The following is a 288,358-nucleotide window of genomic DNA, read 5'->3' as shown; positions in this document are numbered from 1 at the left end:
CTTTAAAAATATTTTTTTCTTAATAGTTATATTTTTTATTTTAATAACTTTATTTTATTTTATCTTACTTTATTTGAGTTTATTTTATCTTCTTTCTTTCTTTCTTTCCTTCCATCACTCCTCCCTCCCTCCCTCCCTACTTTATTTCTTTTATCCTTTCTTTCTTTCTTTCTTTCTTTCTTTCTTTCTTTCTTTCTATCTTTCTTTCTACATTTTCTCCCTTTTATTCTGAGCTGTGTGGATGAAAGGCTCTTGGTGCTGCAGCCAGGAGTCAGTGCTGTACCTCTGAGGTGGGAGAGCCAACTTCAGGACACTGATCCAAAAGAGACCTCCCAGCTCCATATAACATCAAACGGCGAAAATCTCCCAAAGATTTCCATCTCAACACCAGCACCCAGCTTCACTCAACGACCAGCAAGCTACAGTGCTGGACACCCTATGCCAAACAACTAGCAAGACAGGAACACAACCCAGTCCATTAGCAGAGAGGCAGCCTAAAATCATAATAAGGCTACAGACATCCCTAAACACACCACAAGATGTGGACCTGCCCACCAGAGACAAGATCCAGCCTCATCCACCAGAACACAGGCACTAGTCCCCTCCACCAGGAAGCCTACACAACCCAATGAACCAACCTTAGCCACTGGGGACAGACACCAAAAACAACGGAAACTACAAACCTGCAGCTTGCAAAAAGGAGACCCCAAACACAGTAAGATAAGCAAAAAGAGAAGATAGAAAAACACACCGCTGATGAAGGAGCAAGATAAAAACCCAACAGACCTAACAAATGAAGAGGCAATAGGCAGTCTACCTGGAAAAGAATTCAGAATAATGATAGTAAAGATGATACAAAATCTTGGAAATAGAATAAACAAAATGCAAGAAACATTTAACAAGGACCTAGAAGAACTAAAGTTGAGACAAGCAATGACGAACCACACAATAAATCAAATTAAAAGTACTCTAGATGGGATCAATAGCAGAATAACTGAGGCAGAAGAATGGATAAGTGACCTGGAAGATAAAATATTGGAAATAACTACTGCAGAGCAAAATAAAGAAAAAAAAAACAGAGGACAGTCTCAGAGACATCTGGGACAACATTAAATGCACCAACATTCGAATTATAGGGGTTCCAGAAGAAAAAGAAAGGGACGTGGGAAGGGGGAAGGGTGAGCTGTGACAGGACGAGAGAGTCATGGACATATACACACTAACAAACGTAAGGTAGATAGCTAGTGGGAAGCAGCCGCATGGCACAGGGATATCAGCTCGGTGCTTTGTGACCACCTGGAGGGGTGGAATATGGAGGGTGGTAGGGAGGGAGATGCAAGAGGGAAGAGATATGGGAACATATGTATATGTATAACTGATTCAATTTGTTATGGGGTAGAAACTAACACACCATTGTAAAGTAATTATACCCCAATAAAGATGTTAAAAAAAATGGACGGAGAAAATATTTGAAGAGATAATCGTTGAAAACTTCCCTAATATGGGAAAGGAAATAGTTAATCAAATCCAGGAAGCACAGAGAGTCCCATACAGGGTAAATAAAAGGAGAAATATGCCAAGACACAAAATAATCAAACTGTCAAAAATTAAATGCAAAGAAAACATTAAAAGCAGCAAGGGAAAACAACAAATAACACACAAGGCAATCCACATAATGTTAACAGCTGACATTTCAGCAGAAACTCTGCAAGCCAGAAGGGACTGGCAGGACATATCTAAAGGGATGAAGCAGAAAAACCTGCAACCAAGATTACTCTACACAGCAAGGATCTCATTCAGATTTGATGGAGAAATTAAAACCTTTACAGACAAGCAAAAGCTGAGAGAGTTCAGCACCAACAAACCAGCTTTACAACAAATGCTAAAGGAACTTCTCTAGGCAGGAAACACAAGAGAAGGAAAAGACCTACAATAATGAACCCAAAACAATTAAAAAAATGGGAATAGGAACATACATATCGATAATAACCTTAAATGTAAATGGAATAAATGCTCCCACCAAAAGACACAGATTAGCTGAATGGATACAAAAACAAGACCCATATATATGCTGTCTACAAGAGACCCACTTCAGACCTAGAAACACATACAGACTGAAAGTGAGGGGATGGAAAAAGATATTCCATGCAAGTGGAAACCAAAAGAAAGCTGGAGTAGCAATTCTCATATCTGACCAAATGGATTTTGAAATAAAGACTATTAGAAGACACAAAGGAGGACACTACATAATGATCAAGGGATCAATCTAAGAAGAAGATATAACGATTGTAAATTTTTATGCACCCAACATAGGAGCACCTCAATACATAAGACAAATACTAAGAGCCATAAAAGGGGTAATAGACAGTAGCACATTCATAGTAGGGAACATTAACACCCCACTTTCACCAATGGACTGATCATCCAAAATGAAAATAAATAAGGAAACACAAGTTTTAAATGATACATTAAACAAGATGGACTTAACTGATATTTATAGGACATTCCATCCAAAAACAGCAGAATACATATTTTTCTCAAGTGCTCATGTAACATTCTCCAGGATAGGCCATATCCTGGGTCACAAATCGAGCCTTGGTAAATTTAGGAAAATTGAAATTGTATCAAGTACCTTTTGTGACCACAATGCTATGAGATTAGATATCAAATACAGGAAAAGAAATGCAAAATTTAAAGCACATTCTCGCTAAACAATACACTACTTAATAAGGAAGTTATCACTGAAGAAATCAAAGAGGAAATTAAAAAATACCTAGAAAAAACTGACAAAGGAGACAAGACGACTGAAAACCTTTGGGATGCAACAAAAGCAGTTCTAAGAGGGAAGTTTATAGCAATACAAACCTACCTTAAGAAACAGGAAACATTTTGAGAAAATAACCTAACCTTGCACCTAAAGCAATTAGAGGGAGAAGAACAAAAAATCCCCACAGTTAGTAGAAGGAAAGAAATCATAAAAATCAGATCATAAATAAATGAAAAAGAAATGAAGGAAACGATAGCAAAGATCAATAAAACTAAAAGCTGCTTCTTTGAGAAGATAAACAAAATTGATAAACCATTAGCCAGACTCATCAAGAAAAAAAGGGAGAAGACTCAACTCAATAGAATTAGAGATGAAAAACAGGTAACAACTGACACTGCAGAATAACAAAAGATCATGAGAGATTACTACAAGCAACTCTATGCCAATAAAATGGACAACCTGAAAGAAATGGACAACTTCTTAGAAATGCACAACCTGCCAAGCCTGAATCAGGAAGAAATAGAAAATATGAACAGACCAATCACAAGCACTGAAATTGAAACTGTGATTAAAAATCTTTCAACAAACAAAAGCCCAGGTCCAGATGGCTTCACAGGCGAATTCTACCAAACATTTAGAGAAGAACTAACACCTATCCTTCTCAAACTCTTCCAAAATATAGCAGAGGGAGGAACACTTCCAAACTCATTCTACAAGTCCACCATCACATTGATACCGAAACCAGACAAGGATGTCACAAAGAAAGAAAACTACAGGCCCATATCACTGATGAACATAGATGAAAAAATCCTGAACAAAATACTAGCAAACAGAATCCAAGAGCACATTAAGAGGATCATACACCATGATCAAGTGGGATTTATTCCAAGAATGCAAGGATTCTTCAATATACACAAATCAATCAACTTGATACACCATATTAACAAATTGAAGGAGCAAAACCATATCATCATCTCAATAGATGCAGAGAAATCTTTCGAGAAAATTCAACACCCATTTATGATAAAAACCCTGCAGAAAGTAGGCATAGAGAGAACTTTCCTCAACAAAATAAAGCCATATATAACAAATCCACAGCCATCATCAACCTCAATGGTGAAAAACTGAAAGCATTTCCACTAAGATCAGGAACAAGACAAGGTTACCCCCTCTCCCACTTTTATTCAACATAGTTTTGGAAGTTATAGCCACAGCAATCAGAGAAGAAAATGAAATAAAAGGAATCCAAATCAGAAAAGAAGAAGTAAAGCTGTCACTGTTTGCAGAAAACTACTAGAGCTAATCAATGAATTTGGTAAAGTAGCAGGATACAAAATTAATGCACAGAAATCTCTGGCATTCCTATACACTAATGATGAACAATCTGAAAGTGAAATCAAGAAAACACTCCCATTTACCATTGCAACAAAAAGAATAAAATATCTAGCTATAAACCTACCTAAGTAGACAAAAGGACTCTAGGCAGCAAATTATAAGACACTGATGAAAGAAATTAAAGATGATACAAATAGATGGAGAGATATACCATGTTCTAAGATTGGAAGAATCAACATTGTGAAAATGACTCTACTACCCAAAGCAATCTATAGATTCAATGCAATCCCTATCAAACTACCACTGGAATTTTTCACAGAACTAGAACAAAAAAATTCACAAGTTTTATGGAAGCACAAAATACCCCAAATAGCCAAAGCAATATTGAGATCAAAAAATGGAGCTGTAAGAATCAGGCTCCCTGGCTTCAGACTATACTACAAAGGTAGGGTAATCAAGACAGTATGGTACTGGCACAAAAACAGAAAGATAGATCAATGGAAAAGGATAGAAAGCCCAGAGATAAACCCACGCACATATGGTCACCTTATCTTTGATAAAGGAGGCAGGAATACACAGTGGAGAAAGGACAGCCCCTTCAATAAGTGGTACTGGGAAAACTGGACATATATATGTAAAAGTATGAGATTCGATCACTCCCTAACCCCATACACAAAAATAAGCTCAAAATGGATTAAAGACCTAAATGTAAGGTCAGAAACTATCAAACTCTTAGAGGAAAGCATAGGCAGAACACTCTATGACATAATTCATAGCACTCTCCTTTTTGACCCACCTCATAGAGAATTTGAAATAAAAACAAAAATTAGCAAATGGGACCTAATGAAACTTCAAAGCTTTTGCACAGCAAAGGAAACCATAAACAAGACCAAAAGACAACCCTCAGAATGGGAGAATATATTTGCAAATGAAACAACTGATAAAGGATTAATCTCCAAAATTTATAAGCAGCTCATGCAGCTCAATAACGACAACAAAAACAAAAAACACACCCAGTCCAAAATTGGGCAGAAGACCTAAATAGACATTTCTCCAAAGAAGATATACAGACTGCCAAGAAACACATGAAAGAATGTTCAACATCATTAATCATTAGAGAAATGCAAATCAAAAGTACAATGTGATATCATCTAACACCATTCAGAATGGCCATCATCAAAAAATCTAGAAACAATAAATTCTGGAGAGGGTGTGGAGGAAAGGGACCACTCTTGCACTGCTGGTCGTAATGTGAATTGGTACAGCCACTATGGAGAACAGTATCGAGGTTCCTTAAAAACTAGAAATAGAACTGCCATATGACCCAACCATCCCACTACTGGGCATATACTCTGGGAAAACCATAAATCAAAAATAGTCATGTACCAAAATGTACATTGCCGCTCTATTTACAATAGCCCGGAGCTGGAAACAACCTAAGTGTCCATCATCGGATGAATGGATAAAGAAGATGTGGCACATATATACAATGGAATATTATTCAGCCATAAAAAGAAACGAAATGGAGCTATTTGTAATGAGGTGGATGGACCTAGAGTCTGTCATACAGAGTGAAGTAAGTCAAAAAGAGAAAGACAAATACCATATGCTAACACATATGTATGGAATTTAAGAAAAAAATGTAATGAAGAACCTAGGAGTAAGACATGAATAAAGACACAGACCTACTAGAGAATGGACTTAAGGATATGGGCATGGGGAACGGTAAGCTGTGACAAATCGCGAGAGTGGCATGGACATATATACACTACCAAACGTAAAATAGATAGCTATGGGAAGCAGCCGCATAGCACAGGGAGATCAGTTCGGTGCTTTGTGACCACCTAGAGGGGTGGGATAGGGACGGTGGGAGGGAGGGAGATGCAAGAGGGAAGAGATATGGGAATATATGTATATGTATAACTGATTCATTTTATTATAAAGCAGAAACTAACACACCATTGTAAAGCAATTATACTCCAATAAAGATGTAAAAAAAATAAAGAAATTGAATGTGTGATTAAAATAATCCAATAAGCAATAGTCTAGGACCAGATGGCTTCACAGGCAAATTCTGTCAAACATTTAGAGAGGAGTTAACACCTACCCTTCTGAATCTCTTCCAAAAGCTGCAGAGGGTGGAACACTCCCAAACTCATTCTACGAGTCCACCATCACCCTGATAGCAAAACCAGACAAATATATCACAAAAAAGAATATTATAGGCCAATATTTCTAATGAATGTAGATCCAAAAATCCTCAATGAAATACTTCTAAACCAAATCCAACAATACATTAAAAGGATCATGCACCCTGATCAAGTGGGATTTATCCCATAGATGCAAGTATTCTTTAATATATGCAAATAAATCAATGTGATACACCACATTAACAAATTGATGAATAAAAACCATATGAACACTCATTTAAGTGTTAGTGTGTCCCAGGCCCTGCTTTTAGGTTTTGCATATATTAATTTACTTTACCTTCACAACTTAATGAGGTAGGTACTATTATTACTTTCATTTTACAGATGAGAAAACTGAGGTATAAGTAGTACACCCAAGGTTATAAATGGAAAAGCTGTGATTCAAATTGGGACAGTTTAGATAAAAAAATAACTTCATGCTCTTCTTCCTTTGGTTGTGCTTCTCTTAGCATTCTGGCTCCTGTTTCTGATCATAACAGGATCTTTTGCTGAGCGTCCTCAAACTTGAGCATTTGGCAATGTGAACATAGGTTTGGTAGTAACTCTATCATATCCATTTTAAAAGTATTTTTGAACTTTTCAACAAAGTAACTTTTTATATTCACACACACACACGTTTGTCAACAGACATGCACTTACATATAGCTGAAAACAAAATAACATTCTGCAGCAGCTAGTTTAGGAATGTTCAACAAATATACTTTCAAGTTTTAATGGCATCTGAACTTCCTTAACTTTTTAGTTACCTTGCCTGGGCTAATGTATGGGCATTACCCCAGTGTTATTTGCTTAGTCATAGAAAAGATTGTTTCACTGCAAAAGCATCAGAATGTATAATATCTGGAATAAACCATGGAAGCTAGTGTGTCAAAATTCCTTTCTTTTTTCTTTTTAACATCTTTATTGGAGTATAATTGCTTTACAATGTTGTGTTTGTTTCTGCTGTATAACAAAGTGAGCCAGCTGTATATATACATATATCCCCATACACTCTCCCTCTTGCATCTCTCTCCCACCATCCCTATCCCACCCTCTAGGTGGTCACAAAGCACCAAGCTGCTCTCCCTGTGCTATGAGGCTGCTTCCCACTAGCTATCTATTTTACATGTGGCAGTGTATATATGTCAATGCTACTCTCTCACTTCATCCAAGCTTACAAGTTATTTTGCAGCTATGGTGATACTAAGAGATGGTATGGACTCCTTGAATGCCAGTTTCCTCATTTTTCTTCCCAGCAGAATAATTTGTCTTCTATTTCTGTTCATGTGATGTTTTACTTACACTTGTATAAAATATTTATCAAGCTTAGTCAAAATTATTTTTGCTTTCTCTGACTACATTTTGGATTTTTTTAGGTCTTTATGTTTTTTTTAAAAAATATCTTTTAACTCCAATGATCTCTAAGTATCTGGCTGATAATATGCACTAACTTAAATTCAGTCATTTATTTGTTGAAGTGTAATATATTTTTCTGCACACTTTCCTCTGAGAAAATGATAACATCAGCTGCCAAGGATTTATTATAATAGCACCTCATATTTATATAGCATAATATGTATGGTACTGTTTGTTCACCTATGTTTTCACTTGGTTCTTCCAATAAATCTAATAATTAAAAAAAGAAAAAACATACAATCCCACAAATTATTGTGGAATTTGGAAGGCCACCTTGGAAGATAAAAATCCAAATTCAGTATTTTTTAGTACAATTACAGGCCTAGACCACGTCCAGTGACAAATCTGCCGGCCAGTGCAAGACACGTATAGTACTATGAATCAAGGCAATGAATATCTTAAGTGCATTAAACATTTGAATATATTTCAAAGGATCTATGAATAGTTTCAAACTTTGTTTTGGCATAAGGGATATAATTGTTAGAGTGCCAATTAATACCCATGTTTTATGTCACTTGATATACTTTTATTCATTCAACAAGAATAGCCATACAAGTGCATGATGATGAATATATGTATGTGTTCAGGTAATGCAAAAGAGTTTGATGTGACTGAAGTCTTAATTACTGTTTGTGGTAATGATGGGCTGTGAAGAGTCAGGAAATGAGGCTGAAAAGGAATTCTAAAGACTTGTTTAATATTCTTTATAATATACTAAGTAATTTAGATTTGATTCTATAAACAAGAAGACCAATTAAAGTTTTCAGGTAAGGGAGTCATATCTTTCAGATTCTAGAAATCTAAATCTGATAGGATTGCACAATAAAAAAATGAAAGTTGTAGTGAAGAGATAAACATTGATTTGAGGGCTACTTTTGAAGTAGAATTGATGGAACTTGTTGAATAACATGCATAGAGGTGAGAAGAGAGAGGATTTGAGGATGAATAAAGCTCATAGATTGGGCCACTAGAAGAAAAAAATAACATTAGTAGATATATAGAAAGAGGATTAGAAACATCATGTAAGGCTGCAATAGATTCCCATAACATTCAGATGGAAGGCTACTCATGCTAGTACTGACCTAACATCACCATTTTTGTTATATGGTGGAAGGAGCAATTAGGTGCCATTATCATAGCCAATTAAGGATAGTTGAATAACCAAGTCACAATTCTAGTTAATTTTACTATTTGAAATAAGGCACAAGATTGTACAATAGAAAAAAATAAAAATGCAAAACCAAACATTGGGATTATCATTCCTATAACTCATTAAATTCTTGCAATTAGTATTAAGTCTGTTTCCTCACTTCTCTGCATATTGAAAAGTCTATGATAAGAAAACCTTAATTAGTGGAACAAATTACCTTTACTTGGTTAATCATGCATTGCTTATCAACCCTGTGCACTAGTTGATAAAACAAGAGAGACTTACTCTTGCTTCAAAACAAAAAATTCTGACAGCAATTCAAGTATAATTAATGAATTATTATACTCATTTGAACCATATGAATCTGTCAATTTTTGACTGCTTTTGACCTACAAAAATAGCGTTCATATAATTCAACCTAATTGTTATCAGTGACCTACTTAAATTCCTACTGTGGTAGATATAATATGTACTTGGATTTCTAGTGATACTATGTATCTTTAAAAATAGGTCGTCTTGATTAAACAACTGACAGACATCTGTTTTACTGCTGATCAGATTGCAAGTTCTGATATTTATCAGACTTTTCCAATGGCCTACTTTATTTTCATTTTGAAAATATTATGCAAACCATCAGCAATCATTCAAAATGTACAGAACGAAAATGACTAAGCAGCTAGCAAAACCACCAATTTCAGTAGTATATTGTTACGTAGCACTTCTAGAGGATTTGTCAGTATAAAAACTCAAAAGGGTCATGATTTCTACTTTTACTAAGTGTTCACTGATATTTGGTCCTTAATAAAGATGAGAAGGCAACACAGATTTTCAATATTTTTGGACTCAATTTTATGCTTCATTTGTGTTTTATGTTTGTTTTACCACAACAAAGTTTATTCTGATGTTATAGAAAAATGCATTAAAACTTTTATTTTTCTTTTTATACTAGAAAGTAAATGTTAGAAAATAGATTCTCAAAGAAAAAGGTATTCAGAGACACAATTTGGGTCAGAAGAATAACAATAGTATTTAAGAAAAGCAGATAATGCTTTCTTAATGACCGCTATATTTGCTTTACTTTAAGAAACTTAAGACAATTACCATATGATATCCCTTATTTGTGGAATCTAAAAGAATGGTACAAATGAACTCTTTTGCAGAACAGAAATGGAACCACAGATGTGGAGAACAAACTTGTGGTTACCAGGGGAGAAAGAGGGGGAGGGATAGACTGGGAGATTGGGATTGACATATACATACTACTATATATAAGATAGATAACTAATAAGAACCTACTGTATGGTACAGGGAACTCTACTCAATACTCTGTAATGACCTATATGGGAAAATAATCTAAAAAGAATGGATGTCTGTATATGTATAGCTGGTTCAATTTGCTGTACAGCAGAAACTGACACAATGTTGTAAATCAACTATTACTCCAATAAAAGTTAATTTAAAAAAGAAACTTTTAGTTTTAAAGTTTATTGTTGCTTAATTACAGCATTAATGGAAGAAAAAAACACCATATTAAATGCATCCATATATGCATGCATTCTTATTCCAGAAACATTGATATGTGAAAAAGCATGGATCTTAGAATCAAAGAAATATGGTGTTCTTTATGGCCCAGTTAGAAATTTTTCCCAGAAGTTCACAGGAATGAGAAACACTGATGTACAACAAGCAACCAGTAGGAGAAGACAAAATGGAGAAGCTATAATGAAAAAGATAGGATATCCTTTCTTTGCTATAATTTATAACACTGGCATTGGAGAAGTGCAAAACAGTTTTCTTTTTTTTTTTTTGCTAGCTATTTTCACTCCACCCACATACACATCTTTTCATATGTGATATTGCTATGCTTCACATGCACCTCGAGAAAAAGAAGTTTAGCTTATCATGATGTGTGTAGCATAGGGAATAATTTCAAAATGAGTTATTTTATATGTATGAAGAAATAATTCTATTTTCTAGCTCCCGTAAGGATAAAGGCTGCTTATATATGCAATATATGCTTATATATGCAATACCTCACAGGGCCTGAGTCTGGATTTAGATTTATGTTATAAAGGGTCCAAGTGGATGGTTATTTTCCTATCACAGCATAATGCTTATATATATTCACCCACACATATGCATTTAATAGACTTTATTTTATATAGCAGTTTTAGATTTACAGAAGTTTTGAGCAGAAAGTACAAAGAGTTCCCATATCCCTTGCTCTCTGAACAGACTTTTCCCTATTATTAATATATTGCATTAATGTGGTACATTTGTTAAAATTGTTGAAACAATGTTTTTAATAGACTTTACTTTTTAGAGGAGTTTTAGGTTCATGGCAAAATTGAGCATAAAGAGTGTTCCCCTATACCCCCTACCCCCACACATAAAGTTTTCCTCACTATCAACATCTAATTCCAGAGTAGTACTTTGAACAATGTGGGGCTTAGGGACATCAACACCCTGCACAGTCAAAAATCTGAGTGTAGCTTTAGACTCCTCTGAAACTTAACTACTAGTAGCCTACTGTTGGCCAGAAACCTTACTAATAACATAAATAGCCAATTAACATATATTTTGTATGTTTATGTGTATTATATACAGTATTCTTACAATAAAGTAAGCTAGAGAAAAGTAAAGGTTATTAAGAAAATCATAAGGAAGAGAAAATATATTTATAGTGCTGTACTGTATTTATTGATACCATAAGTTTACATCATCTGTTTACAAGATGAATTGTCTGTCTTGTCAGTACCCACATCAATATTGTCTCATATGATACAAAACTCTTTAATGTGATATGTATTATTAACACTAGATATCAAAATGAAAAGATAATGTGAAAAGTAAATTCATATTTATTTACAGATATAATGAGTTATGCATTGATAACAAAGAAGCAGCAATATGATTGCTCCATAGTAGCCTAGTGTAATATATATGATTGCTTCACAATAGCCTAGCCTGTACACTAATGATGAATCACTATAAAATTTTTATGACATACAGTATTATACTCATATTCATAATATAATGGAAATATGATTATATAGTTTTAAAACTCAACTTACCTGGGATGATAGGTTGATATGTAGTTTCTCCAATTATATAAGAGTACAGTTGCTTTACAACGTTGTATTCTTTTCTTGCTGTACAGCAAAGTGAATCAGTCATACGTATATATGTATCCACTCTTTTTTAGATTTCCTTCCCATTTAGGTCACCACAGAGCATTGAGTAGAGTTCCCTGTGCTATACAGTAGTTTTGAAAGCAGTGTTGTAAAACAGTAAGAAAACTAACATGGTGTTAATTTTACATTAAATAGAACTCACCTTATGCCTATGTAAGGATAGACTATCCACTTCAATACAAGTCTTCTACATGATGTTCCACACTATGAATACTTAGGCCATGATGATGATGATGATGAAACAAAAATGTCTCATCCAGTTCTTGTCGTACAATTATTAGATTTTCACTTGAAGACTCACACATACACAACAGATAAGTTATTAACAGTACAGCACAATGATTAGTTACTATTCATTAGGTGGGTGTGGATCATCATAAAGGTCTTTATCCTCTTCATCTCCACATTGAGTAGGCTAAGGAGGAGGGAGAGGAGGGGTTTGCCTTGCTGTCTCAGAAGTGGCAAAGGTGGAACAGTTGGAGGAGAAGGAAGGGAGGCAGAAGAGACAGGCATACTTGGTGAAACTTTACAGAAACACATTGTAATTTCTCTCTGACTTTTGCTTTTTTATTTCTCTAAAACTGTTTCTATATGGTACTGATCCTTCTTCCACTATTTGTTGCTAAAGCAGTTTCAGTGACCATATCATAGAAGGATCCATGTCCTAAAAGAATTCAAAAGCAGTCTTGAATATTTGGAACCCTTCTGCCAGATTGTCTACATCAGTATTTTTTCTGGCACTACTTTTTCTAAGTCTTCTTCCTCATTGTCTGGCACTGGTTCAGAAGCACTCATCCTAATCAACTAGTCTTCTTTTAATTCTTCTGGTGTGCTGTCAACTGGTTCTTTTTAAATTAATTTTTATTTAAGTATAGTTGACTTAAAATGTTTTGTTAGTTTCTGCTGTACAGCAAAGTGGATCAATTATACGTATACATATATCCACTCTTTTTTAGATTCTATTCCTTATAGGTCATTACAGAGTATTGAGTTTCTTGTGCTGTACAGTAGGTCCTTATTAGTTATCTATTTTATATATAGTAGTGTGTACATGTCAATACCAATCTCCCAATTTATCCCTCCCCCCATTTCCCCCTTGTTAAAGATAAGTTTGTTTTCTATATCTGTGACTATATTTCTGTTTTGTAAATAAGTTCATTTGTACCATTTTTTTGATTCCACATATAAGCAATATCATATGATATTTGCCTTTCTCTGTTTGACTTACTTCACTCAGTATGACAATCTCCAGCAATTCAACGTTTTCCTTGTAACATTATGACTGTTCTATTGTTCTTATGGGCAATTCCAGCATCATTAGTGGCACTTCATATGGCTTGCATCATGTTATTCAAGGCTTACAGTATTACACAAAACACAATGAGTATTGCAATAAACACAATGAAAAGTACGTGAGAACCATAAGAGATCACTTTTTACTGTAAATGACAATTTACTGGAGAGTTGAACTACTCATGGGAGATGATTAATATGACATGATTTTAGCAGATATTTGAAACACTTGAGCCACTGCAATGGAAACAGGAGGTGACTAAAAAATTATTAAAGTAGTACAGTATATACTAGAGTTAATTTTATGCAATTATAGTTTAAGACTACATATTTACATTTGTTTACATTTCTCTCCACTGGGTGGTGACATGTACAATCTGCATTTATATGCCTAAATTTTTTTAACATCTTTATTGGAGTATAATTGCTTTACAATGGTGTATTAGTTTCTGCTTTATAACAAAGTGAATCAGTTACATATATACATATGTTCCCATATCTCTTCCTGCTTGCATCACCCTCCCTCCAACCCTCCCTATGCCACCCCTCTAGGTGGTCACAAAACACCGAGCTGATCTCCCTGTGCTATGCAGCTGCTTCCCACTAGCTATATATTTTACGTTTGGTAGTGTATATAGGTCCATATGATTTTCGCACTTTGTCACAGCTTACCCTTCCCCTTCCCCATATCCTCAAGTGCATTCTCTAGTAGGTCTGTGACTTTATTACCGTCATAACCCTAGGTCCTCCTTTTTTCCCCCTTAGATTCCATATATAAATGTTAGCATATGGTATTTGTTTTTCTCTTTCTGACTTACTTCACTCTGTATAACAGACTCTAGGTCCATCCACCTCATTACAAATAGCTCAATTTCATTTCTTTTTATGGCTGAGTAATATTCCATTGTATATAATGTCACAACTTCTTTATCCATTCATCTGTTGATGGACACGTAGGTTGCTTCCATGTCCTGGCTATTGTAAATAGAGCTGAAATGAACATTTTGGTACCTGACACTTTTTGAATTATGATTTTCTCAGGGTATATGCCCAGTAGTGGGATTGCTGGTTCATATGGTAGTTCTATTTGTAGTTTTCTAAGGAACCTCCATACTGTTCTCCATAGTGGCTGTATCAATTTACATTCCCACCAACAGTGCAAGAGTGTTCCCTTTTCTCAACACTCTCTCCAGCATTTATTGTTTCTAGATTTTTTGATGACGGCCATTCTGACCAGTGTGAGAAGATATCTCATTGTAGTTTTGATTTGCATTTCTCTAATGATTAATGATGTTGAGCATTCTTTCATGTGTTTGTTGGCAATCTGTATATCTTCTTTGGATAAATATCTATTTAGCTCTTCTGCCCACCTTTAGATTGGGTTGTATGTTTTCTTGATATTGAGCTGCATGACCTGTTTCTAAATTTTGGAGATTAATCCTTTGTCAGTTGCTTCATTTGCAAATATTTTCTCCCATTCTGAGGGTTGTCTTTTGGTCTTGTTTATGGTTTCCTTTGCAGTGCAAAAGGTTTTAACTTTGATTAGGTCCCATTTGTTTTTTCTTTTTGTTTCCATTTCTCTAGGAGGTGGGTCAAAATGGATCTTGCTGTGATTTATGTCATAGAGTGTTCTGCCTATGTTTTCCTCTAAGAGTTTGATTGTGTCTGGCCTTACATTTAGGTCTTTAATCCATTTTGATATTATTTTTCTGTATGGTGTTAGGGAGTGTTCTAATTTCATATTTTATATGTTCCTGACCAGTTTTCCCAGCACCACTTATTGAAGAGGCTGTCTTTTCTCCACTGTTTATTCTTGCCTCCTTTATCAAAGATAAGGTGACCATATGTGTGTGGGTTTATCTCTGGGCTTTCTATCCTATTCCATTGATCTATATTTCTGTGTTTGTGCCAGTACTATACTGTCTTGATTACTGTAGCTCTGTAGTATAGTATGAAGTCAGGGACCCTGATTATTCCACCTCCATTTTTCGTTCTCAAGATTGCTTTGTGTATTCGGGGTATTTTGTGTTTCCATACAAATAGTGAATTTTTTTTTCTACCTCTGGGAAAACAGCCAGAGGTAGTTTGATAGGTATTGCATTGAATCAGTAGATTGCTTTGGGTAGTAGAGTCATTTTCACAATGTTGATTCTTCCAATCCAAGAACATGGTATATCTCTCCATCTAATTGTAGTATTTTTAATTTATTTCATCAGTGTCTTATAATTTCTGCATACAGGTCTTTTGTCTCCTTAGGTAGTTTTATTTCTAGATATTTTATTCTTTTTGTTGCAATCATAAATGGGAGTCTTTTCTTAATTTCAAATTCATATTCTTCATCATTAGTGTATAGGAATGCCGGATATTTCTGTGCATTAATTTTATATCCTGCATCTTTACCAAATTCATTGAATAGCTCTAGTAGTTTTCTGGTGGCATTTTTTTAGGATTCTCTATGTATAGTATCATGTAATCTGCAAGCAATGACAGCTTTACTTCTTCTTTTCTGATTTGGATTACTTTTATTTCTTTTTCTTCTCTGATTGCTGTGGCTAAAGCTTCCAAAACTATGTTGAATAAAAGTGGTGAGCCTGGGCAACATTGTCTTGTTCCTGATCTTAGTGGAAATGGTTTCAGTTTTTCACCATTGATGAAAATATTGGCTGTGGGTTTGTCATATATGGCCTTTATTATGTTGAGGAAAGTTCCCTCTATGCCTACTTTCTACAGGGTTTTTATCATAAATCGGTGTTGAATTTTGTCGAAAGACTTCTCTGCATCAATTGAGATGATCATATGGATTTTCTCTTCCAATTTGTTACTATAGTGTATCACATTGATTGATTTGTGCATATTGAGGAATCCTTGCATTCCTGAGATAAACCCCACTTGATCATAATGTATGATCCTTTTAATGTGCTGTTGGATTCTGTTTGATAGCATTTTGTTGAGGATTTTTGCATCTATATTCATCAGCGATATTGGCCTGTAGTTTTCTTTCTTTGTGACATCTTTGTCTGGTTTTGGTATCAGGGTGATGGTGGCCTCGTAGAATGAGTTTGGGAGTGTTCCTCCTTCTGTTATTTTGGAAGAGTTTGAGACGGATAGGTGTTAGCTCTTCTCTAAATGTTTGATAGAATTCCCCTGTGAAGACATGTGGTCCTGTTCTTTTGTTTGTTGGAAGATTTTCAATCACAGTTTCAATTTCAGTGCTTGTGGTTGGTCTGTTCATATTTTCTATTTCTCCTGGTTCATTCTCGGAAGGTTGTGCTTTTCTAAGAATTTGTCCATTTCTTCTAGGTTGTCCATTTTATTGGCATAGAGTTGCTTGTAGTAGTCTCTCATGATCCTTTGTATTTCTGCAGTGTCAGTTGTTACTTCTCCTTTTTCATTTCTAATTCTATTGTTTTGAGTCTTCTCCCTTTTTTTCTGGATAAGTCTGGCTAAGGGTTTATGAATTTTGCTTATCTTCTCAAAGAACTTGCTTTTAGTTTTATTGATCTTGGTTATTGTTTCATTCACTTCTTTTTCATTTATTTCTGATCTGATCTTTATGATTTCTTTCCTTCTGCTAACTTTGGCAGTTTTTTTTGTTTTTCTTTCTCTAATTGTTTAGGTGTAAGTTTAAGATTTTTATTTGGGATGTTTCTTGTTACTTAAAGTAGGATTGTATTGCTCTAATCTTCCCTCATAGAACTGCTTTTGCTGCATCCCATAGGTTTTGGGTAGTTGTGTTTTCGTTGTCATTTGTTTGTAGGTGTTTTTTTCATTTCTTCAGTGATCACTGGGTTATTAAATAGTCTATTGTTTAGCCTCCATGAGTTTGTATTTTTTACAGAGTTTTTCCTGTAATTGATATCTAGTCTCATAGCATTGTGGTCAGAAAATATACTTGATACGATTTCAATTTTCCTAAATTTACCAAAGCTTGATATGTGACCCAAGATATTATCTAGCCTGGAGAATGTTCCATGAGAACTTGAGAAGAATGTATATTCTGTTATTTTTGGATGGAATGTCCTATAAATATCAATTAAGTCCATCTTGTTTAATGTATCCGTTAAAGCTCTGTTTCCTTATTTATTTTAATTTTGGGTGATCTGTCCATTGGTGAAAGTGAGTTGTTAAGTGCCCTACCATGATTGTGTTACTGTTGATATCTCCTTTTATGGCTGTTAGCATTTCCCTTATGTATTGAGGTGCTCCTATGTTGGGTGCATATATATTTACAATTATTATATCTTCTTCTTAGATCAATCCGTTGATCATTATGTAGTGTACTTCTTTGTTTCTTCTAATAGTCTTTATTTTAAAGTGAATTTTGCTGATTTGAAAATTGCTACTTCAACGTTCTTTTTATTTCCATTTGCATGGAATATCCTTTTCCATCCCCTCACTTTCAGTCTGTATGTGTCCCTAGGTCTTAAGTGGGTCTCTTGTAGACAGCATATATCCACTTCTTGTTTTTGTATCCATTCAGCCAGTCTAAGTCTTTTGGTTGGAGCATCTAAGGCATTTACATTTAAGGTAATTATTGATATGCATGTGCTTATTACCATTTTCTTAATTGTTTTTGGTTTGTTATTGTAGGCCTTTTCCTTTTCTTGTGTTTCCTGCCTAGAGATGTTCCTTTAGCACTTGTTGTAAAGCTGGCTTGGTGGTGCTGAACTCTCTCAGCTTTTGCTTGTCTGTAAGGGCTTTAATTTCTCCATCAAATCTGAATGAGATCCTTGCTGGGTAGAGTAATCTTGGTTGCAGGTTTTTCTGTTTCATCACTTTAAATATGTCCTGCCACTTCCTTCTGGGTTACTGAGTTTCTGCTGAGAGATCAGCTGTTAACCTTATGGGGATTGCCTTGTGTGTTATTTGTTGTTTTTCCCTTCCTGCTTTTAATATGTTTTCTTTGTATTTATTTTTTGATAGTTTGATTAATATATGTCTTGGTGTGTTTCTCCTTGGATTTATCCTGTAAGGGACTCTCTGTGCTTCCTTGACTTGATTAACTATTTCCTTTCCCATATTAGGGAAATTTTCAACTATAATCTCTTCAAATATTTTCTCATTCCCTTTCTTTTTCTCTTCTTCTTCTGGGAACCCTGTATTTCGCATGTTGGTGTGCTTAATGTTGCCTAGAGGTCTCTGAGACTGTCCTCAGTTGTTTTCATTCCTTTTTCTTTATTCTGCTCTGTAGTAGCTATTTCCACTCTTTTACCTTCCAGGTCACTTATCCGTTCTTCTCCGTCTGTTATTCTGCTATTGATCCCTTCTAGAGAATCTGTAATTCCATTTTTTGTGTTGTTCATCATTGTTTGTTTGCTCTTTCATTCTACTGGGTCCTTGTTAAATGTTTCTTGTATTTTCTGTATTCTATTTCCAAGATTTTGGATCATCTGTACTATCATTTTTCTGAATACTTTTTCAGGTAGACTGCCTATTTCTTCTTCATTTGTTAGGTCTGGTGGGTTTTTACCTTTCTCCTTCATCTGCTGTGTGTTCCTGTGTCTTCTCATTTTGCATAACTTACTGTGTTTGGGGTCTTTTTTTTGCAGGCTGCAGGTTTGCAGTTCCCCCCTTTTTTTTTTTTTTTTTGGTGTCTGTCCCTAGTGGCTAAGATTGGTTCAGTGGGTTATGTAGTCTTCCTGTTGTAGGTGTCTAGTGCCTGTTTTCTGGTGGATGAGGATGGATCTTGTCTTTTTGTTGGGAAAGTCCACATCTGGTGGTTTGTTTTGGGGTGTCTGTGGCCTTATTATGATTTTAGGCAGCCTTACTGCTAATGGATGGGTTTGTGTTCCTCTCTTGCTAGTTGTTTGACATAGGGTTTCCAGTACAGTAGCTTGCTGGTCGTTGAATGAAGCTGGGTCTTGGCATTGAGATGGAGATCTCTGGGAGATTTTTGCCATTTGATATTACGTGGAGCTGGGAGGTCTCTTGTAGACCAGTGTCCTGAAGTTGGCTCTCCTACCTCAGAGGCACAGCACTGACTCCTGGCTGGAGCATCAAGAGCCTTTCATCCACTCGGCTCAGAATAAAAGTGAGAAAAAATAGAAAGAAAGAAAGAAAGAAAGAAAGAAAGAAAGAAAGAAAGAAAGAAAGAAAGAAAGAAAGAAAGAAAGAAGATAACATAAAATAAAATAAAGTTATTAAAATAAAAATTAATTATTATGAAAAAAATTTTAAAAAGTAAAAAAGAAACAAACAAAAAAAAAACCCCAGACAGATATAACCTTGGGACAAATGGTAAAAGCAAAGCTATACAGACAAAATCACACACAGAAGCATACACATACACACTCACAAAAAGTGAAAAAGGGGAAAAATATATATCTTTGCTCCCAAAGTTCACCTCCTCAGTTTGGGATGTTTCGTTGTCTATTCAGGTATTCCACTGATGCAGGGTACATAAAGTTGTTTGTGGCGATTTAATCCACTGCTCCTGAATCTGCTGGGAGAAATTTCTGTTTCTCTTCTTTGTTTTCACAGCTCCCGGTGTTCAGCTTTGGATTTGCACCCGCCTCTGTGCATAGGTCGCTTGAAGCCATCGGTTTTTCTCTCAGACAGGAAGGGATTAAAGGAGCAGTTGACACGGGGGCTCTGGCTCACTCAGGCCGGGGAGAGGGAGGGGCATGGATGTGTGTTGAGCCTGTGGCGGCAGAGGCCAGCACTATGTTGCAACAGCCTCAGGTGCACCATGTGTTCTCCCAGGCAAGTTGTCCCTGGATTACGGGACCCTGGCACTGAAGGGCTGCACAGGCTTCAGGGATGGGCATTGTGGATAGTGACCTGTGCTTGCACACAGGCTTCTTGGTGGTGGCAGCAGCAGCCTTAGCATCCCATACCCATTTCTGGGGTCCACACTGATAGCCACAGCTCACGCCCATCTCTGGAGCTCCTATAAGCAGTGATCTTAATCCCCTCTCCTCGTGCACCAGGAGACAAAGAGGGAAGAAAAAGTCTCTTGCCTCTTCAGCAGGTCCAGACATTTTCCTGGACCCCTTCCCAGTTAGCTGTGGAGCACTAGCCCACTTTAGTCTGTGTTCACACAGCCAGCTCAAGTCCTCTCCCTGGGATCTAACCTCTGAAGCCCGAGCCTAAGCTCCTAGCCCCCACCTGCCCTGGCGGGTGAGCAGGCCAACCTCTTGGGCTGGTGAGTGCCGGTTGGCACAGTTCCGCTGTGCAGGAGTCTCTCCCATTTGCCCTCCACACTGCTGTTTCTGCGCTCTCCTCCATGGCTCCAAAGCTCCCCCCCTCCGCCACTCACAGTCTCTGCTTGCAAAGGGGCTTCCTAGTGTGTGGAAACCTTTCCTCCTTCACAGCTCCCTCTCACTGGTGCAGGTCCTGTCCCTATTCTTTTGTCTCTGTTTTTTCTTTTTTCTTTTGCCCTACCTAGGTACATGGGGGAGTTTCTTGCCTTTTTGAGGTCTGAGGTCTTCTGCCAGTGTTCAGTGGATGTCCTGTAGGAGTTCTTCCACATGTAGATGTATTTCTTATGTATTTGTGGGGAGGAAGGTGATCTCTGTGTCTTACTCTTCTGACATCTTGAAGCTCCTCCTATGTGCCTAAGATTTTGTCTATGTTTTCTTTTTATATTTTATAGTGTTTTTTAATACAATGTTTACATTTTATTTACAGTTATTACAAATTTTGGCTATATTCCCCATGTTGTACAATACATCCTTGTAGCCTAACTTACACCCAATAGTTTGTAACTCCCACTCCCCCACCCTTATGTTGCCCCTCTCACCCTCCCTACAGGTAACTGCTAGTTTGTTGTCTATATCTGTGTCTTATTTTTTTGTTATTTCACTGAGCATAATGCCTTCCAAGTCTATCCATGTTGCAGCAAATGGCAAAATTTTGTTCTTTTTAAATGCCAGGTAGTATTCCATTGTATATACATGCCACATCTTCTTTATCCATTTGTCTGTTGATATACACTTAGGTTGCTTCCATATCTTGGCAGTTGTAAATAATACTGCTATATACATTGGGGTGCATGTATCTTTTCAAATTAGTGTTTCATTTTATTCTAATATAAACCCATGAGACCTAGCCACAGCAATCAGAGAAGAAAGGAAATAGATGGAATCCATGTTGGAAAGATATAAGTAAAACTGCCACTGTTTGCAGATGACATGATACTATACATAGAAAATCCTAAAGTCACCACCAGAAAACTACTAGAGCTCATCAATGAATTCAGTAATGTTGCCAGATACAAAATAAATATACAGAAATCTGTTGCATTTGTATAAACTAACAACCAGGTATCAAAAAGAGAAATTAAAAAAAAAGAATCCATTTACCATTGCATCAAAAAGAATAATATACCTAGGAATAAACCTACCTAAGGAGGCAAAAGACCTGTAGTCAGAAAACTGTAAGTCACTTATGAAAGAGATTGAAAGAGACACAAACAGAAAGGTATACTGTGTTTTTGGATTGGAAGAATTAATATCGTTAAAATGACCATACTACCCAAGGCAATCTAAAGATTCAATGCAACCCCTATCAAAATACCAATGGCAGTTTTCATAGAAGTAGAACAAATAACTTTAAAATTTATATGGAGATACAAAAAACCCTGAATAGCCAAAACAGTCTTGAGAAAGAATGGAGCTAAAGGATCATGCTCCCTGACTTTAGACTCTATTAGAAAGCTATATTAATCAAAACAGTATGGTGCTGGCACAAAAATTAACACATAGATCAATGGAATAAATAAATAAGCCCATGCACTTATGGTCAATTAATCTATGACAAAGGAGGCAAGAATATACAATGGAGAGAAGACAATCTCTTCAATAAGTGGTGTTGAGGAAACTGGACAGTTATATATAATAGAATGAAATTAGAATATTCTCTAATACCATATGAAAAAATAAAATCAAAAGACCTAAATGTAAGAACAGAGACTATAAAACTCCTAGAGGAAAACATAGGCAGAACACTCTGACATAAATCAGAGCACATCTATATCTTTTGATCAGGGCATTTAGTCCATCTACATTTAAAGTAATTATTGATACATATGTACATATTGCTGTTTAATTACTTGTTTTCTAGTTGTTTTTGCATTTATTCTCTCTTCATTTCTTCTTTTTTGTTTCTCCTATTGTGGATTGATGACTTCATTTTTTAGTAGCTTGGGTTCTTTTATTTTTGTTTTCTCTGAATCTATTGATTTGTGATTACTGTGGTGTTTATATATGTTGACCCATAATTATATCTATTTTATTTAAACTGATAGTCATTTTGGTTCAGATACATTCTAAAAGTTCTACAATTTTTACTTCCCTCCCCCAATTTTTTTCATTTTTGATGTTATATTTTACATCTTCATCCTTATCCCTTTACTGTTTATTGTAGTTATAATTGCGTTTACAAACTTTTGTCTTTTAATCTAAATACATGCTGGCTTATTTAAGTGATCTTCAATCCTTACTATCCATTTGCCTTTTCTGTTGGGATTTTCCCTTTCCTATATATATATATTTTCTTTTCCATTTTGAGAAGACTCTTAAACATTTCATTTAGGGAAGGTTTAGTATTGCTGAATTCTTTGCTTTTGCTTGTCTGAGAAATTCTTTATCTCTCCTTCTATTATAAATTATAATCTTGCAGGGTAGGTTATCCCAGGTTACACAGGTTTTTTCCTCACAGCACTTTGAATATATCATGCCACTCTCTTCTGGCCTGCAAAATTTCTATAGAGAAATCAGCCAATAGCCTATGGTAATTCTCCTTTATATAACTCTTTGTTTTTCTCTTGCTGCCTTTAGAATTATCTACTTATATTTAAATTTTGTTATTTTAATTATGATGTGTTTCAGTGTGGGTCTGTTTGAGTTCATTTTCTTTGGGACCCTCTGTGCTTCCCGTACCTTGCTATCTGTTTCCATCTTCAGATTTGGGAAGTTTTCATCCATAATTTCTTAAAATACATTTTCCATCCCCTTCTCTCTCTCTCTTCTCCTTCTACAACCCTTATAATGAGATTATTGGCATGCTTGACATTATCCCAGAGATCTCATGTAGTAGTCGTATTTTTTTCTTACTCTCTTCTGTTCTGATTGTGTGATTTTCATCCATTATTGTATGTTCCAGATCACTTATGTATTCTTCTGTGTCATTTTGTCTTCTCTTCATTGCTTCTAAAGTGTTTTACCTCAGATATTGAATTATCTATTCTTTATTGTGTCTTTTTTATATTTTCTAGTTCCTTGTTAAAATGATATGTATTAGATCAATTCTATTGCTTAATTCTGTTAGCATTTTTGTTACCCATTTTTTGAATTCTTTATCTGGTAACTGTTTATTTCTGTTATTTCTGTTCCTTATTTTTTTCAGGGGTTTTCACATGCTCTTTCAATTGAGTAGTTCTGCATTTTCATTTTATTTACCTTTCTCTGTCTCTATGAATTTAGTTGAAACAGTTACCTTTATTCGTTTTGAAATGGTGTTCTTATGTGGGAGTGTCCCTATGCAGACTGTGTGTGCCCAATGCCATTTTTGGGATGGCTGGATTTGACGTGGACACCACTCACCTCTTTCCTCAGCATGTGCTGGCAGCTTTCATCTTGGTAGGGGGTGTGACTATTAATGGAGGAGCTAGAGTCTGTTATGTGTTTAAGGCTGGACTTCCTCTCTGCTCAGTGGCTGTCACTGCCCTTTCATGGGTGGGGTCTGCTCCCAAGTTGCTGGAGTGGAAGCCCTGAGGGTCAGGCTCAAGCTGGCTCTGTTCCCTTTAAATGTGTGTTTTCCCATTTCTCTACACTCGGAACTTTGTCCCAATGGAGGGAAGTGCTAAAGCAAGTGGGGCTCATGTACTTACAAAGGTCCAATGCTCTGTCTGTGTAGACGTCTTTGGCTTTGCAGCCCATGTTCACATATTTTTCCTTGTTGTGGCTGCCCCAGATCTAGTGCTAGACTGTGGTATAGAGTGAGTGGGGGGCAGGGAATTCATTTGGATTGGGCTGAGTATTGCAGCAAAGTGGTCATGGAAATTCTGGCAGCCACACTAACATCAGCAGTCTGGGCTACTTCTAGAGCACTGCTTGTACAAGGACCAATAATGGCCACTCCATTTGGGATATGCCCTGGGTCCCTGGGTTGCCTCTGCATCCCTAGATCAAGTCTTTTCCCAGGTCCTACATGTCCTACATCCAGTGCAAAGCTGTGGGGTGGAGTGAGTGGGACCATGGCATTCATTTGGCTAGGACTGGGGAACAAGCTGAGACAGTAATCACTAGCACAGACTTCTCTCTGCCCTGCCTAGGGGCAAGCCATCACCCATACACTCCTCAGGAGTGGAGTCTAGGCTTCTCCAGCCTTTCTATCTGCCCAAGAAGTTCACCAAACAGCCAAGTAGTCTTGTCTCCTATGTGTAGGATCCCAGGACTGAAATGCCCAGTCTGTAGGTCAGCCCACTCTCTCCCCAGGGCTAGTATCCCCTGCATTATTTCCCTTTTCCTTTGGGTCCTCTCCCAGGGTCACAGATCCCATCTGATGCTTTTCTTTCCATCCTACGGGACTACGAATTGAGTGTATCTCTCTTACAGCCTTGTTTATACAGGATCCTTCTGCCAGCTCTAGTTAGTTTTCCATGAAAATTTTTCCACAAGTAGATGTATTTTTGATCTGTTCTTGGAGTAGTTGAGCTCCAAGACATCTTACTCTGCCATCTCGATCTCCCTCTTCAATATTTTCTAATTTCTGTTTTGATTTCTTCTATGCATCACTGGTTGTTCAAGAATGTGCTAATTTCAACATATTGTGAATTTTCCAGTTTTCCTACCAATATTGATTACTAGTTTCATTCCATAGTGATCAGAAAATATATGTGGCATGATTTCAGTATTCTTAAATTGACTGAGGTTCATTTTGTAACATAATAAGTAATCTATTATAGAGAATGTTCTATGTGCATTTTAGAAGAATGTGTATTCAGATGCTACTGGGTGGTGTATTCTCTATATATCCGTTAGTTCTAGTTGGTTTATAGTGTTATTCAAGTCTTCTGTTTCCTGTTGGTTTTCCATCTGGTTTTTCTATCAGTTATGGAAAGTAGAGTATTAATTTCTTTTACTATAATTTGGTAATTGTCTACTTTTCACTTTGCTTCTATCAATGATTCCTTCACATATTTGGGTGCTATGATGTTGTGTGCAAATTATGTTTTCATAATTTTTATGTCCTACAAGTGAATTTACCCTTTTATTATTGTATAATATTGTTTTTTTTATCTTTTGTGAGAGTTTTTGTCCTAAAGTTTACTTTATCTGATAAAACTATGGTCACTCCTGCTTTCTTTTGGTTATCATTATCATATAATATCTTTTTCCATCCTTTCACTTTCAGCCTATGTGTGTCTTTAAATCTAAGGTATATCTCTTGTAAACCACATATAGTTAAATCTTGTCTATAGCATATAGTTCTATCCATTCAAACCACTTTATATCTTTAGAATGGGGAATTTAATCCATTTACATTTAAAGTAATCAGATAGAAAACTATTATTGTCAGTGTGTTATTTTTTATGTATATCTTGTACTTATTTCATCTCTCCTTCCTCTCTCTCTTCCTTTGTGTTTCATTGAATTTTTTGCATTGACATGGTTTGGTTCCTTTCTTATTTACTTTTCTTTTTAAAATTGTTTCCAGTATTATTAAGAAATAATTGACATACACCACTGTACAAGTTTAAGGCATTCATAATGATGATACGATTTAATCAATTGTGAAATGATTACCACAAAAGGTTGAGCTAACATCTATCTTCTCATACATATACAATAAAATAAAAGAAAAGGAGAAAAAAACTCTCCTTGTGATGAGAGCTCCTAGGCTTTACTTTCTTAACAGTCCTATATATTATACAGAAGTGTCAGTTATAGTCATCCTGTTGCACATTACATCCCTACTACTTGTATATCTTAAAACAAGAAGTTTGCATCTTTTTAACACCTTCCTCAAATTCTCCTTCTCTCCACTATCCACCTCTGGTAACCACAAGTTTGATCTCTTTTTATATGAGTTTGTATGTTTGTTTTTAGATTCCACATAAAAGTGAGATCATACAGTATTTGTCTTTCTCTGTCAGACATTTACTTTAGCATAATGCCTGCAAGGTTCATCTATGTTGTCACAAATGACAGGATTTCCTCATTTTTATGGCTAAATAATATTCCATATATATATAATATCTGTCAGACCTTACTTATCCATTCATCCATCAGTAGACACTTACTTTGTTTCCATGTCTTGGCTATTGTAAATAATGCTGCTATGAACGTGGGGGTGCAGATATCTTGTTAAGTTACTTTTTCACTTCCTTTGGATACATTCCCAGAAATGGAATTGCTGGATTACATGGAAGGTCATTTTTAATTGTTTGAGAATCTTTTATACCGTGTTTCATAGTGGCTATGCCAATTCAAAAACACACAAACAGTGCTTAAGGATTTCCTTTAGTCTATATCCATGACAACATGTGTTATCTCTTATCTTTATTTTACTTAATTTTCATTGGAGTATAGTTGTTTTACAATGTTGTGTTAGTTTCTGCTGTACAGCAAAGTGAATCAGCTATATGTATACATATATCACCTATTTTTTGGATTTCCTTCCCATTTAGGCTACCACAGAGCATTAAGTAGAGTTCCATGTGCTATACAGTAGGTTCTCATTGGCTAACTATTTTATACATAGTAGTGTAAATATGTCAATTCTAATCTCCCAATTCACCCCAGCCACCTTTCTCCTCTTGGTACTCATACATCCTTTCTCTACATCTGTCTCTCTATTTCTGCTTTGCAAATATGTTCATATATATCATTTTTCTATATTCCACATATAAGCAAACTTAGATGATATCTGTTTTTCTCTTTCTGACTTACTTAAGTCTGTATGACAGTCTCTAGGTCCATCCACGTCTCTGCAAATGGCACAATTTTGTTCCTTCTTATGGCTGAGTAATATTCCATTGTATATATTTACCACATCTCCTTAATTCATTCATCTGTTGATGGACATTTAGGTTGCTTCCATGTCCTGTCTCTTGTAAATAGTGTTGCAATGAATACTGGGGTGCATGTATCTTTTGAATTATGGTTTCCTCCATCTATATGCCAAAGAGATTGCTGGGTCATATAGTAGCTCTATATTTACTTTTTTAAGGAACTTCCCTACTGTTCTCTATAGAGGCTGTAACAATTTACATTCCTACCAACAGTGTAAGAGGGTTCCCTTTTCTCCACACCCTCACCAGCATTTATTTTTTGTAGATTTTTTGATGAAGGACATTCTGACCAGTGTGAGGTGATACCTCACTGTAGTTTTGATTTGCATTTCTCTACTAATTAGTGATGTTGAGCAGTTTTTCATGTGTCTGTTGACCATCTGTATGTCTTCTTTGAATAAATGTCTCTTTAGATCTTCTGCCCATTTTTTCATTTTTTTTTTAAATTGAGCTGCATCAGCTGCTTGTATATTTTGGAGATTAATCCTTTGTCACTTGCTTCATTTGCAAATATTTTCTCCCATTCTGAGGGTTGTCTTTTGGTTTTGTTTATGGTTTCCTTTGCTGTCCAAAAGCTTTTAGGTTTAATTAGGTCCTATTTGTTAATTTTTGTTTTTATTTTCATTATGGTAGGAGGTGGGTCAAAAAAGATGTTTCTGTGCTTTATGTCAAAGAGTGTTCTGTCTATGTTTTCCTCTATGAGTTTTACTGTGTCTGGCTTTACTTTTATGTCTTTAATCCATTTTGAGTTAATTTTTGTGTATGGTGTTAGGGAGTGTTCTAATTTCACTCTTTTACATGTAGCTGTCCAATTTTCCTAACACAACTTGTTGAAGAGACTGTCTTTTCTCCATTATATATTGCCTCTTTTGTCATAGATTGGGTGACCATAGGTGCCTGTGTTTATCACTGGGCTTTCTATCCTGTCCCACTGACCTATATTTCTGATTTTGTGCCAGTACCATTCTGTATTGATTACTATAACTTTGTAGTATTGTCTGATGTCAGGGTGCTTGATTCCTCCAACTCCATTTTTTCCCTCAAGATTGCTTTTACTTTTTGTGTTTCCATATAAATTGTAAAATATTTTGTTCTAGTTCTGTGAAAAATACCATTGGTAATTTGATAGGGATTGCATTGAATCTCTAGAATGCTTTGGGTAGTATAGTCATTTTCACAATATTCATTCTTCCAATGCAAGAACATGGTATATCTCTGCATCTGTTTGTGTCGTCTTTGATTTCCTTCATCAGTATCTTGTAGTTTTCTGAGTACAGGTCTTCTGCCTCCTTAAGTAGGTTTATTCCTAGGTATTTTATTCTTTTTGTTGCAATGGTAAATTGAATGGTTTCCTTAAATTCTATTTCTGTTCTTTCATTGTTAGTGTATAGAAATGCAAGAGATTTCTGTGTATTAAATTTGTATCCTGCATCTTTGCTAAATTAATTGATTAGCTCTAGTATTTTTCTGGTGGCATCTTTAGGATTTTCTATGTATTGTATCATGCCATCTGGGAACAGTGATAGTTTTACTGTTTCTTTTCCAAAGTAGATTCCTCTTATTTCCTTTTCTTCTCTGATTCCTGGGCCTAGGACTTCCAAAACTACGTTGCATAAAAGTGGTAAGAATGGACATTTTTGTCTTGCTCCTGATCTTAGAGGAAATGTTTTCAGTTTTTCACAATTGAGAATGATGTGTTCTGTCGGTTTGTTGTATATAGCCTTAATTACATTGAGGTAGGTTCTCTCTACGCCCATTTTTTGGAGAGTTTTTATCATAAATGGGTGTGGAATTTTGTCCAAAGTTTTCTCTACATCTATTAAGATGACCATTTGGTTTTTATCCTTTAATTTGTTAAAATCATGCATCACTTTGATTGATTTGCATATATTGAAGAATCCTTGCATAGCTAGGATAAATCCCACTTGATTATGTTGTATAGTCCTTTTAATGTGTTGTCGGATTCACTTTGCTGATATTTTGTTGAGGATATTGGCATCTATGTTCATCAGTAACATTGGCCTGTAGTTTTATATTTTTCTGATATCTTTGTCTGGTTTTGGTGTCAGGGTGATGGTGGCCTCAGAGAATGAGTTTGCAAGTGTTCCTCCCTCTGCACTTTTTTGAAAGAGTTTAAGAAGGATAGGTGTTAGTTCTTCTCTAAGTGTTTGATATTTTTCTGATACCTTTGTCTGGTTTTGGTGTCAGGGTGATGGTGGCCTCAGAGAATGAGTTTGGTAGTGTTCCTCCCTCTGCACTTTTTTGAAAGAGTTTAAGAAGGATAGGTATTAGTTCTTCTCTAAGTGTTTGATAGAGTTTACCTGTGAAGACATCTGGTCCTGGACTTCTTTTTGTTGGAAGATTTTTAATCCCAGTTTCAACTTCATTGCTTGTGATTGATCTGTTTATATTTTCTCTTTCTTCCTGGTTCAGTTTGGAAGATTGTACTCTTCTCAGAACTTGTCCATTTCTTCCAAGCTGTCCACTTTATTGGCAATAGTTGATTGTACTACTCTCTTATGATCCTTTGTACTTCTGCAGTGTTAGTTGTATCTTCTCCTTTTTCATTACCAATTTTATTGATTTAATTCCTCTCCCTTTTTTTCTTGATGAGTCAGGCTAAGGCTCATCGATTTTGTTTATCTTCTCAAAGAGCCAGCTTTTAGTTTCATTGATCTTTGCTATTGTTTTCTTTGTCTCTATTTCATTTATTTCAGCTTTGATCTTTATGATTACTTTCCTTCTACTAATTTTGGGTTTTGTTTGTTCTTCTTTCTCTGGTTGCATTAGGTGTAAGGTTAGGTTGTTTATTTCAGATTTTTCTTTTTCCTTGAAATGGGGATGGATTTCTATAAACTTCCTGTTTAGAACTGCTTTTGCTGCATATCATAGGTTTTGAGTCGTCATTATTATTGTTTTTAGGTATTTTTTTATTTCTTCTTTGACTTCTTCAGTGATAAATTGGTTATTTAGTAACATAGTGTTTAGCCTCCTTGTGCTTTTTTTAACAGTATTTCTTTTTCCTGTAATTGATTGCTAATATCATTGACTTGTGGTCAGAAAGATGCTTGATATGATATCAATTTTCTTAAATTTACCAAGGCTTGATTTCTGACCCAAGATGTGATCTATCCTGGAGAATGTTCTGTGAGCACTTGAGAAGAAAATGTATCCTGCCGCTTTCAGATAGGATGTCCTATAAATATCATTTAAACCTTTCTGGTCTAATGTGTTATGTAAGTCTTGTGTTTCCTTATTAATTTTCTGTCACGATGAACTAACAATTGTTGTAAGTGGAGTGTTAAAGGCCTCGACTATTAATGTGTTACTGTTGATTCCTCTTTTATGGCTGTTAGTGTTTGTCTTATGTATTGAGGTGCTTCTATGTTGGGTGCATAAATACTTACAATTGTTATTTCATCTTCTTGGATTTTTCATTGACAATTATGTAGTGTCCTTCTTTGTCTCTTTTAACAGTCTTTATTTTAAAGTCTATTTTATCTGATATGATTTTTGCTACTCCAGCTTTCTTGTGATTTCCATTTGCATGGTATATCTTTGTCCATCCTCTCAATTTCAGACTGTATGTGTCCCTAGGTCTGAGGTGGGTCTCTTTTAGGTATCACATATATGGGTCTTATTGTTATATCCATTCAGCCAGTCTATGTCTTTTGGTTCGAGCATTTAATCCATTTATATTTAAGGTGATTATCAGTATGTATGCCCCTATTGTCATTTTCTTAATTGTTTTGGATTTGTTTTGTAAAAGTCTTTTACTTCTCTGTGTTTCCCGCCTAGAGAATTTCCTTTATCCTTTGTTGTAAAGCTGTTTTGGTGGTGCCATATTCTCTTAGGTTTTGTTTGTCTGTAAAACTTTTGAATTCTCCATCGAATCTGAATGACATCCTTTCTGGGGAGAGTAATCTTGGTTGTAGGTTTTTCCTTTTCATCCCTTTAAATAAATCATGGCATTTCCTTGTGACCTGCAGAATTTCTGCTGAAAAATCAGTTGATAACCTTATGAGGGTTCCCTTGTATGTTATTTGTTGCATTTCCCTTGCTGCTTTTAATATTTTTCTTTGTATTTAATTTTTTAAATTTGCTTAGTAAGTGTCTTGGCATGTTTCTCCTTGGGTTTATCCTGTATGGGACTCTCTGTACTTCCTGGAATTGGGTGACTATTTCCTTTCCCATGTTAGGGAATTTTTCAACTATAATCTCTTCAAATATTTTTTCAGACACTTTCTCCTTCACTTCTTCTGGGACCCCTATAATTTGAATGTTGGTGCACTTAATGTAGTCCCAGATGTCTCTGAGTCTGTCCTCATTTCTTTTCATTCTTTTTAAAATTCTTAAAATTTTATTTATGTTTTAGCTGCAGCAGTTCTTTTTTGCGGTATGTGGCATCTTTGTTGAGGCATGCAGGATCTTTGGTTGCAGTGAGTGGGCTCTTTGTTGCAGCATGTTGTCTCTTCATTGCAGTGTGTGGTCTCTTGTGGAGCCCCAGTTTCTCTCTAGTTGTGGCATGCAGGTTTTCTCTTCTCTAGTGGCACGCAGGCTCCAGAGCATGTGGACTCTGTAGTTTGTGGCATGTGGGCTCTCTAGTTTTGGTGTCCAGGCTTAGTTGTCCTGAGACATGTGGCATCTTATTTCTCTGACCAGTGATTGAACCCTGGTCTCCTGCATTGGAAGGTGGATTCCTTACCACTGGGCCACAAGGGAGGTCCCTCTTTTCATTTTTTTTCTTTATTCTGCTTCCACCATTCTATCTTCCAGCGTTCTTACTCATTCTTCTGCCTCAGTTATTCTGCTATTGATTCTTTCTAGTGTATTTTTCATTTCAGTTATCGTGTTGTTCATCACTCTTTGCTCTTTAGTCCTTCTAGGTCCTTGTTAAACATTTCTTGTATCTTCTCATTCTGTGCCTCCACTGTACTTCGGAGATCCTGGATCATCTTTACTATGATTAGTCTCAATTCTTTTTCAGGTAGATTACCTAGTTCCTCTTCATTTATTTGGTCTTCTCAGTTTTTACCTTGCTCCTTCATCTGTGAAAAATTTCTCTGTCATCTCATTTTGTCTAACTTACTATGTTTGTGATCTCCTGTCCATAGGCTGCAATGTCATAGCTTCTCTTGCTTCTGGTGCTTACACCCTGTTGGGTGAGTTTTGTCCATGTTCTTTTTAGGCTTCATGGTGGGAGGGACTGGTGCTGCACTCTGGTATGTGGAGCTGAGTCTTATCCCTTTGATGGACAGGGCTACGTCAGGTGGTGTGTTTTGGCGTGTTTGTGAGCCTAGTACTACTTTAGGCAGACTCTGCTGATGGGTGGGGCTGTGCACCTGTCTTGCTTGTTGTTTCGTGTGAGGTGTCTTGCACTGGAGCCTGCAGGCAGGGGGGTGGAGCCAGGTCTTGGTGTCGAGATGGAGACGTCTGCGTAATCTCACACCAATTAACATTCCCTGGGCCTGGGAATTCTCTGTGGGTCCAGCCGCATTGACTTGTCACTCTTATCCCAGAGTCTCAGGCCCAACCACTGGCTGGGGAACCAAGACCCTGCAAACTACATGGCATTCCAGAAAAAAAAATGAAGAAGAAGAAACCAAGAGACAAACAAAACTCAAGACAAAAGATAAAAGCAAAGCCAAGCAAACAAACAAATAAGCAAACAAAAGACTCCATTGGAATCTTGATATAGGCTACATTTAATCTGTAGATGGTTTTCAGTTGTTTCAACATTTTAACAATATTAACTCTTCCAATCCATGTTCAAAGGTTACTTTCTATTTATTTGTGTCTTCTTCCATTTCTTTTTACTATGTCTTGTAGTTTTCAGAGTAAAAATCTTTCACTATTTAATTGAACTTATTTCTAAGTATTTCATTGTTTTTGATGGTATTGTAAATGGGATTAATTTCTTTATTACTTTTTCAAAAAATTTTGTTAGTGTATAGAAATGCTACTAATTTTTCATGTTAATTTTGTATCCTTCAACACTGCTGAATACATTGATTATATCTAAAATATTCTCTAGGATTTTATATACATAAGCTCATGTCATCTGCAAATACAATTTTACTTCTTCCTTTCCAATTCTGATAACTTTTATTTCTTTTTCTTGCCTTATATAGTAGGACTACCAGTACTATATTGAATAGGAGTGGTGACAGTGGGCACTCCTGTCTGATTTTAAAGAAAAACTTTCAACCTTTCACTGTTGTGCATGATGTTAGGTGTGGGCTTCTCATTTATGACCTTGATTATGTTGAAATATGTTCCTTCTATGGGCTAAATTGTTATGAGTTTTTATTATGAATGGATGTTGAATTTTGTGAAATGTTTTTCTGCATCTATTGAGATGATTATATGATTCTTTTCTTTTATTCTATTAATGTGATATATCACATTGATTTGTGTATGTTGAACCATACTGCATTCCAGGGATAAATCTCACTTGATCATGGTGAATGATCCTTTTAATGTGTTGCTGAATTAGGCTTGCTAGTATTTTGTTGAGAATATTTCCATCTATATTTATCAGATATTGTCCTGTAGTTTTTGTTTGTAGTAGTGTCCTTTTGTGGTTTTTGTACCAAGATAGTCTTGGCTTTGTAGAATGAGCTTGGGAGTGTTCTTTCCATTTTTATTTTTTGAAATATTTTGAGAAGGATTCGTGTTAATTCTTCTTTAAACGTTTTGTAAAATTCACCAGTGAAGCAATTCAGCCCTGGACTTTTCTAGCCTGAAAGATTTTTGATTACTGATTCAATCTCTTTACTGGTAATTGGTGTATTCAGATTTTCCATTTCTTCCTTATTCTGTCTAGATAAGTTGTATATTTCTAATAATTTTTCCATTTCTTCCAGGTGGTGCAGTTTGTTGTCTCCTATGATCCTTTTATTTTCAGTGAAATCTGTGGTAATGTCTTCTTTTTCATTTATAATTTAATTGATTGCTATCCTTTCTCCTCTTCCTTGGTTAATTTAGCTAAGGGCTTGTCAATTTTGTTTATCTTTTCAAAGAACCAAGTCATAGTTTGGTTAATCTTTTTTTATTGTTTTCTGTTCTTTATTTCATTAATTTCTGCTTTTGTCTTTATTATGTCACTTCCTCTGTTAACTTTGGGCTCAGTTTGTTCTTCTTTTTCTAGTTTCTTAAGGTATAGAGTTAGATGGTTTGTTTGAGATTTTAGTTGCTTGTTAATGTAGGTGTGTATTGCTGTGAACTTCCCTGTTAGGACTGCTTTTGCTGCATCCCACAAGTTCTTGTATTTTGTGATTTCATTTTCGTTTGTCTCAATAAACTTTTTTATTTTCCCTTTAATTTCTTCTTGATTCATTTGTTGTTCAAGAGAGTATTGTTTAATTTTCATGTTTTCATGAATTTTCTAATTTCCCCTTATTATTGATTTCTAATTTCATGTCATTGTAATCACAGAAGATGCATGGTATGATTTCAATCTTCTTTGCTTTGCTAAGACTTGTTTTGTGGCATAACATATGGTCCATCCTAGAAAATATTCCATGTGCACTTGGGAAGAATATGTATTCTGCTATTGATGGATAAAACGTTCTATGTATGACTGTTAGGTTCACTTTGTTGCTCAAATCTGTTGTTTTCTAATTGATTCTCTGTCTGGACATTCTATCCATTTTGGGGAGTGGGGTTTCAAAGTTCCCAACTAGTATTGTATTACTGCTTCTCCCTTTTGCTCTTTTAGTTTTTGCTTTATATATTTAGGTTCTCCAATGTTGGGTGCATAAATACTTACAATTGTTATGTCTTCTTGATATATCGACCCTTTTTTCATTATATTATGACATTCTCTGTCTCTTTTTACCACTTTTAAAGTCTATTGTGTGACATACATACAGCTACCCCTGATTTTTCTTTTGATTACTACTTGCTTGAAATGTCTTTTTCTATCTTTTCACTGTCAATGTATGTGTGTCTTTAAAGCTAAAGTGAGAGTCCTATAGGCATTGTATTGTTTCCTTTTAATCCATTCAGCCATTCTATGTTGTTAAATTGAAGGTGAAAATTCATTTAAGATTAAAGTACTTACTGATATATAAGGACTCACTCTTCCCATTTTGTTAATTTTTTCTAGTTGTTTTGTAGAACCATTGCTCCTCATTTTTGTCCTGAGATCTTTTATGTGTGTTTTGACATCTTTTGTATTAGTATGCTTTGACTTCTTTATCATATTCTTTTGTGTAATTACTACAGGATTTTTCTTTGAGTTACTATAAGGCTTATGTAAAATATCTTAAACTTACAAAACCCCATTTTAAACTGATTACTACTTAACTTCAATGGAGTTTGTAAACGTCACATTTTATTTCCTCTTTACAATTTAGGTTATTGCTGTTAAAATTTATGCTTTTTTATTATGTAATTACAGATTATTATGGTTATGGTTATTTTCCTTTTTTTTTTTTGGCGGTACGCGGGCCTCTCACTGTTGTGGCCTCTCTCGTTGTGGAGCACAGCTCCAGACGCGCAGGCTCAGCGGCCATGGCTCACGGGCCCAGCCGCTCCGCGGCATGTGGGATCTTCCCGGACTGGGGCACGAACCCACGTCCCCTGCATCGGCAGGTGGACTCTCAACCACTGCGCCACCAGGGAAGCCCCTATTTTCCTATTTTTTAACTTCTAAATTAGAGTTGTAAGTGAATTATACACCATTATTACCATATTGCAGAATCTAACTATGACTATATAGTTACCATTACCAATGAGATTTACAGTAACTTTTATGTTTTTATGATGTTAATTAGTTTTATTCTACTTCCAAAGAACTCGATTTAGGATTTCTAGCAAGGCAGGTTTAATTCCAACACTGGAATTAAAATTGCTCTATTTACTACTATTAGAGTACTGTAATATTCTGTATTATCCTATACTTTACCTTTACTGGCAAGTTTTATGTTTTCATATACTTTTGTGTTGTTCTCTTTTTTTTTTTTTTCAGTACACAGGTCTCTCACGGTTGTGGCCTTTCCTGTTGTGGAGCACAGGCTCCGGACGAGCAGGCTGAGCGGCCATGGTTCACGGGCCCATCTGCTCTGTTGTATGTGGGATCTTCCCGGACCGGGGCATGAATCCATGTCCCCTGCATCGGCAGGCAGACTCTCAACAACTGTGCCACCAGGGAAGCCCTCTAGCATACTATTTTTCCCATATGCAGGACTAACTACTATTTCTTGTAAGGAAGTTCTGGTGCTGATGAACTCCAGCAGGTTTTGTTTATCTGTGAAATTCTTTATTTCTCCTTTATTTTTGAAGGATAATTTTGCCAGACATAATATTCTTGGCTGGCAGTTTTTTTCATTCAGCACTTTAAATACTTTATCCTTCTCCCTTCTGGAATGTAAGGTTTCTGCTGACAAATATGCTGATAATGTTACAGGAGCTCCCTTGTATATAACAAGTCACTTTTCTTTTGGCAGCCCTCCAAAAAGCTGTAACAGTGACATAATCCACTCTTCTGCCTCAAATCGAAAACATTCAAAAATGTATAACAATTATATAACATCCATATAACCACTATATTTAAACAGATTTTGCAAGTTCTGCTTAATTTTCTCTTCAAGAAAGTGATGGAGACACATTCAAAGCCTCACACACACATGCACCATTCCCACTTCCTTTCCTTATAGTAAAACCATGATCTTGATGTTGCTATGTGTCATTTTCAAGTATATTTTTATGTATGTTATATATACTATAAATAGCAGATGGTACTTTTCTGTACTTAAAAATTGTATAAATTATTTGTATTATGTGTATCATTTTGCACATTATATATATATATATATATATATATATATATATATATATCTCCAAGGAATTTATTAGATATCTGATTCAATACTTACTATTTGTATAATTTTGGATAATTTTCTTAAGTTTATGTGACCATTCTCCCATATGTGAATAGACAATAATACTGTCTACCTCATAAGGTTTTAAGGGTTAAATGAGTTAATATATGTAAAGTCTTTAGAAAAGTATCTGGAATTAGTAGTCAATCAATAAATCTCAGTGATTACAGTACTATCATTCAACCTTTTTTATTTTTCCTTCAAAATTATGTTATCTAATTACATTGATACTTATAATCTACTCATTTTATTGGTTGTATGATATTCTACTATAAGAATAAACTATTGTTTACCCATTCTATTGAGAGCAGTTTCTACTTTTACACTAATACAAACAGCACAGCATGTACACCTTTATACATGTCTTCTTTGTACATTTGCAAGTGTTATAGCCCTCAGGTGTTACTGTTGGATAAAATTTATGGGTATCTTCATTAATACAACACATTGTCAAATTCTCTGATTTATAATTCCATTAGCAACAAATAATATTTCCTATTTCTCCACAATTTCAACAACACTTGATATTACCAGGCTTTAAATTTGTCTGTCTGGTGGGTGTGAAATAGTATATATTTTAAAAATTCTCCATTTCAAAGATTATTATGCGTTCATTAATCATTTGGATTTCCATATTTTAATTACTTCTTTCTTGACTTTGTACATTTTTTTCTACTGGATTGTTTTGTCTTTTCTCATGAATTTGTAAGTCACTTTGATATATTTTCCAGATTAATTGTTTTTGTTGATAAATAGTTCACAAACAGCTTCTCCTACTCCATAGTTTGGCTTTCCCTTTGTTCATGGTGATTTTGTTTTCAGAGTTTTTTATTTTTAATGTTGTTGCATTCATGAATCCTTTTTGTTATGGTTTACATTTTCTATGATTTGTTTATTAAATCTTTCCCTATTTTAATGACACAGGGATGGTCTATGATATATAGATAGATATATAGATAGATACATAGATAGATAATTGATAGATAAATAGATAGATATATGATACTGCCTTTATATTGGGGGTTTAGTCCATGTGGAAATGTGTTTATATTTATAATATGAGGTGTTATTTTCTATTTTTGTGTATGGATGTTTCCATGCCCCAGCATCATTTGTTAAATAGTTTTCTGTATCATTTTAAGGGTAACTGTACCATTGGAAGTAGAAATATTCAATGTCTGATAAAAAAGGCTCTCTCTTCCCTAGAAATATTTGAATGCTAATTGCCATGCTGGATCTCTGTGACTAACCTTTCTTCATGCTTTGCACTGTCTTTCTTTAGATAATGTTAATATATTCAAAATGGTTACTATTCTGTCTTCTTTCAATAATGATTTTCAAACTTTGGTATGTATCAGAATCACCTGGAGAGCTCATTAAATCACCTGGAGGGCACCATCCCCAGAAATTCAAATTCAGTGTGAATATTAATAATCTATTGCATAAAAAATTACCTCAAAATGTACCAGCTTAAGACAACAAGAATTTATTGTCCTCAATGATTTTTTGTAGATCAGGAATTCAAGAGTAGGTTGGTTGGGTGTTTATGTACCTCATGAGGTTGCAGTCCAGCTGTTGACAGCGGATACAGTCATCTAAATAGTTACTGGACTGGAGAGTATGTTGGCAAATGGTTTACTCACATGATTTTTGGCAGAAAGTCTCAGTATTTTACAAAATGGGGCTTTCCATTGGTTTAAATGTCTTCATAACATCACCTGGCATTCCTCCAAGCAAGCAATCCAAAGGAAAGCAAGAGGGAAATTGCACAGCTTTTGATGACATAGGCTCTAAAGTCAAGCACCATCACTTATATTTTTTGTTTATTTTTTAGAAGCAAGTCACCAAATTATCCCATATTTAAAACTGGGAGAAGCAGAGCGTATCAAAGAATTTGTAGAACTATTTCAAATCACTAAGATGGCTCAGGGATGGAGGCTTGAAGTTTGCATTTTTAACAAGATGATGTTAATGCTATAGGTGCAGATCACCTTTGAATAGTGAGAGTTAACATTATTTTGCACATGATTTAGTTAGCAACACTTTAGTTAGCTCTCATAAGGCAATATTTAATCTCATATTCCCTAGTTCATCCAGTCATGTCAAAATCTTTAATGTTTCTTAAATCTATAGCCTCTTCTTTATTTTCATTACCTCATTGGTAATGAAATTAAATTAATTAAAAATTAAATGACTCATTTGTCTCTAGTTACTTCTTCCTTCAATTTCATCTTCACATCGCCAAAGTCAAGGTTTCTAAAATACTGTTCTCTTCACCTCTAATCCATGTTAAAGGAGATAACAGGCCCAAAGTGGAGTCACTATGCTAAGACCCACATTAGGAAACCAAAATTTAATACCTAACCTATTTGCAGGTTCAGCCTCTCTTAGGAATGTAATCTTAACCAGTCAGTCTGGAATTTCTGAGCCAGCACTAGTGAGGTAATCCACGTGTTGAACCCCTGCCTTACTCCAAAGGAAGATGACCTTGCATGAAATAGTTCTTTATCACTTCCTCGTCCTACCTTTGAAAACTTTTCCTTTTCTGTAGCTCTTTGGAACTCCTATTTGTAGGTGAGATGCTGCCTGATTCATGAATTGTTGAATAAAATCTTTTAGATCTTCAAATTTATTCAGTTAAATTTTGTATTTTAATATCCATTATTAAGCTATAATCAGTTCAAGGGCAAAAATTATCTTTTGACTCAGCAAAACTATTCCTCTATCTATTGTATTATGCAGCCTTCTCTAAGCCTCAGTTCCTTCATCTCCAAAATGGGGATATCAGTGCTGACTTCAAAAGGTTATGTTAAACATTAACTGATATTTTTTTAAAAGTTTAGCACAATGCTTGGTATATTAATATTATCTCTTCTCTTCATTTTCAATTCAAACATAGTGTCTGTTAAATGAATTGAGAAAAACAGTGAAAAAAAGGAGAAATATATTACTTCAAATTACAATGCAAAGTAACGTGTGAGGTAAAATCACAAAATTAAGCTAACAAAACAAATAGTTCTCTATGCAAAATAAGAACCTTAAAATCCCAGAACAAATATGTGCTTATTAATGTAATCAAATGCACTTTCTAGGAGTCATGTGTTAATGGAGATGAAAGTTAATCAGGCAGCAATCAATATCAATAAATATCATATCATTAAGTTGTTTTAATAAAAACATTTAGAGATTCTTAATTTTTTTGAAGTATAGTTGATTGACAATATTATATTCTTTTAAGGTGTATATATAATGATTCAATATTTTTATCGATTTTACTCTATTTAAAGTAGTTACAAAATAATGGTTATATGTGTTCTGTACAATATATCCTAGTTGCTTATTTATTTTATACATAGTAGTTTCTATATAACAAAACAGAAACAGACACAAAGTTATATAGACCAAACCAGTGGTCACCACTGGGGAAAGGAAAGGAGGGAGGGAAAAGATAGAGGTATAGGATTAACAATCTGTAAATATTTTAAAAAGATAAATTGCTTATATTCTTTTGTAATCAGAAAAGGAGGTGAAAAATTCAAATTCCATCTAAATGGATGATTGAAATTTAGATTAAAACAGAAAAATGCCATAAAATATAAGGAGTTAATCTTTTTTATCAAAAAATATATACTTGCAAGGGGAGTAAAACAAATGACACAAAAAAACAAGTTAATCTTCTTTATACAGGGGTAGGGGACAAACAGACAAACAATTATGCATAAAAGAAGCTACAGGGATATATTGTACAATACAGGCAATATAGCGAATATTTTATAATAACAATAAATGGCATATAACCTTTAAAAATCAATATATTTTATACCTATAACATATATAACATTGTACATCAATTATACTTTAATAAAATAAAGGTTTTAAAATACACAATTGTGAGAGGAATAAAACAGAACAATTTCAGACAGTGCAAAATGTGTTTTGGAGGTCTCTAAGATAATGAACTCCTTTTAAATAATTCTTTTTCTTTCTTTGATGTGAATAGTTATGCAAAAATTGACGAATTGCAAATTCAAAAAGGCAGAATACTCACAATTTCAGAAAAATAAAGAAACACGAAATGGGTGGAGGCCAAGCTAAACAGAATATGGTAATAACCTATTACTTGATTTTAAAAACAAATAAAGAAAACAATTAGTAAGAAAAGTGTGGTAATCTCCCATTATGCCTAAGAGTTTGGCTCCTTAGCAAAACTATATTTGTAGTTCTAGCCCATATCCCTAAAGGGTAGTATTAATATAAAAAGCCAAAAGAAAAAAAGAAAAAAAGAAAGGGGAAACAAGAAAGACCCAGATTTATTCAGTTGTTTGCCAAGAAAGCTGTAGAATTTTGAATAAGCCTTTTAAAAAAAGAGAATGACATTCTGTGTCCAAGCTCCAGTAATGGGAGAAAAAGGAAAAATGGCTTCAGTAGAAAATGGAGGGATCTCACATGTTCCTTCAAAAAAAAACAGGGACCAATCCGAAGCACTAAAATTGAAACTGTGATTAAAAATTTTCCAACAAACAAAAACCCAGGACCAGATGGCTTCACAGGAGAATTCTATCAAATATTTAGAGAAGAGCTAACGCTTATCCTTCTCAAACTGTTCCAAAATATAGCAGAGGGAGGAACACTCCTAAACTCATTCGATGAGGCCAACATCACCCTGATAAAAAACAAAAAAAAAAGTCACAAGAAAAGAAAACTACAGGCCAATATCAGTGATGAACATAGATGTAAAAATCCTCAACAAAATACAAGCAAACAGAATCCAGTAGCACATTAAAAAGATAACACACCGTGATCAAGTGGGGTTTATCTCTGGAAGGCAAGGTTCATCAATATATGCAAATCAATCAATATGATATACCATATTAAAAAACTGAAGGAGAAAAAACATATGATCATCTCTACAGATGCAGAAAAAGACCTTGACAAGATTCAACACATATTTATGACAAAAACCTTCCAGAAAGTAGGCATTGAGGGAACTTACCTCAACATAATAAAGACCATTTATGACAAAACCACAGCCAAGATTGTTCTCAACTGTGTAAAACTGAAACCATTTCCACTAAGATCATGAACAAGACAAGGTTGCCCACTCTCACCACTATTATGCAACATAGTTTTGGAAGCTTTAGCCACAGCAATCAAAGAAGAAAAAGAAATAAAAGGAATCCAAACTGGAAAAGAAGTAAAACTGTCACTACATGATACTATACATAGAGAATCCTAAATATGCTACCATAAAACTACTAGAGCTAATCAATGAATTTTGTAAAGTAGCAGGATACAGAATTAATGCACAGAAATCTCTTACATTCCTATACACTAACAATGAAAGGGCAGAAAGAGAAATTATGGAAACCATCCCATTTACCATTACAACCAAAAGAATAAAATACATAGGAATAAACCTACTTATGGAGGCAAAAGACCTGTATGCAGAAAACTGTAAGACACTCTTGAAAGAAATCAAAGATAACACAAACATATGGAGAGATATACAGTGTTCTTGGATTGGAAGAATCATTATTGTGAAAATTACTATGCAAAGCAATTACAGTTTCAATGCAATCCCTATCAAACTACCAATGGCATTCTTCACAGAATTAGAACAAAAATCTTTAGAATTTGTATAGAAACACAAAAGACCCTGAATAGCCAAAGCAATCTTGAAAAAGAAAAATGGAGCTGGAGGAAGCAGGCTCCATGACTTCAGATTATACTACAAAGCTACAGTAATCAAGATAGTATGGTACTGGCCAAAAACAGAAATATAGATCAATGGAACAGAATAGAAAGCCCAGAGATAAACCCACGCACCTATGGTCACCTTAACTTTCATAAAGGAGGCAAGAATATACAATGGAGAAAAGACAGCTTCTTCAATAAATGGTGCTGGGAAAACTAGTAAAAGAATGAAACTAGAACACTCCCTAACACCATACACAAAAATAAACTCAAAATGGAATAAAGACTTAATGTAAGGCCAGACACTCTAAAACTCTTGGATGATAACATAGGAAGAACACTCTGTGACATGAAGAACAGCAAGATCCTTGTTGACCCACCTCCTAGAGAAATGGAAATAAAAACAAAAATAAGCAGGTGGGACCTATGAAACTTAAAAGCTTTTGCACAGCAAAGGAAACCATAAACAAGATGAAAAGAAAACCCTCCGAATGGGAGAAAATATTTGCAAATGAAGCAACAGGCAAAGGATTAATCTCCAAAATATACAATTAGCTCATGCAACTCAGTATCAAAAACCCAAAAATCCCAACCCAAAAGTGGGCAGAAGACTTAAAGAGACATTTCTCCAAAGAAGATATACAGATTGCCAACAAACAGATGAAAGGATGCTCAACATCACTAATCATTAGAGAAATGCAAATCAAAACTACCATGAGGTATCACCTCACACAAGCCAGAGTGACCATCATCAAAAAATCTACAAGCAATAAATGCTGAGGAGGGTGTGGAGTTAAGGGAACCCTCTTGCACTGTTGCTGGGAAAGTAACTTGATACAGCTACTATGGAGAACCTTATGGAGGTTCCTTAAAAAGATTAAAAATAGAACTACCATATGACCCAGCAATACCACTACTGGACATATGCACTAGAAAACCATAGTTCAAAAAGAGTCATGTACCACAATGTTCATTGCAGCACTATTTACATTAACCAGGACATTGAAGCAACCTAAGTGTCCATCGACAGATGCATAGATAAAGATGTGCCACATATTTTCACTGGAACATTACTCAGCCATAAAAAGAAATGAAACTCAGTTATTTGTAGTGAGGTGGATGGACCTAGAGATTGTCATACAGAGTGAAGTAGGTCAGAAAGTGAAAAACAAATACCATATGCTAACACATATATATGGAATCTAAAAAAAAAAAGTTTCTGAAGAACCTAGGGGCAGGACAGGAATAAAGACGCAGACACACAGAATGGACTTGAGGACAAAGGGAGGTGGAAGGGTAATCTGGGATGAAGTGAGAGAGTGGCATGGACATATATACACTACCAAATATAAAATAGATAGATAGTGGGAAGAAGCCGCATAGCATAGGGAGATCAGCTCAATGTTTTTTGTCCACCTAGAGGGTTGGGATAAGGAGGGTGGGAGGGAGAGGCAAAAGGGAGGAGATATGAGGATATATGTATATGTGTAGCTGATTCTCTTTATTATACGGAAGAAATCAACACACCATTGTAAAACAATTATATTCCATTAAAGATGTTAAAATAAAATAAATAAAACACAAAAATCCAAAAAAAAAGCAAAACGGGGTAAGAAATTTTGCTAAAGGATAATTTTCAAAAAGGTTAAAAAATGACTCTTCTACAAATATAAAATGAATATATATCAAATATTTTATTTAACCCTTTGGTTAGAGGGCAAGTATGAGGTTAAAAACATTTCAGTCTCTATTTCAAATGCTGGAAAATTCACAGGTAATATTAGGATAAGATTTTTGAGTTGATAAAAATTTGTGAATATCCAACAGGCTATAAAATGTAATCTTTTCCACCAGATATAAATTATTTGTATCTTTATGGAACAAAAATCTATGTTAGCATGTAACTTTACTAAGTCTGAAAATTTATCAATAGTAAATAGCAAGTCAAACTAAGTATGTTCCCCTAGAAAATCTTAGTCTGCCTTTGCCTCTATATGACATTGAAAGGCTATGTTGCCCAAAATTTTGTCTTTTTTTCCAAGTTTTGAAAGACTTTTCTGATGATATGGAAAAAAATGATCACTCTTATGGAGTAATATCAACTTCTCCTGGTAGTCTTAATTTTAAAATGTATTATTCTTTAATTTTTAAAATAAATATTTAATGTGACCTGGGAAGATGAACATATCATTTAGATTCATTATTTCAGTTCTATTACTGTGCTTAATCTAGAAAAAAATGATATTAATTCAGGAAGGAAGTGACTGTACGTAGTACTAAACAATAAAATGCAATTGGTAATATTGTTGTTAAATGGCAAGGACATCACTCAGTAGTCTTAGCTGGGTTGTACATACGTTTCTCAGATTTGAATGTAAATGTGCCCTCAGAATAAAAATACTGAAGATTAAAAGACCATTAATTATGATACAAATGATTCAAAAATTTAAAACAATAATATCTCATTAAGAAAATCAACATGTATTAAACATATAATATATACCAGGAGTTGTTAGGTACTTTATTCACTAATATAATCATTATAGTTCCCCAAATTAGAAATTATTACCTCGAAAGTAATAATAGTAATGAGTGAGTGTTCATTGGAAACATCACATACTACGATTATTCTTTTATTTTTCAGCTGTGTGTCGAGTTTAATATCCAGCTCATTTTTAGTTACTCAGCATCCATACATACCCATGTACATATACATGAACATTTATGAAGTAGCATAACATTATGCTTCTGCCTATCAATATATGGCTATATTTAAGGCTAATGAAAATGCTTTCATTCTCTCCCCAAAAAGAGTAGACAAAAAGTCCCGACAGTCATTTTTTTATAATTTATGGGACTTTTAACTACATTTCTATTTCAGTCACAGATATCCAGAACACGCAATAACTTGAGACTATGGTTGCCTTTTAAATTCTTTAGTGGTGTTTTTTTTAATTTTTTAACATCTTTATTAGAGTATAATTGCTTTACAATGTTGTGTTAGTTTCTACTGTATAATAAAGTGAATCAGCTATATGTATACATATATCATCATATCCACTCCCTCTTGCATTTCCCTCCCACACTCCATACCCCACCCTTCTAGGTAGTCACAAAGAACTAAGCTGATCTCCCTGTGCTATGCAGCTGCCTCACACTAGCTATCTATTTCACATTTGGTAGTATATATATATGTCAATGTTAACCTCTCACTTCATCCCAGCTTACACTTCCCCCTCCCCATGTCCTCAAGTCCATTCTCTACATCAGCGTCTTTATTCCTGTCTTACCCCTAGGTTCTTCAGACCCTTTTCTTTTTCTTTAGATACCATATGTATGTGTTAGCATACAGTATTTGATTTTCTATTTCTGACTTACTTCACTCTGTATGATATGATTCACTATATTCAATAACAGTGTTGAGAGTGGGCAACCTTGTCCTGTCCCTGATCTCAGAGGAAATGGTTTCAATTTTTTCACCATTGAGAACAATGTTGGTTGTGGGTTTGTCATATATACCCTTAATTATTTTAAGGTAAGTTCCCTCTTTGCTCACTTTCTGGAGAGTTTTTATCTTAAGTGGGAGTTGAAATTTTTGAAAGCTATTTCTGAATCTATTGAGATGATCATATGTTTTCTATCTTTCAGTTTGTTAATATGGTGCATCACATTGATTTATTTGCATATATTGAAGAATATTTGCATTCCTGGGATAAACCCCACTTGATCATGGTGTATGATCCTTTTAATGTGTTGTTGGATTGTGGTTGCTAGTATTTTGTTGAGGATTTTTGCATCTATGTTCATCAGTGATATTGGTCTGAGGTTTCTTTTTTTATGACATGTTTGTCTGGTTTTGGTATCAGGGTGATGGTGGCCTCGTAGAATGAGTTTGGGAGTGTTCCTCCCTCTGCTATATTTTGGAGGAGTTTGAGAAGAATAGGTGGTAGCTCTTCTCTAAGTATTTGATATATTTCACCTGTGGAGCCATCTGGTCCTGGGTTTTTTTTTTTGCTGGAAGACTTTTAATCACAGTTTCAATTTCAGTGTTTGTGATTGGTCTGTTTATATTTTCTATTTCTTCCTGGCTCAGTCTTAGGAAGGTGGTGTTTTTCTAAGAATTTATCCATTTCTTCCAGGTTGTGCATTTTATTGGCATATAGTTGCTTGTCGTAATCCCTCATGATTCTTTGTATTTCTGCAGGGTCAGTTATTATTTCACCTTTTTCATTTCTATTTCTGTTGATTTGAATCTTGGCCCTTATTTTCTTGATGAGTGTGGCTAATGGTTTATCAATTTTGTTTATCTTCTCAAAGAACCAGCTTTTAGTTTTACTGATCTTTTCTACTTTTTCCTTCACTTCTTTTTCATTTATTTCTCATCGGATTTTATGATTTCTTTCCTTCTGCTAACTTTGGGCTTTTTTTGTTCTTCTTTCTCTAATTGCCTTAGATGTAAGCTTAGGTTGTTTATTTGAGATGTTACTGCTTCTTGAGGTAGGATTGTATTGCTATAAACTTCCCTCGTAGAACTGTTTTTGCTGCATCCAATAGGTTTTGGGTATTGTGTTTTCATTGTCACTTGTTTCTAGGTATTTTTGGATTTCCTGTTTGATTTACTCAGTGATCTCTTGGTCATTTAGTAGTGTATTGTTTAGCCTCCATGTGTTTGTATTTTTTACAGATTTTTTTCCTGTAATTGGTATCTAGTCTCAGAGCATCGTGTTCAGAAAAGATACTTGATACGATTTCAATTTTCTTAAATTTACCAAGGCTTGATTTGTGACCCAAGATATGATCTATCCTGGAGAATATTCTATGAGCACTTGAGAAAAAGTGTACTTTGTTGTTTTTGTATGGCATGTTCTGTAAATATCAGTTAAGTTCATCTTTTATAATGTGTCATTTAAAGCTTGCATTTCCTTATGTATTTTCATTTTGGAAGATTGGTCCATTGGTGGAAGTGGGTTGTTAAAGTCCCTTGCTATTATTGTGTTACAGTCAACTTCCCCTTTTATGGCTGTTAGCATTTCCCTTATGTATTGAAGGCTCCTATTTTGGGTGCATAAATATTTACAATGGCTATATCTTCTTCTTGTATCGATCCCTTGATCATTATGTAGTGTCCTTCTTTGTCTCTTGTAATAGTCTTTATTTTAAAGTCTATTTTGTCTGATATGAGAATTGCTACTCCAGCTTTCTTTTGATTTCCATTTGCATGGAATATCTTTTTCCATCCGCTCACTTTCAGTCTGTATGTGACCCTAAGTCTGGAGTGGGTCTCTTGTAGACAGCATATAGACACGTCTTGGTTTTTATCCATTCAGCCAGTCTATGTCTTTCAGTTTGAGCATTTAATCCATTTCATTAAGGTGATTAGCAATATGTATATTCCTATTACCATTTTATTTATAGTTTTGTGTTTGTTATTGTAGGTCTTTTCCTTCTCTTATGTTTCCTGCCAAGAGAAGTTCCTTTAGCATTTCTTGTAAAGGTGGTTGGGTGGTGCTGAATTCTCTTAGCTTTTGCTTGACTGTAAAGTTTTTAATTTATCTGTCGAATCTGAATGAGATCCTTGCTTGGTAGAGTAATCTTGGTTGTAGGTTTTTCCCTTTCATCACTTTAAATATGTCCTGCCACTCCCTTCTGGCTTGCAGAGTTTCTGCTGAAAGATCAGCTGTTAACCTTATGGGGATTCCCTTGTATATTATTTGTTGCTTTTCCATTCCTGGTTTTAATATTTTTTCTTTGTATTTGTTTTGATAGTTTGATTAATATGTGTCTTGGTGTGTTTCTCCTTGGATTTATCAAGTATGGGTCTCTTTGTGCTTACTGGACTTGATTTACTATTTCCTTTCCCACAATAGGGAAGTTGTCAACTATAATCTCTTCAAATATTTTCTCAAGCTATTTCTTTTTCTCTTCTTTTTCTGGGACCACTATAATTCGAATTTAGGTTCATTTAATGTTGTCCCAGATGTCTCTGAGACTCTCCTCAATTCCTTTTATTCTTTTTCTTTATTCTTCTCTGCGGTAGTTATTTCCACTATTTTATCTTCCAGGTCACTTTTCCGTTCTTCTGCCTCAGTTATTCTGCTATTGATTCCTTCTAGAGAATTTTAAATTTCATTTATTGTGCTGTTCATCATTGTTTGTTTGCTCTTTAGTTCTTCTAGGTCCTTGTTAAACGTTTCTTGTATTTTCTCCATTCTATTTCCAAGATTTTGGATCATCTTTACTATCTTTTCTCTGAATTCTTTTTCAGGTAAACTGCCTGTTTCCTCTTCATTTGTTTGGTCCATTGGCTTTTTACCTTGCTCCTTCTCCTGCTTTGTATTTCTCTGTCTTCTCATTTTGCTTAACTTACTGTGTTTGGGGTCTCCTTTTTGCAGGCTACTGGTTCATAGTTCCTTTTTATTTTGGTGTCTGCACCCAGTGGTTAAGTTTGGTTCAGTGGGTTGTGTAGGCTTCCTGGTAGAGGGGAGTGGTGCCTGTATTCTGGTGGATGAGGCTAGATCTTGTCTTTCTGGTGGGCAGGACCACATCCGGTGGTGTGTTTTGGGGTTTCTGTGAACTTATTATGATTTTAGGCAGCCTCTCTGCTAATGGGTGGGCTTATGCTAATGTGTTCCTGTCTTGTTAGTTGTTTGGCGTGGGGCATCCAGCACTGGAGCTTGCTGGCCATTGGGTGGAACTGGGTCTTCAAGTTGAGATGGAGATCTTTGGGAGAGCTCTCAGAGATTGATATTACGTGAGGCAAGGAGGTCTCTGGTGGTCCAGTGTCCTGAACTCAGCTCTCCAACCTCAGAGGCTCAGGCCTGACACCAGACCAGACCACTGAGATCCTGTCAGCCACCCAGCTCAGAAGAAAATGGAGAAAAAAAGAAAGAGGAAAAAAATTTTGTAATAAAATAAAATGAAACTTAAAAATTATTAAAATAAAAAAAATAAAAAGTAATAAAAGAAGAAGAGGGCAACCAAACCAATAAACAAATCCACCAATGGTAAAAAGCACTAAAAACTAAACTAAAAGATACACATAAAAATCAGAATCAATATGGGAATATATGTATATATATAACTGATTCATTTTGTTGTGAAGCTGAAACTAACATACCATTGTAAAGCAATTATACTCCAATAAAGATGTTTAAAAAAAATATGTAAATTTAAAAAAAAAAATCAGAATCAAGTCAGTCACAGACAGCAAACCCCAAGTCTACAGTTGCTTCTAAAATCCACTGCTTCAACTTTCGGTTGATTCATTGTCTATTCAGGTATTCTGCACATGCAGCGTACCTCAAGATGATTGTGGGGGTTTAATCTGCTGTTCTTCAGGCTGTACCGAGTAATTTCCCTTTCTCTTCTTTGTTCACACAGATCCTCAGGTTGAGCTTTGGTGTTGGCCCCACCTCTGTGTGTTGGTTGCCCTTAGGCTTCTGTTCCCACCCAGACAGGATGGGGTTAAAGCACCAGTTGATTAGGGGGCTGTAGCTCAGTTACGCTGGGAGAGTGAGGGGTACAGTTGCCATAATTGGAATGCGGGGTGAGCCTGCATGCCCGTCTCTGGTGTCCAAGCTGATAGTCACGGCTCACTCCAGTCTCTGGAGCTCATTTAGGCCATGCTCTGCCTTCTGTTGGCAGACAGGGAAGGAATCCCCTCTCTTCATGCCCCCTGAAACAATGGTCTCTTGCCTCTTAGGCAGGTCCAGAGTTTTTCCCAAACTCCCTCCAGGCTTGCTGTGGCTCACTAGCCCCCGTTAGGCTGTCTTCATGCAGCAAACCCCAGTCCTCTCCCTGGGATCTGAACTCCAAAGCCCGAGTCTCAGCTCCCAGCCCCCACCCGCCCCAACAGGTGAGCAGACAAGCCTCTCATGCTGGTGAGTGCTCATCGGCACCTATCCTCTGTACCTGAATCTTTCTGCTTTGCCCTCTGCAACCCTGTTGCTGTGCTCTCCTCTGTGGCTCCGAAACTTACCCACACCCCACCCCATCTCTGTCAGTGAAGAGGCTTCCTAGTGCATGGAAACTTTTCCTCCTTCACAGCTCCCTCCCAGAGGTGAATGTCCCATCCCTCTTCTTTTGTCTCTGCTTTTTTCTTTTTTTTAGTTTGCCCTAGCCAGGTACATGGGGATTTCCTTGCCCTTTGGGAAGTCTGAAGTCTTCTGCTAGCGTTCAGTAAGTGTTCTGTAGGAGTTGTTCCACATGTAGATACATTTTTGATGTATTTGTGGGGAGGAAGGTGATCTCCACATTTTACTCCTCTGCCATCTTCAAGGTCCCCTAGGACTATTCTTAAATCACTCCAAGCCTAACCAATCTGACTTAGCATTCAAGAAAGTACTGTGAGGTAGATATTATTACTATTTCAATTTTAAAGTATCAGAAATGTGATTACTACTGTAATTAAATACCAGATGAGGAAACTGTTAAAATTAAAAAGTTCAGTGAATGAGCTTTATGTACTTTATTTAAACTTTATTTCAAAAATCAAATAAGCTTTAGTATTATTCAGGTCCTACACTTTATTCCTTAGACCAGTGGTTCTCAACAATGTTGACATATGGATCTACATAGCCAGACAGATGACTAGATCCCACCCCAGACTAAGTGAATCAAAATCTCTTGGGTTGCAGCTGTCCAACTGTGTTTTTTAAAAGCTCTGTGAACATTAATCAGGTTTTGGATTTTGTTATATAATATACTATGGAAGAAGAGATAGTCAAGGAAATTAAGATGGATTTGGTTCAATTATGTATAGCCATGTTGAGAATACTTTAACACATATCTGTGATTATTAATACTGGATGCATATTATAATCCCCCGTGGAATTTTACAATATAGCAAACAACTGGGTCTAACCCTAGCCCAGTTAAATAAAATCTCTGTGGGTAGTGTTCTTGCATGATCAGTTTCTTAAAAGTTACTTCAGACAATTCTGAAATGCAGCTAGGATTAGGAATTATTGACTTCCACTTTCTCTGGAACTCTCCTGCTCAAAACCCTTAATTATTCTCGACCACCTTCTGAATTATAAACTCTTCAGTTTAACATTTATGCCTTCCACATGAGACAATGTACTTTTATACATTTCACCCCATCCCTCCCTCCAACCATAAGCACTCTGCCTTCAAGCCAGATTGAATTTCTGACTGTACCCCAAACACACCTTGCAAATCTCTGCCTCAGTAACTTTATGGTTTTACCCCTCTAATTGCTAAAACCATATCCATCCTGCAAAGTCCTTCTCATAAACCTTACCTATTCTGAACCAGATAGGATCTGTCCTCCTCTGAACCACCATGGACCTTGGTTTATACACTGTTATTCACTTACTTTATCTTATTTGTATTATAATCACATATGCCCTTGACCTTGTTTTCCCTTTGCTACAGGACAAAATATTCTCACTGAGTTATTAGAATCTGTGTGCATTTGTGTAGTTTGAAAATATATGCTTAATATTATAATTTTATATGTAAAAAAGACAAAATATAAGATACCTGTTCAAACAGATTATAAACTCTTTAGAATGTTTTTTATTGGTGAAGATAAACATGTTTTTAAGAAAAATTAAAAGGGTATGGTTAGTGTGCTTAATCTCATTGTTATTCTGGGTCTCTCAATCACCCTAGATCAATTCTAGCTTGTGGCTGGCTTCTTCAGCAGGATGCTCCCCGGTATGACCCTTTTTATATGGAGCTGAAAGGAAAACAGTAAGAGAAGAATAGCCACACTGAAGTAGCAAAGGTTGAGAAGAGCATGATTTAATTTTAAAGGTCAGAATAACTGAAACAAACCTTTGACTCTCCCAAGTAAAGTCCTGTTCAGATTGTTGAAGAAAGAAAGCCAACTTCTTTCCAGAGGTCATTATGACACAGAAGCAGATTTTAGTGTTTAATAAATCTCCATGGCAACATTGATACATAAACCTATTAAATTTGGGGGTCCAACCTTGATTCCTCAGGAGTATATACTTCTGGTTTTTCATTTATAAAGGGAATAATGTGTCAAGGCTCAATAAATTCAGTTCATCAAAGCACATGAACATCAATTTGTGTTTAATTGCATTTCATAGTGGATCTCACAAAGCTATTCCAAGGTGAATAGCTCACTCTGCTGTAATAATTAAGTTCTGATTTTCCTTCTTATAGGGTCAGGAAAACTGTGCAAGTAATGGACAATGAGCAAACAATTAAATTACAATTAACAATATACCATCATATTTTTAATTGTTCAAGAAAAGTATATTTGCTTCTGTTTGAAAGCTTTCTTATTCCTTAAGAAACAGCTAGTATCAAGTCTGTGTAAATGTAGACTATATATTGTGTGATATGTGAATATTATGGAGTATACATTTGACTTCATGTTGTTAATTACATACTTTCTAAAATTGTCATTAGAAATATAAATGACAACATCCAAACACTGATTACAATTTTAGTTATGGCAACTAAAATATTAATCTATGCCTGAAGGCAATAATAGAGACAGAGATGTAAAGAACAAACGTATGGACACCAAAAGGGGAAAGTGGGGATGGGGATGGTGGTGGCAGGATGAATTGGGAGTGTGGGATTGATATATATACACTAATATGTATAACATAGATAAATAATAAGAACCTGCTGTATAAAAAAAAGTTTAAAAAAAAAAGAAAAATATTTTTTCCTGATAACAGTAATATTTTCCTTATAGGAAGTACCTTTATACATTATTCCTTATCTCAGTTTAATGAATCCTATTTTATATATGTAATTTATGTTATTTTATATCACAGATGCAGCAAATAATGCCATCAAAACCACCATAGACTCATTAGAAATTAAATAAAACCTGCAAAAGACTTTGATATATAAGGTCAATAGCTAATATTGGACTATAACAACTAGCTACTGGCATCAAAGTTTGAAATAGCATTTATGTTGAAACCCTATCAAAATTATAGACTGAAGGAAATACAGTATATTAAAGCCAAACAGAATTCATTATTTATCTGTTGCAAGGACAAGGAAAGAACTTGGGATGACTAAAAGAAGGAGTCCTGTGCAGTTTCATTAACCAAAAGGATAGTGTTTCATCACTTTAGGTCAAATTAGTAATTTTCTAAAATTACTAAAATCTTTTGCAGAATCTAATTTTCCATAAGTTTGAGTAGAGACTAACCTTGAGGAAATAAAACATTAAATAAGCTATTTGATTTGCAACACATTTATATTTTATAATTATAGCTATCATTGAGTTCCTTTCAGTATGTCATGAACATCAATGAACATGATGTTCATCAATTACTTTCAGTATGTCTCATGAAAACGTATAGTAGGAAACTGGTCCTGAATGCCTTGCAGTTTAAAGTAGTTATGTAACTAAATGATTGCCCTCAGATGGCATAAAAGTAAATGATATTCATATATTATAAAAATCAGTTAATTCCCTAGTGGACCAGTGGTTAAGACTTGGCGCTTTCACTGCTGCATCCCAGGTTCAATCCATGTTCGGGAAACTAAGATACTGTTAGCCCCGTGGCACAGCCAGGTAGGTAGGTAGATAGATAGATAGATAAATGAAAAATAAAAATCAGTGCACTTATTACCTAAAGCCTGTTTACTTTGATACTTTCCAGTCAAAGTATTATTTCTCTCTGGAAATAATTTGCAAAACTGAAGAAAGTTTACATAGTGTTATGAGCTATGCTTTCTCCATCATTACAGAGAATTTTCCCCTTATTTCAAATTGAATAACTCATTCTGTCATTTGTTTGTTTCAGCAGTTGTCTTCTTTTATTCAAAAAACTTCTAAGAGCAAGACAAAAATATGTTAGTCTGAGAAATATTTACCATAAAATCTGAAAAGATAATAATAATTCCAAAAGTTCAGAAAGAAAGAGCTGGATAAAATTCCACAAAAAGAATAAAAAAGAGTGTCACAAAGATAGCAGTGTAGGAGACCCCAGCCTTTGCTCTCCTTCACCAAAGATCAATAATGAGATAGTTATTCATGAACAAAAACAGCTCTGGGAAAGCTTTGGAGTCTACTTAAGGAACTTCAGCAATACAGTAGAACAATAAAAAACTTGAGAATAACCACACAAAAAGGGAAGGAAGAGCAGCTTCATTTTGCCTCCCCCAAACCAGTATTGCTCAGCACCAATGGGGAACTCCCAAGCTAGAAATTGTTACCTCACTAGAAAAGGGGTAGCAGGGTGAATGACCACTTCCCTAGTTTTTTGGGGCGTCACAAAGGACCTACTTTGATTTCACTCCACCCAGAGGCTGGCATACCTAAGACTTAAGAGATGGCTATGAACATAGGAGAGAAGCAGGGACCATCAGTGTCAGACGCTTATTGGGAGTGACCACAGTTCCCAGTCTTTTGCTATGCAAACAAACCCAGCAGCTTTCAACACTGAAGAAGCCAGTGGCCAACAAAACTGCTGTGTATACTCTGAGGATTTCATCTGTTTTTGCCCCACAATTATTTGTACTTGCTGGCACCAGCCACCTGAGTCCCTCCTCCATCCTTCCCCTCTTACTCCCAACAAAACCTAGGACTCACCCTGGCAACCAGCCCAGTCCTCTGCAGCTGAGCAAGTGCAATACACCATCTTAAATCCCCACCACCATATGTGTTCTCAGGGCTAGCTCTTCCAGCTGTGCACTTGCACACCACCAGCTTGATGCCTATCATTGATCTCCATTGCTATGTACACACCCATGGCATTATCTTTCAGTCTAGGAAGTATATGCGGATAGCCACAGCTCCCATAGCTGGTTGTGGGTCCAGATTAGGGCCTATCTTGTATCATTAGCCTGCACTATTAGATACACCTGCAACTAGTCCCCTCCAAACTCTCCATCCACATACACCCAACTTGATAACCATTACCAGTTTTACTGCCATATACACACCCATAGGGAGACCTTATAGCCACAGGAGTGCAACACAGACCTACAGGCCCCATGTAGCTGTTTGTGATCCTGACTCCAACCCTGTCTCAGCTTACTGGTCTGCACCTCTGGGATCACTTGCAGCTAACCCCTCGAGTTATTTACCTGTATACTCATGGCAACTCCCAACACTGGCCTCCACTGCTGTGTGCCCATGACAAAAACCAGCATCCATGGTAATGCATGCCAACATCCAAGGCCCCTACAGCTGACAGTGAATCCACAGTCAGCCACAACCCATTTTGCTCACTCTGGCCTCCACTACTTAGTACTCTATTATTTGTCCCCTGCCACTGCACAGGCACTTATGGCTGGCCCTCACAACCAAGTGTGTGCACACCATTTGCTCCAGCCACCACTCCTGACTGCCATGGTCCATAGCCTCTAGACATGGAGGTGCCACTGAAGATCTCAACAGTCCTTGCATCCACTGCAGAACCCCCAAAGAGTTTTCCAAGAGCCAGATAGCTCTTGAAGCTGTCGACTCCAGCAAACTGAACTGAAAAGTCACTATGGACCCAGAGCCAACACACACACACATACACAGTGCCCTGCACCACTGGATCTGGAGTCACAGCATGTTCCAGTGTGTTTCCTCCTAAAGGGTGAAGGACTTCTTTTATAAAGTCAGTCCCTAAAGTCTGGAAGAGGTGATTGTTCTTCAAATATTCAGACACCTACACAAACTTCAGAGAACACAAAAAATCAGATAAACATGACTCCACCAAAGAAGCACAGTAACTTTCAATAACTGACTCCAAAGAAATAGAGGTACAGGAATTGCCTGACACAGAGTTAGAAATAACTGTGTAAATGACGTGCAGAGAACTACCAGAGAGCACAGATAAACACTTTGATGATATGAGGAAAATAATACAAGAACAAAATAAGACGTTAAGCAAAGAGATAGAAAATGAAAAAGAACCAAACAAATTTTGGAGCTGAAAAATGTAGATTGAACTGAAGAATTCAATAGAGAGCTCCAAGAGCAGACTAGATCAAACAAAAGAAAGAACCAGTGAGATCAAAGACAAATCATTTGAAATTATCCAGTCAGAGGAGCAAAAAGAAAAAAAAATAATGAAAAGGAATGAAAAATGTTTACAGTAATTATGAGACACAATTAAAAGAAACAATCTGTGCATAATTGGAGTCCCAGAGGAGAAGAGAGGGAGAAAAGGGTAGAAATCATGTTTAATGAAATAATGGCTGAAACGTCCCAAACTTGAAGATTTGGTAAACCAAGTTTATAAATCTACTAGGTCACCCCAAAGTTTCAATCCTAAATGATCTTCTCCAAGACACTTTATAATAAAGCTGCTTAAAAACAGCAAGAGAAAAAAATATTCTCTCATATGAGGGAACTCCCATAAGGTTATCAGCAGATTTCTCAGCAAAACCTTAAGGGCTAGGAAGGAATGGGATGGTATACTAAAAGTGCAGAAAAAACAAAGTCCTAATCAAGAACACTTTACCCAGCAAAGGTATCTTCAGAAATGAAAGCAAGATAAAGACTTTCCCTAACCAAAAGAAGCTGAAAGAGTTCATCAACACTAGACATGCCTTATAAGAAATGCTGAAAGGAGATTTTCAAGCTGAAACAAAGGAACAGTAACTAGTAACATGAAAACATATGAAATTATACAGTACACTAGTAAAGGTAAGTATATATAGTCAGATACAGAATACTCTAATATTGTAATATTATGGTGTGTTAACCACTTAATTGTAGTATAAAAGTTACAGGACGAAAGTACTAAAATAGCTATGGCTAAAATAATTGTTAATGGATAAACAATATAAAAAGATGTAAATTGTGACATCAAAAACATAAAATGTGGGGGGTGGGAGTAAAAGGGTAGAGTTTCTGTACACAATAAAATTTAAGTTCTTATCAGCTTAAAGTACACTCATATCTATATGATATTTCAAGGAAGTTAAAGAGTTACCACACTCACAAAATTAGTAGATAAACAAAACATAAAGAAAGAGAATCAATTTATATCACTATGAAAAATCAAGAATTCATAGAAGATATCAATAGAGGAAGAAAGAAACAATGAAACTAAAAATCAGCCAGAAAACAATAAACAAGATAGCAAAATTAAGTTGTTTCATGTAAATAGTTACTACATATGTAAATGAATTATATTCTTTAATCAAAAGGCAGAGTGACTGAATGGATAAGAAACAATGCTCAACTATATACTGCCTTTAAGAGACTAACTTCAGCTTCACAGACCCAAATAGGCTTATAATGAAGGGATAGAAATAGATATTCTATGAAAATTAAAGTCCAAAGAGCAGGGATAGCTATATTGTATCAGAAAACAAGTAGACTGTAGGTGAACAACAGTAATAAGACACAAATAAGTCATTATATAATAATAAAAGAGTCAACAATCAAGAGAATATATCAATTGTAAATATATATGCACCCATAATTGGAGCACCTTAAGCAAAAACTAACAGACCTGCAGGGAGCAATAGACAACAATACAATAACAGCATGGCACTTTGATACCCTGTTTTCAACAATAGATATATCATAAAGATGGAAAATCAATACGGAAATCTTGGACTTGAACAATACTTTAGACCAAAATATACTTTAGAACTGTATGTTAGACTAACAGACAATACAGAACATTCCAGCCAACAGCTGCAGAGTATATATTTGTCTCAAGTGCAAGTGAAACATTCTACAGGATAGATCAAATATTAGGACACAAAGCAAGTCTCAGCAAATTTTAAAAGATAAAAATCATAACAAATATATTTTCTCTTTAAATTTCTTTGAAATATAGTTGATTTACAATATTGTGTTAGCTTCAGGTGTACAATAAAGTGATGTTATATATATATATATATATAATATGTGTATATATATATTCTTTTTAGATTCTTTTTCATTATAGGTTATTATAAAATATAGAGTGTAGTCCCCTGTGCTATACAGTAGGTCCTTATTGGTTATCTATTTTATATATAGTAGTGTGTATAATCCTAATCTCCTAATTTAACCCTCCACTCCTTTTCCCTTTGGTAAGCATAAGTTTGTTGTCTATGTCTGTGAGTCTATTTCTGCTTTGTAAATAGGTTCATTTGTATCATTTTTTTAGATTCCACATATAAGCAATATCATATGATATTTTTCTTTGACTTACTTCACTTAGTATGATCATCTCTGGGCCCATCCATGTTGCTGCAAATGGCATTATTTCATTCTTTTTATGGCTGAGTAATACTCCATTGTGTATATACATCACATCTTTTTATCCATTTATCTGTCAGTGGACATTTAGGTTGCTTCCATGTTTTGGCTGCTGTAAAATGTTCTGCTATAAATATTGGGGCACATGTATCCTTTTCAAATTATAGTTTTCTGCAGATATATGCCTCCAGAAGTGGTATCACTGTATCATGCAGTAACTCTATGTTTAAATTTTTAAGGAACTCCCATACTGTTCTCTATAGTGACTGTAACAACTTACATTCTCATCAACAGCGTAGGAGGGTTCCATTTTCTCCAACCCTCTCAAGTATTTATTATTTGTAGACTTTTGATGATGGCCATACTGATTGGTGTGAAGTGATACCTCATTGTAATTTTGATTTGTATTTCTCTAATAATTAGCGATGTTAAACATCTTTTCATGTGCCTGTTGGCCATCTGTATATTTTCTTTGAAGAAATGTCTATTTAGATCTTCAGCCTTTTTTTAGGTTTTTTTTGAGATTGAACTGTATAAACTTTATTTTTTAATTTTGGAAATTAATACCTTGTTTATAGCCTTGTTTGTAAATATTTTCTCTCATTCTGTAGGTTGTCTTCATTTTGTTTATGGTTTACTTTGTTGTGCAAGAGATTTTAAATTTAATTAGGTCCCATTTGTGTTTTATTTTTTTTAAATTCCATTAGTCTAGGAGACAAGTCCAAAACATTTTTGCTGAGATTTATGTCAAAGAGTGCTCTGCATATGTTTTTCTCTAGGAGTTTTAGAGTATACAGTTCTACATTTTAAAATTTGTATGGAAACACAAAAGACCTCAAATAGCCAAAGTAATTTTGAGAAAGAAAAACAAACCTGGAGGGATCAGGCTCCCTGACCTCAGATTATACTACAAAGCTTCAGTCATCAAAACAGTATGATACTGGCTTAAAAACAGACACATAGATCAATGGAATAGGACATAAAGCCCAGAAATAAATCCATATACTTACAGTAAATTAATCTACAATGAAAGAAACAAAAATATACAAAGGAGAAAAGAGAATCCCTTCAACAAGTGATGCTCTTAAAACTGTAAAGCTAAATGTAAAAGAATGAAATTAATGCATCACCTAATACAATATACAAAAGTAAACTCAAAGTGGATTAAAGACCTAAATGTAAGACCAGATGCTAAATATTTTTTTCTGACCATGGTGATATAAAGCTGGAAATCAGTAACAGGAGGAAAACCAGAAAATGTGTAAATATGTGGAAATGAAGCAACATACTTCTGAACAACCAATGGGTCAAAGATGAAATCAAAAGGGAATTTTAAAAATTCCTAAAAGAAACAAAAATGGAAGCAAAATATAACAAAACTTATGGGATACAGCAAAAACAGTGTAAGAGAAAAATTAATAATAATAAATGCCTGCATTAAGAAAAAAGAAAAATCTTAATAAGCTAACTTTACACCTCCATGAACTAAAAAACAAGAACAAACTAAGGCCAAAGTTAACAGGATGAGGAAGTAACAAAGATCAGAGCTTAAGTAAATGAAAGAAACAGTAGAAAAGATCAATGAAACTAAAAGTTGTTTTTGACAACATAAACAAAATTGACAAACATTTAGCTAAACTTACAAAGAAAAAAGAGAAAAGACTCAAATAAAATACTAAATCTTATAACTGATACTGCCAAAATATAAAGAATTGTAGGACGCTACTATAAACAATTACATGCCAAAAAATTTGACAACCTAGAAGAAATTAATAAATTCCTAGCAACTTACAACTTACCAAGTCTGAATCATGAAGAAATAGAAAATATAAACAAAGCAATAACAAGAAAGGTTGAAATCAGTAACCAAACACCTCCCAACAAAGAAAAGCTCTTGATCAGATGGCTTCACTGGAGAATTCTGCCAAACTTTTAAAGAAGAATTAACTCTAACGCTTCTCAACCTTTTCCAAAACTTTGAAGAGGTTGGAACACTACCAAATTATTTTGAGGCCAGCATTACCCTGACACTGAAACCAGATAATGACACTACAATGAATGAAAGCTACAGGCCAATATCACTGATGAAAATAGATGCACAAAACTCAACAAAATGCAATCAGAGTAAATTAAAAAAAAGCACATAAAAAGGATGATGCATCATGATCAAGTGGGATTTATCCCTGGAATGTAAGGAGTTTCAACATATGCACATCAATAAATATGATAGAATACATTAATAGAATGAAAGACAAAATATACACTCATCTCAGTAGATGCAGAAAAAGCATTTGTCAAAATTCAATATCCATTTATGATAAAAACTCTCAAAAAATGGGTATAGAAGAAACATACTTCAACATAATAAAGACCATATATGACAAAACCACAGATAACATCATACTCAATGGTAAAACTTTGAAAACTTTTCCTTTAAGATCATGAACAGGACAAGTGTGCCCATCTCTCACCACTCCTTTCCAACATAGTAATGGAAGTCCTAGGTAGAGCAATTTAGCACAAAAATTAAACAAAATTTATGTGTATCAGAAAGATATAAAATTATCTCTTTTTGTTGATGACATGATCTTGTATATAGAAAGTCTTAAAACAAACCCAAAAAACCTCTTAGACCTAATGAAGTAAAGTTTCAGGATACAAAATCAACATACAAAAATTACTTGCATTTCTATACACTAACAATGAACTATCTGAAAAAATTAAGCAATCCAATTTACAAGAGCATCAGGAACAATAAAATAATTAGGAATCAATTTACCCAAGTAAGTGAAAGATCTATATACCAAACACTATAGGACATTGATGAAAGAAGTTGAAGACACAAATAAATGGGAAAATATCTTATGTTCACGGAGCAAAAGATTTGATATTGTTAAAATATGTATACTACCCAAAGGCATTTATCAATTCAATGCAACTCCTATCAAAATTCCAATGGCATTTTTCACAAAGATAGAAAAAAATCAATCCTTAAATTCATATGGGACCACAAAAGTCTCTGAATATTCAAAGTGATCTTGAGAATGAACAAACCTGGAGGCATCACACTTCCTGATTTCAAATTACATTACAAAGCTATAGTATCAAACACTATCATACTGATATAAAAAAGATATATAGACCAATGAAACAGAATTGAGAGCCCAGAAATAAATCCATGCATCTATTTTCAAGTAATACTTGACAAGTGAGTCAAAAATATTAAATGGGGAAGGGATAGTCTCTTCAATAATTAGTTTTTGGAAATTTTTAAATTCACATGCAGAAGAATGAAAATGGACCCTTATCTTACACCACTCACAAAAATTAACTCAAAGTGGATTAAGGACCTAAATCTAAGACCTGAAACTGTAAAATTCTAGAATAAAATAAGGTGGAAACTTTGACATGGGTCTTGGTAATTTTTTTGGACATGATGCCAAAAGCACAAGCAATGAAAGCAAAAATAGGTAAGTGAGAATACATCAAACTAAAAGGCTTCTGCACAGCAAGAGACACAATCAACCAAATGAAAAGGCAGCCTATGGAATGGGAGAAAATATTTGCACACCATCTATTTGATAAGGAGTTAATATTCAAAATATTTAAGGAATACGACTAAACCTCAAGAAAACAATCCAATTAAAAATAGCCAGAGGACTTGAATTGACATTTTTCCAAAGACATTCAAGTGACCAATGAGTACATGAAAAGGTGCTCAACTTTACTTACCATCAAGGAAATGGAAGTCAAAACCACAATGAGATATCACTTCACACCTGTTAGAATGGCTGCTATCCAAAAAAGAAGAGATAACATATGCTGGCTGGCTCTGATGTGGAAAAGGAAACCTGGCACACTGTTAGTGGAAATGTAAACAGGTACAGACACAATGGAAAACAATATGAAGGCTCAGAAAGTTAAAAATAGAACTTCCATATGATCCAGCAATCCACACACACTGAAAGACAAATATTATAATTTCACTTATACATACACTCTAAAATTATCAAACTCATAGAAACTGAAAGTAGAATAGTTGTTGCTAGGGGCTGAGGGATGGAAGAAATGGGGAGATGTTGGTCAAAGCGTATAAATTTTCAGTTATAGGATGAATAAATTATGGGAGTCTAATATAAATTGTGGTGAGTACAGTTCACAATACTGTATTATATCCTTGAAAGTTGCTGTGAGAGTAGAATTTTAATGTTTCAACATAATACCACCACCAACAAAATGGCAATTATATGAAATGAAGGATGTTTAACTAGCCTTACACTGGTAAACAGTTTGCAATATATATATATATATATATATATGTGTGTGTGTGTGTGTGTGTGTGTGTGTGTGTGTGCGTATCAAATCATCACATTGTAAACTTTCAATGTACACAATGTTATATGTCAATTATATCTCAATAAAGGAGAAAGAAGACAAAGTATTCATGCACATGACTCAATTTCATTAATTCATTCATTCATTTATCTAATAAACATGTATTGAGCCCACTATATGCCTGGTACTATTCCAGGTGCTGAAAATGCAGCAGTGAACTATGTAAAAGCTAGTGATAAATGTCATGAAGAAAAATAAAGGCAACATTGGTGGTGGGGACCCAGTGGTGGAAAGAAGGGGCATCATTTTAAAATAAGGTGGACAGAAAGAACTTGTTAAAATGGTGATAACTGGGTAAGGACCTGAGAAAAATGTAAGGGAGCCAGCAAGGTAGATACCTTGGAGAATGTCAGGCATATTAAGGAACATGAATGATATGCATCATTTTCACTGTCCAGACTTTGTGAAGAATTAAGCTGTTTTTACAGATTATAATAGAAATACACATTTATTGTAGAACAAGAATATTTCCAAGTAAACAATGTTTTAAAGTTCAAATTGAATTTCATTTATGGTCAACTCAAGTCATAAATTAATACCACACAGACAAGCCACTTATCTTAGTGTGAATTAAAGTCAAATGAGGGAGAAGGTTAAAAAAAGAAGGACTTTGGAGCCAGAGAGACTCACTCTGTTACTTACAATCTGTGGGTTTGTTTATATTATTTAACTTTACAGGACCTTAATATTCTTACCTGCAAATGGAGATAATAAAACCCACTCTTCAGGTAGGGTCCTTGTGTACAATATATGTAAAATGCTTAGTATAGGCACTCTTTAGAATCCATCTGGCAGAGTGAAAGAAAATGGAAAATACAACTCAGTACCTTAAGGCTGTGGTTCTCAAATCTAACAAATTATAAGAAATACCCTGGGCATATGATAACAACAACAGCAACAACAGATATTTAAGCTTTCCCCACTGGGGATTTTTATTTATCATTTCTCAGCTGAAGCTCCAGGAGCTCTAGTTTTAAAAGGTTCCCCTAATGATTCTTATGATCAATAGGGTTTTGGAAACACTGCAATAATTATATACAGAGGCAAACATGAGAACCAATTAATTAATTGGTTATTGAAGGATTTTGCCAGTTTATTGGCCATGGGGCACCAACTTTAGAGATAGACTCTTGGGTTTTAACTCTAGCATTCCCATCTGTGTTATCTTGGACAATTTACTTAAATTCTCTATGCTTTGGTTTCTCATTTGTAAAATTGAATAAGATAGTACTTCACATTGCTATCAGGGAAATTAAATGTTTAATATATATATTTATAAATATATATACTTAATATATACTTATAATAATATACTTAATATAATATTATAATAACTAATATAGTGAGTATATAATCTAAAATGTATATTTATAAATATTATATATACTCTATATATGTTTATATATTATACATATATCACTATATGCATTATGTATATACTTATATATAAATATATGTATAAAACATGCATGTATATATATTATATATGTATCACTATCTAATTTATTATTATTACTGCTACCACTACTGCTACTACTGTTATGTCTCACCTTATGGAACAAAGGTGATTCTGTGAAGTTGGTTGAAAGAAGAATTTATGTAAATCAGATCATATTATTCACTAACTTTCATTAGGAAATTTAGTGTTCCCTGTGAAAAACACTGAGGGAGTACCATAATATATAATAGATCATCACAAATAATACTGTAGAAAACCCTGGAACCACATGTTTAGAAATGAGAGTATGTTAGACCTGAAAGTACATTTTTGGTTATTTTACTCTGTGTAACACACCATCACAAAATATTGTGACTATAAAACAACAATTTCTCTTTGACAGTTCTGTAAGTTGACTGAGCTCATCTGGCACTTTTCCTTTGGACTTCCATATAGTGACAATCAGATTGCAGCTGAGGCTAGAGTCAAGTGACCACTCTATGTGTTTTGTTTGGTCTTCCTCATAGCATCACTGTTTCAATGTAGTCGACTTCATCATTCAACCGACCTCCCCAGATCATGTGATCCCAGGGACTCAGGCAGAAACCACAAGGCTATTTATGACCTAACCTCTGAAGACTCAAAAAGTCAATTCCATTACACTAAGGTCAGCCCAGATTCAATAATTTTGAAAAACTTGTATCTGCCACCATGAGCCTGACAACTTCTCAATACATAATAATTTTTCTGATGAGACCACTGTTGATAATTAACAACAAATGTTGTGTTTTTGATATTTTGTACTTTATATGTCAACATTTGGAAGGTCTGCATAAGTCAATGAGTCACTATTTTTCAAATGACCAAATGCTTTGTGTTACAAAATTATGCAGGTGTAAACAATACTCTCAAAGTACAAAACAGACAAATGTGTTTTAATGTAACAAGGTACAAAAAAGTTAATACAGTTTCAGACTCTGCTTCAGAACTAATCTTTAAGAAACTGCCATTTGTCAAGTTCTGGTAAAATTACTATCAAAGAAAAGTATCAACAATTATTTGAAAAGTCTGTAAAATATTACTATATTTTCTAAATACATAAGTTTGTAAGGCCGAATTTTTGTTATATATTCCAGGATAGCATATTGGAATAGATAGAAGTCAAAAGAGGCTGTGAGAACTCAGCTGTCCTCTATTAAGCCAGATGTTGTAGAGATTTGCAAAAACATAAAACAGTGCCACTGTTCTTAATAAGAATTTTGTTTTGGAAAATACAGTCTTTATAAGTATATGTTATTTATGTTAACACTTATGGAGTTTTAAAATATTTCATTTTAATATTATTATTTTAAGATTTTTATTTTCAGATTTGAACTTCCTATTTCTCAGCTCTAATTTTAAATATGGTATATAGAAATAATTGTAACCTGTAAATAGACAGAAGGTCTTTGAGGTCTTCAATAATTTATTATTACTTTTTAATTGTGGTAAAGTACAGATTACATAAAATTTACCATCTAACTATTTTTAAGTGTACAGTTCAGGGGCCTTAAGTACATTCACATCATTGTAAAACCATCATCATCTATCTCCATAACACATTTCATCTTGCAAAACTGAAACTCTCTACCAATTAAACAATAATTCCCCATTCCACCTCCTTCCAGACTCTGGCAACCAACATTCTACTTTCTGTCTCTATAAATTTGACTAATCTAGGTATTTTTTATTAGCAAAGTCATACTGTATTTGCTAGAAATTTGTTCATTTCTAGGAAATTTTCCATTTCTTCCTGTTTGTTCATTTGACTTTCATAAGTTATTCACAGTAATCTTTTATGATTCTTTGTATTTCTGTGTTTCAGTTGTAAATTCTCCTTTTTCATTCTGATTTTATTGATGTGGACACTTGTTTTCTTGTTGAGTCTGGCTAGAGGTTTATAGATTTTGTTTATCTTTTTAAAGAACTGGCTCAGTTTCATTGATCTTTTCCTTTTTTTTTTTTAGTCTCTATGTATTCCATTTCATTGATTTCTGCTCTGATCTTTATGATTTCTTTCCTTCAACTAACTTGGGCTTTGTTTGTTCTTCTTTTTCTAGTTCCTTTAGGTGTAAAGTTTTTTTTTTTTTGAGATTTTCATGTTTCCTGAGGTAAGCTTGTACCACTGCAAACTTCTCTCTTAGAACGTCTTTTGCTGCATCCTACAGATTTTGGATTTTGTGTTTTCATTTTCATTTGTCTCCAGGTATTTTTTTATTTCCTCTTTATTTCTTCAGTGATCCATTTGCTGTTTAGTAGCATATTATTTAGCCTCCAGGTGTTTGTGTTTTCTGCATTTTTTTTCTTGTAGGTGATTTCAAGTCTCATAGCATTGTGGTTTGAAAAGATGCTTGCTAGATTTTAATTTTCTTAAATTTATCAAGGCTTGCTTCATGACCTAGCATGTAACCTATCCTGGAGAATGTTCCATGCACACTGGAAAAGTATGTGTATTCTTCTGCTTTTGAATGGAATGTTATATATATATATATATATATATATATATATATATATATATATATATATATATAAAGCCTATTTTCTCTAATGTGTTATTTAAGGCCAATGTTTCCTTGTTGATTTTCTATCTGTATGATCTGTCCAATGATGTAAGTGGGGTGTTAAATTCCCCTACTGTTATTGTGTTACTGTCAGTTTTTCCCTTTATGTCTCTTAATATTTGCTTTATGTGTTTAGGTACTTAGGTTCTCCTTTGTTGTGTGCATATATATTCACAATTGTTATATCTTTTTGGATTGATCCCTTGATCATTATGTAATATCCGTCTTTGTCTCTTGTTTGAGTCTTTGTTTCATGGTTTATTTTGTCTGCCATAGGTATTGTTATCCTGACTTTCTTTGGATTTCCATTTGCATGGAATACTGTTTTCCATCCCCTCACTTTCAGTCTGTGTGTGCATTTAGATCTGAAGTGAGTTGCTTGTAGGTAGCATGTATATAGCTTTTGTTTTTGTGTTCATTCAGCCATTCTCTGTCTTTTAATTGTAACATTAATCCATTTACATTTAATTATTGATATGTATGTCCTTTTTGCCATTTTGTTAAATGTTTTGGGTTACTTTGGTAGCTATTTTCAATTCATTTCTTCTTTTTTTCTCCTCTCTTGTGATTAGATGTTGATCTTTAGTGTTATATTTGGATTCCTTTCTCTTTTTTGTGTGTCTCTCATAGAATTTTGGTTTGTGGATACCATGAAGTTTATATATAGTTATATATATGCGTGTTTTAAGTTTCTTATCTCTTTTTTTAAATATTTATTTACTTATTTATTTTAGGCTGTGTTGGGTCTTTGTTGCAGTGCTCAGTCTTCTCATTGCGGTGGCTTCTTTTGCTGTGGAACACTGGCTCTAGGTGCATGGCTTCAGTAGTTATGGCACATGGGCTCAATAGTTGTGGCTCACGGGCTCTAGAGTGCAGGCTTAGTAGTTGTGGCACACAGGCTTAGTTGCTCTGTGGAATCTTCCTGGACTTGGGATCGAACCTGTGTCCCCTGCATTGACAGGCAGATTCTCAACCACTGCACCGCCAGGGAAGCACCCTTATCTCTTAACTTCAAATGCATTTTAACAGCCCTGCATTTGTGCTCTGTCCTCCTCACAATTACTATTTTGACATCATATTTTACATCTAATTGCTTTGTGTATCCTTTAACTACTTATTGTGAATGTTGATGATTTTACTACTTTTGTCTTTTAACTTTCCTACTAGCTTTGTATGCTTTTGGGTTTCTACCTTTACTATATACTTGCCTTTTTTGATGATTTTTTCCTTACATAATTTTCATGTCTGTAGTTGTGGCCTTTTCTTTTTCACTTAGAGAAGTTCATTTAACATTTCCTATAAAGTTGGTTTGGTGGTGCTGAACTCTATTAGCTTTTGCCTTTCTGTAAAACTTTTGATCTCTCCATCAAATCTGAATGAGAGTCTTGCTGGGTAGAGTATTTTGGGTTGTAGGTCTTTCCTTTTCATCACTTTAAATGTATTGTGGCCCTATCTTCTGGCCTGAAGAGTTTCTGCTGAAAAGTCAGTGCATAGCCTTATGGGAATTCCCTTGGATGTTATTTGTTGCTTTTCCCTTCCTGCTTTTGATATTCTCCATCTTTAATTTTTGCCATTTTAATTAAAATGTGTCTTGGTCTGTTCCTCTTTGGGTTAATCCTGTTTGGGACTGTCTGTGCTTCCTGGACTTAGATATCAGTTTCCTTTCCCAAGTTAGGGAGGTTTTCAGGTATTATGCATTCAAATATGTTCTGAGCCCCTTTCTCTCTCTTTTCTTTTTCTGGGACCCATATAATGTGAATGTTAGTATCATTAATGTTATCACAGAAGTCTCTTAAACTGTCCTTATTTATTTTCATTCTTCTTTCTTTTTTTCTGTTTAGTGTCAGTGATTTCTATTACTCTGTCATCCTTCTCTCTCATCCATTCCTTTGTGTCATTTAGCCTATGGTTGACTCCTTCTACTGTATTTTTCATTTCAGTTACTATATTCTTCATCTCTGTTTCATTGTTCTTGATATTTTCCAACTCTTTGTTAAAAATATCTAACTTCTCTCTCTGTGCATCCATTCTTCTCCCAAGTTCTTTTATTATCTTTACAATCATTACCTTAATCTCTTTCTTTGGCAGATTGCCTATCTCCACTTCACTTAGTTCTGGGGTTTTATCTTGTTCCTTCATTTGGAACATGTTCGCCTATTGCTTCATTTTGCCTATTTTATTTCTATGAATCTGATAGGTAGGTTACATTTCCTGATATTGGAGAAGTGGCCTTTTGTAGGAAACATCCTTTGTCTCCCAGCAGTACACTCCCCTCTTGTCACCAGAGCTATATGTTTTAAGGGTACCCCCTCTGTGGGCTACCTGTGTACTTCTGTTGTGGTGAGCAGACTACTGTAGGCAGTCTGGTAGGCTTGGTTGGATCCCAGTCTTGTTGGTTGCCAGGCCCTTCCTTGTGCAGAGACTGCCAGTCACTGGTTGGCTTGACTGGGTCTGGAGGTGGCTGGCTGAAGAACCCTGGGGTCCCCAGGGCTGGTGCTGGCTCACTGTTGGGTGGAATCAGGGTCCAGAAGATCCCAGGGTTGGTTCCCACCCACTGGTGGAGGAAACCAGGTCCTGGGGCTAGTGCTGGCCCACTGACAGACAGAGCCATGTCCTGGGGTCTGACTACAGGGCCCAGGGGTCCCAAAGCTGTTATCAGAATTCTAATGAATGAGGCCAGTTCTTGACACAGGTGGCTGCAGGCTCCATGGTGTCCCAAAGCTTGTGTTGACCTGCTGGTGACAAGGCCATGGCTTATCTTGTCCCAGAGCTGGTGCTGGCCTGCTGATGGGTGGGATAGGTCTTTGGGCTACAGCACTGAGGTTTTCCTGTGGCTGATGTCTGCCTGCTGGTGGGTGACATTGGTCCCAAAGCTAGAGCAGGCTCACTGGTGAGTGTGGCCAGAGCTCAGCTAGTCCCAGCCCAGGTGCTGGCTTGTTGGTAGTTGGACTGTGCCCACAGTCTGCAGAGCTGTCATTGTCCTGAGGCTCTTCTTCTAATTCTTTTGGATATATACCCAGAGTGGAATTACTGGATTACATGACAAATTTATTTTTAATATTTAAAGAAATGTCATACTGTTTTTCATATTGTCTACACCATTTTTACATTCCCAGTAAAAAGTGTACAGGGTTTCAATTTCGCCACATCCTTGCCAACACTTGTTATTATTATTTTTTTTTAAGTAGCAATTTTAATGAGTGTGAAGTTGTATTTCACTGTGGTTTTGATTTGTATTTCCCTGATGATTAGTGATTTTGAGCATCTTTTGATGGCTTATAGGTGATTTATACATCTTCTTTAGAAAAATGAATTTCCCCCCACAGGGTTGTTTGTTTTTTGTTGTTGATTTGTAGTAGTTCTTTGTATATCCCAGATATCAACCCCTTATCAGATATATTGTTTTTAAATATTTTCTCCCATTCTGTGGGTTGCCTTTTCACTCTGTTCACTGTGTCTTTTGATACATAGATTTAAAAAGTTGATGTAGTACAGTTTATCATTTTTTTGTTTTGTTGCCTATGCTTTTGGTGTCATATCCAAGAAATTATTGTTAAATCCAATGTCATGAATTTTTTCCTCTGTTTTCTTCTAAGAGTTTTCCACTTTGTAGTCTTATATTTATGTTTTTGATCCATTTTGATTTAATTTTTGTATATGGTGTAAGGCAATAGTCCAAATTAATCATTTCATTTAAATATCTAGTTTTCCCAGAACAATTTGTAAAAAGACAGAAATTTCACCTACTGAATGGCCTTGACACCCTTGTCCAAAATCATTTGATGATATATGTAAGGGTTAATGGGATCTCTATTCTATTCCATTGTCTCTCTTTAAGCCAGTATCCCACTCCTTTGATTACTGAAATTTAAGAGTGAAGGTATCCAGAATATACTACTGTTTACTGTGTCAAATATAAAAGAAATATTTTAAAATGAAGACATTTGAGATTCAACAGGTGCAGAAAGATTTTCTGGAGCTTCCCTTATTTTACTAGAGACAGAAAGTTCTGAATGAGAGGCTGCCATAAAGCCTCTCTGGAGAGTTTTATCCCTATCTCTAATTATTGATCAAGATACTTCTTTTGTGTACTCCTATATGAATATAATAAATTTTATCTTTTCTTCTGTTAATCTATCTTTTGACAGTTCAATACACAGATCCCAACTGATTGAGCATAAGAAGGTACAAGAAAAGTTTTTCCTTCGCAGGAGTAAGCTTGGAAATCGTAAAGTGTGAGATCTCCAACTTTTTGTTTTTTTCAGTATTGTTTTATCCCTTAGGGTCCTTGAGATTTTATATGAATTTTAGGATGAATTTTTCTATTTCTGAAAAAATGTCTTTTGAACTTTGATAGGGATTGCATTGAATCTGTAGACTGCTTTATGTAGTATTTACATTGTAACAGTATTAAGTCTTCCAATTCATGAGCAGGACATGTCTTTCCACTTAATGATATTTCCATTTAATAATTTTGTTTTAATTTTTTAAGTAACATTTTATAGTTTTCAGTGTACAAGGTTTTCACCTCTGGTTAAGTTTACTCCTAAATATTTTATTATTTTTGATGCTATTGTTAATGGAATTTTTTCTTAATTTTTTTGGATTAGTCATTGTTAATGCATAGATATTTGCGTATTGATTTTGTATCCTTCAACTTTTCTGAATATATTAGTTCTACTAGTTTTGTGGAATCTTTAGAGTTTTATACATATAAGATTTCTATTGTTTGTGAACATTTTATGTCTTCTTTCCAAATTTAGATGTATTTTATTTATTTTTCTTGCATAATTGCTCTGGCTAGGACTTACAGTACTATGGTGAATAGAAGGAGTACTCAATAATTCGAAAATATATATATATATATTTTTTACAGTACACGGGCCTCTCACTGTTGTGGCCTCTCCTGTTGCAGAGCACAGGCTCCAGACGCGCAGGCTCAGCAGCCATGGCTCACGGGCCTAGCCACTGCAGGGCATGTGGGATCTTCCTGGACCGGGGCATGAACCCATGTCCCCTGCATCAGCAGGCAGACTCTCAAACACTGTGCCACCAGGGAAGCCCTCAAAAAGGTTTTTTAAGACCAAAACTCTTGAGAGTTGAAGAGGAGGAGAATATAATCTTAAAAGAAAAAAAAATTGTCTGTCTGACCCCTCAACCTTAATGATCTTCTCTTTTAACAAAGTAAATCTTATTTTCTTAACTTCATGGTTTCAGTTCTTTTCTGCAAAATTTAACCTAAGAGAGTGTGGTTGTGAATAATTAGCAAATGTTAAATGAAAATTTACCTTTCTTGGGGCTTCCCTGGTGGCGCTGTTGTTGAGAGTCCGCCTGCCGATGCAGGGGACACGGGTTTGTGCCCCAGTTTGGGAAGATCCCACATGCTGCGGAGTGGCTAGGCCCATGAGCCATGGCCGCTGAGCCTGCGCGTTTGGAGCCTGTGCTCCACAATGGAAGATGCCACAACAGTGAGAGGCCTGCATACCGAAAAAAAAAAAATATTTACCTTTCTTTCATCATGTGTACTAACATTGATTATTTAAAAGTGTATATATTGTACCATAATATTAAATACAAGATCTTAAACCATACTCCTGAGATACTTTGCACCTCTATGAGAAAATCTATGCCTATCCCTTTAAATTTATTTTTTGGCTTTCTCTTTCTGGAAGTAAAATTTCCCTCTTCAAACTCTATGCTTTTAGCTGTTTCTCCTAAATGGATTTATCATGTATAATGTCTCTTAATGACTTGTATTTGAAAGCCTCAACTATTTGTTGCTAATGTACTTATTTTGTAAGTTCTCTATGGTGAAGGTCATAATGTGCCTTATAAAGTAAAATGAAAAGGAAACATTGTCATAATAGCATATTTCAATAAGTATAGCTCCCTTTTTGACGTGTTTCTTTCAAGTGGGGAACTTTTGTAGAAACTATTTTATAAGGAGTCATGGCAACTGATGGACACTACCAATACTCACAAATTCACTTGAAAAATATCCATATTAGCAGTTTTATGCCACAGTGTTATAGGAAGGCTATATTTATGCCAGAGTGTAATAGGATGGCCAGTTTGCAGTTAAGCACAAAATCTACCAGTATCCTGACCTTAAACAGAGTGCACCAAAAGGAAAATCCACGCTAGAGAGAGTACCAGCAATATTGAGTGAAGACAAGACTGTTGTCTTCTTTTTGTTCACCAACTTAACTGTGTATGTGTTAATTTGTTTTCAGTTTATTTTTATATTTGTGGACTATTAATTTCAAAACAGATGAATCATTTCCTAAGGCATGTTCCCACTCCCTTAGAAAAAAGAAAATATTTACATGCTATGGATATAAATACTAAATAATGATGTTTATATTTTAGGTATTTTTGAGCTGAATTATTTTCTTAGTCATATGGAGTCACTATAACATGTTACCGTAGACTGGGTGGCTAAAACAACGAACATTTATTTCTCACAATTCTTGTGTCTGGGAAGTCCGAGAGCAAAGTGCTAGCTGATTTGGTGTCTGATGAGAACCCTCTTCTTGGTTGGCAGACATCCTTCTTCTTGCTGTATACTCACATAGAGAATGGGTTCTGGTCTGTTCCTCTGCTTACAAGGTGACTAATCTTATCATGTGGGTTCCACCCTCATGACCTCATCTAAACCTAATTACCTCCTAAAGGCCCCACCTCCAAATATTGTTACATTGAGGTTTAGGGCTTCAACATGAATACTGAGGGGACAAAAACATTCAGTCCATAGCAATTATCAATATTATCAATATGTTAACAGATATAAAATAAGCAGATCCATTTATATTGTATTATTATAATCATATATATATAGAAAAGACTGATTAAATTTGAGCATATGATATGTTGAAAATATTGCCTTACACTTAAAATTGGACAGAAGTTATTCTTGGGTGTCCAAGGCATTGCCTAGCAAATCCTCTGGGGATTATTTAACTTAAGCAGAGTTTTAAGTTTTTGATTGATTTTTGTATTCACTACATTATTTCCTATTTTGTAGGGGTAGAAGTTATCTTGTAGACAACTAATAGTAATACATATAATTTTTTATCTAAGCTATGCAAATGGATTTTGCTCAGTAAAAATACATTCAATTGTCACTTGGAAGGAAAATACATTTTATTGTCCTATATGATATAAACCAATTTGCATGTATTAGCAAATTTATTTCAGTATTCCTACAGATTATGTGCCTTTAAGTGTTTCTTTGAACCAGTTTTAATATATTACTGGTTATCTAATTAACTAAAGTATTAAATAACAATTTTTGACAAATGTTCATTTTACACTTGCATATGAGTTGTCTTCAAATTTCTGAAAACTGTACTTTAGCAGATATATAAAACATATACTGAATGGAATGGTCTCACTCAGGCACTATTCTGTATGAGGTGGTGCTTTCCTGGTCTGTTCATTCTTTCCATCAGAATCATAAGTGTAATTGCCAGTTGAGTCCTTTCAGTCGTGATATCTATTTAAAAATGACTAACGTGATTCTTTTACTTGTTGTTTATATAAAATCCAAAAAGAATTATAAAAGAATGTCTAAGTACATGGTACAGGAACAAAACAATTTTGTATAAAATATATTTAATAATTAACTTATTTATCCAACTATATTCATGACAAATTTTAAATAAATATAACTTCGAGTCTTTTAAATATGGTTAAAGGACTTTTTTTTTTTTTTTTTTGCGGTACGTGGGCCTCTCACTGTTGTGGCCTCTCCCTTTGAGGAGCACAGGCTCTGGACGCGCAGGCTCAGCGGCCATGGCTCATGGGCCTAGCCGCTCTGACGCATGTGGGATCTTCCCGGGCCGGAGTATGAACCTGTGTCCCCTGCATCGGCAGGCGGACTCTTAGCCACTGTGCCACCAGGGAAGCCCAGGGACATGGTTTTATACTGGTTTTCTGTGGATTCTCCTTTTGAGATCCTGGCTTTGTGGTGTTCACTTATCATCTTCTGTGCCCCAATTCATTCCAAGTTCCATAATGTTAAAATGAGCATGACCTTGCATCTGGGGTTTTATATTAATCACAGAGTATTTTCAGGATATCTGTCTACAATTGCTTCAAGTCAAGAATTTGTCAAAGAATTGTAACTGTATTTTGATATATCTGGGCTATATTGGGGGAGAAGAAAAACAAAACAAATGATAAGTTATTGGCTGTTAAAGGATTTCTGTATAGAAGGTGCTTAGGTAGGTATGAAGCACTCTGACAGGAAGGGAGCTAAGAAATTTTTTATTGAAACTACACTTGCAGGGCAAGAAGACTGTTTCTATTGATATTATTTATTTTGAATAAGTATGGAAGGACTATTGTGTTTATGGGGAGAACTCCCCAAGCCAGTCTTTAGTACTGCTACTGAATAAAATGTACTGTGATCCAAATGATGCACACCGGTTAGTTATCAAGATAAAAATACTATACTGAAAAGAGCACCTGATTTGACATTCTGGCTCAGCCATCTATTAGTAACATTTTCTAAATTAAATCAATTAACCTAATTCTTAGTTTTCTGAATCTGTAAAAACTGACTTAATAGTCTGTGCCTACCTCATAGCATTATTGTAAGATCATATATATGTGACAACAAATTTGTAACTAAAATTTTTCTGTATAAATTTAAATAGAGTAAATAGATAGGTCAGGTTGAGAAGTTACTTTAAAATAGCTACAGAAACTGATTTCTTTCTCCCTTTATAATTAATAAATTCACTACAACCAAAATAAAATTTTAATTATATTTAGGTTTACTATTTTCTAGATCCTGCGTGAATTTTGTCCAGGAATTTTGCTCTAAGATTCCTTCCCCACACTATGCCTGCATCTCTTTTTCCTCAAAGTCTTTGTTGTTAGAAATGAAAAGGAAAATCTCTCAATGGGTTTAAGACATCTTCAAAGATATTATTTTTGTCATTCTCTATGTTTAGTAAAGGTGATTTCAATACAAGCTTTTAGACCAGGCCAGAGCTTTTCACCACTTATCTCCAACTCTCTCTTTTTTCATTCTTTATTGTGATAAAAGTAGTTGCTGTGATGGGGAGGGGATAGTGGAAAGGGTAAGATGGCAGGTAAACTCACCTTGAGATAGTGAAGTCCCTCTTGCTGAATATTTTCACAGTAATAATACACAGTCATTGCTGGAGTATTAGGAAATTGTAAATCTAAGTACAGAATTTGTAAAGACAGAACCTCTGCAAATAGTGTTACCACATTTAGTGAATAATAATGTGGGGTGCTCAGTTAAATTTGAATTGCAGATAAACAGTGAATAATATTTTTAGTCTAAGCATATCTAAAATATTTCATGAGATGTACTCATGACTAAAAGATTATACACTATTTATCTGAAGTACAAATTTAATCAGCAGTCTGTATTTCATCTGGTATTTCTACCAGCAATCTATGAAGTAAAGAATTTTCCAGAAGAGGGCACTGTTCAAAACCCAGTATTAACCTTCATTGGATTTAGTACATGCCCATCAAATTTTACTGACAAGTGAGAGTATGATTAGGCCAGGAAACGTTCTGAAGGGGCTATTCCTATTACGCTGGTGACAGTTGAAAGAAGATTCTGCCATTTGGTAAGAGGACAGGGAGTGTGAAAACATTATAATCTACCGGTTTAACTAGTATATAATACTTACTATCTTGACAATAACTGATGATACTAGGTGAACGAACTGATATTTAATAAAGAAGTGAGGCTATTATTTACCACTTGTTTAGTGTAAACCTTCATAGACCAAGAAAAGGAAGTGGCACAAGCGAGAATAAGTTGCTGAAAAGATTGATGGGCTTAAAGTTTTTAGTGAGGGGTAAAGCAATGCAGACCAAGCCTTTATGTGCTCTTTGTAGCCTAGGCTGGAATCTTAGGACCAAATTAAAAAAAATTTATGTAGGGTGTAGACACCAGGCAAAGATAGACAGAAATATCTGAGGAGAATTTTTTGGAGACTAAACATTGAAGATGAACTGGGTTATACATAAAATTTAAACTCAACATTCCCTAAAAAATTGCTGTTCTTGGTAATGGTATTAAGCAAGAAATGTAAGTACTGTTTAGCTATATTCCTCAGAGAAAAAAGATCTCCTAAATATGTGACCTGATTTTTACATTTTTCTCCTATAATTACCTTTTGTGTTTCTATGGTTTCTTAGAAAATTTTCCTCTGAAAAACATTGATTTTAGGAATTTCACAAAATCTCTTCTAAGGTTAGATTTTAAAATGCTGAAACAGTTCCAGCAAGAAGAGTTGAGAATTCTGGGAAGAATATCACTTTGCCTTACCCTGAATCTATTTCTATACACAATGATATTGCTATACTAAATATTCCTAGGCCAAGATATAGTGATCTTACAAATATTTTTAAACGTGGCTGTAAGTGGCCTCAGTAGATGAGTGAATGCATTTTAGATTTTCTTATATTGTTCTCCTAAATGTAGAAAATTAAATCTATGTAAAACTCTACTTATATAAGACAAAGCATATTGGTGAGTTAAATTATAAAGTTCATAATTATTTAGTTTGTATAATGGTTTCCTTAAAATCAATTAAAAGTACTTATAGTTAAGACAAATTCTCAAATGCAGATGTAAGCCTGTGCTGCTTGATTGTGTCAGTCTTTTGGCAAAGCTTTTTCCTAAGTGTTGTGGTTTGTTTGGTTCTCTCTTTAATGATATATAAAATATATTTAGACCTAAGCTGTTTTAGTGGCTCTCATTTTTTTCCTGAGGCCTTATATGTTATACCATAAGACCTTATACGTTATACTATAAAAAATATGTGTCAACAATTGCTGATATTTGTTGTGCTTGATAAAGAGAAGTGCTAGAGAGTAGAATTTAAAACAAAGGCAGCTGACTTTGCAGACACCACAGTGTGGAGAAAGTTTTAATCACTGTTTTTGACTACACAATGTGTGAAGCTTACCAACAAACGTAACATATTTCTCCTGCTATTTTAATAAATTATGTTAAGAAAGTTTTTCTACTTAGAAGACATATATCTTTTAGTTTCTTTAACAGATATATTTAGAAACTTTAGGAGATTTATGATATTGAGAGAGATATCTTTGGTTCTTATGTTTCTTAAGGCAGATTTTCAGTATTCTTCGGTTGGCATTGGAGTATCATTAGAATGAACTTCAAAATGAACCCATTTAATCCCAAGCCTGGCCGGTTAAGAAGAAGGTGAAGAAAAAGTGCTTCCTTTGTGGTTGAAAAAGAGGTAATATAATCTCTGGACCTAACATACCTTTCCTCTCCCATTGGCTATGGTACTAGAAATTACAATCATTATAATGTTGTCTTTCATTTGTATTAAAAGCATAATATTCAACCAGACCCATTGTGGGAGTGAATGGGCAACACCATATCAGGATCTCAGAAAATAGGTGAAAAAGGGAGTTACATATTTATTTAAAGAGCATATATAAAATTGTGGAGCATTAAAAAATTGTTTGGGGATGAATGATTATATAATGGCAGAAAATAAACGTAGAACATAACCTCATTTCTATTTATGTTATAATTGTATTTATCCTATAATTGCAGGTAAATTAAAGAGATTTTTTAAATCATATAAAATATTACAAGAAAATATAGAATAACATTTTTTGTATTCTTTAGGTAGAAGAGGCCTTCTTAAGTAAGACAATAATACCAAAAGCTATAAATGAAAATAATTGATTTTACAAATATTTCTGTATGGCAAAAGGCAAGATCAGTCAAATTGAAAGGCAAATGACAGTCTGAGAGATTGATTGCAGCACAAAACAAGGGTTTTCATTTCAACAAGGAATTCATTGCAGCACAAAAACAAATATTTTTCTCAATAAATAAATAAAAAACACCTACAAAATACCATGAATAAAACAACCAGTCCAATGTAAAATGAGGTGGGGGGAATATAAATAAACAATTCATAGTAGAGGGAATTAAGAAAATAAACATATTAAAAATGCTAAACAGCTCTAGTAATGAGACAAGAAAATTAAAACAATACAATATATTCTTCATCCATCAGATATGTAAAAATGATAAATAATTGATGAATGACTAAAATGTTAAATGACTTGAGCAAAATTGCATGGGTTTAAATAATACCTCCATCTCTGGCTAGCTTTGTGATCTTAGACCAGTTAACAAACATCTCTGATTCAGTTTCTTCATCTATAGAAATGGAGATGATGATGCTTCTTTCATTGAAGAAGTACTTTGGTATTGAATATGCCCTTACATTAGTTTCTGGCACATTATAAGTCTTAATAGTAGCTAATAAATGTTAGCTATTATTATTATTGTATTATTATTGTTGATAACTATGTTACCAGGACATATATTACTCAACATTTTTGGAAAGTAATCCAGCAGTGTTTTATGTAAATTCACATACACTTTGAATCCCATATTGGAGAATTTATCTGAAGAAATAAAAATTATCTCTATGAAGGAAACTTGATCAAAATATTTATTTCCATGTTGTTTGTTTCAATAATAAAACTTTAAGTAACTTTGAGATCTATCAATAGGGAAATAAGACAGTAATGTATTGTGGCAATGGAATATGAAGAACCTACTAAAAATAAGGTAAATCTATATGTAACTACTTGAAAGAATGTCCGTGATGTTTTGTTAAGTGAATAAAACCAGTAAATAATAACATGTATAGTAGTATCGTCCTACATTTTTACAAAACAGAAACAAGCATCTACATGTACGCATATGTTTGTGTAAGGAAAGAAGAGGTATAAAAGGAGAGTCATCAAGTTTTTGACAATAGTTATTTTGGGGGCTGTGATGACAGGATGAAAAGGAAACTGTTGATTTTACTTTAGACACTTCTGACCTTTTAGGATTTTGAATGTCAGCTCCATGAAGACAAAGCCTTATATATCTTATTCACTACTATATATCCAGTGCCCATAAATAAATATTTTTAAACAAATAAAAAATCAAAGTTTAAATAGTCATAAGGGTATACAAGACTTTTGTAATACAAATTGTTTCTTAGTGTTTTATAGGCCATTAAGTACCTTTAAAATATGTCATTGTTATAGTCATAGCTCTGGCAATAACTTTGACCAATTTATGAATTCTGAACCTGTTTCTATATCTCTCAAATGTCCTGTCTCACCTTCTTCAGATGTATAAAATCCTAGCTGATAAGCATAGTAGTATATACTAATCATCTGATGAATGAGTAACAACTACAGCAAGTATGATCCTAATTTTAAGTTTATTCTCTTTTTTTAAACAACTTTATTGGAGTATAATTGTTTTACAATGGTGTGTTAATTTTTGCTGTATAACAAATTGAATCAGCTATACATGTACATACATCCCCATATCTCCTCCCTCTTGCATCTCCCTCCCACCCTCCCTATCCCACCCCTCTAGGTGGGCACTAAGCACCGAGCTGATCTCCCTGTGCCATGTGGCTGCTTCCCACTAGCTATCTATTTTACATTTGGTAGTGTATATATGTCCATGCCACTCTCTCACTTTGTCCCAGCTTACCCTTCCTCCTCCCTGTGTCCTGAAGTCCATTCTCTATGTCTGCGTCTTTATTCCTGTCCTGCCCCTAGGTTCTTCAGAACCATCTTTTTCCTTTTTTTTTTCTTTTTTAGATTCCATATATATGTGTTAGCATATGGTATTTGTTTTTCTCTTTCTGACTTACTTCACTCTGTATGACAGGGTCTAGGTCCATCCACCTCACTACAAATAACTCAGTTCCGTTTATTTTTATGGCTGAGTAATATTCCATTGTATATATGTGCCACATCTTCTTTATCCATTCATCTGTTGATGGACACTTAGCTTGCTTCCATGTCCTGGCTCTTGTAAATAGAGCTGCAATGAACATTGTGGTACATGGCTCTTTCTGAATTATGGTCTTCTCAGAGTATATGCCCAGTAGTGGGATTGCTGGGTCATATGGTAGTTCTATTTTTAGTTTTTTGAGGCATCTCCATGCTGTTCTCCATAGTGGCTGTATCAAATTACTTAGTTTTAAGTTTATTCTTAACTGAAACCAATAAAGGACAATCAGTTTAATGACTTTTAAATTGTTTTACATTTTAGGCATCACCTATATATTCTAATTCATTCTATGGTAATATCTCCTAGTATTACCGATTCAAGGGTTTAGGACATTATATTTGGGGCCTTGGAGTTACCAAATATTTTCATATGTATTCTCCCATTTGGGTCTTATACAACTTCTGTCATCTACCTCACTATAGAAAAGGAAAAATAATGAAATTCTGAAAATTAATTTGCTCAAAAGCTCACAGATAACTGCTCTTCCTGAAAGTATTCTCAAAAGTGTGAGTTACAAGGTTATCAATGAAACATCTTGTCAGCATTCCCTGCTTAGAAAGTCTAGAAGTGGTTTGAGGTTTGTAAATATGTATGCCTTAATAACACTTTTTTACTTTCTCTTTTCTTAAAGCAAATTAATATACCTGCATTCCAATATAGCAATTTATTTATTTATTTATTTAACATCTTTATTGGAGTATAATTGCTTTACAATGGTGTGTTACTTTTGCTTTATAAAAAAGTGAATCAGTTATACATATACATATGTTTAAATAGTTGAAGGGCATGGGCATGACATAGGGTGTTGCATATTTCTTAATTCTCATTTATAGATAACATATATGAAAATTAAAACTTTAATTCATAGAGGACGTAGAAGTATCAAATTGCACCACTTGCAAATTTACACTGAGCAATCACATTTAATGGAATCCACAGTATATTTTCATGAAGGAAATGTTTTTTTTATTAAGATCCAAAACTCTGTGGAACATGTGTAATCTGTGTCATAAATATACACTTGGGCTGTGCACATTCACCTAGTCAGAATGGCACATCTGGTATCTCCATTTTCACACATTCTTGAAGAAAATTAAAAAATACACTAGGCCCATACATTGTCAATGCTTTATTTTGAGTGGATCACTTTTTGTACTTGTTACCATGGTTTGCTTTTCCTGTTTCAGACAAATGGAAGTATGAAAGAAGCTTATATTTTCTTTACTTTCTGACAGTTAATAATACCTGATTAGGGTAGGTAGCAATTAGACACCAACTCGAAGTCTTTTAAAAATCCCATTCACGCACGAAGCTGCATTCTTTTTCAGGACAATAACACTCCACAACACGGGGAATATTTTCATATTTTTCAATACTTAAAAATTGGCATTTGAAATGGAAACTAGTATTTAGGGACACTTGAAAACAGAGACACACACACAGAGATAAACACACATATGTACACACATGCACACACACAGCAATGTAGAGAAAAAGAGGAATTGGGAGAAGTATGTTTTACTATAAGGTTAGGGTTTAGAGTTTTTAAAATTAAAAAAAAAATAATATTGTAATTGAATTTAGAATCAAGAAAATGGAAGAAGAGTGAGATGAATTACTAAAACAATTAACAGTAATATTGGCATGGTAGATTGATAGTTGAGGTATATAGTTCATGTTAGATAATGTTTATAGACTGTAAAATTTATTTTAGATATTTTTAAATGCTTTCCCTTCACACAAATTACTCAGCAGTTGCATGGAGAGCTTAAAGGTGTAGATATTTCTTACTGATCTTTAAGCACCAAATTATATGAGACTTATGGAAATTTTATTTTTTGCTTTCCTCGTTTCAATGTCTTTCATTTCGGCATTCATTGCATGTATTTTTGAGTTGAGTTTATCGGAAGCTTACATTTTAGCATGATGAATGAAGCAAGGTAAAAAATATTCAGAAAAGTCTGAAAGGCTTTAAAACTACTGAAAAAACAAGTGTGAAAATGACCATGGAGACTCTTAGAAAGTTTAAAGTGTTTGCTATTTTTTCAGAGCAGAATTATAGGAAGAATATACCTTTTTAAAGGGTGGGGTATGTGTGTATGTGCATGTGTGTGTGTGTGTGTGTGTGTGTGTGTGTGTGTAAAAGATACTGGGGTAAACATACAGATGATTGTCAGTTGTCTTTCTCTCTTTGTTAGGATTCAGGAAAAAATACACCTGCATTCCTAGAAGGAGGAGTAAAGGAGAACGCAGATAACTTTAGGTATGTGAAGGCCTGAAGGCCTCTGTTCCCAACTAGAGGTTTATATCCAGACCTTATTTTCTATTTGCCAACTTGGATCACTCTCCACCTCATTCCATTATCACCTTCATATCTATGTTTCTAGCCCCATTATGGCAACCTGACATTGAGTAGTGTTGTTGCTTTAATAGTTAACTTTGGAGTTGATCTCAGGCGATTTCACAAAAGCAATTAAGGTAGCCACGTTTTCATCTGTAAGGACATAAGCCTCTTCCATTATATTCTAGGGGTTAGACTATTTAATGTAACCTCTTTTTTACTCTAAAAGCTTTTTAAAAAATTGTAGTTTGCATATATGTGTTTCTACTTCCATGAGGAGCATATTAATATGGTGTAATGATACCAAGGATCATGCATCTTTGAACACAGGATCTAGTCATGATTTTGTCTTCTGAGATGTTATGTGACTTTGAGCAAGAGCTATCTACTTCAGGACCTATCAGAGAAAATCATAACAGCCAAAAGGAGGCAGTAGAACATAACTGTAAATAACATTGACTCCAAAGTCAGACAGCCTTGCTTGAAGTCCTGGCTCTGCCATTAACACATAGTGCTACTTTGGAAAACTCACTTCTTTGCCCTTCTGTTTCCTCATCTGTATAATGAATATGACATTAGTACTTCATAGAGAACCAGGTCTAATGTGTCCAAAGCCCTTGTTCTTTACATTACGTCATGCTGAGATAACTGATGTGAAAGCTTATTGGGATGGACAAAGTAATATGAGTTAAACACATCTACAGAATGAGAAAAAAATGTAGTGATCAAAAGAATGAATAAATTAAAATAAAGCAACATTAAAAAAGGCTCATCTTGCAGCCTCATGGAGGTAAGCCAGCTATTTCAAAAGAGATTTTGCTTCAAAATTTTCTTAAAACAACAAACAAAAGTGAATAGTTGTCAAAACATAGCAGGCAGGAAATGTCACAGATGTTAACCTTCCCCTGGAAACACATGACTTCCATGTTGGCAGTGTAAATCTGGGAACTTTTGTAGGAAGGACATGAGCATATTTTAGCTATCATGAAGCTCCATAAGTAACCAGGTTTAAATCATGTGAGACTTCATAGATTATAGTCAGAGTTGGAGAACAAGTAAATTTAAGAGAGAGTAAAAAATACTGACTCACTATGTGGTACAATTGAAACTAATATAATATTGTAAATCAACCATGATTCAATTAAAAAAAATAGAGATTTAGCTTCCTACTTTATTTTTATAATTTCATTTTATATTTTTATTGGAATATTGTTGATTTAAAACATTGTATTTGTTTCAGGTATACAATATAGTGATTATTTTTACAGATATTCCATTAAAAGTTGTTACAAGATAATGGTTATAATTCCTTGTGCTATCCAATATATCCAGTTGCTTATCTATTTTATACATAGTAGCTTGTATCTCTTAAACCCATAGCCCTGTCTTGCCCCTCCCTTCTTCCTTCTCCCCACTAGTAAACACATTTGTTTTCTATATCTGTGAGTTTGTTTCTGTTTTGCTATATGCATTTGTTTGTTTTATTTTTTAGATTTTATATCGAAGTGATAATCATATAGTATTTGTCATTCTCTGGCTTATTTCATTAAGCATAATTTTCCCTAGGTCTATCCACATTGCTGCAAATGGCAGAATTTCATTCTTTGTTATGGCTAAGTAATATTCCATTGTGTATATATATATATATATATATATATATGTATGTATGTATATCACATTTTTTTAGCCATTCTTCTTTTGAATGACACTTGAGGTACTTCTGTATCTTGGCTATTGTAACTGCACTGCTATGAACATTTGGGTGCATATAGTGTTTTGATTTTCTTCAAGTATATACACAGGACTGGAACTGCTGGATCATATGGTAGTTCTATTTTTAAATTTTTGAGGGACCTCCATACTGTTTTCTATAGTGGCTGCACCAATTAACGTTTCCAGCAACAGTGTAAAAGGGTTCCCTTTTCTTCACATCATCGCCAAAATTACTTGTAGAATTTTTGATGACAGCTATTCTAACAGGTGTGTGGTGATATCTTATTATGATTTTGATTTGCATTTCTCTCATAATTAGTGCTGTTGAGCATCTTTTGATTTGCCTGTTAGCCATGTATATGTCATCTTTGGAAAAATGTCTATTCAGGTCTTCTGCCCATTTTTTGATTGGGTTGTTTGTTTTTTTGATATTGAGTTGTATGAACTCTTTATATATTTTATATATTAACATCTTGTCTGTCACATCATTTGCAAATATTTTCTCCCATTCTGTAGGTTCTTGTTTCACTTTGTTGATGGTTTCCTTTGCTGTGCAAAAGCTTTTAAGTCTGATTATATCCCATCTGTTTATTTTTGCTTTTATTTGTTTTGACTTGGGTGACATATCCAAAATAATTGCTATGACCTTTTTTTTCCCTTATATTCCATATATATGTGTTAGCATACGGTATTTGTTTTTCTCTTTCTGACTTACTTCACTCTGTATGACAGACTCCAGGTCCTGAAGAACCTAGGGGTAAGACGGGAATAAAGACACAGACCTACTAGAGCATGGACTTGAGGATATGGGGAGGGGGAAGGGTAAGCTGGGACAAAGTGAGAGAGTGGCATGGACATATATACAATACCAAACGCAAAATAGATAGCTAGTTGGAAGCAGCCACATACCACAGGGAAATCAGCTAGGTGGTTTGTGACCACCCAGAGGGGTGGGATAGGGAGGATGGGAGGGAGGGAAATGCAAGAGGGAAGAGATATGGGAACATATGTATAACTGTTTCACTTTGTTATAAAGCTGAAACTAACACACCATTGTATAGCAATTATACTCCAATAAAGATGTTAAAAAATTGCTATGATTTATGTCAAAGAGTATTCTGCCTATGTTCTCATCTATGGGCTTTTTGGTTTCAGTTCTTTAATTTAGGTTTTTAATCCATTTTGAGTTTGTTTTTGTATATTATGTGAGGAAGTGTTCTAGTCTCATTGTTTCACATATATCCATCCAGTTTTTCCAGCACTAGTTATTGAAGAGACTGTCTTTTCTCCAATGTAAATTCTTGCTTCCTTTGTCCCAGATTAATTAACCATAGGGGCATGGGCTTATTTCTGAGCTCTCTATTTTGTTCCATTGATCTATGTGTCTATTTTTGTGCCAGTATCATGCTGTTTAGGTGACTGTATCTTTGTAGTATAGCCTGAAGTCTGGGAGGGTGATACTCCAGCTTTGTTCTGTATCTCAGGATTGCTTTGAAAATTTAGGTCTATTTTGGTTCCATATGAATTTTAGTATTATTTGTTCTAGTTATGTGAAAAATGTCATGTGTATTTTGATAAGGATTGCATTAAATCTGTAGTTTGCTTTGGGTAGTATGGCCATTTTAACAATATTAATTCTTCCAATCCAAGAGCACAGGATATCTTTCCCTTCCTCTGTATCATCTTCAATTTCCTTAATCAGTGTTTTATAGTTTTCAGAGTATAGGGCTTTCACCTCCTTGGTTAAGTTTATTCCTAGGTACTTTATTCTTTTTGATGAGATTTTAAATGGGATTTGTTTTTTTTAAATATATCTTTCTGATATTTCATTATTGGTGTATATAAATGGAAAATATTTCTGTATATTAATCTTATATCTCGCAACATTGCTGAATTCATTTATTAGTTATAATAGGTTTTTGGTTTAGACTTTATGGTTTTCTATATAAAGTATCACATCATCTGCAAATAGTAACAGTTCTAAATCTTCTCTTCCAATTTGGATGACTGTCATTTCATTTCCTTCTCTGATTGCTGTGGCTAGACTGCCAATAATATGATATGTAGAAGTGGAGTGGACATGCTTGTCTTGTTTCTGAATTTAGAAGGAAGTCTTTGAGCTTTTCACCATTAAGTATGAAGTTAGCTGCAAGTTTATCAAAAATGGCCTTTATTATGTTGAGATATGTTCCCTTTGTACAAACATTGATGAGAGTTTTTGCCATGAATGTATATTGAATTTTGTCAAATGATTTTTATTTGCATCTATTGACTTTCATCTTTCCTTTTGTTTATGTGGTGTATCATGCTGATTGTTTTGTGAATATTGAACTATCATTGTGTCACTTGATCATGGTGTATGATCTTTTTTATATATTGTTGAATTCAGTTTGCTAATATGTTATTGAATATGTTTCATCTATATCCATCAAGAATATTGGTCTGTAATTTTCTTTTTTTATTGTAATGTCTTTGTCTGGTTTTGGTATCAGGTTATTGGTGGTTTCATAGAATGAATTTGGGAGTGTTCTGTCCTCTTCATTTTTTTTTTTTTGAATAGTTTGAGAAGATAGGTGTTAGCTCTTCTTTATATGTTTGGTTGAATTCATCTGTGAAGCTGTCTGTCCTGGACTTTTGTTTGCTGGGAGGTGGTTTTTTTTTATTACAACTTCAATTTCACTGCTAATGATTGATCTATTCAAATTGTCTTTTTTCTTGATTCAATCTTGGTAAAATGTATATTTCTAGAAATTTGTCCATTTCTTCTAGGTTGTCCAATTTGTTGGCATATAACGGTTTGTAGTACTGTCTTACAAGTTTTTGAATCTCTGTGGTATCAGTTGTTATTTCTTCTCTTTCATTTCTCATTTTGTTTATCTGTATCCTCTCTTCTTGGTGAGCTTGGTTAAAGGTTTATTAATTTGTTTATCTTTTCAAAAAAAGCTCAATTTCATTGACTTTTTTCTGTTGTTTTGTATATCTATTTTATTAATTTCCTCTTTGAACTTTATTATTTCCTTCATTCTGCTGATATTGGGCTTTGTTCTACTTTTTCTAGTGTATTTAGGTGCTAGGTTAGGTTGTTTATGTGAGATTTTTCTTGTTTTTTGAGGAAGACCTCTTTTTTGTTTGTTTATTTTAAAGCTATTTTAATATTTTTTAAATTGAAATATAGTTTATTTACAATGTTGTGTTAATTTCTGCTGTGAAATTAATAAAACAAAGTGATTCAGTTATACATATATATATTCTTTTTTAAAATAATCTTTTCTATTATGGTTTATCAAAGGATATTGCCTATAGTTTTGTGTGTAAAGCTATTTTTAGATTATTGGATTCTTTTGGACAAGGTAAAAATATCAGTCCAAAGAATTTTATACATATTAAATTTTATGCATGCAGAGAGCTAAAAAAATATATGTAATAATACAGGGGCAGTATGAAATCATACTATATGTTAATTTTTAACATCTTTATTGGAGTATAATTGCTTTACAATGGTGTGTTAGTTTCTGCTTTATAACAAAGTGAATCAGTTATACATATACATATGTTCCCATATCTCTTCCCTCTTGCATCTCCCTCCCTCCAACCCTCCCTATCCCACCCCTCTAGGTGGTCACAAACCACCTAGCTGATCTTGTGCTATGCAGCTACTTCCCAATAGGTATCTATTTTACATTTGGTATTGTATATATGTCCATGCCACTCTCTCACTTTGTCACAGCTTACCCTTCCCCCTCCCATCCTCAAGTCCATTCTCTAGTAGGTCTGTGTTGTTATTCCCATCTTACACCTAGGTTCTTCATGACCCTTTTTTTTTCTTAGATTTCATATATATGTGTTAGCAAACAGTATTTATTTTTCTCTCTCTGAATTACTTCACTCTGTATGACAGACTCTAGGTCCATCCACCTCACTACAAATATCTCAATTTTGTTTCTTTTTATGGCCGACTAATATTCCACTGTATATATGTGCCACATCTTCTTTATCCATTCATCTGATGATGAACACTTAGGTTGCTTCCATGTCCTGGCTATTGTAAATAGAGCTGCAATGAACATTTTGGTACATGATCCTTTGAATTATGGTTTTCTCAGGGTATATGCCCAGTAGTGGGATCGCTGGGTCATATGGTAGTTCTATTAGTAGTTTTTTAAGGAACCTCCATACTGTTCTCCACAGTGGCTGTATCAATTTACATTCCCACAAACAGTGCAAGAATGTTCCCTTTCCTGCATACCCTCTCCAGTATTTATTGTTTCTAGGTTTTTTGATGATGGCCATTCTGACTGGTGTGAGATGATATCTCATTGCAGTTTTGATTTGCATTTCTCTAATGATTAATGATGTTGAGCATTCTTTCATGTGTTTGTTGGCAATCTGTTTATCTTCTTTGAAGAAATGTTTATTCAGGTCTTCTGCACATTTTTGGATTGGGTCGTTTGTTTTTTTTGTTATTGAGCTGCATGAGCTGCATGTAAATTTTGGAGATTAATCCTTTGTCAGTTGCTTCATTTGCAAATATATTCTCCCATTCTGAGGGTTGTCTTTTGTTCTTCTTTATGGTTCCCTTTGCTGTGCAAAAACTTTGAGGTGTCATTAGGTACCATTTGTTTATTTTTGATTTTATTTCCATTTCTCTAGGAGGTGGGTCAAAAAGGATCTTGCTGTGACTTATGTCATAGAGTGTTCTGCCTATATTTTCCTCTAAGAGTTTGATAGCGTCTGACCTTACATTTAGGTCTTTAATCCATTTTGAGTTTATTTTTGTGTATGGTGTTAGGAAGTGTTCTAATTTCATACTTTTACATGTAGCTGTCCAGTTCTCCCAGCAACATTTATTGAAGAGGCTGTCTTTTCTCCACCATATATTCTTGCCTCCCTTATCAAAGGTAAGGTGACCATATTTGAGTAGGTTTATATCTGGGCTTTCTATCTTGTTCCATTGATCTGCTTCTGGTTTTGTGCCAGTACCGTATTGCCTTGATTACTGAAGCTTTGTAGTATAGTCTGAAGTCTGGGAGCCTGATTCCGCCAGCTCCATTTTTCGTTCTCAAGATTGCTTTGGCTATTCGGGGTCTTTTGTGTTTCCATACAAACTGTGAAAATTTTGTTCTAGTTCTGTGAAAAATGCCAGTGGTAGTTTTATAGGGATTGCATTTAATCTGCAGATTGCTTTGGGAAGTAGAGTCATTTTCACAATGTTGATTCTTCCAATCCAAGAACATGGTATATCTCTCCATCTATTTGTATCATCTTTAATTTCTTTCATCAGTGTCTTATAATTTTCTGCATACAGTTCTTTTGTCTTCTTAGGTAGTTTTATTCCTAGATATTTTATTCTTTTTCTTGCAATGGTAAATGGGAGTGTTTTCTTAATTTCATTTTCATAATTTTCGTCATTAGTGTATAGGAATGCCAGAGAATTCTGTGCATTAATTTTGTATCCTGCTACTGTACCAAATTCATTGATTAGCTCTAGTAGTTTTCTGGTTGCACCTTTAGGATTCTCTTTGTAGAGTATCATGTCATCTGCAAACAGTGACATCTTTATTTATTCTTTTCTAATTTGGATTCCTTTTATTTCTCTTTCTTCTCTGATTTCTGTGGATAAACCCTGCAAAACTATGTTGAATAATAGGGTGAGAGTAGGCAACATTGTCTTGTTCCTGATCTTAGTGGAAATGGTTTCAGTTTTTCACCATTGAGGATGATGTTGTCTGTGGGTTTTTCATATATGGCCTTCATTATGTTGAGGAAAGTTCCCTCTAATCCTATATACTGCAGGGTCTTTATCATAAATGAGTTTTGAATATTGTTGAAAGTTTTCTCTGCATCTATTGAGAAGAACATATGATTTTTCTCCTTCAATTTGTTAATATGGTGTATCACGTTGATTGATTTGCGTATATTGAAGAATCTTTGCATTCCTGGAATAAAGCCCACTTGATCATGGTGTATGATCCTTTTATGTGCTGTTGGATTCTGTTTGCTAGCATTTTGCTGAGGATTGTTGCATCTATGTTCATCATTGATATTGGCCTGTAGTTTTCTTTCATTGTTACATCTTTTTCTGGTTTTGGTATCAGGGTGATGGTGGCCTCATAGAATGAGTTTGGGAGTGTTCCTCCCTCTGCTATATTTTGGAAGAATTTGAGAAGGATAGGTGTTAGCTCTTCTCTAAATGTTTGATAGGATTCGCCTGTGAAGCCATCTGGTCCCAGGCTTTTGTTTGTTTTGAAGATTTTTATTTTTTTTTCGGTACGTGGACCTCTCACTCTTGTGGCCTCTCCCATTGCAGAGCACAAGCTCTGGACGCACAGGCTCAGTGGCCATGGCTCACGGGCTTAGCCGCTTCAAGGCATGTGGGATCTTGCCAAACGGGGGTACGAACCCGTATCCCCTGCATTGGCAGGTAGACTCTCAACCACTGCGCCACCAGGAAAGCCCAGTATGGAAGAATTTTAATCAGTTTTAACTTCAGTGCTTGTGATTGGTCTGTTTATAGTTTCTATTTCTTCCTGGTTCACTCTCAGCAGATTGTGCTTTTCTAAGAATTTGTCCATATCTTCCAGATTGTCCATTGTATTCGCGTAGTGTTGCTGTAGTAATCTCTCATGATCCTTTGTATTTCTGCAGTATCAGTTGTTACTTCTTTTTCATTTCTATTTCTATTGATTTGAGTCTTCTCCCTTTTTTCTTGATGAGTATGGCTAATGGTTTATCAATTTTGTTTATCTTCTCAAAGAACAAGCTTTTAGTTTTATCGATCTTTGCTATCATTTCCTTCATTTCTTTTTCATTCATTTCTGATCTAATCTTTATGATTTCCTTCCTTCTGCTAAGTTTAGAGGTTTTGTTCTTCTTTCTTTAGTTGCTTTAGGTGCAAGTTTACGTTGTTAATTTGAGATGTTTCCTGTTTCTTAAGGTAAGATTGTATTGCTATAATCTTCCCTCTTAGAAAGGCTTTTGCTGCATCCCATAGGTTTTTGGGTCGTTGTGTCTCTATTGTCATTTGTTTCTAGGCATTTATTGATTTCCTCTTTGATTTCTTCAGTGATCATTTCATTATTAAGTAGTGTATTGTTTAGCCTCCATGTGTTTGAATTTTTTACACATCTTTTCCTGTAATTGATATCTAGTCTCATAGCGTTGTGTTCGGAAAAGATACTTGATACAATGTCAATATTCTTAAATTTACCAAGGCTTGATTTGTGACCCAATATATGATCTATCCTGGAGAATGTTGCATAAGCACGTGAGAAAAATGTGTATTCTGTTCTTTTTGGATGGAATGTCCTATAAATATCAATTAAGCCCATCTTGTTTAATGTATTATGTAAAGCTTGGGTTTCCGTATATTTTTTCATTTTGGATGATCAGTCCATTGGTGAATGTGGGGTGTAAAAGTCCCCTACTATGATTGTGTTACTGTCGATTTCCCTTTTTATGGCTGTTAGTATTTGCTTTATGTATTGAGGTGCTCCTATGTTGGGTGCATAAATATTTACCATTGTTATATCTTCTGCTTGGATCGATCCATTGATCATTATGTAGTGTCCTTCTTTGTCTCTTGTAATAGTCTTTATTTTAAAGACTATTATATCTGATATGAGAATTGCTATTCCAACTTTCTTTTGATTTCCATTTGCATGGAATATCTTTTACCATCCCTCCACTTTCAGTCTGTATGTGTCCCTCGGTCTGATGTGGGTCTCTTGTAGACAGCATATATATGGGTCTTGTTTTTGTATCCATTCAGCTAGTCTGTGTGTTTTGGTGGGAGCATTTAATCCATTTACATTTAAGGTAATTATCGATATGTATGTTCCTATTCCCATTTTCTTAATTGTTTTGGGTTCGTCATTGTAGGTTTGTTCCTTCTTTTGTGTTTATGCCTAGAGAAGTCCCTTTACCTTTTGTTGTAAAGCTAGTTTGGTGATGCTGAACTCTCTCAGCTTTTGCTTTTCTGTAAAGGTTTTAATTTCTCCATCAAATCTGAATGAGATCCTTGCTGGTAGAGTAATATTGGTTATAGATTTTTCTCCTTCATCACTTTAAATATGTCCTGCCACTCCCTTCTGGTTTGCAGAGTTTCTGCTGAAAGATCAGCTGTTAACTTTATGGGGATTCCCTTGTGTGTTATTTGTAGTTTTTCCCTTGCTGTTTTTAATATGTTTTCTTTGTATTTAATTTTTGACAGTTTGATTAATATGTGTCTTGGCCTGTTTCTCCTTGGATTTATCCTGTATTGGATTCTCTGTGCTTCCTGGACTTGATTAACTATTTCCTTTCCTTAATTAGGGAAGTTTTCAACTATAATCTCTTCAAATATTTTCTCAGTTCCTTTCTTTTTCTCTTCTTCTTCTGGAATCCCTATAAATTGAATGTTGGTGTGTTTAATGTTGTGCCAGATGTCTCTGAGATTGTCCTCAGTTCTTTTCATTCTTTTTTCTTTTTTCTGCTCTGCAATTTTTATTTCCACTATTTTATCTTCCAGGTCACTTATCCATTCTTCTGCCTCAGTTATTCTGCTATTGATCCCTTCTAGAGTATTTTTAATTTCATTTATTGTGTTGTTCATTGTTTCTTTTTTCTTCTTTAGTTCTTCTAAGTCTTTGTTAAACGTTTCTTGCATTTTGTCTATTCTATTTCCAAGATTTTGGATCATCTTTACTATCATTATTCTGAATACTCTTTCAGATAGATTGTCTATTTCCTCTTCATTTGTTAGGTCTGGTGCATTATTACCTTGCTCCTTCATCTGCTGTGTTTTTCTCTCTTTTCATTTTGTTTTTCTTACTGTGTTTGGGGTCTCCTGTTTGCAGGCTGTAGGTTCGTAGTTCCCGTTGTTTTTGGTGTCTGTCCCCAGTGGCTAAGGTTGGTTCAAAGTGTTGTGTAGGCTTCCTGGTGGAGATGACTAGTGCCCATTTTCTGTTGGATGAAGCTGGATCTTTTCTTTCTGGTAGGCAGGTCCACATCTTGTGGTGTGTTTTGGGATGTCTGTGGCCTTATTGTGATTTTAGGCAGCCTCTCTGCTAATGGGTGGGGTTGTGTTCCTGTCTTGCTAGTTGTTTGACATAGGGTGTCCAGCACTGTAGCTTGCTGGTCATTGAGTGAAGCTGGGTGTTGGTATTGAGATGGAGATCTCTGGTATTGAGATGGAGATCTCATAGGGTGTCCAGCACTGTAGCTTGCTGGTCATTGAGTGAAGCTGGGTGTTGGTATTGAGATGGAGATCTCTGGGAGATTTTTCCATTTGATATTACATGGAGCTGGGAGGTCTCTTTTGGACCAGTGTCCTGAAGTTGGCTCTCCCACCTCAGAGGCACAGCAGTGACTCCTGGATGGAGGAACAAGAGCCTGTCATCACACGGCTCAGAATAAAAGGGAGAAAAATTAGAAAGAGGATAAAATAAAACAAAGATAAAATATAATAGAGTTATTAAAATAAAAAATAAATAATAATTAGTAAGAAAAAAAATTAAGTAAAAGAAACAAAAACAGACGGACTGAACCCTAGGACAAGTTTTGAAAGCAAAGCTTTACTGACAGAATCTCACACAGAAGCATACAGATACACACTCGCAAAAAGGGGAAAAGGGGAAAAAATAGTCTGTCTTGCTCCCAACGCCTGCCTCCTCAATTTGAGATGATTCGTTGTCTATTCAGGTATTCCAGAGATGCAGGGTACCTCAAGTTGATTGTGGAGCTTTAATCCGCTGCTCCTGAGGCTGTTGGGAGAAATTTCCCTTTCTCTTCTTTGTTCCCCCAGCTCCCGGGGTTCAACTTTGGATTTGGACCTGCCTCTGCATGTAGGTCACCTGAGGGAGTCTTTTCTTCGCTCAGACAGGACAGGGTTAAAGTAGCAGCTGATTCGGGGTCTCTGGCTCACTCAGGCCAGGGGGAAGTACGGGTATGGATGTGGGGCAAGCCTGTGGCAGCAGAGCCTGGTGTGACGTTGCACCAGCCTGAGGCACCCGGTGCATTCTCCTGGGGAAGTTGTCCCTGGATCCTGGGATCCTGGCAGTGGCGGGCTGCACAGGCTGCCAGGAGGGGTGGTGGAGATAGTGACCTGTGCTTGCACACAGACTTCTTGGTGGCGGTAGCAGCAACCTTAGCGTCTCATGCCCGTCTCTGGGCCGGGGCTCATGTCTGTCTCTGGATCTCCTTTAAGCAGCGTTCTTAATCCCGTCTCCTCGTGCACCATGAAAAAATGAGGGAAGAAAAAGTCTCCTGTCTCTTCAGCAGCTCCAGACTTTTCCCGGACTCCCTCCCAACTAGCCGTGCCCACTAACCCCTTTAGGCTGTGTTTGCCAACCCCAGTGCTCTCCCTGTGATCCGACCGAAGCCCAAGCCTCAGTTCCCAGCCCCCAGCTGCCCCCCGTGTGAGCAGACAAGCCTCTCGGGCTGGTGCGTGCTGGTTGGCACCGATCCTCTGTGCGGGAATCTCTCCCCTTTGCCCTCCACACTCCTGTTGCTGCGGCTCTAAAAATTCCCCCCCACACCACCTGCAGACTCCACCCACGAAGGGATTTCTACTGTGTGGAAACCTTTCCTCCTTCACAGCTCCCTCCCACGGGTACAGGTCTCGTCCTTATTCTTTTGTCTCTGTTTTTTCTTTTTTCTGTTGCCCTACGCAGGTATGTGGGGAGTTTCTTGCGTTTTGGGAGGTCTGAGGTCTTCTGCCATATTTCAGTGGGTGTTATGTAGGAATTTTTCAACATGTAGATGTATTTCTGATGTATCTGTGGGGAGGAAGGTGATCTCCGCGTCTTACTGTTCTGCCATTTTCTCCCTACTCTCCGCATGTGTCTTTCTGAATTATGGTTTTCTCTGGGTATATACCCAGTAGTGGGATGGCTGGATCATACAGTAATTCTATTTTTAGTTTTTTTTAAGGAAACTCCATACTGTTCTCCATAGTTGCTGTATCAATTTACATTCCCACCAACAGTGCAACAGTGTTCTCTTTTCTCCACAGCCTTTCCAGAATTTGTTGCTTGTAGATTTTCTGATGATGCCTATTCTAACTGGTGTGAGGTGATACCTCATTGTAGTTTTGATTTGCATTCTCTAATAATTAGTGATGTTGAGCAGATTTTCATGTGCTTCTTGGCTATCCATATGTCTTCTTTGGAGAAATTTCTATTTAGGTCTTCTGCCCATTTTTGGATTGGATTGTTTGTTTCTTTAAAATTGAGCTGCATGAGCTCTTTATATATTTTGGAGATTAATCCTTTGTCCCTTGATTCGTTTGCAAATATTTTCCCCAATTCTGAGGGTTGTCTTTTCATCTTGTTTATAGTTTCCTTTGCTGTGCAAAAGCTTTGAAGTTTCATTGGGTCCCATTTGTTTATTTTTGTTTTTATTTCCATTACTCTAGGAGGTGGATCAAAAAAGATCTTGCTGTGATTTATGTCAGAGTTTTCTTCCTATGTTTTCCTCTATGAGTATTATAGTTTTCCATCTTACATTTAGGTCTTGAATCCATTTTGAGTTACTTTTTGTATATGGTGTTAGGGAGTGCTCTAATTTCATTCTTTTATATGTACCTGTCCAGTTTTCCCAGCACCACTTATTGAAAAGACTCTTTTCTCCATAGTATATCTTTGCCTCCTTTGTCATAGATTAGTTGACCATAGGTGTGTGGGTTTATCTATAGGCTTTCTATCTTGTTCCATTGATCTATGTTTCTGTTTTTGTGCCAGTACCATATTGTCTTGATTACTGTATCTTTGTAGTATAGTCTGAAGTCAGGGAGTCTGATTCCTTTAGCTCCGTTTTTTTCCCTTAAGATTGCTTTGGTTATTCGGGGTCTTTTTTTGTCTCCATACAAATTTTAAGATGATTTGTTTTAGTTCTGTAAAAAATGTCATTGGTAATTTCATAGGAATTGCATTGAATGTGTAGATTGCTTTGGGTAGTACAGTCATTTTCACAATATTGATTCTTCCAATCCAAGAACATGGTATATCTCTCCATCTGTTGGTATCATCTTTAATTTCTTTCAGCAGTGTCTTATAGTTTTCTGCATACAGGTGTTTTGTCTCCCTAGGTAGGTTTATTCCTAGGTATTTTATTCTTTGTGTTGCAATGGTAAATGGAAGTGTTTCTATAATTTCTCCTTCATATTTTTCACCATTAGTGTACAGGAATGCAAGAGATTTCTGTGCATTAATCTTGTATTCTGTAACTTTACCAAATTAATTGATTAGCTCTAGTAGTTTTCTGGTGGCATTTTTAGGATTCTCTATGTATTGTATCATGACAGTTGCAACCGGTGACAGTTTTGCTACCTCTTCTCCAACTTGTATTCCTTTAATTTCTTTTTCATCTCTGATTGCCATGGCTAGGACTTCCAAAACTATGTTGAATAATAGTGGTGAGAGTGGACATCCTTGTCTCCTTCTTCATCTTAGAGGAAATTCTTTCAGTTTTTTACCATAGAATGATGTTTGCAGTGGGTTTGTCTTATATGGCCTTTATTATGTTGAGGTAGGTTCCCTCTATGCCCACTTTCTGGATAGTTTTTATCATAAATGAGTGTTGACTTCTGTCAATGGCTTTTTCTGCATCTATTGAGATGATAATATCATTTTTATTCTTCAATTTGTTAATATGGTGTATCACATTGATTGATTTGTCTATATTGAAGAATCCTTGCATCCCTTGGATAAATCCCACTTGATCATGGTGTATTATCCTTTTAATGTGTTGTTGGATTGTGGTTGCTAGTATTTTGTTGAGGATTTTTGCATCTATATTCATCAGTGATATTGGTCTGTAATTCTCTTTTCTTGTAGTATCTTTGCCTGGTTTTGGTATCAGCGTGATGGTGGCCTCATAGAATGAGTTTGGGCGTGTTCCTTCCTCTGCAATTTTTTTGAAGAGTTTGAGAAGGATGGGTGTTAACTCTTCTCCAAATGTTTGATAGAATTCACCTGTGAAGCCATGTGGTCCTGGACTTTTGTTTGTTGGAAAATTTTTAATCACAGTTTCAATTTCATTACTTGTGATTGGTCTGCTCATATTGGCTATTTCTTCCTGGTTCAGTCTTGGAAGGTTATGCCTCTATAAGAATTTGTCCATTTCTCCCAGGATTTCCATTTTATTGGCATAGATTTGCTGATATTAGTCTCTTAGGATGCTTTATACTTCTGTGTTATCTGTTGTAACTTCTTTTTCATTTCTAATTTTATTGATTTGAGTCCTCTCCCTCTTTTTCTTGATGAGTCTGCCTAATGGTTTATCAATTTTGTTTATCTTCTCAAAGAACCAGCTTTTCATTTTATTGATCTTTGCTATTGTTTTCTTTGTTTTTATTTCATTTCTTTCTGCTCTCATCTTTATGGTTTCTTTCCTTCTGCTCACTTTGGGCTTTGTTCTTCTTTCTCTAGTTCCTTTAGATGTAAGGTTAGATTGTTTGCTTGAGATTTTTCTTGTTTCTTGAGGTAGGCTTGTAAAGCTATAAACTTCCCTCTTAGAACTGCTTTTGCTGTATCCCATAAGTTTTGGATCATCGTGTTTTCATTGTCATTTGTCTGTAGGTATTTTTTGATTTCCTCTTTGATTTCTTCAGTGATCTCTTAGTTATTTAGTAATGTATTGTTTAGCCTCCATGTGTTTGTGTTTTTTACATTTTTTCCCTGTAATTCATTTATAATCTCATAGCATTGTGGTCAGAAAAGATGCTTGATATGATTTCAGCTTTCTTCAATTTACTGAGGCTTGATTTGTGACCCAAGATGTGATCTATCCTGGAGAATGTTCTCTGGGCACTTGAGAAGAAAGTGTAATCTGCTGTTTTTGGATGGAATGTCTCATAAATATCAATTAAATCTATCTGGTCTATTGTGTCATTTAAAGCTTCTGTTTCCTTATTTATTTTCATTTTGGATGATCTGTCCATTGGTGAAATTGAAGTGTCAAATTCTCCCACTATTATTGTGTTACTCTCGATTTCCTCTTTTAGAGCTGTTAGCAGTTGCCTTATGTATTGAGGTGCTCCTATGTTGGGTGCATATATATTTATAATTGTTATATCTTCTTCTTGGATTGATCCCTTGATCATTATGTAGTGTCCTTCCTTGTCTCTTGTGTAACATTAGTTATTTTAAAGTCTATTTTATGTGTCTATTATGATGTGAGTCTATTATGAGTCTATTTGTTATTTTAAAGTCTATTTTAAATTCTATTATGATGTGAGTATAGCTACTCCAGCTTTCTTTTGATTTCCTTTTGCATGGTATATCTTTTTCCATCCCCTCACTTTCAGTCTGTATGTGTCCCTAGGTCAGAAATTGGTCTCTTGTAGATGGCATATATATGGTTCTTATTTTTGTATCCATTCAGCAAGCCTATTTCTTTGGGTTGGAGCATTTAATCCATTCACGTCTAAGGTAATTATCGATATGTATGTTTGTATGATCATTTTCTTAATTGTTTTGGGTTTGTTTTTGTAGGTTCTTTTCTTCTTTTGTGTTTCCCACTTACAGAAGTTCCTTTAGCATTTGGTGTACAGCTGGTTTGGTGGTGCTGAATTCTCTTAGCTTTTGCTTGTCTCAAAAGCTTTTGATTTCTTCATTGAATCTGAATGAGATCCTTGCCACGTAGAGTAATCTTGGTTGTAGGTTATTCCCTTTCATCACTTTAACTATATCATGCCACTCCCTTCTGGCTTGTAGAGTTTCTGCTGAGAAATCAGCTGTTCACCTTATGGAAGTTCCCTTGCATGTTATTTGTCATTTTTCCCTTGCTCCTTTGAATAATTTTTCTTTGTCTTTAATTTTTGCCAGTTTGATTACTATGTGCCTTGGCGTGTTTCTCCTTGGATTTATCCTGTATGGGACTCACCGCTCTTCCTGGACTTGGGTGGCTATTTCCTTTCCCATGATAGGGAGGTTTTTGACTATAATCTCTTCAAATATTTTCTCTGGTTCTTTCTCCCTCTCTTCTCCTTCTGGGACTCCTATAATGCGAATGTTGTTGCATTTAATGTTGTCCCAGAGGTTTTTTAGGATGTCTTCATTTCTTTTCCATCCTTTTTCTTTATTCTGTTCCATAGCAGTGAATTCCACCATTCTGTCTTCCACATCACTTACCCATTCTTCTGCCTCAGTTATTAAGCAATTGATTCCTTCTAGTGTAGTTTTCATTTCAGTTATTGTATTTTTCATCTCTGTTTGTTTGTTCTTTAATTCTTCTAGGTCTTTGTTAAACATTTCTTGCATCTCTGGGTCTTTGACTCCATTCTTTTTCCGAGGTCCTGAATCATCTTCACTATCATTATTCTGAATTCTTTTTCTGGGAGTTTGCCTATCTCCACTTCATTTAGTTGTTTTTCTGGGGTTTTATCTTGTTCCTTCATCTGGTATATAGCCCTCTCCCTTTTCATCTTGTCTATCTTTCTGTGAATGTGGTTTCTGTTCCACAGGCTGCAGGATTGTAGTTCTTCTTGCTTCTGCTGTCTGCCCTCTGGTGGATGAGGCTATCTAAGAGGCTTGATAGGAGCAACTGGTGGTGGGTAGAGCTGACTGTTGCTCTGGTGGGCAGAGCTCTGTAAAACTCTAATCCACTTGACTGTTGATGGGTGGATCTGTGTTCCCTCCCTGTTGGTTGTTTGGTCTGAGGCAACCCAACACTGGAGCCTACCTGGGCTCTTTGGTGGGGCTAATGACAGACTCTGGGAGGACTCATGCCAAGGAGTACTTCCCAGAACTTCTGCTGCCAGTGTCCTTGTCCCCACGGTGAAACAGATCTGCTCCCCGCCTCTGCAGGATCCCCTCCAACACTAGCAGACAGGTCTGGTTCCTTCCCCCCGGGGTCACTGCTCCTTCCCCCGGGGTCCCAATGTGCACACTACTTTGTGTGTGCCCTCCAAGAGTGGAGTCTCTGTTTCTTCCAATCCTGTCAAAGTCCTGCAATCAATTCCTACTAGGCTTCTAAGTCTGATTATCTAGGAATTCCACCTCCCATTGCCAGAGCCGCAGATTGGGAAACCTGACATGGGGCTCAGAACCTTCACTCTAGTGGGTGGACTTCTGTGGTATAAGTGTTCATGCCAGTCTGTGAGTCACCCACCCACCAGTTACGTGATTTGATTTTACTGTGATTGCACCCCTCCTACCATCTCATTGTGTCTTCTCCTTTGTCTTTGGATGTGGTGTATCTTTCTTGGTGAGTTCTAGTGTCTTCTTGTCAATGATTGTCCAGCAGCTACTTGTGATTCTCGTGTTCTCACAAGGGGGAGTGAGAGCACGTCCTTCTACTACACCACCTTGGTTCCTCCTCCACCCTTCTCATTTCTTAAGGCCCAGTTCAAATGCTCTATTTTCCAAGATTATTCTTTTTCCTTTTTTATTAATATCTATTTTCTTTGAAAGACTTTATAAAATTTTGTACATATCATATTCTGTCTTATATTCTAGTTTGGTGTACACCTCTTTATTTAACCTACAACTAGGTTACAGGATCTTCAAGAGAGATAGGCAGGAACCAGATTCTAAATGTATTTGGGGAAATGAATTGAATTTTACTTATTGTTACATATCTAAGCTTATAATTTTGTACTATAGTGATTTGTATATGGGACTTGTCTTCCCAATAAGACTATAATATTTTTTAAAAGTAAATTTATTAAAATGAGCTTGAAAAGTACATCATGAATCTCATGCTAAGAACAGACTGTATGACAAAGGCACTGGAAAATCATCACAGGTTTGGGAGGAAAACAATGATATGATTTAATCTGTGTTTTAGGAAGGTAGATCTAATATCAGGTTGAAGGATTCAAGGAAGAGTGGAAACAGGAAATTAGTTAAAAGGCTGATACAGTAGTCCATGTTAGGGATGCAGTATAGATAAGGAAAAGAGATCAGGATGCCATAGTTTTTCTGATTTGGGGAAGAATGGTAACATTATTATGCTAAAGAAAATAAAATTATTTAAGTTACTTTCAATTTGTTTGTATGTGTTCATGTTATGAAAACATATGACATATTCTTTATATTAGTTGATTAGAGAATTATTTAATAAGGATCATCAGGTATATAAAAGATACAACCATGTCATATTTCCAATGAGCAATGAAGAGAATAAATGAAACTAAACTCTAACATGAGGGCTTAAATTAAGTTAAAAATTACTGTCTATAAAATTAATAAATTCTAGATTATGTTATCCTTTGACTTCTTTTAAAAAATCCTGGAGTATTCTTTAAAGATAAATTTCTTATAAATTATTGTAGATTAGATATAAGCAGCCTTCCCTGTTAGAATATCTATCTGTTTAGAAATCTTAGTGATGCCTGGGAGATCCTCCTCACGTGTGTACATGCACATACATACACCTCCTCCCACATGACCCTCATGTTATCATTAACGTTATTTCATTATTCATCTTCTATCCAAATGCAACAACCATTGGGAGTAATGACAGCCTGAGGACAGGTTAATACAGGCAGTGAAGGAAAAATAATGTAGGTTTTGAATATAGTTCATAGGAAGAGAGGGAAGACAGATTGAGTGGATCTGTGAAACCTAGGGCAGTGTGAGAGGAGGGTTCTATATATGAAGTTATTACCAAAAGGCAAAGGAAGGGAAAGCACCAAATATATAATTTACTAATGTAAACATTCTCATTCAAACTACTGGTTATAGCTAGCTCTACCTGAAAGAAGTCTATGACTACCAAAGACCATATCCATATTTGCTTCTGGTAGAGAACAATACCCATAGCTTTTTTCTTCTTTTCCTTGGGTGTCCAGACAAATATTGTGTCACAAAATATGGAAGAGAGAAAAACATTTCAAGGGCATATACAAGACTTACCCTTCCTTATTTGTGGTTTAATATATATTATTTGTTGTAGATTCATACCTCATAAATTCTGTAATATGAAAATGAGACTTCATTGTCTTACTGACAGTGAATTTTATAACCAAGATTCTTGGGCTGACATGCATAACTAGAATTATGCTGGCTTAGTTTTTCAGTTTGGACTTCAGTGAATCTGGAACTGACTTCCACAGAGAAAGTGCACACTGTTTTATAATCTACAATTGAGCTTCAATAGTGATAATAAAAACTGTTGGCAAATGGGTGGGAGTAAAAAGAGCAAATTTCAAATATGAAAATTGTATGTAATACAGAACCTCTATCTAGGATAATTAAAATTATAATGGTCTTTGTCATCTTATAAAACACTTGAATGGAATTAATTTCAATGTGCTTAGACTATGTAAGCAGATCTGTGGCTCCTATATATTAGGAACTATGTGATCAAAGAATAGTCTGGAAAGGTTTTAGAATAATTTAAATTAGTAAAATATTTTAAACATACACCCACAAAACATGTATATTTGTTTTTTTTACACAGTCATAAAATATACATACATAATTGGACATTTAAGAAAAATAAGATAAAGATGAAATAAGAAATATTTTGAATGTATTGACAGTTTTGATGATTCCACACTTTTGTTAGTATATATGTCAAGGTACAATATGCACTTGAGGCAAGACTTGTTTATGATTGAGCATAAATTCATACTTCAAATAATCTTAACAATTTAGAATTTTCTGGCAGACATCCTGTTATATCTGATTAGATATGTATTAGTATTTTCCCTTAACCTTCTAATATGGCTGACCAACAGTATTTTCAACTCTATTTTCTTGTTGGTTGCTTGCATTTGCATTATTGCTATCATTTTCAATATGCCATTTTTGCAAGACACAGACATACACACAGAACCAATTCTCATTATTTACAGTAGCTATGTTCTACAAAGTCATCATGAACACTATATTAGTAAATACTAAAACATAGCTCCTTGGTGAAATTTAGGGCTAGGTTCCAGTGAAACGCTGGTTACGTTTTCACCAACTTTTCAATAAATAATCTTATTTTATTTGTGTTTCTATTTAAAGACACCTTATTTAATACCTATTGTTGGTTTGTAAACATTGAATTCATAGTCAACAGCACTACAACTCATGCTTGAAGTAAACTTATCCAACATACACATATTTTTCTCTAATGTACATCATAGCCTTCTTGTTGTTAGTAAAACCAGACAATTCAGAACTATGCTCAAAGACCATTATAGACAGTGAGATATGAATAAATAGCACAAAAATGCAAACAAACAAACAAACAAACAAAAAGAAGTGGTTCCAAACAGATTACAGAAGGGGCACCCATTTGCAGTATGAGAACCAAAACAAAAAGTCAAAGCATTGCTTTCTTTTCTTTTCTTTTCTTTTTTTTTTTTTTTTTTGCAGTACATGGGCCTCTCACTGTTGTGGCCTCTCCTGTTGCAGAGCACAGGCTCTGGACATGCAGGCTCAGCCGCCATGGCTCATGGGCCTAGCTGCTCCGCAGCATGTGGGATCTTCCTGGACCGGGGCATGAACCCGTGTACCCTGCATCGGCAGGCAGACTCTCAACCACTGCGCCACCAGGGAAACCCAAAGCATTGCTTTCTTTGACCTCAGTTGGCATTATGCTTGCACATCAAATGACTCAAAATTTTGCTGCTCTGTTCATGTTTGCAAATGACCACAAATTCACTGAGAATATTGGTTTTGGGGTTACAAATACATTTTAGCCTGTAAGTTAATATGGAATTTGTGAAAAGTGAAGATCAACTGTATATATGTTAAAAGATATATATATACAGTTGATCCTCATTATATACATACAGATATGTCTTTTTGCACATAAACCCTACCTATAATGCTATATATACTGTAATTTATATACATACATTATGTATATATACACATATACACACACACACAAGCTTTATGTATACTATATATAAAATGCTATATATAATATATTTTATATTATTTTATGCATTATTGACTATATTTTCACCACAAAAAATGTTGATATTCTATAATAATGTTACAGAAATATCAGAAATTAAAAGCTACATTAATGTTACAGAAATGCCAGAAATTAAAAGCCACAATGTTATCAAAAAGACAACAAATAAGTGTTGGTGAGGATATGAAGAAAAGGGACGTGCACTATTAGTGGGAATATAAATGGCTTCAGCCACTGTGGAAAACAGTATGGGGGTTCCTAAAAAATTAAAATTAGAACTACCATATAATCCAGTAGTTCCACTCCTGGGTATTTATCCAAAGAAAATGAAAACATTAATTAGAAAAGATATGCACCCCTATGTTCAGTGCAGCATTATTTACAAAAGCCAAGATATAGAAGCAATTTAAGTGCTCATCCATAGATAGATGGATAAAGAAAATTTGGTATACATATACCATGGCCATAATAAAGAATGAAATCCTGCCATTTGTGACAATGTGGATGGATGGAAGGTATTATACTAAGTGAAATAAGTCCGACAGATAAAGACAAGCATGGTATTATTTCACTTATATGTAGAACCTAAAAAACAAAACAAATGAGCAACATAACAGAAACAGAGTCATAGATGCAGAGAACAAACAGGTAGTTGCTGAAAGGGTGGGGAATGGGTTGCAGGAAGGGAGAAATGGATGAGAGATACTAAGAGGTAAAAACTTCCATGACAAAATAAATGAGTTAAAAGTATGAAATGTAGTGTGGAGAATATAGTCAATAATAATGTAATATTTTTGTATGGTGACATATGGTAACTAGGTTTATCATGATGGTCATTTTGTAATGTATAGAAATATCAAATCACTATGTCATGAACCAGGAACTAACATAGTGTGGTTGGTCAATTTTACTTCAGAAACAAACAAGACAAATACACTCATAGAAAAAGAGTTCAGATTTGTTGTTACCAAAGGTGAAGGGTGGGAGAGGGGGAATTTGTTGAAGGTATTCAAGGGGTACAAACTTCCATTCATAAGATAAATAAGTACTAGGGATGTAATGTACAACATGATAGATTTAATTTAAAATGCTGTATGTTATATATGAATGTCATTAACAGTAAATCTTAAGAGTTTTCATCACAAAAAAAAATTATCTTTTTTTCTATTTGGTATTGATATGAGATGATGGATGTTCACAAAACATGTTGTGGTAATCATTTTATTATGTATGTAAGTCAAATCATTATGCTGTACACCTTAAACTTATATAGTTATGTAAGTATATTATAACTTTTCTTAAACATCTTTATTGTAATATAATTGCTTTACACTGGTGTGTTAGTTTCTGCTTTATAACAAAGTGAACCAGCTATACATATACATATATCGGCATATCTTCTCCCTCTTGTGTCTCCCTCCCACCATCCCTATCCCACCCTTCTAGGTGGTCACAAAGCACCAAGCTGATCTCCCTGTGCTATGCAGCTGCTTCCCACTAGCTATCTATTTTACATTTGGTAGTGTATATATGTCCATGCCACTCTCTCACTTTGTCCCAGCTTACCCTTCCTCCTCCCCATGTCCTGAAGTCCATTCTCTATGTCTGCGTCTTTATTCTTGTCCTGCCCCTAGGTTCTTCAGAACCATTTTTTTCCCTTTAAATTCCATATATATGTGTTAGCATACGGTATTTGTTTTTCTCTTTCTGAATTACTTCACTCGGTATGACAGACTCTAGGTCCATCTACCTCATTACAAATAACTAAATTTTGTTGTTTTTATGGCTGAGTAATATTCCATTGTATATATGTGCCACATCTTCTTTACCCATTCATCTGTCAATGGACACTTAGATTGCTTCCATGTCCTGGCTATTGTAAATAGAGCTGCAATGAACATTGTGGTACATGACTTTTTGAATTATGGTTTTCTCAGGTTATATGCCCAGTAGTGAGATTGCTGGGTCGTATGATAGTTCTATTTTTAGTTTTTTAAGGAATCTCCATGCTGTTCTCCATAGTGGCTGTATCAATTTACATTACCACCAACAGTGCAAGAGGGTTCCCTTTTCTCCACACCCTCTCCAGCATTTATTGTTTGTAGAATTTTTCATGATGGTCATTCTGACTGGTGTGACATGATATCTCATTGTAGTTTTGATTTGCATTTCTCTAATGATTAATGATGTTGAGCATCCTTTCATGTGTTTGTCAGCAATCTGTATATCTTCCTTGGAGAAATGTCTATTTAGGTCTTCTGCCCATTTTTGGATAGGGCTCTTTGCTTTTTGGTATTGAGCTGTATGAGCTGGTTGCAAATTTTGGAGATTAATCCTTTGTCCGTTGATTCATTTACAAATATTTTCTTCCATTCTGAGGGTTGTCTTTTCATCTTGTTTATGGTTTCCTTTGCTGTGAAAAATATTTTAAGTTTCATTAGGCCCTATTTGTTTATTTTTGGTTTTATTTCCATTTCTCTAGGAGGTGGGTCAAAAGCGATCTTGCTCTGATTTATGTCATAGAGTGTTCTGCTTATGTTTTCCTCTAAGAGTTTTACAGTGTCTGGCCTTACGCTTAGGTCTTTAATCCATTTTGAGTTTATTTTTGTGTAAGGTGTTAGGGAGTGTTCTAATTTCATTATTTTGCATGTAGCTGTCCAGTTTTCCCAACACCACTTATTGAAGAGGCTGTCTTTTCTCCATTGTATATTCTTGCCTCCTTTATCAAAAATAAGATGACTATATGTGCGTGAGTTTATCTCTGGGCTTTCTATTCTGTTCCATTGATATATATTTCTGTTTTTGTGCCAGTACCATACTGTCTTGATTATTGTAACTTTGTAGTGTAGCCTGAAGTCCAGGAGCCTGATTTCTCAGCTCCGTTTTTCTTTCTCAATATTGCTCTGGCTATTCAGGCTCTTTTGTGTTTCCATACAAATTGTAAAACTTATTGTTCAAATTCTGTGAAGAATGCCATCGGTAGTTTGATAGGGATTGCACTGAATTTGTAATTGCTTTGGGTAGTATAGTAATTTTCACAATGTTGATTCTTCCATCCAGGAACACCTATTTGTGTCATCTTCAATTTCTTTTAAGAGTGTCTTATAGTTTTCTGCATACAGGTCTTTTCCCTCCATAGGTAGGTTTATTCCTATGCATTTTATTCTTCTATTTGCAATGGTAAATGGGATTGTTACCATAATTTCTCTTTCTGTCTTTTCATTGTTAGTGTATAGGAATCAAAGAGATTTCTGTGCATTAATTTTATATCCTGCTACTTTACAAAATTCATTGATTAGCTCTAGTAGTTTTCTGGCAGCATCTTTAGGATTCTCTATGTATAGTATCATGTGATTTGCAAACAGTGACAGTTTTACTTCTTCTTTTCCATTTTGGATTCCTTTTATTTATTTTTCTTCTCTGATTGCTTTGGTTAAAACTTCCAAAACTATATTGAGTAATAGTGGTGAGAGTGGGCAACCTTGTATTGTGTCTTATCTTAAATGGAAATGTTTCAATTTTTCCCCATTGCCAATGATGTTGCCTGTGGGTTTGTCATAATGGCCTATATTATGTTGAGGTAGGTTCTCTCTATGACTACTTTCTGGAGGGTTTTTATTATTAATGGGTGTTGAATATTGTCAAAATCTTTTTCTGCATATATTGAGATGATAATATAGATTTTCCCCTTCAATTTGTTAATGTGGTTTATCACATTGATTGATTTTTGTCTACTGAAGTATTCTTGCATTCCTGGGATAAATCCCACTTGATCATAGTGTATGATCTTTTTAATATGCTGTTGGATTCTGTTTGTTAGTAATTTGTTGAGGATTTTTGCCTCTGTGTTCAGCAGTGATATTGGCCTGAAGCTGTCTTTCTTTGTGTCATCTTTGTCTGGTTTTGGTATCAGGGTGATGGTGGCCTCATAGAATGAGTTTGGGAGTCTTCCTCCCTCTGCTATATTTTGGAAGAGTTTGAGAAGGATAAGTGCTAGCTCTTCCCTAATTTTTGATAGAATTCGCCTGTGAAGCCACCTGGCTCTGGGCTTTTGTTTGTTGAGAGATTTTTAATCACAGTCTCAATTTCAGTGCTTGTGATTGGTCTGGTTATATTTTCTATTTCTTCCTGGTTCAGTCTCGGAAGGTGGTGTTTTTCTAAACATTTGTCCATTTCTACCAGGTTGCCCATTTTATTGGCATATAGTTGCTTGTAGTAATCTCTCATGATCTGTTGTATTTCTGCAGTGTCAGTTGTTACTTCTCCTTTTTCAATTCTAATTCTATTGATTGGAGTCTTCTCCCATTTTTTTAATGAGTCTGGGTAATGGTTTGTCAATTTTGTTTATCTTCTCAAAGAAACAGCTTTTAGTTTTAGTGATTTTTGCTATTGTTTCCTTCATTTGTTTCTCATCTAATCTTTATGATTTCTTTCCTTCTGCTAACTCTGGGGTTTTTTGTTCTTCTTTCTCCAATTGCTTTAGGTGTATGGTTACATTGTTTATTTGAGATGTTTCTTGTGTCTTGAGGTAGGATTGTAATGCTATAAACTTCCTTCTTAGAACTGCTTTTGTTGCATCCCATAGGTTTTGGTCAGCATGTTTTCATTTTCCTTTGTTTCTAAGTATTTTTTAATTTCCAGTTTGATTTGTTCAGTAATCTCTTCATTATTTAATAGTGTATTGTTTAGCCCCCAAGTGTTTGTATTTTGTACAGATTTTTTCCTGTAACTGATATCTAGTGTCATAGAGTTGTGGTTGGAAAACATACTTGATAAGGTTTCAATTTTCTTAAATTTACCAAGGCTTGTTTTGTGACCCAATATATGATCTATCCTGGAGAATGTTCCATAAGTACTTGAGAAAAAAAGTGTATTCTGTTGTTTTTGGATGGAATGTCCTATAAATATCAATTAAGTCCATTTTGTTTAATGTATCATTTAAAGCTTGTGTTTCCTTATCTATTTTCATTTTGGATGATCTGATCATTGGTGAAAGTGGAGTGTTAAAGTCTCCTCCTATGATTCTGTTACTTTCAGTTTCCCCTTTTTTGTTGTTACAATTTGCCTTATGTATTGAGGTGTTCCTATGTTGGGTGCATAAATATTTACAATTGTTATATCTTCTCCTTGGATTGATCCTTTGATCATTATGTAGTGTCTTTCTTTGTCTCTTGTAATTGTCTTTACTTTAAAGTCTATTTTTCTGATATAAGAATTGCTATTCCAGGTTTCTTTTGATTTCCATTTGCATGGAATATCTTGTTTCATCCCTTCATTTTCAGTCTGTATGTGTCCTGATATCTAAAGTGTGTCTCTTGAAGACCACATACATACGGGTCTTGTTTTTGTACCCATTCAGCCAGTCTCTGTCTTTTGGTTGGAGCATTTAATCTATTTACAATTAAGGTAATTATTGATATATATGTTCCTATTACCATTTTCTTAACTGTTTTCGGTTTGTTATTGTAGGTCTTTTCCTTCTCTTGTGTCTCCCACCTAGAAAATTTCCTTTTGCATTTACTGTAAAACTGGTTGGGTGGTCCTGAGTTCTCTAAGCTTTTGCTTCTCTCTAAAGGCTTTAATTTCTCCATTGAATATGAATGAGATCCTTGCTGGGTAGAGTAATCTTGGTTTTAGGATTTTCCCTTTCATTACTGTAAATATGTCTGGCCACTCCCTTCTGGCCTGCAGAGTTTCTGCTGAATGTTCACCTGTTAGCCTTATGGGGATTCCCTTGTATGTTATTTTTTTTCCCTTGATGCTTTTAACATTTTTTCTTTGTATTCAATTTTTGTTAGTTTGATTAATATGTGTCTTGATGTTTTTCTCCTTGGATTTATCCTGTATGGGACTCTCTGTGCTTCTTGGACCTGATTGACTATTTCCTTTCTCATATTAGGGAAGTTTTCAACTATAATCTCTGCAAATATTTTCTCAGTCCCTTTCTTTTTCTCTTTTTCTTTTGGGACCCCTATAATTCAAATGTTGGTTTGTTTAATGTTGTCCCAGAGGTCTCTCAGATGGTCCTCAGTTCTTTTCATTCTTTTTTCTTTGTTCTGCTCCACAGTAGTTATTTCCACTATTTTATCTTCCAGGTCACTTATCTGTTCTTCTGCCTGAGTTTTTCTGCTCTTGATTCCTTCTAGAGAATTTTTAATTTCATTTATTGTGTTGTTCATCACTGTTTGTTTGCTCTTTAGTCCTTCTAGGTCCTTGCTAAATATTTTTTGTATTTTCTCCATTCTATTTCCAAGATTTTGGATCATCTTTACTATCATTACTCTGAATTGTTTTTCAGGTAGACTGCCTATTTCCTCTTCATTTGTTTGGTTTGTTGGGTTTTTACCTTGCTTCTTCATCTGCTGTGTGTTTCTCTGACTACTCATTTAGCTTAACTTACTATGTTTGGGGTCTCCGTTTTGCAGGTTGCACGTTCCTGGTTCCCGTTGTTTTTGGTGTCTGACCCCATTGACTAAGTTTGATTTAGTGGGTTGTGTAGGCTTCCTGGTGGAGGGGACTGGTGCCCGTGTTCTGGTGGATGAGGCTGAACCTTGTCTTTCTGATGGGCAGGACCATGTCTGCTGGTGTGATTTGGGGTGACTGTGACCTTATTATTATTTTAGACAGCCTCTCTGCTACTGGGTGGGGTTGTGTTCCTGTCTTGCTAGTTTTTTGGCATAGGGTGTCAAGCACTGTAGAGAGCTGGTCGTTGAGTGGAGCTGGGTCTTAGTGTTGAGATAGAGATCTCTGGAAGAGCTTTTGCCATTTGATATTACATGGAGCCAGGAGGTCTCTGGTAGACCAATGTTCTGAACTCAGCTCTCCTACCTCAGAGGCATAGGTCTGGCACCCGGCCAGAGCACCAAGACCTTGTCTGCCGCACAGCTCAGAGGAAAAGGGAGAAAAAAAGAAAGAAGGAAAGAATAAAATAAAGTAAAATAAAATAGTTATTGAAATATTTTTTTAAAAAATTATTAAAAATAAAAAAATTAAAGTAATAAAAGAAAGAAAGAATAGAGCAACCAAACCAAAAGACAAATCCACCAATGATACCACACACTAAAAACTATACTAAAACAAACAAACAAAAAACGGACAGAGAGAACCCTAGGACAACTGGTAAAAGCAAACTATACAGACAATATCACAAAAAGAAGCATACACATGCACACTCACAAAAAGAGAAACAGGAAAAAAATATACATCTATTTATTAAAAAACAGAAAGGAAGAGAGCAAACAAATCAATAAACCAATCTACCAATGATAATAAACTCTAAATACTAAACTGTGGTAGACATAAAACCCGAAACAAATTAGATGCAGAAATCAAACTCCAAGTCTACAGTTGCTCTCAAAGTCCACCGCCTCAATTTTGGGATGATTCAGTGTCTATTCAGGTATTCCACATTTGAAGGGTACCTCAAGTTGATTGCAGAGATTTAATCCACTGCTCCTGAGGCTGCTGGGATAAAATTCCCTTTCTCTTCTTTTTTCACACATCTCCTGGTTTTCAGCTTTGGATTTGGCCCCATCTCTGCATGTATGTCACCTGAGGGTGTCTTTTTCTCACCCATACAGGACAGGGTTAAAGGAGTGGCTGATTAGCGGACTCTGGCTCACTCAGACAGGGGTGAGGGAGGGGTACGGAGTCCAGGGCTACCCTGCTGCAGCAGAGGCCAACATAACATTGCAACAGCCTGAGGCATGCCCTGTGTTCTCCCAGGGAAGTTGCATCACGAGCCCCTGGTAGTGGTGTGCTGCACAGGGTCTCAGGAGGGGAGGTGTGGATAGTGGTCTGTGCTTTCACACAGACTTCTTGGTGGCTCTAGCAGCAGCCTTATTGTTTCATGCCCATCTCTGTTGTCCGTGCTGATAGCCATAGCTTGTGCCCATCTCTGGAGCTCATTTAGGCGGTGCTCTGAATCCCCTCACCTCACACACCCCAAAACAATGGTCTCTTGCCTTTTAGGCAGTTACAGACATTTTCCCGTACTCCCTCCCTGTTAGCTGTGGCACACTAGCCCCCTTCAGACTGTGTTCATGCAGCCAACCCCAGTCCTCTCCCTGGGGTCTGACCTCCGAAGCCAGAGCCTCAGCTCCTAGCCCTCACACACTCCAGCAGGTGAGCAAACAAACTTCTCAGGCCGGTGAGTGCTGGTCAGCACCTATCTTCTGTGCAGGAATCTCTCTGCTTTGCCCTCTGTACCCCTATTGCTGTGCTCTCCTCCGTGGCTCTGAAGATTCCCCCCCGCCACCCCTCATCTCCACCAGTGAAGGGTTTCCTAGTGTGTGGAAACTTCCTCCTTCACTGCTCCCTCCCAGAGGTGCAGGTCCTGTCCCTATTCTTTTGCCTCTGTTTTTTTTTTTCTTTTGCCCTACCCAGGTACGTGGGGAGTTTCTTGCCTTTTGGGAAGTCTGAGGTCTTCTGCCAAGGTTCAGTAGTGTTCTGTAGGAGTTGTTCTACATGTAGATGTGTTTCTGTTGTATGTGTGTGGAGGAAGGTGATCTCAACATCTTACACCTCTGTCATCTTGAAGGTATCTCCTATATATTATATCTTAATAGGAAGTAAAAAAATTAATTGAAGTCCTTAAATATTTTAAATGTTTTCTTGTCTTATTTGTGTGAAAAGCAAAAAAGTTAAAACAACATTTTCTGATATGAAACAAATGAATTTCTCAAAAGGATTTATTTCTGTGTTCAACACATAATTTAATTTTTTATTTATATGTATCATTTCTATTAATATAAAATAAATTATTCTTAGTAATATATAACTTTCTTTTGGTAAATTAGCCTGTTTGGAAAGGGACCAGGGTATAAGGGTCTTTTATTTTCTACACATATATACATTGTTTTTTATATTTTTTTCCATTATGGTTTATCTCTGGATATTGAATATTGTTTCCTGTGCTATACAGTAGGACCTTGTTGTTTATCCATTCTATATGCAAACTCCCAGTCAATCCCTCCACCACCCATCCCCCCCTTTGTGACCACAAGTCTGTTCTCTATGTCTATGAGGCTGTTTCTTTTTCATAGATAGGTTCATTTATGTCATATTTTAGATTCCACATTTAAGTACTGTTGCATGGTATTTATCTTTCTCTTTCTGACTTACTTCATGCAGTATTATAATCTCTAGTTGCACCCATGTTGTTGCAGATTCCATTATTTCATTCTCTTTTATAGCTGAGTAATGCTCAGCCATAAAAGGGATATGGAATACAATATTCCATTGTATATATGTAACACACCTTCTTTATCCATTCATCTGTCGATGGACATACAGGTTGTTTCCATGTCTCAGCTATTGTGAATAATATTGCTATGAATATAAGGGTGCATGTGTCTTTTTGAATTATAGTTTTGTCCATATTTATGCCCAGGAGTGGGATTGCTGGATCATATGGTAATTCTATTTTTAGTTTTCTGAGGAGCCTCCATACTGTTTTCCATAGGGGTTGCACCAACTTACATTCCCACCAAAAGTATGAGGGTTCCCTTTTCTCCATACCCTACTCAGCATTAGTTATTTATAGACTTTTTAATTATGGCCATTTTGACTGGCGTGAGGTGGTACCTCGTAGTTTTGATTTGCATTTCTCTGATAATTAGTGATGTTGAGCATCTTTTCATGTACTTTTTAGCCATCTGTATGTCTTCTTTGGAGAAATGTCTATTTAGATCTTCTGCCTATTTTTGATTGGGTTGTTTGGGTTTTTTTTGATATGAGCTGCATGAGCTGTTTGTATATTATGGAGATTAATCCCTTGTTGGTTGATTTGTTTGAAAATAGTTTCTCCCATTCTGAGCGTTGTGTTTTTGTTTTGTTTATGGTTCTCTTTGCTGTTCAAAAGTTTTTCAGTTTAATTAGATCTCATTTGTTTATGTTTGTTTTTATTTTTATTACTCTAGGAGGTAGATCAAAAATGATCTTGCTGCAATATATATCAAAGAGTGTTCTGCCTATGTTTTCCTCTAATAGTTTTATAGTATCTGACCTTACATTTAGGTGTTTAATCCATTTTGAGTTTATTTTTGTGTATGGTGTTAGGGAGTGTTCTAATTTCATTCTTTTTTTTTGTGGTACGCGGGCCTCTCACTGTTGTGGCCTCTCCCATTGCAGAGCACAGGCTCCGGACACACAGGCTCAGTGGCCATGGCTCACGGGCCCAGCCGCTCCATGGCATGTGGGATCTTCCTGGACCAGGGCATGAACCCGTGTCCCCTGCATCGGCAGGCAGACTCTCAACCACTGCTCCACCAGGGAAGCCCTATGCATCTCTCAGTAGGGATAATAACAACTTAATAAGATTATCATGAGGGCTCATATATACAAAAGTATACACATATATACAAATGAAATCACTTATACAAGACACTTGGCATATATTTAGAGTTCAGTAAATGTTAGTTCCCATTCAGTCTTACTCCTATATATCTCATTTTTTAAATTCAGGTATAAATGGACCTAAATAGTGCCTTAGTAAAAAATTAGATGGAAGAATAGGAAAACATTTTTTAAAGTCTGTTTTTGCTACCTCTTTCTTACTTCTATACATTCTCTGTTTTGATGATATAGGAAGCTGTTCATTCTTACCATAGCCAATTTTCCTGGGCACATGGTCCAGTTCTTTGCCTTCCTTATCTTAGTCCTGAATATTTTCCTATCACTTCACCCTTTATTCCACCTATAGCATGTGGCATACTTCTAGATAGTCAGATTGAACTTCTATTTTGGCATGCTTTGACTTCTTAATCTGCTTCATGCATATTGCCAAATAAGGCCATTATGCTTTGTTTTGTTTCTAGAGCAACACTGGTGGCCCTTTACCATTTTATGCTGACTCTTAAGTTTATGTAGTATGAGCTTAACATATATTGACTATCTCCAGAAGGAGATCACCTAGGAACTTGTTAGAAATGAAAATTCTTGGGCCCCACCCCGGATCTACTGAATCATAAACTCTGGGAGTTGGGTCCAACAATTTTTATTTAAACTAGGTTAAATAAATAAACCTGGTTTATTTAAACACAGTGACTCTGATGAATGCTCAAGTTTGAGAGGTACTGACTTAAGATATATCTGTTATATAAATACAGCTCTTCTTCCCCCTGATTTTTCCATCTAATTCTTTACTAAGGTGCTTATTTTACATCAGGGAATCAACAGCTCTCTAATAGTAGAAACTTACTATTGAATACCTAACTCAAACCTAATTTGGTCCAGTGACCTAGAGAACCAGCAGGCTTAGGAGCCCACCACCAAGTCTCTGGATCATTTATTTCCCTATATACTTGCAATGGCCAAAGAATTATTTGGTTAATGCCATATTCATTTCTGAAGGACCTATCATCCAACATGATTTACTAGTAAATCAGCAATTCCAACATTTTTGGAGTTATCCTATCCTATCTCTAATTCTTCAATGTTCCCTGCCTCCCCCTAAGAAGTGCTGTACTATATATGTGTTAATTTTTAGGTGACAGAAAATGCAAATTCACTTTGAGAACGTCAGTACATACCTTGAGAAAATCAGAAAATAACATATCATTATTTCAAATCAAATTGTGTGTCTGAGAGTGGGGCTGGGAAATTTAAAATAGTATCTTTCCAAATGGTAGCTCTTCAGTAATGGTTTATAAAAGTATAACTTTTGATATAATATTGATTTCAAATATTTTCTTTGCCACTATAAAATGTACAAATTAGGTTATGTCATCATTTCCTAGACATAATGAGAGCATTTAATTTTACTTTTTCTCTTTTATAAAAGTTTTCCCTTGAACTGTGTATCATCATATCTTCATGATATTTGTTCAGGGTTTGGTGATGCCTCAATAATAAGTACATACACACACATACAATAAGCACATCTTCTTTTTATAATGTCAGAAAGAAAACTTAAATTTAAAAATGTTATATCAGGGGGAAATTTTCATAAACCTTGTGATTAGGGACACAGTGCAATAAGGGAGAAAGCATAACATAATCACAACAAAGGTGAAAACAATGTCATATTTAAGTAGCACACTCACTAGTGTAAGGGTAGTAAAAAAAATGTTTCACCTTAAGGCTATTTCTAGGCCAAATAATCAAACAAGAACACATAGACAATGGTCTGTACTAAAACCTACATGTAGTAAGTATTACCTCAGGAAAGTATTGTAAGAAAGTAGTAATTTCATATGCTGATATCTAAAATGAATTGTTACATTTATTAACATGAGCATGTACATCTATTTTTTCTAAGATGTCTTACTAAAAGTGTTAGTCTTACTTTTATTTTCACAAGTATTATTACTATTATTAATCTAATATGATAATTTTCTTTAGAAGCTCCAGCTGTAAAATATTTTAAACTTTTAAGATTGGTCTTTAACAAACTTTTCTTTTCTTTCTTTTCTTTTTTTTTTGTCAAGGATGGAGATGTTTCAGATTATCAAATGCATTGTCAAGGAGCGAATTGTTTCTTGAAAACTGGGAATAAATGCCATTGAAATAAGTTGGAGTGTAGAAAAATATGGAAGATACTTTTAAAAGATACGTAGTAGGGCTTCCCTGGTGGCGCAGTGGTTGGGAGTCCACCTGCCGATGCAGGGGACACGGGTTCGTGCCCTGGTCCAGGAAGGTCCCATATGTCATGGAGCGGCTGGGCCTGTGAGCCCTGGCCACTGAGCCTGCACGTCCGGAGCCTGTGCTCAGCAATGGGAGAGGCCACAACGGTGAGAGGCCTGTGTACCACAAAAACATAAAATAAAATAAAATAAAATAAAAGATATGTAGTGGTGCTGATGGAGGGAGGGTAAGAGTAGAATTGAGACTTACATTGTGGAATATACTACAAAGAAACCCTATCTCTATTTTTAGTTTTTTGAGAAACCTCCATACTGTTTTCCATAGTTCTGTACCAATTTACATTCCCACCAACAGGGTGTAAGGGTTACCTTTTCTCCACATCTTCACCAACATTTGTTATTTGTGTTCTTTTTGATGATAGCCATTATGACAGGTGTGAAGTGATATCTCATTGTGGCTTTGAATTGTGCTTCCCTGATGATTAGCGATGTTGAGCATCTTTTAATGTGCCTGTTAGCCATCTGCATTTCCTCTTCAGAAAAATGTCTACTCAGTCCTTCTGCCCATTTTTTAATCAGATGTTTGTTTTCTTTTTTTTTTGATGTTGAGTTCTATGAACTGTTTGTATATGTTGGATATTAACTCCTTATTGGTCATATCATTTGCAAACATCTTCTCCCATTCAGTAGGTTGTCTTTTTGTTTTGTTGATGGTTTCCTTTGCGGTGCAAAAGATTTTAAGTTTAATTAGGCTCTGTTTATTTTTCTTTTATTTCCTTTGCTTTAGGAGACAGATTCAAAAAGATCTTGCTGCAATCTATGTCAAAGTGTGTTCTGCTTATGTTTTCCTCTAGGTATTTTATGGTTTCCAGTCTTGCATTTAGGTCTTTAATCCATTTTGATTTTATTTTTGTATATGGTGTTAGAGAATGTTTTAATTTCATTCTTTTACATGTAGCTGTCCAGTTTTTCCAGCACCACTTATTGAAGGGACTTTCTTTTCTCCATTGTATATTCTTGTCTCCTTTGTTGTAGATTAATTGATCATAAGTATGTGGGTTTATCTCTGGGCTCTGTATTCTTTTCTATTTATCTATGTGTCTGTTTTCAGGCCAGTACCATTCTGTTTTTTTATTGAAATATATATATATATATTCTTTTCCAGTATAGGTTATTACAACATATTGAATACAGTTCCCTGTGCTATACAGCTATACAGTAGGTTCTTGTTGTTTATCCATTTTATATATAGTAGTGTGTATCTGTTCATCCCAAACTCCTAATTTATCCCTCCCTCCCATTTTCCTTTGGTAACCATAAGTTTGTTTTCTATGTATGTCAGTCTATTTCTGTTTTGTAAATAAGTTCATTTGTATCATTTTTTTTAGATTCCACATATAAGTCAAATCATATATTTGTCTTTTTCTATCTGACTTACTTCACTTAGTATGATAATCTCTAGGTCCATCCACATTGCTGCAAATGATATTATTTCATTCTTTTTTATGGCTGAGTGATATATATATATATATATATATATATATATATATATATATATATACCACATCTTCTTTATTCATTCATCTGTCAATGGATATTTAAGTTGCTTCTATTTCTTGGCTATTGTAAATAGTGTTTCTATGAACATTGTAGTGCATGTACCTTTTCGAATTAGAGTTTTTGTCTTTTCCAGATATATGCCCAGAAACTAAAATAGAGTACCATACTGTTTTGATTATTGTAACTTCATAGTGTAGTATGCAGTCAACGTGTGTGATTTTTCCTTCTCTGTCCTTTTTTAAGTTTGTATTGGTTATCTGGGGTCTTTGTGTTTCCATACAAATTTTAAAATTATTTTTTCTAATTCTGTGAAAAATGTCATTGGTATTTTGACAGGGATTGCATTGAATCTGTAGATTGCTTTGGGTAGTATGGTCATTTTAACAATGTCATTTCTTCCAATTCAAGAACATGGTATATCTTTCCATCTGTTTGTGTGGTTTTCAATTTCTTTTATCAGTGTCTTATAGTTTTCTGAGTACAGGTCTTTTATATACTTAGATAGGTTTATCCCAAGGTGTTTTATTCTTTTCATGATATGTTAAATGGGGTTGTTTCCTTAATTTCTCTTTCTGACAGTTCATTTTTAGTGTATAGAAATGCAACAGATTACTGCATTTTATGTTCGTATCCTGCAACTTTACTGAATTCATAAGACTACCCATATGACCCAGCAATTCTGCTCCTGGGTATATTTCTGAAAAAAACAAAAACATTAATTCAAGAAGATACATGCACACCAATGTTCATAGCAGCATTATTTACAATTGCCAAGATATGGAAGCAACCTAAGTTTCCATCAACAGATGTCTAGATAAAAATGATGTGGTATATATATATATATATATATATATATATATATATATATACACACACACATGCAGTGGGATACTAGTCAGCCATAAAAACATAATGAAATTTTGCCATTTGCAACAACATGGATGGACATGGAGCGTATTATGCTAAGTGAAATAAGTCAGACAGAGAAAGACAAATACTGTATGATATCACTTATATGTGGACTCTTAAAAACACAACAAACTAGTGAATATAACCAAAAAAAAAAAAAGCAAATTCACAGATATAGAGAACAAACTAGCGGTTACCAGTGGGGAGAGGGAAGGACAGAGGGGTAAAATAGAGTTATGGGATTAAGAAGTAAAAATTATTATGTATCAAATAAGATACAAGGATATGTTGTACACCACAGGGAATATAGCCAATACTTTATAATAACTGTAAATGGAGTATAACCTTTAAAAATCATGAATCACTATATTGTACACCTATAACTTATATAATGTTACACATCAACTATAACTCAATAAAAAGAAAATAAAAAATAAACCCAGCACTGGGATAAATGGTATAACTTAGTTCAAATGTGTTTGGAAACACCTGTCTGTCTCTCTCTTCCATCCCCACATCATCTGTGTCAAATAGAACAAGAAAGAGTTCAATTTAATATTCTTCAATTAATTATAATCCCACTTATGTCAACAAAGTTTCTTAGTATGGAGATAGATTGGAGTAATAAAAATACCTAAACCTTTTTTTTTTTTTTTTTTTGCAGTACGCGGGCCTCTCACTGCTGCGGCCTCTCCCGTTGCGGAGCACAGGCTCCGGACGCGCAGGCCCAGCGGCCACGGCCCACGGGCCAGCCATTCCGCGGCATGCGGGACCCTCCCGGACCGGGACACGAACCCGCGTCCCCCACACCGGCAGGCGGACTCCCAACCACTGCGCCACCAGGGAAGCCCCTAAACCTTTTTTAATAATACTAAATATAATATCTGATAGTATCTCAGAAAACACACACTGTCAGGACATGTTCTATTACCTCTCCTTGCAAATATAAATTTAGTACTGATATAAGCTTAGCCCATGCTTTATAAGGAAAAATATTATTAGTGTACTGGATATTATACCTATTATGCTAATTCTTATAAACCATTAGAAAATATTGGAAGTCAAAATGGACTGGGAATTTTACATTGATGAGAAAAAAGAGAATGAGGAGTAGGGAAATAGAAATTGTGATAAATTCAGCCACAGCCCTTTTTAGTGAAAACTGGGGTTAATTTTGTATGGCTAGCAAGTGTTCTCAATCTATAATGAAATAGTCAATTTTCCTAGTTGGATATTTTTAAATATTTTGTCAGGCTTCTCACCCAATATTCTTCAATAAATAGACATTAACCAATTTCCAGACTTTGCCTATCCAAGTATACCTGAATTTAATAAGGCTTATAATGGTAGGTAGAGCCCATTTCTGACACATATCTTTATAAGGGACTCTGTTCTGCAGAGGAGAAATGTGGAAAACACATCCTGCAGCTTTGTCATTATAATAGCTAACCTTGAATAATTACACCAATGGAATATTTTAGTTATACATATATAGATTTGTCCAATAACCAGTTTAATAACTTTTACAAATTGCTTCTCTAAATAAACAGCCTTGTATACCCCAATATTTGCAAGGAACCAAATGAAATAATCATATTGTTTCTTTCATTTGGGCTGAGAATAGATGATTGAAGTAATTTAAAAAAATTAAACTAAACTATTACCCACTGAGGGTAACTTTTGAAAAAAATGTATTGCTTTGACGTCTTGGATTAAGTCAACGAAAAAGGTATCATTACTTAGTGATTTTTCTTTAGGTAAATTAACCTTCATATTTCTCCTTCCTATGAGCTGTCATAAATTCTTAGAAATAAATTCTTTAAGAATTAAGATACTAGCTATTGTGCTTGTGACCCATTAATTCTGTTTATGAATTTTGAAAGTATATTTCATAGTTAATCTTCATGAAATAAAAGATATTCACTATATGTTGTCTTCATTCCAAAATCAATACATGATATTTATAGTATATATTATATATATATATACAATGATAATAGAAATGAAATATTTTTCAAGAAACAAGTAAGTTTAATAATCCTTCAATTAAACTTATTGATATTTGTATCGTATTTCCTGAACCTGAACTCAATTGAAAAAAAAAAACAAAAAATCTCTTAATGTCATCCAGGGTTTCTCAACCTTAGCACTATTGATATTTTGGCCTAGGGGCTGTTGTGGGGGCCGTCCTGTGCATTGTAAGGTGTTTATCAGCATAACTGACCTCTATCTTGTAATTGCAAGTAGCAACTCTTCACCATTTGTAGCTACTAAATGTGTTGACACTGTCAAATGTCCCCTTGATGGAGGACAATACTTCAACTGAGCATCACTTATTAAAATAACCTTAAGAAAGTAAGAAATTGGGTCAAGATGATTGATGATGGTGTATTAGAATGACATTAATATCTTTAATCACTCATCGACAAGTATTTTTAGATTTTTTACTATCCACAAGGCATTTTGATGACTGTTAGGGACACAATGATGAACAGAATAAACGGGGTCCCTGTTAATTGAAATGGAGGTCCATTAAGCAAATAATTATAAATTTATGTAATAATAATTTATGCTAAGTGTTATGAAGGAAAAATACCATGTGTAAGAAGACCAGAAAAGTGAGCCTCCCATTGTCTATGGTGCTATGGATTGCTTCCCTGAAGAAGTGGCATTGAAGTAGAAAACTGGAAAATTGGTAGACTTTAGCCAGGAATAGATAGATAAATCTTATTTTTGCTTTTAAAAAATACATTTGTATTGATGGTACACTTCTCCTCCATCATTTAGCATATATTACAATGCAATTTCTAAATTTGTAGTAAATTCAATCATTTTTCTTTACATATTTTGCATTATATATTGGGGAGAGGTTAACATCAAGGCAAATGCAAGCCAACAATGAATTATTTTTTCATTAAGAAAATATTTTATCTCCTGGCCATATACTTGGTTAATAAAAAAATAGATATTTGATTAAATCTAAATAACCCTTTTTGGATATAGTCACATATCTCTTAGAAATTATACATTTAATAAATTTCTATTGTTTAATTAGTTCACTGTTATTGGCAATTAAGTATAGCTTTACCATAGAAGTACACTAAGAGTTGGCAAAAATGATATTACTGCATTGATCTTTTATCTTACTCAGCATCAATTTTTAATCCATTATTATCATTTTGACATGGATCCCATTTAGAAAATACTAACTATCTTTGCACATATATGACCACAGATTTAAATTAATTGAAGGGATTGTCAGCTAGTCTGGAAATGTTATCAGGTACATAATATTTTTATTATTAGTTATATATGCACATTATAAATTTTTCAAATAGTGAAAAAGTGTGTAAAGTCATAATTAAATGTCCCTCCCCTCATATACAGAAATATTTTATACTAAATAATGAAATGTTGTGACCAAAGGAGCAACTAAACAAATGCTACAACTTCTTCTATGTATATCAGTAACAAAGTGCTTTGAAAGGATGAAAGAATCATATTATACATAATGAAGATGAATAAAAAGGAGCTTAATCAACTGGTGACTGGCAGAGCCCAGAGTAGTTATAGATAATATAATTTTCCCAAGTAGTTTTTACGTTTATACACCTGAACTCAGTACAGATTGCTTATATTACTCAATTAATAAAAAATTTAAATTACTGGAAAGAGAAATATGACTTTAGAGAGTAAGCTTAAGATAAAAAATACATTTTAGAAACTTTAAAAATCTTTATAAATCATTTAATTTTGTATAGTCAGCATCAAAGAAGAAATCAAGCTTATTAAATAAGTTTAATTTTTATAAGCTTCTTGGTGATTCACTGAGAATTTTAGTGGTTTATTAACATGATCCTTAGGATTAACTCCTCCCCAAATAATGTGCCAAAGTTTTAGTTTCATGTCCTTTGGTTTTCTTGCTTATTCTCAAAAAGCCTATATAACTTTTTTATATTTTATACTGTAATACACAATTTGTGAATTGTGGAAACAACTATTTCTCTCTTCCTCTTATGTTTGTTCATTCAAATGAAATAATCTCACAAGGTTCAACTTTATAAAAATGATAGGAAATATGACAAAATATGGATAATAAGTATGTTATTGGGATTAAAGAAAGTTGTGCTGTTCTATTAACTTTCTGTAAATATTCACAAGTGAGAGTAACTAATGGAACAAAACAGCCAGTTACCTAAAAGATACCCAATCTTTGTGGAGTTACACCTCCCCTTGATATTTAAATGACCTTGCTCTATCCCTCATTCAATATTTAGTAGGAAAAAAAGCCTGTTTCACCTTCTTCCCCAATATTATGGGCTGAATTGTGTCCTCCCAAATTTATATGTTGAAGTCCTAAATCTCAGTATCTCAGAATGTGACTGTGTTTAGAGATAATGTCATTAAAGAGGTAATTAAATTAAAACGAGGCCACTAAAGTGGGCCCTAATCTAATCTGGCTGGTGCCTTTATAAGAAGAGAAAATTTGGACACAAGACACCAGGGATGCACACACCAAAGGCTATGAGAAGACACAACAAGAAGGTGTCCATCTGGAAACTAAGAAGAGAGACTTCCAAAGTTAAACCTGCTGACATCTCGATCTTGGACTTCTTGCCTCTAGAGCTATGAAAAAATAGATTTCTGTTGTTTAAGGCACCCAATACGTGGTATTTTGTTATAGAACCCCTAGCAAACCAATATATCCTGTATTACTAGGGTCATCAATTTGCAGCACAGCAGAAAAATTTACAGTATTATACATCACTTCTTAAAATCCCTTGGCCATTGCCATCACTGGAAATTTATAACTGCCCATTTCTTCCACTGTTGAGATGGATCCTATCTCTTTGTCTACCTCATCTCATTTTTTACATTTCTTCTCTCCTCTTTTCTGACACCTCATTCTCACTCTCTCAGGGCATGCCAAAAATTCAGAACCTTCCTTATAAATTTATTATTCAAAGCAATTCACCTCTCCAACAGTCTCCTTTTCTCTCTCTATGGGCTTCTGCTCCAGGATGAAAACTCAGTTAAGTTGCTACAATAAACAAAGAACAGAAGGTTTCAGATATAAACTCTCTACCAAAAAATAAAGTTCCTGACCTCATAAAGTATCAAATAAGTATATAATTATAACTCATGATAAACTGATATGGAAGAATATTAAACAGTATGAGAAGAGAGTTATGTGACTCATTAAAGAGATTATAACAGGCTGATCTGATCTGATTTAATATGGTATATCTTAGACGCTTTCTTTTATGAAGTGACTTCTAAACTGAAACCTGAAAGATACTTAGGATTGCCAAGTGAAAATTGCCAATAGGGTAGTCCAAGAAGAAGAAACCAAATTTGTGAAAGCTCTGAGACAGGAAAGCATTTGGTTTATTTAAGGGGATGTAGTCATGTGGCTGAAATTCAGTAAGTTAGAGTTAGTCAATCAAGATGATGCTACAGAGTAACATACATGAGGCAGGGCAACTGAGGGTGCACATTACTTCTCTTTTCTGAGCATGATTAGAGTCAGTTTCAAAATTTCTGTCTTTAGTGACATGCCTATGAAAGATTATCTTGAATGGTCCTTCACTGGTTGAGTTGTTCCATGGATGCATTTCTAGGTTTGGCCTTGATAGGTATGAACCATATCAGGTAGGACTTTGTAGGCCATAGTAAGTTTTTATATTTTTAAAATTTTATCCTACATTCAATGGAGAGCCTTTGAAATATGATGATAAATATTCCCAGGTATCTCACTTAGCATAATTTCTATTTTTTTACCATATAATCCATTCCCTTTGGACAAGCTCAAGTTCATCATGTTCTTAAGAGAAATGTGCTCAAGTGTGGTCTGACCATCACAGAGTAGATTTGGAGTATCATGCTCCTTTTCTGTACTTCAAACTCTTATTAATTCACCTAAGATGACATTGGTTATTTTTGTAGTGATATTCAACTACTGATGTGAAAAATCATAGAAATTTAGAATCTCATGGAAGCACCAAAATATCTTAATCTAATCACCTCATTTTTCAGATAAAGAAACCAAAACTCAGTGAATGAATTTATAATAAATGCCTGAAGTAATTTTCATACTGCTACAAATATCTTACTGTATTTTGTATTTATTTGATTAGAAGTATATATTAAATTTCTTCTTGGTAGATCTGGCCATTTTTTTCCAGCCTGTTAAGAGAGTTTTTCATGTTAAATATGTCAAACAATGTATTTGACCATCCTCTGAGCTTCACTGCATATCTGAATAACTGTCTCTTCCCCCAGTCAAGTCTTTCACAATAACTATAAAGCAGAATAGGGCAAAAGACAGCGTTGCCACACCATAGAAGATGTTCCTTTAGTAAGACCTTGATAAATTAATTATTTTTCTAGTTATTCAACTAGTTACAAATACTTACCTGTCTCATTAGCTTGCTTATGCATGCTGTTCCATCAAGCAGGCTAATCTCTTCACTGTATTCCACAAGACAGTACCTTCAACTCAGTGTGATTGCACATTCTATTTGCTTGGCTTGGAATAACTTCACTCATCTATTAAGACTTCTTTTTTTTTTTTCTTTTTTTTTTCTTTTTTTTTTCTTTTCTTTTATTTTTTACATCTTTATTGGGGTATAATTGCTTTACAATGGTGTGTTAGTTTCTGCTTTATAACAAAGTGAATCAGTCATACATAAACATATGTTCCCATATGTCTTCCCTGCTGCGTCTCCCTCCCTCCCACCCTCCCCATCCCACCCCTCCAGGCTGTCACAAAGCACCGAGCCAATATCCCTGTGCCATGCGGCTGCTTCCCACTACCTATCTACCTTACTGCGTTTGTTAGTGTGTATATGCCCATGACTCTCTCTCGCCCTGTCACAGCTCACCCTTCCCCCTCCCCATAACCTCAAGTCCGTTCTCTAAGAGGTCTGCGTCTTTATTCCTGCTTTACCCCTAGGTTTTTCATGACATTTTTTTTTCTTAAATTCCATATATATGTGTTAGCATACGGTATTTGTCTCTCTCTTTCTGACTTACTTCACTCTGTATGACAGACTCTAGGTCTATCCACCTCATTACAAATAGCTCAATTTCGTTTCTTTTTATGGCTGAGTAATATTCCATTGTATATATGTGCCACATCTTCTTTATCCATTCATCCGATGACGGGCACTTAGGTTGTTTCCATCTCCGGGCTATTGTAAATAGAGCTGCAATGAACATTTTGGTACATGTCTCTTTTTGAATTATGGTTTTCTCAGGGTATATGCCCAGTAGTGGGATTGCTGGGTCATATGGTAGTTCTATTTGTAGCTTTTTAAGGAACCTCCATACTGTTCTCCACAGTGGCTGTATCAATTTACATTCCCACCAACAGTGTAAGAGGGTTCCCTTTTCTCCACACCCTCTCCAGCATTTATTGTTTCTAGATTTTTTGATGATGGCCATTCTGACGGGTGTGAGGTGATATCTCATTGTAGTTTTGATTTGCATTTCTCTAATGATTAGTGATGTTGAGCATTCTTTCATGTGTTTGTTGGCAGTCTGTATATCTTCTTTGGAGAAATGTCTATTTAGGTCTTCTGCCCATTTTTGGATTGGGTTGTTTGTTTTCTTGTTATTGAGCTGCATGAGCTGCTTGTAAATTTTGGAGATTAATCCTTTGTCGGTTGCTTCATTTGCAAATATTTTCTCCCATTCTGAGGGTTGTCTTTTGGTCTTGTTTATGGTTTCCTTTGCTGTGCAAAAGCTTTGAAGTTTCATTAGGTCCCATTTGTTTATTTTTGTTTTTATTCCCATTACTCTAGGAGGTGGGTCAGAAAGGATCTTGCTTTGATTTATGTCATAGAGTGTTCTGCCTATGTTTTCCTCTAAGAGTTTGATAGTTTCTGGCCTTACATTTAGGTCTTTAATCCATTTTGAGCTTATTTTTGTGTATGGTGTTAGGGAGTGATCTAATCTCATACTTTTACATGTACCTGTCCAGTTTTCCCAGCACCACTTATTGAAGAGGCTGTCCTTTCTCCATTGTACATTACTGCCACCTTTATCAAAGATAAGGTGTCCATATGTGCATGGGTTTATCTCTGAGCTTTCTATCCTGTTCCATTGATCTATCTTTCTGTTTTTGTGCCAGTACCATACCGTCTTGATGACTGTAGCTTTGTAGTATAGTCTGAAGTCAGGGAGCCTGATTCCTCCAGTTCCTTCTTTCATTCTCAAGATTGCTTTGGCTATTCGGGGTCTTTTGTGTTTCCATACAAATTGTGAAATTTTTTGTTCTAGTTCTGTGAAAAATGCCAGTGGTAGTTTGATAGGGATTGCATTGAATCTATAGATTGCTTTGGGTAGTAGAGTCATTTTCACAATGTTGATTCTTCCAATCCAAGAACATGGTATATCTCTCCATCTATTTATATCATCTTTAATTTCTTTCATCAGTGTCTTATAATTTTCTGCATACAGGTCTTTTGTCTCCTTAGGTAGGTTTATTCCTAGATATTTTATTCTTTTTGTTGCAATGGTAAATGGGAGTGTTTTCTTGATTTCACTTTCAGATTTTTCATCATTAGTATATAGGAATGCCAGAGATTTCTGTGCATTAATTTTGTATCCTGCCACTTTACCAAATTCATTGATTAGCTCTAGTAGTTTTCTGGTAGCATCTTTAGGGTTCTCTATGTATAGGATCATGTCATCTGCAAACAGTGACAGCTTTATTTCTTCTTTTCCGATTTGGATTCCTTTTATTTCCTTTTCTTCTCTGATTGCTGTGGCTAAAACTTCCAAAACTGTGTTGAATAAGAGTGGTGAGAGTGGGCAACCTTGTCTTGTTCCTGATCTTAGTGGAAATGCTTTCAGTTTTTCACCATTGAGGATGATGTTTGCTGTGGGCTTGTCATATATGGCCTTTATTATGTTGAGGAAAGTTCCCTCTATGCCTACTTTCTGCAGGGTTTTTATCATCAATGGGTGTTGAATTTTGTCAAAAGCTTTCTCTGCATCTATTGAGATGATCATATGGTTTTTCTCCTTCAATTTGTTAATATGGTTTATCACATTGATAGATTTGCGTATATTGAAGAATCCTTGCATTCCTGGAATAAACCCCACTTGATCATGGTGTATGATCCTTTTAATGTGCTGTTGGATTCTGTTTGCTAGTATTTTGTTGAGGATTTTTGCATCTATGTTCATCAGTGATATTGGCCTGTAGTTTTCTTTCTTTGTGACATCCTTGCCTGGTTTTGGTATCAAGGTGATGGTGGCCTCGTAGAAGGAGTTAGGGAGTGGTCCTCCCTCTGCTATATTTTGGAAGAGTTTGAGAAGGATAGGTGTTAGCTCTTCTCTAAATGTTTGATAGAATTCGCCTGTGAAGCCATCTGGTCCTGGGCTTTTCTTTGTTGGAAGATTTTTAATCACAGTTTCAATTTCAGTGCTTGTGATTGGTCTGTTCATATTTTCTATTTCTTCCTGATTCAGTCTTGGCAGGTTGTGCATTTCTAAGAATTTGTCCATTTCTTCCAGATTGTCCATTTTATTGGCATAGAGTTGCTTGTAGTAATCTCTCATGATCTCTTTTATCTCTGCAGTGTCAGTTGTTACCTCTCCTTTTTCATTTCTAATTCTATTGATTTGAGTCTTCTCCCTTTTTTTCTTGATGAGTGTGGCTAGTGGTTTATCTATTTTGTTTATCTTCTCAAAGAACCAGCTTTTAGTTTTATTGATCTTTGCTATTGTTTCCTTCATTTCTTTTTCATTTATTTCTGATCTGATTTTTATGATTTCTTTCCTTCTGCTAGCTTTGGGGTATTTTTGTTCTTCTTTCTCTAATTGCTTGAGGTGCAAGGTTAGGTTGTTTATTCGAGATGTTTCCTGCTTCTTAAGGTGGGCTTGTATTGCTATAAACTTCCCCCTTAGAACTGCTTTTGCTGCATCCCACAGGTTTTGGGTCGTTGTATCTCCATTGTCATTGGTTTCTAGGTATTTTTTGATTTCCTCTTTGATTTCTTCAGTGATCTCTTCATTATTAAGTAGTGTATTGTTTAGCCTCCATGTGTTTGTATTTTTTACAGATCTTTTCCTGTAATTGATATCTAGTCTCATGGCGTTGTGGTCAGAAAAGATACTTGATACAATTTCAATTTTCTTAAATTTACCAAGGCTTGATTTGTGACCTAAGATATGATCTATCCTGGAGAATGTTCCATGAGCACTTGAGAAAAATGTGTATTCTGTTGTTTTTGGATGGAGTGTCCTATAAATATCAATTAAGTCCATCTTGTTTAATGTATCATTTAAAGCTTGTGTTTCCTTATTTATTTTCATTTTGGATGATCTGTCCATGGGTGAAAGTGGGGTGTTTAAGTCCCCTACTATGAATGTGTTACTGTCGATTTCCCCTTTTATGGCTGTTAGTATTTGCCTAATGTATTGAGGTGCTCCTATGTTGGGTGCATAAATATTTACAATTGTTATATCTTCTTCTTGGATCGATCCCTTGATCATTATGTAGTGTCCTTCTTTGTCTCTTTTAATAGTCCTTATTTTAAAGTCTATTTTGTCTGATATGAGAATTGCTACTCCAGCTTTCTTTTGGCTTCCATTTGCATGGAATATCTTTTTCCATCCCCTTACTTTCAGTCTGTATGTGTCTCTAGGTCTGAAGTGGGTCTCTTGTAGACAGCATATATAAGGGTCTTGTTTTTGTATCCATTCAGCTAATCTGTGTCTTTTGGTGGGAGCATTTAGTCCATTTACATTTAAGGTCATTATCGATATGTATGTTCCTATTCCCATTTTCTAAATTGTTTTGGGTTCGTTATTATAGGTCTTTTCCTTCTCTTGTGTTTCTTGCCTAGAGAAGATCCTTTAGCATTTGTTGTAAAGCTTGTTTGGTGGTGCTGAACTCTCTCAGCTTTTGCTTGTCTGTAAAGGTTTTAATTTCTCCATCAAATCTGAATGAGATCCTTGCTGGGTAGAGTAGTCTTGGCTGCAGGTTTTTCTCCTTCATCACTTTCAGTATGTCCTGCCACTCCCTTCTGGCTTGTAGGGTTTCTGCTGAGAGATCAGCTGTTAACCTTATGGGGATTCCCTTATGTGTTATTTGTTGTTTTTCCCTTGCTGCTTTTAATATGCTTTCTTTGTATTTAATTTTTGACAGTTTGATTAATATGTGTCTTGGCGTATTTCTCCTTGTATTTATCTTGTATGGGACTCTCTGTGCTTCCTGGACTTGATTAACTATTTCCTTTCCCATATTAGGGAAGTTTTCAACTATAATCTCTTCAAATATTTTCTCAGTCCCTTTCTTTTTCTCTTCTTCTTCTGGAACCCCTATAATTCGAATGTTGGTGCGTTTAATGTTGTCCCAGAGGTCTCTGAGACTGTCCTCAGTTCTTTTCATTCTTTTTTCTTTATTCTGCTCTGCAGTAGTTATTTCCACTATTTTATCTTCCAGGTCACTTATCCGTTCTTCTGCCTCAGTTATTCTGCTATTGATCCCATCTAGAGTACTTTTAATTTCATTTATTGTGTTGTTCATCGTTGCTTGTTTCATCTTTAATTCTTCTAGGTCCTTGTTAACTGATTGTTGCATTTTGTCCAATCTATTGTCCATTCTATCTCCAAGATTTCGGATCAACCTTACTATCATTATTCTGAATTCTCTTTCAGGTAGACTGCCTATTTCCTCTTCATTTGTTAGGTCTGGTGCATTTTTATCTTGCTCCTTTATCTGCTGTGTGTTTTTCTGTCTTCTCATTTTGCTTATCTTACTGTGTTTGGGGTCTCCTTTTTGCAGGCTGCAGGTTCGTAGTTCCTCCTGTTTTTGATGTCTGTCTCCAGTGGCTAAGGTTGGTTCAGTGGGTTGTGTAGGCTTCCTGGTGGAGGGGGCTAGTGCCTGTGTTGTGGTGGATGAGGCTGGATCTTATCTCTCTAGTGGGCAGGTTCACGTCTGGTGGTGTGTTTGGGGGCGTCTGTGGCCTTATTATGATTTTAGGCAGCCTCTCTGCTAATGAGTGGGGTTGTGTTCCTGTTTTGCTAGTTGTTTGGCATAGGTTTTCCAGCACTGTGGCTTGCTGGTCATTGAGTGAAGCTGGGTGCTGGTGTTAAGATGGAGGTCTCTGGGAGATTTTCGCCGTTTGATATTATGTGGAGCTGGGAGGTCTCTTGTTGATCAATGTCCTGAAGTTGGCTGTCCTACCTCAGAGGCAGAGCCCTGCCTCCTGGCTGGAGCACCAAAAGCTTTTCATCCACAGGCTCAGGATAAAAGGGAGAAAAAGTAGAGGGAATTAGTAGAAGTATGAGGAAAGAAAGAAGGAAAGGAGGGTAGGAAGGAAGGAAGAAAGAAAGAAAGAAGCAAAGAAGGCAAGAAGGCAAGAAGGAAAGAAAGGAGGGAGGGAGGGAGGGAGGAAGGAAGGAAGGAGGGAAAGAAGGAAAAAAGACAGAAAGAAAGAAGATACAGTAAAAATAAAATAAAGTATAATAAAGTTATTGAATTAAAAACTTCTTATTTAGAAAAAAAAAAAGGGACGGAAAGAACCTTAGGACAAATGTTGGAAGCAAAGCTATACAGACAAAATCTTACACAGAAGCATACACATACACCCTCACTAAAAGAAGTAAATGGGGAAAAATCCTAAATCTTGCTGTCAGAGACCACCTCCTCAATTTGGGATGATTCGTTGTCTAAAGGAGGGAAGGAAGGACGGAAAGAAAGAAAGAAAGAACGAAGGTAAAGTATAATAAGGTTATTAAAATTAATTATTAAGAAAAAAAATTAAAAAAAAAACATGGACGGATAGAACCCTAGGACAAATGGTGGAAGCAAGACTATACAGACAAGATCTCACACAGAAGCATACACATACACATTCACAAAAAGAGGAAAGGGGAAAAAATCATAGATCTTGCTCCTAAAGTCCACTTCCTTAATTTGGGATGATTGGTTGTCTATTCAGGTATTCCACAGATGCAGGTACATCAAGTTGATTGTGGAGCTTTAATCCGCTGCTTCTGAGGCTGCTGGGAGGGATTTCCCTTTCTTTTCTTTGTTCTCACAGCTCCCAGGGCTAAGCTTTGGATTTGGCCCTGCCACTGCGTGTAGATCGCTGGAGGGCGTCTGTTTTTTGCTCAGACAGGATGGGGTTAAAAGAGCCGCTGATTGGGGGCTCTGGCGCACTCAGGCCGGCGGGGATGGAGGGGCACAGAGTGCGGGGCGGGCCTGCGGTGGCAAAGGCCGGCGTGACTTTGCACCAGCCTGAGGCGCGCTGTGCGCTCTCCCGGGGAAGTTGTCCCTGGATCCCGGGAACCCGGCAGTGGCGGGCTGCACAGGCTCCGCGGAAGAGGGGTGTGGAGAGTGACCTGTGCTCGCACACAGGCCCCTCGGTGGCGGCAGCAGCAGCCTTAACGTCTCCCGCCCGCCTCTGGGGTCCGCGCTTTTAGCCGCGGCTCGCGCCCGTCTCTGGATTCCGCGCTTTCAGCCGCGGCTCGCGCCCGTCTCTGGGGTCCACGCTTTCAGCCGTGGCTCGCGCCCGTCTCTGGGGTTCGCGCTTTTAGCCGCGGCTCGCGCCCGTCTCTGGAGTTCCTTTAAGCAGCGTTCTTAAACCCCTCTCCTCACGCCCCAGGAAACAAAGAGGGAAGGAAAAGTCTCCTGCCTCTTCTGCAGGTGCAGGCTTTTCCCCGGACTCCCTCCCGGCTAGCTGTGGTGCACTAACCCCTTCAGGCTATGTTCAAGCCGCCAACCCCAGTCCTCTCCCTGCGCTCCGGCCTCAGCTCGCAGCCCCGCCCGCCCCGGCGGGTGAGCAGACAAGCCTCTCGGGCTGGTGAGTGCCGGTCGGCACCGATCCTCTGTGCGGGAATCTCCCCGCTTTGCCCTCCGCACCCGTTGCTGTGCACTCCTCCGCAGCTTCGAAGCTCCCCCCTCCGCCTCCCGCAGTCTCCGCCCGCGAAGGGGCTTCCTAGAGTGTGGAAACTTTTCCTCCTTCACCGCTCCCTCCCACTGGTGCAGGTGCCGTCCCTATTCTTTTGTCTCTGTTTTTTCTTTTGCCCTACCCAGGTATGTGGGGAGTTTCTTGCCTTTTGGGAGGTCTGAGGTCTTCTGCCAGCCTTCAGTAGGTGTTCTGTAGGAGTTGTTCCACGTGTAGATGTATTTCTGGTGTATCTGTGGGGAGGAAGGTGATCTCCGCGTCTTACTCTTCCGCCATCTTCCGCCTTCCCCTCCTATTAAGACTTCTTTATCCTTTAATTCCCAGACCTTCTCCATGTAGATTTCCTGGATGACTTTAATCCCCAGTGACTTCTCTTTTTAAGGGAAGTCCCTCTCCATTTCTGCTTCTAATGCTCACTATACTATGTAATACATGTTTATATTTTATTTTGTATTCTCTAGTCATGTTGTGCATGACTATTGTACCACTAACATTTTTCATGACACTGAGTTGACTAGCCCTGAATTCCAAATCATTATCTCACAACTAAAACCTACAGCCAACTTCATACTCAGTGATGAAATGCTGAAAGCATTTACTCTAAGATCAGGAACAAGACAAGAAGGTCCATTCTCACCACTTTTATTCAACATAGTATTGGAAGTCTTAGTGACAGCAATCAGACAAGAAAAAGAAATAAAAGGAATACAAACAGGAAAGGAAAAAGTAAAACTGTCACCGTTTGTAAATGGCATGGTACTATATATAGAAAATCCTAAAGACACCACCAAAAACTACTGTAAATCATCAATGACTTTGGTAAAGTTGTAGGATATGAAATTAATGTACAAAATTCTGTTGTGTTTCTATATATTATCAACAAACTATCAGAAAGAGAAAGGAAGAAAAATAATCCCATATACAGTTGCATCAAAAAGAATAACATACCTAAGAATAAACTGAATCAAGGAGGTAAAAGAAAACTATAAGACACTGATGAAAGAAATTGAAAATGACACAAGCAAATGGAAAGTTACACCATGCTCATCTATTGGAAGAATTAATATTGTTAAAATGACTATATCCCTCAAGTAAATCTACAGATTCAATGTAATCCCTATCAAAATAGTAATGGTATTTTTCACAGAACTAGAACAGATAATTCTAAAATTTGTATGGAAACCCCAAATGACTTTACTAATCATTTAAATGTAACTCTTCTGACATAACTTCATGTCCTTGTCAATTCTTGGTATTTTAAGACTTAAATTTGTGCCAATTCGATGGACATGAAATATAATTTCACTTTTATTTTTCATTTGCACTTTTCTGATCACACATGATTCTGAGCTTTCCTTCACATTTTTGGGGGACATGAAGTTTTTTACTTCACTTCTGAATTGGTTGTTCACATACATTGCCCTCTTTCTATATTTTTTGGCTAAATTTAACATATTTTTGCAAAATAGTTGTGGATAGTATCAATTTCCTACACAGGAAACTCTGTGTGTGTGTCTGTGTGTGTGTGTGTACAAACAGCAGATTTATGAGAACAGAGTTTACATACTAAAACAAAATTCAGTAAAATGTTTTGGTAGAACATAGCTTTTTTGTAATGTAAACTAACACAGTTTTTAAAATCAAGACTAAAATGTTAGCTTTCATATATTTTGTACCGAAAGAGGCTAGCATTTTTTTCTCTCTCTCTCTCCTTGGATAGCACAAATAATGCACTTCTCCACATTTCCTTATTACTTTGCTTTGATCATTCAAAACTGACAGCCATGTTTATAAGCTTACTTAGAAGAGAAAAATGGCATCATTAAAGTGAACTGTTAACTCTAAGAAGAATACTTCATTTACCTTCTTTATGAGATAACAGTAACTTCTTTTACTCTTACAGTTCTTAACCACACTTCCAATCATCCCAATATGTTCTGCTCATCCCATTAGCTAGCAGTTTACTCAGTATTAAGTGCTATGAATTTTCTTTATTTTTTATGATATTCCATAAAACATAGGGATGTGCTCAAATAAATTTTTTCCAACAGTAAAATCCTCTGAAATAATGGTTTTATAGTGAGAAATTGTATTTTTACTTTGACTGTTTCTAGATGACTATAAACACCTTATAGATTAAATTGCTCTTCTTATCCTCATAATATCTCACAAGCTAGGGAAAGGGCATGTTGTTCTTTACTTTCTTTTACAAAAACGACCTGAGGCACAAGGCAGTTTTTATGATTTTGTTCACAGAACACGTAAGTAAGGGAACTGAAAATAGGATCAGTTCAAAGATTTCTCTGTAAAATCTTCAGTCATATCTCTCTAGTCATCACTTGATGACTATGCTACATCCATTTTATGTCTCTATTTAATCCAGAGATGTCTTTGAAACCACATGCCCTGATAAACCTAGGCCATTCTTTTCAAATGGCATTTTGTTCAAAACATTTTAACTGTAAGCTAAGTATAACCTTTTCATGGAACTCATCATTTCTGCATAACCAAGGAGACATTAATCAGATTTTAAAGAAATAAAACTGGTAAACGGAGCCCTTAAATTATTATTAACTTCAATATATAAATGTTCACTCAGGTTTGATATTAATTGAGATTTCCAATTGCCTATGGAAAGCTTCAGGTAAGATTTTACATTTGTGTACACAGTTTCATCTGTTCTCACAATTCATACCTCCAAGACAGCTAGAAATATGGTTTACATAATGTATATTATGTGAAATTCTTCAGCCTGCACCTCAGTATTCTAGTAGGTAGTTAATATAAAAAAATGACTCATGAAATTTGCTCTACTGTTACTGTTTAGGTGAAACATTGTAATATCTAAGCAGATATCAAGCACAGAATTATCCTTAAAATTTCTGACCTTGTGAACATGAGCTCTGTTTTCTGTGCTATATTATATAACAGTATAACTTAAAGTGTATTGAAATTACTTTGAGTCTTATTTATTATGCCTAATTCACTTAGGTTTTGGTGTAACAATTTTAGTCTACTTTCTTTCTCATTCTGTATTTCTTTAGAATATTGAGAACCTTGGGCTCTCACTAAAAACATATCCTAAATTGTTTCCTCTGTCTTTTTCTTTTGCTCTGCCCTCCACCCTCACAGACATCTCTGTGTGAACTGATCCACTCATAAGCTTTTAATAATCAACTCTTAGGTGGAAAATTCCTAAATCTTCATCTCCACCCTTGAGCTCTGTATTGAGATCCAGATCTAAATTTCCAAATACCAAATGAACAGATCCATGCCAGTGGGATATCAAACTCAACCTACATCATTCTGCATCTTGTACGTTCACATTCCACCTGATAAGCTGTTCCTATTTACTTTTTATTTCCTGTTGCATCATCCACTTTTAAGTTACCAAGGGCAGAAACTAAATAGTTACTAGTGATTCATGTCTTCATATCTACATCCATATATAATCAGTCATCAGATACTGTTCATGCTACTTCATTATTTCATTCATGATTTTCCCCAACTTCCCATTTCAATCATTATGATTCAGGCTCTTTTAATCTTCTATCTATGCTGTTGCAGCAGCCTCCTGATTTTCAGTTTCCCTCTCTTTTTGCTGTATTCCATCCTTCACAATATTGCTCTGTTTATCTTCCTAAAATTCTTATTTTTTACTGGACTGTAAATATTTCCCATTACCTAGCAATGCTTTGTTCATAATAAGTAGTAAGTAAATAGTGCCTGAATTGAATTATCAGTACAACCCTCAATATATGAACTTACTTCTCATAATCCATTGAATGCAAATATCTATAGTGAATATATTTATACCACAAATATATACTCAATAATTTTCTGAAACTACAGTTAATTTTTATACTTCAACTGTCAATTCTAAATGAGGTATTGATAATCAACATATAGAGGAATTACTTGTGAAAGACAGGTTACCAAGATGAAGTGACATTATATTAATGTAAATTTCTTCTCTATGTAATGACTATGAGAATGTACATAATACATATGCATGTATGTGTATTATTTTGAATGAATTTCTTAAAGCCAAAGTGTGTTGCTAACCAGATAACTGTGCTTTTGTAGGTCTGACTTGTATGTTCATACACTTGAGTTAGAATTTAGTAGAGATTAAAGTTCTTTACTTTCTTAAATTTCTAACTACCTGAATTCAATGTATGTTTGCATATATGTGTGCTTATCAGCATATAACTATACCTGTGTGCCTTTGACAGGGGCTGTTTGCCTATCTGTGTACTTGTGTAGTGATCGAAGAAGAAAAATTGTATTATTGACCTTTTGACATAGAATGTACTGCTTGAAGTTTGTTTTGGGGGTTGTCTTTTTTTAATCTACAGGACATGATTTAGTTCAGGTTATCTATCTATCTATTTTTTCTGTGTTTTTACAAACACACATACACATCACACGAAGGCTGCATTGCAGGATTTGTATTTATGAAATATTATACTGTTCTGTACACAGAAATTTGGGGGAGGTTGTTATGTTGAAATTTCTAAATTCTCTTTCAAGTTTTTCCCAGAAGCTCTTTTCTCATTTTACAAAATGTTTAGAAAACAAATATAATTAAAATCCTTGTGGAATTTAGATTTTGACTTCATCTATAACTGTGGACTTACTAATACAAGCTATTATAGATAATTCAGATTCATCCTTTGCCTGCTTCAGTTGTATCTTATGCTGTTTCTTCATTATATATGAGATATCTGGCATGAGGCTTCTAAAAAGGCCAAAAACAGCCTCCAAAATAAAAGGCTCTATTAAATGCACACATACATACACATGTACACAGTTGCAAAAAACACTCTGTTCTGCCATTGTATATTACTTTACTCTTTTCAAGTTTCCATTCTGAAATGAGGAAAAGAGATTCAGTTTAAAATAGTAAAATTGATCTTATTTTTATTACTCATGATTAAATATAATGTATACAATTAATCTTTTAATGGATTCCATCATATGGGTAAGCAATTTGGGGTAATTTAGATATTCTTTCCTCCCTAGTATGTTTGGTACTGTAATATTTCTGGATTATGTTCTCAATTTCCCACTTCACATGGTCTTGGAAATGAATCTAAATAGTTTTAATGTGAAAATTTATGATTTTAATTTGTCTCAACAAATCATATTTTCATTTCATTTCTTCATGACTGAAGGTAAACAATGAATAAGAATAACTTTTCATCTATTCAATAAAATTAAAAATAAAGGATTATATTTTACTAAATATTAAAATAGGTTATGACTACATCTGAACATATTTGTGATACTGAACATGTATTTATTTATGGTAGCTAATATTAAAATATATCATAATTTCATATAATTAAAGACCAATGTCCATGTTTATATTTACAGTCAGGTTCACATTGCTTAGTGCCAAGATAATTTCAAAAAATATTTTAGAGTAAAATCTTGTTTCTAAAACCACTTCTGTTTAATCCAAATTCAGTAAAATTTTAATCCAAGGTAATCATCCTATGGAATAACTGATATTCATTTTCTGTTATACACTGTTACCTCAGCATAAGATTCTTGAGGGTTCAATAGTCATGAAATAGAGGTAAACATTTTTTATATAGTAGGTTCTTGTAGGCAGCTAGAGAACTGGATCCAAAATATAGATCATAGTGCGTCTTAAAAGAAAGATTTAGGAATCACTGACATAGAGATCATAGCTCAAATCTGAAGGTGAATACACTTCACAAGACAGCTAGTGTAAATTAGTAAAAGCAGTGATACAAACCTGAAATTTAGGACTTGCTCACTGGTAGATGTCAGGGGAAGAGGAAATAATAATGAAAACCAGGGCACAGAGGGTAGGGAAAGACAGTATATTAAAAAAGATAAGATGTTCATTGCAGCTCTATTTACAATAGCCAGGAGATGGAAGCAACCTAAGTGTCCATCACTGGATGAATGGATAAAGAAGATGTGGCACATATATACAATGGAATATTACTCAGCCATAAAAGGAAACGAAATTGAGTTATTTGTAGTAAGGTGGATGGACCTAGAGTCTGTCATACAGAGTGAAGTAAGTCAGAAAGAGAAAAACAAATACCGTATGCTAACACGTATATATGGAATCTAAGGGGAAAAAAAAAGGTCATGAAGAACCTAGGGGTAAGATGGGAATAAAGACACAGACCTACTAGAGAATGGACTTGAGACTATTGGGAGGGGGAAGGGTAAGCTGTGACAAAGTGAGAGAGTGGCATGGACATATATACACTACCAAAGGTAAAATAGATAGCTAGTGGGAAGCAGCCGCATATCACAGGGAGATCAGCTCAGTGCTTTTTGACCACCTAGAGGGGTGGGATAGAGAGGGTGGGAGGGAGGGAGACGCAAGAGGGAAGAGATATGGGAACATAGGTATATGTACAACTGATTCACTTTGTTATTAAGCAGAAACTAACACACCATTTTAAAGCAATTATACTCCAATAAAGATGTTAAAAAAATTAAAAAGTAAGGTAAGGAGGAGGAGGCTTCAAAAAAGATGGGATGGTCAATAGTGCAAAAGGTAAGTTCTATGAGCAAGAACAATGCAATCATATTTGCAACCTCAAAGCCTGGCTTATAGTATGCACTCAATAAGTTTCTTTTGGGTGAACGAATGAATGAAGTCATAATTTTTTTTAAAAAGCCGTTAAGGAAATAAGCAATGAGAATAGTTGTATTCAACTAGGGACAAATCATCGGTTATTTTATTTTATTTTTTTGGCCACCATTTTATGGGTAGCATAAAAAGGAGATAGGGACTGAGAGAGCAGGTGGCATACCTAGCAATCCAAGATGAAGATAATGCAAGTCTTCCCAGAACAGGGATGCCCTTCCACAGGGTTTAATGAGGCATTAATTCAATATTTGGTGGGGTTCTCAATGGCTATATCCTTATATATTATCTCCCACGTGCTCTGGCTGCTCTCTTTTGATCTCAATCAGCTTTATCCCTAGACTTCAGCTGTCAACCTCCTCCAACTTGAATGTTCCTTCTCGACTTCTTGTTTCTCCATCACTTGTTTGTTGAATAAATGAATGAGTTAATCAGTTTGCTCATCATCACAGTATTACAAAATGATAGAACTTACTTGTTTCTCTGTTCAGCACTCTGATACCCACTGTAGGTAATAAAGAAGAAACACAAAACATCTCTCTCCCTTTTACCCTATTACCTATCTGGGTCCAATTCAATAGTCATGTGGCTGGGAAATTGTCACGTTTATATTCCTATAGATGTGTATATATTGCTTTTTTAGGTGACTTAATTACTGTTGATTTGGTAACTCAGCAGTGAGTGATTTTAGCTTCCAATACAAAATATGAAAAAGAAAATATTTGTACACAGCTTGAAGTTTATCTTCAGACAGTAAACTGAGGCTCCAAATGAATAAAAAATGTTTAAAGTTATGTTATGTTGAACAAAGGTGATACGTGGGTTGTGACCAAAGCACAAGTTTATTTTTCACTCCCACTGTTCTTTGAACATTATTTAATGAAGATAATCATCCCTGTCTTACAATTTCCATTGATTACTTTAAAACACTATTTCTTAAATTGTGATCTGTGGGCCATCTACAAAGGGAATCATCTAGAGTGACTGTTAAAAAGGCAGATTTCTGTACCCTACCTCAAAAGTAATCAGAATCTATAGTTTTAATAAGTAACATATGTAACATCTTGATTCACTAAAGTCTGAGAACAGTTGCATTGGAATGAACAGTTTCAATATAGAGAAAGGGGCAGCAGTCAAATTTCAAGGGAACTAAGTGAGGGATAAATGGGGAGCATTTGTAGAAAGCTACTGTAGAACATCCCTAATTAACTTGCCTATGAAATGGAACAAAAAGGGGATTAAAATCAAGTTATGATCTTCAAAATTTGAGTTAGCCTTGAGCAAATGTTAGCATTTAGCAAAATGTTGTCTTCAAACATTTTTGTTCCACATAACCCCTACAAAAAGTTTGAAAAACATTGTACAGCCTGATACATTACAAAGCTCACATTTAAAATATTGTATCATACATTTAAATAGCTGCAAGGAGTGTAATTTCCAGCATATTTGAAAATATTGATATTTCAAAATAAATCTTTTAAATCACTCGTTCAAATATATCCAACGGAATGTAGTAAATACTGTGGTGATTTGATACCTCTATCATTAATTTAATAATACATGGAAAAACTTTCTTTACAAGCAAAAAGTTTAAATGGTTCACTTTCTCCTTGAACCTATATTTTCATCCCACTTTCCTAAAATAATCATTTTCTAATATAATATATTTTGTCAAAAAGTATTTTATTGATTACCTTATAATTCCTACAACAAAAATATATACATAAATTGATTTTTTTCTTTTAATTTCCTTTGACTCTAAGTATAATTTTTTCCTTTAAGGAGCATTATAACTATTAGTCTAATAATTAAACAAAACAACATAGGTGCATTTTATATTTATAAAAGATATTAAACACATTAAAATTTTACTGGGAATGTACTGTTAGTAAGGACAAATGACCTTGCTTTTGTGCTAAGTTCAAGTAACAACAATGGATATTACTTTTTGTTGGAATGAGACAGGTATGAGCAAAAGTTATTTTTGTTTATTTGTTTGGTTTTACAGATATGAGCACTGAAAAAAGTTAGTTCACCTAAATAAGTAGATATAAATTGAGGAAGTTTTGTCATGGTAGTATCATTCAATTCTTTGATCTCCTTTTGCAGGGTCAGGAAACTGACAGGGACTATGAGTCAATGTTAATGTTTTTTAGCCTCCTTCAACATTTTGTAGTGATTTGGGGTGCAGTAACTTAAGACAGGATTGGTTAAGACCCATGTGTTTAGCATCCAAGCTTTCTAAATCTGATATTGCTTTTCTTTTCACCATAGCACTACCTGTTGTGGTTTGTGCCAAGTGAATAGTTCCACATCAGGACCGTGATAAGTTGTTATGTACAGCCTTTGCTACACAGAAATCTATAACCATGTTATTTTTCTTTAAGTTGTATAAACATATAATTATGGGAAAGAAATAAAACTAAGTATTCCTAAGTACATTTGAATAATATTAACTTCTGAAGTGTCCCAGCAGCTGACTAATTTAATTTACTGGCCAGGATTTTACTCAGAATGCAACATCAAGAGAGTGTATGGCTGCTAAGTTGCTGGGAGACTTCAATTGGTTTGCAGGCTTGTCCCCCTACTTGTATAATTATTAATTATTTAGAAGGGTATTTTAGCCCATAACCATTTTGGCATTTTCATTTTAAAATTCCAGCACTTATTGAGATAGTAAGTTCTGTGATAATAAAATCATTTAGAATTTTTCATTCATTAATTCTACCTATATTAAATAGTTATTAGATACCAAGTAGATAGTAAAGCAATGGGTAGGAGATGATTCATAAAATATGGTTCCTATCCTCACAGACATCTTTATTTTTGCTTTAGTATGCTTAAATCTTTCCTTTATAATAAGAAACTTAAAAGGAACCCTCATGCTTCATAAAATATTATTCTCTTTATTTTCTAGACAATACTTTCTTAGTCATTCTACAATTCTGTGTGCAAGATCTAAGAAAATGGTCATAATCTGTGTACTTTAATAAAGCACATTCTCAATAGAATCATATAGAGTACTGTACTATCAGTGTTTAGATTTTGACAGGTATTAGTTACTATTCATCTTATAAAAGGTACACAGGGAAATATACAATTATATCTGAATCATTAACAAGCTCAGGGAACATATTAGGAAAATAAGGTTGCAGATTCTTAGTATCCAATAAGGTATTATTTAGAGCTACTTAGGTGGCCAAATCAGTAATTCTTCTTGTGCCTACCACATACTATTTACACTTCTATTATAATATTTTATTCATTCTGCCTGGTATTTACAGTTCGCTTACTCTATGTCCAACACCGTGTTTTAGGCACAGTGGGGAATACAAAGGCCTAAAATACAAATCTTGACTAGGCATTTACTTGGAATGTTATCTACCCAGGTAACAGAAAGGTAATTCATGTTTAGTTGTCAGGACTCACTGTGTCTGGGGCTCCTCAAAAGAACTATTTGAGATTCTCTTCAATTATATATATGCTAAGTAACAGCAGCAGACAGCACATTCACCAAGGTGGAAGGATGATACATGCAAACACTGAGGCTTAAGGAGCTTATTGGAAAATAGTTTGGAAAATTGAAGATGGGAGTAACCTGCTTATAATTGGTATAAAAATCAACTATATATCTATCAGTGTGTATTTACTAATTGCTTAGTATTAGAAAAATATTGATAGATAGAGATGTAGATAGGTAGATAGACAGAAATTGATTTATTATAAGGAATTGGCTCACATAATTATGGAGGCTGACAAGTCCCAAGATCTGTAGTCAGCAAGTTGGAGACCCAGGAGGGCTGATGGTATAGTTTTAATCCAAAGGCCAGCAGGCTTGAGATCCAAGAAGAGTCAATATTTCAGTCTGAGCCTGAAGTCAGGAAAACAAAACAAAAAAAATGAGGTCCCAGCTTGATGGCTGTCAGGCAGGAGAAATTTCCTCTTAGAGTGTCAGTATTCTGCTTATTCAGGCTTACAACTGATTAGAAGAGGCCCACCCACACTAGGGAAGACAATCTATTAGTCTGTTGATTTAAATGTTAAGCTCATCCAAAAACACCTTCACAGAAACACCCAAAACAATGTTTGACTAAATATCTGGGTACCCTGTAGGCCATTTAAGTTGACACATAAATTTCCCATTACACCTACAAAAACAAGAGGGGAAAGGAAAAGGTATAATTAGATTTATAGATAATTGCAGGTAAAATATCTACCAAAACTTACAAAAAGATATTCATTTTATTCTCTATTTCCAAATTTTTTAAAATCCATTGCAAGTATAAACTTGGAAATTTGTTCAGCCTCCATATCAGTTCTTCATAACTGATGTAAAGAAGTAAAATGACTTGTCCAAGATCATACAGCTCATTGACTGTAAAGCCAGAACTAAAATCAAAGCCTTACAATTTCAATATTCTTTCTAAGGATCCAATGGTACAATTCCCCCTTATCACATGTATGCATGACATGGAAGTTATAAAGTTCAAACTAAATTTCAAAATGGCATTGGTGAATACATTCCTGATACAATACTGTTATAGAAACATTTATCCCTGTACACAGTAGTGATTCTGATTCATACCTCAAAGTACTTTGTGCACAGTTATTGCTGAGTTATGTGACAATTTGGAGTTACTTCAAAACATGCTTTTGCATCCTCTCATACGGACTTTTGAACAAAGAAAATAGACCTTTAACACTGCCTGTGAAAGTAAAGAGCATGATAAGGAAGTGTTTATACTGGCATGGAGCCAGGATGAAGTATTCGTTTTCAAGTTTTGGTTCCTGAGAGAAGACATGTCTTCTAACCTAATGAGCTTAGAAAAACACTGCTCTCTTCCTTCAGCTGTAGACTTAAAATACTGTTACTACATTCCCTAGTGGAGTGTGTGTTTTTAGTCATGGGTAAGCAACAGTTTCTTATGTTTCCGGAATTGTTCAAGTTTTCAAGCAAATATTTCTATAAAGACACTCATATTTTCAGTTATTTTATAAAAATAACTACAAACGTGCATGAGGGGACAGATGACAAGATGTTTTCCCTTAATGAACCACCATCAAATTTTCCATAAGAACCCCAAAATAGATCATAATGAATTCCCTGTTACAAATTCTCCTAGGACAAAGTGGCACATTTTAAAAGTGGGTTGCCAGGAAATGAAATCTGGCAAGGGATGGGGTGAGTGGGATCTAGAAGGAAGTGAATTTAAACACTTTGCTTTTGCTCACTTGCTTGGATTTAAAGGCTGAAGCTACTGTACTTCAGTTAGGAAGGAGCTGGGTTAGATATTTGCAAGTCCAGGCAGGAGGGCTGGGAGTGTGCAAATCTAGCAGCTGGAGTGTGTTGTGGTAGCTGCTTTCCTGTGCTAAGCTGATTTACTTGTTTAAGGTCTGACCTCATCATCCTGTCTGTATGGGTTCCCACCTACACTGTTAGCTGCAGCTTTCTGCTTCAGCTGGAAAGCTAGAAGTATTCACAGTATACCACAGACAGCGGGGGAGGGGAGAGCAAGAAAGACTGCTCTCGGCACTTATGCTTTTGTTAGTCCTACAGAAGAGGCAGAGAAACAAGAGATAACAAAGGCTGTTTCCTTTCTGTGAGAGAAGGCTTTTGTCTTTCCTCCTGCAACGATGTCAGTGTCTGGCAAGAAAGAGTTTGATGTGAAACAGATCCTAAGACTACGCTGGAGGTGGTTTAGTCATCCTTCTCAAGGTTCGCCCAACACTGGAAACTGCCTTCAGCAGGAAGGATATGAGCATAGAGGGACCCCGGTTCAGGGCAGGTTGAAGAACCACTCTCGGGACAGAAATGGACTGAAGAAAAGCAATAGTCCTGTCCACCACAACATACTGACACCAGTGCCAGGATCGGCCCCTTCCCATCAAAGAGCCCTTCAGAATTGGCACCCACAAAACCTGATAGAACATCTTCGAGCAAATGAAGATACTCCTAAAGCAGTTCCAGAGGAGAATTTGTTCAAAGAAGCTTGTGAGAAACACTCACAAGATTTGGAGATGATGGCTGATGACAATACAGAAGATTCAACAGCAAGGTAGGAGTTTTCGAAAACATAACAACAAAGTCATAGCTTAGGTTAACTTATCCTCTAAAACTCTCATTTAATGTTTAAATAAAAGTGTTATAATAATCTCTGAATTTGTATGCAGCCAATCAGGGTCTCCAAGTAACCCCCTCCTCTAGGTCTATAAAGGAAAATAGTAATAATACATTCATTTTGATAATTAATGGGATATATGCTTTACAGTTGTGAGTTTACTTTTCCTATTCCATTCCAATTCCATTAAGAATACTGTTTCAGTTCTAAGAGATGTTTATTATAATTGCTAATTTTCTGTATATATCCTCTATGGCTTGAATGTTCAAATAGTTATGATTTTTTGTACAAGTGTGATGAATTATATAGAGCTCTTTCTGACTTTGTCAGGCCAACTCTGACAAAATAAAAGCTCTGACTGCTCAGCACATCCTTATCTATTCCTTAGTACGTGGTTGCTATACTGACGCTTGATAAATGTTATCTTTATGTGAGAGTACAGAACAGTTTCCTTTGGCATTTGAGATTTCTTTCAAGTTGTGTTAGTTTCATAGCTAGCTTGCAATTATGAAAATATTTTGCATAAAGCAAGTAATGAAATGTTGCTTACAGCAGTGAGATCTTAAAGTAGGAAATGGAACATGTCAGGTGTTTCAGAATATTAAAATTGAATAAGAAATGATAATAAAGTATAGTTTAAGTATAGCTCATAAAATATTTGACTTTATTTTTCTGTCCACCAGAATTATTTGAGTGGAAGGAAATTATGTTCCCTCCTCTAATATTGTCTAACATAACTTAATCTAGTAGATCTTTACTTTTTTTTTCTTGTTTCATTATCAGATTTTATTTCCCCAACATGTTGTAGACACAATTAACACAATTAATTTTGGTAATGTAATTAAAGTGTAAAAGAGCTACAGAAAAAGGTATTTTTGAAATGTCTTAAATTTTATAGCAGTTCAACATGAAGGTATGCTAACTTATTTAGAAATCTGGGTATTTGGTATACTGTGTCTCTACATAAGTTTAGAGGAGAAGGACTGGCAAATTTGCTTCTAGATATGTTTTTGCAATATATCTACCTGACAGTTCCTTGCTTCCATAATTTTAAAACATAATCAATAGAAAAAACAGCATAACAACATTATGGCAAAAGACAAAGCAACTGTGCAAAATGATACCTTTATACGAACTCAGTCTTTCTGTATGAAATGTAAATAATGAAATGATGTTTTGAAATGAATTTAAGTATAATAATAGATTGTGATACAGATGTCTTAAGAAATAAAATGTGTATGTAAGAATTTTCCTAAATATTTTTGTGATTACTCCAGAAAATACTGTATAACTTTTGGGATTGCAGGTTGTATTTAGTACAAATACTTGGATTTCAAAGTAATATATAATCTATGCTTTAGATTCAGCAGGTTTTCAAATTATTTCCCCTCACCATGGACAACAATTTTAAAAACTGCTGAATTTGGAAGTTAATATTAAGCACATTTGACTCTGTTGTAGAATAATTTAAATTATCCACTGTGACTTCCTGACAAAATTCTTTGAGGATCCCTAAACTGATTTTCCAGCATGAGAATATATTTACAATAAATTAGTTGCTAAATGAAAATGCCAGATAAAATGTCGAATATAAATTGTCACCAAGTAATATTTTTTAATATATTTTTCTTTTTATTTTATTCTTGATAGTGTTCATGTTCTAAAAAATTTTCTCTTAAATATCATATGGTTACAGTGGAAAGTTAATATTTTCTTAAAATAAATACAGGAAGTGGTTTTATAGATGTGCCAAGGATATTTTAAGCAGAAGAGAAGGGGTAAATTGAGGACCTTATTAATTGAAATATGATGGTTTATTAATCTATCATTACCCATTCTGAATTGTTTCATCTTGGGTAAAGAGAGTTTGATAAGGAACTCTTTTATGCCCCATTTTCCTAATGCCTCTCTTTTTCAACAAAATTGAGAAGCAGGAGAAAAAAATCCTGCGAAGTTGGCAGCAACCTGTTATCCCCTCAATAGAAGTCTTGTGGTTAAAAAACAAACAAACAAACAAAAATGACAGTCAATGTGGAGAACACAAGATGGGCTCTAACACTTGGGGCAAAATAAAGGTCTTTAAGCCATCCTGCTTCCTACAAATATTGCAGGGGATTAATAGAGAATGGACTAAATTACTAACATGTAATATAGTTGAATAAACTACCATTACTACTAAAACAGATAGTAAAGCCAAGGTATTAAGTTATATTAATATGTTTTTGTGGAATTTAAAAACCTCAATACATTCCTATGTAATTGAAGTATAGTATGTACTTCATTTATGAGCAACTCTGTATCACGATCCCACACCGTGAGTATGCACATATCAGTATGCCTGGGCTCAATTATCATTTTCTTTTTGTCCTAGTTATCTACGAACTCTGCATCTTTGCTTCCCCATAATGACCTTGCTCAATGTCCTTTATTTTCTTTATTTCATCCCTAGAATTCCAAAAATCAGAATATTTTAAGTGTATTATGATTATGCCTTTATATTACAGAATATTTAGTTATAAGATTATATATATATGTATATATATATAATATATATTTTAACTGCTCATAAAGAGATGATGCCTAAGTACCCAGGTGTATAAAGTGGTAAACTGCATTTGCCAAGACAAATGCGGTTATCTCCTCATTGTGCTTGAGAACATTAAATAAAATGCTGATGATATGTGTATGGGCCCAGAACAACATGCCCCAGTGCAAAGCTGGAGATTCACAGGGGTGTTTAGTTTTAAGGAATTAGCAGGAATGGGGATAATACCCTCATACTACCTGTTGGGGCTTTTGGTTTTTGCATAAATTACTAATTGTATGATATATGATTTTGTATATCTTTTCCAGTATTGCAGTGTTAGACAAGACTCCAAATTCCCTCCATTTGAGACCTTTTCAGTTTTCAAGTGAGCTTGCCTAGAAAAAAAAAAAAAAGAGCAGCTGGCACTATATACTTTGATATCCCGAAGAAGGGGGGATTGGATGAATAAGACCTAGAATTAATTAATAATTCATTCCACAAATATTGAGCACCATTGGGTGTCAGGCACACTTCTAGGCACTGGGGATAAAACAGGATCAAAACAGAGAACCTGTTTTCATAGAGTATACATTCTAATGGGGAGAGAGAGATAATAAAAATAAACCAAAATGTAGTACTTAAATGGTTGTAAGTACTATGAAGAAAAAATAATTAGAGGGAATAGAGTGAAGAAGGGATACTCCTTCAGATAGGGAAGGCCTTTCTGATGAGGTAACATTTGAGCAGAGATCTAAATGAAGTGAAGCCATCTAAATGAAGAGACAGCCATGAGGGTGTCTGACTCAAAAATTCAAACAAATGAGAGGTTACTGCTGCTGTGCTACAGGGGAGCCCCTAACCTCCATCCATATTTTTTCTATTTACATCAATGCCACATGTCCCCACACAGTCCAATGATTAATGTTCCAAACACCCTTAACTGGTGAATTCAAAAATATGTCCAGACTTGTTGTTTACTATAGTGACTTTAAGATCACATGCATATTCCATGGTCACAGAGGAGACTTTCCAGCCATCCTGTTAACCATGGTGTCATTTTGTCCTCTGAGGTTCTGGCTATGCAGCCAGCAGACCATATGCCTCATGTACAGTGGCCCCTGTGTCCTTTGTGAAAATGGACACATGATGGTGTATTTGCTTTCTTAACAAAACAATTCAGATAAGGCCAAATGTATTGTGCATCTTCATCCTCAACACAGATCCATCTGTGATATGGAATATGCTTGGGAAATATTTATGCATAAGAGAAATCTTAAATAATGAAGTTTATTGTAATATCTTTTCTCATAAAGTAGGAAGTAAGGTACCTGGTTATTTACAGGGAGCACTTTCCAGGAAGACAGAACAGCAATTTCAAGAGCCCTGAGATGGGAGTGTGCTTGATATGTTTAAACACAAGGAGGCTAGTGCAGCTGGAGTAGGGTTTTTAAAGGGGAGAGAGGTAGCAGATGATTTTGGAAAGTGGTAGCAGATGATTTTGGAAAAGTAACAGTAATAATACAACATTAAAAATAATAAGTACCTTTTGTAAACCTTTACCATGTTCCAGGCACTAAATATTTTACATATATTTTCGCATGTTCCCAAGGAAAATTTTTGAATGTAAAGGTAACATTCACATCTTTCTCTGGGTATTATTTTGTTGGATATCTGTTGTGGTTTTTGCTTATCTTCTTACAAGGCAAAAATAATGTGGCCTTCTAAAGTTCAGAACTAGGCCTGTGTTACTTAATTTCACACTGCATTATTCAGTAGAAACTGTTACTTCAAAGGAAAGAATAAGGAGCTAACTACAGGTTTATTGTTGTTTATAGAAAATTTAAGGTTAAATCCTTTTGTCGATGGGTTAAAATGTACCATATAAAACTACATAAGTTATTCAATTGCTTTACTAAATTTAGAATATTTTAACACATAATTTAAACTTAGTACAATGATTCCTAACATTCCTAATTCCTAATGAACTTATGTTGGTTGATTTTAAATCCTTGCTACTCACAGCCTCTTTCCTGAGAGTGAGGTACCATGGTCCTCACGACTCATTCTTAACATTGTGGTATTGCATATATAATTAAGCTAACATTAATTAAAATATATTTAATATTTGAGAAAATTGGGACTCCTTTCCATCTAGGCATCTGGCAATATGTTAGGGTCATGTTTCTTTAAGTATTATGAGTAAGCACCTATAGTTATTTCTGGTATTTGAAAGACAAGAATCATTTTTCTTCTGCATTTGGAAATATAAATAAAGAACTTAAAGTATGTGGTACTACTTAATATGTGACTTCAGGAGCAGCATATTAATTGCATTGACCTGTTACACATTGCTTAAATATTCAATCACTTAGTACATTAAAATTTATTTTTTAAACTTGTATATCTCCTTTCTGATTTTTGTAAGACATCTGCCCCTTAATACTAATCTTTTTGATTTCTTTCCTATGACCTTGTAAGTAAAAATAGTTTCAATGCTATATATATACACACATGCACATACATACACACATATGTATACATGTATATGTGTGTATGTGTATATGTATATCAGTGTGAAATTCTTATATTTGAAGGAGATGAAAAACTAAAATTGAGGTGGAGGACTGGGGAACACTGGATCCTTAATAAAGAAACATAAGTCAGTATTCTGCAAGATGAATCTGGAATATCTTGTGCCATAAAGTAGAAAGTCCTCAAAAAAGTAATCATGGGGGTATGTCAAAGGGACACAGAAGCCAACTGAAAAAGCTCCTAATGGCCAAAGCTGGAACAATATTAGCAAACAAACAAAAAAAAGTATTATAAACCTAAGTAAAAAATAAAAATTTAAGTCTGTATTGATATAAATCAATGTTTAAATAAATAAGACAGAAAAAACAAATCTCTGGTGCAGAAGAATTCCAAATAATTTATGTACATACTCTGTCCTCAAGGAGGTGGAGCTGAACACTGTACCTTAAGTGTGGGCTGCACATAGTGACTTCTTTTCGGAGAGTGAGTATAGCATGGAAGCGTGGTGGGGGAAGAGTACATTTACAGTGGAGAAACATGAAGAATACTCTCAGCCAGGTAATCAAGGTTAACATCAAAACTGCTCAGCAGTGTTGACAGTATATATACTTGGTATGGTGTGATGAGAATGGCACTTTACTTCTGTCTTCTACCTCCATAAAACCCATCGTCCCCATCCCAATCTAATCATGAGAAAAACATCAGACAAATCCAAATAGGAGGACATTTTTCAAAATGCTTAGTGTTTAATCTTCAAGCTGTAAATGTCATCAAAAACAATGAAAATCTGAGAAACTGTCACAACCAAGAAGTGCCTAAGAATACATGATGAATAAATGTGATATGGAAAAGAAAAAGGACTTTAGGTAAAAACTGAGGACATCTGAATAAAGAATGGACTTTAATTAATAATGATGTATCAAAACTGGTCAATTAATGGTAACAAATGTGCCAGACTAGTGTAAGATATTGATAATAGGGAAAATTGGATGTGGGGTTTATAGGAACTCCCTATACTATCATTACACTATCACAATTTTTCTTTAAAAATGTACAATATTTTAGCAAAGACTATCTTAGTAAATAGATTTAGTAAATCAATGCTGGAAGACCACCCAATTTTAAGAATTGAGTACATGTTGTTATTTGTTAGTTTTGTTTATTTTTGTTCTTTGGCAGCTGAATAGAAGGATACCAAATCAAAATCAGTGGGCTGAAAAAAAAATTAGTGGGCTGTTATCTCCTCCATGCAAAAATCTTATACATTAGCAAGAAGATTTTATCCTAAGGGCAATCTTAGGGAAATCAGTTAAAGTTCTGTTAACAACTAAACATTACATGCAATTTCAATTCTTATCCCCATGATATTGATTCTATCATTTGGCTTGGACCAACTTTTAAGGGCATAGCAATTAATAAAGTCATAGCTGGGTATAAATAAACTCATTTTTATTTAATCACTCCAGAACACCATGGTTACTAATGAAGTGGTATATATTTATTGGAGCTTTCAAACGAAAATATGGCCTGCCACATTTTTTCTATTTCTTCATATTACTGTCTGTGGTTTATCTCTTAGGAGGAAACAATGGCACATATAAAACAAGCTTCTTTATATAAAAATCTGTATTACTCCATGCTAAAATGAAAAATACAGCCATTGAGTATATTTTATTCATGGTGATTCCATTCCATTAAGATTACAATTTCACTAAAGAGAATGGACAATATGTATCCCAGTGGTTGAGAAATAAGATTTTGTAAATAGACTTAAAAATAACTATCTAAGAGAATGTAACTAAAAGTGAGAAAATCAAAATCAAATAGTTTTCATTATCTGATGTTTTAGGATGGAAAAAATATTACTGAAATTTTATTCAACATATGTTTTTACTCTGAAAACATTGTAAAATAATTATTTCCCAAATCAATATATAGATATAATACTTACATATCACTAGCATTTGCACTGGAGGAGAGCAATACTAGCAATTATGTTTATTGAAACTATCAGAAGTGAATGCTTTTTTACTCCTGGTTAACTTTTCTTAACCTGTTACTGTTAGTCGAAGTGGCTTGTCCTTTTCATGCTTTCAAATGCTATTGTACAGAATGTAAACTTGTTGCCCTTCTTACACACTGTGTATTGCTATTGCTTCTTCAGGAGCCATACTATACACCTTACAAGTGTTTTTGGCAGGTCTTTAACATGTGATGGGTTCTTGGTTATTTCACTTTCAGCTCACTCAATAGAAGCTAACTGTTAAGTCTTTTGTCCACATTTTCCCTGTATAACTAGATTGCTTCAACACAGTGGCATTTAGATGTCCTTTTCTGGCTAATGTTGATTGCATTGTCTATAACAATACTAATAAACAATTGCATGTGTAACAGACTGTCACATAACACTTTAGGCAACTCTTTAATTTAGTCTGAATTCTGTTGTAACATTCAACAAGCCAATTGCTTAAATAAGATGTTGATATTCATTTGTTTCTGCCATTCAACAAGTGTTTATTGAATTCCAATTGTATGCATTATGTTTTCTTAGGCACTTTAAAGATGAAAGATAAATAATAGATGTTGATTCCCACTTGAGACTTAAAATACTGTTGGGGAGCTAAAGTGCATCTACTTGGAAGGTTTATGGCAATAAAAAAAAGAGTGTATTGCAAAAACAGTTTAAGTTGCTTGGTCATTGAAACTGCTAGGCATTCAAAGACAAGAAATAATTCTTCTGACCAGAGCAATCTTAGAATGTTTCATGGAGGAGCATGATTTGAGACCAATTTTAAGGATGGATAGCGTTTTGATACAGATATGGGGAAGAATGAATTCTAGGTAGGAGGACAAACACAGTACCTTGAAAAAGGCACTGAAACATAGAAATTTAAGGTGTGCTCAAATGACAGATTTCAGTTTGGCTGAAGTGAATGATATACATTGGAGAATAGTACAAAGTTAAGCAAAAAAGGAAGGTCAGGCATAGATCATGGAAGATCTTAAAAGACAGATAAGGACTATCTGGACTTTATCTTAGAGGTCTGGGTTTTTTAACGTCCAAGAAGTTATTCAAATATTTTGTGTCTACGGGCTTCCCTGGTGGCGCAGTGGTTGAGACTCCGCCTGCCGATGCAGGGGACATGGGTTCATGCCTCGGTCTGGGAAGATCCCACATGCCGCGGAGCGGCTGGGCCCGTGAGCCATGGCCGCTGAGCCTGCGCGTCCGGAGCCTGTGCTCCACAACGGAAGAGGCCGCAACAGTGAGAGGCCCGCGTACCGAAAAAAAGAAAAATATTTTGTGCCTGTGAGTAATTTTAGGGAGAAGTTCCACTTGCTTTCCTCAGATTCTCCAACATTCCATTACACAGGAGAAACAAAGTAATGAATGGTAGCAAAGAAAGCATGTTAATATATATAATGCTTTAAGGGAAAAAAATGTGGTGAGAAAAAATAGAAAATATAGGACTTGACATGTGGAATATCCATTTAGGATGTTTAGATTTTAAAAAGTATGATGCTTTTTTTTTTTCAAGGTCTAGTTGAATGGTATTCCAGGACTCTGAGCAGTTCACTAAACATTTGAATAAGTGATTTTTAATTTTCAAAAATATCTTTTTAGCTTTAGTTTTATTGTGGCAAGAATACTTAAATTGAGTTCTATCCTCTCAACAAAATTTTAAGTACACAATAGAGTATAGACACAAAGTTGTAGAGCAGATCTCTAGAACCTATTCAAGTTGTATAATTGAAACTCCATCCATTCAACAACAACTCTCCATTTCCCACTCCCCCCCAGTCACCGGAAACCACCATTCTACTCTCTGTTTTTATGAGTTGGATTATTTTATGTACTTTATATAAATGAAATAATACAGCTTTTGTTCTTCTGTGACTGGCTTATTTCACTTAGCATGATGCCCTCCAGGTTCACCAATGTTGTCGTATAAGGCAGGATTTCTCTAAGGCGAATAATACTCTATTGTATGTATATACCACATTGTCTTTATGCATCCATCTGTTAATGGAAACTTAGGCTGTTTCCATGTCTTGGATACTGTGACTAATGATGCAATGAACATGGCAGTGAAAATATCTCCTCAAGAAACTGATTTCAATTTTTTTAATGATATATATCAAGAAGTGTGATTGCTGAATCCTGTGGTAGTTCTATTTTTAAGTTTTTGGGGATGTTCCAAACTGATTTCCTTCGCAGCTGCACCATTTTACATTCCCATCAACATATAACAAAGGTTCTGATTTCTCCACATCCTCGCCAGCACTTGTTATCATTTGTTTTTTTGTTGTTGTTGTGTTTATAATAGTATTTTTAACAGATTTGAGATGATATCTCACTGTGGGTTTGATTTGTATTTCCCTGATGATTAGTGATGTTGAGCACCTTTTTATATACCTGTTGGCCATTTGTATGTCTTCTTTGAAGAAGTGTCTATTTCTTTGCCCATTTTTAAATCAGATTATTTGTTTCTTTGCTATTGACTTGTGTGAGTCCCTTACATATTTTAGATATTAACCCTTATCAGATAGATGGTTTATAAATATTTTCTTCCATTCCATAGGTTGCCTTTTGAGTATTGATTGTTTCCTTTGTTATTTTCCTTTTGAGTATTGATTGTTTCCTTTGCTATTTTATGTACTTTTAGTTTGATGTATTCCCACTAGTCTATTTTCATTTTTGTTGCTTGTGCTTTGGTATTATATCCAAGAAATTATTGCCAAGACCAATGTCTTGAAGCTTTTTCCCCATGTTTTCTGCTAGGAGTTTTATGGTTTCAGGTTTTCATTAAAATCTTTAATCCATTGTGAGTTGATTTTTGTATATGCCATAAGGTTCAATTTCATTATTCCTAAGTGTTTTATTCTTCTTGACACTTTTGTAAATGGAATAGTTTTCTTAATTTCCTTTTTAGGTAGGTGGTTGTTGGTGTAGAAACAGAAAGGATTTTAAATGTTTATTTTGTATCCTGCAACTTTACTGAATTTGTTGATTAGTTCTACCAGCTTTTTTGAGGAGTCTTTAGGGTTATCTACATATAAGAGCATGTTGTCTGCAAACACAGATAATTTTTCTTCTTCCCTTCTGATTGGGATAACTTTTATTTATCTTCTTAAATGCTCTGGCTAGGACTTCCAGTATTATGTTGGTTGTAATGGAGTGTGGGAGGCAGATAATTTTCAGAGATGCTAGTTTAATGAGCTATACCTGGGGCAATTCTCTTTCTTGTTAGTGCAAATAGGATCTTGGACTTCACTGTGCCCAAAAATAATCTGGGGAGCTTGTTAAAAATGTAGTTACTCAGTATCCACTACCAGAGAATTTAACTTATTAGTTTTGAGGTGAGATTTAGGAATCTGAATTTTTAACAAACTTCTGAACCAAACTTTAAAAAACACTTCGTCAGCTCCTGCAAGCCTAATTTGTCAGGATTCCTACAGGATCCTAATACTTGATATATTTGTAAACATGCAATAAATAAAACAGCAAGTTCTCATATAAAGTATAATAGGTTATAAAGCATAATAATTGATTGTACTTTATATACAGAATAGTAAATACACTTGAATCTATGATTTACATTAAGTTCTCAAATATTGACCAAGAAAATGCTTTAAAAATAGTCAGCAGCATTAATTTAGCCTTTCATTCTTCCATGTGTAATGAACTTTATTAAGTTCTGTGAAAGGATGACAAAGGAATAAAAACATATATCTTACCCTTATGGAGTTTCCAGTTGGAATGGAAAAGCACACCCTCGCAATAAAAGTTTTAAAAACAGTTACAAGGTAGCAACTCAGTTCAGCTCTCCTAGTGTTTAATATAGAAGCTACCCAGGATAATTAAGATGGAAGTAGGGTTAATGACTCAAGACGTGTTGAAATGCAAACATAGAAAGTTTAATCCAAGAATAGCAACAAATTTCAACCACATGGAAAATGTTCATTATTGTTAATTTTTCAACTCAGAAACAAAATAACCAATGACACTTTACCATCATTGTGGTCCGTCAACTCTCAGGTGAGGTATTTTGAAGGTTGGACAACGATTACTAATATAATGCTATATATACTATAGATACTTATTTTTTATTTATTTATTTTTTTGCGGCATGCGGGCCTCTCACTGTTGTGGCCTCTCCCGTTGCGGAGCACAGGCTCCGGACGCGCAGGCTCAGCGGCCAAGGCTCACATGCCCAGCCGCTCCGCGGCATGTGGGATCTTCCCAGACTGGGACACGAACCCGTGTCCCCTGCATTGGCAGGCGGACTCTCAACCACTGTGCCACCAGGGAAGCCCTGGCTGATCTAAATAACTTGTCTTGCTTAAGGACAAAGCAAGTTTGATAGCAATTAGTGTACATCTTGCTAATGTATCAAGATTGAGATGATTTTTATTTCTATATTAAAGAAATAAAAGTACATACATTTGAACTTGCCACATGTGATCAAAGCAAGTATATATGCTATAATTATTTTCATAGCTACTATATATATGAAGAAAAAGGAAATTTATGCTCTGAATTTTTTATCCCGTTTCATTTGACTGAAGTTTATAAAAATTGCACATTTATAAATATCTTAGGATTTTGGTTAGAAAGGACTTTTAAAGAAATAGACAGGTGTGAGAAAAGGTTAAAACATAGAATAACTATAGCTAATTAGTGGCAAAACTGTAACTATAAGCCAAATTTCCTAAATCCTGGACTTTAACCGTGCTCTTCTCTTAATAGCATATTCAGCTACTTCCTTTAGATAAATTTATGGGTGTGCAATCATCATTATAGTTGATGTCTAAAAGTGCCTATGTTAGCCTGTTTACAGAATTTCTTACAAATAACTACATGCAATAATTTTTACACTTCACATCAGATAACTGCCACATCAAAGACATAAACTAGGACATTTTACATACCTTTTTTACCATAAAAAATAGTTAAATCATCTTATTCATTCTACTGTTTGCAGAAAATATCTAAAATATTCAGTCATTTTGAGAATAGATGTTTTGCTTTGTAAATTGTCTGTCACCACACAGGGGCTTCTCCATACACTCAGGAGTTCAAGAACAACACAATGACTATCTCTGGTCAAGGAATCATCTACTCTTTTGGCTTCTGCCCATAAGTAGTATGGGTAATCAAGAACTGAATGAGATCATATTTATGCTGTTATTCTTAAGTAGATCAATGTTGCAACTTTATTCAAAGATGAGGAGATAATTCAAATAACACTGACAGTTTCTCTGTAAGCTAACCAACAAATATACTAAAACAATTAGGCCCTATTTGCTTATTTTCCTCTCAGCAATATAAAACTGGTGATAAATATATCTATGTAAAACATTTAGGATAACCTTTAAAGTTATCCTGCAACTTTTTCTTCTTCAAGCCCAAAAAGTCTTAAAATCCCCTTTCTTCCCTCTAGATAATTTAGTTAGTCTTCTGTTGACAGCTATACATCTAGTAAGGGTCTGACTATCACAGAATTTTTTTTACTTTTGTGTTGAAAGAGGCTTGTAAAAATAAATGGATAAAAATTGCTGGTGGTACTCAAAGTTCTTTGCCATTAAAATGGGAAGAAAGGGGGCTTCCCTGGTGGTGCAGTGGTTGAGAGTCCGCCTGCCAATGCAGGGGACACGGGTTCGTGCCCCGGTCCGGGAAGATCCCACATGCCGTGGAGCAGCTGGACCTGTGAGCCATGGCCACTGAGTCTGCGCGTCCAGAGCCTGTGCTCTGCAACGGGAGAGGCCACAACAGTGAGAGGCCCGTGTACCGCAAAAAAAAAAAAAAAAAAAAAAAAGGGAAGAAAATACTGGCAAAAACATGAAAATTCATGAAACATCTGTTATTGCTTCCAGTCAAGTTTAAATAATAGTTATTTCCCCTTGCATAAAATTATTTCCTTTTATCCTTCCAGCATAGCATAGATTTTTACAGGTGCATGAGAATTCTAGTCATTGTTTAGCTAAAATATCAATCTGCCAAAAAGTGTGGAAAAGGCTTATATGTGGGGGATATATTTGGCAAAATTAATAAGTAGTGTTTCATTGTCTTTCATTTTGAATGAATAAACTGATAGTCTTTCTAAGGTTCTATTAAAGTAAAACAGTAGAGGATATCTGATTAAGTCATTCTTAAATAGCTTGGTCATCACATACTGTTAAAATATAATTTAAAGTTATTTGCAAAAGTTAGAATTTGAACATGTATATGTATTTTTTTAATTTTACACTAAATCACATATATTAATTTATAGGTAAATAGAAACAGAATTTCTTTTGTTTGTTGAATGATGATTGCTTAATTCTGAAAATGTACCTAAGAAGCACTTATAAGCTAATGGACTATTAAACATTTTTAATGATTAAACCATTTGCATCTTTAGTATTGTTAAGGTTTTTCTTATTTTTTACTGATGTATGCAGTACCATTAGTGAAGTACACTGAAGGCTTTAACTCACAGGATACATGAAATGGTTTATTAATAGTAGTGAGAATGGTATACACTGTGACATCAGAACATACTCTATTTATTGAATTCAAGCCTGTTATTTAATTTTTTGATTTGTAAATTATATTTATGTTGAGAAACATCTTAATCACTCATCTATGCTACCACTGTTACAGTGTTATTTCCCAGAAGGCTTGCTTTGACCTTTGTGTGCAATCAAAATAAATAAAACTCATTATATCTAGTACAATAATATCTCTTCTCCTCCCTACCTCCATCACCCTAGAAAGAAGAATGGCTCTTGAATTTATAATAAGTGTTCAGATCACTAAGAGAGCCATTAAGGTCAAGGTCATACCTACACTGCTGAAAAATAACCAAGTGAATATGTGTGTAAAAGAATAAACTAAAGATTTCAAGACATTTTCCCAGCTTTTTTGCTTTAGTTGATATGTTGGAACCAAGAGATCATTGACTTGGTACAAGTTGTCCTTCAAAAACACATCTCTTTGAGTACATCAAGAAGATGTAATAAAAGATAAGATAATTTTTGTTTATAATATTAATTTGAATTCTAAATAATATGTTCTCCAATGATTTTATTTTTTTATATTTTACATAGTTTTCTAGTTTTTCAACTTTAAATGGAAATTCTGGAATGACTCTGTGACTTTCATCTCAGAGGTCCCAAAATAGTATCCAGCCTACACGCACACACACACACACACACACACACATACAATCTCTCTCTCTCTCTCTCTTTTCTCTCTCTTTCTCATACACACACACACACACACACACACACACACACACACTTCCTAGAAAAGGTCAAGCTTTCAAAAACCATGCCCTCTTCTCAAGGTACAATTAAATAAATATGATTTGTTTTACTCATGAAATGCTTAAATAAATCTTAACTAGCTTAAATATCATACATGACCTTCAGATTTTACTCAAGTATTTTAAAAAAATTGTTCAATATCTATTTAATTATTTTTGTCAATAGCTATAAGTTCATTCTTCTCATTTAATGGAAACTAAGAGCACATGGCCAGAAAAGGGGGGACATGGGGAACTTTTATAATTATTTGGTTTTTAAAATTAATTCAGGTATTCTAAGAAGGGATTACAGAGTGCTACAGAATTCAACATGAATTAGGCGATTCTAATTTGAGCCTCAAACATGTTCTGGCTGATTATATCAGGGTTGTATCAGGAACCAACCATGCCAAAATATCATGCCTACATAACTGGGTATGAACCATGAGTATTATTGATACTTATTTCTGGAAACTACTATATCTCACTAAAGTTTGCTAGGTATGGTAATTTAATTAGCAGAGCAAAAACATAAGTTAAAGTGACAGAATTGCCATTGAAAAAAGTGGCAATTAAACTTTTAGAGGACTATTACTATAGTTAGAACATCTAGCTAAAAGATAAAATGATTTTTAGAAAATTCTACTTAGTAAATTCTACTCATACTGATCACCTTGGGAATTAATAATCTGAACTCATTTTATTTTATTTATTTAGATGTTTATTTTGTGGACACTTTCCAGAGTCTCAGGGTGAAATAGAAGGGAAAGCCTTAAATTCTGCCACAGTATATCACTCATGCGATTTTGAGTATGAGCTTCACCTAGCTCTACATCCTTCATCCCCATTCGTTTGTCTTTCTCTACTTAAATTACAAGGAGTTATGTGAGAAAACTTGGAAAGAAGAGAGATAACACTACAGATCCCAAAGCTGCACCTAATCTTGTATTTGAGCTGCTTCTCTTGCTGGACATTGTTGCCCAAACCTTTGACTTTCTCAGGTTTCATTAAAGAGCATAGACTCTTTAAGTACTAAAATAAAACAAATCACATGAGATGTTCATTTTACTTCCCTATTTTGTAAATAATTATGGCTAAAATATGCATTAACATTTGAGAAGAGAGTACTGCACAGTAGATACAAGAAGTTGCCATTTTAATGAGATTAGATAATTCAAAAAGGACCAAGAATATGTAGGTTATAATCTGCATATCATATATGCAGTATAATATACAGTGTATATATATATATATATATATGTTCATATATTCTTAGAAGTGTTAAAACTTTGAGTCATTTTTGGTTTAGACTGTTTTCATGCTGGTTTCTCTGGAATCTTCTATTGAGGACTTATCATTATCCAGTATCTGCTGCATTTAATAGAAAGTAATAAAGAGGACATAAAACTATTTTTTCTCAATTAAAACTTTTTGTCATCATTTTTATTTAAATATAAATTTCTCCCCAGTATTTCCAGTTCCCTTTATGTCTCCTGCCTGTCTGGAAAGTAGCTTGATTCCTTCTGCTAAAACATTATATTCATGGCAATTTATGTTTTGCTTGAAGTGTCTGATTTTTACACTCAATGATTTTTTTTCTGGGATTCAGCAGTACTAAATGCCCTGTGTTTATGATTTTTTTTCATAATTTGCCATTTCTCTACAAAACATCCAAAATAATATGCGATTATAAAAATATACCTAGTTGATTTTCAAAGTGAACTGTGACTGAAAAGCACCAATATAAATTTGAAAATATTAGTTTCTTTAATCAATATCTATGAATTTTAAGCAGGCATCATTGAAAGGTCAGACCTGAGCTTGTACATAATAATACTCTCTCGCTGCTGTGCCAAATGCAAACGAGTTTTCCTCCTGTCTCTTGATATTCTCTATGCTGCTGGTTGCAAACATAGAGAATAATTGTTAATTGTTATGGACAGCAGACAAAGTGTGACTTTGTATTTATTGTTTGTTCTCCTTAGAAGAATCATTATTTTCATAGTCTACCACAGTTTGTATTTGATTTGCTCAAAATATCAGGCATCACTTATTTTGTAAAACCAATGGAAATGAAAAAGCACGCTAACAAAATGGCTAATACGGTGAAGAAAAAGTTAATTGTTATGAGCAATGGAATTTATCTTCAACTCATGTTAACAAACCTACAATGCTCATTGTTTTATGCAAAAAAAAAAGTATGGCTCCATAACCAACCCAAGTGTGCTTGTGTCCAGGGACATTTTCCTTCCACATCCTATATAGAAAAGCATGATCAGATTCACCCTGGAGTTAAAGTATCAAAATTCAAAGGCTAGTTCTGCAACTTTTTTGTGTTATGACCTCAAGTGAATTATTTAACCTCTCAGTTTCTCTTTGTGTTTAAAATGAGGAAAGCATATGCACCTATTTCATATGGTTGTGTGGAAGATTAATTGAGGCAATAAATATAAAGTCATTAAACAGTGTCTTACATGTAAGTATTCAATTAATGTTAACATTATCATTTTACATTTTGAACAAGTTTCATCATGCCTCATTCATCTTATGTGATAATGCTAATTGTTAAGCATACTATAGTTTCTTATAGGTGATAGAAACTGCCTCCTAATTATTTAGCCATTGCTTAATCATTCACTTAATTATTTTATAATAGGTATAAAAAATCATTGCTATTTTACCAATTCTTTCATTTAATTTCTCATTTGAGGAGATTTCCACATATAATCTAGTCAATTACAAACAACCTTCTCGCATTCACTAAAGTGGATATCTGGAATGGTAATGTTTAGCAGGTAACATTATCTAGTAATCCAAGCAGTGGATGGAATTAAAGAAATTTAAAGATCCACTTTAATGCATCATTGTATTATTTGGATTGTGGTAAAATCAAACTAAAAATATAAGATAATAAAAACTTTTATGTCTGTTGATATTCTAGCAACACATTGTGGGACATGAAAGCAATGAATGTTTTACAAGAGTAGGCAAACTCTCTGTAAAGAAACAGGGTAAATATTTTGGATTTTGCAGGCCATCCAGTCTCTGTTGCTACCACTTAACTCTGACTTTTGCTCAAAAGCAGCCTTAGAAAATATGTTAATGAATGAGTGCAACAGTGTTCCAATAAGAACATATTTATGAACATTGAATTTGGAATTGTATACAATTTTCTTGCATCCTTTTGATTCTGTTAACCAGTAAGAAAATGTAAAATCCATTTTTAGCTCAGAGACCATACAAAACAGATGGCTGGTTGGATTTGGTACCATGGGCTATAGTTTGTCAACCCTTGTTCAAGAAGCACTTTGTGAGACATGAAGGGAATGTTGTCCACAACAGATAACCATGAAAATTCTGTCATGTTGACAGCCTTAGCAGAGATACTTTAAGCCTTGGACCTTCCCACTAACTGAGTCTTGCTCTTTTTTCAGAAGTGTTTTGATTTGACACTCTATTTAGATTCAGTTTTGTATGTCAAGATGCTCTCACTACTATTAAACAAGCTAAAATGATCCAGACTGCACGTTTGTTACACTGATACAAAATGGTAAATGAAACTCAAGAAGGTGTATTTACTGTAAATTCCTCTCATGTCTGGAAAACAAAAGTCACATAAAAATAAAACTTCTCTTTACACTACTACTTCATTCATATGTCAATAGACATTTAGAATGCATAATGTATCCAAGTACCTTGACACAGAAAATGAGGTATAAAACAACTGCTTTCCAGTTGCTTACATTCTAGTAGAGAACATAAATATGTATACCAATAACTGTAATGTAAGATGAAATGTAATATGTGCTATAATAGTAGCATATCCAATAAGCCATAGGTAACATTAGTATTTTGTGAAGTAAATAAGAAAAAAAATTCCTTACAAAACTGTACCCTTAGTATTAAAAAACAACAACAACAGCTATATCCTTAGTCCCGGTATGTCAACTACTGATGCATTGTGTGTGGTGTGTGTGTGTGACATATTTATCCCTTTGGACAATAATTAGGTGACTAGTAGTTTCATAAAAAGCAGGTTATTTCTCTACATTAGGAAAATGTTCATGTTAAGGTAAAGCCAGATACCTAAATGGAGTGTTGTTGACCAGATTTTGCTTTTAAGAGCCCAGTGACGATAATCTTTCAGTCTTGCTTCTGGACTCCTAATGGCAGTCCCATAAGTAGGCACTGTGTAATTTGAGGAGTACTAGAAAACACCTCAAGCTTGAAATATTCTGCCCTTATCCATCTTGCTAATTTCCACATTCTGGGGGAGATTACTTCCTCTTTTTCAAGGCAGTCATTGTAAATAGTCCTGGCTTTTCTGCTACTGGTTTTATAAGGATCATATTTATTGGCAGGTCTCTGATCCTGTTTTCCATATGTTGTTAGGTTAATTTTATCATAATCCAAATAAGTCAATCATGTATCAAAATGAATGCTTAAATTTATCATATTCCATCCACAGCTTAAATTACTAGAACATGTTACTTGTAAACAATATCATCCCAGAAATCCATTTTAGCAAATAAGAGAATATTTTAATTTAATTTAAACCTGAGATAGGGATGTATTTGGAAATACAATCGAAAAGACAGAAAAGAAACTTAATCAAGAAGAACAAATTCTAGAAATGACCACTACATTTTGAAAATTAGAAGCCTGTATTAAGAAACACTTAACATGGTGCTGGTATTGAAATGCGGATATTGTACCTAGGTATCTTGACAAAGTTATTTACCTATAATGCACTGACAACCAAATTACAGAGACATGAATATGCATTTTTGTATGATTTTTCTAACAGAATTTTTTATAATCACACCATCAGAGTAAGATCAACTGGGCTTTTACTCAAGATCCATGTAAATCTTATGTAATACTACTGTTAATGTAGTGGTCACTTGTTTAAAAGAAAGCCTTTATTTACATTTAAAAATGTACAGGAAACAGCAAAAAGAAAAACAATCAACAAAATGAAAAATCAACCTACGGAAGATGGCAGAAGAGTAAGACGTGGAGATCACCTTCCTCCCCACTGATACATCAGAATTACATCAACACGTGGAACAACTCCTACAGAACACCTACTGAACACTGGCAGAACACCTCAGACCTTGCAAAAGGCAAGAAACTCCCCCACGTACCTGGGTAGGGCAAAAGAAAAAACAGAGACAAAAGAATAGGGACAGGATCTGCACCAGTGGGAGAGAGCTGTGAAGGAGGAAAGGTTTCCACACACTAGGAAGCCCCTTTGCATGCTGAGACTGTGGGTGGCGGAGGCGTGGAAGCATTGGAGCTGCGGAGGAGAGCACAGCCACAGGGGTGCAGAGGGCAAAGTGGAGAGATTCCCACACAGAGGATCGGTGCCAACCAGCACTCACCAGCCCGAGAGGCTTCTCTGCTCACCCACCAGGACAGGCAGGGGCTGGGAGCTGAGGCTAGGGCTTCTGAGCTTAGATCCCAGGGAGAGGACTTGGGTTGGCGGTGTGAACACAGCCTGAAGGGGTTAGTGTGCCACGGCTAGCCAGGATGGAGTCCAGGAAAAGTCTGGAGCTGCCGAAGAGAAAAGAGACTTCTTCTTCCCTCTTTGTTTCCTGGTGCGCGAGGAGAGGGGATTAAGAGCACTGCTTAAATGACCTCCAGAGACAGGCGCGAGCCCCAGAGATGGGCATGAGACGCTAAGGCTGCTGCTGCTGCCACCAAGAAGCCTGTGTGCAAGCACAGGTCACTATCCACACCTCCCCTCCCGGGAGCCTGTGCAGCCTGTCACTTCCAGGGTCCTGTGATCCAGGGACAACTTCCCCGGGAGAACACACAGTGCGCCTCAGGCTGGTGCAACGTCATGCCAGCCTCTGCCACCACAGGCTTGCCTCAAATCCGTACCCATCCCTCTCCCTGTCCTGAGTGACCCAGAGCCCCCGATTCAGCCACTCCTTTAACCCTGTCCTCTCTGAGCAAAGAACAGACGCCCTCAGGCGACCTACAGGCAGAGGCGGCGTCAAATCCAAAGCTGAACTCCAGGAGCTGTGCGAACAAAGAAGAGAAAGGGAAATTTCTCCCAGAAGCCTCAAGAGAAAAGGATTAAATCTCCATAATCAACTTGATGTACCCTGCATCTGTGGAATACCTGAATAGACAATGAATTGTCCCAAATTGAGGAGGTGGACTTTGAGAGCAAAGATATATATTTTCTTTCCCCTTTTTCTCTTTTTGTGTGTATGTGTAGGCTTCTGTGTGTGATTTTGTCTGTATAGCTTTGCTTTTACTATTTGTCCTAGGGTTCTGTCTGTCCATCTTTTGTATTTGTTTTTTATTACTTAAAACATTTTTTTCTTAATACTTATTTTTATTTTAATAACATTATTTTATTTTACTTTATTTTATTATATTTTATTTTATCTTCTTTCTTTCTTTCTAATTTTTCTCTCTTTTATTCTGAGCCGTGTGGATGAAAGGCTCTTGGTTCTCCAGCCAGGTGTAAGGGCTGTGCCTCTGAGGTGGGAGAGCCAAGTTCAGTCATCAGGGCTGTGTCTCCATGTAATATAAAATGGTGAAAGTCTCCCAGAGATCTCCATTTCAATGCCAAGACCAAGCTTCACTGAACGACCAGCAAGCTACAGTGCAAGACACCCTATGCCAAACAACTAGCAAGACAGGAGCACAACCCCATCCATTAGCAGACAGGGTGCATAAAATCATAATAAGGCCACAGACACCCCAAAACACACCACCAGACTTGGAACTGCCCACCAGAAAAACAAGATCCAGCCTTATCCAACAGAACACAGGCACTAGTCCCCTCCACCAGGAAGCCTACACAACCTAATGAACCAACCTCAGCCACTGGGGGAAGACACCAAAAACAACGGGAACTATGAACATGCATCCTGCGAAAGGAGATCACAAACATAGTAAGTTAAGCGAAATGAGAAGACAGAAAAACACACAGCAAGACAAAATCAATGAGACTTAACAAATGAAGAGAAAATAGGCAGTCTACCTGAAGAAGAATTCAGAATAATGACAGTAAAGATGATCCAAAATCTTGGAAATAGAATAGAGACAATACAAGAAACGTTTAACAAAGAACTAAAAGAACTAAAGAGCAAACAAACTGTGATGAACAACACAATAAATGAAATAAAAAAATTCTCTAGAAGGGATCAATAGCAGAATAACTGAGGGAGAAGAATGGATAAGTGACCTGGAAGATAAAATAGTGGAAATAATGACTGTAGAGCAGAATAAAGAAAAAAGAATGGAAATAATTGAGGACAGTCTCAGACTCCTCTGGGACAACATTAAACGCAGCAACATTCGAATTATAGGGGTCCCAGAAGAAAAAGAGAAAAAGAAAGGGACTGAGAAAATATTTGAAGAGATTATAGTTGAAAACTTCCTTAATATGGGAAAGGAAATAGTTAATCAAGTCCAGGAAGCACAAAGAATCCCATACAGGAAAAATCCAAGGAGAAACACAACAAGACACATATTAATAAAACTATCAAAAATTATATACAAAGAACAAATATTAAAAGCAGGAAGGGAAAAACAACAAATAACACAAAACAGAATCCCCATAAGGTTCACAGCTGATCTTTCAGCAGAAACTCTGTAAACCAGAAGGGCATGGCAGGACATATTTAAAGTGATGAAGGAGAAGAACCTACAACCAAGATTATTCTACCCAGCAGGATCTCATTCAGATTTGATGGAGAAATTAAAACCATTACAGACAAACAAAAGCTAAGAGAATTCATCACCACCAAACCAGCTTTACAACAAATGTTAAAGGCACTTCTCTAAGATGGAAATACAAGAGAAGGAAAAGATCTACAATAACAAATAAAAAACAATTAAGAAACTGGTAATAAGAAAACACATATTGATAATTACCTTAAATGTAAATGGATTAAATGCTCCCACCAAAAGACATATACTGGCTGAATGGATACACAAACAAGTCCCATATAAATGCTGTCTACATGAGACCCACTTCAGATCTAGGGACACATAGAGACTGAAAGGGAGGGGATGGAAAATGATATTCCATGCAAATGGAAATCAAAAGAAAGCTGGAGTAGCAATTCTCATATCAGACAAAATAGACTTTAAAATAAAGAGTATTACAAGAGACAAAGAAGGACACTGCATAATGATCAAGGGATCAATCGAAGAAAATGATATAACAATTGTAAATACTTATACACCCAAGATAGTAGAACCTCAATACATAAGGCAAATACTAACAGCCATAAAAGGGGAAATCAACAGTAACACAATCAGAGTTGGGGACATTAACACCCCAATTTCACCAATGGACAGATCATCCAAAATGAAAATAAATAAGGAAACACAAGCTTTAAATGATACATTAAACAAGATGGACATAATTGATATGTATAGGATATACCATCTAAAGACAACAGAATACACATTGTTCTCAAGTGCTCATGGCACATTCTCCTGGATAGATCATATCTTGGATCACAAAACAAGCCTTGGTAAATTTAAGAAAGTTGAAAACATATCAAGTATCTTTTCCAACACAAGGCTATGAGACTAGGTATCAATTACAGGAAAAAATCTGTAAAAATACAAACACATGGAGGCCAAACAATACACTACAAACTAACCAAGAGATCACTAAAGAAATCAAAGAGGAAATCAAGAAATACCTAGAAACAAATGACAATGAAAACACGATGACCCAAAACCTATGGGATGCAGCAAAATCAGTTCTAAAAGGGAAGATTGTAGCAGTACAATCCTACCTTAAGAAACAAGAAACGTCTCAAAAAACAACCCAGACTTACACCTAAAGCAATTAGAGAAAGAAGAAGAAAAATCCCCAAAGTTAGCAGAAGGAAAGAAATCATAAAGATCAGATCAGAAATAAATGAAAAAGAAATGAAGGAAATGATAGCAAAGATCAATAAGACTAACAGCTGGTTCTTTGAGAAGATAAACAAAATTGATAAACCATTAGCCAGACTCATCAAGAAAAAATGGAGAAGACTCAAATAAATAGAATTAGAAAAGAAAAAGGAGAAGTAACAACTGACACTGCAGAAATACAAAGGATCATGAGAGATTACTAGAAGCAACTCTAGGCCAATACAATGGACAACTGAGAAGAAATGGACAAATTCTTAGAAATGCACAACCTTCTGAGAGTGAACCAGGAAGAAATAGAAAATATGAACAGACCAATCACAAGCACTGAAATTGAAACTGTGATTAAAAATCTTCCAACAAACAAAAGCCCAGGACCAGATGGCTTCACAGGCGAATTCTATCAAACATTTAGAGAAGAGCTAAAGCCTATTCTTCTCATAATCTTCCAAAATATAGCAGAGGGAGGAACACTGCCAAATTCATTCTATGAGGGCACCATCACCCTGATACCAAAACCAGACAAGGATGTCACAAAGAAAGAAAACAGCAGGCCAATATCACTGATGAACATAGATGCAAAAATCCTCAACAAACTACAAGCAAACAGAATCCAACAGCACATGAAAAGGATCACACACCATGATCATGTGGGGTTTATCCCAGGTATACAAGATTCTTCCGTATATGCAAATCAATCAATGTGATACACCATATTAACAAATTGAAGCAGAAAAACCAAATAATCATCTCAATAGATGCAGAGAAACCACTTGACAAAATTCAACACAGATTTATGATAAAAACCCTGCAGAAAGTAGACATAGAGGGAACTTTCCTCAACCTAATAAAGGCCATATATGACAAACCCACAGCCAACATCGTCCTCAATGGTGAAAAATGGAAAACATTTCCACTAAGATCAAGAAAAAGACAAGGTTGCAAACTCTCACCACTACTATTCAACATAGTTTTGCAAGTTTTAGCCACTGCAATTAGAGAAGACAAAGAAATAAAAGAATTCCAAATCAGAAAAGAAGAAGTAAAGCTGTCACTGTTTGCAGATGACATGATACTATACATACAGAATCCTAAAGATGCTACCAGGAAACTACTACAGCTAAACAATTAATTTGGTAAAGTAGCAGGATACAATATTATTGCACAGAAATCTCTAGCATTCCTATATACTAATGATGAAAAATCTGAAAATGAAATTAAGAAAACACTCCCATTTACATTGCAACAAAAATAATAAAATATCTAGGAATAAACCTACCTAAGGAGACAAAAGACCTGTATGCAAAAAGTTATAAAACACTGATGAAAGAAATTAAAGATGATACGAAAAATGTAGAGATATACCATGTTCTTGGATTGGAAGAATCAACATTGTGAAAGTGACTCTACTACCCAAAGCAATCTACAGAGTCAATGCAATCCCTATCAAACTACCACTGGCATTTTTCACAGAACTAGAACAAAAAATTTCACAACTTGTTTGGAAACACAAAAGACCGCTAATAGCCAGCATAATCTTGAGAAAGAAAAACGGAGCTGGAGGAATCAGCCTCCCTGATTTCAGACTACACCACAAAGCGATAGTAATCAAGACAGTATGGTACTGGCACAAAAACAGAAATATAGATCAATGGAACAGGATAGAAATCCCAGAGATAAACCCACGCACATATGGTCACCTTATATTTGATAAAGGAGGCAAGAATATGCAGTGGGAAAAAAGACAGACTCTTCAATAAGTGGTGCTGGGAAAACTGGACATCTGCATGTAAAAGTATGAAATTAGAACACTCTCTAATACCATACACAAAAATAAACTCAAAATGGATTAAAGACGTAAACATAAGGCCAGACACTATCAATCTTTTAGAGGAAAACATAGGCAGAACACTCTATGACATAAATCACAGCAAGATCCTTTTTGACCCACCTCCTAGGGAAATGGAAATAAAAACAAAAATAAACAAATGGGACCTAATGAAACTGAAAAGCTTTTGCACAGCAAAGGAAACCATAAAGAAGATGAAAAGACAACCCTCAGAATGGGATTAAATATTTGCAAATGAAGCAACTGACAAAGTATTAATCGCCAAAATTTACAAGCAGGTCATGCAGCTCAATATCAAGATAACAAACAACTCAATCCAAAAGTGGGCTGAAGACCTAAATAGACATTTCTCCAAAGAAGATATACAGATTTCCAACAAACACATGAAAGAATCCTCAACATCATTAAGCATTAGAGAAATGCACATCAAAACTACAATGAGATATCATCTCACACCATTCAGAATGGCCATCACGAAAAAATCTACAAACAGTAAATGCCGGAGAGGGTGTGGAGAAAAGGGAACCCTCTTGCACTGTTGGTTGGAATGTAAATTGATACAGCCACTATGGAGAACAGTATGGAGGTTCCTTAAAAACTACAAACAGAACTACCATATGACCCAGCAACCTCACTACTGGGCATATACCCTGAGACAACCATAATTCAAAAAGAATCATGTACGAAAATGTTCATTGCAGCTCTATTTACAATAGCCAGGACATGGAAGAAACATAAGTGTCCATCAACAGATGAATGGATAAAGATGTGGCACATATATACAATGGAATATTACTCAGCCATAAAAAGAAACAAATTTGAGTTTTTTGTAGTGTGGTGATAGACCTAGAGTCTGTCATACAGAGTGAAGAAAGTCAGAAAGAGAAAAACAAATACCGTATGCTAACACATATATATGGAATCTAAAAAAAAAAAAAAAGGTCATGAAGAACCTAGGGGCAAGATGGGAATAACGACACAGACCTATGAGAGAATGGATTTGAGGATACGTGGAGGGGGAAGGGTAAGCTGTGACAAAGTGAGAGAGTGGCATGGACATATATACACTACCAAATGTAAAATAGATAGCTAGTGGGAAGGAACCGCATAGCACAGGGAGATCAGCTCAGTGCTTTTTGACCACCTAGAGGGGTGGGATAGTGAGTGTGGGAGGGAGGGAGACACAGGAGGAAGAGATATGGAAACATATGTATATGTATAAGTGATTCACTTTGTTATAAAGCTGAAACTAACACACCATTGTAAAGCAATTATACTCCAATAAAGATGTTAAAAGTAAAAAATTAAAAAATAATAAATAAATAAATAAAAGAAAAAAAGGAAAACAATGAAATCTGGAAAAACACAATAAATTCTATTGTATGTTTAAAAGAATTAAAACTGAAAAGCAAAATTAAAAAAAAATCAACCTACAGAATGGCAGAAAATGTTTGCAAACCATTTATCTGATAAGAGATTTATATCCAAAATATATAAAGAACTAAATAGTAAAATATTATTATTATTAGATTAAAAAATGGGCAGAGGAATTGAATAGACCTTTTTCCAAGAACACTTACGAATGGCCAACAGGTTCATGAAAAGGTTCTCAACATCACTAATCATCAGGGAAATGCAGATCAAAATCACAAGGAGATATCACCTCACACCTGTTGGAATGGCTTTTATTAAAAAATACAAGAAATATCAAGTGTTGGTGAAGATGTTGAGAAAAGGGAACGCTTGTACACTCTTGGTAGGAATGTAAAATGGTGCATCTGCTATAGAACTCAGTTTCGAGCTTCCTCAAAAAATTAAAAATAGAACTACCATGTGATCTAGCAATTCCACTTATAGATATATATACTAAGGAAATGAAATCTGTATCTTGAAGACATATCTGCACTCCCATGTTCATAGCAGTGTTAGTCACATAAGCCAAGGCATGGAAATAACCTAAGTGTCCGTTGAGGGATGAATGAATTAAGAAAATGTGATATGTATGCATGTATATATGTGTGTGTGCATGTGTATACGTATACATAGTTGTATACACTGTCTAAATCTATATATGTATATACATAAACATACACAATGGAATATTATACAACAATGAAAAAGAAAGAAATCTGCCATTTGAAACAGCAATGAACCTCGAACGTATTGTGCTAAGTGAAATAAGTCAGGCAGGGAACAAAAAATACTGTATGATCTCACTTATATGCAGAATCTAAAAAAGCTAAATTCATAGAAACAGAGAGTGGATTGTTGGTTGTCAGGGGCTGAGGAGTGGTGGAAATACGGAGATGTTGGTAAAAGCGTACAAATTTCCAGTCATAAGATGAATAAGTTCTGGGGAATCTAATGTACAGCATGGTGACTATAGTTAACAATATTGTATTATATACCTAAAAGTTGCTAAGAGAGTAGAACGTAAATGGTCTCATCACAAAAAATAAGTGAAAATTACCTGAGGTGATAGAGGTGGTAACTAACCTTACTGTGGTAATCATTTTGCAATATATATGATATATGAATATCACACCATCATGTTGTACACCTTAAACTCTCACAATGTTACATATCAATTATATCTCAATATAGCTGGAGGTAAAGGTGCAAAAAAGAATAAAATATAAAGATATAAGCTAGAATGATGAAGGAAGTTGTACGATGAAGCAAGGTATAACTCTATTATTCAAAAATAGCTAGAGTTGTTGAGTGTAAATTTTTTGAAAAAGTAATAGAGACAGAATAGAAAAGTGGTTGACAGAGGCTGGGGCGTGGAGGAAATAGGGAGAGGTTGGTAAAAGCGTACAAATTTTCAACTATAAGATGAATACAGTCTAAGGATCTAATTTAATGTAGTGACTACAGTTGATAACACCATATTGTATAATTGAAATTTGCCAAGATAGTAGAACTTAAATGTTCTCACGAAAAGTTAATTAATCAATTAAATTTGAAGTGATGGTTGTGCTCATCAACTAGATGGGGTGAATCCTTTCACAATATATAAGTATTTCACATCATCATATGTGTACTTTAATATCTTACAATATTATTTATCCATTATACTTCAATAAAGCTGAAAAAAGGAATGGTAAATTTATTTAATGTTTTAGCATACCCTGTACATTTTAGCATTTTAGCATACACCTATCTGTAGTAATCTAATGCAGTATAGCTGAAAGTCCCTAGTGTATAACTTTATAACACTATTTAAAGGGTGCACTAATTAAGAAGATGACATTTAAAAAGCTTTTCATTTCACATGAGGATTCAATCAATATCATACTTAAAGGCTAGTTATTATTGTTTTCTCATGAACTACATTTACTGTTTTGTTATTTTAATGAAAATGCATTGTTAAATATATGAGCTTTCATTTCAAACTGTAGTGTTGAACTAATTGGTATCTACATATTTGGTGAATATTTTACATACACACACACACACACACACACACACACACACACACACACAGAGAGTGAGAGAGAGAGAGAAAGACTACATAGGAAATATTTACTTATTTACTCAAGAGGTCCTGAATGTTACTGCCATGCAGTTGATCAATGTTATATATTAACTAGCAGAGGACTACATAAAATTATCACAACTCTAATGATGTCATGACAGATGATAACCATTTCACAAGAACCATGGTTTAGGTTACTTTAGAAATACATCTAAGAAAATAATTTTATAATGGAATAGATTTCCCATAAATAATCAATTATAGTTTATTTTAAATAATATTTTATTTAAAGTAAACTGTTTAAGGTTATTTTGTTTTTAAAACTCTCTTACCTGGCATGAACTTTTTTTTTCTTCTCCTTTATTATTATTAATTTAAAATACAGATACACAAACATTTTATTTCAGTTTCCACTTTTTACCTCAAATATCCAAAACTCCAGCAAGTAACACTATACAATCTCTCTTTTTGCCATCAGGGGTAAAGTGTGAGAGTGATCACCAACCTCATCATAAAGGTTAGCTGTCATTGTTTCTATGAAAACAAAAGATTCCAGTTACTTTGTAATATCACAGAATTGTAGTAATCTCACTTAAAGGGCAGACTCTGATGATTATCATTATGGCATATATCACCTTCCGCCTTTATTAATGAATGTTTCTGTGTTGAGACATTGTTTTCTAAATTTTCGTACAAACATTTTAATCCATGAACTTGTTTAGGAAGAAATTTCTCCTTTTCCCTATTGCTGGAGCAAGTGTTTTCAATAGCTTATATTGACTCAGCTTTGTATTTGCTTTTCAGTCCTTCAAATTCAGTTTAATAGAAGTGAAATCCAAGATTTGATGACTATATAATTAGCTCTCACCAGTACACACGTCTTTTTCAGATTCCATTTTCATACCAAATTAGATTCTACCCGTCACCTAAAGCTTTCCCTGACCACTCCAGCCACGATGATCTCTTCCTTTTCTGCACCTACAGAACATAATATATGTATCTTACTTTCTTCAACTGTTCCTCTTCATATCACCTATTTTTCCAGGGTCCTGACTATCTTAGATATTCTCTTCTGGATATACTTCAATTTCAATATACCTCATTTAGAGGATGGTAACTATAATTAGACCTAAATCTGCACATGTAATCTGACCAATGAGTCCGATAAGTCTGCTATCACCTGTACCCTGCCCCCACCCACCCCTGTATCAGGAAACTTCTGTAGTAAAGTATCCAAACAGTGTATTGGCCTATTTTGTCAGGTATATTACACTCTATTGGTTCATAATGTGATGTGGTCAACTAATCCAGTAGGGCTTTTTAACTTTGAGCTACTAATGGCAAGCCAATTCTCTTCTTTCATATATTTTGGACCTAAACCTAAGGCTTTATATTAATTCCTTTTATATCACATTTTGTTGGTCCTGACATAGCATTCTAGATTATAAATAATTTCAAATGATAATTGTTTCTCCATGCATGGGAGTGCTTTACAGTTTACAGAACAGTGGCACACATTTACTTCATTTGATCTCAACACTGTGAAGAAGGTTGTGATTGTTACCCCTTTTAAGTTAATGAGTTAATAACAAACGGCAGGTCTGATATTCTCTCTGAATTCTTCTGACTTTAAATCCAATATTCTCTGCCTGAGCCATGCAACCTCTCCAGCTGATGCCAACCACTTTACAAACACACACACACACACAGATTAATTATCCAATCTTATTTTTGTGCTTGCCACAAATGTAAATTTATTTATTTATGAATTTATTTAGTTATGTCTTATTCCAAAAAAGAGTTGAAGTAAGTTTACATGTGCACACTGAACTGCATGCACACTTTAAATAGGTGACTTTTATGGTATGTGAATTATAATTCAATACAGATTTTTAGGAAAACCTTATTGCCGGTTTTCTTAAGAAATTGGATCTCTTAATATAATATGTATTTGGAAAACAACTATTAGTTTAGCCATCTCTGCTGTTTTATTTTACATGGAAAACTTATTAATAACAGCATTTGATTTTTTAAAGCATGATTTGAACTCTTGTTGGCCTTGGATTCTATAGTCTAGATTTATTCATGGACCAATTGTATACTTTCCATATACATGAGTATTACTAGTTCTTAAAAGTCTATAAAATAAAATAAGACTTCTAGAATCATTATGGCTTAGGTTATTAGCTGGACCAAAAAGATTTCTCTTTTAAGGAGTTGTTTTAATATATCATAAAAATTCTAATTGTATTCAATGAACTGGATATATACACAAGTAAGAGTTAAGTATTAACCTCCATGATGATAATGAGTTTTTCAACTTGTGAATTAGGCCCGACTTTAAGAATCAGATTGATCTGTTAGTTATCTGTTGTCACAAAGAGTAGCTTACATTAACTATTTTTTAATTATATTGTTGCATTTAGAGTACATTCTTCAGTACTTTAATAGATAATATTAAATGACCCCCATCTAATTGCTCAAATCATTCAGTCCCTTGAGGTTGTTAGCTTACCATGTTATTTCCATGAATATGGAGACATATTCAGATTCTTTTAGGACTTCACAATATTTAGACCCAAAATATTTTTATGACTTAGTACTCTGGGGTCTCAGCCAAGGATGTACTAAAATTATCAGGTATATTGAAGGATTTTTATTGAGCCCAAATTTTTACAAAACCTGCAGGTGTTTATGCAGTCCATTTCTATACAGATTATGATTGGTCTCACAGTAAACAAAAATAAAATATCAGTCTTTCAGTCTTCACTACAGAAATTAAATCCAATACTGGTCTTTATAATTTAATCAACAGTAAACACTATTAGTACTTTAGGTACTTATCTTCCCTCCATCAACTAATCAATTCCCATCTTTTCATTAATTGTCTACCTTACATTGCCTTGTTCTATTTTATTCATAACACTACTCACTGTTGAAATTATCTTATTCATTGATAACCTCCCTCACTCCAGAATACCTGTTCTACAAGAGCTGAAATTCTATCTTGCTCACCTAGGTATCCGAGTGCTTGGTACATAGAAGGTGCTCAATGAATATTTGTTGAATTGTACTTTATCAGGGAATTCAATTATTAATTAATTATCTTCCAGTACTTTACATGTTCAATTGAAACCAGTGATATTTGAGAGAGACAACATAAAGTATCAAAATCACCTAAGTACCATTTTGAAAAGGAGGATACCTGGGCTTTGCCCCAGGCATACTGAATCAGAATCTGTGGGAGGCATGCCTCAAGGACCTATATTGTGTGACCTAAAAGTCACCAAGTGATACTGATGTAACAGCTCTACTGAATACATCTGATTGGTGTTTGAGAACCATTGGACTAGGCCACATGCTAACTTTCCATTCATCAGATTTTGTAAATGCTCTCTATTATGTTAGCTCATCCAAAAGCAACAATCATGAATGTTATGATATGGTAAAACAAACCCAAAGTTTGGGTAAACCCAACTTTTCTGAATTTATAATGTAATGCCTTCAGTTTTTACAGAAAGGCATTAAGAGGAAACTTGGCTTGTGAAATATTTCAGTGTCTTTGAGTAACAAAATGTTCATTATTTAATGTCAACAAAAAGGTTTCTTTTTAGCTTTATGTCAAGAAAAAGAAGCCTGTTTCTCCCAATTAACTTGAATGCTTCTGTTTTTCAAAAATTTATATGACAGAACATGGCTTCCTTTTGATTTGGCTTACAACAAACACAGAAAAAACTTTACTGCTCAACTATAATAACTAATTTACACTAGATGCTTGGTAATTTGCTGTTAGTTTCAGTTTTTTGCTTGTTTTGAAAGCTATCTTTTATAGTTTATGTCTGATTGCAATGGTTCTTTAGTATATATTTTAATGTTTCTAGGCACCACAATCCTTTCTGGGAAAAGTTGAATATAAATGATAAGTACAGAACTTTTGATGTAGAAATATTAAATGTATATTTTCTCATGTCTCTTTGTAAGTATACATGTGCCTGTGTATTGGCTCAATGAAAAGCAACAATTTCCTTGTAGAGAGAGAGAGATAGCCACCAAACACTTTGCATAGAGCCTTCAATATCGGTACTTATTTTGTTAAATGAGTGACTACATGTGCAAACTAATGATCAAATTGCAATTTATACCTGAGGAGGCAAAGAACAAGCAGACAATTTGTGAATTTTATCTCTGTATGTGCTTTAGTTTCCAATAGCTTTGCATAATATTTTATGCCTTATTTAGAAATGTGTGCCTGTGAAAGCTTTTGCAGAACCTGGGTCTCAGGTATGAAATGCAAAAAGGGTTAATTCAAATACACTTTTGTTTACCAAGAACCACAGATCTTCACTTTAAAACTGTTATCCTTGGAAATAGAGATACAAATTCAACTTACTGCTTAGCTGTTATTTTCTGCTGCAGTTACAGCAAGTGTTTCTTCCTTAGTACATTTACTTGACCCTTCTCCAAGCAAAGTGTAACATTTTCTACAGTATCTTTCATGGAGTTATTTTGGCATATCTGTTTTTGAATTCTAGGAAACATATAGTAGTCAGTGTGGAAAGATAGCTTCATTAAAATAATCAACACATCACACAGACATAAACAAACATAAATCAACAACTCTAATGGGGATAAAGACACTCATAAGGAAATACTTCTATAAAGGTTGATTTATTTGAGAAAATAAATAACAACCACCAATGTTTGGCAAAGAATGGCTAAGCTGTAGTAAAAAAGTAAAATTAAAGGATGAAGATAAAAAATATATGTGCTGTAAAAAAAACTAAAGAAAACCATATTTCTGAAGCACTTAAGCATTGTTAAAATTAGAAATATTTTTTATTACTTTCATGATTTTATTTCATGCAGTGATTTCTTGCCAAAATCAAATCTGTGAACCACCACACTTTTCACAAGACTGAGACCAAATATTTCTCCATAATGTTAAATTATTTGGCCAGTACCAAAATTTATGAAACTATGAAATAGATCAGATTGTCTATTTACTGAATACATAAATTGGAGAATATTTATGACCTGTCACCATGAGTTTTTTGTTTAATATCTTTATAGGAGTATAATTGCTTTACAGTGTTGGGTTAATTTCTGCTGTACAAAAAAGTGAATCAGCTATATGTATACATATATCCCCATATGCCCTCCCTCTTCAGCCTCCCTCCCACCCTCCTTATCTCACCCCTCTAGGTCATTACAAAACCTCGAGCTGATCTCCCTGTGCTATGCAGCTTCTTCCCACTAGGACCCACTTTACATTTGGTAGTGTATACATGTCAATGCTACTCTCTACTTCATCCCAGCTTCCCCTCCCCCACCACCATGTCCTCAAGTCAATTCTCTATGCCTACGTCTTTATTCCTGCCCTGCGACTAGTTTCATCAGTACTGTTGTTTTAGATTCCATATATGTGCATTAGCATACGGTATTTGCTTTTCTCTTTCTGATTTACTTCACTCTGTATGACAGATTCTAGGTCTATCAACCTCATTACAAATAACTCAATTTCATTTCTTTTTATGGCTGAACAATACTACATTGTATATATGAGTCACATCTTCTTTATCTATTCATCTGTCCATGGACATTTAGGTTGCTTCTATGTACTGGCTTTTGTAAATACTGCTGCAATGAACATTTTGGTACATGCATACTTTTGAATTATGGTTTTCTCAGGGTATATGCCCAGTAGTGGGATTGCTGGGTCGTATGGTAGTTCTATTTTTAGTTTTTTAAGGAACCTCCATACTGTTCTCCATAGTGGCTGTATTGATTTACATTCCCACCAACAGAGCAGGAGCGTTCGCTTTTCTCCAAGCCCCTCCAGCATTTACTTTTTCTAGATTTTTTTGATGATGGCCATGTGACCGGTGTGAGGTGATATCTCATTGTGGTTTTCATTTGCATTTCTCTAATGTTTAGTGATGTTGAGCATCTTTTCATGTGTTTGTTGGCCATCTGTATGTCTTCTTTGGAGAAATGTCTATTTAGGTCTTCTGCCCATTTTTAGATTGAGTTGTTTGTTTTTTTGATATTGAGCTGCATGAGCTGCTTGTATATTTTGGAGATTAATCCTTTGTCTGTTGCTTCGTTTGCAAATATGTTCTCCCATTCTGAAGGTTGTCTTTTCATCTTTATGGTTTCCTTAGCTGTGCAAAAGTCTTAAGTTAAGTTTCATTAGGTCCCATTTGTTTATTTTTGTTTTTATTTCCATTTCTCTAGGAGGTTGTTCCAAAAGGATCTTGCTGTGATTTATGTCATAGAGTGTTCTGCCTATGTTTTCCTCTAAGAGTTTGATAGTGTCTGGCCTTACATTTAGGTCTTTAATCCTTTCTGGGTTTATTTTGTGTATGGTGTTAGGAAGTGTTCTAATTTCATTCTTTTACATGTAGCTGTCCAGTTTTCCCTGCACCACTTATTGAAGAGGCTGCCTTTTCTCCATTGTATATTCTTGCCTCCTTTGTCAAAGATAAGGTGACCTTATGTGCGTGGGTTTATCTCTGGGCTTTGTATCTTCTTCCCTTGATCTATATTTCTGTCTTTGTGCCAGTACCATACTGCCTTGATTACTGTAGCTTTGTAGTATAGTCTGAAGTCAGGGAGTCTGATTCCTCCAGCTCCGTTTTTCTTTCTCAAGATTGCTTTGGCTATTCAGGGTCTTTTATGTTTCCATACAAATTGTAAAATTATTTTGTTCGAGTTCTGTGAAAAATGTCCATGGTAATTTGATAGGCATTGCATTGAATCTGTAGATTGCTTTGGGTAGTATAGTCATTTTCACAATATTGATTCTTCCAATCCAAGAACATGTTATATCTTTCCATCTGTTTGTATTGTCTTTGATTTTTTTGTTCAGTGTCTTATACTTTTCTGCATACAGGCCTTTTGTCTCCTTAGGTAGGTTTAGTTCTAGGTATTTTATTCTTTTTGTTGCAGTGGTAAATGGGAGTGTTCCCTTAATTTCTCTTTCTGATCTTTCATTGTTAGTGCAAAAGATTTCTCTGCATTAATTTTGTATCCTGCAACTTTACCGAGTGCATTGATTAGCTCTGGCTGTTTTCTTGTGGCACCTTTAGGGTTTTCTATGTTTAGTATCATGTCATCTGCAAACAGGTACAGTTTTACTATTTCTTTTCCAGTTTGGATTCCTTTTATTTATTTTTCTTCTCTGATTGCTGTGGCTAAAAATTCCAAAATTATATTGAATAATAGTGGTGAGGTTGGACACCCTTGTCTTTTTCCTGATCTTAGAGGAAATGCTTTCAGTTTTCCACCATTGAGAATGACGTTGACTGTCAGTTTGTCATATATGGCCTTTATAATGTTGAGGTAGGTTCCCTCTGCGTGCACTTTCTGGAGAGTTTTTATCATAAATGTGTATTGAATTTTGTCAAAAGCTTTTTCTGCATCTATTGAGATGATCATATGGTTTTTATACTTCAGGTTGTTAATATGGTGTATCACATTGACTGATTTGCATATATTGAAGAATCCTTGAATTCCAGGAATAAACCCCACTTGATCATGGTGTATGATCTTTTTAATGTGCTGTTGAACTCCGTTTGCTAGTATTTGGTTGAGTATTTTTACATCTGTGTTCATTAGTGATATTGGCCTGTAATTTTATTTTTGTGACATCTTTGGTTTTGGTATCAGGGTTATTGTGGCTTCATAGAATAAGTTTGGGAGTGTTCCTCCCTCTGCTATATTTTGGAGGAGTTTGAGGAAGATAGTTGTTAGCTCTTCTCTAAATGTTTGATAGATTTCACCTGTGAAGCCTTCTGGTCCTGGGCTTTTGTTTGTTAGAAGATTTTTAATCAAAGTTTATCCTTTGAGTTTTGACTAGTGATAGGAGAATGTTAATCATTGTGCTTAAATCACCTAAAGAGGGGTTTAAAAGGGCATTTTTTATTGTGTAGCAAGGTAAAAATAGTTTAAAAAGGGATCCTTTACAAATTTAATAAAATTGATGGAGAATAATTTCCTTATTATAAAACTATTAAATGCACAAATAGTTGATTACAGATTTATTCATAAACTACAGTTTAACCCCTGAAGCTCACAGAAGTATAATACATGAAAAATAGAATACATTTCCAAGAGAGATTAGTTCTAAAGTTATAAAGTATGTGCCATGAGATTTGATACAAATTAAAAATAAATTACGTTGTAAGGGTTTACATGAATTACTAGATAACTTATCCCTAATAATAAGATTATTGAATTCTGATTATGGTACTGCCCTTTTAGAAAACTGTCAATGAATCCCAATTTTCTACTAACTTAAACACAAAATTGGAACATACATATTATCATGATAGACAGTGTGCCACACTCTGCCTTCCCACACCTGGTTTCCAAAATCCAAACGGGTATGAAATGGTATCTCGTGGTGTTGGTTAGCATTTCCCTAATTGCTAATGATGTTTAGCATATTTTCCTGTTTTTGTTGGCCATTTGTATATCTCCATTGGAGAACTCTCTATTCAAATCTTTTGCTCATGTATTAGCTGGGTTGTTTGTCTTTTGGTGTTTAGTTGTATATGTTATAGACACAAGTTCTGTATCAGGTTCATGGTTTGAAAATGTTTTTTTCTCATTTTGTGGGTTTTCATTTTACTTTCTTGATCATATCCTCTGGAACAGAATATTTTAACTTTGGTGAAGTCCAATGTATTAATTTATTTGTTTGCCTCTACTTTTGGTGTCATATCTAAGAAACCATTTTGAAATCTGAGGTAATGAAGATATACCCCACTTTTTTTCAATAGTTTTATAGTTTTAGCTCTTACATTAAGATCTTTAATTCATTTTGAGTTTTTTTTTTAATGTGGTTTGAAGTAAGGGTCCAAATTCATTCTTTTGCATGTGGACATCCAGTTTTGTCTGTACAATTTGTTGAAGAGAATATTCTCCCCCTTTTAAATGGTCTTGACACTTTTGTCCAAAATCAATTGACCAAAGATATATGGGTTTATTTTTGAACTCTCAGTTATATTCTATTGGTCTATAAGTCTCTCCTTATGGGAGTTCCACACTCTCATGATTACTGTAGCTTTGTACTAAGATTTGAAATCAGGATGTATGAGTACTTGAACTTCATTCTTTTACAGGATTATTTTGGCTATGCAGTGCCCCTTGTTATTACGTACTCATTTGAATATCAATTTTGATAGGGATTGCATTGAATCTGTAGATTGCTTTGAGAAGTATTGCCATCGTATAAACATTGTTTTCTAATCCCTGAACACAGGATATATTTCCATTTATTTATACCTGTTCTAACTTCTTTCAGCAATACTTCTTTTTTATCATTATGATAAAATATACATAACAAAATTTACCGTTTTAACAATTTTCAACTGTCTGGTTCAGCAGCATTTAGAACACTCATATCATTACTTCTGTCCATCTCAAGAACATTTTCTTAATCCCAAAATGAAAGTCTGTACTCACTGAAAATAACTCCCTCAGCCCCTGATAACCACTATCCTATATTCCATGTCTATGAATTTAACTATTCTAGGCACATAGTATAAGTGGAACCACACTATATTCATCCTTTATTCTGGCTTATTTCATTAGCATAATATCTTCAAGATTCATCCATGTTGCAGCATATATCAGAATTTCAATCTTTCTAAGGCTGAATAATATTCTACTATACGTATATATCACATTTTGTTTATGCATTCATCAGTTGATGGATATTTGGGTTCTTCCCACCCTTTGACTGTGGAATAAGTCTGCTGTGAACATTGTTGAACAAATATTTGCTTCAGTTTCTGCTTTCAATTCTTTGGGTATATACCCAGAATTGGAGTTGCTGAAATATACAGTACTTCTTTGTTTTACTTTTTGAGGAAATGTCATGCAGTTATCCCCAGTGGTATCATTTTACATACTATGTACGGGTGTTCCAATTCTCCACATCCTCACCAATATTTGTTATTTTCTGATTGTGTTTGTTCATTTGTTTTTTTAATAGTCATTCTAATGGCTATGAGGTGGTAACCCACTGTGGTTTATTTCAGCTTTAAGTATTATGTTAGCCGTCAGGTTTTCATAAATGTCCTTTATCAGGTTGACGAAGGTCCCTTCAACTCTTAGTGTCTTATTTTAATCATGAAAAATTTTTGGCTTTTGTTCAGTGTTTTTCTCTGTATCAATTGAGATTGTCATGTATTTTTTCCCTTCATTCTACTAATATGCTTTATTATATTGATTGACATTTGATTGTTGTCTCAAGCTTCCTGGGATAAATCCCACTTGATCATTGGATATAATCCTTTTAAAAATGCTGTGGGGTTTAGTTTGCTAGTATTTTGTTGATGATGTTTATATCTATATTCATGACAGATGTTTTCCTGTTTTCTTGTGATAACTTTTCCTTATTAATACAGCAATGCTGGCATCATAAAATAGTTGTAAATTGCCCCCCCCCTTTTATAATTTTTGGAAGAGTTTGAGAAGGAATAATGTTAATTCTTCTTAAAATGTGTGTTACAATTTACAAATGAAGCCATTGTCCTAGCCTTTACTTTGTGGGTGTTTTTTTTTAATTGAAGGTTGATTTAAAATATTAGATTACATCCTCACCAACAATTGTTATTTCTTGTTTTTTGTTAATAGCCATTTTTACAAGTGTGAGGTGGTATCTCATTGTGATTTTGATTTGCATTTCCCTGATGATTAGTGATGTCAATCATCTTTTCATGTGTCCGTTTGCCATATGTATGTGTTCTTTGGAAAAAGGTCTGTTGAGGTTCTCTGCCCATTTTTTAATTGTGTTTATTTTTTTTAGTGCTGAGTTGTATGAAATCTTTGTATATTTTGGATAATAACCCCTATGGATATATTGCTTACAAATATTTTCTCCCATTCAGTAAGCTGCCTTTTTGTCTTCTTGATAGTTTCTGCCACTATGCAAAAACTTTAGTTTGATGTAGTCTCATTTGTTTATTTTTGCTTTTATTTCCACTCTTTGAGGAGATATATACAAAAAACAATAATGCAAAGACCAATGTCAAAGAACATACTGGCTCTTTTCTTCTAGGAGTTTTATGGTTTCAGGTGTTACATTTAAGCCTTTAATACATTTTTAGTTTACTTTTGTTATGGTGTGAAAAAGTATTCCAGTTTGATTCTTTCACATGGCACTGTCCAGTTTTCTCAGCACCATTTATTGAAAATGCTGTTTTTTTCACATTGTATATTCATGTCTCCTTTGTCATAGATTAATTGACCATATAAGTGTGGCTTCATTTCTGGCTCTCTATCCTGTTCCAGTGATCTATGTATCTGTTTTTTTGCCAGTACCATACTGTTTTGATTACTGTGGCATTGTATTGGGTTGGCCAAAAAGTTCATTTGTTTGTTTCCATAAGATGTTACAGAAAAACCTGAATGAATTTTTGGCAACCCCAATAGTATAGTCTGAAGTCTGGGAGGGTGATAATTCCAGCCTCTTTTTTCTCAAGATTTCTTTGGCAATTTTGGTTATTTTGTGGTACCATATGAATTTTAGGATTACTTTTTAGTTCTGTGAAAAATATCACAGGTATTTTTATAGGGATTACAATAAATCTGTAGATTGCTTTGAGTACTATTGCCACTTTAACAATATTAATTCTTCTAATTCAAGATCATGTGATATCTTCCAATTTATGTGTATCCTTATCAAATTCCATCATCATTGTTTTATAGTTTTCACAGTATATATCTTTCACCACCTTGGTTAAGGTTATTCTTTTCATGGCGATCATTTCATAATGTATGCAAATGTCATATCATTATGTAGTACATCTGAAATTAACATAATATTATACATCAACTATATTTTAATAAATATATAAGAAATTAAAAATATGATGTAGATTAGTGTCCGATTAGATTGCTGTAGAATAATAGTAATTAAAATATAATAATGCAAACTAATTATATTAAATATAGATATAAAGTACAATGTTATACTATGTTTTTCAAAAATATTTTTACAGAAACTATAATGTTGTGAATCTAAAGTTACTGGTTACTCATGATAATATGGATTTTGGTCCTTTTTCCCAGTTTAGTTACACAGTACGTAATAATTCCTCTCATGAAGCCATGAATGGAGAAGGCCATCCATGTATTCCTTCCTTTTTGAGTAGGCATTCAATAAATGTTTAAGTGGATGAATAAACTCTTGTACTCTTTTTATAAAATATTTCAGTTAGCTAGGTACTAAAAAAGCCTTCAATAACAAAATTACCTAAATGTGTCTCAAAGGTGTTTAGAAAAATCAATTACATAAGAGTGGAAAGGGTAGTTTACCTCCAAATATAGTATAGATGCAATATATAGTACAGATACTACCAATTTCTTTACAGCTATGAGTTAAAATATGGCTGTGAGGATGTTACCTGAAAAGTGGTTTCACCTCTTGGTGGGTGTCAAGCCAATAGACATGACCAAGCCAAAGATCTGCAGAAGGAAGTATTTATTATTACCTGCAGCAAGTAAGAGCACCAGGGGTCTTTCCTAAAGCAGTGTCTCCCTGAATAGCAAAAACTGGGGAAGTTTTAAGCTAAGGGTATGTGCATATTCATGAAGGGGCTTAAGCAGAGGAGAATTCAGCATAGAATTGGGGCAAAGGTCTACAGAGTCCAAGCTTTAGTAGATTGAAGTTAGGAGAGTCAACATCATCATTCCATCCTACACCTGGTTGGGGACCTTAGCTCCTGCAGAACTCCAAGATATATTATGTATATTCCTTGAGGAGGAACTAGGACACTGCTTTATCACTGCACTATCTCTGCTCCTGCATTCCTTTGTTCCTTTAAGATCATAAGTTACTGGAACTTCCTTGGCGGTCCACTGCAGGGGGCACAGGTTCAATCCTTGGTCAGGGAACTAAGATCCCGCATGCCGTATGCACATCCCTCCCACCAAAAAATGATCATTAATTATTAAGACCTGTTCAAGGGCAAGCATTGTGGTTGTGGCTAGCCTTAGATCACAAAATGGCTTAGGCAAAAATGGATTCTGTTATGTCAAGAAAGCCATTCCTACTTCTCAAGGCAGAACTCAGTGGGGTTTTTGAAGTTTTGCTTCTCTCTTAAGTTTCTGCAACTATTATTTCAAATATATATATATTTGAAACTTCCAACTTCTGAGATGCCTGAAAAATTCTGATGCATTACAGCTGTTATAATTAACCAGATCCTGATAAGATTTAATATATGGTTAGACATTATTAGTCTGCGTTTAATCTCCAAAATTAATCATGAGAGAGACAAATGAGACAAGATGTTTTAGAAAGAGAGGTGGTGTTATTTAGTAGTTAATATTCTGGCTCTTTAAGGAAAGACTGTCTGGATTCAAATTCTGATTGTGTTGTTTAGCAGCTTTATGACCAGCAGTTTACTTTATCAATCTGCACAGCCTATTTCCTTATCAATGTAATTAGTATAAGAATAGAGTTGTTGATGGGATGAAATGAGTTACTTTACATGAGCTATGAGAAATACCTGTCATAATAGAAATTGATTATTCAGTGTTAGCTATGATTGTTATTGATATTGACACTGTAGCTTGAATTCATTCCAGAACATAAAGATTGCTTTAACATAAGGAATTGAAATTCTCATACCTTCTCCTCACATTTCTATAAATAGGAAGAATAATAAAATCAAGATTTGTCTAAGTCTGCTTATATTTCTAGGTGTTACAGATATTAGCACAGACCTTCTGGTATAAAACCTGCTCAAAGATGCCGTGACAATTCCAAGCTTAGGTTTTATCTAACCTTATTCTGCTTGAATTTCTTCTCAATATTCAAAGTTAGTTTAACTGAAGTTCAGTGAAGAAAATGAATTATGGTAAGTTTTAGGCATACAGAATACATGTGGAGAGGGGATAAGATAATGGTTACTTCAAGGCAATAGTATTCCCTTTTGGTTCATATTTCATATTTGTTTTAATGTATGTAGAAACATAGGACAACACTAGGCTGTAAATATTGTCTCTTGAGAATTGGACCAAAAGACCTTCTAAAGAAAGTGGTAGGCTATTCAGAAGTGTTACACAGCATGATTAATCAGCACTTGTACATAGTAGGATCTCAATAAAACTTGCTGAATTGAATGAATCTGCATTATCCATATTATTTTCCACAAGAATTGAGAAAGTGCCATCTTTTCATCATTTGACATTAGGTAAAGAGGAATCATTCTGAATACTTCTGTGTAGAAAAGTCTGTTCATTCAAATTTGATTTATTTTCCCTAATCACTCTTAGCTGGTAGGGTATTATACAAATGGAATTCAGATTCTGTTTGGAAAAGGAATAAAATTGTTTTAAATGCATATGCCCTCTTAGGGCTATTAATTCTATATCTATTCAAAAATTATCTGTAATGAGTACATCAAAAACCAAATGGTTCTTCTCTGTTTATATGAGGGTTATATTTTTGGATTGTATTAATAAATAATTGTTTCTCATATATCTTAAGAGTGTGTCTTCTCTTTAAATGATATATATTTGCGTTTGGCTTTGTAAACTCTTTTCAACAGTATCAGTCTACCATTTGTTTTTGTTTTTTTTTAACATCTTCATTGGAGTAAAATTGCTTTACAATGTTGTGTTAGTTTCTGCTGTATAACAGAGTTAATCAGCTATATGTATACATATATCCCCATATCCCCTTCTTCTTGTGTCTCCCTCCCACCCTCCATATCCCACCCATACAAGTGGTCACAAAGCACCGAGCTGTTCTCCCTGTGCTATGCAGCTGCTTCCCACTAACTATCTATTTTACATTTGGTAGTGAATATATGTCAATGCTACTCTCTCACTTCATCCCAGCTTACACTTCCCCCTCCCCATGTCCTCAAGCAGATTTTCTACATCTGCGTCTTTATTCCTGTCCTGCCCCTAGGATCATTAGAACCATTTTTTTTTCACTTTTAGATTCCATATATATGTGTTAGCATACAGTATTTGTTTTTCTCTTTCTGACTTACTTCACTCTGTATGGCAGGCCTTAGGTCCACCCAGCTCACTACAAATAACTCAATTTTGTTTCTTTTTATAGCTGAGTAAATGGCTTTTAGTTTTTTATTTATCTTTGCTACTGTTTCCTTTGTTTCTTTTTCATTTATTTCTGATCTGATATTTATGATTCCTTTCCTTCTGCTAACTTTGGGGTTTTCTTTGTTCTTCTTTCTCTAATTGCATTAGGTGTAAGGTTAGGTTATTTACTTGAGATTTTTCTGGTTTCATGAGGTAAGATTTTATTGCCATAAACTTCCCTTTTAGAACTGCTTTTGCTGAACCCCATAGGTTTTGGGCCATCATGTTTTCATTGTCATTTGTTTCTAGGTATTTTTAATTTCCTCTTTGAGTTCTTCAGTGATCTCTTGGTTATTTAGTAGTGTATTGTTTAGCCTCCATGTATTTGTGTTTTTTACAAATTTTTTTTTCCTGTAATTGATATCTAGTCTCATAGTTTTGTGGTCAGAAAAGATACTTGATATGGTTTCAATTTTCTTAAATTTACCAAGGCTTGATTTGTGACCCAAAATATGATCTATCCAGGAGAATGTTCCATGAGAACTTGGGAAGAATGTGTATTCTGTTGTTTTTGGATGGAATGTCCTATAAATATCAATTAAGTCCATCTTGCTTAATGTGTCATTTAAAGCTTCTGTTTCCTTATTTATGTTCATTTTGGATGATCTCTCCATTGGTGAAAATGGGGTGTTAAAAAAAGTCCTGCACTATAATTGTGTTACTGTTGATTTGCCCTTTTATGGCTGTTAGCATTTGCCTTATGTATTGAGATGCTCCTATGTTGGGTGCATACATATTTACAATTGTTGTGTCTTCTTCTTGGATTGATCCCTTGTTCATTATGTAATGTCCTTCTTTGTCTCTTGTAATACTCTTTATTTTTGAAGTCTATTTTGTCTGATATGAGAATGGCTACTCCAGCTTTCTTTTGCTTTGCATTTGCATGGAATATCTTTTTCCATGCCCTCACTTTCAGTCTGTATGTGTCCCTAGGTCTGAAGTGGGTCTCTTGAGAACAGCATATATACAAGTCTTGTTTTTGCATCCATTCAACCAGTCTGTCTTTTGGTTGGAGTATTTAATCCATTTACATTAAAGGTAATTATTGATATGTATGTTCCTATTACCATTTTCTTAATTGTTTTGGGTTTGTTTTTGTAGGTCTTTTCCTTCTTTTGTGTTTCCTGCCTACAGAAGTTACTTTAGCATTTTTTGTAAAGCTGGTTTGGTGGTGCTAAATTCTCTTAGCTTTTGCTTGTCTGTAAAGGTTTTAACTTTGTGTCAAATCTGAATGAGATCCTTGCTGGGTATAGTAATCTTGGTTATAGGTTTTCCCCTTTCATCACTTTAAATATGTTGTGTCACTCCTTTCTGGCTTGCAGAGTTTCTGCTGAAAGATCAGCTGTTAACCTTATGGGGAATCCCTTGTATGTTATTTGTTTCTTTTCCCTTGCTGCTTTTAATATTTTTTCTTTGTATTTCATTTTTGGTGGTTTGATTAATATGTTTCTTGACATGTTTCTCCTTGGATTTATCCTGTATGGGACTCTCTGCCCTTCCTGGACTTGATTGACTATTTCCTTTCCCATGTTAGGAAAGTTTTCAACTCTAATACCTTCTAATATTTTCTCAGACCATTTCTTTTACTCTTCTTCTTCTGGGACCCCTATAATTTGAATGTTGGTGTGTTTAATATTTTCCCAGACGTCTCTGAGACTGTCCTCAATGCTTTTCATTCTTTATTCCTTATTCTGTTCTGTGATAATTATTTCCACTCTTTTATATTCCAGCTCAGTTTTCCGGTCTTCTGTCTCAGTTATTCTGCTATTGATTCCCTCTAGAGAATTTTTAATTTCATTTATTGTGTTGTTCATCATTGTTTGTTTGCTCTTTAGTTCTTCAATGTCCTTGTTAAATGTTTCTTGTATTTTCTGCATTCTATTTACAAGATTTAGATCATCTTTCTTATCATTACTCTGAATTCTTTTCCAGGTAGACTGCTTATTTTCTCTTCATTTGTTTGGTCTGGTGGGTTTTTACCTTGATCCTTCATCTGCTGCATATTTTTCTTTATTTTTATTTTGCTTAACTTACTGTGTTTGGGGTCTCATTTTCGCATGCTGCAGGTTCATAGTTCCCATTCTTTTTGGTGTCTGCCACGAGTGGGTAAGGATTGTTCAGTGGCTTGTGTAGCCTTCCTGGTAGAGGGGACTGGTGCCTGTGTTCTGGTGGGTGGGACTGGATCTTGTCTTTCTGGTGGGCAGGGCTGCTTCTGGTGGTGTATTTTGGGGTGTCTCTGAACTTATTATGATTTTAGGCAGCCTCTCTGCTAATGGGTGTGGTTGTGATCCTTTCTTGCTAGTTGTTTAAGTTGGGGCCTCCAGCACTGGAGCTTGCTGGCCATTGGGTAGGGCCGGGTGTTAGCATTGAGACAGAAATCTCTGGGAGAGCCTATGCCATTTGATATAACTTGGGACCAGGAGGTCTCTGGTGGCCAAATGTCCTGGACTTGGCTTTCCAGCCTCAGTGGCTCAGGCCTGACACCAGGCCAGAGCACCAAGACCCTGAGGTGCCTAGAAAAATCTTGGGAAAATGCCTTTGCCTCCTCAACTCCATGATGAGTGAGGATTTGCTCCAGGCTTCACCACTACGTCTTACCATTTGTTTGAATTATTACAAATTTTGAATTAGTGAAGTCCAAATTAAGAAGTTCTAAAGGACCATTATAATAGTTAATGTGAATATAGAATATATTGATACTTTAGAATTCCATTTAGTAAAAACAAATGGTGATATGTTCATGAATTAATCATTAATAGTTTAATTATGTAAAGCAATCCTGCAATTTAATGGAAAGAATAGAAGAGTTTACTTTCTACTTCATTAAAATTCAGGTAATTTAATTTCCACAAATAATTAGAAAGGGGATAATTTACTGATCTAGGGGAAAGACAGAAGTGCATAAAACCACTAATCATATTAGAAAAATTAGATGTCATTTTGAGGATTAACCAAACTTTGAGCTTAGTTTTTAACCCAATCAAATGAGGGATGACAAAATTTAAATTCCCACTCTTATGGAAATACTAAAACATGTATGATCCCTACAGATGTAAAAAACAAACTTATGGTTACCATGGGGTAAGGGGGGGAGATACTAATTGGGAGATTGAGATTGACATATACACACTACTATATATAAAATAGATTACTAATAAGGACCTACTGTATAGCACATGGAACTCAGTACTCTGCAATGACCTATATGGGAAAACAATCTAAAAAAGAATTGATATATGTATATGTATAATGATTCACTTTGCTGTACACCTGAAACTAAGACAACATTATAAAGAAACTATACTGCAATAATTTTAATATATATATATATATACGATCTTAACATAATAGATTCTGATACTTTAATTTTGATATTTTTTTTCCATCCAAAGACTAGTAAAATGCTAGCTCATTCTATACTTCCCTGGTGACCACTAAGGGGCCTTGAGATATTTTATGCATAGTAAATATGGAAAACTAAAACCTCCAAAAAATGTATGTGTAGAGTAGAATATTTTATAACCTGTGTGGCAACCAGAAATAATAACTTTGTTATGGGTAAATCATGGGAAATAAGACTCCCATATTTTGAATAAGACAGCCATATTTCATTATTATGTTTTTAGGTGGTTTCCTTTGCTCTAATGATTATTGCAATTAAGATAATTTATAATATGATATGGTATATAATGTTTTTATTGTGACTTTTTTCTTTTCCATTGGCTCCTCCTGAATATAGTTCATACTTTTAATCCTGTGTCTTGTCTTTCCATAATTCTCAGCCCACTTCATCCTCATCTGTCTGCCTGTATTGCTGGCTTTTTGCTTTCTGAGACTTGCATTTCATTTGTTCTCCAGTAGTTCCTAATGACTGACTAGATCCTGACAAATTTCCTTACCTAGACATCTAGATGCCAAATTCACAAGTACTATGAAAGACAAAACAAAATAAAAATGTTTCCCAGAAACATTAAACTCAGTCTAAAAAATATATTTTGCTTTTTACATTCAAATTTAATCAAGCTTTGAGAACTGAACAACCTATTATAATGTTTTTTTCAAGAACTTATGTACCATGTGTGAATTACATTTATATTTTAATTCTGCCTTTACAACAACACTCTGAAAAATACCACTGTGTTCTTTTTCTATTAATACAATCACAGGCCCTGAATACTTTAAACATCTGATGTAAACATATGATCAGATTCATTTGATCCTATGAATGGTTTAGAAATAAGAAAAATATAAGTAGCAAACAAAACAGTGATGTGATTCTCAGAGAATGCCAAACATAGGTTTAGAGGATTGTACTGTACTGCTTTCAATAGAGTATTCTTAAATCACTGAGAGGGAGGGATTATTTCAGTTCATCATTTCTACTTCTGTCACTATGTCATCAGTAGTTCTACTTTGGGTTTGGGAATAACATCACTCTGAAAAAAGAAGCAAGAACACTGTGTGTGGCCTAAGTATTCAGATAAAACATATATGCAAATTGCAATAAAGCCATCCAACTCTATTAGATTAAGATGCAACTCATTATTCTGCTTTTGTTTATTCTTGTATTTCCTGTTTTCCAACTATGCTACAAATCAAATATTTGGCACAAGAATCTAAAAAATATAAATCAAAAGCAAAACACTTCATTTTCAACCTGGAAATATTTTTTCAAAGAGAAATATCATTCCCTTTTTCATGTGTCTCCTCTAAAATCTGGTAGTGAAGAACATAGTTTTTATCTTTTAAAATATCCATAGATAAGATTTTTTTTAGAGGACAATAAATGACACAGCTTCAAGAGCCCTGTCTTTCTGAAACAAGTTCTAAAAGTAAAGACTCTAAAATGCTGAAGTTAGTAGGTCAGCCCAGGTAATTAACACAGTTCTCAAATGACTTCTAAGTCAAGCAATCCCCAGATCCCTTATCTTCCTACCTTAAAATATCTTGAGTTAAAAATGTGATTTCCAGGTCACTAACTTGTAATGCTTACATTTTATCAGTATCATAAATGATTTAAGAAGCTTTCAGAAGTTATTATAATTTCTGAATTTTTAGTTCATAAATTATAAAACTGCTGTCTACAAATTTATCTTTTCTGAGATTTTCTTTATAATAAATATGTACTTTATCTGTACCAACTATTTAGAATACAATACAAAGATTCCAACCTTCTGTAAGTTAAATGTGCAATGTAATGTAAGTAGTTAAATGGTATTGTGGAGTACTAGAAATAAATCAGCCTTAGGATCAGACAGATCTTGGTTTGGCTTGAAACCTAACTCTTCATTTACTAGCTTACATAATATTAGGCAATTTTTAAATCTTTCTGAGCCTGAGTTTCCATATCTGAAAAATAGAGATAAATTTTTAACTTACAGACAGTGAATATTAAAAGACTTAATATATAAGAAAATATATAGCATATTGCCTGACTCATAACTGACACTCATTAGTCTGTAATTATGATTATGATTATTATTATACTGTTAATGTGTGAGGATATGTAAGTCTTCCTTTTCTGATAGTGAAGACCAACATAAAAGACTGTTTTATATTTATGTGGGAATTTTCTCCATAGTTAAAATTATAAATTACATAGCTCATTTAAAAAATAATTTAGTTATATTGTTGTTCAAATTGTGTCTCCTACTATATAGCAACTCTGAAGGGAAATAGGTCATAACAGGTATCCATAAGGCAAGTGTCAGTTTTGTCAGCTCCCACTTCAGCCTCATGAAGAAGTTTTGTTGTTATTTTCACAAAAGCTCTTTTGGATCTAAAAGAGCTAAAGTTATTTTTATAAATAAATATTTTCACTTGGTTATCATGTTAATATTTATTTTACTCTGCTTGAAGAATGAATATTTGGAAGACATTTGAACATTACCCACAGTAAATATATTAGCATGATCGTCAGTCTCTCCCTATTACTAATTTAATTATAGTTCACTTAGATATGTAAAATAGATAGAAATTCTTTAACTGTATTTTAGAATGAAGAGAGGAAGGTCACAAGTACAACAAGTAAAACAATTATTTAAGAGCTAACATTTTTCTATAAATATTATCATTAAAATTCACTACCATTAGTTTTATTTACTTTGTCCTTTGGATTATTTCTCTCTTTCATTAAATTTTATTTCAAAACTAAGAAATACAACAGCAAAATCAAATAGCATTTGGAGTATAGGGCACTCTAAGTAGTAACACTTCAGTTTACAGCATTCTCCTGAGAATACCTTTTAAAATATATTATTTTGTCTTTATATGATGATATGCAAAGCCTTGGTTTTATATTCCACATATTTATCTATATTACGGTCTCTATCTAATTTTTGTTTGGTGTATAGATGAGAATATATATTTTTCTTTTTAATCTAGGTCTAGGACTTGATCTTGAAATTGACTTACACTAGGTAGCACATTTTCACTAAGGTGAGTAGAACTGTGATGTGTGTATCTGCACAGACATAAATTCAGACAATTTTTGTAAAACAACATTAAGGTCTTACCAAGAAAGCTTGGAAAATGAGGGTGTTAATGAGTTTTTTTTATATATAACAAATAGCCTTCCATGATGATTCCCAAAAGGAAAAAACTACATGCACTCCTGGAAGACATAAACATATTGGAAACAAGTATAGCTCTTCACATTAAAAACACTGTGATATGTTTTATTATCAACTCTAACAGCTTTTTGCTTATGTTAAAGGAAACATTTGATAGACATCACAGATTCAATATATTATGGAAAATGTGACTTAATTACAATAACTTATCCAAAAGGAATCTTGAGTCAACATGTACCAATACTTAGTGAGTGACTTGGCTGCTTTACTTGCAAATGATTATACCAGATTTCATAACTTATTATTCAGCATTCTATAATCGTTCATTTTCCATTAGTAGATTGAAATTGTTATTTTGAATAGAAATATATTCATTTACAATATAAAAAACTTAGGTAGAACTACAAATGTAATTCCTATAAGAAAGTTAATACATTTTCCAAGATAGGATCATTCATGATAAAATATTTTTATATTTTAAAAAATATGCCTTATTAAAAGAATTCTATCATTGATGCAGAAATCTGACCTCTGTATTTAACATAAGTCACTCACAAATTTCATGAATCTTATAAAACAAATGAAGAGTAGTAATGTTACTAAGTCCAAGCTCGTATTGCTCCCTCACAGCAGGCCAGTAAATCGAGAGACGAAGTTTTGGGGCAAGGAATATTGACTTTATTCAGAAAGCCAGCAGACTGAAAAGATGGTGGACTAGTGTCCCAAAGAACCATCTTCCCCAAGTTAGAACTCAGACTTCCTTATTAATACGAAAAGGGGTGGGGCAGAGGTGGCTGGTTGTTGCAAACTTCTTGTCAGAATCCTTTGTTCTTGCAGCTGTCCCCCGTGTAGGTCAGGTCACAATGTTCCTGTAAACCTCCAATAAGACAAATGTTATTCTCTGTTCCACAACTTTTTACCTCTATATGAATGAAATGTGTTATAGATTTAAAGGTCAAGCCTGGAAGGCGGAGCCTTGAGAATGGGCTATTATATATATTTCAGGTTTTTTCTTCTCTGTTACAGTAACATTGTAACAAAATACTATCAACAGTCTTTAGAAAACCATATTAAAACAATAAATAAGCAAACATTTTAATACCATATTAAGAACTGGTTGGGAGACTACTTTCCCTTGCCTCACCCACTGTTCCCATTGGAAACCCCAAAGCATTAGCAATTGCTACATAAAAGTCTTTCACCAGCCTCAAACAAACTTCACACATCAATCTTCACATCTAAGGGACTATCATGTATGCATAGATTGTGTGAATGTCTCATCATTCTGGTTTGTCAACCTCTTTTCAGGTACTTTTTGTCCAGCATGGTGTAACCAAAAAAATAAAAAAAAAAAAAAAAAACATTAGGTTCCCTTCAGTTAAATAACTTTCCCCCAAATAACACACACCAAAGAAGTAAAAAGACCACCAACTTCTCTTGACCCTGCTGCTGTTTAAATCACAATTCTATATTATTCTTTCTTGTCCTTGCTGTAGTTCATTAAATCTGTGAATGCTACTTATTGCTTTCACTTTTGTTCCACATGTAATCTGTATACCCCAATGAAGATAGTCAAATGCAGATGCTGAACATGCTGTGTACTTTTCTGCTGCCAGGCATCTGGCTCAGAATTGCCATTATTTCACTCAGGGAAGACCTTCAAATGGAGTCTCACTGCAACCAAATGCTAAATACTTTTACTCTCTTTGCTTCTTTGTCAAGTCACTATCAGGTGTAATCTAGGACTGCCCTTCAGACTAACTCATTCGGAGCAACTCCTTCCTATTGACTCAGTTCCTGACTGCAGATTTCCCTTTTCTCAGTTTTCACTGCCCACACCAGGTTTCATAAAAGATCTATGATTTTCCTGGTGTTTAATCTCTGTTCCTAGTCTAAATTTTACTTTGCTACTTCTACATTCCATCTAACATGTTATGAGAAATCTAGCTGGGGAAAAATAACAGCAGTTACAACAATTACAAACTTTTGTTCATCTTGTTCTCCATTCTTCAAATACCTTTTTCACTCTTTTCTGCTCATCCAGGCCATGTCCATCCTTCAAAGCTAAGCTCACCTGTATTCTTTTTGTATACTTCTAAGGCTACCCTGTATTTTTTTCTGCCACTTTCACTGATTGTGGCAACCCAAAATGGTGATTATGATGATGAGATTACAATGATGACAGTGGTGTTTGTGCTGGTGTTTTTAGTGACTAGGATAGCTAATATTTAATGAGTATTTCCTGTTGTGTTCAGAAAAACCTCTTTGGAATTGGCACAAGTTTACTGATGAGAGGATTTAAGTATTAGGGAAGATAAGCAAATTTTTTAAAGTCACTTAATTAAGTGTCAGAATGGAAATTAAGCATTTGAGTAAAAAGCCTAAGTTCTTAATAACTACACCACACTGTCTCCTCTCAAATTTTATTAATTTTAAAAATGCAATTAATGCAATATTTAATGTTTTTGACATCTCGAGATTTTGTCATTTATTATTGTTAAATACATATAGTTGCTTTCAGTAAATGTTTATAAAACTAATGGAAAAAATTACCTGACCTTATCATATTTAATTTTATATATAGCTTACATTAGTTTTCTAGGACTGCCATAATGAAATAGCACAGACTTGATTACTTAAACAATATAAACGTACTTTCTAACAATTCTGGAGGCTAAAATTCCAAGAGCAAATAAATTTTAGAGTCCTAGATGAAAGTGATTTCAACTTTGATGCCATCATCATTTATCATAATTAAGTAACAACAAAATTTTAAAATATATTATCCCCAACATTAATAACTGATAAGCCTTCATAAATGGCAAAATGTTTTGGTTTTAATGGAAACATTGCAGGCATTTGCTTTGTATTATCCATATATATTTCCTTTCAAATAACAATTTCAGTCATTTACAACAGATGATATCTTAATATATAATCCCATATGATATATTAAAATATTTATTTCACACAAAAGAATACATCATTTCTTCAGAGAAAAAATTATACCTACTATAGGTTTAGAATGTTGGCTTAATTTATGCCACTCAGATCATTATATTATCTGCATGATTGCAAGTTTATATTATCTGAATAGCTATCTTAGCAAGAAGAAGCTCTAAGTTTGTGATTTGCTTCTGAGATTTAATTCATACACTTCCAGGACTCCAAATGTAATAAAGTTCAAGCTACAACAGCATTAAAAATGTGCATAAATTAATACCTTAATCAGACATTTACTGAGTGCCTTCTATTTGCCAGGAAAAGCACATGGATGAAGCTTTAACAGCTCTCCAAAGGAGAGTCACTACAAACATTTTATTTAAGCCATAAGCTTGTCCCTTGGATTGAAGAGAGCAATCTTTCATATGGTCCAGCATCACCATATACAAAAAAATAGAAATTAATTTTCTGTGTAGTTTTACATTCCCTCAGTAAGAAAATGCTCTTTTCTATAATGAGTTTTGGGAACTAAGTTAACACAATTAGAAGAAGGCTAAGTTTCCATTTAACCTCCATGACTCACTTGAAAACTGGAATTTACAACAGAAAAAAATATGAAGCTATTTGAGAAATGTCTAAATAAGAAGTTATGCTCTCTATGTTAGCAGCATGTGGTTCTGTGTCTTTACAACATTTGAACTAAGTTAAAAGGCACATTCTCTAAAATAACTGCATTCAGATTTTCAACTTCAAACTCAGAGGCTTGCCAAGAATATCTTTACAAAGTATCTATATTTTAATTTTTAAAGTATATTTCCAAATTGCCTTCCAAAGTGACCTCCAAAATTAACGACACCAATTTTTTAAGATAATTCCATCCATTTTTTCTCAAAGTAAATTTTTTACAAAAGAGTTTTGCAGCAAAAGCAATATTAAAGGCTTATTGTTCTGATATCTGTTTCACTACTACTCAGAAAAACATAAGAAACTCAAGTATTCTCCTTAAAATTAACTAAAATCAGACTGCAGTAACTTCTGTGATTTCAGCACAATGGTGGATTAAGAAGTTCCAGATCCTTGTCCTCTATGGAAATATCAAGTAAGCAACTACAGATTGATTTAAAAAGCTTCATGGGAGCTCTGCAAGCAAATAAAGGATATACAGCAGCCAAGTAAATGTCTGATCAAGAAAAGGTCACATTCAAATCAACAGAAATTTCATGGCATTTATGCTTGCTCTTATACCAGGGTAGAACAGCATAATTGGAAGAAGGCAACTTATTTCTTGATTTCCCCCTCAAGATACAAGAAATGAGTGGAAATTTTGGCCACATTCTGGTCTATCTGTAGGCTATGCAACAAACTAATTTCAGTTTTGCCTAACTCAATGATCAGATGAGAATAGCAGTATGGTTTGGATGCCAAGTTGGAAGCCACAAAAAGTAGTGGCAGGTACAATAGCACATGAAAATTGCAGGACTACAGACCCATGGATACATGGGGGCAAGCAATTATAGGCAAAGGTATACAAAAGAATATCTAAGGTCTGACAAAGAAGCAGAGGTGAGACATAGAGAAATTAAGATCTGTATAAGCAAGTGTGTATATGTGAGATTGGAATAAAAAAGCACACATGCAAGTCCACAGAGATGCATTCTCAGAAAAGTCCTGAGAACTCAACTTTCATGTTGGGCTGATTAGTGAAATACTTCCCCCACACAGAGCCAGTATGCAAAGATTAGGAAAAGTGACTGTTTTTCCAAATACCCAATTTTAGCAAAAGATCACAAGGAAACAAGGAAACATGGCTCATTCAAAAGGGACAAAATAAATATCAGGAAACTGACCCTAAAGAACAACAGATTTTTAAATTTCCAGATAAATAACTTAAACAACTTTCTTAGATATCCTCAAAGAGCTAAAGGAAAACACAGAAAAAGAACTAAAAGAAATCAGGAAAGCAACATATGAACAAAATAAGAATATCAAGAAAGAGAGAAATTACAAAAAAGAAGCAAACAGAAATTCTGGACATGAAAAATACAATACTAAATTGAAGAATTTACTAGAGGGTTTCAATAGCAGACTTGAACCAGCAGGAAAAAACCTGTGAATTTGAAGACAAGTTATATGAAATTTTCAAATCTAGAACACAAAGAAAAAAGAATGTAAAACAGTGAAAGGAGCCTTAGAGACTTAAGAGCCATCATCAAACAGACCAATATATGCATAACTGAAATCCCAGAAAGAGAAGAGAGAGAAAAAGAGCAGACACCTTCTTTGAAGAAATCATGGTAAAGAAGTCCCCAAATTTGAGCAGGGACATAGATTTAAAATACAGGTAGCTAAATGAACTTCAAATAGGATAAACTCAAAGAGACCCAGACACATTGTAATGAAACTGTTGAAAGTAAAAGATAGATCAGTTTTGAAAGCAGCAGAAAAGAAATGACTCAACACATACAAGGAATCATCAATAAAATTATCAATAATTTTCTGATCAGAAACCTTGCAAGACAGAAGGCAGTAGGATGATATACATTTGTCCTTCAGTATCCATGGGGAATTCGTTCCAGGACCCACCGCAGATACAAAAATCTGTGGATGGGTTCAACATGTGGAACCCAGGGGTATGGAGGGCTGACTCTATTTAAAGTACTGAAAGAGGGCTTCCCTGGTGGCACAGTGGTTGAGAGTCCGCCTGCTGATGCAGGGGACGCGGGTTCATGCCCCAGTCTGGGAAGATCCCACATTCCGTGGAGTGGCTGGGCCTGTGAGCCATGGCTGCCGAGCCTGCACATCCAGAGCCTGTGCTCTGCAACAGGAGAGGCCACAACAGTGAGAGGCCCACATACCAAAAAAATAAAAAGAAAAAAGTACTGAAAGAAAAAAAATATCAAATGAGAATTCTATATCTGTAAAAACAGTCCTTCAAAAATGAGGGATAAATTAATATATTTGCAGATAAGCAAATATTGAGAAAGTTTATTACAACTAGACCTTCACAACAAGATATGTTAAAGGGAGTCCTTCAAGTTGAAAAGATGTATCAAAATACCAAAACTTATCATAAGCAGCAAAAGCAGTGCTAAGCAGATAATTTTTAGCTATACATGCTTACATTAAAAAAGATAAAGGATGTCAAATCAAAAAGCTAACTTCATTCCTCAGCCACTATGGAGAACAGTATGGAGGTTCTTTAAAAAACTAAAATTAGAGCTACCATATGATCCAGCAATCCCACTCCTGGACATATATCTGGAGAAAACCATAATTCGAAAATATACATGCACCCCAGTGTTCATTGCTGAACTATTTACAATAGCCAGGACATAGAAGCAACCTAAATGTCCATCAACAGAGGAATGGATAAAGAAGATGTGGTACATATATACAATGGAATATTACTCAGCCATAAAAAAGAACAAAATAATGCCATTTGCAGCAACATGGATGGACCTAGAGATTGTCATACTGAGTGAAGTAAGTCAGACATAGAAAGACAAATATCATATGATATCACTTCTATGTGGAATCTAAAAAAAAAAAGGTACAAATAAGCTTATCTACAAAACAGAAATAGTCACAGATGTAGAAAACAAACTTATGGTTACCAAGTGAGAAAGGCGGGGGAAGGGATAAATTGGGAGATTGGGATTGACATATTCACACTAATGTACATAAAATAGATAATAAGAATCTACTGTATAGCAAAAAATAAAACTAAATTGAAACAGAAGGAAGGGAATAAGAAATATTGACACAGAAATAAACAAAAAAATTTGACACAGAAATAAACAAAATCAAGAATTAAAAAATAGAGAAAACCAATGAAACCAATAGTTAGTTCTTTGAAGGCATCAACAAAATTGGCAAACCTTAAGCTGCATGAGAGGAAAAGAGAGAAGACTCAAGTAGCTAAAATCAGAAATGAAAAAACAAAAACATTGTAATTACTATGAGCAACTGTATGCCAGCTTTGGGATAACTAAATGAAGTGGACAAATTCCTAGAAACACACAACCTCACAAGAATGAATCATGAAGGAAAAGAAAATATGAACCAACTTGTAACTAGTAAAAAGTGATTGAGTCAGTAATCAAAAAACCTCCCAACAAAGAAGAGGCCTGAACCAACATGGCTTCACTGGTGAATTCTACAAAATATTTGAAGGGGAATGAATAACAATCCTCCTCAAACTCTTTCAAAATATTGAAGAGGTGGGAGCACTTCCAAACTCATTCCATGAGGTCACCATTACCCTGATTGCAAAACTAGACAGACACTACAAGAAAAGAAATCTGCAGACCAATATTTCTTATGAATATAGATGCAAAAATCTTCAACAGAACACTAGCAAACAGAATTCAATAGCACATTAAATGGACTATAAGCCATGATAAAGTGGGATTTATTCCTGCAATGTGAGTTTGTTTCAACATATGAAAATCAATCGATGCAATACCCTATAATTAACATAACATAGGAAAAAACAATCATCTCAACTGATGCAGAGAAAGCATTTTACAAAATTAAATACCCTTTCATTATTAAAAAAAAATTCAACAAACTAGAAAAAAGAGGGAAGCTACCACAACATAATAAAGGCCATTGTAAAAATCACCGTATCAATGTTTACTGAAAGGTTTTCCTATAAGATGAGGAACAAGACAAGCATGCCCACTTGTGCCACTTCTACTCAATATAGTAGTGGAAGTCCTTGCCAGGGAAATCTCTCTCTCTCTCTCTCTTTCACACACACACACACACACACACACACAGAGGCATCCACATAGGAAATGAAAAAGAAATATTTCCCAGCAAGAACTTCCCAAAGCATATTCCTCCTTTAGAATATGCCCATCTCTGATACATGCTGGAGTATACACAAGGACAGCTAAGATAATTAGATATTGAATGTTTGATTGACTCAATGTGAATCAAACCATTTCTTGAACAGAGGAAAGATTAGGATAAGTGAAACCTGAATTCCTTCCATTCTATGGTGCCAAGGGATTGTTCCTTTCTAAAAAAAAAATAAGCAATTTTTAAGGATATTCATATCCTATTACCCTGATTGTCCATACAGTATTGTGACAGAATGTCCAAAATAATCTTTAAAGGTTAAGAAGATTTGCAGGTGAATCATTTATTTGAATTACACAGACAAAAAGAGAGTAATGTCACCCTGGGCCAATTGTCTTCAAAGAAATACAGCCTAAATTGTGGGAGGGACCTAAAATTAATCTTAACTGGTGTTGGAAAATGATGCCTGGAAGCTAGAATCATAACAAGAAAAGTATGTTCATCTTACCATCAAAATTTTAAGCTTCTACTCACTGTAAACCTCTATGTGCTTGTGTTAGTACTTAAATTCCACCATTGTATGAGGTTGAAAAGACATGTAAACAGCTTTCATTATTGCAGATTCAACAGTCATCATCTTTGCCTAAACAGTCAAAGGGTACAAACTTCCAGTTAGAAGATAAATGAGTTCTGAGGATCTAATATACATCATGGTGACTATAGTTAACAATACTGTATTGTATACTTGAAAATTGCTAAGAGGGTAGATCTTAAATATTCTCACCACACACACACAAAATGGTAACTATGTAAGATGATGGATACTTTAACCTTATTGTGGTAATCCTTTCACAATATATATGTATATCAAATAATCACATTGTACATCTAAAACTTAATGTAGTATGTCAATTACATCTCAGTAAAGCTGAAAAAAATAAAAGATGGAAATATGTTTATTTTCTTGATGGGAATGACATATTGTAAACAATGTTGTGGAAGTCTCGGCCTTGAGATTCTTCAAGAAATATCTCTGATGTGTAATAAGTACTCCATGGAGAAGCTTCAGAATATAATCAAATTTGAAAAGTATTTTGAATCATGCCTGCAATTTCATGCCAAATGGCATAATTGTGATGCTAATAAAAATCAAAGAGGCTTGTATCTTGAAGTTTATGTTTGTGCATATAACAATTAGCACTAGCCCTGCCATTGAACCATGCATAGTCACATCCATGGTTACATTCCAGACATAAATAGTAGTCATGACACCTCACTTTAATGGAGGTTAGGGAGCAATAATAGTGAAATATTTAGGATTGGTGGGCAAATTTTAAGTTTACTTTAATTCTATTTATTTCTTTTAGAAATAAATTTAGCCTAAATTTCTACTGGATTTTTGCACACCCACTAGGAGAAAAAAATATATTCTCACACTCATCCCCCTTTTAGATTAGATACACAGCATCCTGAAGAAATGAATGTTAGTAGATCTGAGGAGCACTTCCATGCTGTAAACCATGCGGAACAAACTCTTCATAAAATGGAGAACTACCTGAAAGAGAAACAATTGTGTGATGTGCTACTCATTGCCGGACACCTCAGAATCCCAGCCCATCGGTAAGTATCCTTAAGCAGACAGATCATTTAATGACTATAGCTAGCATGAATGAGAAAGAATCAGTCCATTGATTACGAATTGGAGCATTGAGGAAAATAGATTTTTATGTTTTTATATTGAAAAAGCACTAGCCTATATGATCTGTTTCCCTGTGTGATATTTAGAAGAGCCAAACTTTAGAGAAATTGATGAAGAGAAACAGCACAAATTGTCTAAACAGAATCAACTTACTTAATTTACCTTTCTAATTTCACTACACTTTACTGAACTATGAAAGATTTATGCAGAAAACGTACTCATCAGTGTTAAAAACTTACCGACTATATTTCATGTTTTTCAGTGAGATTATGGACTGATTTAATTTCCTATGAAACATTCCTAATTCCAGGTTGGTTCTCAGTGCAGTGTCTGATTATTTTGCTGCAATGTTTACTAATGATGTGCTTGAAGCCAAACAAGAAGAGGTCAGGATGGAAGGAGTCGATCCTAATGCACTTGATTCCTTGGTGCAGTATGCTTACACCGGTAAGTGCTTGGCATGTATTAACTCATTCAATCCTCACAGTAACTCTATATTATATAACCCACATTATTATTATTATGACTCTGCAAGTGAGAAAATTGAAGGATAAACCAGTTAAGTAAATTTCCTAAAGTAGTAAGTGGCAGAATCAGTATTTAAATACAGTAATATAAAAGAGCAAGAGGTAAATAATATACTATAAAATTTTTGACCATGAGAAAATAGAGCTATTTTAACACAAAGCTACAAGAGCATGTCTCTCTTTCTCTCTTGAGAGGTGTGGGTACATTCTTGTTTGTAAAAATGAGAGTGGAAGTGGGATATTCTAACTCTATAGATTTAGTCTCTTCTTTTGAAATAATAAAGTCATATTTAATCAAACTATCTAACAAAGGTAACAGGATGAGTTTGGGGGCCAAGAAATATTTATTTATTTATTCATTCATTCCAACTTTATTAAGGAATAATTGACAAATATAATTGTAGATATTTAAAGTATACAACTTGATGAATATATATATATATCATGTATATACACATATATGTGTGTGTATATATATGTATATACACACACACAGATATATATATATATATGTATATATATATGAATGATTACCAAGATCAAGGTAATTAATTCACACATCATCTCATATAGATAACTCTTTTTTTTGGTGATACTGTTTAAGATACACTCTCAGCAACTTTCAAGTATGCAGTACCCAATACCGTATTATTAACTAGAGTCACCATGCTGTACTTTTTATCCTGAGAACTTCTTATAACTGAAAGTTTTCACCCTTCGATCTACATTTCTCCATCTTCCCTTTCCCGCCCCTATTCCACATACAAGTGATCCCATACAGTATTTGTCTTTCTCTGTCTACCTTAGTTCAGTTAGCATAATGCCTTCCAGGTTCACCCATGTTGTTACAAATGGCAAGATTTCCATCTTTCTCATAGTTGAATAGTATTCCATTGTGTGTGTGTATATCACATTTTATTTATCCATTCATGTGTCAAAGAACATTTAAATTGTTTCCATATCATGTGAATAATGCTGCAATAAACAAGGGAGAGGAGCTATCTCTTTCAGATCTTGTTTTCATTTCCTTTGGAGTGGGATTGCTGGATCACATGGTAGTTCTATATTTTTTTTATTTTTTAGGAGCCTTCATACTGCTTTTCTTAATGGCTGAACGAATTTACATTTTCACCAAAAGTGCACAAAAGTTCCCTTTTCTCCAAAGCCTCACTAACATTGACTATCTCTTCTCTTTTTTATAATAGCCATCCTAACAAGTATGAGATATCTCATTGTGGTTTTTATATGCATTTCCCTGATGAGTAGTGCTGCTGAGCACCATTTAACATACCTATTCATCATTTGTATGTCTTCTTTGGAAAAAAAAATTCTATCCACGTTTTTTGCCCATTTTTAATTGGATTATTTGCTTTTGTGCTATTGAGTTGTATGAGTCCTTTATACATTTTGGATATTAAACCCTTAACATGTATAAGGTTTGCAGATATTTTCTCTCATTCTGTAGGTTTCCATCTCTATTTTTTGCTTCCTTTGCTGTGGAAAAGATCTTTAGTTTGATGTAGTCCCACTTGTTTATTTTAGCTTTTGTTCACTGTGCTTTTGGTGTCTTACCCATGAACTTATTGCCAAGACCCAAGGAGCTTTTATGCTATGTTTTCTTCTATGAGTTTTATTGTTTCATTCATTGAGAAATAAATGTTATTCTTAATAACCAGGGCAAGTTTCAATGTTTACAGCAGATGAATCTGAGAATAGTTCATATTTCTCTGAGTTTCATAAAATATAGGCAGGGCTCTCCCTTCAAAATCCAGGATAAGAAACAACACAAGAAAGTTTGCCAATGGGCTGGATCCCTTTACAACACATTTTAGAGGTTGAAGCGAATACATAGCAGCTTACAGTTTTTATTATTCATTTTTATGGTTATGCAATCAGATAGAATTCATATTAAGGTATTTTATAAAACAAAATTATAAAATAATACTTTATAGTTTATATAATCCATATGAAATATCATTCTTTATAATTTCCCTATAGCTTGGCTAAAACAGAAATATAGGAATATATCTTATCAAAATAACTTACAACATTTGCACTAATTCATCAATAATTCTTGCTTCAAAAATAATACAGATATATCAATATAAAGGAAACAGCTTAAATTGCTCTGATCTTGGTTTTTAAAAATCTTTACAGATATTTTTAAACAGAATCTGTTTTTTATACCTAAGAAAATAATCATATAAACAATTCTTTAGCTGAGGACTCTTGGCAACATTTTCTTTCTTTTAAGACAGTGCTGGGCATTAATTCCAGATGTAATATTTGGGCAAAGTCATCCTTATCAGCTAATAAATACAGATGCAAAAATATGGACATATAAGCTTAATGTTATTTACCCAGACATTTTTCCACACAAATGACAGGTACCTGTATTGCCCATTGTACAATCCTTATACAATATGACATAATGCTTCTTGAGTCATAATGTAGACAGTTTTTAGTATTAGATTTAGATGCAGGTCTAAGATGATAAAGAAACAAGAAATTGCTTTTTGTTGCAATGGTGGTACTCACTGTTCATTTGCTCCAGTTGTTTTTGATAATCTAGTATGGCTCCCTTCAGCCATCTTATTAGTGTTTGTACATACTCACTTGCATATATTCACCTCAAAAGGTATTCCCTGAATAGTTACTGTACACTAGAAAAAGTAGCCCTATTAATTAAAGAAATTGAAAATTTTAGCTATCTATCATATTTGTGTCTTACTTTATGGAATATATAATAATTCTTTACTTTTTCAAACCATTTAGGTGTCCTGCAATTGAAAGAAGATACTATTGAAAATTTGCTGGCTGCAGCTTGTCTTCTGCAGCTGACTCAAGTCATTGAAGTCTGCTCCAATTTTCTTATAAAACAACTCCACCCTTCAAACTGCTTAGGGATTCGATCGTTTGGAGATGCCCAGGGCTGTACCGAGCTCCTGAGTGTGGCACATAAATACACAATGGTAAAATCAATTGCTTCATGTTAACTTATAGTGATAATATATTAACACAGTGTCTAAACTAATTATATGTTTACAGATATGTGTTTGTGTGTGTGTGTTTGTGTGTGTAGAACCATTCCAAGGTAAAGATTATAATGTTGGGATAAAATTAAAAAGCAATATGAATTTACATAATTTTCAAATGACTTGCACAAAATAGATATTAGATACAAATATTTGTCTGGTTGAGCTGTACACAAGCAAATTTCACATTTTTCAAACTAAAATGATTTAATTAAATCTCAGAGCTTGGAGAAATGAAAATATTGCCAACAATTAAACTGGACAAATGCATATTTCAAGTAGAATCCACAGTAACAAGAAAACATAATTTCCCTGATGTTTTTGTACTATTAGAACTTTACTTCATAAAGTTGTACAAATTATTATTTCTAATGAAATTTATCGGGTTGGCCTAAAGGTTTCTTCGGGTTTTTCATACGATGTTATGGAAAAACCCGAACGAACTTTTTGGCTAACCCAATAGGCATCATTCAATAAGTAAAAAAGTAATATTATTGGATCACTATTAACTGGAAGAACTTAAGAACTATCAAAATTAGTAAATCAGACAATTCTATTGAATGGAATTTTTATTTCTTAATGAAAACATGTTATTTCGGTGAAAACAACTCAATTCTTTAATTAACTTAAAATTCCTCTCAATTCTGTTAGTAATTATAATAAATTAACTGAACATATTTGATATGTTAATTCTTTAAAAGTTGCATGGGATAAGACTATCTTTATTCAGTCAAGTGAGAGTGACATGAAATATAGATTGTAGGGAGGCAAGTAAAAGTAGACAGAGGATATTAAATAAATCCTTACCATTCATGCTAATAATTCCTTTATACAAAGAAGAAAATGAACTTTTTAACCTCTGAAGCAGGGAACAACACAAGAGATGGATCTTTCTGAGAAACCAAATTAAAAGATAAAATTTCAAGCTAAGAAAATAGCTACCTTTATTTAAGATTCAAAAATAAAGGCAAGTACATAAAAATGAACAATAGAGAATCACAACTAAAAACAATAAAATTAACAGTACATTTTAGAATTGAGATGCACATAATTAAAAAAATATTTCTAGAGTTTCATACAGACCTTAAAATTTTCAAACTTATAATATTTGAATTCTCTTAAAAATTCTTGTAAAACTTCCCCTCTCTTCTTCCCACCCTTGGTCATTGTTCAAAATTTGAAGTTTTAAACATATTTCTGAAACAATACCATTATATGGCAAATCATATTATAATAGATTGACATTTTAACATGTCATTTAATTATGCTATTTATATTCCTATGTCCTAAATATAGATGCTATATAATCTATAGGAACAGCAGTTCAAAGGTTAATCCTACCACAAATGCCAAACATGAAAACTTCCTGTTAAATTACTTAAATTCTTGAACTAACTATTAACAGTTTCCTGTCTGGTATCTTACTCTTGCAGACAAAACACATTCTGATAAACAGCTTGAGTTATTTTTGTTGCTCAAAATGAACTTGTCTTCCTTTTCCTATTATGTGACTGAAACTGAGTGTTAAAGCAGGATGTGCAAAAATATGCAATGCTGTTATCTCCTTTAATCCCTCTTTAGTTATTTTAGTATATATTATAAATGCAGCAAAAGATGTCAAGATCTTGCTAAAATAATGCTTTTATAATACTGTACTGATAATATAAAAATGCAAATAATTTTAATCTCTAAGAATAATGCTAAACTAAGGATTCAGTTACAGTCATTTGAATCATAGACTGAGTAAAACAGATTGCCCTTTCTAATGTGAGTGGGCCTCATCCAGAAATACCCTCACAGACACACTCAGAATAATGTTTGGCCAAAAGTCTGGACATTCCATGGCTCAGTCAAGTTCACATAAAATTAACCATCACAATTATATAAATAGTAGTCTGCATCGATGAAACATTCAGCAAATATGCTATATTCATTGAATACATTTTGCAACAATGTAAGTGTGGATTTTAAAAATGAATACTAAACCAAGGGCACTCTCTCTCACACTCTTGTTTTTTTTTTTTTTCTTTCGTTGGAGAGTGGATAGAAAGAAGAATGAGAGAATGAGAGATGGGGTCTTCCATAATATTTACACAGTTTCAAAGTTTACATACACTACCAGTAATGGGTAACCATAAGCTTTAGAGTGTTTTATCTTTTTCTTAACCCTTTCATAAAAATTATGTCATTTATGAAAGGCAGTTGAAGTATTGAACAAAATGAAGTAGACCTAAAGGCATAGGTGTGAGTTCATACTTAGACATTTACTGCACAAGAGATCAAACAATTCACATAGCCTGTTTTCTCATCAGAATAATTCCACCTCCCACAAGACTGCATTGGTGATGACTTAAAGTTTGTGAAAGAAATCTGTAAAGTGTGAAGTGCTGTACAATTGTAATGTATTTTTAGTTTTAGTACTAGCTCCACCATTTTGCTATAGATGAGAGGGTTTTCAACAAGGAACATCTGCTATAGTAAAAGCAGCAGTTCTCTCTCAATTACTTGATTAGTCACAAGAGGGCTCTTTGTCTAAATAGGCAAGTTAACTTGGAATTTACGGTATCAGAGCTTCCTGATGGGTCTATCAAACTTGATGATTCTTGTATGGATAATTTTGCTATTAGGTTAACTCAGTCCCACAATGACTAAACTCAAGGGCACTGGTGGTTCATTGGCAGAAGTCTTGCCTCCTACAATGGCTAAACTCAGAGTGGAGCTGAGGGAGTGATTTGATTTATCCAGATCCCCCAGTTATACAGAGGCTGTCTTAAGCTGCTTCCAGAATATCTATTTATTGGGCAACATAAATTACCAACTAGACTTGCTTATATCAATTTCAGAAGTATATTTTATTGCATTTAAATCTTAAGATCTTTACTATGAAAAATGTTGGAAATGATAATTGTGTTGTCAAAGAAAATATATAACATTATAAATAGGAAAAATATAGTGGTGTTTTGATGAAAAAAATTGAAACACAGCTGCCTGAAATTTGATACTTGATAAAAATACAACACAAATGACAGAAGAGAGAATCAAGTTATAAAACATAAAAATTGAGAGATAGCCCCACTCCCCCTCAAAAAATAACTCCAAAGGAGTCACTTTTAGATTAACCTGACTCTGTAGATGTTTATCCATTGTAAAATAACTTTGCCTTGGTTAATAGAAGATTGTGCTTTTTTACAAGAGAAGTTTTTAATCAGTCTCTTTTTCTAATCTCAAATGAATTCAGTATGTTGCCCCATCAAATGCACAGCCAAATCTGCCTCTACCAGGCCTTCAATATAACCTCCACCTTGAAAATTTTTAGCATTTCTCTTCAGGTTTTTGGCTAAAGGCCAACTTGACATCAGTCAGTTCTGGAGTCATAAACTGTTGTCACCTACAAATCTGTGAGAGAAAAGCACTGGCATCAACTCAGACACTACCCATGTGGCCTGTGAAGTAGTTAAGGCCTTTCCTTGTGTTTAATAAACAACTCCCAGTGGAAGCATTTTGTTCCTCAGCTTCAGAGGCTCCTCCAATACCCTGTCACAGGCAGCAATAACATCTATTTTCTATGAATGCATATATCTGTCTCTCTGGCTTTTTCTGAAGTTTAACAAAAAGAAATGCTTTGGTAAGCTTATTTTGTTAAGAAGTTTCTAAAGTACAAAGTTTCAGTAGAAGACTTCTCTTTTCTAGGAACACTTCATCGAGGTAATAAAGAACCAAGAATTCCTCCTGCTTCCAGCTAATGAGATTTCAAAACTTTTATGCAGTGATGACATTAATGTTCCTGATGAAGAAACTATTTTCCACGCTCTAATGCAGTGGGTAAGGCATGATGTGCAGGCTAGGCAACAAGACCTAGCAATGCTGCTTTCTTACATCAGACTGCCATTACTTCCACCACAGGTATGGAAACTTACCCAAGGAATGTAAATTATAGTTCTAAACAACAACTAGGCATTAAGCCATTCCTTTTTTTTTTTAATTTTATACAGAGAATTTCTGATACAGGATTTGTTTCACAGAAGGACATGTACAGCCTTCAATTAACAATATTAATAATGATGAAGAGCAAGGAAAAAAGGTTTAAGGAAAAAATCTACAAATGATCCCCAAACTTCAGAATACTCATTAGATTCAGTTTCCTCTCTCACCAAACAGTACTTGTAACAAGCAGGAAAAATGACTAACCTAACTCTTTTTCTTTTCCTGCCATCTTCTAGGCAAGGTGATAATAATCATTACAGTAGCATCCCAGAGGAGACCCTAGGAAGGAGTTAGATTCTGGATAATACCTACTAACTAACATGAGTAATTAGCTACTATGATTGAAACCATATTATAATTGCTTCAGATGCACTGGAGCATCATTATAATGGCATCCTCACCATGCATACAGAAGGATTGTACTAAAAATGATCCTAAAAACAAATGCCCGCCCTTGGATAAAACTCAGGATTGACCCACCTCATACTGAATTTTAGTACGTAAAATTTAGTGAGGTTGGAGTGCAGTCTCACTATATAATTCTAACACTGGTGATAACCAAAATTATTTCTCTGTAGCCAACTGATCAGTAGTATATATCATTTATATTATATATATACATATATATATGAATATAAGGCACATATGAACACTTCATATGCTATATAACTTGTAGCTAAAGTCCTCAAACATCATTCACATTGGAAGGAAGGACTTTTCTGGACTTAATGTATCCGTAGCTTCATAAATGTTAAAATTAATCAATTTGCAAAACATTTCTAATTAAATGTTAACATTGAAAAATAGATTTTAATTTGCTGATGATTTCTCTACTTTTTCTTTTTTACTTTTAGCTGTTAATTAAATCCCATGGAAGTACATATTTACTCTTCTTTTTAGTTGAGGTACAGTTGATTTACAATATTATATTAGTTTCAAATATTATTATTTGAAACTATAATATAGTTTCAAATAATATAATATAATATTAATATTATATTAGTTTGAATTAATTCAAACTAATTCAAAATTTTTATAGATTATATGCCATTTATATTTATTATAAAATATTGGCTATATTCCCTGTGCTGTACAATATATCCTTATAGCTTATTTATTTCATACATAGTGGTTTGCATCTCTTAATCTCCTACCCCTAACTTGCCTCTCCCCCCTTCCCTCTCCCCACTGGTAACCGCTAGTTCTCTATATCTGTTAGTCTGTTTTTTTTTAATTGAAGTATAGTTGATTTACAGTGTTATGTTAGTTTCAGGTGTATAGCAGAGTGTTCCAGTTATATATATATATATATATATATATATATATATATATATATATTCTATTTCAGGTTCTTTTCCATTATAGATTATTACAAGATATTGCCTATAGTTCCCTGTGCTATACAGTAGGTCCTTGTTGTTTATCTATTTTATAGTTAGTAGCGTGTATCTGTTAATCCCAAACTCCTATATTATCCCTCCACCCCTTCCCCTTTGATAACCATAAGTTTGTTTTCTACAACTCCGAGTCTGTTTTGGTTTTGTAAATTAGTTCATTTGTATCATTTTTTTTAGATTCTGCATATAAGTGATATCATATGATATTTGTTTTTCTCTGATTAACTTCACTCAGTATGATAATCTCTAGGTCCATCCGTGTTGCTGCAAATGGCATTATTTCATTCTTTTTAGTGGCTGAGTAATATTACATTGTATATATATACCACATCTTCTTTATCCATTCATCTGTCCATGGACACTTAAATTGCTTCCATGTCTTGGCTATTGTAAACAGTACTACTATGAACATTGGGGTACATGTAACTTTACAAATTAAAGTTTTCTTCTTTTCCAGATATATGCCCGGGAGTAGGATCGCTGGATCATATAACTCTATTTTTAGTTTTCTAAGGAACCTCCATACTGTTCTCCATAGTGACTGCACCAATATACGTTCCCACCAACAGTGTAGGAGGGTTCTCTTTGCTCCACACCCTCTCTTGTATTTATTTTTTGTAGAGTCTGTTTCTTTTTTGCTGTGTTCACTAGTTTGTTTCACTTTTTTTAGATTCTACGTATAAGTGATAACATACAGTCTTTGTCATTGTCTGACTTATTTCTGAGGATAATACCCTCCAGGACCTTCCTTGTGGTTGCAAATGGCAAATTTTCATTCATTTTTTATGGCTGAGTAGTATTTCATTGTATAGAGTGTGTGTGTGTGTGTGTGTGTGTGTGTATATATATATATATATATATATATATATATATATACCACATATGGTGAGTGGGGTTATGCCCCTGCTCAGTTAGTTACTTCACCTGAGGCATGCCAGTACTGGTGCCTATAGGCTGTTGGGTGGGGGCAGGTCTGAGTCCTAAGGCTAATAAGCTAGAGGGAGGATTCCAAAATGGCCCTTACCAGGGCCAGTGTCCACACGACAGAATGAGCTCCCACAAATGGCTGCTGCCAGTGTCTGACTCCAGGGTGAGCTCTGGTTGCCTATTGCCTTTCCTGGTGACTCTCTAAGATCAGCAGGTAGATCTGACACAGTCTCCTTTCAAGTTACTGCTTCTGTCCTGGATCCCAGAGCATGTGAGATTTTGTGTGTGTCCTCTAAATATGGAGTCTCTATTTTCCACAGCCCTCTGAGTCTCTTGAATGTAAGCCCCGCTGGCCTTTGAAGCCAAATAGTCTGGTTGCTTGTCTTCCTGGTGCAGGGCTCCTGGGCTAGGGAGCCCAATGTGGGGCTTAGACCCCTCGCTTTTTGGGGAGAACCTCTGCAGTTGTAATTATTCTCCTCTTTGTGGGTCACCCACACCGGGATTATGGGTCTTGACTATATTGTGACTACCCCTCCTACCCAACTTGTGGTTCCTTCTTTACATCTTAACTGTAGATGATCTTTTCTGGTACGTTCTGGTCTTTTTCATCAATAGTTATCCTATAAATAGTTGTAATTTTTGTGTGCCTGGGAGAGGAGATGAGCTCAGACTCTTTATTCTCTGCCATCTTTGGAACTCCCAGTACATATTTACTCTTAAGCCGAGGCTTCTTTGAAACTCAGTTTCTCAGGCCCCCACCACAGACCAACTGAAACGATTTATTTGGTTGAGGCCAAGGATTCTGTATTTTAACAAGTTCTCAAGATGATTCTTAGATATGCAAAAATTTGAAATACACTGGTGTAAAGGATCAGAAGCCCTTAACTTTATAATGCTATTAAGTCTATATGACATTCTTTCAGCAAAAGGCTTAGTTGGACTTTTCTTAATTTATTGGAATAACAGGAAATATCCAGCTGAAACACACAATCAGTGGTACCTTGGCCTCCCACTCCTGAGTATGCCTAGAATGTGGGATTGTGTGAACTTTTCCTGATGATGGTAGTAGTGGGTAATCTTATACAAATATTCTAGAAATGAAATACATGAAGAGACTGGTGATAAATATCTGAAGAATATTTTTGAAAGAAAAAAAAATTACATAGCCTAGTTTTCAAACCTATTTGCTACAGCGTATGCATTAAGGAAATACCTGGGGTCTCATCAGCCAAGTCAAAACAGTGATCCATCAGGGATAAAAAGTGGGGTGAGAACAGGGTTGAGGTTAACCAGTGAAGAACAGGAAACTTCAGGGGGAAGTTTTATGGGGTAAGATTAGTATGTCCATTCCAACAATCTTCTTGCTGTTCCTGTCAATTCCTATGATACTGTAGACTCCAGACTCCAAGGAACCAATCTAAATGACCCTTGGAAAATTCTGAACAAGACTCTTAACTTCTCCTCAACTCATCTCAAGAAGAATACTTTACCTAGCTTTTATCCCATTGAATTAGGGTCATATTAGCTGCCGGGCAATAATGGTTAGAAAGGATTGATCTCATATACTATTGATGATGAATCACCTAGTTACTAATACATGTACTTTACTGGTGTACACATGTACATGTACAGATAAAAAGCACCTGCTTCATGCTTTGATTTGATGATAAAGATGCAGCCCCCATGGTGATATTATTTTTTTAATTAATTAATTTATTTAGGGCTGCATTGGGTCTTCGTTGCCGTGCATGGGCTTTCTCTAGTTGTGGTGAATGGGGGCTATTCTTCACTGTGGTGCACGGGTTTCTCAATGCGGTGGCTTCCCTTTGTTGAGGAGCGCAGGCTCAGTAGTTGTGGCAAACAGGCTTAGTTGCTCCTCGGCATGTGGGATCTTTCTGGACCAGGACTTGAACCCAAGTCCCCTGCATTGGCAGATGGATTCTTAACCACTGTGCCAACAGTGAAGTCCTGATATTATTTTAATTGCGCATGTTTGTGCCATCTCCCCTAAATCAACCAAAAAGGTGACTGCTTCTCTAGCGGGGCAGGAGACACTTGCTCTGTGCAGACACAGCCATTCACTTTGCTTTCAGTAGCACATTTTATGAGTGCTTTTTCACTTTCACTCCTGGAGATTACATGTACATACTCAAAAAGAGGAAAAGTATGTCAAATAAATGTGCATTAATAAATTAGCTACTACCATGAGGCTTTTAATGATAAAATATGTTACTAAGTAACTTAAAATATTAAATAATAACACATACATTAGAATTAGCTTGAGTTTTCTCCAAAGTTATATAAATGAAAATGCTATTTCTAATGTTTTCTCTTTACTTCATATACATGCATCATTACTTTTCAGTTACTGGCAGATCTTGAAAACAGTTCCATGTTTACTGGTGATCTTGAGTGTCAGAAGCTCCTGATGGAAGCTATGAAGTATCATCTCTTACCTGAGAGAAGACCCATGATGCAAAGCCCTCGGACGAAGCCTAGAAAATCAACTGTGGGAGCACTTTATGCTGTGGGAGGCATGGATGCTATGAAAGGTAACAGGAACAAATTAATTACTTTAGAAAGTATCATTCAAAAAAGATGTATTCTCAACACCCTCTAAACTATAAGGGTGGTGTTAAAGCTATATATAAATGTCTGCATCTAAAGCTATTTCTTATAAATAAGGTAATATAAATATTGTGACCTCCTTTTTTATTCTTACCTTATGGGATAAAACCCTTTATTAGTGTTTCCTCAACTCTTAATAGGTACTTTTCCCTTATGACAGCAATATTTATTTATTTATTTATTTCTCTCAGGATACATTTAATTTCTTTTTATTGAAGTATAGACTTACAATATTATATTAGTTTCAGGTAAACTACATAGTGATTCAGTATTTTTGCAGGTGGTACTCCATTATAGGTTATTACAAAAAATGGCTATAATTTCTTGTACTATACAGTATATCCTCGTTGCTTATCTATTTTATACATAGTAGTTTGTATCTGTTAATCCCATACCATTAATTTGTCCCTCCCTCCTTCTCTATCACCTTTGGTAACCACTAGTTTGTTTTCTGTATTTGTGTGTCTGTTTCTGTTTTGGATATACATTCATTTGTATTATTTTAGATTTCACATATAAATGACATACAGTATTTGTCACTCTGACATTTCACTAAGCATACTATTGTCTAGATCCTTCAATGTTACTACAAATGGCAGAATTTCCCTCTTTTTGTGGCTGAATCCTATTCCACTGTATATATACCTCATCTTTTTTATCCATTTATCTGCTGATGACACTCAGGTTGCTTCTATGTCTTGGCTGTTGTATATTATTCTGCTGTGAACATTGGAGTGCATATATCTTTTTGAATTAGTGTTTTCGTTTTTTCTGGATATATGCCCAGGAGTGTAATTTCTGGATCATATGGTAGTTCTATTTTTAGTTTTTTGAGGAAACTTCATACTGTTTTCCATAGTGGTTGTACCACTTTACATTCCCAGCAACAGTGTACAAGGGTTCCCTTTTATCCACATCCTCTCCAACATTTGTTATTTGGAGATTTTTTGATGATAGTCATCTGGCATGTGTGAGGTGATATCTCATTGGAGTTTTGATTGCCTTTCTCTAATAATTAGCAATGCTAAGCATCTTTTCATGTGTTAGTTAGCCATCTGTATGTCTTCATTGGATAAATGCCTATTCTGCCATTTTTTGATTGGGATTTTTTTGATATTGAGTTGTATGAGCTATTTATATATTTTAGATATTAACCTCTTGTAGGCCACATCATTTGCAAATATTTTCTCCCATTCCATAGGTTGCCTTTTCATTTTGTTGGTGGTTTCCTTTGCTGTGCAGAAGCTTTTAAGTTTAATTAGGACCCACTTGTTTATTTTTGCTTTTATTTCTTTTGCCTTAGGAGACAGAACCAAAAAATATTGCTATGATTTATGTCAAATAGTGTTCTGCCTGTGTTTTTTTCTAGGAGTTTTATGGTTTCAGGTTTTACAGTTAGGTATTTAAACCATTTTGATTTTATTTTTGTATATGGTGTGAGGGAGTATTCTAATCTCATTGCCCAGTTTTCCCAGAACCACTTGTTGAAGAGTGTCTTTTCTCCATTGTATATTCTTGCCTCCTTTGTCATAGATTAATTGACCATAGGTGTGTGGACTTATTTCTGGGCTTTCTATTCTGTACCATTGATCTATTTGTCTGTTTTGGTGCCAGTACAATGCTGTTTTGATGACTTTAGCTTTGTAGTATAGTCTGAAGTCTGGGATGGTGATACCTTCAGCTTTGTTCTTTTTTCTCAAGGTTGCATTGGCAATTTGGGTTCTTTTGTGGTTCTTATGGGAACAATTTTTAAATTTCAGTATTTGCTTTGCAACATAAGATATTTTCATGGAAAACTTAAAGATTTACTGTAAACGGAAGGGATGGGGTCCTCCAAATTTGTTTTTTGACAGAAATAGGAGAGTGGTCTCTAACTTCTTGCTGTCAATTTCCAGATAGTTGCTCAAAGACCAGTTACAAATAAACTTGAAATGTTGATAACAAGATCAGCAATTGCATCCTGGAATAAAACAATGATTTTACAAAAGAATTTCAACAAATAGGAATAAGGAAAAATTTCTGAAGCCATCATTCTACCTTGAATACTTCTTAGAACTTGTTTTTCTATAGTTCTGTCTTTTTACACTTGATTTCTCAGTCTGTAGACCCATGTTTCCAAAACAATGTGGCAAGGACTTTGTAATTAAGAATTGGCAGTGTAGGAAATAAGATCAACCACTTAAAATTTGCCAAGTCATACATAGAAATGTTTTGACACCTTGTAGAAAATGTTGCAAAAGTCAAATTCCTGTGCTTCTGGAAACCGATTCTTTCTTTTGGTATGTGTAACTGGAAATTGGAAGACCATATAGGAGACATGTCAATTAATAATAAACCTATAAAACAAAAGCTTGCAAATACAGTTATTTCCAAAGTAGTAGAGAAACGTCACAGAACTAGTGTTCTTCAGAAAATAACAAATACAATGAAATATTATAATTAATTTCAAATCTAGTAATGATATTTTATTGCATTTTGTTGAATAGAATTAACATTAACAGCATTTAAAAGGTATCTTATTTGATATTTATATAAAAAGGTACTAAGTACAAAATGCAAGCACAGCTATGCTTAGTTTCTGATTAAAAAAAAAAATGCCTAACCTGCAGAGTGAGAAATGGAAAACTTTGTGTTTATTGGTTTGGTTTTCCTGTTTGTTACTATTTTTGTTATTTTTTCAGGTTCCTGTTTTTTAAGTTAATATTACACAAATGAATGTGTTACACAAGATGGTAATAAGTATCTACAACTCCTTATTAGCTTACAGAAATGAGTGAAATGTGAGCCTATGATCCCTTGACTCTATTACCACAGTTTGATATGGAAGGAAGTAAAACCATCATTTTGAGACTCTTGGAATACCTATTGTATGGAAATATAAAAATGTCTATGGGAAGTTGCAGACAACTACAATAATAGTAAAAACTATTATTTTTGAATACCTGATCCTTGATTGGCATTTTGCAAACATCATTTCTAATCCTCACAATAATGCTACAAGATAGATTTTATTACCCCAGTTTTGCAGATGAGGAGACTAAGGTCCCTAAGATTAGATAGCCAAGCCAAGGGCAAACATCTAGAACTAAGGGAAAGGGAATTATTACTCAAATTTTGTGTTCCTTTTTGCTATACTGCCACTATTTTAGATGAAAGAACAACAACAACAACAAAACTGACCCCTCTCTTTGAGGGTTTTAGAATATATTTAAAATTCAGGGTGAGCACTTAGGAGCAAAAAAAGAAAGAAAGAAAAGAAAGAAAAAATAAGTAAAGCAAAAACATTAAAGTGGTAGCATTTATCTGTATAAATGAATGTTACATTTAAAAACATATCAATTTACATTCTTAAAAAAATTTCTATATGCATGCCTTTTCTTACAGTGTGTTGTTTCACTTATCTTTTTAAGATACTTTTTGAACTTTCACCTTTTGATGTTTAGGAAATACAGTACTTCCTCAGTCTTTAATTACCTTTCTGACTCATACAATTAACTTGGAATTAGTTGCTAAATATAGGTATCAGACAAGTGGCTGGAGTTAACTATAACTCCTACTGTGTATATTAAAAGATTCATCAAAAAATTCTAAGTATGATCACAGAGTCAAAAATTTTAAATGGTCAAATGGTAAACTGTGGGCTTTTGTGAATACAAGGTTTTCAGTAACCTTTCATTTATTATAAACAATGAATTCTGAGAGACAATATGGCAGGGGACAAATTAAAAGTTAATATAGTGATTTTTATTTCATTTTAAAAATAGATGGAGGAAATCACTACATCAGATATATTCACAGCAGGAACTATCATGTTCCAAACAATACTACAAAGTTTGGCTGGTTTTGTTCTCTCTTGAATAGATCATAAGTTAGGGTTGAATAGGAGCTTTGAAATGAAATAAAAAACAATATTTGCAAAGTTTAAGTGTAGAAGATCGATATACACAGAAAAATTATGAAGTGAGTCCTAAAGAGGGAGATTAGTAAAAACAAAAAAATCTAAGTTTTCCCATCAAATATAGAGCTGCCATAATAAGCTACCTAGAGGATTTACATTTTGATTAGTTGGAGCAATTGTGGAAGTAGGCAAATGGGCTAAAGAAATTTTCAGAATTCAAGATACAGAACTACAAGTCATATATATTCATAGATGCAAATAGTAGATATGGGGTAAATTTATCTTTTATATTTTATCTAATGTCTGGAAAAAATTAACTTGGCATGAAGCAGCCTTCATCATTTCAATGTAAATCTTCAACATACAGCTGATTTATGTAGCCTTCTACAATTTCCTAATTACTTCACCATTAATAACTCCATAATCTTAATAATTAGTGCACCCTAACCTTCATTTCCTAATCTAAATTGGCTTTTTGGTAAATTCCACTAATGAAAAGAGTTCAAAATGAAAATTTAAAATAGAAAAGAGTGGATAGGAAGATAGATGTGGGAAGATTGGAATGAAGAAGTGGAAAGATATGAAAACAGATAGAGAAAATTGACTGCTTGACAGAGTGAAAGTAGATGTGAGTTTGTTTGTAGGTATTCCAGTTGTAACAGTATCATCCAGAGACATTTATTATATAAAAGCTAGGTGGTGTTATTTGACCTCTCAGCAATAAATATAGTCAATAGAGTGATTGCTATCTGTAAATCAGCATTCAGCCAAATCCACATTGTCAATGAAAGATGCAGGGATTAAAGAGAAAGAGTAAATGAGTGCCTGTATATTTGCATGTTTTTATTGTGAAAATCCAAACTCTTGAGACAAAAATACTTATAGTGCACTATTCACCAGAAAAGACCTAAAAAGATATAAACACTGTTTCCATTAGTCCAATATAAAAAGAAAAACTTTCAGAAGCAGCCATAGACATAATATACACTCTGCCTAAATCCTTATACTGTAGCCTTATAATTTGCCAGTGAAAAGGCTTCAGATATTAACTGTTTTCATCTTAACTAATGGATTATATTTTCTCCACAAATCTCCCAGTAGAACAACAGAAGTATTTTTGCTTATTCCTATGGTTAGCATTGTGAAATTGGGTTGAAATTCCCTAAATCTGTCACAAGCTGTCTTAGGTACGCTATGAATGTGAATCGTCTAACTCTTTCATTTCTTACTTTGGTAATTAGAAACTTTCCTGTTGTGCAGAATCAATTTTTATTAAAAAATAACAGCAGGTATTGTTGATGACTGGTAAAAAGCATTGCCTACAGGAGTAATAATTTATTATGAAGTAGTGACAATTTACTATGGCAGTAGTGACAGTATACTCTGGTAGTAAACTTGGTATTTCAGTAATTGAGTAGAAAATTGAACTTTTATTAGCACATAAAGAAGGTAATACCTCAGAATTGCATTATTAATTATAATACATAAATAATATGAATATAAATAATTATGTTATTAATTATAATCCTTTGTGTTACCATCATGGAACATTAAGTGAATCAACACTGAAGTTCCATTTAAAAGGAATTTTCATTCCTGTTCTTTTAGTCGTTTGTATTTTAAATCAACCCCCCCACACACCAAACTAAAAATAAAAGGTCATAAATTAGTATATTGAATGGTTATAGGTATGTAAACAGTCAGTAATAGATTCCGAAGTAATTTTTGGTTGTAAAATATGGTGTTTGACACCTGTGTTAGTACTACCAATAGCTTATTATAGCCATTATAAGCATATAAACTATATATATTAAGTAAACTATTTTATTCTGACTCCTCCATTTGGATTCAGAAGTGGTGAAATATCCTTACCTTACCTCCCAGGTTGGAGAATCATCTGGGCTACTTATTTTAATTTGAGTTGCAATCACTGATCCTATGCTATAAATGATAGATACATAAATATAATATGAATGATGCCAATTAAAATTTTTATACAAGCAGTTTTTACCATTGTTCAACATTTTTTAACAGGTACCACTACAATTGAAAAATATGACCTCAGGACAAACAGCTGGTTACATATTGGCACCATGAGTGGCCGTAGGCTTCAGTTTGGAGTTGCTGTTATTGATAATAAGCTCTACGTCGTGGGAGGAAGAGATGGTTTAAAAACTTTGAATACTGTGGAATGTTTTAATCCAGTTGGCAAAATCTGGATGGTGATGCCTCCCATGTCAACACACAGGCATGGCTTAGGTAAGAGCTTAATGTTACATAGTTTCTAAAGAATGTACAGTTAGTAGAGCTTTTTAAAAATTAAATTAAGCTGGAATACACTAACTGATATGTATAAAATAGATAACTAATCAGAACCTGCTGTATAGCACGGGGAACTCCACTGTAGAGTAGAAACTAACACAACGTTGTAAAACAACTATACCCCAATTAAAAATAAATAATAAAGGTCATCCATCTAAAAAAAAATTAATTAAAATAAAATTAAGCTGCACATCACTGAGATTTAGCCAAACGCTTAGTGAAAATGTTTCCAAAATGCTGAAAAGCATAAGCAAATGATAAAAGACTGTGAAAGTTTTTCTTGTTTCAGATGTCATACTTGCTATAATCCTATCTCCATTCTACCAGTATTTTAAAGGGGTCCCACTTCAGGAAGGATAAAAACTTTTAGAAGGAATACATTGTTGAAGAGCACGAAACTACAACAGGGAGTTTTTTGTAAACTCAATTTAGAGAAAAGAACACTTGATAATGGAGAGACATTGTTTCTTTGTTTCATTGTTTCAAGGGACTAGTTTCTAGTGTCCCTTCACATAAGAAGCAAAACTATATTTAGGCAAAAGCCTTAGGATACAGTTTGAAGGCAGAAATATTTAGAAAAAAAACACTTTGGTTGAGAGTAGCTCTAAATTATACTTAATCCAGAGGTTCCAAAAAAGTTTAAGAAGGAATGGAGACTTCTGGAACAGTGGGGAACTTTGATTCTCCTGTGTATTTGTCAAGTTATATCTTTCTTCATGCTAGACTCCGTACGATTCAATAACAGAGTTTCTTAAAAAAAAAAAAGCTGAACAATTGCATTGTTCTTTAAGAACTGAATTTTACACAGATAAAGCATGCCATATCCAGGACTGGTATTATTTGCCCCAAAATATCTGATAAATTATCTATATCAAATGATAGACTATGTAATTATTCAGCTCACTTCTGTCAGTGTGATGTTTAGAAAACATATCTTACAGAGAAATCAGAGCAAATTGTTAAATTCTAATTGATATTACTAAAGAGATAGGAGAGGTGATGAGGGTATACCTCCGAGAGGCGGATTGAGATGGTGAAGAAGGTAAGGTGGGGAGGAACCAGTTATGTGAATTCCCAGAGCAGATGAGAAACAGAAAGGGGCTATTTATAGTATCTACTGGAACAAATTTCTAACTAAACCTCAAAAATCCTTGTCTACTTAGTTATCTCATGGGAATTTTTTTATCCCTATAATAAAAATCAGGGATTAGAAAGACCTATCACAGTTAGCCTACAATTCTAAGATTCATCTAAGATTCAATATCATACCTCATCTATCACTTACATTTGAAAAATAACTTTGAAATTATGCCAGAAAACAAATCAGCTTCCCTTTTCTATTAATCCTGAGAAAAGTTGTGTCCCACTACTTCCTTTGACTTCAGCATTACAACCATGATACCCTAACTATGCCTGAAAATTTCCTAGGGTTAAAAGACCATATTAATTTTTATATCAAGATCAGTAAATTATTAATTAAATGATTATTTACAAAACCATTTAAGAGATACAAACAAATTTTTAAGCAGTCAGTTCCTTGAAAAATGAAACAACATCCATTGTGTGTGGCCTACCTAGGTGAGCCCTCATGCTATTTTTACACTTTAGGCGTAGCCACACTTGAAGGACCAATGTATGCTGTTGGTGGTCATGATGGATGGAGTTATCTAAACACTGTAGAAAGATGGGATCCTGAGGGACGTCAGTGGAATTATGTGGCCAGTATGTCAACTCCTAGAAGCACCGTTGGTGTTGTTGCATTAAACAACAAGTGAGTAAACTCAAGCATGCATGCTTTTGCTCCCATTTCATGTGGTACAGCACTTCAGTGATGTGATCCACCAATCAATAAGCATTCCCGGTGACCAGGACATCCTAGCTATTGATAGTAGAAGGCCTTTGTTGGAACTCTCCCTTCATTTTGATGGAAAATATTTATCTAAAATGAACATTTAATTAAATATCCTGTAGTCCTTTGCTACTCCAGTGTGGTCCTGAGACCAGTAGCATCAGCATTACCTGAGATCTATTTAGAAATGCTGAATCTTAGCCCCAGCCTAGACCCCCTGAATCAGAATAGACATTTTAACAAGATCCTCAAGTGATTTGTGTGTACATTAAATTTGAGAATCAAACAAGTTCCAATCTTACCCTCAGGAAGCTACCATTTTTTACATTATAACTTATTCTTGACTTATCAAAATTTTGGTAAGTCTTTGTAATAGGCCAAGTCTCTTTGTTCTTTACCATTCACTCTCCTGAGTATTTTAGAATTACAACTAGTACCACCTTTCTGAATCTTTCCCTCTTCCTGATCGCTTGCCTATAAGAGAAGCTAATATATTGAAACCCAATGATGTTAGAGGTTTCTACGAGCTTGAATTGTTCTTCTTGCAGGTAATTATGTGCTTTCTGACAAGGAACCTTTGGAGCTAATGACCAGCATATAGGAAAGACTTGAATGATGAAAAATTCAGACACCAGGATGGGTCAGTGGCAGGAGACAGCCTTGTATGTCTGTACTGACTATGCATATGCATAAAGCCAATATCTCATCACATAATTGGGTTCAGTAGAAATTTCAATACAATTTCAAGTAAAATTCAATTTCAATTTTAGCACCTTGTGCAAGGAGCAGGAAATGTCTATAGTTAAGAGGAGACCCAGACTTACAGTGTCTTAGAGATTAAAATTCTCCTAAATCTGATTATCTCTTGCCTAACCTGAATGATATCAGGCGACTCAGTAGCAATCTCCTACCTTTTACAGAAGAAGCTGAAATCATCGAATCTGACTAATTTAATTTTGTCTTTCTGACTTGCTATTGTTCACAATTGAGCATGAAGGGCAATTATAGACATATAGTTTAATAAATGTTTATCTTCTTTATTGATGCAGGATTAAATTTAAATTAGATTAAAAATACTGCTCATCAAAAGAATTGGCATTTAAAATTTATGAAAGAAATGTCATAGCCAATATATCTTTCTAGGAAAAAAATCTGGTTTCTAGGTTTTATTCTATTCCCCTCGTTACTTATTAAATTAATATCTTCTTAGTTACAAATTTTTTTTACACTAAATAAAATAGTTCATAGAAAACAACAGGGATTCTAATGCTAAGCAATTAAACCTAGCTAAAATTGTAAGGTTGCCATAGTTGGGTTTTGGAAACATCTTACCTTTCTCTAAAAATGTTTAGCTTTATTGAGGTTTAACTGACAAATACTACCAACAATTTTGAAATCTCCCTTCTTTCTCTGTACTTCACTTCCAGTGGGATCCTTTAATCTATTATATCATGTCAAAGTAACTTTCACAAAAATGATGAAACAGAGAGGTTTAGGGTAAGGTAGACCTTAACAAATGCCTTTAGGTAACTATCCATTCACAAATTCAGGCCATTCACTGTGAAATACTAAGGGAGTAGAACACACAGTTCAATGCTTTGCACAAGGTTCTGTCACTTTCATTCTATGCACAAATTTACACACACACACACACACACACACTTCTGTCTTTTTTCTAGGCTATATGCTATTGGTGGACGTGATGGAAGTTCCTGCCTCAAATCTATGGAATACTTTGACCCACATACTAACAAATGGAGTCTGTGTGCTCCAATGTCCAAAAGACGTGGAGGTGTGGGAGTTGCAGCATACAATGGATTCTTATATGTTGTTGGGGGTCATGATGCCCCTGCTTCTAACCATTGCTCCAGACTTTCTGACTGTGTGGAACGGTAAAATATTCCTTTTTATTCATGTATTTATTTGGTTATTTGTTTTTATCAGAAATAAGAAGGATTTTTAAGCTACCAGAAAGTAGTCTTACAAATAAGTATTAATTCTTACAGCGGTATAATCCTTTGTAAAGTTGTACACTTACTCCTAGGCCTGAAATATTGTGAAGAAATCCTCCTTATGCATTCCAGATTCATCATAAGAAATGTATAAAAAGAATGTGTTGTTTTATCGTTTGATAGTCACCCTATAAAATGAGACAAAAAAATGTAAGAATAAATAAATTTTATTACAAGCTATGTCATTCAACTATTTACCAGCTCAAATCAAAATAACTTTACTGTTTTGAAAACAAAATCAATCCTCAAAGGATGAAGGCTTATCACTACAAAATAAACTGAAAGATTTCCCAAAGAGAAGTGTTAATAATGTTTTGAACAATGACTCTATTGCATTAAGTATTTAATTTCCCAAAGGTAACTTCTTTGAATGGGAGACATTCATCTGGACAAATAAAGCGCACTGTGTTTTTTTAAATGTCAGTCATATTACTTTGTTGTTTTACCATTCATATTCCCTTTCAAGATAGAAAAATATATATCTATATGCACAAACATAACAGTTGATAATATTAACCATGTTCCAGTGACAAATTTACAGTCAGTAAAGTTATCAGAATTCAGAAGACAGAGATCAATACGAATGGAGTCCTCAAGGGAAATTCATGAACAAGATAGAATTTGTACTTTGTAGGCATAAAAAAGAATGGAGGGAATTTCAGGTCTAGGAAAAAGCACAGCCAAAACCCTGAATATAAAGGAGAAACCTTCATAGATATGAGCAGAGACTTTAGGTTGAAACAATTTGGAAGAAAAATTCAAAAACACAATTAAGCACCAGATTTTCTGATAGCCTGAAATGTCAAGGTGGAAACTTTTGGATTTCATCTTGTAGGCAAAAGGATAATTAAATTTGGAGAAATGGAATATCACAAAGAAAATAATTTGGGGGAAATTGATTTACAGTGATATGTAGGATATAATGTAGGGAAAAAAGACTAAAGGAAAGAATACGAATATTATTTTTTCTTCTGAAAAGCATAATTGATGATGTTAATACTTCATTTCTTATAGGGAATAATTGATTTATGATAGACTTTTTCCTTTTTTTTCTGTTTTTTAAAGTTTAATCATAAGTGACCAGCTCCCTGCTACTCAGTGTATATCTGGAATGCTTTTCCTGAGATTGGATCTTAAGAGATGCAAACAAATTTTAATTTAACATTATGCAAAACATAAGAGAGTTCAATTACTGTCTCAATATATAATATATTATAGTCAAATATATGTGACACTGAGATTATCCATATCAGTTTTCCCCAAAGTTAGCAAAGTAGTAGTTGATCACCTCTTCATTATGCTAGATATTTTTAGTGTGGCAAAACATACATCACATAAAATTTACACTTTTAACCATTTTTAACTGCACAATTCAGTGGCATTAAATACATTTACATCGTTGTGAAAACATTACCATCATTCACCTCCAGAAATATTTTTTTCATTTCCTCAAGCGGAAACTCCATCCTTATTAAAAAACAAATCCCCATTCTTCCCTCACCTCAGTCACTGGCAGCCACCATTTTACTTTCCTTTTCTATGAATTTCATAATCCTAGGTACCTCATAAAAGTGGAATAATACATAATCCTTTTGTGTCTGGCTTATTTTACTTAGCCTAGCAATAATTGTTCAAGTCTCATCCATGTTATAGCATTTATCCAAATTTCCTTTCCTTTTAAAACTGAAAAATATTATATTATATGTACATACAGCATCATTTTCTTTATCCATTCATTTGTCAATGCACAAATGTGTTGCTCCACCTTTTGTCTACTGTGAATAATGCTGCTAGGATATAGGTGTACAAATATCTGTTTGAGTCTTTGCTTTCAATTCTTCTGGGTATATACACAGAAGTAGAGTTGCTTTATCATATGGCAATTCTATTTTTAAATGTTTTATTTTTAACATCATTATTGGAGTATAACCATTTTACAATGGTGTGTTAGTTTCTGCTGTATAACAAAGTGAATCAGCTATACGTATACATATATCCCCATATCCCTTCCCTCTTTCATCTCCCTGCCACGCTCCCTAGACCATCCCTCTAGGGGGTCACAAAGCACCAAGCCGACCTCCCAGTGCTGTGCTACTTCTTCCCACTAGCTATCTATTTCACATTTGGTAGTGTATATATGTCCATGCCACACTCCCACTGTGTCCCAGCTTACCCTTCCCCTCCTCATGTCCTCAAGTCCATTCTCTACATCTGCATCTTTATTCCTGTCCTGCCCCTAGCTTCTTCAGAACAATTTTTTTTAATTTAGATTCCATATATATGTGTTAGCATACGGTATTTGTTTTTCTCTTTCTGACTTACTTCACTATGTATGACCGACTCTAGGTCCATCCAACTCACTACAAATAACTCAGTTTCATTTCTTTTTATGGCTGAATAATATTCCATTGTATATATGTACCACATCTTCTTTATCCATTCATCTATCAATGGACACTTAGGTTGCTTCCATCTCCTGGCTATTGTAAATAGTGCTGCAATGAACATTGTGGTACATGACCCTTTTAATTATGGATTTCTTAGGGTATATGCCCAGTAATGTGATTGCTTGGTTATATGGTAGTTCTATTTTTAGTTTTTTAAGGAACCTCCATACTGTTCTCCATAGCAACTTTATCAATTTACATTCCTACCAAAAGTGCAAGAGGGTACCCTTTTCTCCACACCCTCTCCAGCATTTATTGCCTGTAGATTTTTTGATGATGGCCATTCTGACTGGTGTGAGGTGATAACTCATTATAGTTTTGATTTGTATTTCTCTAATGATCAGTGATGTTGAACATCCTTTCATGTGTTTGTCAGCAATCTGTATAACTTCTTTGGAGAAATGTCTATTTGTGTCTTCTGCCCATTTTTGGATTTTTTTGTTTTTGTTTCTTTGAAATCGAGTTGCATGAGCTGCTTGTATATTTTGGAAATTAATCTTTTGTCAGTTGCTTCATTTCCAAATATTTTCTCCCATTCATAGGGTTGTCTTTTCATCTGGTTTATGGTTTCCTTTGCTGTGCAAAATCTTCTAAGTTTCATTAGGTCCCATTAGCTTCTTTTCCTTTTTATTTAGATTTCTCTAAGAGGTGGGTCAAAAAGGATTTTGCTGTGATTTATGTCTTAGAGTGTTCTGCCTATGTTTTCCTCTAAGAGTTTTGTAGTGTCTGGAATATAAACATTTAGGTCTTTTATCCATTTTGTGTTTATTACTGTGTATGGTGTTAGAGAGTGTTCTAATTTCATTCTTTTATGTGTAGCTGTCCAAATTTCCCAGCAACACTTATTGAAGAGGCTGTCTTTTCTCCATTGTATATTCTTGCTTCTTTTATCAAAGATACGGTGTCCATATGTGCGTAGGCTTATCTCTGGGCTTTCTATCCTGTTCCATTGATCTATATTTCTGTTTTTGTGTCAGTACCATACTGTCTTGATTACTGCAGATTTGTAGTATAATCTGAAGTCAGGGAGCCTGATTCCTCCAGCTCCATTTTTCTTTGTCAAGATTGTTTTGGCTATTTGGGAACTTTTGTGTTTCCATACAAATTGTGAAAATTTTGTTCTAGTTCTGTGAAAAATGCCATTGGTGGCTTGATAGGGATTGCATTGAATCTGTTGATTGCTTTGGGAGTACAGTCATTTTCACAGTGTTGATTCTTCCAATCCAAGAACATGGTGTATCTCTCCAACTGTGTGTATCATCTTTAATTTCTTTCAGCAGTGTCTTATAGTTTTCTGCATACAGGCCTTTTGTCTCCTTAGGTAGGTTTATTCCTAGGTATTTTATTCTTTTTGTTGCAAAGGTAAATGGGAGTGTTTCCTTAAATTCTCTTCCAGATTGTTCATCATTAGTGAATAGGAATGTGAGAGATTCCTGTGCATAAATTTTGTATCCTGCTACTTACCAAATTCATTAATGAGCTCTAGTAGTTTTGTGGTAGCATCTTTAGGATTCTCTATGTATAGTATCATGTCATCTGCAAACAGTGACAGCTTTACTTCTTCTTTTCCGATTTGCATTCCTTTTATTTATTTTTCTTCTCTGATTGCTGTGGACAAAACTTCCAAAACTATGTTGAATAATAGTGGTGAGAGTGGGCAACCTTGTCTTCTTTCAGATCTTAGTCGAAATGTTTTCTGTTTTTCACCATTGAGAATGATGTTGGCTGTGGGTTTCTCATATATAGCCTTTATTATGTTGGGTTAAGTTCCCGCTATGCCTACTTTCTGGAGAGTTTTATCATAAATGGGTGTTAAATTTTGTCAAAATATTTTTCTGCATCTATTGAGATGATCATATGGTTTTTATCCTTCAATTTGATAATATGGGTATCACATTGATTGATTTGCATATGTTGAAGAATCCTTGCATTCCTGGGATAAACCCCACTTAATCATGGTGTATGATCTTTTTTATGAGTTGTTGGATTCCGTTTGCTAGTATTTTGTTGATGATTTTTGCATCTATGTTCATCAGTGATATTGGCCTGTAAATTCCTTTTTTTGTGAAATCGTTTTCTGGTTTTGGTATCAGGATGATGGTGGCTTCGTAGAATGAGTTTCAGACTGCTCTTTCTCTTACTATATTTTGGAAGAGTTTGAGAAGTATAGGTGTTAGCTCTACTCTAAATGTTTGATAGAATTCGTCTGTGAAGCCAACTGGTCCTGGGCTTTTGTTTGTTTGAATATTTTTAATCAGAGTTTCCATTTCAGTGCTTGTAATTGATCTGTTTATATTTCTTCCTGGTTCAGTCTCAGAAAGTTGGGCTTTTCAAAAATTTGTCTATTTCTTCCTGGTTGTCCATTTTATTGGCATATAGTTGCTTTTAGTGATCTCTCTTGATCCTTTGCATGTCTACAGTGTCAGTTGTTACTTCTCCTTTTTCATTTCTAATTCTGTTGATTTGAGTCTTCTCCCTTATTTTCTTGATGAGTCTGGCTATTTTTTTTATCAATTTTATTTATCTTCTCAAAGAATCAGCTTTTAGTCTTATTGAACTTTGCTATTGTTTCTTTCATTTCTTTTTCTTTTATTTCTGTTCTGATTATTATGATTTCTTTCCTTCTGCTAAGTTTGGGTTTTCTTTGTTCTTCTTTCTCTAATTGCTTAGGTGTAAGGTTAAGTTGTTTTTTTGAGATTTTATTTGTTTCTTAAGATAGGATTTTATTGCGATAAACTTCCCTCTTAGAACTGCTTTTGCTGTGTCTTGTAAGTGTGGAGTCATCGTGTTTTCATTGTCATTTCTTTCTAGGTAGCTTTTGATTTCCTCTTTGATTTCTTCAGTGATCTCTTGGATATTTAGCAGTGTATTGTTTAGTCTCCATGTGTTTGCCTTTTTTACAGTTTATTTTTCCTGTAATTGATATCTAGTCTCATAGCGTTTTGGTCAGAAAAGATACCTGATATGACTTAAATTTTCTTAAATTTACCAAGGCTTAATTTGTGACCCAAGATATGATCTATCCTGGGGAATGTTTCATGAGCACTTGAGAAGAAAGTGTATTCTGTTGCTTTTGTATGGAATGTCTTATAAATATCAATTAAGTCCATTTTATTTAATGTGTCATTTAAAGTGTTTCCTTATTTATTTCCATTTTGTATGATCTGTCCATTGGTGCAAGTGGGGTGTTAAAATCTTCTACTGTAATTTTGTTACTGTTGATTTCCCCTTTTATGGCTATTAACTTTGGGCTTAGGTATTGAGATGTTCCTATGTTTGGTGCATATTTACAATTGTTATACCTTCTTCTTGGATTGATCCCTTGATCGTTATTTAGTGTCCTTCTTTGTCTCTTGTAGCAGTCTTTATTTTAAAGTCTATTTTGTTTGATATAAGAATTCCTACTCCAGCTTTTTTTGCTTTCCATTTGCATGGAATAACTTTTTCCATCCCCTCACTTTCAGTCTTTATGTGTTCCTAGGTCTGAAGTGGGTCTCTTTTAGACAGCATATATACGGGTCTGGTTTTTGTATCCATTTAGCCAGTCTGTCTTTTAGTATGAGTATTTAATCCATTTACATTTAAGGTAATCATTTATATGTATGTTCCTATTACCATTTTCTTAATTGTTTTGGGTTTGTTATTGTAGCTCTTTTCCTTCTCTTGTGTTTCCTGCCTAGAGAAGTTCCTTTAGCATTTGTTGTAAAGCTGGTTTGGTGATGCTGAATTCTCTTTACTTTAGCTTGTCTGTAAAGTTTTAATTTTTCCGTTGAATCTAATGAGATCCTTGCTGGGTAGAGAAATCTTGCTTGTAGTTTTTTCCCTTTCATCACTTTGAATATATCCTGCCACTGCTTTCTGGCTTGCAGAGTTTCTGCTGATGGTCAGCTGTTAACATTATGGATATTCCCTTGTATGTTATTTGTTGCTTTTCCCTTGCTGCTTTTAATTTTTTTTTGTATTTAATTTTTCATAGTTTGATTAATATGTGTCTTGGTGTGTTTCTCCTTGGATTTATCCTGTATGGGTCTTTCTACCCTTCCTGGACTTTATTGACTATTTCCTTTCCCATATTAGGGAAGTTTTCAACTATAGTCTCTTCAAATATTTTCTCATTCCCTTTCTTTGTCTCTTCTTCTTCTGGGACCTCTATAATTTGAATATTGGTGCATTTAATGTTGTCCCAGAGGTCTCTGAGACTGTCCTCAATTCTTTTCATTCTTTTTTCTTTATTCTGCTCTGCGATAGTTATTTTCACTCTTTTGACTTCCAGTCACTTTTACTTTCTTCTGCCTCAGTTATTCTCCTTCTAGAGAATTTTTAATGTCATTTATTGTGTGGTTTCTCATTTTTTGTTTCCTCTTTAGTTCTTCTATGTCCTTGTTAAATGTTTCTTGTGTTTTCTCCATTCTATATCCAAGATTCTGCATCATCTTTACTATCATTACTCTGAATTCTTTTTCAGGTAGACTGCCTATTTCTTCTTCATTTGTTTGGTGTGGTGGGTTTTTACCTTGCTCATTCATCTACTGCATATTTCTCTGTCTTCCCATTTTGCTTAACTTACTGTGTTTGGGGTCTCCTTTTTTCTGGCTGCAGGTTCATAGTTCCCATTGTTTTTGGTGTCTGCCCCCTATGGGTAAGGTTGGTTCTGTGGCTTGTGTTGGCTTCCTGGTGGTAGGGACTGATGCTTATGTTCTGGTGGGTGGGCCTGGACCTTATATTTCTGGTGGGCAGGGCTGCGTCTGGTGGTGTGTTTTGTGGTATCTGTGAAATTAGTATGATTTTAGGCAGACTTTCTGCAAATGGGTGGTGTTGTGTTCCTGTCTTGCTAGTTGTTTGGCATGGTGTGTCTAGCACTGGAGCTTGCTGGTCATTGACTGGAGCTGGGTGTTAGCATTGAGACTGAGATCTCTGGCAGAGCTTTCGCCATTTGATATTACATGGGGCCAAGAGTTTTCTGGTGGACTAATATCCTGAACTCGGCCCTCCCACCTCAGACTCTCAGACCTCACACCTGGCCAGAACACCAAGACCCTGTCAGCCACACAGCTCAGAAGAACATGTAGAAAAAAAAATAAAATAAGAAAATAAAATAAAGTTATTAAAATTAAAAAATTAAAAAATATTGAAATAAAAATAAAAACAGTTTAATAAAAAATATGAGAGCAACCAAACCAATCAACAAATCCACCAATGATTACAAGCACTAAAACCTATACCAATATAAACATGAAATCAGAATCTAGTCAGTCGCATACAGCAAACCCAAAGTCAACTGTTGCTCCCAAAGTCCACTGCCTCAATTTTGGGATGATTCATTGTCTATTCAGGTATTCCACAGATGCAGGGTACATCAATTTGATTGTGGAGATACAATCCACTACTCCTGAGGCTGCACAGAGAAATTTCCCTTTCACTTCTTTGTTTGCACAGCTGCTGGTGTTCAGCTCTGGATTTTGCCCCGCCTCTGCATGTATGTCACCCTTGGGCATCTGTTTTTCACGAAGACAGGAGGGAGTTAAAGGGAGCAGCTGACTAGGGGACTCTGACTCACTCAGGCAGGGGGAGTCAGGGGTACGGAATGCACAGTGAGCCTGTGGTGGCAGAGACCAGTGTGATATTGTAACAGACTGGGGCATGCCATGTGTTCTCCTGGGGAAGTTGTCCCTGGATCATGGGACTTTGGCAGTGGTGGGCTGCACAGGCTCCTGGGAGGGGAGGTGTGGATAGTGACTTATGCTTACACACTGGCTTCTTGTTGGCTGCAGCAGCAGCCTTAGAATTTCATGCCTGTCTCTGTTGTCCACACTGATAGACGTGGCTCGCGCCTGTCTCTGAAGCTTGTTTAAGCAGTGTTCTGAATCTCCTCTCCTCGTGCACCCCAGAAAAATAGTCTACTGAATCTTAGGCATTTCCAGACTTTTTCCCATACTCCTTCCCAGCTAGCTGTGGCGCACTAGCACCCTTCAGGCTGTGTTCACGCAGCAAACCCCAGTCATTTTCCTGGAATCTGACCTCTGAATCCCGAGTCTCAGCTCCCAGCCCCCACCCGCCCCAGCAAGTGAGGAGACAAGCCTCTCAGGCTGGTGAGTGCTGGTCAGCACTGATCCTCTGTGCGGGAATCTCTCTGCTTTGCCCTCTGCACCTTTAGCTGTGCTCTCCTCTGTGGCTCCAATGCTTCCCTCCCACCTACCCCCCATTTCCACCAGTGAAGGGGCTTCCTAGTGTGTGGAAACTTTTCCTCCTTCCCTGCTCCCTCTCAGAGGTGCATGTCCCATCCATATTCTTTTGCCTCTGTTTTTTTCTTTTTTTCTTTTGCCCTACCCAGGTACATGGGGAGTTTCTTGCCTTTTGTGAAGTCTGAGGCCTTCTGCCAGTGTTCAGTAGGTGTTCTGTAGGAGTTGTTCCACATGTAGATGTATTTTTGATGTATTTGTGGAGAGGAAGGTGATCTTTACGTCTTATTCCTCTGCCATCTTGAAGGTCCTCCCTATTTTTAAATGTTTGTGGGACCACCATACTGTTTTCCATTTCAGCTACACCATTTTCTATTGCCACCAACAAAACAGAAGTATTCAGATTTCTGTACATCTTCACCAACATTGTTTTCTTTTGTTTTTCATGGCTATCCCAATGGATTTGAAGTAGTACCTTTTTGTGGTTGTGATTTGAGTTTCTCTAATGATTAGATATGTTGCACATCTTAACAGGTGCTATTGGCCATTTTTATATCTTCTTTATAGAAAGGCATATTCCAGTCTTTTGCCCATCTTTTAATCAGGTTGTTTTCCTTTTTGCTGTTGAATTATAGAAATTCTTCATATATTCTCTATATTAACCCCTTGTCGGATATGTGATTTGCAAATTGTTTCTTTCATTCCATCAGTTGCTTTTTCATTCTGATGATAGCACACTTTGATGTGCAAATTTTTATATTAAATCCTATTTATCTATTTTTTTCATACATTGTACTTTTAGACTCATATCCAAAAGATCATTTCAAATCCAATGTTATAAATAATTTCCCCTATGTATTCATATAAGAATTTTACTGTTTTAGGTCTTATGTTCAGGCCTTTGATCTGTTTGAGTAAATTTTTTATATATGGAGTACGGTAACGATCCAACTTCATTATTTTATATGTGGATATCCCATTTTCCCATCAGCCTTTGAAGCAGCTGGAACAACAGTCCTTTCCCCATTGAATCTTCCTGGCCCCAATGTCAAAAATTATTTGACCATGAATGTGAGGGTTTATTTCTGGGCTCTGTATTCTATTTCATTGGTAACTACATCTGTTATCATGCCAGTACCACACTCTTTATTACTGTAGTTTTCTAATAAGTTTTGTAATCAAGAAGTGTGATATGTCAATCTCTCTCCATCTTTTTTCAAAATTATTTTGGCTACTCTGGGTATCTGAGATTCCATATGGGTTTATAATGGATATTTCTATTCCTGCAAAAAAATGTTATTGGGGTTGTGATAGATGTTGCATTGAATCTGTAGATCACTTGGGTGATATTGACATCTTAACAACATTGAGTCTTCTAATCCAGGAACACGTGGTATCTTTCCACCTATTGGTGTCTTCTTTAATTTCTTCCTTTCCAGTGTGGATGCATTTTATTTCTCTTCTAACTCTAACTAGTAATTCAGTATTATGTTGAATAGAAGTAGTGAAAATTCTTATTATTGTCTTGTTTTTGATCTTAGAGAGAAAGCCTTCGGTCTTTCCCCATTGAATATGATAGATCTGGGTTTTCCACATATGGCCGTTATTATGTTGAGTTGGTTTCATTCTATTCCTGCTTTGGGTAGGGTTTTTAATCATTAAAGGGTAATGAACTTTGTCACATAATTTTTCTGCATAAGTTGAGATAATCATATGTTTTTCCCCCTTCATTCTGTCATTGTGGTGTGTTGCATGGATTGATTTTCGTATGATAGCCCATTGTTGCATTCCAGGAATAAATCCCACATTATTATGATGAATAATCAAATTAATAATGCTGGTGAATTCAATTTGCTAGTTTTATGTTGAAAATTTTTTGCATCAGTATTTATTAGGAGTATTGGTATGTAGTTTTCTTATAGTGTCTGGCTTTGGTATCAGTGCAATGCTGGCCTTATAGAATGAGTAAGTGTTACCTCTTCTCTAATTTTTTGGAAGATTTTGAGAAAAAATGGTGTTAATTCTTTTCTAAATCCAAAGTAAAATTCAACAGTAAAGTCATCTGACCCTAGGCTTTTCTTTTTTGGGAGATTTTTGAATACAGTTGACCCTTGAAAAACATAGGTTTGAACTGCACAGGTCTACTTAGATGTACAGTTTTTTTTCAATAAATACGTACTACAGTACTATACAATCCTTGGTTAGTTAAATCCAAAAATGTGGAACCATGGATATGGAGGGAGGACTGTAAAGCTATACACGAATTTTTGACTCTACATAGAGTTGGTGCCCCTAACACTCATGTTGTTTGAGGATGAACTGTACTTTGTTGGGATACTTTTGATCTCCTTACCATTAGAGGTCTATTCAGATTTTCCATTTCATCTTAAAAATAGAAATTTTCTAATGGTTCAATCTTGATAGGTTGTGTGTTTCTAGAAATTTGTCCATTTCATGATGGTTAATCAAATTGTTAGTGAACAATTCTTGATAGTACTTTTATAATCCTTACTTTCTGTAAAATCAGCACTAATTGCTGCCTCTTTCATTTGATTTTATGGGAGTTTTGTCTTTTTCTCATACTCAATCTAGCTAACAGTTTATCAATTTTGATGTTTTGCAGAACCAACTCATAATTTCATTGATTTTGTCTATTGTTTTGTTTTCTCTATATTATTTATCTATGATCTAATCTCTATTATTTCCTACCTTATACTAGCTTTGGGTTTAGTTACTCTTCTTTTCTAGTTTATTAAGGTGTAAAGTAAGGTTTTTTGCAGGGTTTTTTGTTGTTTTTCTTTTAGTATTTTGGGGTTTTTTTTTTACATATTTATTGGAATATAATTGCTTTACAATGGTGTGTTAGTTTCTGATTTATAACAAAGTGAATCAGTTATACATATACATATGTTCCCATATCTCCTCATTCTTGAATCTCCCTCCCTTCCACCCACCCTATCCCACCCATTCAGGTGATCACAAAGTGCCGAGCTGATCTCCCTGTGCTATGTGGCTGTTTCCCACTAGCTATCTATTTTAGGTTTGGTAGTGTATATATGTCCATACCACTCTCTCACTTTGTCACAGCTTACCCTTCCCCCTCCCCATATCATCAAGTCCATTCTCTAGTAGGTCTGTGACTTTATTCCCATCTTACCCCTAGGTTCTACGTGACATATTTTTTCTTACATTCCATATATATGTGTTAGCATATGGTATCTGTCTTTCTCTTTCTGACTTACTTCACACTGTATAACAGACTATAGGTCCATCCAACTCACTACAAATAACTCAATTTCATTTCTTTTTATGGCTCAGTAATATTCCATTGTATATATGTGCCACATCTTCATTATCCATTCATCCAATGATGGACACTTATGTTGTTTCCATCTCCTGTCTATTGTAAATAGAGCTGCAATGAAAATTTTGGTACATAACTGTTTATGAATTATGGTTTTCTTAGGGTATATGCCCAGTAATGGGATTGCTTGGTTATATAGTAGTTCTATTTGTAGTTTTTTAAAGAACCTCCATACTGTTCTCCATAGTGGCTGTATCAATTCATATTCCCACCAGCATTGCAAGAGTGTTCCCTTTTCTCCACACCCTCTCCAGCATTTATTGTTTCTAGATTTTTTGATGATGGCCATTCTGAATGGTGTGAGGTGATATCTCTTTGTAGTTTTACTTGCATTTCTCTAATGAATAATTATGTTGAGCATTCTTTCATGTGTTTGTTGACAGTCTGTATATCTTCTTTGGAAAAATGTCTATTTAACTCTTCTGCCCATTTTTGGATTGCGTTGTTTGTTTTTTTGCTTTGGAGCTGCAAGTGCTGCTTGTTAATTTTGGAGATTAATCCTCTGCCAGTTGCTTCATTTGGAAATATTTTCTCCCATTCTGAGGGTTGTGTTTTGGTCTTGTTTATCGTTTTCTTTGCTGTGCAAAAGCTTTGAGGTTTCATTAGGTCCCATTTGTTTATTTTTGGTTTATTTCCATTTCTCTAGGAGGTGAGACAAAAAGGATCTTGCTGTGATTTATGATATAGTGTGTTCTGCCTATGTTTCCTCTAAGAGTTTGATAGTTTCTGGCCTCACATTTAGGTCTTTAATCCATTTTGAACTTATTTTTGTGTATGGTGTTAGGGAGTGTTCTAATCTTATAGTTTTACATGTATCTGTCCAGTTTTCCCAGCACCACTTACTGAAGAGGCTGTCCTTTCTCCACTGTACATTCCTGCCTCCTTTATCAAAGATAAGGTGATCATATGTGCATGGGATTATCTCTGGGCTTTCTCTCCTGTTCCATTGATCTATCTTTCTGTTTTTGTGCCAGTACCATACTGTCTTGATTACTGTAGCTTTGTAGTGTTATCTGAAGTCAGGGAGCCTGATTCCTCCAGCTCCGTTTTTCTTTCTCAAGATTGCTTTGACTATTCGGGATCTTTTGTGTTTCCATACAAATTTTAAATTTTTTTGTTCTAGTTCTATGAAAAATGCCAGTGGTTGTTTGATAGGGATTGCCTTGACTCTGTAAATTGCTTTGGGTAGTAGAGTCATTTTCACAATATTGATTCTTCCAATCCAAGAACATGGTATATCTCTTCACTTATTTGTATCACCTTTAATTTCTTTCATCAGTGTCTTATAATTTTCTGCATACAGGTCTTTTGTCTCCTTAGGAAGGTTTATTCCTAGATATTTTATTCGTGTTTTTGCAATGGTAAATGGGAGTGTTTTCTTGATTTCACTTTCAGATTTTTCATCATTAGTGTGTAGAAATGTCAGAGATTTCTGTTCATTAATTTTGCCTCATGCTACTTTACCAAATTCATCGATTAGCTCTAGGAGTTTTCTGGTAGCATCTTTAGTATTCTCTGTGAATATTATTATGTCATCTGCAAACATTGACAGCGTTACTTCTTCTTTTCTGATTTGGATTCCTTTTATTTCATTGTTTTCTCTGATTGCTGTGGTTAAAACTTCCAAAACTATGTTGAATAAGACTGTTGAGAGTGGGCAACCTTGTCTTGTTCCTGATCTTAGTAGAAATGCTTTCAGTTTTTCACCATTGAGGATGATGTTGGCTGTGGGTTTGTCATATATAGCCATTATTATGTTGAGGAAAATTCCCTCTATGCCTGCTTTCTGCAGGGTTTTTAACATAAATAGGTGTTGAATTTTTCTCAACCTTTCCCTGCATCTATTGAGATGACCATATGGTTTTTCTCCTTCAATTTGTTAATATGGTGTATCACATTCATTGATTTGCATATATTGAAGAATCCTTGCATTCCTGGAATAAACCCCATTTGATCATGGTGTCTGATCCTTTTAATGTGCTGTTGGATTCTGTTTGCTAGTATTTTGGTGAGGATTTTTGCATTTATTTTCATCAGTGATATTGGCCTGTAGTTTTCTTTCTTTGTGACATCCTTGTCTGGTTGTGGTATCAGGGTGATGGTGGCCTTGTAGAATGAATTTGGGAGTGTTCCTCCCTCTGCTATATTTTGGAAGAGTTTGAGAAGGATAGGTGTTAGCTCTTCACTAAATGTTTGATAGAATTCACCTGTGAAGCCATCTGGTCCTGGGCTTTTGTTTGTTGGAAGATTTTTAATCACAGTTTTAATTTCAGTGCTTGTGATTGGTCTGTTCATATTTTCTATTTCTTCCTGATTCAGTCTTGGCAGGTTGTGCATTTCTTAGAATTGTCCATTTCTTCCAGATTGTCCATTTTATTGGCATAGAGTTGCTTGTAGTAATCTCTCTTGATCTTTCGTATTTCTGCAGTGTCAGTTGTTACTTCTCCATTTCCATTTCTAATTTAATTGATTTGATTCTCCTCCCCTTTTTCTTGATGAGTCTGGCTAATGGTTTATCAATTTTGTTTATCTTCTGCAAGAACCAGCTTTTAGTTTTATTGATCTTTGCTATCGTTTCCTTCATTTCCATTTCATTTATTTCTGATCTGATCTTTATGATTTCTTTCCGTCTGCTAACTTTGGGTATTTTTGTTCTTCTTTCTCTATTTGCTTTAGATGCAAGGTTAGGTTGTTTATTAGAGATATCTCCTTTTTCATAAAGTAGGTTTGTATTGCTACGAACTTCCCTTTAGAACTGCTTTTGCTGCATCCCATAGGTTTTGGGTCATCATGTCTCCATTGTCATTTGTTTCTAGTTATTTTTTGATTTTCTCTTTGAATTCTTCAGTGATCACTTTGTTATTTTTTTTTACATCTTTATTGGAGTATAATTGCTTTACAATGGTGTGCTAGTTTCTACTCTATAACCAGGTGAGTCTGTTATACATATACATATGTTTCCATATCTCCTCCTTCTTGTGTCTCCCTCCTTCCCTCCCTCCCTATCCAATACCTCAAGGTGGTCACAAAGCACAGAGCTGATTTCCCTGTGCTATGTGCCTGCTTCCCACTAACTATCTACCTTACATTTGGTAGTGTATATATGCCCATGCCTCTCTCTCGCTTTCTCACAGCTCACACTTCTCCCTCCCCATATCCACAAGTCCATTCTCTAGTAGGTCTATGGCTTTATTCCTGTCTTACCCCTAGGTTCTTGATGACATTTTTTTCTCTTAATTTCCATATATATGTGTTAGCATACAATATTTGTCTTTCCCTTTCTGACTTACTTCACTCTGTATGTCAAACCCTAGGTCTATCCACTTCATTACAAATAGCTCAATCTCGTTTCTTTTTATGGCTGAGTAATACTCCATTGTATATATATGTCACATCTTCTTTATCTATTCATCTGATGATGGACACTTAGGTTGTTTCCAGCTCCGGGCTATTGTAAATAGAGCGGCAATGAACATTTTGGTACATGTGTCTATTTGAATTATGGTTTTCTCAGGGTATATGCCCAGTAGTGGGATTGCTGGGTCATATGGTAGTTCTATTTGTAGTTTTTTAAGGAACTTCCATACTGTTCTCCATAGTGGCTGTACCAATTCACATTCCCACCAGCAGTGCAAGAGTGTTATCTTTTCTCCACACCCTCTCCAGCATTTATTGTTTCTAGATTTTTTGATGATGACCATTCTGAATGGTGTGAGGTGATATATCTTTGTAGTTTTATTTGCATTTCTCTAATGATTAATGATGTTGAGCATTCTTTCATGTGTTTGTTGGCAGTCTGTATATCTTCTTTGGAGAAATGTCTATTTAGGTCTTCTTCCTATTTTTGGATTGGGTTGTTTGTTTTTTTTTATTGAGCTGCATGAGCTGCTTATAAATTTTGGAGATAAATTCTTTGTCAGTTGTTTCATTTGGAAATATTTTCTCCCATTCTGAGGGTTGATTTTCGTCTTGTTTTTCGTTTCCTTTGCTGTGAAAAACTTTTGAAATTTCATTAGGTCCTATTTGTTTATTTTTGTTTTTATTTCCATTTCTCTAGGAGGTGGGTCAAAATGGATCTTGTTGTGATTTATGTCATAGAGTGTTCTGCCTGTGATTTCCTCTAAGAGTTTGATAACTTCTGGCCTTACATTTAGGTCTTTAATCCATTTTGAGCTTATTTTTGTGTATGGTGTTAGGGAGTGATGTAATCTCATACTTTTACATGTACCTGTCCAGTTTTCCCTGCACCACTTATTGAAGAGGCTGTTCTTTCTCCACTGTACTTCCCTGCCTCCTTTATCAAAGATAACGTAACCATATGTGCATGGGTTTATCTCTTATCTTTCTATCCTGTTCCATTGATCTATCTTCCTGTTTTTGTTCCCGCACCATACTGTCTTGATTTCTGTAGCTTTGTAGTATAGACTGAAGTCAGGGAGCTTGATTCCTCCAGCTCCATTTTTCGTTCTCAAGATTGCTTTGGCTATTCGGAGTCTTTTGTGTTTCCATACAAATTGTGAAATTATTTGCTTTATTCTGTGAAAAATGCCAGTGGTAGTTTGATAGCGATTGCTCTGAATCTGTAGATTGCTTTGGGTAGTAAAGTCATTTTCACAATATTGATTGTTCCAATCCAAGTACATGATATATCTCTCGATCTATCTGTATCATCTCTAATTTCTTTCATCAGTGTCTTATAATTTTCTGCATACAGGTCTTTTTTCTCCTTAGGTAGGTTTATTCCTAGATATTTTATTCTTTTTGTTGTAATGGTAAATGGGAGTATTTTCTTCATTTCACTTTCAGATTTCTCATCATTAGTGTATAGGAATGCCAGAGATTTCTGTGCATTAATTTTGTATCCTGCTGCTTTACCAAATTCAATGATTAGATCTAGGAGTTTTCTGGTAGCATCTTTAGGATTCTCTATGTATAGGATCATGTCATCTGCAAACTGTGACAACTTTATTTCTTCTTTTCTGATTTGGATTCCTTTTATTTGTTTTTCTTCTCTGATTGCTGTGGCTATAACTTCCAAAACTATGTTGAATAAGAGTGTTGATTGTGGGCAACCTTGTGTTTTTCCTAGTCTTAGTGGAAATGGCTTCAGTTTATCACCATTGAGGACGATGTTGGCTGTGGGTTTGTCATATATGGCCTTTATTAGGTTGAGGAAAGTTCCCTGTATTCCTACTTTCTGCAGTGTTTTTATCAAAAATGGTGTTGAATTTTGTTGAAAGCTTTCTCTGCATCTATTGTGATGATTATATGTTTTTTCTCCTTCAATTTGTTAATATGGTGTATCACATTGATTGATTTACACATATTGAAGAATCCTTGTATTCCTGGAGTAAAACCCACTTGATCCTGGTGTATGATCCTTTCAATGTGCTGTTGGATTCTGTTTGCTAGTATTTTGTTGAGGATTTTTGCATCTCTGTTCATCAGTGATATTGGCCTGAAGTTTTCTTTCTTAGTGACATCCTTGTCTGGTTTTGGTATCACGGTGATGGTGGCCTCGTGAAATGAGTTTGGGAGTGTTCCTCCCTCTGCTATATTTAGGAAGTGTTTGGGAAGGATAGGTGTTAGCTCTTCTCTAAGTGTTTGATAGAATTCAGCTGTGAAGCCATCTGGTCCGTGGCTTTAGTTTGTTGGAAGATTTTTAATCACAGTCTCCAATTTCAGCGCTTGTGATTAGTCTGTTCATATTCTCTATTTCTTCCTGGGTTAGTCCTGGCAGGTTGTGCATTTGTAAGAATTCCTCCATTTCTTCCCGGTTGTCGATTTTATTGGCATAGAGTTGCTTGTAGTAATCTCTCATGATCTTTTGTATTTCTGCAGTGTCAGTTGTTACTTCTCCTTTTTCATTTCTAATACTATTGACTTGCATCTTCTCCCTTTTTATCTTGATGAGTCTGGCTAATGGTTTATGAATTTTATTTGTCTTCTCAAAGAACCAGCTTTTAGTTTTATTGATCTTTGCTATTGTTTCCTTCATTTCTTTTTCATTTATTTCTGATCTGTTATTTATGCTTTCTTTCCTTCTGCTAACTGTGGGGTTTTTTTGTTCTTCTTTCTCTAATTGCTTTAGGTGCAAGGTTAGGTTTTTTATTTGAGATGTTTCCTGTTTCTTAAGGTAGGATTGTATTGCTATAAACTTCCCTCTTAGAACTGCTTTTGCTGCATCCCATAGGTTTTGGGTCATTATGTCTCCATTGTCATGTTTCTAGGAATTTTTTTGATTTCCTCTTTGATTTCATCAGTGATCACTTCATTATTAAGTAGTGTATTGTTTAGCTTCCATGTGTTTGTATTTTTTAAGACCTTTTCCTGTAATTGATATCTAGTCTCATAGTGTTGTGATTGGAAAAGAAACTTGATATAATTTCAATTTTCTTAAATTTACCAAGGGTTGATTTATGACCCAATATATGATCTATCCTGGAGAATGTTCCATGAGCACTTGAGAAAAATGTGTATTCTGTTTTTTTTGGATGGAATGTCCTATAAATATTAATTAAGCCCATCTTGTTTAATGTATCATTTAAAGCTTATGTTTCCTTATTTATTTTCATTTTGGATGATCTGTCCATTGTTGGAAGTGGGGTGTTAAAGTCCCCTACTATGAATGTGTTACTGTCAATTTCTACTTTTATGGCTGTTAATATTTGCCTTATGTACTGAGGTACTCCTATGTTGGGTGCATAATTATTTACCATTTTTATGTCTTCCTCTTGGATCAATTTGTTGATCATTATGTAGTGTCCTTCTTTGTCTAATAGTCTTTATTTTAACGTCCCTTTTATCTGATATGAGAATTGCTACACCAGCTTTCTTTTGGTTTCCATTTGCATGGAATGTCTTTTTCCATCCCCTTACTTTCAATCTGTATGTGTCTCTAGGTCTGAAGTGGGTCTCTTGTAGACAGCATATATATGGGTCTTGTTGTTGTATCCATTCAGCCAGTCTGTGTCTTTTGGTGGGAGCATTTATTCTATTTACGTTTAAGGTAATTATCAATATATATGTTCCTCTTCCTATTTTCTTAATTGTTTTGGTTTCATGATTGTAGGTCTTTTCCTTCTCTTGTGTTTCTTTCCTAGAGAAGTTCCTTTAGCTTTTGTTGTACAGCTAGTTTGGTGGTGCTGAACTCTCTCAGCTTTTGCTTGTCTGTATAGGCTTTAATTTCTCCTTCAAATCTGAATGAGATCCTTGCTGGTTAGAGTAACCTTGGTTGTAGGTTTTTCTCCTTCATTACTTTAAATATGTCCTTCCAGTCCCTTCTGGGTTCAAGAGTTTCTGCTGAAAGATCAGCTGTTAACTTTATGGGGATTCCCTTGTGTGTTATTTGTTGTTTTCCCCTTGCTGCTTTTAATATGCTTTCTTTTTTTTTTAATTTTTGAGTTTGATTAATATGTGCCTTGGCGTATTTCTCCTTGGATTTATCCTGTATGGGACTCTCTGTGCTTCCTGGACTTGATTAACTATTTCCTTTCCCATATTAGGAAAGTTTTCATCTATAATTTCTTCAAATATTTTCTCATTTCCTTTGTTTTCCTCTTCTTCTTCTGGGACCCCTATAATTCGAATGCCGCTCTGTTTAATGTTGTCCCAGAGGTCTCTGAGACTGTCCTCAGTTCTTTTCATTCTTTTTTCTTTATTATGATCTACAGTTTTTATTTTCACTATTTTATCTTCCAAGTCACTTATCCGTTCTTCTGCCTCAGTCAATCTGCTATTGATACAATCTACAGTATTTTTAATTTCATTTCTTGTGTTGTTCATCATTGCTGGTTTCATCTTTAGTTCTTCTAGGTCCTTGTTAAATGTTTCTTGAATTTTCTCTATTCTATTTCCAAGATTTTGGATCATCTTTACTATCATTATTCTGAATTGCTTTTCAGGTAGACTGCCTATTTCCTCTTCATTTGTTAGGTCTGGTGGGTTTTTCTGTTGCTCCTTCATCTGCTGTGAGATTTTCTGTTTCTCATTTTGCTTATCTTACTGTGTGTGGGCTCTCCTTTTTGCAGGCTGCAGGTTCGTAGTTCCTGTTCTTTTTGGTGTCTGTCCCCAGTGGCTAAAGTTGGTTCAGTGGATTGTGTAGGCTTCCTGGTGGAGTGGACTAGTGCCTGTGTTCTGGTGGATGAGGCTGGATCTTGTATTTCTGGTGGGCAGTTCCATGTCTGGTGGTGTGTTTTGGGGTGTCTGTGGACTTATTGTGCTTTTAGGCTGCCTCTCTGCTAATGGGTGGGGTTGTGTTCCTTTCTTGCTAGTTGTTTGGCATAGGGTGTCCAGCACTGTAGCTTGCTGGTCATTGAGTGAAGTTGGGTGCTGGTGTTGAGATGGAGATCTCTGGCGGATTTCCACCATTTGATATTATGTGGAGCTGGGAGGTCTCTTGTTGACCAGTGCCCTGAAGATGGCTCTCCCAACTCAGAGGCACAGCACTTATTCCTGGCTGCAGCACCAAGAGCCTTTCATCCACACGGCTCAGAATAAACGGGAGAAAAATTAGAATGAAAGAAAGAAAGAAAGAAAGAAGGAGGATAAAATAAAATAAAGTAAGATATTATTATTATATATATATAATATATATGATATATTATAATGATATAATTATATATAATAATTATTATAACATATTATATATAATATAATACATTATATTATATATATTATTAGTATATTTTACTAAAATAATAAATAATTATTAAGAAAATTAATTTTTAAGTAAAAAAAAGAAAAAAAGGACAGATAGAACCATAGGACTAAGGGTGATAGCAAAGCTATACAGATAAAATCTCACACAGAAGAATACACATACACACTCACATAAAGAGGAAAAGGGAAAAAAATAATAAATCTTGCTCTCAAAGTCCATCTCCTCAATTTGGGATGATTCATTTTCTATTCAGGTATTCCACAGATGCAGGGTACATGAAGTTGATTGTAGAGCTTTAATCTGCTGCTTCTGAGACTTCTGGGAGAGATTTCCCTTTCTCTTCTTTGTTCTCACAGCTCCCGGAGCTCAGCTTTGGATTTGGTCCTGCATCTGCAGGTTGGTCACTGGAGGACGTCTGTTCTTCGCGCAGACAGGACGGGGTTAGAGGAGCAGCTGTTTTGGTGGCTCTGGCTCACTCAGTCCGGGGGGAGGGAGGGGTGCTGATGCGGGCGAGCCTGCGGCAGCAGAGGCCAGTGTGGTTTTGCACCAGCCTGAATATGCCATGCGTTCTACCGGGGAAGTTGTCCCTGGATCCCGGGACCCTGGCTGTGGTGGGCTGCACAGGCTCCCTGTAGGGGAGGTGTGGATAGTGACATGTGCTTGCACACGGGCTTCATGGTGGCGGCAGCAGCAGCCTTAGCGTCTCATGCCCGTCTCTGGGGTCCACACTGTTTGCCACGGCTCACTCCCATCTCTCTTGCTCCTTTAAGCAGCACTCTTAATCCTCTCTCCTTGCACACCAGGAAACAAAGAGGGAAGAAAAAGTCTCTTGCCTCTTCGGCAGGTCCAGACATTTCCCCGGACTTCTTCCCGGCTAGCCGTGGTGCACTAATCCCCTGCAGGCTGTGTTCATGCCACCAACCCCATTCCTCTCCCTGCACTCCAACCGAAGCCCCAGCCTCAGCTCCCAGCCCCCACTCTCCCCGGCGGGTGAGCAGACAAGCCTCTCGCGCTGGTGAGTGCCGGTCGGCACCGATCCTTTGTGCGGGAATCTCTCCGCTTTGCCCTCCGCACCCCTGTTGCTGTGCTCTCCTCCATGGCTCCAAAGCTTCCCCCCTCTGCCACCCAGTCTCAGCCCACGAAGGGGATTCCTAGTGTGTGAAAACCTTTCCTCCTTCACAGCTCCCTCCCACTGGTGCAGGTCCTGTCCCTATCCTTTTGTCTCTGTTTCTTCTTTTTTCTTTTGCCCTACCCAGGTACGTGGGGAGTTTCTTGCCTTTTGGGAGGTCTGAGGTCTTCTGCCAGTGTTCAGTAGGTGTTCTGTAGGAGTTGATCCACGTGTAGATGTATTTCTGGTGTATCTGTGGGGAGGAAGGTGATTGCGGTTTACTCTTCCACCATCTTCCCCCTCTCCTATAGCTCGGTTTTTGACTTGCAATTTTTCTTCCTTTTAAGTGTAAACCTTTACAGTTATTGATTCCCCATGTCATATCATGGCTTTCTTTGCATTCCAGAAGACTCTGTATGAGTCATGTTTTCATTATCACTTGTCTCTAGATGTTTTCTAATTTCCCTTATGGTATATTCTTTGACTCATTTGTTAAGTGTATGTACTTTCATTTCCATATATGTGTGGACATATCACTTTTCCTTCTGTTGTTGATTTATAGTTTCATTCCACTGTGAAAAGACTTTGCATGTTTTCAGCCTTTTTAAATTTATTAAGACTTGTTTCATGTCCTAACATATGCTTTATCCTAGATAATGTCCCATGCTTCTTGTGAAAAATATATCTTCTGAGTTTTGGGGGAATAGAAATTTTTATATATGTTTGCTAAGTCCATTTGGTCTATAATGTTGTTCTTCTTTCATGTACTTACTGATCGTCTGTCTGGTTTATTTTATCCATTATTGAAAGTGGGAAGTCAAATCCTCCTACTATTACTGTAGAACTATTTCTTCTTACTCTTCCCCCCTTGTTCTCCTCCCTTTCTTCTTCTTCTTCTTCTTCTTCTTCTTCTTCTTCTTCTTCTTCTTCTTCTTCTTCTTCTTCTTCTTCTTCTTCTTCTTCTTCTTCTTCTTCTGCTTCTGCTTCTGCTTCTTCTTCTTCTTCTTCTTCTTCTTCTTCTTCTTCTTCCTCTTTCCTCCTCCTCCTCCTCCTTCTTCTTCTTCTTCCTCTTTCCTCCTCCTCCTCCTCCTTCTTCTCCTTCTCCTTCTCCTTCTCCTTCTCCTTCTCCTTCTCCTTCTCCTCCTCCTCCTCCTCCTCCTCCTCCTCCTCCTCCCCCTCCCCCTCCCTCCCCTCCCCCTCCCCCTCCCCCTCCCCCTCCCCCTCCCCCTCCCCCTCCCCCTCCCCCTCCCCCTCCCCCTCCCCCTCCCCCTCCCCCTCCCCCTCCCCCTCCCCCTCCTCCTCCTTCTTCTTCTTCTTCTTCTTCTTCTTCTTCTTCTTCTTCTTCTTCTTCTTCTTCTTCTTCTTCTTCTTCTTCTTTTCCCCCAAAATGCATATATTGACCCACTTGATGTTGTCTCAGAGGTCCCTTAGACTCTGTTGAATTTTCTTCATTCTTTTCATTCAGACATGATAATTTCAAAACACTTGTCTTCAAGTTCACTTATTCTTTCTTCTGCTTGCTTGAGTCTCCAATGGAAAATTCTAGTGAGTTTTTGAATTCAGTCATCTCATTTTTCAGCACCAGAATTTCTATTTTTTCTTCTTTATAATTTATTTCATTTGTTGACCTTCTAATTTTGTTCATTTATCTTTTTCCTGATTTCTTTTAGTTCTTTGCCTGTTTTTCTTTTCACTCTTTGAGAATATATGTCAGTCACTTAAATGTCTTTTTCTTGTAACACAGATGCCTGTGTTTCTACAGGGATGGTTTTGGAGGTTTACTTTGTTCTTTTGAGTGAAATTCATTTTCTTATTTATCTGTATGCTTTGTGGTCTCTTGTTGAAAACTGGTCATTTGAAATAACAGATACCTTTCCCAGTCCTTGCAGATTGACTCCATGCATAGGAAGACTATTGTTATTTAATCACTAATTATGTTCTATATTTGGGATAAGCCCATCTTGAAGGCTTGAGTTCTTCTCAGACCTCTACTGGGTTTGTCTGTTTCCTGGGCCTGTGTGTGTGTATGTGTGTTTGTGTGTGTGTGTGTGTTGATTCTCTGTATACATGGCTGCTTTTAAATGCCTTAACTTCCTTAAGATTCTCAGCCCTGATGCCTTTCAGAGCCTTAGCTATTCTATTGGAGTAATCAGTAATCTATTGTAGTACCAATAATCTCTTTTCCCAGTTGTCTATGCATCTGTAATCCCCCAACAGCTTTCATGAACCATGTACAGTACTTCCCATGGCTTTTCCTAGCCTGAAATCTGAGCTGAAACACTTTTGACTGTCTGAGCTCTGAATTAGGTAACACAGAAGATAATCCCTTTGGCAACAACTGAGACAGGTTGAATTGCTGCATATTAGCTCTGCTCTTTTCTCTCTGGTTCAAGGAAAGGAACTGGGGCTGGGCCACTGCTTTATCCAATCCATGCCATGCTTTTCTAGGAGGGGGTGGGGCCAGAGAAAGTAAAAAAAAATTCACAAAATTGCCTACATCTTTTTCTTGACTGAGCAGGTATTTGGCTGCTGTGGATCTTTGACTGATTTCCAGAACAGCTACAAAGTTATTTTCACCAGTCTCTATTTGTTTATTTAATATTTTTGTGACAGAATAAGATCCTAGAGATTCCTAGTCTACCATCTTGCTGACATCACTCCCTAGTAATGCAGCATTGAAAAAAAAGATAAAAACTACATGAAAATCACCTTGACTTGCCTGTATATTTAAAAGATAAAGCTGAATTTGCTCTGCCCTTTATTTATATCCAGAAGCACAATAGTGAAATTATATGTAATTACAAATGGAAAAGATCTTGAAAATCTAGTATATCCCTATCACCCTACATAAGTGGCAGTTGACACCCTCTATTGTTAAATGACAAATAGTGGCTAAAGGATTTTTTTCATATAACTGGGGTTATTAAAAGTTTGGAAACCAGTCATACTTGACTTTCCATTTCATTATAAAACTAAAAGTTCACTATTCTACACTCAGTATTATTGATAGAATTAAACATCAAGCCACTATTTTCTACTTTTATTGATACAGAATTTCATCATATGTATAAAAGTTTAAGTATTTACTCTGTGCTGTGTGTGTATAACTGATGGGAATCATGTTTCCCTTTTAGAAAGGCCAAAGGAATGCAACTCAATACTTGTTAAAGTTCACTGTAAGAAGTTGAAAAAGGATAGATTCTACTGAAATTTCAAATTGCTTAGATAATTTATTGATGCCTTCCATAGACCACAAAAAATTACAGACAACACACAGTTCACAAAAGTTTAGGCCCACCTGTCTAATGAATGTATACATACTCTCAAAAAACTGATACTTGTATTCAAAAAAGGTAAGTGTAGCTTTCATTTTAAGAAAGGGTATCTAGGCATTGAATTCTACTCTTATGCTTATAAAAATATGCATATTTCTATACCTAAGAATAACTGTAGCCACCTCTTTATATGACTTGAGAGTGGAGAAGACTATATCACCTCCTATAAGCTAAACAGACAGCATCAGGAATTATTATATTTGGGAAAACTTGATCAAATATACAAACAAATCCATGTAAAAATAACTATGCTTTCTCAAATTTCCATTAATGCTTAAACTATATTGGAGTGATAAATTCATGAGAAGCAGTGGTCAAAGAGTGATACTGATATAGAGAATTCATGTCGTTCATTACAGAAATATTAAAAGTTGTCTAGAAGATTTTATACAAAATAATGCAATACTATACAAAATTATATCTAGTAAGTAAAAAGTCATGAAGGTTTGTTACTATGAAAATCAAACCTGACTTCACAAAAATTTCATCTGAATTAAAAGTTAAATCATATAAATATATAGACAGAGAGACAGGTAATACTCTCAGCTCTTATAATAGTAATTTTCTTATAATAAATTCAAACTAGTAAGAGATTTTCTTTCTAGCATACTGAAGTCTATGCTTTTTTCTTCTATTTCAGTTTTTGAGACTTTTTATTGTATCTTAGTGGTGTAAATTGTGTTGCATTTACTTGGTTCCTTGTATCAAAATGCATGGGATTAAGAAACTAGGTTTGGTCCAAAAAGAATACATTTCATAAGGAAAAAATCTAAAATACATAAAATATTTTAATTAAATCACCTTCTTCTCTCCCATTATTATGCCAGCATTTTCCTGGCTTTACCAAGAACCCCTGAAATTGGGAAATTCTATCTTAAGACCTGAAAGAGAGATGAATTGGGCTGCGTTTTAGCACTGTAGAGTGATCACCATGAAATTAGCCTTACGATAGCTTAAGTGTCTATACCAATTTAAATAGGCAACTAGGAAAATATAAACTCAGTTCATATTTTTTTGATATAGAAAATTTCATAATACAGACTACAAAATTAAATGCTTACAAACATATCCTAATAATTAAATGTTTAACTTTATTTAATGATATAATTATATTTCCAAATATACTATTTTTAATTTTTAATGGGAAAAAGCACTTTATGCATACCAAAACATGTATAGTATACTAGTTAAAACCACTAGATTTGCAGTCAGACAGCTCTGAGTTCAAATCCCAGATCTGTTATTTACAAGTTATGTGACCTTGACCCTGTTACTTTACATCTCTAAACATCTGTTTCCTCATGTGAAAAATGGGAATAATTTTAGTATCAACTTCATAGGGTACAAAATAATAAAAGTTAATGTACTTAATGCCTTGCCTGGCACATATTATTATTTTGTTTGTATTATTTTTGTAATTAGTATTATTGTTATTACTAACATTATCCCCCTTATTGGCATTTTCCTTGTAAAGATCTTGAGAAAATAACTAGTGCTAAAGTACAGTTTTTGAAAATTATGACTTTCATACAAATATAATAGTAACTTGTCAAAGAATTTTGTGTGATTCATTAATTAATGAGGTAACCCATAAGACGTTAAAATTGCTTCAAAGAATCTTTGAAGAAAAGACATAAAAACAATTAGGAATGCTGAAAAAAATTGGTTATAGATACAAAAGCAGTTAATAACCTATAGGGAATAAAATGTAATATTTGGGTGGGGTCATCATTCGGGGTTAGAAATTAATTCTATCTTTATCAAGCAAAATTTATTTTATTGTTATGTATAGGAATCACAAGAAAACTCAGTTTTCTACAGCTTAACTTCTACACCTATAGAGTTGTAAAATAGCCTTGTCAGTTAGTAAGTCAAAGATGCACACTCTGTGGAATCAGATAATCCTCATTTCCATGTCTTAGACAATACTCCTGACACTATTTTCTGGTAAAACATTGATGGCCTACCCAGTACCTTAGAAGTCTCATCCAATTAATTAAGATAATCATTTAAATTAAAGGTTTCTAAAATACATAAACTTGTGTTGGCTGAGTCAGGGATTATTATTTTTATAATGTTGATGAGAACATTGAGGCAAAGAAGTCAAGCAAATTGTCTGTAATTACTCTAAGTGGAGGAATAAGTCCATGACTAATTCCCTTTACTTCAGTCTCCTTTTTATTTCCACTAGAATATATATATATATATATACTTATATCCAAAGTAAGGAGAAATAGAAAAGCAAAAGAGAAACAAAAGGGGAGAAATGGGGTGCTGTTTTAATTTGAAGGTGAGGTAGTGGCTAACTTTTTCTTTAATAACTGATCCTCTGTGTCTTTACAGATAACAACCAAGGTGCCATGTTTTTTCTTCAGAAGATTCTACATTCCCCAAACCTCTCTAGTTAATAAACCAGTGTCCAGATAATATTAACAGCCAGATTTTTGAGCATTCATTATCATGCACATGCAGAAAAATCCTGGGTTTTGGATGCAAATCTATAAGGGAATCCTTCCGCAAGCCCTGGTTCACAATTCATATATGTGTGTACTGTGTTAGCTGAGCGCAGCATCAATTAACAATAGCAATTGTGTTAAAGATTCAGATTAGCTAAAGCATACAGCTGTGGATTTTCTGGTTCTGCTTTTTAATATAACATCAGAATTTAAGGTGAAACCCAATAGTATATGGTGGATATTGAGGATATCTTAATTATTGTTGATTTCATATATTATTAAAAAATATTACTGGATGTGAGACCAAGTTCAAATGGAAGCTGGGATCAGATAATTTAGATTATGATTAAAGAGAGAGAAACAGAAATAAGATGAGTAATACAATTGTAAGGAAATTAGTAGATGATAATAAATGAAATTTTGTAAAATAAATGTTTTTCATTGGGCTTTACAAATAGGCCAATATAAAATCGGAGATAATTTCTACATATAATTATATAAGTTTTTCTTATTGTTCACCCCTTTTAGATATTAGTATTCTATACTGGCTTCAAATTTTAGGAAAGAATTCCTGGAGAAGATTTTAATTAATATTGCTTATTGAATTCTCTTTCATTTTGCTTACAGAATAGGCTTGGGGATAAGGAGTTAACTTCAAGTTAAAATGGAAAAACATCCCAGGGTCCTCTGAAGATAAATAAGAACTCTCATAGAGGGAAAAGAATACAACTGTGGTCTTTGTAACTACAAAGAGTGTTAAAACAGGGTACTATAGTTTATAAAACAAAAAGGCAATTATATTCAGAATTACTTAACATGTGAGCTCTCATATAAACAAGATCAGGCATCTCAGATATAACTTGGATAAACAAAGAATAAGAAAAACCCATTCCAGCTAGCATACTAAATGACAGAGGAGGCATTTTCCACATAATGTTAAGATGCCAATATGTGAAATTTCCTCATACAGATTCTGAGTACTGATCAAAGAAATGTGTGGTATTTTTAAAAGGAAATTCATTGTCACTATGCTTTGAGCGACATCTGGTGGCTGAAGAGAATTCTGTCATTTAGTTATCCTTAACGTTTATTAGTCAGACTACACTTAGTATGTATAAGGTATTTTTAATTTCTTATATTAGATAAGAGTACATTTTATTAATGTCTATTAATTTTAACACTGTTGAACTTTCTTCTCAATTGTCTTCCTAAACCTCTTAAGGTATGATCCAAAAAATGATTCATGGTCAACTGTGGCACCTCTGAGCGTTCCTCGAGATGCTGTTGCTGTATGTCCCCTTGGAGACAAACTCTATGTAGTTGGAGGATATGATGGACATACTTACTTGAACACTGTTGAGTCATATGATACACAGAAAGATGAATGGAAAGAGGTACTCTCATTTAAAGTATTCAAATTGATATATTTCACGTTTTAATTTAAAAATTAAAATATGTGTTTGGAATTAATCCCATTCTCTTCCTCTCTAGGGCTGAACCAAATTCTTTAATGAAATTTATAGCATGTGCTTTATTTAGCTATAGAGAATTATTAACTGAGCTGTTTTATCATTAGCAGGATCCATCAGTACTCATATAAAGTGGAGACAAGACATTCTCTTAACGATGGACTCATTCCTTTTACAGAAAAGTGAATCAGATTCAATAATCCAAGAGCTTTACTCTCTGACCAACTTTCTATGTATGTATTATGACTTGAGAAGCAAAGAATAATGTCCTCACCCACAAATGTCTGCCCTTTCTTATTGGCTGGTGCCCAGGAGGAAAATCTTTCAGTCCCCTCCTTATAGAGGTTCTACAAATTACAACACTCCTAACTACTGATCAGTCATTCAAGGGACTTGGTGCACAGTAAGAGACTGGAATTAAACTCTCTCAAGAGTGCTGGGCATCTAACAGAAGAAATTCTAAGGAAAGTACAAGAAGGGGCACTGAAAGGACATCTTGGTGGTGTTAAAGGAAACTTGATGCTTCTGACAGCTTTGCAGTTATAGCTCTGTATTTATTCCAAAATGCCTAATGGTGTTTTGTTGATTAAATGATGGATTAATAAAATATGAAGTATGATTAACTCTTCACCATTTCCACAAACAAGCAAACCTTGTATTTGGTATCAAACGTCACCTTTCCTTACATTAACTTCATGGTGCTCTATTTTCTACGTAGTAAGCTGGTTACTGTTCTAAATAAGTTATGTGTAATATACTGACACCTGATAATGGGATTCTAGCTCTTTCCTCCAACAATATGATTCATGAAGACCCTCAGAAATATTCAAGTTCTGCCATGTAGGTAGCTCTTTACAATGGTTAGGACAGCTAGAAATGGAGGAAAATATTTAGAAAACAAGGATGTAGGTCAAATACAAGAATCAAAATATTTGTAATTTACTTTTCAGAAAATTATAGACTAGTAGCTAAGAGACCTAGACTCTATTCCAGGCATTTCACTGTTTCATTGTGTGACCTTGAAAATGGTGAAAGAGAACTAATAGATAATGAGATTATAACTACTATATGCCTAATTATTTTCATTCATTATCTTCCTTAACCCTAACAAAAGCTCATTGAAGAATGAGTATTATTAGCTGTAATTTTTAAAGTGAGAAAATTATCAGAGAGGTGAAATTTACCCAAGATCACCTGTTCTTCAAACTCAGGCCTACTTCATTTTAAAGACTATGCTCTTTCTACATTGGACTATTATTTGGGCTGCATTTTCCCATATCTTTATACAAGATGAAGGTTGGGCCAGAATAGGTAAGGACTTTTTCAACTCTAATATATTATGCTAAATGCAGAGTTCATTCAAACAGCATTTCTTTCCTTGTTTTTGTTTTCTGTGTTAGGAAGTTCCTGTTAACATTGGAAGAGCTGGTGCATGTGTTGTGGTGGTGAAGCTACCATAAAGCTATCTTTATCAAAGGGAAGGAAACTGGATAATTTCAAGAAGTGGAGTAGGAAGAGGAGAGGAAGAAGAAATATGTTCTTTCCTTCAATTAGTAATCAAACATGAAAATTCTTGTGTCATTTTAATATGTAGATATAAATGCTCTCATTTGTGAAGCCAAAGCAAGTTTTCAAACACTAATTACATATAGGTGTTTAGTGTATATGTTGTTGCAGCTAATAATATAAATGAAAATCCAGTAGTCTATGTTTAGTCTCGTCACTTTAAAATGTTAAAATGTTTAAGGGAAATTGATAGTGACCAAAGTATAAAAAGTTACAAAAGCATCAGTAATTTTGAGTCTGATAAGTTAAAAACATTTTCTATTTCAAAAAAAATTAAGTACCCTATCATTTGGAACGTAACTAATATAAAAGAGACCATCTAAAGCTTAAATTATAAGGTTTGATTTTCAGTAAGACATCATTCTTTTATCTAAACAATATCCTAAATAGCTAAATAATATCTCACATTTACCAAGAAGAAAGATTTTACTGTGGTGAGATTAAAAAAAAAAGAAAAAGCTCATTGACATAATTTGTTATGCTGATCACAGTAGGTTAAAATTTTCAGACTTACTCTTTTACAGTACCATTTTCCAAAGCACACATATAGATTTGGTATTCCTTAACATGTTGTCTTGTTAGGCAACATTTATTTTACCAGTAAAATATTATTGTAATTCCATATACACAATCTATACAATAAAATGGTGAATATTTATCATATTGATACAAACTGTGACCTCAGCTTTCGAGTGTCAGGGCCTCACTTGTATAGACAGTAACATTCTCCTCAAACATTTCTATGAACTCTTAAAACACCTGCCATTAAGTTAAACCAGTTTTCAAAAACAAAGCAATTTTTCAACAGCAGTAAAATTGAGATGTTCTACAATATTAACACATGGAAACACCAAAATGTTCAACATCCATGGTTAATTCTATAATTATCTTTTATGTACCAGTACATGATTTTCTGTCAATTTTATATTCATCCAGTAGAGAATATTAAGGATATATGCACTACAAATGTTTTTAAATTAAAAAACAACAAAAAAGACTAGCTGGGTAGTATTTTACCTTTAAATTCTCACTTCCATGTCCAATTATTTAAAAAAAAGTGGGGGAGGTTGGCCAAAAAGTTCATTTGGGTTTTTCCATAAGATGTTATGGAAAAACCCAAATGAACTTTTTGGCCAACCCAATATTTAAGATAAAATGTTGGAAAACCTTCTTTATGAAAGTAACTTTTCAATTAAATTATGATTTTAGAATTTCTGCAATATGTCCTTTTAAATGGGCTTTGTATTGTAGTATGTGAAACCAACAAATAAAATCCAGAGATGCTTATAAAATGTACTACTACTTTTAAGTTTTTAAAAAAAGAGCAACATAGGTTGTACAAAGATATGTGTACTTTAACAAACTGAATTTAAATAAAATCTATTTCCTCTGGTTATAAAGTGTGGCTTTAGATTATGTCAAGTGCAGCTTGAATTGACCTTTTGATATTTATTTTTCCAATAGCTAAAGTATTTAAATAAAAAAATAAAATTCCCCTACTTTGTTTCTTATTCCTGCCATTGTCTTTAATTCTAAATAAAGGGTTATAGACATCTTCAGTTCTAGGGGTAGAGATGGAAACATAGAGATGTTGTAAAAAATAATAAACACACACCCAGAGAGTTCTGTTGGATCTTTAAATTCATACTTTATCTAAGTCAATGCAGAAGTAGAGTTACTTAAACTTTTATCTCCAGAGCAAAGCTTGGCCTGTCAAGTTAAATTGGAGTGTGAGCTAGTGGGAAAAAGAAAGATCAAAGGACCTACCACAGCTCAGCTTGCCAATGCTCCAGTCACAGCTAGATGGCACCAATAGGGAAATCATGTCCAGAGTCATGCTTGGTCAGGCAAACAGAGAAAGAATACCATCTTCTTGATGGTCCAGTTAGGCTTGCTTCATTTTGATCAGACATTGACTAGTAGGAGAGGTATGTATATGTTGCCCAGGGCTGCATTTGAAAATCATGCTCGCAAGCAAAAAAATAAAAATGTGGGGCTACATCAAACTTAAAAGTTTCTGTACAGTGAAAGAAACCATCAGCAAAATGAAAATAAACTATGGAAGGGGAAAAAATATTTGCAAACCATACATATGTCTAATAAGGGGGTAATATCCAAAATATATAAAGAACTCATACAACTAAGTAGCAAAAAACAAGCAACTCAATTAAAAAATGGGCAAAGAACCTGAATAGACATATTTTCAAAGAAGATATATGAAAGGCCAACAGGTACATGAAAAGATGCTCAACATCACTAGTCATTGGGGGAACGTAAATTAAAACCACCATGAGATATCACCTCATGCCTATTAGAATGACCATCATCAAAAATACAAATGCTGGATGTGGAGAAAAAGGAACTCTTGTGCACTGCTGGTGGGAATGCAAATTGGTGCAGCCACTATGGAAAACAGTTTAGCAGTTCCTCAAAAAATTAAAGGCAGAACTACTATATGATCCAGCAATACCACTTTTGGGACTATATTCAAAGGAAATGAAAACACTTACTTGAAAAGATATCTGCTGCCCAATTTTTAATTGGGTTGTTTGTTTTTTTGATATTGAGCTCCATGAGCTGTTTGCATATTTTAGAGATCTAAATAGACATTTCACCAAAGAAGACATACAGATGGCCAAGAGGCACATGGAAAGATGCTCAACATCACTAATTATTAGACAAATGCAAATCAAAACTACAGTGAGGTATCACCTCACACTGGTCAGAATGGCCATTACCAAAAAATCTGGAAACAATACATGCTGGAGAGGGTGTGGTGAAAATGGAATCCTCCTGCACTGTTGGTGGGAATGTAAATTGATACAACCACTATGGAGAACAGTATGGAGTTTCCTTAAAAAACTAAAAATATGGCCCAGCAATCCCACTACTAGGCATATACCCAGAGAAAACCATAATTCAAAAAGAGACATGTACCACAATGTTCATTGCAGCACTATTTACAATAGACAGGACATGATAGCAACCTAAGTGTCCATCGACAGATGAATGGATAAAGAAGATGTGGCACATACATACAATGGAATATTACTCAGCCATAAAAAGAAATGAAATTGAGTTATTTGTAGTGAGGTGGATGGACCTAGAATCTGTCATACAGAATGAAGTAAGTCAGAAAGAGAAAAACAAATACCATATGCTAACACATATATATGGAAGTTTTTTTAAAAAATGGTACTGATGAAACTAGAGGCAGGGTAGGAATAAAGACGAAGGCATAGAGAATGGACTTGAGGACACGAGGAGGGAGGAGGAAACTGGGGTGAAGTGAAAGTAGCATCGACATATATACACTACAAAATGTAAAATAGATAGCTAGTCAGAAGCAGCAGCATAGCACAAGGAGATCAGCTCGGTGCTTTGCGACAACATACAGGGGTGGGATAAGGTGGGTAGGAGGGAGGCTCAAGAGGGAGAGGATATGGAGATATATGTATATATGTAGCTGATTCACTCTGTTATACAGTAGAAACTAACACAACATTATCAAACAAATATACTTCAATAAAGATGTATAAAAAAAAGAAAGAAAAGATATCTGCATTCCCATGTCCATAGCAGCATTATTTACAATAGCCAAGACATGGAAACAGAGTGAGTGTCCTTTGATGGATGAATGGTTAAAGACCTTGTGGTATATCTATCTTTCTATCTCTCTCTCTCTATCTATCTATCTATCTATGTATCTATTTATCTATTTATCTACCTATCTATCTATACTATGGAATATTATTTTGCCATTCAAAATGAGGAAATCCTACTATTTCAATAGCATGGATGGATCTAGAGGGCATTATGCTAAGTGAAGTAAGTCAGAAAAAGACAAATACTTTATGATCTCACTTATATGTGGAATCTAAAAGAGAGAGAGAGAGAGAGAGAAACCAAACTCATAGAAAAAGAGATCAGACCTGCTTACTAAAGGCGGAGTGTGGGGAAAAGGGAAATTGGAGGAAGGGAGTCAAAATGTACAACTTTCCAGTTATAAGATAAAGAAGTACTAAGAATATAATGTACAACAATGATAATAGTTAACACTTTTTTATATGATACATAAGAAAGTTTTTAAGAGAATAAATCCTAAGAGTTCTCATCATAAGGAGATATTTTTTCTTTTCTTCTTTCTTTTCCCTTTATTGTATCTATATGAAATGATGGATGTTAGTTGAGCCTATTGTGATAATCGCTTCACAATATATGTAAATCAAGCCATCATGCTGTATGCCTTAAACTTATACAGTGATGCATTTTTTATGTGTCAAAAAAAACTGGAAAAAAATTGTGCTTGGGCCACTATGGCTTAGCTGGGCTGCCAAAATCTGAGCAGAGTTGAGCAGTCAGAATGGAGAGCTGCAGAGGCTCAGAGTACTAAAACATAACTGTGTTTGCTTCAGTCAAATCTAGTTTGGAAAAGGAGTTATAGGGTCAGGACCCTTGCTACCATAGCATAGTGGAGATGACCTATCAGTTTGGTTTAAGCTAACAAAGATAAGAAAGGGAGTTATTAATTTATATACTCTTTCAACAAGTGTAAAGGCTGATACATTTAGACATTATACTCAGATTGGAAAGAAAATATTGGTTCTTGATTGTTCTGTAATCACTATGACCTTGCTTTCAGGGTCTCCCTGCTCTGCAGCCCACAACGTATATTATGATGTCTCTCCAGACAACACCATCAGCTACTTTCCCAGTATTTCCATAAGGCATGAAGGAACTTCTAGATACTTTCTATACTACACAGGACCTTAGAGTAGACTCTGGGGCACTAAACTCAGTTTCTCTCTCTGCCTAACTCTACCATACATTAACTTGACTCAGGTGTGGTTGCTGCCACATTTTGATATGGAGGGAACACTGAAAGGAAGTCTCCTCCTATAGTCCCAAATGGAATAGAGAACAAAAACTCCTCTGATTTTAGATTTTGTCTTAAGCTCTCCAACAAGATTCCCACCTCAAGATCTTATTCCGGGAAAAGAAAAAAGACCATAATACATATATTTCTTTAGGTGTCATTTTTCTCTTACCACAGTCACCTGAGGAAGAGGGACAGGTTTTTCAGTTACTTTTCCTCTTTGTAATGGACTTCTTTTACATCATATACCACTTGCTAGAGACACTAAGCCCCAACTGAACAATGGAAGGAGTATCTCCTCTCTAGTCTGTGGAAGACACCACATAAACTTCATATTTCATCAACCTGCCTCTCCTTATGTAAAGGAAACATTTTTAAAAATCTATAGAATACTTTTCCTCTCTTGACAATACTTGTTTTTCAAGATTATTGCCTACTACAGACTAGGGAAAAAGTCCTGTTTGACATGCTTAAAGTTTAATATTGGTATCCACTTTCTTTGCCTTCCTGTTGTAATCCTAATCCCCTCCCTTACACAGACACAGACACGCATACACACTCAGATTATACACAAACAATGGGTGAAATGAACATATCTAGCAAAATACTGGACTCTCACACATGAGTAAACATTAAAAGGAAAAAAACACATTAATAGTCTTCGAAAATAATATCCCTGCATCACAAATATTTATTAAGGATCTACTGTGTCTTAGGCCCTAGTGATATATGCAAAAATTAGGGCTAAGTTTGTGAAATCTCTACCAAATCCAGGTCTGTGTAATTTAGATGATATTTCAAGTAATGGAGAATCAGTATTTGGTGGCCTCTTTTCTACAAAGGCCAGCTGAATTTTCCCAATTCACATTTCATCTAAGGTCATGGAGACCCTCATACAAACAGCCTGATTCCATAAGCTTTAGTATCTATGTGAGTGGTTAAATAATCCTATCTGGATCATAATTAACTAGACCTTGCTAGAATTGGAACACATAGAGGTTCTGGTCATCAGAGAACAACTAGTCTTATTTAAAAATAGGTCTGAAAACACGAAAATACCTTCACAAGAGCAAATACTCTAGGTGAGGCAATCACAGCACCTGGGTGAACCACAGAAATAAGAAATAAGAAAGGACACATTGAGGAGTGTAAGAAAGACAGATTCACACTACCTCATTACCCCTCTCCTAAGCTAAGGCAGCTCAGTGTGGAGAAAGACACCTTCCCCATGGGAGGGGAGTAAAATGAGTACCCAACTTTACCCCAAACCCCAGAGAGAACCCATCCCAGCACCAAGCCAATTCCCACAGCTGTATGTTGCTTCTTGCAGGCTCCTGCAAACCCAGACCCCCACTCACCCTGGTACCTTTTGGCTCCAGTGACCACAGGCAGCTCTGGCAGTCCCAAATGCCGTCCTTGGCGCCAAACTCCCAGCAGGCTCCCATGAAGCCAGACCCCAGTTGACCCCAGTGCCTGCCTACTCCAGCAGCCTCAGGCAGCTTCCATGACAGGACTCCTGGAGGACTCCTAGGAACCATGGTCCCTGCTCACTTTCTCACTTGTCAACTCTAACAGCTCCACATAGATCCCTTGGCACCAGGATCCCCAAAGGCTCCCAGGAACCCAGGCCACCATTTCACCCTGGTGCCTACTGGCTCCAGTGGTCCCAAGTGTCACTTTTGGCATAAAATTCCTGATGGGCTCCTGTGAAGCCAGACCCAAGTTCACTCTGGCACATGCCTACTCCAGCATCTCAAGCAACTTCCATGCCAGGGCTCCAGCAGGTTACCACACATTTAGGCTTCCAGTTCACCCTAGCACTTGCCTACTCCAGTGGTCCCAGGCACCTCTCACAGTTCCAGGTGGTTTCTATAGGATGGCTCCCAACAGGCTCCTGGGAACCCAGGCCCCCATCACACCCATGCACCTGACAGCTCTGGGGGCTCCAAGCTGCTCCTGTGACCCTTGGTGGCTCCTGTGATTCCAGGCTCCCTGTGGGCTCTGAGGAAGCCAGGCCCCAGCTCACCCTGGCACCTGCTAGCTCTAGTGGCACCAGGTAGCATTTATGGTACCAGGCACAAAGTGGGCTCCTGTGAATACAGGTCCCCCCATCTAACCCTGGCACCTGGCAGCTCCTGTGACCCCAGGTGGGTCCCAAGGCACTGGGTAGCATCTGTGGTACCAGGCTTCCAGTAGGCTCCCAGTTCATCTGACATCTGCTGACTCTAGTGGTCCCAGGCAGCTGCTGACTCTAGTGGCCTCAGGTGGCTTCCACAGCACCAGGATTCCAGCAGATTTCCAGGAAGTCAAGTTCCCATCTCACATTGGTGCCTGCTACTCCAGCAGTCGCAGACAACATCCATGACTTCAGGCAGCTTCCTTGGCTCCATGTTATTAGAGGGCCCCTGCAAACTCAGTTCCCCACCAAGGAACTGGCTAGTTTCAGCAGTCCCAGTTGGCCAGTGGCCACAGGTGATTCTTCCTCTCCAGGCAGCTTCCTTGTATCCAGGCTCCTAGAATGCTTCCATGAACCAAGGCCCTCAATCCACTCTGGTGCCTACTGGCTCCCACAGTCTTAGGCATCTCCAGTGGTCCCAGGATCACAGCCCAGCAAGGTGCCAGCTGACTCAGCTGGAACCAGGTTCCTGACAAGCTCCCATGAATGCAGACTCCCAGCTTACGCCAGCACCAGCTGTCTCCTATGGCATCAGGTAGCCCTTGTGACAACAGACTTCCATCAAGCTCCAGCAGTTTCCCAGTACATTCCAGCACTGGCTGGCTCCTACTGACCTGGGTGGCTTTTGTGGCCTCAGGCTCCCAATCAATGCCTGTGACACAGACTCCAGGGGGAATCCAGCAGGGCCCATTGCCAAGCTGACTAGCGTGTCCCAGGCTTTCACAACCCACTCCAACACCAAGGCACTCAAGGACTCCAGCAAGGAGGAGGAAGTACTCCCAAACTCATTTTACAAGGCCAGCATTACCCTGATACCAAAGCTAGATAAGAACATGACAAGAAAAGAAAAATACTGACCGATATCCCTGATGAATATAAATGCAAAAATAACAAGTCAGCCTTAAAGAAGAAGTAAATTCTGACATGTTACAACATGGATGAAACTTGAGTTATGCTAAGTGAAATAAACCACTCACAAAAACACAAATACTGTATGATTCAACTTACATGAAGTATTTAAAATAATAGAATTCATAAAGACAGAAAATAGAGTAGTGGTTACCAGGGGTTTAGGGCAGGGGATTATAGGAAGTTAATGTTTAATGGGCACAGAGTTTCAGTTTGGGATGATGAAAAAGTTCCGGAAATGGATAGTGGTGATGGTTACACAACAATGTAAATATACTTAATGCCATTACATTGTACACTTAAAAAATGTTTAAATGTTAAATTTTATGTCATGTATACTTTACTACAATAAAAAAATAAAAATAAATGGATCATAGACCTAAATGTAAGACATGACATTATAACCCTCTTAGATCAAAATATAGGAGTTAATTTGCATGAACTCTGATAGATAATGTTTTCTTAGAAATGACACCAAAAGCACAGTGATAAAAGAAAAAAATAAATTATACTTCATCAAAATGTAAAACATTGGTGTTATAAAAGACACTATCAAAAAAGTGAAAATACAACCCACAGACTGGGATAAATCTGATACCTGGTAAGTGGCTTGTATCCAGAATTTTATTAAAAAACATAACTCATTAATAAAATGATATATAATCAAATTTTAAAATGAGCAAAGGATTTGAATAGACATTTCTTCAAAGAAGATATACAAATGTCCAATAAGCACATGAAAACAAGCTCAAAATCATTAGCTATCAGGAAAATGCAAGTCAAAACCATAAGATAATAGTTTACACCCACTAGGATGGCTAAAATTTTAAAAGACAGGGTATAACAGGTATGGCGAGTACTGAAACCTTCATACATTTCTGGTGAAAATGTAAAATTATGCAGTCTTTTTGGAAAATAATTTGATGATTCTTCAAAATGTTAAACATAGAGTTATCTACCATATAGATACCTATAACAATAACCAATAACAATACCACTCCTAGGCACATTCTAAGAGAAATTAAAACATCTGTTCATACAAAAATCTGTTCTTGGGTGTCCATAGTAGATTTATTCTTAATAGTCAAGCATGGGGGAAAAAACAATATATCCATCACCTGGTGAATAATTATATAAATGTGGTATATCCATACAATGGAATACTATTCAGCCACAAAAAGGAAAAACTATTGATATGCGTTAAAATATGGATGAGCCTTGAAAGCATTATGATATGTGAAAGAAGTCAGACACAAAATGTCACATATTGTATGATTCTGCTTGTGTAACAGAGTAATGATTTACATATTATCTGAGATGTTCTTTACTTCTTGGAATTCACTCTCATTCTGTAACCATCTGCACTTTGCAACACTATAGTCCCAATGAGGAGTAAAGAATAAAATCTGACTTTATAAATTCAAAAGACCATTGATCTAGGTATAAGAAAGAAAGATTTACCAAAAAGTTATGCTAAATTAGAAGCAGGATTTTTCCTGGTTCCCCACTAAAAGTAGATAAAGATACCATGAGTTTGGAGGGAAAGATTCTTGAGCAGAGGATTGGTGATGAAACAAGACAGACATGAGTATATATTTGGGGGAGGAGGGAACTGGCCATGTCCTTACCTTCTTCGGCTGAGACCTAGGGGTAATAGACCCCTTAGATAGGATATATACCTTATTTTCTAGGATAAATCCTAAGGAGATAGCAAGCTCCAGCATTATGCTTAATCAGTTGTAAATCAGATATCATTGTGTAGTATGTAGGTCTAGGCATAAAGTGGATAAAAATATACTCTGAGCTTCCTGTGACAATAAATATGGTAGGAGACTGTCCAGGAGTTCCCATGGCCCCCTAAATGAAGATATAAGTTACCTGTGTACCTACATGGTGGTCTTGTTGGTGGAACAATTGATACACCTGATACAGAAGATTTGGAGGGAACTATAGAGCTAAGCACTCAGATGTTCTTCTGATTTCTGTATGTCAGACTGGAGAGGAATGTACTCAAGAACCAGATAGGATAGGTTGTTTCTCAAAAGGGCTAAGATAATGTAATTCCACTTCCACAAACCTTTTTAAAAAATCATTATATGTGTATGTAAAAGTACAAAACAATTGACTGAAAGGATATACACTAAATTTATGTTAGTGGTTGGCACTTTTGGAGAGAAAAAGACAGGAAACAAGTATAGCAAAATGTTAACAGATATATATTGGTGCCAGTTTTAAATGTCTAGTAGTCATTTTTTAAGAAGATAAGTGGAAGGACTATATAGGAAGATAACTTATAACATTGCTATATAGGATGAATTTAGGAAGATAACCTATAACTTTTACCAGCACAAAATAACTAGGTTTCTTTTGTTACAATTTGGAAAATCACACAGAGTAATAGTATGTGTTTAGTAAATATGATTCTTATTCCATAAAGTCAGATGTCATGACTTAAAAGAACTCATGACAACTTAAAAGATGTCATGATTTAAAAGAACTAAATCATATTCTACACTGACCTAGAAGTTCCTATCCTCCCTCTGTTCAACCCTCAGCCATCTCTTCTGAGGTCTTTCCAATTTTGTCCTTCTTCCACCATGGAGCAAGTTCAGGTAGAAACACCTCTGCAGCCTTTCTAGATTGAGAAAATTTCTTTCAGCCTCTCTGCCACCTTCCTCCTGTGCAACCTTCTCTGGAAACTCAGGCCTTGGGTAAGCAAATAGATTTGCTCTTTATTCTCTGGTTGCTCCTCTAGATCTACTTGTGCCCTTTTCCACTCTTCTCTGTGCCCTGGGAGGCTGACTTCTAAGGATTCTATCAACACAGCACCTTTGCTCTGACTTTCATTTGGGGAACTATTCAACCAGAGGCACTGGATGGAGATTGTAGGAGAGAGTAAGAGGAGAGAAAGGTTATTTATTATCCCGGCTCTCTTTCTGCCATGGCACTGTGGCAGTATATGTGTTTTACAGAAAACCACAGCTTCCGTTGGGCATCTCTCTCCTATAGCTACATATTTTTTCTGGATTTCACTAACTACACCCTACCTTTGTCCTTCAGGTTTAGAGCTGGCTACGGTTACTCATCATTGCTAATCCTGAGATACTTAACCATCCATTGTTCCCAGATATAATACTTTTCCTTGGTTTGGACTGCCTTCCATGAAAGTAGACATGGGATGGAGTCATCTGCACTAATTGACTCTTGGAATAATAATGCTCCTATCACTATGTTAGGGTGGGTCAGATTTGGGGCCAACATGAAAAGCATTTTAAGTTCTTCAAATGCCTCTGCTACATACATCAGTGCTGAAAATCCCTTTCTATAATGAGCTAACAGTTAAATTATAGTATGCATATTTACTAGGTATCATGTTAAATGATTTTCATGTATTACCTCATTTTATCCTCACAGCATCCCTAGATAGATTTGTTTTAGTTACATTTGTCAAATGAGACAATTGAACCTCAGAGAGGTTAAGTGACTTGCCCTAACCCACACAGCTACTAAGTAGCAGGGCCAGATTTATTTGAATCCAAAGCACATAAATGTGATATATGAATGTCATAATTATCTCTCTGGAAGAGATTTATTATCTAAAAGTGACTGTGAAGAAGTACAGAATGAGGCTCATGAATTACTTAGCAAATCCTAGGATTGCTCACATATTATTGCTGACTATGGAAGCTTTAAATTTACTATATGGCATCATAAAGATGCTCTGTACAAAAAGGATACTATGTCCAAGGAATTCATAGAATATGGTTCATCAGCCATTGGAAAACAAAATTGTAACAATATTTACAGTCATCAGAATAGGTCAAACAAGGCTGTCTTAACAAAGAAACCTCAAAATCTTCCTGGATTAGCATATCAGATGTTTATTTATCATTCATGCAAATCCTGATGCACGTTTAGTGTGTGTGTGTGTATGTGTGTGTGTGCTTGAGCGTGTGCACAGTTGGGGGATGGTAGCATGGGTTGAAGATGGGAATGGAGTTTCTTTTGTCTTGTATATTTGGGTTCTCTACATCTTGTGACACTAACATCCCAACACGTGACCTCAAGACCACTAACACAGAAGACAGTGTGGAGCAGCATAGTGACTTTTAAATTCCTCAGCCCAGAAGAGACACACACTAACATTTCATTAAATAGAACCAGTCTCATGGCATCCATTAGCTGGAGAGGATTAAGGGAGAGTGGTCTTCATGTTTATTCAGTAAGGAGGTGGGGACTGAACATGGGTGTGTACTACTATTTTCCACACTTCTCCAGTGGTGTGTAGATCAACGTATTTGCAATAATTGTTATTTATCTACATTGAGGCCTTAATGATCCAGGTATAACCAGAATTACATTAGAAAAACACAGGAAAGTTGTAAAAGGAAAATCGATTCCCCTACATTATCCTTGACCTGGTAGGGACCTTCTTTTCTGGAGGCTACATATGGTGAGTGAAGTAGTTAGTAGGGATTCACAGGTTACCCCTGTTTTTTTTTAATAACTAATATTTAAGTATTTATTATGTGCTGAACTCTGTGCTAAATTCTTTACATATATTATCTAATATAACTTTCAAAACAGGTACCTTTTTAAAATTAAGGTATGATTGACATACAAAGAGCTGTAGACTTTTACTGCATACAGCTTGATGTGTTTGGACATAATTATACATCCATGAAACCATCATGACAACTGATGCTACAAACTTACCCATCACCTCCAAAAGTTTCTTCCTGCTCCCTTTATTTTGTTTTGCTTTATTCTGTTTCCTTTTGTGCTAAAAGCACATAATCTAAGATCTACATTTTTAGCAAATTTTCAAGTACACAATACAATATTGCTAATCACAGACCCTACGCTGTATACCAGATCTCCAGAACTTATTTAACTTGCATAACTGAAACTTTGTACCCTTTGAACAACACCTCTCCATTTCCTCCAGCCCCTAGTCCCTGGGAACCACATTCTACTCTCTGCTTCTATGTGTTTGGCCATTTGAGATACCATATAATAATGAGATCATACAGTATTTGTCTTTGTCTGGCTTATTTCTCTTAATATATTGTCCTCCAGGCCCATGCATGTCGTCGCAAATGTCAGGATTTCCCTCTTTTTAAAGGCTGAATAATATTCCATTGCTTGTATATGCTGTATTTTCTTTATCCACTCATCCATCCATGGACATCTAGGTTGTTTCTGTATCTTGGCTATTATGAATAATGCTGCAATGAAAATGGAAGTCTAGATATCTCCTTGAGATCCAGATTTCAATTACTTTGGATATATACCAAGAGTAGGATCGCTGGATCAAATGGAAATTCTATATTTTTTTTGAGGAAACTCATATTGTTTTCCATAATGGCTGCACCAATTTACATTCCTACCAGTAGCATACAAAAAGGGTTCCATTTCCTTCACATTGTTGCCAACACTTGTCTTTTGTTTTGTTTTGTGTTTTTATATAATATCTATTCTAACAGATGTGAATTGATATCTCATTGTGGTTTTGATTTGCATTTCCCTGATGATTAGTGATATTGAGCACATTTTCATATACCTGTTGGCTGTTTGTTTGCCTTCTTTGGAGAAATGTCTATTCAGGTTTTGGCCCATTTCCTCATCAATTTTTTGTTTGTTTCTCTGTTTTGTATTTTTGCTATTTAGTTGGAGTTCCTTATATATTTTAGATATTAACCATTTCTCAGATAGATGGTTTGCAAATGTTTCTCCCATTCTCTAGGTTGCCTTTTCATTTTTCATCATGTCTTTGCTGTGCAGAAGCTTTGTAGTTTTATGTAATACCACTTGATTTTTGCTTTTGTTCCTTGTGCTTAGGTGTCATATCCCAAAAATCATTGCCAAGACTAATGTCAAGGTGTTTTTTCCCTGTGTTTTCTTCTAAGACTTTTATAGTTTCAGGTCTTAAATTTAAGTCTTTAATTCATTTTGAGTTAACTTTTGTAAGTGGTATAAGGTAGGGTACAATTTTCATTCTTTTACCTGTGAATATCCAATTTTCCCAGCACTATTTATTGAAGAGAATGTCTTCTATCCATTGAATATTCTTGGCTCCCTTTTCAAATATTAGTTGACCATATATGCATGTGTTTATTTCTGGGCTGTTGATTCTATTCCATTGGTCTATGTGTTTGTTTTTAAGAAATCCACTGATAGTCTTATGGAGGCTCCCTTACACATGAAGTGTCACTTCTTTCTTGCTGCTTTCAAAATCCTCTTTGTCTTTGACTTTTGACAGTTTAATTATAATGTACCCAGTGTGGATTTCTCTTGATTCATCTTACTTGAGATCCTCTGAGCTTCATGAATCTGGATGTCCATTTCAGATCCTAGATTTGTGGAGTTTTCAGCCATTATTTATTCAAATAATTTTTCGCCCATTTCTCTCTCTTCTCCTTTTAAAATACTGTAATACATATACTAATATTTAAAGATGTCCATAAGAACTGTGGGTATTCTCCATTTCTTCTTTTTTCGTCTAATGGTTATTTTCAGATGAACTTTCTTTGAGTTTGTTGATTCTTTCTTTTGTTTGATTCTGCTGTTGAAGTTCTCTATTAAATTTTTCAGATCAGTTGTTGCATTCTTCAGCTTGAAGACTTCTATTTTATTCTTTTTTATGGTTTCTATTTCTTCACTGAACTTTTTTTTTGTTCATATGTTGTTTTCCTGATTTTGTTTAGTTGTCTGTGTTCTCTTGTAGCTCATTGAGCTTCTTTCAGACGATTATTTTGAATTCTTTGTGAAGTAATTTATGGATCTCTATTTCTTTAGAGTCAATTACTGAGCTTTATTAGTTTCTTTTGGTGGTTGCCTGATTCTTTGTGATCCTTGTAGCCTTGGGTTTGTGTCTGTGCATTTGGAGGAGCAGTTTTCCAGTCATTTACATTTTACAGACTGGCTTCAGAAGGTAAAGACCTTCACCATTCAGCCTAGTCAGAGAGTATGGTATTGTTAGCAGACAGGATCTGTGGATGATCCTGTTGGTGGTTTCCCAAGGTGGGCTTACTGCCAGCATCCTTAAGTGGGGGCATCAGGTCATAGGTGGGCAGGGCTGAAGGCATGTTTGCCAGCAGGTCTGGAACAGGGTGAATGAGTGGACAGGGTTGCCTCCAAGACCACAGGCAAGCAGGGATGAAGACAGGTCTGTAGACAGTGGGGATGCTTCTGGGTCCAGTTAGCAGGCCTGCTATCAGAGTCATAGGTAGGTTTGCCTCTTGCAAGGTCCCCAGCAGACAGAACTGCTGTGGGTTCATGTTTCAGTGGCGATGGAGTCAGATCATGGAGTTGATTCCAGTTCCACAGACAAGTATGCAGCCAGCTGGCCTGTTACCTGGGTTATAGGTAGGCATGGCTCCTGCCAGGTCCCCAGGCAGGCAGGACTGCCTCTGGGACTGCAGTCAAGTGGGGTTGGATCTGGGTCATGGGGCTTCATCTATGTCTGCAGTCAGGTCTGTAATCAGCAGGCCTATTACAGGGATATATGTGGACATGGTTTCTGTTGGGTACCCCGGGAAGATAGGACTGCCTCTGTGACCATGGACAAGTAGGGCTGGAGCTAAGTCCACATGGGATGGGGCTGATTCTATGTCTGCCGTTGGGTCTGTGGTTGGTGGACCACCTCCCTGGGGCACAGGCCCACCTTATCAAAGCATTCTCCTTGGCCTTGGGCTCTACTGAGCTGTCACAAACTCCTACCCAGATCTTGAAGCTCCCACAATTGTTCTTTTGTCTGTGGATAATTGCCAAATGGTGATTCTGTGGGGAAATAAATGCTCGGGACCTCCTATTTTGACACCTTGTTGACTTCATTCCTCTACTTTATCCTTTCTGTACTTTCCTAAAAGGAATGGTATAATTCATAAGTTTATTGCATGTCTTATTCTTTAGATAAGTTAGACATATTGGCAATACTTTCTGTTTTTAACACTTGTCCCAAGTCACATAGTTGAATATTTACTTAGTGGGTATAAATCTTAAAATGCAAACTCAGGTTGAAAAGATAGCTTTCTTTTTTTGTTATAACTCAACAAACTTCTGAATCCAAACTTCCATTCTACCAGGCTGTCAAGAAACCAGTACAAAAAATGCAAAACAAAAAGTTAATTCAGTATTCTCCCCTCTGGCTGAAGGAGTAAGGGTATCCACTTGCATGGTCTCCTCATGACTGGGCTTTTTGCTACTTCTATGCCCTACATGACACCCCTGAATCCACTAAGGATGTGAGTTGTTCAGTTCTCTGTGATGCACTACTCAGTCATTCTTCTCTTAATTTTTGTCACTAAGGTGGTGTCATTTGCAAGTACACAGACCATCTCTGCTTTTGGATCTCACAAACTTCTCTTGAATATCTGCTTTTTTTCCCACCATGGAGTGTAATTTTCCTATCTGGTAGAAAGTTCTCTCTTTTCTTATTTCTTAAAGATATTCTATATCTGACTGTACATCCCTTTCCTCTAAGGATTTAAGATTTGACAATCCCAAGGTCAGAAAGAATTTTAAGCTGTATCTGTTTTCCTACCTGCCACCTATTTCCCCTAAGACAATGAAAACCAAGTTGCTTTCGTGTATTAGGAGAAGAGAAAGGAAACAGAATGAGAAAAAGTAATAAGTTAATATCTCAAAATATTACCAAGTCACACTAATATCTGTCCTCTTTTGGGAACAGTAGAGCCTCTTCTGATTGCATCAGGGCATTTTTGGATGATTCATATGGGCCTAGGCAAAATTAGTATAGAACATATAACTTACCTAAATTACATGAAAATCTATAGTACTCCACTTATAAAATAATTTTTATAGCTGGGAGTGGAAGGAGATTTTTCACTTGTAGAACATGGGCTGGGCTGTAAGGAAAAGAGTGAATGCATTGAAAAGGTGGGTATTCCAAACTCAGTATTTTGGATGGTTCTATGTTTTTGTTCCCCCAAAATTCATTTGTTGAAACTGAAATGCCCAATATGATGGTATTGGTATGTGACGCCTTTGGGAGATTATTAGGTCAAGAGAGCAGAATCCTCATAAATGTGATAAATGAACTTATAAAAAAAGAAGCCAGAGAGACCCCTTACCTCCTTCTTCCACATGAGGATACAGGAAGTCTGTGACCTAAAAGAGGTCTGGTGGCATGCTGGCACCCTGATCTCAGACTCCCCAGCCTTAAAAACTGTAAGAAATAAAATCCTATTCCTTAAAAGCTACCCAATTTGTGGTATTCAGGTAGCACCCTGAATGGAGCACCTCCATAAGACAGATGGGGTTTGACTCACTGTGGTTAAAGAGATCAGGGTCAAAAGCTTATAGAAAAAATCAAAGGAGACTTTGGGATACTGCCGGCATAAACAGAGCTGCTTGCCAACCCAGATATAAGGGTTAGCTCAGAGCTGTATGCAGGGGCTAGGTATGGAGATGCCATTTAGTCTGACATTGCCATAGCAGGAGAAAATTTATGAATATTGAGATACCCATCGTTTGCACAGAATGTTAGGCATTCTCAGCAGTGGCAACAGTGAGTTTCAAAAACAAGTGGCAACTAGAGAAGAGGAGGAATCAGTGTGGAGACAAATGCCATATGGTGTCTTTAACTAAGATGTTGGTTTGGGGGGCACATGTAAGGTCATCTTTGAAGATTCAGAAATAAACTGATACAAGGAAATAAGGGAGTTGGTACTGTTATCACATGGATGGGAGCCCAAACCACTGTAGTTTGAGAATTAAAAGTTAATTTAGGAGATTGACACCAGCAAGATGGCAGACTAGGAAGCTTCAGTCCCTATTTCCCCATGAAAATACCAAATAAACAACAACATATAGACAAAAGTAGCTATGTGGTATCTCTAGAAATAGTTTAATAAGCTGCAGCAACCAAAGCCTAAACAAGAAAAAGACACACTCAAAACAGTAGAAAATTTCATGAAGTGTTTGATCTCCTTTGCCCCAAACATCTCCAGAGCTACACAGCATGGCACAGTCCCAATTCCTGGTTCTTCACTCAGGACATAGAGTATAACTTGCTATATTCTGGCTTGTCTGGGAGCTGTGCAAGGGAATGGTTTCTGTCTTGCCTTACTCAGGGCACTGACAGGAATGGTGGCATAGTTTGGGTATCAGGTTGAAGGTGAATAAAAGCAATTGATGGGGGCCTCAATGCAAGAGAGCTTCAAGGGGATTTCAGATGTGTGAGTGCCTGGGAGGATGAAATTAACAGACAGATGAAAACAATAGAACATCTATGACTCTGAGAAGAAGCAGGGGTGAGACTCCTCAGTAAATTAAGACATTTAAAAATAGGCATGTATTTGGGAGCATTATAAAAGAAGAAAAAAAAAGCACACGTATACTTATGGGAGATGCATCTTCAGAAAAGGCCTGAGAAGACCTTCAGCCTTCATGACAGGTGGATTAGAGGAGGTGTTCCCCTGCACAGAGCCAGTCTGTGAAGACTGGGAGAGGTGAATATTTTTTCAAACCCTCAGTTTTCAGCAAAACATGGATATTGTTTCACCACTTCTATTCAACCCAGTACTACCAGTCCTAGTTGGAGTAATTTTATAAGAAATAAAAAGCATCCAGATTGGAAAGGAATAAATAAAATCATTTCTGTTCACATACAATATGATCTTATAAGTAGAAAACTTAAAGATTACCCAAAAAACTGTTAGAATTAATAAATATTCAGCAAAGTTGAAGGATACAAAATCAACACACACAAATCAGTTGCATATCTACACACTAATAATTTACAATCCAAAAAAATTAAGAATATTTTTAAGCCTACACCATCTGCTTTCATTGGCCTCCAATCTGACACTCAAACTATGTCACCATGGGCTTCCCTGGTGGCGCACTGGTTGAGAGTCCGCCTGCCGATGCAGGGGACACGGGTTCGTGCCCCAGTCTGAGAAGATCCCACATGCCACGGAGTGGCTGGGCCCATGAGCCATGGCCACTGAGCCTGCGTGTTGGGAGCCTGTGCTCCGCAACGGGGGAGGCCACAACAGTGAGAGGTCTGCCCGCATACCGCAAAAAAAAAAAAAAAAAAAAAAAAAAAAACTATGTCACCATTACTGTCAATGCCCTGAGTTAGGCAAGAAGGAAACCATTCCCTTGGGGAAGAAGTAAAACTGTCACTCTTTACACATGGCATGATACTATATATACAAACCCTGAAGTCCCCACCAAAAAACTATTAGAACTAATAAATGAATTCGGTACAGTTGCAGGAAACAAGATTAATATACAGAAATCTATTGCATTTTTATACACTAATAATGAACTATAAGTATGAGAAAATAATCCTGTCTAAAATTTCATCAAAAGGAATAAAATACCTAGGAATAAAATTAACAAAGGAAGTGGAAGAACTATACTGTGAAAACTATTAAACATTGTTGAAGGAATTTGAAAATGGTACAAAGAAATGGAAAGATATTCCATGTATTAGATTAGAAGAATTAATATTGTTAAAATGTCCATATTATCCAAATCAATCTACAGAATTAATGCAATCCCAACCAAATTCCCATGATATTTTTTCCAGAACTAGAGCAAATAATCCTAAAATTTAAATGTGTCAACTGAAAAGAATGTACATCCTAAAAGTTGAGAATTATGTTTTATTCAAGGATATTACTGAGGACTATAGCCTGGAAAGACAGCCTCTCGGATAGCTCTGAGGGACTGTTCCAAAGAAGTAAGGGAGGAGCGAGTTGTTTCTGAAAACAAACAAACAAAACAACAAAAAAATCACATGTAGTCGAACATCAAAAGATTACTGGTAATCAGAAAAAACCCCAGACATCTCAAGTTAACGATGTTAGTGCCTTTCTCAGGGAAGATGCAAGAGTTTGGGCTCTCTGAGGTGGGAGAGCCAACTTCAGGACATTGATCAACAAGAGACCTCCCAGCTCCACATAACATCAAATGGCAAAAAACTCCCAGAGATCTGCATCTCAACACCAGCACCCAGCTTCACTCAACGACCAGCAACCTACAGTGCTGGACACCCTATGCCAAACAACTAGCAAAATAGGAACACAACCCCACCCATTAGCAGAGAGGCTGCCTAAAATCATAATAAGTCCACAGACACCCCAAAACACACCACCAGACATGGACCTGCCCACTAGAAAGACAAGATCCAGCCTCATCCACCAGAACACAGGCACTAGTCCCCTCCACTAGGAAGCCTACACAACCCACTGAACCAACCTTAGCCAATGGGGACGGACATTAAAAACAATGGGAACTACGAGCCTGCAGCCTGCAAAAAGGAGACTGCAAACACAGTAAGATAAGCAAAATGAGAAGACAGAAAAACACACAACAGATGAAGAAGCAAGATAAAAGTGCACCAGACCTAACAAATGAAAAGGAAATAGGCAGTCTACCTGAAAAAGAATTCAACATAATGATAGTAAAGATGATCCAAAATCTTGGAAATAGAATAGATAAAATGCAAGAAACTTATAACAAGGACTTAAAAGAACTAAAGACGAAACAAACAATGATGAACAGCACAATAAATGAAATGAACAATACTCTAGAAGGGATCAATAGCAGAATAACTGAGGCAGAAGAACAGATACGTGAACTGGAAGATAAAATAGTGGAAATAACTACTGCAGAGCAGAATAAAGAAAAAAAGAATGAAAAGAACTGAGGACAGTGTCAGAGACCTCTGGGACAACATAAGACATGCCAACATTGGAATTATAGGGGTTCCAGAAGAAGAAGAGGAAAAGAAAGGGACTGAGAAAATATTTGAAGAGATTAGAGTGGAAAACGTCCCTAATATGGGAAAAGAAATAGTTAATCAAGTCCAGGAAGCACAGAGAGTCCCATATAGGATTAATCCAAGGAGAAATGTGACAAGACACATATTAATGAAACTGTCAAAAATTAAATACAAAGAAAGCATATTAAAAGCAGCAAGGGAAAAACAACAAATAACACACAAGGGAATCCCCATAAAGTTAGCAGCTGATCTCTCAGCAGAAACTCTGCAAGCCAGAAGGGAATGGAAGGACATACTGAAAGTGATGAAGGAGAAAAACCTGAAAGCAAGATTACTCTACCCAGCAAGGATCTCATTCAGATTTGATTGAGAAAGTAAAACCTTTAGAGACAAGCAAAAGCTGAGAGAGTTCAGCACCACCAAATCAGCTTTACAACAAATGCTAAAGGAATTTCTCTAGTCAAGACACAAAAGAGAAGGAAAAGACCTACAATAATGAAACCAAAACAATTTAGAAAATGGGAATAGGAACATAAATATCGATAACTACCTTAAATGTAAACGGAATAAATGTTCCCACCAAAAGACACAGATTGGCTGGATGGATACAAAAACAAGACCCTTATATATGCTGTCTACAAGAGACCCACTTCAGACCTAGAGACACATACAGACTGAAAGTAAGGGGATGGAAAAAGATATTCCATGCAAATGGAAACCAAACGAAAGCTGGAGTAGTAATTCTCATATCAGACAAAATAGACTTTAAAATAAAGACTATTAGAAGAGACAAAGAAGGACACTACATAATGATCAAGGGATCAATCCAAGAAGTAGATATAACAATTGTAAATATTTATGCACCCAACATAGGAGCACCTCAATACATAAGGCAAACACTAACAACCATAAGAGGGGAAATCGACAGTAACACATTCATAGTAGGGGACTTTAACACCCCACTTTCACCAATGGACAGATCATCCAAAATGAAAATAAATAAAGAAACACAAGCTCTAAATGATACATTAAACAAGATGGACTTAATTGATATTTATAGGACACTCCATCCAAGAACAACAGAATACACATTTTTTTCAAGTGCTCATGGAACATTCTCCAGGATACATCATATCTTGGGTCACAAATCAAGCCCTGGTAAATTTAAGAAAATTGATATTGTATCAATTATCCTGTCTGACCACAACACCATGAGACTAGATATCAATTACAGGAAAAGATCTGTAAAAAATAAAAACACATGGAGGTTAAACAATACACTACATAATAACGAAGTGATCACTGAAGAAATCAAAGATGAAATAAAAAAAATACTTAGAAACAAATGATAATGGAGACACGACGACCCAAAACCTATGGGATGCAGCAAAAGCAGTTCTAAGTGGGAACTTTATAGCAATATAAGCTCACCTTAAGAAACCGGAAACATCTCGAATAAACAACCTAATCTTGCACCTAAGCAATTAGAGAAAGAAAAACAAAAAAAACCCAAAGTTAGCAGAAGGAGAGAAATCGTAATAATCAGATCAGAAATAAATGAAAAAGAAATGAAGGAAACAATAGCAAAGATTAATAAAACTAAAAGCTGGTTCTTTGAGAAGATAAACAAAATAGATAAACCATTAGCCAGACTCATAAAGAAAAAAAGGGAGAAGACTCAAATCAATAGAATTAGAAATGAAAAAGGAGAAGTAACAGCTGACACTGCAGAAATACAAACGATGATGAGAGATTACTACAAGCAACTCTATGCCAATAAAATGGACAACCTGGAAGAAATGGACAAATTCTTAGAAATGCACCACTTGCCAAGACTAAATCAGGAAGAAATAGAAAATATGAACAGACCAATCACAAGCACTGAAATTGAAACTGTGATTAAAAATCTTCCAACAAAGAAAAGCCCAGGACCAGATGGCTTCACAGGCTAATTCTATCAAACGTTTAGTGAAGAGCTAACACCTATCCTTCTCAAACTCTTCCAAAATACAGCAGAGGGAGGAACACTCCCAAATTCCTTTTATGAGGCCACCATCACCGTGATACAAAAACAAGACAAGGATGTCACAAAGAAAGAAAACTACAGACCAATATCACTGATGAACATAGATGCAAAAATCCTCAACAAAATACTAGCAAACAGAATCCAACAACCCACTGAAAGGATCATACAACATGATCTAGTGGGGTTTATTCCAGGAATGCAAGCATTCTTCAATATGCACAAATCAATCAATGTGATAAATCATATTAACAAATTGAAGGAGAAAAACCATATGATCATCTCAATAGATGCAGAGAAAGCTTTTGACAAAATTCAACACCGATTGATGATAAAATCCCTGAAGAGAGTAGGCATAGAGGGAATTTTCCTCAACATAATAAAGGCCATATATGAAAAGCCCACAGCCAACATCATCCTTAATGGTGAAAAACTGAAAGCATTTCCACTAAGATCAGGAACAAGACAAGTTTCTCCACTCTCACCACTCTTATTCAACATAGTTTTGGAAGTTTTAGCCACAGCAATCAGAGAAGAAAAGGAAATAAAAGGAATCAAAATCAGAAAAGAAGAAGTAAAGCTGTCACTGTTTGCAGATGACATGATACTATACATAGAGAATCCTAAAGATGCTACCAGAAAACTAGTAGAGCTAATCAATGAATTTGGTAAAGTTGCAAGATACAAAATTAATGCACAGAAACCTCTTGCATTCCTATAAACTAATGATGAAAAATCTGAAAGTGAAATCAAGAAAACACTCCCACTTACCATTGCAACAAAAAGAATAAAATACCTAGGAATAAACCTACCTAAGGAAACAAAAGTCCTGTATGAAGAAAATTATAAGACACTGATGAAAGAAATTAAAGATGATACAAAAGCTGGAGAGAAATACCATGTTCTTGGATTGGAAGAATCAACATTGTGAAAATGACTCTACTACCCAAAGCAGTCTACAGATTCAATGCAATCCCTATCAAACTACCACTGGCATTTTTCACAGAAGTAGAACAAAAAATTTCGCAATTTGTATGGAAACAAAAAAGACCCCGAATTGCCAAAGCAATCTTGAGAACGAAAAATGGAGCTGGAGGAATCAAGCTCCCTGACTTCAGTCTATACTACAAAGCTACAGTAATCAAGAGAGTATGGTACTGGCACAAAAATGGAAAGATAGATCAATGGTACAGGATAGAAATCCCAGAGATAAACCCACGCACATATGGTCACCTTATCTTTGATAAAGGAGGCAGGAATGTACAGTGGAGAAAGGACAGCCTCTTCAATAAGTGGTGCTGGGAAGACTGGACAGGTACATGTAAAAGTATGAGATTAGATCACTCCCTAACACCATACACAAAAATAAGCTCAAAATCAATTAAAGACCTAAATGTCAGACCAGAAACTATCAAACTCTTAGAGGAAAATAAAGACAGAACACTCTATGACATAAATCACAGCAAGATCCTTTTCGACCCACTTCCTAGAGAAATGGAAATAAAAACAAAAATTAACAAATGGGACCTAATGAAACTTCAAAGCTTTTGCACAGCAAAGGAAACCATAAACAAGACCAAAAGACAACCTTCAGAATGGGAGAAACTATTTGCAAATGAAGCAACTGACAAAGGATTAATTTCCAAAATTTACAAGCAGCTCATGCAGCTCAATAACAAAAAAACAAACAACCCAATCCAAAAATGGGGAGAAGACCTAAATAGACATTTTTTCAAAGAAGATATACAGACTGCCAACAAATACATGAAAGAATTCTCAGCATCATTAGTCATTAGAGAAATGCAAATCAAAACTACAATGAGATATCATCTCACACCAGTCAGAATGGCCATCATCAAAAAATCTAGGAACAATAAATGCTGGAGAGGGTGTGGAGAAAAGGGAACATTCTTGCACTACTGGTGGGAATGTGAATTGGTACAGCTAATATGGAGAACAGTATGTAGGTTCCTTAAAAAACTACAAATAGAACTACCATATGACCCAGCAATCCCACTACTGGGCATATACCCTGAGAAAACCATAATTCAAAAAGAGTCATGTACCAAAATATTCATTGCAGCTCTATTTACGATAGCCTGGAGATGGAGACAACCTAAATGCCCATCATCAGATGAATGGATAAAGAAGATGTGGCGCATATATACAATGGAATATTACTCCGCCATAAAAACAAACAAAATTGAGCTATTTGTAATGAGGTGGATAGACCTAGAGTCTGTCATACAGAGTGAAGTAAGTCAGAAAGAGAAAGACAAATACCGTATGCTAACACATATATATGGAATTTAAGAAAATAAAATGTCATGAATAACCTAGGGGTAAGACAGTAATAAAGACACACACCTACTGGAGAACAGACTTGAGGGTATGGGGGGGGGGAAGGGTGAGCTGTGACAAAGCGAGAGACAGGTATGGACATATATACACAACCAAACGTAAAACAGATAGCTAGTGGGAAGCAACCGCATAGCACAGGGATATCAGCTCGGTGTTTTGTGACCAACTGGAGGGGTGGGATAGGGAGTGTGGGAGGGAGGGAGACGCAAGAGGGAAGAGATATGGGAACATATGTTTATGTATAACTGATTCACTTTGTTATAAAGCAGAAACTAACACACCATTGTAAAGCAATTATACCCCAATGAAGATGTTAAAAAAAAAGAAAAGAAAAACAAAAACAAAGCAGGATGCCAAATTTGAATTTCAAATAGAAAATGAATACCTTTTTTTAGTATGAGCGTGTCACATGCAATATTGGGCATATAATTATACTAAGAAAAAAAAATCGGGGCTCATTGAAATTATTTCTTTGATATGCATCTTAACTATCTAGGGCCAGTAAGTATCCTGTTTTTATCCACCCTGAATTCCCCTTAGGGAGCACCACTGGGGGCTGCTGTAGTGGCTGATGGCTTGATGGCTGAAACATTCTGTGTTTACTGAAATGACAGGCAACATTTTCTTTGTCCACATATGGAACCATGAAAGACCCTGAACTGCCAAACAATCTTGAGAAAAAAGAAGAAAGTTGGTGTGGTGCTGGGAAAACTGGACAGCTACATGCAAAAGAATGAAATTAGAACATTCTTTAATACCGTGTACAAAAGTAAACTCAAAATAGAATAAAGACCTAAATGTAAGACCTGGGGGCTTGAATCTGAGTAGCAAAAAAAAAGAGAGAGAGACTTTATTAAATTTGAATTTCAGATAAACAATGAATACATTTTTAATATAATTATATCTCAAGCACTACATGGAACATACTTATACTAAAACATTATTCATTGTTTATCTGAATTACAAATTTAATTGGTATCCCATATCTTTATTTACTAAAACTTCTAACTCTAGCTAGAGTGTAAATGTCCCCAGTGGCATTTATACAGTAGCATATGGCTTACAGATCATGGACAATAAGCTATGCTCATAGTTTTTGACTATGTCAGCATAAACAACTTAAAGGCTTTGTCAGGCATTTTGTTTGTAGACTTATGGCCAGCTCTATGTGATCTAATATCTTGTGCCTCTTCCACACTGTTCAGTAAAGTTCTGTGAAGTACATTCCAGCTTGGCAGGTGGTTTCGTGAAACATATAGAGGCAATGCTTAAAACAACACATTTAAGTGGAGCTAAATCCTATCCTTGCAGGCCAGCATGGTGGTGGTGGCATTTATCACATAAGTGAGAGAATGAGAAGAGAAATGCTAAACTTGCAAAATGTGTGACAGACTGGAGATTGTTTGGTCAAGTATCTTCTCTAAACCTGGAGATTCTCCTTCCAGATGTAATCTGGAGACAGCTTTTGTATTGCTAGATTGAAGGAGGCTTGTGTTTTCTCACAAGGCTGTCAGGACTGTCTGGCTGGCCACAGTGCCTCATGCTGAGGAGGCAGCTAGAGACAGTCAAAGCAGACAAACTACAGAACATCATGGAGGGATTCCAGAAAGTTATTCAGCTACTTAACTTGAGGAAATTTTTCTTGCAAGGTCTATAGTACCAAGAAGCAAAGGCATGGAGATAAGGCCCGTTGACGAGTCACATCTCAGATTTCAGGAGAGAAGGAACAAAACAGGAGTGAATCAGAATTGATTTTCTGTGATCAGCTACCAGGGAAGGGGGCCATGAAAGGAAAATCACATAGCGTTAATGACCCCAGAACCTATAATCCCCAGAGACCTAGGCTTCTGTACTCTCCTGACTAGGAGAATTAACAACTGGTACTCAACAATTTCTCTTTTTAAAAGACAAACAGAAATCAATGTTGAAGATATACACTAGATGTCTCCACTTCTACATATTTATTTAGAGAAGTAAAGATTTTCAAGCTTTGAAAAATTTCCATTCTTTTATTGTTGTCATTTCTGGGTCAGATGAGACACTTTTGTGTGAGTCTCATTAAATTTTTTTGGTCATTATCCCCAGTGATGGATGAAATATAACATTTCATGTTACACAGTTGTGTAGTTATAGGGGTCAAAAAGAACTCTCAGGACAAGAAGCTATTCTTCTTAATCAGGAGATTTTGAGAGATGCTTCAGTGATGAAATGAAACAAATTTAAAACAAAGAAACCACTGATTTAGCACATAATTAGGAGTTAAGAATTTAAATATCAAGGTTAACAGTATAAGTCTGTCATTTGTGCATATAGGAACCTCTGGAGCATTGGGTAAAAATTTCACTTAAATGAGCCTCTTTCAAACTTGTATGAATGAGACAGTCAGAGGTTATTCAGTATTAGAAAAGAAGCACTCCTTTGGTCATACCAGCTTTTCTTCACTGGTTTTTTGTTTGTTTCAATGGAACTCAGCTGTGCTCATTCATATACATTCATGGCAGAGTTAAGTAGGTGCAAAAGAGACTGTATATGGTCCACAAAATCCAAAATATTTACTGTTTTGCCTTTACAGAAAAAGTTTATTGACATCTGGGCTATGTATTAAGAGAGATTTTCTAGATTCCTCTACCATGCTTTAACATATGACAGGATATTCCCAGATGAATCCACACTTAAGAGTTCTGTCATCCAAATCGGAAAAGAAGAAGTAAAGCTGTCACTGTTTCAGATGACATGATACTATACATAGAGAATCCTAAAGATGCTACCAGAAAACTACTAGAGCTAATCAATGAATTTGGTAAAGTAGCAGGATACAAAATTAATGCACAGAAACCTCTTGCATTCCTATACACTAATGATGAAAAATCTGAAAGTGAAATCAAGAAAACACTCCCATTTACCACTGCAACAAAAAGAATAAAACATCTAGGAATAAAACTACCTAAGGAGACAAAAGACCTGTATGCAGAAAATTATAAGACACTGATGAAAGAAATTAAAGATGATACAAATAGATGGAGAGATATATCATGTTCTTGGATTGGAAGAATCAACATTGTGAAAATGACTCTACTACCCAAAGCAATCTATAGATTCAATGCAATCCCTATCAAACTACCACTGGCATTTTTCACACAACTAGAACGAAAAATTTCACAATTTGTATGGAAACACAAATGACCCCGAATAGCCAAAGTAATCTTGAGAACGAAAAAAGGAGCTGGAGGGATCAGGCTCCCTGACTTCAGACTATACTACAAAGCTACAGTAATCAAGACAGTTTGGTACTGGCACAAAAACAGAAAGATAGATCAATGGTACAGGATAGAAAGCC

At 35.2% G+C, this 288,358-nt stretch overlaps 1 protein-coding gene across 1 annotated transcript; it reads left to right on the top strand.

The window, feature by feature from the left end:
* The first annotated feature begins 146,381 nt into the window (after positions 1 to 146,381).
* On the top strand, positions 146,382 to 261,317 carry KLHL4 (kelch like family member 4). Its single transcript, XM_060137403.1, has 11 exons — positions 146,382 to 146,971; positions 206,505 to 206,672; positions 207,062 to 207,198; positions 210,054 to 210,250; positions 214,004 to 214,216; positions 218,987 to 219,173; positions 225,182 to 225,406; positions 227,078 to 227,240; positions 228,998 to 229,210; positions 258,104 to 258,275; positions 259,751 to 261,317. The coding sequence occupies exons 1-11, from the start codon at positions 146,550 to 146,552 to the stop codon at positions 259,808 to 259,810; spliced, it is 2,157 nt and encodes a 718-aa protein (XP_059993386.1). The 5' UTR covers positions 146,382 to 146,549; the 3' UTR covers positions 259,811 to 261,317.
* The last annotated feature ends 27,041 nt before the right edge of the window (positions 261,318 to 288,358 follow it).

The sequence above is a fragment of the Lagenorhynchus albirostris genome, chromosome X (assembly GCF_949774975.1).
Source record: "Lagenorhynchus albirostris chromosome X, mLagAlb1.1, whole genome shotgun sequence".
NCBI lineage: Eukaryota > Metazoa > Chordata > Mammalia > Artiodactyla > Delphinidae > Lagenorhynchus > Lagenorhynchus albirostris.
The sequence above is the reverse complement of the archived record's forward strand: the minus strand, read 5'-3'. Positions and strand labels throughout refer to the sequence as shown.

Bases quoted from the DNA above. Each gene is read 5' to 3' on its own strand.
- KLHL4 (XM_060137403.1), top strand. From the start codon at position 146,550: ATGTCAGTGTCTGGCAAGAAAGAGTTTGATGTGAAACAGATCCTAAGA. The intron at 207,199-210,053 runs GTAAGTGCTTGG...CAAACCATTTAG, and splicing joins GGTGCAGTATGCTTACACCG to GTGTCCTGCAATTGAAAGAA. The intron at 210,251-214,003 runs GTAAAATCAATT...TCTCTTTTCTAG, and splicing joins TGGCACATAAATACACAATG to GAACACTTCATCGAGGTAAT.